This window comes from Oreochromis aureus, linkage group 5 (genome assembly GCF_013358895.1).
Source record: "Oreochromis aureus strain Israel breed Guangdong linkage group 5, ZZ_aureus, whole genome shotgun sequence".
NCBI lineage: Eukaryota > Metazoa > Chordata > Actinopteri > Cichliformes > Cichlidae > Oreochromis > Oreochromis aureus.
This window is the reverse complement of record NC_052946.1, coordinates 21,801,341-22,060,037: the sequence shown is the minus strand read 5'-3', so window position 1 is coordinate 22,060,037 and position 258,697 is coordinate 21,801,341. Positions and strand designations below refer to the sequence as shown.

Sequence of the window (258,697 nt, the reverse complement as noted above, 5' to 3'; positions counted from 1 at the left end):
GTCAGGGCTGTTCTGGGGTTTTTGTTATTATAGTTCTGTTTACTGTTGTCATGTGATGAGTGACGCGCTCTCTCGGCGACTGTTTTTCCGGTGAGAGAGCGCCTTTTTTGTTGTTTATGTTGTTGCCGCGCTGAGGAGGGAGGTAGCGGCAGTGTTCTGGGCCGGTTATAAAATAAACGGGTGCTCCCAAAGAAACCTTTGTCTCCTCCGTGACTGAGCTCGCCACATTGGTGTCAGAAGTGGGATTGCTCACCCTCGCCATAATGGAGAGAGACATTCGGAGGCTGGAGCAAGCTGTCGAGGAGAGCATCCGCTGCTTGGGAAGCTGGCGATCGAGGAGAGAGGAAGCGGCGGCCATGTAAGTCCCCGACGGGTCCTGACGGCGCGGCGCACCATGGCGGCGGCCCGTCGCGACAGACGCTAGGGCAATGCTTCATGGGCTGCCTCTGTCGACCGACACACCGAGCCCCCGACAGCGAGCAGTGACGCCTGCAACGCCAGCTAAGGTACCGAAATACAACGGGCTAACCCCGCTAGAGCCCTACCTCTCACAAGTACGGCTAGCTGCGAGGCATAATGGCTGGAGCCACGAAGAGGCTGCTACACACTTAGCGCTAGCATTGGAAGGAGATGCACTGCAGGTACTCCTTGACCTAGCCCCGTCAGAGCAGCATGAGCTCCAGACCCTCACCATAGCACTCGAGAGGCGATTCGGGCAGCGGCACTCCACTGATCAGAGCAGAGAGCAGCTGACCAACCGGAGCCGTCGGCTGGGGGAGAGCCTGGGCACCTTTGCAGCGGACGTGTTGCTGCATGCTCGTCGTGGCTATCCGGAGTTCCCAGCAGCAGCCCGTGAGGAGCTTAGCCTGCATGCTTTTCTGCGAGGACTTTTTCCACAGCGACTACGTCAACACGTCCGCCTGGCCATGCCTCAAAGTCTCCGTGAGACGCTCCTTGAGGCTGAGAGGGCCGAGCTGGTGTTCACCTCGCAACCTAACCAGCAGGTGCCCCCCCCAAATCAGAGTCGCAGACTGCGACGGGGAGGGGGAGGTCGCCGAGATATGCCAGCTGCAACCCTCGGTGCCCCGGAGGCGTCCCCGTCGACCGACCGACCACTGCTACCGGTGCGATGAGCCTGACCACGTGGCGCGTGACTGCCCAGCACCTGCCCCGAAGACCAGGACTACGCAGCCTCAGGGAAACGGGGTGGGAGCGGTGTAGTGAGGGGACCACCGCACCAGCTTCCTGCCCCCCTCCAAGGACGATGCACGGTGGTGGGCCGAGTTGGGCACCTCAAGGGACTCTACCTGAGCTGCTGTGTTGAGGACCTGCCATGCCAGGCCCTGGTGGACACAGGGTCCACCATTTCCCTGATACGACCTGGCGTGCTCCCTGGAACGTCCGGGCCATTGGTGAAGGGTTGGTCGCCCACCGACACCCAGCTGATGACGGTGACGGGTGAGAGGGCTGATATGCGGGGGAAGAAACCGTTGCGGGTCCGAGTGAAGGATCTGGAGCTGGTGCACGACTTCTGGCTTGCTGACATTCAAGACCAGTGCATCATCGGCCTTGATCTGCTGACCCGCTGGGGGGCCTGCGTCGACACCGCAAAGCGGGCTATCACTCTTGGCACAGAGACTCTTGCCCTCCAGTGCGGTCAAAAGCAGGGAGCGGAGGGAACCCGAGCCAGACGAGACAGGGGTCGGGCGGCTGCCGCTCAGCAGATTTCGGGTGCTGGTGGCTCCGGGTCATCTCTACTCACCTCAGCCCGACAAATCTCCCTCGACCGAGACAACCGAGGCTGTTGGTGACCTGTGGCAGCGCAGCAGCGTAGGTCTCAACGTTGACCAGCGCCAGCGGTTGAGGTGCCTCCTGGACGAGAATGTGGACATCTTTGCTGCCAGTGACGAAGACTGCAGGCAGACGGGGCTGGTCCAGCACACCATCGACACCGGCTCTGCTCAACCCATCCGTCTGCGCCCACACCGGCTGCCCCTCTCCAAACGGCAGGTGGCAGAGGAAAAGATCCGTGAGATGGCTGCGGCTGGGGTGATCGAGCCGTCCAACAGCCCATGGGCGGCACCCGTGGTCCTGGTGGGGAAGAAGGATGGCACCCCGAGGTTCTGCGTGGATTTTCGCCGTCTCAATGGAGTCAACAAGAAGGACTCATACCCGCTTCCACGGATCGACGAGGCCCTGGATTACGTTACCGGCTCCAGCTGGTTCAGCTCCCTCGACTTACGCAGCGGCTACTGGCAGGTGGAGCTAGCCCCCGAAGCAAGGCCTAAGACTGCATTCACCATTGGACAGGGGCTGTGGCAGTTCAGGGTCATGCCATTTGGGCTCTGCAATGGGCCAGCGACGTTTGAGAGGCTGATGGAGAGGGTGCTCGTGAACATCCCTCGTAGCCGCTGTGTTGTGTACCTGGATGACCTGTTGGTGCACGGTGGCGACTTCGACAGTGCACTGTCTCACCTGAGCGAGGTCTTCAGCGCCATCCGTCAAGCTGGGCTGCGGCTCAACCCTGCGAAGTGCCGGCTGTCGGCGAGAGAGACTACGTTCTTGGGCCATGTGATCAGCGCTAAAGGTATCGCCACCGATTCCGCAAAGGTGGCTGCGGTCCGGGACTGGCCGACTCCATCGAACGTCAAAGAACTGCGGAGCTTCCTGGGCCTAGCCTCCTACTACCGTCAGTTCATCAAGGGGTTCGCGACGATAGCCAGCCCCCTCCACCGCCTGACTGACAAGGGCAGGGGTGTCAAACTCAAATACACAGTGGGCCAAAATTCAAAACTGGAACAAAGTCGCGGGCTAACATTAATATTTATTAAAAAAAAAATCTTCCTCCAGATATAAGAATGAATCTTTTCTTATGGACTCAAACAAGTTTTGCTGAAAAACGGAATATGGAACAAGCAAAGCTTAATATTAAAATATATATATTAGCTGTATAATACCAGTAGGCCAGCTCTAATAGTAATTTGGTATGGCTTCGCGGGCCAAATGTAATTAGGCTGCGGGCCTAATTTGGCCCGCGGGCCAGAGTTTGACACCTATGGACAAGGGCCAGCCGTTTGGCTGGGGTGATGCCTGCGCTGTGGCTTTTGCACAGCTGAAGGAGGCCCTCACCAGAGCCCCAGTTCTGGCCTACCCCGATGCCCGCCAACCTTTCATTGTGGACACTGACGCTAGCAATGTAGGAGTCAGGGCGGTCCTTTCCCAGCAGGGCGAGGCCGGAGAACGAGTGGTGGCATACTTCAGCCGTGCTCTGGGGCGAGCCGAGAGCAACTACTGCGTGACCCGGCGGGAGCTGCTGGCCGTAGTGCTAGTGGTGCGGCACTTCCGGCCATACCTGCACGGTTGCCGGTTCCTCCTGCGCACTGACCATGCATCTCTGACCTGGCTCCTGAACTTCAAACACCCAGAAGGTCAGGTGGCCCGCTGGCTGGAGGTCCTTCAGGGCTACGACTTTGAGATCCAGCATCGGGCAGGTCGGCAGCATGGCAACGCTGATGCCCTCTCCAGACGGCCCTGCATGGCTGTCGAGTGCCGCTACTGTCTGCGACAGGAGGAGCGGGCTCAGGAGGCGCTGGGGGTGGCTACTGCTCAGGCCACAGCCAGCGGAGGGGTGTGGCTCCCACTGACAACGCAGCAGCTGAAGCGGGAGCAGGAGGCCGACGCAACGTTGGGTCAGGTGGGGGCCTGGCTGGAGGCGGCGCAATGCCCAGACTGGACGGGGGTGTCGGGTCAGGAGCCCGAGGTGAAGGCCTACTACTCCCAGCACAACAACCTGGAGACCCACGACGGCCTCCTGTACCGGAGATGGCGGGCCCCCGGTCAGGGCAGAGATCTCCTGCAGCTGTTGGTGCTTCGGTCGCTGCGATCGCAGGTGCTTGAGCTTGTCCACGGCTCGGTGGGGGCAGGCCACTATGGGACCGCCAAAACTCTCCGCCGCCTCAGGGGACGGTTCTACTGGCCTGGCTGTCGACGGGATGTGGAACTTCACGTGCACTGCTGTGACACCTGCACGGCGCAGAAGGGCCCCACTCAACGCTCCACTGCCCCTTCAGCAGCAGTACTTGGTGGGGGCCCCGATGGAGCGAGTGGGAGTGGACGTCCTAGGGCCTTTCCCCGTTACGGAGTCAGGGAACCGGTACGTGCTGGTGGCGATGGACTATTTCACAAAGTGGCCGGAGGCCTACGCGGTGCCGGACCAGAGTGCGACGACGACGGCAGAGAGGCTGGTGGAGGAGATGTTCGCCCGTTTTGGGGTCCCAGCTGAGCTCCACAGTGACCAGGGGCGCAACTTCGAATCGAAGGTCTTCGGGGAGATTTGCCAGTGGCTGGGGGTGGAGAAGACAAGAACCACACCGCTCCACCCGCAAAGCAACGGCTTGGTTGAGCGTTTTAACCGCACACTGGCTACTCAGCTCGCCATTCTCACCAGCCGCCACCAGCGGGATTGGGACCGACACTTTGATGTTTGGGCGGGAGCTCCGGATACCTGTGGATCTGGTGTTTGGGTCCCCCCCTCGAGCCGGAGATTGACGGTGGGCCAGAGATGGACTACTACAGGAGGCTGAGGGAGCGGCTGCAGGTGGTTCACGACTACACCCGCCAGGCCCAGGCCAGCGCCGGAGTACGACAGAAAAGAGCCTACGACACCAAGTGCCGGGGGGAGGCTTTTGTGCCTGGTGACAAGGTTTGGGTGTACTGCCCGGTTCGCAAGAGAGGAGTGTCCCCCAAACTGTGCAGTCACTGGTAAGGGCCGGCAGAGGTCGTGGAGCGGCTAACGGAAGTGGTGTACCGTATCCGCATGCCGGGCCCGGGGCGCATGGTGGTGTTGCACCGGGACAGGCTTTCACCGTATCGACCGCTCGCTCCGGCAGACGCCGGGGCAGGAGATGCTGGTGACACCCCAGGTTCTGATCCGAGTGACTTTTCCCCCGCCGGTCGAGACCGGCCGGTGCGCCAGAAGAAGGCACCCGGACACTTACAGGACTTTGTGTGGGGTAATGGGGCTGTCGGGGATGACTGACCCCTTAGGTGGGGGCTATGTAGCGGGTCAGGGCTGTTCTGGGGTTTTTGTTATTATAGTTCTGTTTACTGTTGTCATGTGATGAGTGACGCGCTCTCTCGGCGACTGTTTTTCCGGTGAGAGAGCGCCTTTTTTGTTGTTTATGTTGTTGCCGCGCTGAGGAGAGAGGTAGCGGCAGTGTTCTGGGCCGGTTATAAAATAAACGGGTGCTCCCAAAGAAACCTTTGTCTCCTCCGTGACTGAGCTCGCCACAATATGTATTACGTTTTGCCATCTACTATATTTGACGTTTAATACAGATAACAATGTCATTCAGAAATAGGTCACTTGTAGGTAATTATCCTCAGGACTTCATTCTGACATGCCTCCAAAAATGATGGAAAGAGCTTTCATGTGCTGAGACTGTAATAGATATTAGGTATTATGAGCATGAGAGGGTTCCTATGATAGCTTGGAAGGTATTCAATTCAGTTCAGTTATATAGTGCTAAATTACCACAACAGTTGCCTCAAGGCCTTTATATTAGAATGTATATAACACAGAGAAACCCCAACAATGAGACAATCCCCCTATGAGCAAGCACTTGGTGACAGTGGGAAGGAAAAACTCCCTTTTAACAGGAAGAAACGTCTGGAAGAACCAGGCTGAGGGAGGGGCAGTCAACAACTGTGACTGGTTGAGGGTGAGGGAAGACAGGACAAAAGACACACTGTTGAGAACCAGCGATTAATGGTAACTAATGATTCACTAGCTGGGCCCACGTCCTCATTTTAGGTTTGACAGCGTTTTAGTAGGTAAAGGTGAATGCTTTGACATGAATTGAGCTGCGGTTTGGGGAAGGCCTCGAAGGGGACTGGCGATGGCTCCCGGGCCTGGCAGATCCCCATGTACTAAATAAAAGTGAAGAAGTTGAGGAATGGAGAACAAGGAGGGAGGGAGGGTGGGGCACGTAAACGAGAATGATCAGCTTGCAGAACTGGGGGAACCTATATAGATGACAGCTGGAAGGAGCGTGTTTGGAGGCGTGGTCCCACTCCTGAAATTCCGATACATAATCTCCAATTAAATGCAGAGAGGTGTATAAACGCATAGAGAGTGAATAGGGTGAGTGAACAAAACACACTCTGTGCATCATGCGAAGCCCCCAGCAGCCTAGGCCTATTATAGTGTAACAATGTGAGGATTCAGGGTCACATGATCCAGCCCTAACTATAAGCTTTATAGTTAATAAAGGAAAACATTAAGCCTAATCTTAAAAGTAGAGAGGCTCTCTGTCTCCTGAATCCAGACTGGGAGCCTGTTTCACAGAAGAGGGGCCTGAAAGCTGAAGCTGAATTTTGGGCAGATATGTTTGTGCCTGGGACAACTAAAAGCACACAAACTCTGTTGTTTGTGCTCTGTTAAATTTCTGTTTGTGAAAGGTGAAAAGCCACATATGGAGACATGTAATCTTGTGTATGAATGCAACTTCACACTAGAACCAGACTGATAGGTGCTCCCGCTGTTGCTTTGCATGTCTCAAGGTTTACACAACAATAACCAAGGTGTTAGAAGGTTCAGAGTCATTCAAAAATAAGAGCACAGAGACAAAAGGTGCATCAATCTAACTTTTATTGACTTTAGGTTGTCACAGCACAGTCACTTTGCTTATGTGAACTGCTAACAAGACAATCATATTGTATGATTTCTTGTTAATTTACAACCTTGATTTCTTCATCACTCCTCTGCTTCCTTGGTCTGAAATGACAAAACAGTGGCACTTAAACATTTGGCTGGATAGTCTCGATTTTAACAGGATGAATATTTCTACAAATTTGACTCATGCTAGATCTTTTTTTTTTTTTTACCTTGACAATTTCACGACTCTTTACCCTGAGTTTGTTAACTTGAGACTCAGCAATGTCAGCACGCTCCTGAGCTTCCTCCATTTCATGCTGCACCTTCCTGTACCTGGACAGGTGAGTGTTGGCCTGCTCCTCCTGTAGAAGAAGCCACAGTGAAGTTAAACCCTGTGCACGGAGTGACACAAAGTGTGTTTCATGAGAATCAGGTCTACTTACAGCCTCCTCAGCCTGTCGCTTATAGGACTTCACTTTGAGCTGCAGCTTGTCCACCAGATCCTGAAGTCTGGCAATATTCTTCTTGTCCTCCTCCGTCTGTTGTAAAGCAATAATTAGTTATTCTGGTATAAATGTAATACTCATTTAAGCATGGTATTTTCATTACTGTGGTTTTGTAGTAGTAATCAGCTGACCTGATAGGTGAGCTCCTTTACTCTTCTCTCATATTTTCGCACTCCCTTGATAGCATCAGCGCTGCGCCTCTGTTCAGCATCAACTTCAGCCTCTAGTTCACGGACCTTGACAGAGGATGAATGCAGTGATTTTTAAAAGATAAAATGTTTCCCCAGCTTACAGCGAATCAGTCAGATGGCTCTCATGACACTCACCCTCGCCTCCAGTTTCTGGAGCTGCTTCTTGCCGCCTTTCATGGCCAGGTTCTCAGCTTCATCAAGGCGGTGCTGCAGGTCCTTCACTGTCACCTCCAGGTTCTTCTTCATCCTCTCCAAATGAGCACTGGTGTCCTGCTCCTTCTTCAGCTCTTCTGCCATCATGGCAGCCTGAAATTTCATGTCATTTGTATTGTTGTAACTGTTAGACTAATATAGTTGGTAGAGGAATACTACTACAGTATAGACATTCATCAGGGTGGCTCACATCAGTGATGGCCTTCTTGGCCTTTTCTTCAGCATTTCTGGCCTCCTGGACAGCATCTTCCACTTCACCTTGGATCTGAATGAAATCACCCTCCAGCTTCTTCTTGGTGTTGATAAGGCTGGTGTTCTAAAAGAAAATACAGGATAATGAATCACATACTCTGACTTTCATCTTTCAAACTGTAAACATATGAAGTTTTTGAATCGTAACTAACCTGAGAGTGCAGCAGTCCCACGCGCTCGCTGGCATCAATCAGCTCCTGTTCAGCAATCTTGCGGCCTCTCTCTGTTTGCTCCAGTGCAACTCTCAGCTCCTCGATCTCAGCCTGCATCAGGTTGTTTCTGCGCTCCACCATTGCAACCTGCTCCTTCATGTCTTCCTGGCTTCTAATGGCTTCATCAAGATGGAGCTGGGCATCCTGAAATGTGTAACGTTAAGAGGTATTAGTGCACACCTTTCAGATACTTTCAGAAACTTTGGACAAATCCTTCAGTCGACCCACCTTCAGCTGTCCCTGCACATTCCTCAGCTGTTTCTGGGCTTCAGCTGCCTGGCGGTTGGCATGACTCAGCTGAATCTCCATCTCATTCAGGTCTCCCTCCATCTTCTTCTTGATTCTCAGGGCGTCATTCCTGCTCCTGACCTCAGCATCCAGAGTAGTTTGCATGGACTCGATCACTCTCTGGCTGTTCCTCTTGATCTGTTCAATCTCCTCGTCCTTCTCTGCAATCTTCCTGTCAACTTCGCTCTTGACTTGGGTCAGCTCAAGCTGAATGCGGAGGATCTTGGATTCCTCGTGCTCCAGAGTAGCCTTTGAAAAATAAAATATTTACCGTGTAACTCTAGGATCATTAAAATTGAATTGTGCTTATTGGAGAGTAGTTTTTTTTTTATCAAACAGTACCTCTGCCTCTTCAAGTGAAGTCTGGAGTTCAGACTTCTCTGTTTCTACACTCTTTTTCGCTTTTTCCAGTTCATGAATGGTTTTTCCACCCTCACTGATTTGCTCAGTTAGATCAGAGATCTCCTCTGGAAGATAATAAAGAATAATCAGTTTAAAGTTTAAGCAGAATTCATTATTTTGTTTACTTTCGGTGGATCTTGATGTCTAATAAATGCAAACTTGCACTGATTGTAGCGTACAGTATAACATTTGTAAGACTTAGATCTCTGAGCAGTAGTGCGGGTCACACTATCGCTTCTTCTAACATAAAATACATGAAACAACATTAGGAATTGGGTAAAATTCCTTGGGTATAACAATTGAAATACGTTATAAAAACTTTAAAATTTTGCACAGTTAGCTCACTGTCTGGTATTTTTGTTAGTTGACTGAATATCTAAAGCTTTGCATACGTTGCAGGTTCTTGTTCTCCCTCTTCAGGGTCTCCAGCTGGTCCAGAGCTTCTTCATATGAATTCTTCATCTTAAACAGCTCAGTGCTGAGCGAACGAGCTTCTTTTTGAGCTCCCTCTAGTTCTGCTTGGGTTTCTTCATACTTCTGCTTCCACTCAGCAAGAATCTTTAATACAAGGCAGACCCATGTATTTGCATAATTCATGATTCATTAGCTTTCATTAAAATAAATAACTCAAAAATGAAAATGGTACCTTGTCAAAGTTTCTCTGCTTCTTGTCAAGGTTAGCAGCCAGAGCATTAGCTCTCTCCACGTCGATCATCAGGTCCTCCACTTCACCCTGCAGTCTCTGTTTGGTCTTTTCCAGAGAGGCACATTTTGCATTCACAGCTTCGATGGACTCCTCAGCATCCTGGAGACGCTGGGCGAGCTTTTTCCTGTTAACAATTAGTTTACAGACTTCATATTCTATTATAAACATAGTTGCAATAGGACAAAACTAAAACCGAAGACTTACTTTGCCTCCTCCAGCTCCTCAGTGCGCTGAATAGCATCAGTTTCATATTTGGTTCTCCACTGAGCCACCTCGCTGTTTGCTTTGGACAATGCACGCTGCAGCTCAGCTTTGGCCTCCTGCTCCTCCTCATACTGCTCTCTGAGGAGGTCGCAGTCATGACGAGCTGACTGGACAGCATGAGCCAGGGCGTTCTTGGCCTTACAGAAAATTGGAAAAATTATTATTATTAACTTAAATTGTGGTTTCATCAGCTCTGAGGTAGTGCAGGTGTTTTTAATGTGCACTTACTTTAACTTCCTCTTCAATGTGCCTCTTTAGCTCTTCAATCTGCTGAGTGTAAGCCTGCTTGCTCCTTGTCAGCTGAGAGATCAGGGCTTCCTTCTCTTCCAGTTGGCGAGCGATTTCACCTAAGGTGAGACAGAAAAAAAGAAAGAAACAATCCACATTTGAATATGATCATATATCGAATGAAAAAATAGCTAAAAATAGTTTTCCCACCATTTTCCGTTTGAAGCCTCGCCCTTTGCACCCCAATGTCATTCAGTTGCCGCACATGTTCATCATTTTTGGTCTTCAGCTCACTCAGCTGATCCTCCAGTGAACGACACATTTTCTCCAGATTTGCCTGAAATGAACAAAAGCTGCAATAATCTAAAGTAATGGACACAAGAGTCAAACGTACATGAACATAAGGTTAAATGTATGTTTTCTCTTGCTTGTCAAATGTTTTACTTTATCGTACCTTGGCTTTGGCGATGGCCTCCATGTTGCTTGTGAGGTCATCAATCTCCATCTTGTACTCGCTTTTCTCTTTCTCCAGCTTCTGTTTGATTCTCTGCAGGTTATCAATCTGCTCTCCTAGCTCGGCCACGCTGTCAGCCTGCTTCTTGCGGAGAGCTGCGGCGGTGGCTTCGTGCTGCAAGGTGGCCTCTTCGAGATCACGCCGCAGCTTCTGAAACTCGGCCTCGCGCTTCTTGTTCATCTCAATCTGAACAGCAGTGGCCCCGCCAGCTTCCTCAAGCCGCTCACTGATCTCCTCCAGCTCCCTGGAGAGATCAGACCTCTGCTTCTCCACCTTGGCACGAGCCGCGCGTTCAGCCTCAATCTCCTCCTCAAGCTCCTCAATACGAGCCTGCGATTTACAAGTTGAAAGAAACAGACATCTAATTGTAATAATAAAGCTGAATATACTTGTTACTTGTAATAGACTTGGCAGCTTGCTGTCAGATACACCAACCTGCAGCTCTTTGATCTTTTTCTGAAGCTGAGCAGAAAGAGACTGCTCATCCTCAATCTTGTTCAGAAGCTGGCTTATTTCAAAGTCCTTCCTGTGGGGAAAAGTTCAAACCAAATTTTACATCCATATTTTTTATTTATTTATTTTTATTCTTGAAATAGGTAGCCCTCATTCTGACTGCTGATTTTTACACTGAAAACAGAGAGTTTTTGTTTTTTCATTTTTGCAGAAGAGTGGGCGAACCATTCTGTTTTTATTATGATTTGTTTTTCATTAACGTATGCTGGTTGGTCGGAAAATGATCTTTAGCATTGCTGCTGTCTGCTAAGCACATAACAATAATAATAATAATGGATTGCATTTATATAGCGCTTTTCGGGACCCCTCAAAGCGCTTTACAATACCACTATTCATTCACTCTCACATTCATACAACCGGTGAAGGCAAGCTACAGTTGTAGCCACAGCTGCCCTGGGGCAGACTGACAGAGGCGAGGCTGCCATATCGCCATGCAGTTATATTAGATACTAAATTTGATTAACTGCATTTTGCTTACTTCTTTATTTTCTCATCAGATTGCTGCTTATCGTTCTCCAGATCCATGATGGTTTCTTGGGCCAGTTTAAGATCACCTTCAAGCTTTCTTTTAGCCCGCTCAAGGTCCATGCGAAGCTTCTTTTCTTGCTCCAGGGAACCTTCAAGCTGTGTAAAACAAGATGAGATTTTATTTTGGTTTTGAGATTTTTGGGATTTATAGTTTTTTTTCAAGGAAACTCAAATTCCTATACTCACATCGTCCACTTGCTGCTCCAGCTTGGTCTTGGCCTTCGTCAGAGTGTTAACTTTGTCTTCCTCTGCCTGCAGGTCATCGAGGGTCTGCTGATGGGCCTCTTGGAGGGCTTTCTTTTCTTTGGTCAACTTGGCAATTGTCTCATCTTGGGAAGCCATTTCCTCAACCAGGTTTTTAACCTATATTGACAGTATTTTTAAAAAACGTCTTTGCAGTTTGCAAACAATTTGACCTTTGGCCTTGAGACTGATGCACCAACCTTGTTCTCAGTGGCATGTTTCTCCTTTTCCACTTTGGCCAGGGTCAGCTCCAAGTCATCAATATCCTTCTTCAGCTCAGAGCACTCGTCCTCCAGCTTCCTCTTCTTTGCAGTCAGCTCAGCGTTCATTTCCTCCTCATCCTCCAGTCTCTCAGCTGTCTCTTTGAGTTTGGCCTCGAGCTGGATTTTTGCTTTAATGAGCCCCTCACACCTTTCCTCTGCATCAGCGAGGTTTTCACCTTCCTAAATTGATAGTAATATACAAATGGATTAAGATTTCCTTATTCATAAAGACATGGTTCAAATTCCTTTGTTCATTTTAACATACCGCTTGAATTTGGATCTGCAAGTCATTCTTCTCCTGTAGGAGAGTAACCATCTTCTCTTCCAGCTCTTTCTTCTTAGCCAGAGCCTTTGCCAGATCCTCTTTGGTCTTTTCAAAGTCCACTTTCATTGCGGCCATCTCTTTCTCCGTCTCTGCACTCTTCAGCAGAGGCTTAATCTTGAAGTACAGCTTCATCCACGGCCAGGTTTTGACATTCATGAATGCACGGATGTTGTACTGGATGGAGTAAATAGCCTCCCTGAGGATAAAAGATTGAGGAAAATAGGTATTTTTAGATTTGAAAAGCTGTAATAAAAACTATGGGCTGAACCAGAAAGAAAAAATTGGCGCAGAATTTACATTGAAGTTGTCATCTGCATTTGTAAAAATCCCCTTTGGTGTGTAAAGCTACTATGCCTACAGTACCTGCGTTCCATCATCTTGACAAACTCTCTCCTCATGAGGAAACCTCTGCAGAGAGCCTGCGTCATTGTGACAAGGATAGCGAGTTTTTCATCACGCATCTCCTCCAGGAGACCCAGGAGACCAGCTTTGAAGAACACCTGAAAAATAGTCATACAGAGCACATACAGCATTAGCATTGTCAAAAGCAAAATTATTATACCTGCTTAAAGTATCACGATTTAGCAGCAGTTTATTTAAAATACCCACAAAAGTTTGCATTTTTTGTTACTGTACCTTTGTGTGGCCAAACTTGTACTGGGTGTGGTCAACATCAATGGAGCCCAAGAGTTTCTCTGAGGCCTTTTTGTTGTCGATGAACTGTCCCTCAGGGATGACACTGGCATTCAACACTTTGTATCTGATTGGGGGTAAATGATGAATTAAGGAGAAGTTGATCTTTAGATTATGACAAATGTGTTTATTCTTAGTAATCACCTCTGCTTGAAGTCACCATAGAGGATTCTGCTGGGGAAACCTTTCCTGCAGATCCTGATCCCCTCCAGGACACCATTACACCTCAGCTGGTGGATGACCAGGAAGTTCTCCATGAGGCCTTAAACCCATATTAAATTCAGTCATGTGCATGGCATTACATTTACCTTAAAATGCATTAATTTATATTATTGTTACCAGTCTTTACCAGGAGTTTTTGATTCATTTGGAATGATACAGCGTACAAAATGAGGATGAGTGCTCCTTAAGTTCGTCATCAGCTTGCCCAGATTCTCCTGAAATATGAAAATATTCAAATTGTCACATGATGGGAAGTAAACCCTGGATGCTACCTGCACATCTGAGGAAAAAAAGAGATAATATTTTTATGCTTACCCTGAACAGAGCAGATACAGTCTGAAAAGACCCACCCTTTTTCTTGCCAGCTTTCTTTCCACCTCCCTCAGCTGTAACATTAAATGTCAGATATAAACTTAAATGACTTTAAATATAATTTTTTATTTTATAATTTATTTTTTATTCTGTTCTGTACTAAATCTGATCATTTTGAAATATAATGAAAACAATAGAAACTCTGAATTCTGTCCTAAAAATATGATCATCACCTTCTGTAGAGGCATGTGACGCATACAGGAAAGACAACAGTTTCGCTGATGACTTCTGGTAGAGCTGTACCACAGAGTCATTCAGAGGGTCTTTGTTCTTCTCCAGCCAGCCATTAACATTGTAGTCAACAGTACCAGCATAGTGCACCAGGGAGAAGTGGGCCTCAGCTTTGCCTTTGGCAGGCTTTGGTTTCTGGAAGGGGGCACTTTTGCCAATATGCTGGTCATAGAGTTTGTTCTTGAAGGTTATGTCTGTTGCCTTGGGGAACATGCACTCCTCTTCAAGGATGGAGAAGATGCCCATCGGCTGCCGTGATGAAAGAAGCATAAAATAAACAGTTACAAGTTGTTTTATATTGTTTTATGTGTGCAAACAGACAGCACACGGCTCACCTTCTCAATAAGCTCAATGCAGGCAGCCAAGTCCATACCAAAGTCAATGAACTCCCATTCAATGCCCTCTTTCTTGTACTCTTCTTGCTCCAGGACAAACATGTGATGGTTGAAAAACTGTTGCAGTTTTTCATTGGTGAAGTTGATGCACAGCTGTTCCAGGCTGTTGAACTGAAAAAATACAGATAAGGTCAGCAAGAGCACTGAAAACGAGACTGTGCTCTTATTCTTGACGTACCCTAAACCCTGAAATGTTTTGAAAATGTTTTGTATAATTAGCAACATAAACATAAGACTATGCAGTGTTAGTTCTGCATACTTACATCAAAAATTTCAAACCCAGCAATGTCCAGGACACCAATAAAATAGCTTCTTGACTGCTTTGTGTCCAACATCTCGTTGATTCTGACGACCATCCACAAGAACATTTTCTCATAGACGGACTTGGAGAGAGCATTGACGGAATTGTTGACCTGATTTTGAAGTGAAGGGATATTGATTTTATCATTAGTGGTTATAAATTTGAGAACCATAGTGCCATTGTAACCTATTGGTAAAAAAAGCCTTATCAATATGTATTAGTGTCTTGAAGTGTTTGGTTTAAAGACACTGTCTTACAGGAAATAATTTGTTATTTGTGTGTTTCCTTTAAAACATCTGTACCTGAGGAACAGTTTGACCTTTGGTCACATACTCGTTCCCAACCTTCACTCTCGGGTAGCACAGTGCTTTTAGCAAATCAGCTGAGTTCAGACCCATGAGGTAGGCGATTTTATCTGCAACTATAAGAACAGAAATTCATAAATATATAAACCTCTACCTCAAAGGTCCTCTTTCAAGTGACAAAATCAGCAGCGCTTAAAGTGCACAATGTTCTTCATACCCTCAGTGCCATCTGGCTCAGCCTGCTCTTCTCGCTGCTTCTGCTTGAACTTCATGTTTCCGTGATGCATCACAGCTCCGGTCAGTTTATACATGCTTGCCTTCTCTTCTGCGGTGAAGCCCAGGATGTCAATGGCAGTCTGTGAAATGATGAATAAGTTTTAATAAGCACAAACAGAACCCATTATATTTTTATGTAAAATAGAAAGCTGTTTTTGATTCAGCATTTATTACATTTTTAATTCAAACTCCCCAGCCGAACATTAATATGATAAGCTTCATAGAGTTCTGTTTATATAGTTATTAATATCAGTGAAAGGTCGTAAATGAAGTTCTTACATCAGTAGCAATGAATTCTTCAACGTCATTGATACTCTTGACAGTGATTTCACCCTGACTGATCATGGGATAGTCGTATGGGTTTGTGGTGATCAGGAGAGCCTCTGAATGAGAAAAACAAAATACATAAAACATAATGAACAAAATATATATAAACAGTATATTTTGTTTTTGGTGTAATTATGGTATAATTCTCTAACCAATGAGCTCAGGTCTGTGGCCCGTTGCGAGCTGATAGAAGATATGGTAGCTCCTCTCAGCAGAGAGCTGGAACGTCACTCGAGACTTCTCCAGCAGATCTGTACAGATTTAAGTTTCGTGGTTATGACAAATCTTCCTTGTAGCAGTCAAAGCAATTTCTGATAATTCCCTCAAAAATAAATACATAAGTAAAACCAAAACAAAAATCGTACATGTTTCAATATCAGCCGAAGCCAGTTTTCCAGTTGTCCCAAAGTGAATTCTGATAAATTTTCCCTAAGCGGGAGAATAATGTTTCAATTAGAACTGCAACAGTGAACATGAACTGTGAATTTTTACCACAGAATTTCTAAGAATTTCAACTAAAGTAAAATCACCAAAATAACTTACAAAACGTGAAGAATTGTCATTCCTCACAGTCTTGGCATTACCATAAGCTTCCAACAGTGGGTTTGCTGCAATGATTTGGTCTTCCAGTGACCCCTAAAGACACCGTTCATGAGCTGTGAGTACAAGAATTCCTTGATTGATTTTTAGATCTCATATTTTGCAACTTCATCTACCTGCATTTTGCCGGGAACTTGCTCGGTTTTCTTTCCTCCAGCCACTGCAATTGTCGCAAAGTACTGGATGACACGTTTCGTGTTGACAGTCTTTCCTGCACCAGATTCTCCACTGGGTGGAGTAAGGAGTTTTAGTGTTGTAATTTTGATATTGCGAATAATACTTTTGGAAATGCTCATCATATAAAAGCATGCTTTGTACTTACGTAATCAGGATGGACTGATTTTCTCTGTCTGTAAGACACCAAAATCATCAAGCTAAAATAATTAGGTGACTTTTGAATTGCAGCTGTTTTATTTCTGAACTGTAGCTTACAAAATGATCAGGATACATTGTAGCTTGAAAAGGTTTATTACCTTGGAGCATGAACTGATAGGCGTTATCAGAGATGGAGAAGATGTGGGGTGGAGCCTCAACTCTCTTCTTGCCCCTGTATCCTGCCACAACCATTGAATCATACACTGGGAGCCACTTGTAGGGGTTCACAGTGACGCAGAACAGCCCAGAGTAGGTCTGTGGAGTCAGAGAGGATCATTTATGATGCAGATCTTCCTTTTGTCATGAGCACGAGTATCAGCTATGGAGTTCTGATCAACTCACGTAGATCATCCATGCTGCATAGCGCTCTTTGAGGTTATACAGCACAGAAGGCTCACTGAGGTGGGTCATCATGGCCATGTCCTCAATCTTATCGAACTTTGGAGGGTTCATGGGGAAGACTTCATCTTCTTTCACAGTGATAGTCTGCCAAAGGGACCAAGAAGGCACAAACATAAATTCAGATGGAATTAAGCAGTTTTTCTAACTTGTGACATTTGTTTTCAATCTTGTTTGTTTTTAATTCTTATTTCAAATCATTCATTTGGCCTCTGATCAGTTTTAGACTGTGGGATAAATCCAAATGGGTCCAAAAAGCTACTTCTTGTTAGTCTACTTTGTATTTTGCATAAGGTTGTATTTCAGATTTAATATGTTTTGTTTGTTTGTTTGCTTTTCCACAAAAATGCCAATATCAGGATTTGAAATAAAATGTTAATCTCTGAATAATGGACATGAGTTGCAGGGTAGATAGTATTCCAGAATGAATCTGACAATGCTGTTCTTGCCACACTCATCCACCCATTAAGCCTGTGACAGTTAACAGTACTTAGCTTTTGTTACTCTTCAAGTAGTTCATGCAAAGCTTTTGCTGTCTGTTTGTTCACAGCGATGAAAACCAGAGGTTATACCATATCTCAGAAGAAAGGAGTGCTATTATTCCTTGGTGTATTTTTTAGTGATTCAAGTCTGGTGTCAAACAACTTTGAATGCTTTATCAACAGTGAAATTCTGGGTATGTCTTGTTCTTTCTCCTTCTGAGAAGTGTTTTGATTTAGCATTGTAGCTGCACTTGCTTCTTTTTTTTTTTAACAACACAGCTTGGTTCAACGCCAAAGGAAATTCACATAACTGGCTTGAATTGAACCAAGTGAAGCTTTCAGTCTAACCATCATGCTGAGAAAAGCCCCTTCTTTCTCAGCATAACAACTTGAGTTATGACATTTTTACTCAGTTGTGATGCCATGTTGTCTGCTATCATGTGGTGAAGAATGGGCAATCTCACAAGTTTAAATTTGATTGTTGAAAAGAGAATCTCAGATTCTGAAAATGTCAAATATATCTTACATGTCATGACTTCTTGTGTTACATGTAAATATACCCAAACCTCTCTGGTTTTAGATATTTGGACCATGCTACATATAGTTAACATATCCATATAGTTATTCATAACTTAAGCAGTCTGAATTCACACTTGAAACTGCACAAATTCCACTGTCACTGCTCTCACCTTCCCACACAGAGTCTCCACGGTGGCTTTGCCGCCCTCTTTCTTAATAAGTTTCCCCTTGAGGTACATTTCATTGGGCTCGGTCACAAAGTATGCTGTTTTAGCATCAAATGGAGTGTTCTGGGCTTCAATGCGCTCTCTTTCTGGCTTGCGGAGGAAAATGGCCGCCTTGCCAAAACATTCCATCTCTGCGTCCCCACTCATGATGACCCTTTACTGCAAGTGAGGAAACAAGAGAGGAGTCATTCATCTTATTTGTCAGCAATGTACATATTATATATATTCACACGCTTGCATCTATACTTCTCCCTAATGAATAGGACTACAGTGAAACATGCTATTCCTTTAAGAAGGGTGCAATACCGGTAGTTACTCTCAAGCCAGGGATTCAATAAGTACCAAAAAGTGATGCTCATAAAGGTCAGCTCTTGTGCCTATCACACTCATGCACTGGTACTGTTGATCAAGAAAATTGATCACATTTACCTTGGAGGACACCAGATGAGAAACGGGTTTTTCTGTCAGACTTCACTGCAGACTTCTGAAATAAGGAACAAAGATTCACAAATTTGACAGATAAGTCAGTGTTTCTTTGTTTTAAAATGATATTAAATAGAAATTAAGATTTTTTTTAAAGAAAAATCTGTTTGGAAACAAAAAAATGTAAATAACCAGCCTGTTTCCTATGATACGGAAAAGTACTGGAATAAATCAATCCCCCATGATACTTACCTTTGCTGGGTGCCTGTGCTTGGTGGTGGCTTGCTCTTCCTTTTATATCAAGTGATGGGAGCCTATCACACGTGGGTTTCTCTATTTGGTCATGCTGTGTGGTGTTATCCTTGTGCACCAGTTCTTTCCTCCGCCTCTGTCGTTGCACAGTTTATGTCTTCTGGACGTCTTCCATGCCAGAATTTCTGTACCTGTGATTACCAACACAAAGTCGGGTTGTGTTGCCTTCAGCAAAAATATGGAGATGAAGCAGCATTCCGAACTCCATACTCATGTATTGTTTTAAATTTTTATGTAATGTACAGATGTGCAGTTGGCTTTTGGTTGTTTATGTGTAGCACAGATAGGAAATTGGCTCATTTTTGGCTAAAGTCAAGTCAGCAGTTACAGACAGTCCAAAGGTGTGACTAATGGATCTTTTTATTGGTCTCTGGCACAACAGTAGTTCCTTGAAGTGCTTTGGAGAAGCTTTAAAAAGTCACTGAGGTACTGTTTCAGAGGCCTTACAAGTCAGAAATTATTATAAAATAAAATGAGTGCCAAAAAGCTTTAAAGAAAAGGAAGGATTGCCAAGGCATTACATTTTACAACAGTGCCAACAGCTGTTCTTAGTCTTGTTCTTAAGGGATACACAAGGGAGACTGAGACAATCCCTAAAAGTAGAGCAGCAGAGTACCAGTTCTTCTTCTTTTATGTTTAAAAAATGACCTCATCATGGATTTTTCCTGTGAATCTAAGGGCAACGAGTTATTCTAAACACTGTTTAGGGCATTCAACTCTATACCGTTTGTGTTTGTTAGATGTTGGTTGAGGCTTTTGTCAAGGATGCATGCAGACATTTTTGCCAAGACTATGGAACACAGCCGGCACAATTAAATGTGGGTAGAGAGCCATTGGGCACTGTTTCCCTGGAAAGAAGATCAACTTACAGCAGTGAATAAGAAGAAGACATTCTAAAGCACTTACCCACAAGATATAATGAGCCTCTGTCTTCAATAAACATGTGCTACACGATACCTGCTCTGAAATCTTCTGTCTTATTAGGGCAAAACTCAAATATAGCATCAGGCTTATGTTGATACTAATGTCAAATGCTACATACCTAGCAGGCTTATTGTATTTTAATGGACTTTGATCTACGCCTGACACCTTCTTCATTTGTCAAAGAGTATCAGCTGGGCTGCGGATAATAAACCAAGGTGAGTGCTGAGTAACATTCCAGTCTGGTGGCTGAACACAAAGAAGCATCCTTGTGCTTCTTTGTGTTCAAATGTACAACACTGTAAGTGTTTAATTTAATACTTTAAGCATTTTGGTTGCACTTTTATTTTCTTGTTAGTGTATAATAGTTTTAATGTAATAACCTGATGTGTAGAACAGTGTTTTACCTGTGTTTTGTCATTTGTATTTACATGTGAAAACCCAAGGTCAGTGGAGTGACTTGTTAACCCTGTGGTAGTTATATTTTGTATGTTGTGCTATGACAGCCATTCAGACTGTTGTGTGACATGTTTTGTGTATGTGTAAAGCATTTCAAAGCTTTCTATGACTCATGCTTTAGATTGCATAGTGAGGACGTGGGGTTTTTGACCTCATCAATTGCAAAGCCTGGAACTCAGTTACTAAAGAATGTTTTATTATTTCATTAAGAAAAGTATTTGTTTATTAAACTCTCTTGATAATGCTGTGTTGTTATGCAGCGTGTATATTTTTAACATTGTCTTTTAATCTTTCAGCGCATGCTGACAATAAGTGGTACTCAAATATAGCTCCAAGGAGCACTGACTGTGACCTTTTTGATGACAAAGAGTTTTGTTGTTGGCCTGGTTTTTCTTTGTTAAAATTAGGTCTGAGATTTTAACTTGGCAGTACCCGTCTTGCAGTAGGGCTCTGGTATTAGGGTGTGAGAAGGTGACAAGTGTGAGAGTGCCTGGGTGTGACTGTTAAGCTGTCTCCAACAGTTACACTTGTTACTCACACTTGATATTTTGGAAGCTAATGGCTTCATGCAGATTAAATTTTCCATAATCGTTATGCAAATGATTCAACTATTCCTGATCTTTTGAAAAAGAAACTGAATTACAAATTTGTATTGCTAACCTTTGGGCTGCACCTTTTTTTTTTTCTTTTTTTTTTTTTAAAAAAGAGCAAGTTCTGGTTATTAAAACAGTAGTAGTTTGGGATGCGCTCATTTCCTGGCAGTGTTAATGACTGCCACATGAGTGGTAGTCACTGGCATCTTATAAGCCTCGAGTTGCAAAGGTGCAAACATGTTGGTCATGTTACCGGCTTCTCTGTCATCATCACCATCATGATCATCTTCTGGTCTCTTAACATTACACTGCTTCACCAGCTTTCACTGAGAGCCTGAATTTACCTAAAAATAACTTATTCTTTTATTCTTTTATTTTATTCTTTTTTTTATTATTATTATACAAAAATGTTTTATTCAGGTCACAGGGTGATGCTTAAATCAGTACCTGCTTGCATTGGACAGAAGACGGGGAAAACCGGGGACAGTCCCTTGGAACTATCTTAAAATATGGTATGAGATGTTTTCTGATTTTTCTATATGCTATTCAGCTTTCATGCTGATTATTTATTGCATGCATTGTTCTGAGAAAGTCGAATTTCCAGTCTTGCTTTTTGCTGTGAACTCTAATTGTAATAGATTGTAAAGATATTTCACTGGTTTACTGTGATTTTTGAATGTAGGGAATTGCTCTAGATCACCTTGAACTGAACTTTAAGTTTCTTTAAATAAATACTGGGGAACATTTGGATTGAAATGAAACCAGTATGGCCATCAGACAAGTATAATTTAAGAGTTTTGAGACTGTGATTGTGTCACCTACAGTTTTGCCACTGATGTAATGCACCCAGTATAAACTCTATTATGTATCCCAAAAGCACCAGCTGCCTCTCCTGTCAAGCTTAAAACACCTACGGATGCTCTGTTTTCCATAACTCTCAGCAACTAACTAATGTTGTTTTGTTTAGATTATCGACACAGGAATGGGGCAGAAAGAGAAGAGAAAAAAAGGAAGACACAAGTGAGCTGGAACGCCGACTCATGAAGTGCTAACTGACAAAGCTGGAAGAGTAAGAGAGACCGCAAAAAACACAAAACACAAAAACACAAAAAAGGAAACAATCCACATGAATTTTATTTGCAGATTTTCCCATATTAGAAAAAATCTTGGCACAGTGGAACAGACTTACAGGAACGATGAAAACATGAAATTTTTGCAAAAAACTGAAAATGTATGTGTATGCAGAGATCCATCTACCTGTAGAAAAAAGAATTGATTAGAATTAAACATGTTTAGTGAAAAAAATCTTTATTTATTACATTTTATACAACATTTATACACCTGTATTACATATACAAGATATATCTACACTGGTGTATTACTGGTTAAGTAGTTCCTAAGTTGCTTTCAGCACTAAACATTTCTAGTTGGTTGCACATAGAATTTTATCTAAGCTGTCTTCCAGTATATAGCTCTCCAGATTGTGGGTTAAGTCTTGCATTTCAAGAACTGCTCATCTCTTTTGCAACTGTACTAAACGATTTCATTTACAAAGTAACAAATCATAATCAACAGCCACATGACTTAAATCCCCTCCATGCTTACTATCATTGCTCTCTGTGTTATAGTTGTGTGCGTTACTGCCAACTACTGGTGTGTTTGTTGTATAGTCAAATACACACAGCATAATTTACATTTGAAGTATCTATTTTAAGCCCTGTTTAATTTGTCTAAAGTCAGACCAATTATGCTTTTTCTTATTTTCTGTCAAATATCCAATGGTGGAACCTCAAATTAAACATGGCCACACTTTCAAATGATGAGGTCAGTGTATGCACAATAAATTCCTGTTAGCCAAAACCTTGAGCTTCAAATAGCTTAAAACATTCAGTTTCTTGGCTCTGTATGTATGTGAAGGGAGTGGAAGCTCATCCTACGAGCACAGAGGCCACAGTCACGTGGACTTTATCGCTGTGAACATCAATCAGAAGAAAGTTGGTTTAAAATAGGATGGCAGCCTTAAAGGGACAGGAGATAACATGTTTGTTTCAGAAGAACTAAGGAGAACTAGGGAGCTAAATATGCTAAATAAGAATGATTTCAAACTCTAAACCATCAAAAGCTACTCGAGCAGAGTGAAAATGAGTGTAATAGTCCTATAAAAGTCCTTTTAAATAAAACGTAGTTAGTCATGAAAAAATGTTATGCACTTTGTAATGAATGAGGATGTGGGAGCAGCTGCATTTATCCGTTACAGAATGAGAGAAAACAGGCAGATCTGTTGGCCTTAGAGCTTGATGAGAGTTCACACTGTGACATGTCTGCCACTTACAAAATACTTTTGCCCATCAAAAACAAATATGTAAATTTCTCCTATCCAAAAATAGACACCTCTCCCTCTCTCTTTGCGCTGCTCACTTCACATCACAGTGTAATCTGCAAACATGAACAAGCTTGGCTTTTTTGGAAGGGATGCGGGGAGAAAGCCTCACCTCTGTAAAAAGAGTTTGCAATGTTGTATCTGAACAAAGCAGAAAACTTTAGGAAAAATGTCTTTTCCAGAGAGGAGTCCATACTCCTGGTGTAAACCAGCCCAACACCTCATATGGTAGAAGTGTGATGATGTGGGCTTGTTTTGCAAAGTCCAGAAGCAATGTTCTGAAGATTGGACCAAATGTCCCCTACAGTGATGCAAAAGACGGATGAAGTCATAGAGAACATGATTACTAAACTTTAGCACTGCCAAAGGTGGCTGTACGAGTTACTGAATCATGGTTTTTCAGAGGTCTGAATAGAGTCCTGTGAAAAGTTTCTTTTTCACATGATTATATATTATTTTGATTTAGTAGTATAATTTGTAAAATATTGTTATAAAAAACATAAAAAAAAACTGAATCCCATGTAAGAAGAGACAGAAAGTCAGCCTTTGCCTGCTTGATGTGTGATACTGGCCTTTCAGCACTCCAGTCCAGTAATTCTGTAGTGTCTGCGTAAGGTGTTGTTGTAGAAGCACTGAGTTTTGAATAGCTCTTTACCATTGTTACATATTCAAAACCTTTTACTAACAATCCCAAGAGCACAAGAGGTGTGCCCCATCTATTATTTATAGGAGGCTGGTATATATTTCATGATTCTAAAAAGGAAATCATACACACTGCAGTCACACCCAAAACATCTTTGCATCATCCATCTATCTGCAATGTCAGTAACAAAAGGCATGTGATACACAAGGAAATGCAGAAGCTGGTAGTGCATTTAACAAAACCTGTGAAGCTCTATTTTTTTTTTAGGTATTTAACTTAACTGAACTTTCCAAAAGGCAACAAAAGGCAGTATCAATCCAAGTAAGCTATAAATCAGCCTTAATCTCTCCTTTCCTAAATCTTTGTCTGCTCTACTAATTTGATTTTTTTGTCGCTTAAGAATAAATGAACACACACAAGCAAAATTGTCAGTGTGCTGCCAGAAACCTGCACAGAGATGTCTCATCCATCACACACAGGGGAATATTTTTCTCCTTAGCAGTTCAAAAATAACTTGGCCTCCTTGAAGCCAAGATAGATTGTTTACCAAAGGCGAACAGGTGGTCTGCCATGTTGTTAATTTGTTTTCATTAAGACAAATATTCACTGTTGATTACTGTGTGCTTTTTCTTTCTATAAAGTAATGCTGCCCAAACTCGCTGCCCAAACTCGCTGCCCAAACTCGCTGCCCAGAACTGAAACGATGATTTGACAATTAGCTTGTGCTTAATGCTGGGGCCTTTGCTTAAGAGATGTTTGAAACTATTTCTCTGCCAAAAATGTGTTTTAATGGCGTGGCTGTTCCCTGTGCTGATAATGTAATCTGTCATATGTATACAAAGACTGTCATTAATCATTTCTGCATTTTTTATGAATTCATAAAAGCCTGTAGAAATGCAGCATACATGAATTCATCCTTCCTTTCAGGTTTAGGTATGATAATCCATAAACAACCCCTTCAGTTATTTACTGGCTGCTTTTTCATGACGAAATGTTGAGTTGTCTGTTTTTCTCTGTTAGAGGAAAGACTGACAACATAAGATTGGGAAACAATCTGCTATCATTCTTCTAAGAGAAGCTCAGTGTCCTAAGAAGGAGGGCCGGTGATACATGGTGGCCAGAGATTTCAGTATAAAAGAAGCAACCCCAACCTCCATGAAAGCTTTGGACTGATAGGCTACCAACAGAGGTGAGTCCTTGCTCACACAGTGGAGTGAACTGTGGTTTCAGTTAATTAGATGTGCTTTTTAGTTCTTCTGCTGGCTTTTCTCAGATGAAAAGAAATAGAATTTTTTGATATTGTTCTATTTTTATTTTAGATTTGCCCTTTGAGGTACCCACACACCAACTGCACCTGACAGCAAAGGTAAAGGGTATCCATGCAGCTACCAACAAATTAGGAATCTTTTAAATACACATGCATTTTTTTTTTATTACTGAGTCAGTTAAGTGCCCTTAAATATTAATTGAATTATACTTTTTTATCTTGACAGAGGTGCCATGAGTGTTCAAAAAGTTGACCCACAAATGGAGCATTTTGGCCCAGCAGCCATATACCTCTGGAAACCTGAAAAGCTCAAAACACTCCCTTTGATGCCAAAAGGGCTTATTTTGTCCCGAAGCCCACTGACATGTATTTAAAGGGGAAAATTGTGAAGAAGGACGGTGGCAAAGCCACAACTGAAATTCAGGGTTGGAAGGTATCCATCCATCCATCCATTCGCTTCCGCTTCTCCTTTTTCAGGGTCGCAGGGGGCGCTGGAGCCTATCCCAGCTGTCATGGGGCGAGAGGCGGGGTACACCCTGGACAGGTCGCCAGTCTGTCGCAGGGCCAACACACAAGGACAGACAACCATTCACACTCACATTCGCTCGCACATTCACACCTAGTGGCAATTTGGTTTTATCCAATTAACCTATCCCCACAAGTTGCATGTCTTTGGACGGTGGGAGGAAGCCGGAGTACCCGGAGAGAACCCACGCAAACACGGGGAGAACATGCAAACTCCACACAGAAAGACCCCGGCCTGATGTTGGAATTGAACTCAGGACCTTCTTGCTGTGCGGCAACAGTGCTAACCACCGTGCCACCGTGCTGGGTTGGAAGGTATTTTGATGCATATTCAATAATCCGGGTACAGAAATCCCAGAACATTGATTCTAAACTCCATGGGAATTGTATGTACTGTACACATTTAGCATGAAGTAAAATAGACATGTGAAACATCTGAATACATTTTGCTCAAATTCTTCACTGTTTTGTTGTGTGCAGACTCTCACTGAGAAAGAAGATGAAATCTTCCCAATGAACTCTCCAAAGTTCAATAAGATGTAGGACATGGCCATTATGACCCACCTCAGTGAGCCTGCTGTGCTATATAACTTTAAAGAGCGCTGTGGAGTACAAACTGTAGTTTGTGGAGAGACATGTATGTTTACTGAAGGCTGAGTAATTACGACCACCCCTGCCTTACATGCTGACAAGATTTCTGAAGGTGCCCAGAGATTTTCATCAGTGATATATCAGCAGCCACCTGGATTTAAAGGTCTGGATGTGGATACACCACAAATCAGACTTGTGGCACATACTATGTAACCCCTCACTCACTCACACCTGCTAACATGTTGGTTGCTTCAGAGATGCCAGAAATGCAAATCGTTATGGCCAGACCCATTTGTCCCTTCAAAGTCTTTATACCTGCTCATTTCTCCCACCACTTACAAGTGACAATGAGAACCGTCCAGTATATTCCACTTTGATGTGTACCATTGTTATGAGATCTGTTTTATGTATTTGACGTGTAGGTCATCATAATGTTCGGGCTTCTTTTATTTCTTGGCATTTATATGATCTTGTGCTTCTCAAACAGACTCTGGGCTGTTCTGCATCACTGTGAACCTCTGCCAGTGCCTCCTGGTGTGTGATGCAATGGTTGTTGCAGGATACAAGGGCATGAAGAGGATTGAGGCTCCACCCCACATCTTCTCCATCTCTGTTAGTGCCTATCAGTTCATGCTCAAGGTAATAAACCCTTTGATCAGCTACTCCATTAAAGTAATGACCCATAAAAATTCTAAACTTTACATTCTACATAATGTCTTGTGTACTTCCCCTTTATGGTGATGGTGCCGTATAAATACATATGAATTAATGGATTCAATAACACAATTTGTATTAAATTACATTTTTCCACAGATCGTGAGAATCAGTCAATCCTGATGATGTAAGTTTTAATGAAATACATCTGTTTTGGACTGAAACAACTCTGAGTAATCTAACTGTATCATGTCAGATTTACACCACTGCATGTGTGTTTCATTTTCCAGTGTAGAATCTGGTGCAGGAAAGACTGTCAACACTCAGCGTGTCAGCCAATACTGCGACAGTCGCAGTGTCTGGAGCTAAGCAGGCCGAGCCAGTTCCTGGAAAAATGCAGGTTGAGTGATGCACTGTACAAATGTGTGATGCACTTGCCAATTTAAAATGAAAAACACAAAAGTGTTAAAAGGTTAATAGCTAAACTGAGAGTGAAACCTGTTGACTTTGTATGTTTCTGTGTAAACTCAGGAAGTATGAGGTGCAGTATGTACCTACTTAATTACTTGTGTACTTCTGCAGGGTAAATTCATCAGAATCCACTTTGGATCAACAGGAAAGCTGGCTTCTGCTGATATTGAAACATGTAAGATTCTCATTTCTTACTGCTGAATAGCTTGAAGCAAACTGTAAAACAAGTTTTTTTCTTTGTGTTATAGAGCTCCTGGAAAAATCTCGAGTGACATTCCAGCTCTCTGCTGAGAGGAGCTACCATATCTTCTACCAGCTCACAATGGGTCAATAAATCTGATCGGTGAGTTGTGTAGCTGCAGACTACGCACTGATCAGCGATGAACATTCAAACCTCTGGCCGATGAAGTGAATAACACTGAATCTCTCATCTTAGAGGCATCTGTCAAGTGAAGGCAGCAATTTAACGGCCAATTCTAAAGTTTTGTTGTAATTTGAGTGATTTTGACGACGGGCTAAATGTTTTGGTTGTACAGCTGGGTCAGAGCAAAGTTCCAGGTGTTGTAGGTTTGACCAAAAGTTGTCTGATTAGGAAATTTGCGATGCATGCCCAATTCTTATTGATGCATTGTGTGCACAGTTAGAGAGTTTTTATCGAGTTTTATACTTACCAACATGACTCTTCTTATATATCTTGTGTTGTGTACACCTTTGATCCTGTTTCCATAGTGGAGAATTATTGCATTGGAATGTTTGGGGTGTCTGGATTGTTTTCAGCTGTCTTGGCTGACATGTAACACTAGTTAAAGCAGGGGTCCCCAATCCCAGTCCACGAGGGCCGGTGTCCCTGCAGGTTTTAGATGTGTCCTTGATCCATCACAGCTGATTTAAATGGATAAATTACCTTCTCAACATGTCTTGAAGTTCTCCAGAGGCCTGGTAATGAACTAATCATGTGATTCAGGTGTGTTGACCCAGGGTGAGATCTAAAACCTGCAGGGACACCAGCCCTCGCGGACTGGGATTGGGGACCCCTGAGTTAAAGGGTTCAGAAAACTATAAGGAGCTCAGAGTAGTGAAAGAAAATTTCCTGTGAACTGTACTGTATTTTGGGAATACGCAAATACAAGACAACCAGAGGCAGAGCCAGAACATGCAGGACCTTTTCTTGTCATTTTATTTCATTCATTTTAAACTTAGTAATTTTTAAACATCTTTCCTCATCTCTTTTTTTGTTTTTGTTTTTTGTTTTCATCAGAGGCTGATACCTACCTACCTCATGGGCCTTAACTCTGCCAATAGCTGAAGGCTTTCTGTTACCCAGGAGTAAAGGTTGGCAATGAAATGGTGGTCAAAGGTCAAACTGTGCCACAGGTAATTAAAAAGTAGTCTAAGAGCAAACAGTAAAAAAAATCCTCTTCTGTGGTATAATCAGAATCCAAACTCTTTTTCTTAGTTTAATAATGGAGTATTGGCTCTGTCCAAGGCTGTATATGAAAAAATGTTCTTGTGAATGGTTGTCAGACTCAATGACATCCTGGATGCAAAGCAGCCGAGAATTTTTTTCATAGATGTCCTGGACATCCTTGATGTACGTAAAGTACAAACGTCATTTCTTTTAAGTTCAACAGCCTGGAACAGCTGTGCATCAGCTTCACCAATGAAAAACTGCAACAGTGTTTCAGCCATCACATGTTTGTCCTGGAGCAAGAAGAGTACAAGAAAGAGGGCACTGAATGGGAGTTCATTGACTTTGTCATGGACTTGACTGCCTGCATTGAGCTTATTGAGAAGGTGAGCCGTGTGCTGTCTGTTTGCATAGAAAACAGTAGAAAACTGGATGGAGAAGATGCAGCCAATGGGCATCTTCTCCATCCTTGCATGTTCCCCAAGGTGACAGACATGACCTTCAAGAACAAACTCTATGACCAGCATGTTGGCAAAAGTGCCCCCTTCCAGAAACCAAAGCCTGCCAAAGGCAAAGCTGAGGCCCACTTCTCCCTGGTGCACTATGCTGGTACTGTTGACTACAATGTCATCGGCTGGCCGGAGAAGAACAAAGACCCTCTGAACGACTCTGTGGTACAGCAGAAGTCTTCCACAAAGCTGCTGGCCTTGCTGTTTGCACCTCATGTGTCTGCAGAAGGTAGCGCTTTTTTATATAAACTCCTGTATCTACAAAATTTAAGGTGAATACATACATAAAGTACATAAACTTAAATGAAGAACTTTATGTACACAGCACATTGGGAGATGTAACACATAGTGTCCATCTACTGAGACATCAAACTGAGATGCGAACATTTTTGCAGATTATCTGTAAAACGTATGAACAAAGAGACTGCTTATGCTTTTGCAGTATAAGCCCCGGGTGCTTTAGTTTGGGTTTATGTCTATATGTGCTGTAAAGTGAAGGGTCATGTAGGTGTTTCACTTTGGAGGGAAATAAAAAATAATCAGTGTTTTGTCCCTCAATAGGAAAACCTGAGCAAACTGATGACTAATTTAAGGAGCACGCACCCACATTTTGTGTGCTGCTTAATTCCCAATGAAACTAAAACACCAGGTAGGTCCCTGGTTTAATATCACTGCAGGTGGAGATTTTGATTAATGTTCAGAAAGTACTTCTGCTCTGAATAACTCAGGGATAATTTAATCTTTGATTAGTCTGTGAATGCTAAGTACTTTGGTGTGACTGCATTGAAGTCGCTATTACCTAGTTACATAGTTTAGTCCAGCAGGCTCTGAATGCTGGAACAATCACGTCTGACAGAATCCAAGAAGAGATCCAAGAAATTATGGGCTGCTCAACTTTTTGCTTTTCAAAGGATCTAAATTAATATAATAATGGCAAAATTTAAAGTAAGTTTTTGCTTAACCTTGATTGAACCTAAAAAAATCGAATGAAAAATATTGATGATGTCATGGGTAATGTACATTTGACTGTAACTCCTCCAGTTTTATGGTAGATAAAAGCATCTTGTTAGGCTACCACATGATAAATGCAGCCTCTGTCAGAGCTTCTGCATTATTCGGAATCATTCTTACTCTTAGTCACGTAGTTTAAGGTCTTTAATAGACAACAAAGCTGTGTGTCAGAGTGCAGGAGGCCTCTAGGGACATGTTATTGAACAGGTAGATACTGAACTTAAATTATCGCAAAATGTATGTTTTGAGTTAAGAAACTATTGCAGGGCGGTTTTCTTTTTTTAAATCTGGGAGACAGCAGTAACTCTTTCCTATTCAGTTTGAGCAATGAAAGAAAAATGTGCTGTACTCTGTCTCCACAGAGAATCCATTTACACCATCCAGTACAACATCCGTGCATTCATGAATGTCAAAGCCGTGGATGAAGATGTACTTCCAAAAAGCCATTTCTCAGGAGTGCAGAGGCAGAGAAAGAGATGGCACAAATAAAAGAGGACTTTGAAAAGACCAAGGAGGACCCGGCAAAGGCTCTGGCTAAGAAGAAAGAACTGAAGGAAAAGATGGTTACTCTCCTACAGGAGAAGAATGACTTGCGGTTCCAAATTCAGAGTGTATGTTAAAGAGAACTGGAGCCTCCATTTTTCTGTAACTTGATTTTTTACAGTTGACTGTATCATTTCCTTTTTGCATGTACAGAAGAGTGAAACCCTCGCTGATGCAGAGGAAAGGTGTGAGGGGCTCATTAAAGCAAAAATCCAGCTCGAGGCCAAACTTAAAGAGACAGCCGAGAGACTGGAGGATGAGGAGGAAATGAACGCTGACTGCAAAGAAGAGGAAGCTGGAGGACGAGTGCTCTGAGCTGAAGAAAGACATTGATGACTTGGAGCTGACCCTGGCCAAAGTGGAAAAAGAGAAACTAAAGGTTGGCTCTGTTTATTTCACTGAACTGTTTTGTGTAGGAAAAAAGTTAAATATAAAATTTGATAAAATATCACTTTTTTTACATTAAAAAACATCTGGGCTTGTGGCTGGAAAGTTTCGGGAGCTGGAGGCGGAGGTTTAGGCGGAGCAGAAACGTAGATCTTTGGCTGTGAACGGTGTCCGCAAGCATGAACATAAAGTGAAGGAGCTGACTTATCAGGTAGGATGCAACAAAACAGAAATGCTTTTTCTGGCATAAATTTCCAAAATTCCAAAATTTTAATTAAATAAGGAGGGGATGAGTGATCATCATGTATAATTTTATAATTTGTGCTGCCAAGGACAAGCTGGGTGTAGAATATGCGTTACACCCCTAGAGGGCAATAATCTCCATTATATGAAGAGTCTGTGGCTCCAACAGTAGTTGACGAACTGATGTGATAAAGAGTACACCACTGCTGAAACTAAACTCTCTGGTTGCAACTATAAATACACACAGTTATGTGTTTACATCTATGCTAATTGTGTGGAATTGCTAGAGCTGTTTAACAGATTTTCACTTTGAAAAACTGAAGAGATCAGGAACTCCTGCATGTGCACTTGCATATGCAGTTGGGTTGATAGAGACGTCGGTGTTTGCGCTGCACTGAATCATCCCCTTCACATAGTCTGCAGTGGGTTGTAAGTGAGTGTTTGTGGCATATTTTTTTGTTGTTGTCCCTCGTGTGTGTCTGAAGTGGCTTCACTGTGGAAGATGAGCGTGTTGTGTGCTCTGAAGTTGTTTTGAAGACGTTCATGAATCAGATAGAGAGGAAGTAGGTCTCTGTAGTGGTAGTTTCAGACAGACTCTGCTGTTTCTAGGCTGAGGAGGACAAGAAGAATATTACCCGACTTCAAGATCTTGTGGACAAGCTGCAGCTGAAAGTGAAATCCTACAAGAGGCCGTCTGAGGAAGCTGTGAGTGTGAAATATTCAACACATGCAAAGCAGATACTCATGACAAAGTAACACCTTTACTTTTGACCTTGTTGACAGCAGTGGACTTACAGCAGGAAGAAGAATTATTTTACGATGGTTCACAGAAAGTTGATTCTGTTCATCTGGAACTTTTCTCCCACTAAAAACTCCAGAAGCCTCCAGATAAACAGATTTAACTTCCTTACCTGGATTACTGAGCGTGCATCAAAAGATTTAATGAAAGTTATTTTTAATTGGTGAGTGACATCATTGCCTTAACTTCTACTTTTCAGGAGGAGCACTCACCTGGCCAGGTACAGGAAGGTTCAGCATGAGCTTGAGGAAGCTCAGGAGCGCGCTGACATTGCAGAGTTGCAGGTCAACAAGCTGAGAGCAAAGAGCCGTGAAATTGTCAGGGTAAAATAATTTTGTTAATTCTGTTTTATCGTCATGATGAAGGTACTGTGCAAAAGCAGCGCATCTCTTAACAGAACCACTTGACATTAATTTGTTGCTCTCTCTTTTGTGTTGAAGGTCAAGGAGACTCATGAATGAACCGCAGTCTGGATGGGACACGGTACAAAGAAATCACACAATATGAGCTTTTTTGTCTGATGTACCAACTGCGTGAGAAGAAATAAACACGCAAGCAGTTGAATGTCTTTTATGTAGTGTGCTTTAACTCAAAGAAGTAGACATCAAGCTAGTTATTCAGAGACATTACAGTCATCAAAGTTAAACAGATATTTTTTTTTTTTGTAATATTTGTAGAAGTGCTCGAGAGCTCCGGACGCATTTCTGAAAATGTGTCAGGATTTAAAGGTGTGCTTACACTTACTCTGCACAAGTTAAACAATACATATAGAACCTAATAACAGTGAACTCAAGTGCTCTTTTATGTGTGTGGTGGTCTAAATGTGGGCTGCACAGCTTCATCACTCACAATAACCTGGTTGTCAACTGTCACCTGTTATCACATAGAAGTTCTTTAGGTTATGATAACTGCAAATCTGTTCCCTGTGGTGATAATGTTACTGACAGTGTAGTGACCTTACAGTTTTTCTATGTGCTCCAGCACATATGTTGCACCATGTCACGGCGTCTTGTGATGAAAATAGACCCATTAGTGACCCACAACCCACAGCAACACTCCTCCTCATACACACCCGAGCAGTGTCTTGGCATTTATTATCAATGCATCTCAAACTATTGCCTTTTATTTTAATAGCAAGAAAATCGTGGAATACCTAATAGAAACCTGAAGTATTCTGGAAAGCTAGTAAAGTACAGGAAAGCTAAAGTAATATTGTAGTATTTTATTAAAGCACAGTGAAGAAAAACAAGATCAGTAACATATTTAATGTGGATGGTACGTACTGCAGGTGTCTGATTTTAAATATCCTTGTTTTGACGTGAATCTCAGACATCCTTTGGGAAAGGAGCCTTTTGGGAAGTGGTTTTATGAACAGTGAATAGTGGCCCCACTGGTAATGGGAAACGACCTGAGATTAATATTATGGCTGCAAAAGCTTCTAGATAGGCTTAGATAGAACTGAAATCAGCCTGGAGTCATAAAGCTGAATAAAACTAAATAAGATAATCAGACTAAAAGTAGTTGAGAAACTAGAAATGATAAGTTGAGCAAAACTAATTGATTATATTGTCTTTTTTTAATTAATAGTCCAATTAGTCTTTCTTTAAATGTGTTTATTTATCTGATATCACCTCATGTCTCTTAGCCTCTTCTGCTAGCAGCTAATAGATTTTCATTTCATATAAACACAACATGGACCCATAGATGCTGAAAACTTTTAAAAGCAACAATAAAAAAATTACTTTTCTTTGCGTTTTCCATTTAAATCTGGACTCACATTTTAATACCATTTCAGTGAGCGCTCTTGCGTCCTTCGGGAGGCTCAGACCACCAAGGAGGCGGTTGTTTCATAGCAAAGGTCGTTCCACAATAAGACTTGAGGCTGTAACAAATGGCTGAGCTCTGAGAGCATTGCTGAGGAGACAGCTATATTTGTGTTTCTTCCAAATAAGCACACCCAGGAGCACAAGAGATCGAGTATCACATTTCTATTGAATATATAGGCCTATTTTGTCGAGTGTCAAGTCCTCAATATTTGGCTCCTAATGCCCTCTTCCCTTCTTTGCTTCTTCAGTGTCATCTTTCAACAAGGAAAGAATGCAAACTACTACACGTCGTATAACACGATCCTCTCCTTGTCGCATATGGGGAACAAATACTGGACTTAAGAGAAGGTCAAGCTACAAGCCGCTCCTTGTCTTCAGTTCATCTGTCAGGGCACGCAGCACAACAAGACCATTTTAAGAAAGGGTTTAAAAATAAATCCTCGCCCTCGAGACAACGCAAGTGTTTGCCCTGAGAAACCAAGAGACACAAATCTAATCACCTGTTAGCCGGGGATCAGACGATGGAAAGTTTATTGTCCTGAAAACAAATGCACCGCGACACGTTAGGTAGTACAATGTCAAGGTCTTCAAAGGCTCGTAGCCGTGGCACGAGAGGAACTAGAATAGGTGATGTACTGCTGTCAAAGACGTTCCTTTGCTCAGACACAGACAGTTAACTTGTCAACAGCAGTGGCTCAGTCTTAAGACAAAGCTGTCTGCCTTTAGAAGTTTGACTTTGAGCTGCAGGATAAAGCGAGATGAGACGGTTGCATCTGAACGCCCTGTTGACTCATTAAGGTGCCAAAAGTCTAGCAATGCAATCTGATATGGAGAAAAACACAATCAGTGAAAGTGAAGATGTGACACAAAATGGTGTGTGTGTGTGCAGTGTCCTCAAACACACTGCAAGCAATCCCCTGTAAACCTGTACATATATACCAGTTCGTCCCCTTGGTAACTTCCATTCATGTCTGGTTCTAGTGTGTTTTTCCCTGTTTTTAAAATGAAACCATTAGAAAGAAGCAGTCAGGGCAGAGAAACAGAGTGTGGGGCTTTTTAGCATTTATTGATGAGGAAAATCTCAGCGCAGATTCAGTACCAGGCCACTGCATTAGCCTCATGGCCTGTGAGTTAACAAGCACCCCAACAGATTATGAATCACATACCTGTTGCACAGTGATATAATTCGTTGGTGTAGTCTGGTAGAAGGAAAATAGTTCCTTGATGCAACTGCTGACAACATGTTGAAAAGCGAGCAGCAGACATATCTTCTTTCTTTTTGATGCTGCTCCACTCATGACATGAGATTTCATGTCAGTCTCTAGAAAGCTCAAGCCCACTGACACGTCTCTCATCAGATTATCATACCTAGAGTAATCATAACTACACGAAATATTACATCTGAGCCTCTACAAAACAAAATATTGGGCACTGGGTAGCTTCATGAGTGTGCTGTGACCCTTAAGTATTGGTTAGAAATGTTGAAGCTAAGCCTCAGAGTGCGTTAAAGGTCTATCAGTAGGGAATTAGTAGAAACCTGACACTGTTTCCCCTCCTTAAAAGTCCCATCAAGTGACACAAAGCTTTCTGGTCTGATGTCCAGAGAGTATAAATGTCACAGCAACTGGTTTTGACCTTTAATTAAATATGATCAAATAAATGCTTGCTGTTCTAATTATTAATTACTGAATCTTACTCTTAAGTGTGGTGCCACACATTTACCCATTTGCTTAGCAAGCAAAAGGTTACTGGTTTAATTCCAGCTGGTGACACACGTCCTCTGGGATTGAGTCTACAAAGGACATTTGGTATAACAATCAAACACGTTACCTGTTGTGGTGACAAGGGAGCAGCTGAAAGTAGTGTTAATTTTGAATTGCACTGTTATTATTGTTTTTTATGTGAATGTGTTGAGACTTTCAGGCATTTAAATTTGACCCACAGATGACATTAATCCATCACTATGTGATACCTGTCTATGCTTTCATTTCCTCCTGCTTACATTATTGTAAAGCTGTTTTCTTGTCCAACTAAAGCGTTTATTAACCGCCTCCAATCAAACCAAAAGGCTGCTGTAAGGCTTCTAACTCACGCTTATACCTAAGTCTTCACATATCACCCCGTTTTTAAAGCTTTTCCATTGGCTTCCTTGGTTCCTTTTATGGCCTTACAGGGTAAGGCACCCCCAGCTACATTATTGAACCGCTCCGCCCCTATTCTCCAGGCCCTCTTGTGATTCTGTATGCTGAAAGCTAAGGGTGATTGCACTTTCAAACCTTAGCTGTACAATTATAGAACAGCTTAGCGATCTCTCTTCATACACTCTGTGGCATCCTTGTAACTGTGGCTTGAAACCTGTTTGTGTTTTTGTGTTGTTTTACTCAATTCATGTGTGACCACTATGTCTTTAACATGTGATGGGGTTTTTTTTAAAGCACTTTGTGGCTGTTCTAAGTCTTGAAAAGTGTTAGAAAATCAAACTTTACTCACTTACTACTTACAACAAATGACACAGGCTGCTGTCATTTTAGTGGTTTAGTCACATTTATTTCCAAAGAACAGTTTAATACACTCACACAAAAAAACACTCCTAGAAATGTAAAAAAGCCTTGAAATAGAAAGCAGGGAAAATAAATAAAAGTGAAGTGAAGTGAGCTATTTGTACAGAAATAGTGGGACACACACCCCCAATCACCTGTGACCTGTGCCTTGCTGCAGTATTGCCAACCCAGCAAATTTGGAGCGCCTAAAATAAATTTCAGTCCAAAGACATTGCTGAAATTCTTTGGGATCATGTGCCATTAGTCTCATTAATCTCATTAGTCTAAAAATACAGCTGTCATGTCTTTGTCTTCATTGAAATGATCAACAGTTGATAAAGTAAAATTTATAATCTTTTCCCAAATGAATGAAATTGTCCTCCGCTCTTTAAAATAAGAGAATATAACGAAAAACATGAAACGTGATAAAGCTTTCATAGCACACAATAATAAAGTTGTGAGCAGATATAATTACCTTTTTATTTGTCAGCATATCTAAATGTTCTTTTCTCATTTATTATCTGTCCACTAGCATGTGCCCACAGTAGCTGAATTTTTTAGTAAATGTATATATACTTAATTAAAATCATATATATATGTCTAAGTACACAATATCTGTCATAACCCATTTGTTCAATATTAAATACTGCTTATGAACATTATATGTGGGGCGTTAAAGTGTAATTTCATCACATTAACTGAGTTCCTTCGCCAAGATATTCACCCTTAGCTTGTTATAATGGGATAATGAGATACTCTGGCCAGCAGCATTATCATGCAGAGAGTATTAGTGAACTTTTCGAGGCATAAAACTGCTCGCAGAGGCTTGTTTTGAAGGTGAGTTCTGATTATAGCGCATGACATATTCCGTGATTGGCATTTGTATTGATCAAACTTCAAAGCAACATTTGTTCAACATGTGTTTACTGGATACATTCAGCATTTCTGGGACAGAAATTAAAGTGCTATAAATATGAATATTGTTCTGCTTTCTATTGTCCATTCTCGCTACCGAGCAAATCTAATTAAGTGTGGGATTTCATAAAACCCCAGACCCCAGTGCATGTTTCTGCTATAATCAGGTATCATCATTTTCACAAGTTCTTAGATTAGCAGCTGTTAGGCCCAATTGTGCTCCTTTGTCACAGGAAAGACTTGCAAGGCTTCTGCAACAGAATCCCAGGGACATATGAGAGCTTCTCCACGGCTAAACTGAGATCCTCTGCAGTGCCAAGGTGCATTAAAGAGATTATTGTAAAGACCAACACAATGTCTGAACTTCAGTAACCGATCACCAGAACAATATTTAGACAAAGTTAAAAAATGTTGCATTGCCAGTGTCTTCATCTATTTATACACTTTTTAAGGCTTCCTCCTGTTTGACAGCAGTGCTTTGTGTGGCATCTTTACTGCAGCAGTGAAATACTTTACGACAAATGTGTTCTGTGCTCTCTGTCACACACGTCAGTGCCTTAGGATCTATTGATTCCTATTTTAAATATATAAATTATACCGAGTATTATTTTAATTAATGACAAGAGAAAGCAAAGCCACACTTATACGATCTGCTAATGACACCAGTGAGGTTCATTTATTTACTTTTATTTAGACTTTTACTATATTTATAATTGCATAATTACAATTATATTTACATATATAAATACAATTATATTTACTATAATGTGTCATTCACTCTTGACATTATTTCCCGATTGAAATTGTTATCATTGCCTGAAACATGCCTCTGTAAACAAGTCATTCAGAATATGTGACAACTAAAAAGTAAAAGGCTAAATCTGTGAAAGAGCCTGTTGATCAGTGACGAAAGACAGCAGGGGACAGAGCGGAGGCAAAAATACTCGAGGAAATAGCACAAAACAACCTGACCAAATAAAGGAGGCCGTTTCTGCTGAGTGAACACTGATCTCCCTATATAAGAAGGAAGGCTGGACACCCACAAGGACTGCCAAGCCTCCAGTCAAGGTGAGTGAGTTACAGTCTTTTATTAGCAGGAGGAGAGCCAGCAGCTTAATGAACAATGCAGGGCATGATCATTTACTGCCAGAGACAGGATGGCTGTGCTAATGCCAGGACTTTACTGCAGACCAAGTGCCTTTTTATTTATTTTATTAGTTTAATTACACTTATTCATTTGAACAATTTATCTTTTCTTTTTCTTCATCAGAACCCTCACAGGACCATCAACAGCTGTTTTTTTTCTGAAGGGAGGGGAAAAGGTAATTGCTTTCCATGTTTATCAAAAGACACTTTTAATTAATAGCATTGCTTTTATGCTGTAAATGAGACTTTGATGCTTGAATATCCAGCTGTTCATTTAGCATTTTGTGGGATGGCTTACAAATCAATTAACAGAGTTTTTGTTGAGTCTTCTCACTTTATTAACATGTTTGAATCATTGAATAGAAATGAGAAATTGTTAGTTTTGTTTAACATCTAGTGCCTTTTACCTCTTAATATTTTAAGATTTTGGAGCAGATACAGGCAGTCGTAGGTTACACACAGATTGTTACAAAGTATTTTAAACACAGTCCAGCTGTCACTTCGTTTGACATCCACAACAGCTTCAGGATTCTTTTTCTTCGTGCAGTACTGTGTTGTCATCATGAGCGAGAAGAAATAATGACTGTTGTCTTGTTTTACTTAATTGCAGTAAAGAGTCATCATGAGTGGGGACGCAGAGATGGAGTGTTTTGGCAAGGCGGCCGTTTACCTCCGCAAGCCAGAAAGAGAGCGCATTGAAGCCCAGAACACTCCATTTGATGCTAAAACAGCATACTTTGTGACTGAGCCCCATGAAATGTACCTCAAGGGGAAACTTATTAAGAGAGAGGGCGGCAAAGCCACCGTGGAGACTCTGTGCGGGAAGGTGAGAGTGCCTTGACTCAGCAAAACCTTTTTTATTGTTATTGTAGTGTAAATGTTATAGAGCTGAGCTCCATGAGCCAGACTACTTGATTGAGTGGGTGAGTTCAAATATCTGAGTGCAACAGCTGCACTGATGCTGGTGTGGTCTCATTCGGCACTGAATGAAGGCCTCAGGATTGTATGCATATTACCAAAAATAAATAAGCAGCACAGCTTCATTTTCAGTTAAAATAAAACAGAATAACAGGAAATTAATTATGTGCACGTGTTGTTTTTCTAACCTCTAAGGGAATAGATAGACTGATTGTCTTTGCTTGTTTAATAAGTTTGGCCCACTTGCCCACTGATATCTGTGCCACTGATGGTTTTTTCTGTCTGTGCGTTAGACTATCACTGTGAAAGAAGATGAAGTCTTCCCCATGAACCCTCCAAAGTTCGATAAGATTGAGGACATGGCCATGATGACCCACCTCAGTGAGCCTACTGTGCTGTATAACCTCAAAGAGCGCTATGCAGCATGGATGATCTACGTGAGTTGATCAGAACTCCATAGCTGATACTCGTGCTCATGACAAAAGGAAGATCTGCATCATAAATGATCCTCTCTGACTCCACAGACCTACTCTGGGCTGTTCTGCGTCACTGTGAACCCCTACAAGTGGCTCCCAGTGTATGATTCAATAGTTGTGGCAGGATACAGGGGCAAGAAGAGAGTTGAGGCTCCACCCCACATCTTCTCCATCTCTGATAACGCCTATCAGTTCATGCTCCAAGGTATGAAGCATGTGTTGCAGCACTTTGCATGTGATACCAGACTCATATAACAAGAGAGGAACAATTTATAAGTTTTGAACTTACCTTGTGGAACAGTAGTAAAGATAAAATAATATACACATTAAGCTCTGATAGTGGGTCACAGCATTACTGTTAATATAAATGATGGCCAATATCTTTGTTACTTTTTCTCCACAGACCGTGAGAATCAGTCCATCCTTATCACGTAAGTTTCTTTTTTAAAAGAATTCAGCAAATGTTTGTGTGTATGTGTGCGCACGATTACCCAGTGCAAGGGGGTTTTCTTGCTAATGAGGTGTTTTTGTGACTACAGTGGAGAATCTGGTGCAGGAAAGACTGTCAACACTAAGCGTGTCATCCAGTACTTTGCGACAATCGCAGTGGCTGGAGGAAAGAAAACCGAGCCAGTCCCTGGAAAAATGCAGGTAAGTCATGCAATGTGTTTTAAATTATGTATATGAAAATAAAGAAATGCACAAAATACAAACATGTGTCATTTTAAACTTTCAGGGGTCCCTTGAGGATCAAATCATTGCAGCTAATCCACTGCTGGAGGCTTATGGTAATGCCAAAACAGTGAGGAATGACAACTCATCCCGTTTTGTAAGTGTCTATTAATTAAGCCTTTCTAAATAAATTTTTTGTTAAAAAATTCATCATACTAATCCAGTCTTTTCTTTTGAAAAGGGTAAATTCATCAGAATCCATTTTGGCACAACTGGGAAATTGGCCTCAGCAGACATTGAAACATGTGAGGCTACAAATGATCAAGCACATCCTTCTTCGTGTCTGTCCTGTTAGCCTGTGGACTTTCTTATCCTCATCCTGATTTTCCTTGTTTTACAGATCTGCTGGAGAAGTCTCGCGTGACGTTCCAGCTCTCTGCGGAGAGGAGCTACCATATCTTCTATCAGCTCACAACAGGCCACAAACCCGAGCTCATCGGTTAGAGAATAATAATGAAAATATCTCAGTTTTCCCATAGCTTGTAAACAACAATATTTAACATATATGTGTTGTTTCTCTGTATTGTATAGCGTATTATATTGACATGTATTTTTTTGTTTCCTTTAGAGGCTCTCCTGATCACCACAAACCCATACGACTATCCCATGATCAGTCAGGGTGAAATCACTGTCAAGAGTATCAATGACGTTGAAGAATTCATTGCTACTGATGTAAGAAAATGATTAAATATAGGTCACTATAAAAAAAACATTTAAGACTGTATTAAATGAAAGAGCTTTGTGTGAATGACTTATTTATTTTAATATACCTAGACTGCCATTGACATCCTGGGCTTCAGTGCAGAGGAGAAAATGAGCATGTATAAACTGACCGGAGCTGTGATGCAACACGGAAACATGAAGTTCAAGCAGAAGCAGCGAGAAGAGCAGGCTGAGCCAGATGGCACTGAGGGTATGTTGGACCTTAAAAAAAAAAAAAAAACTTTAAGTATGAAACGAACTAAAAACACTATTGCTAATAGTCTTACTGTCTTTCTCTGTACTCTCAGTCGCGGATAAAATCGCCTACCTTATGGGCCTGAACTCATCTGACTTGCTTAAGGCACTGTGCTACCCAAGAGTCAAAGTTGGAAACGAGTTTGTGACTAAGGGTCAGACTGTCCCGCAGGTGAAATATCCTAATCCATCCCGTTTTTACCACTGAAACGGTTTATTTGTGTGACATTCTCTCATCCTTTGTCTTTGTTGTCTATCTGTAAAATCAGGTCAACAACGCCGTCTCGGCGCTCTGCAAGTCCGTGTATGAGAAAATGTTCTTGTGGATGGTCGTCAGAATCAACGAGATGTTGGACACAAAGCAGTCGCGACAGTTCTTCATCGGTGTGCTCGACATCGCTGGATTCGAAATCTTTGATGTAAGTGAGCCGGAAATAGCACAGTTTTATACTTTTGTTATTGATACCTTTCTTGCAAGAAGTAATGCTTTGGACAGATTTTAATGATGAGTTATTGGGTTTGATATAATAAGGATTCTTTTCCTTTTCAGTTCAACAGCCTGGAACAGCTGTGCATCAACTTCACCAATGAAAAACTGCAACAGTTTTTCAACCATCACATGTTTGTCCTGGAGCAAGAAGAGTACAAGAAAGAGGGCATTGAATGGGAGTTCATTGACTTTGGCATGGACTTGGCTGCCTGCATTGAGCTTATTGAGAAGGTGAAGACACTTTGTTTTTTTACCACGTGAACTCTGTACTGTGTGTTGATAAAAACAGAAATCAGTCTGAAGCCTTGAAATAATTTGCTTTATGTTTCATCATGGCAGCCAATGGGCATCTTCTCCATCCTTGAAGAGGAGTGCATTGTCCCCAAGGCGACAGACATGACCTTCAAGAGCAAACTCTATGACCAGCATGTTGGCAAAAGTGCCCCCTTCCAGAAACCAAAGCCTGCCAAAGGCAAAGCTGAGGCCCACTTCTCCCTGGTGCACTATGCTGGTACTGTTGACTACAATGTTAATGGCTGGCTGGAGAAGAACAAAGACCCTCTGAATGACTCTGTGGTACAGCTCTACCAGAAGTCATCAACAAAGCTGTTGGCTTTCCTATATGCGTCTCATGCCGCTACAGAAGGTATCAATTGTAATCTCTCCACAGTTTATTAGATATTAAAAATGGATTGCCATTTCTTGCTTTAATCATTTCACTGTAACTGTCCCACTGACAGCTGAGGGCGGTGGTGGCAAGAAAGGTGGCAAAAAGAAGGGTGGCTCCTTCCAGACGGTGTCCGCATTGTTCAGGGTAAGATGTGAAAGAATCACTTACTACAGATACTTGTCATTTATTTTGTTAACTTAATGCTGTTTTAATGTTTCAGGAGAATCTGGGCAAGCTGATGACCAACCTGAGGAGCACTCATCCTCACTTTGTGCGCTGCTTGATTCCCAATGAGTCAAAGACGCCAGGTACACGACTGAAAGAAATCAAACCTGTGATGTGCTTTCGCTGTTTCATATTTTCATTCTGTCACTCTTGTCAAAATGTGTTTATTTAACGACATATTACAGGCCTCATGGAGAACTTCCTGGTCATCCACCAGCTGAGGTGTAACGGTGTGCTGGAGGGTATCAGGATCTGCAGGAAAGGTTTCCCCAGCAGAATCCTCTATGGTGACTTCAAGCAGAGGTAACACTGCTAGCATCTTCACTGACAATGAAACGTTTTTTTATTATTATTACTTTTATTATTATCTTAAAGCCACTGCGTCTGACTAGGTGATTGAACTCTTTACTTTAGATACAAGGTATTGAATGCTAGCGTCATCCCTGAGGGACAGTTCATTGACAACAAGAAGGCCTCAGAGAAACTTCTGGGATCCATCAATGTGGACCACTCTCAGTACAAGTTTGGTCACACCAAGGTAGAGAAAGAAACATTACCCTGGAAAATGCTGTTTATGCTGAAATTTAAAGAAATGTGGAGAATAGTTAACAAATTAAAAATAATTTGTATTACTAACTTTCAGGTGTTCTTCAAAGCCGGTCTGCTGGGAACTCTGGAGGAGATGAGAGACGAGAAGCTGGCTGAGCTGGTCACAATGACTCAGGCTCTCTGCAGAGGTTTCCTCATGAGGCGCGAGTTTGTCAAGATGATGGAGAGGAGGTAATCTGTCTGTTGCTGATGCTGTGACAGACGTTTGTGAAACCTGCAATTTAATTTGTAAAATAAACATTTTATAACTCATCCTTTCTTTCTTTTATCAGAGATGCTATCTTCTCCATCCAGTACAACATCCGTTCATTCATGAATGTCAAAACCTGGCCGTGGATGAAGCTGTACTTCAAGATTAAGCCTCTGCTGAAGAGTGCAGAGACAGAGAAAGAGATGGCCGCAATGAAAGAGACCTTTGAAAAGACCAAAGAGGATCTGGCAAAGGCTCTGGCTAAGAAGAAAGAACTGGAGGAAAAGATGGTTTCTCTGCTGCAGGAGAAGAATGACTTACTGTTACAAGTGCAGTCTGTGAGTTCAGTCGCTACCTTGCATGCACAGTGTCTACAGATTATCAAATAATTAATTTGATTAACAAACTTGTGTTGCCTTTTAGGAAGGTGAGAACCTTGCTGATGCAGAGGAAAGGTGTGAGGGGCTCATTAAAGCAAAAATCCAGCTCGAGGCCAAACTCAAAGAGACAGCTGAGAGACTGGAGGATGAGGAGGAAATGAACGCTGAGCTGACTGCAAAGAAGAGGAAGCTGGAGGACGAGTGCTCTGAGCTGAAGAAGGATATTGACGACTTGGAGCTGACCCTGGCCAAAGTGGAAAAGGAGAAACATGCCACTGAGAACAAGGTTATACTCCCTCTTTTAACAATGTATTGTTTTGCTTAAGTGTTGAGAAAATGTGTAAGTTTATATTCATGTCAACTTCTGTAGGTCAAGAACCTCACAGAGGAACTGGCTGCTCAAGATGAGTCCATTGCCAAGCTGACCAAAGAAAAGAAAGCCCTCCAAGAGGCCCATCAGCAGACCCTCGATGACCTGCAGGCAGAGGAAGACAAAGTTAACAGTCTGACGAAGGCCAAGACCAAGCTGGAACAGCAAGTGGACGATGTGAGTATTTTAAAAACTCATCTGAAAACCAACAGTCCACTAATACACTTTCTAAATCCATGAAATATCTGTCTTTCGTAGCTTGAAGGTTCCCTGGAGCAAGAAAAGAAGCTTCGCATGGACCTTGAGCGGGCTAAAAGAAAGCTTGAAGGTGATCTTAAACTGGCCCAAGAAACCATCATGGATCTGGAGAACGATAAGCAGCAATCTGATGAGAAAATAAAGAAGTAAGAAAAATAATTCATATATATTTATCTGCACTAAAATATTCTCTGATAAATACAACTGTAATATGCCATTATCATTTTTTCCCCTTTAGGAAAGACTTTGAGATTAGCCAGCTCCTGAGTAAGATCGAGGATGAGCAATCTCTGGGACTGCAGCTACAGAAGAAGATAAAGGAACTTCAGGTATAATTAGAAGTATTTACTATAGCAAAAAATCTTCGAATATGTTCAACTTAACTTAAATCTTTTTTGTGTTTTAGGCTCGTATTGAGGAGCTTGAGGAGGAGATTGAGGCTGAACGCGCTGCTCGTGCCAAGGTGGAGAAGCAGAGGTCTGATCTCTCCAGGGAGCTGGAGGAGATCAGTGAGAGACTCGAGGAAGCTGGCGGAGCCACTGCAGCTCAGATTGAGATGAACAAGAAGCGCGAGGCCGAGTTTCAGAAGCTGCGGCGTGATCTCGAAGAGGCCACCCTGCAGCACGAAGCCACCGCCGCAGCTCTCCGCAAGAAGCAGGCTGACAGCGTGGCCGAGCTAGGAGAGCAGATTGATAATCTGCAGAGAGTCAAACAGAAGCTGGAGAAAGAGAAAAGCGAGTACAAGATGGAGATTGATGACCTTGCAAGCAACATGGAGGGTATTGCCAAAGCCAAGGTAATCAGAGCGCTAAACTTGCAAAAGTGGAAAATAAACTGTAATTTTATTATTTATGTATGTATTTATTTCTTTTACTAATACATGTTTTATTTCATCAGGCAAACCTTGAGAAGATGTGCAGGACATTGGAAGATCAGCTAAATGAGCTCAAGTCAAAGAACGATGAAAATGTTCGTCAGCTGAATGATATCGGTGCACAAAAAGCACGACTTCAGACTGAAAATGGTACGAAACTCACTTCATATGAAAATCATGTTTTGTATTACCTTAAAAAAATGAAATGACTGACAAAGGAGCCGAGATTCATGATGTAACCACTTCACCTGCTGGGTTGTGATAGTGGTACTGAGGCAAAATGCAAACAGCAGCGAGATCTGTAACAATGGAAATTCACATACATTTTTACAAGTTAAAAATGTAGTGATGTGGATATTTCTAACCTCATTAGGGATGCTATTCATAAGTTTAGGGTTCATTAAGGTTTTTAATGTTGTTGTTCTTCTTCAGTTGCAACAGTGGAAAATCTATGGTGCATCAATTTATGCTTATTTCCTGCTCTTGTTGTTGTTGAGTATGCTAATAACTAAAAAATCTTTGCTTAGGTGAATATTCACGCCAGATCGAGGAGAAAGAAGCTCTTGTGTCTCAGCTGACCAGAGGCAAACTGGCCTACACTCAGCAAATTGAGGAGCTTAAGAGGCACATAGAGGAGGAAGTCAAGGTAACAGAATTTGGAAACTGTGGGATAGTGGAGAAGAAAAGGCGAAAAAATGTTTTCTGTCAAATAATTATCTGGTTTTTGTTTGGATTATAGGCCAAGAACGCCCTGGCTCATGCTGTCCAGTCAGCTCGTCATGACTGCGACCTCCTCAGAGAACAGTATGAGGAGGAGCAGGAGGCCAAAGCTGAGCTGCAGCGTGCAATGTCCAAGGCAAACAGCGAGGTGGCTCAGTGGAGGACCAAATATGAAACTGATGCTATTCAGCGCACTGAGGAGCTGGAGGAGGCAAAGTAAGTCTCCAGCCTTATATTTGTCCTTGAGTTGTGATTAATATACAGCAAGTCTGAAAATTCAATGTTCTTAACAGGAAAAAGCTCGCCCAGCGTCTCCAGGATGCTGAGGAGTCCATCGAAGCTGTGAATGCAAAATGTGCCTCTCTGGAAAAGACCAAACAGAGACTGCAGGGTGAAGTGGAGGACTTGATGATCGACGTGGAGAGAGCTAATGCTCTGGCTGCTAACCTTGACAAGAAGCAGAGAAACTTTGACAAGGTACGGTATTTTTGTTTGTATATGAATATGATGGGAGGTTAAAAGAAAGAGAAACTAAATAGTTTGCTGTATCTTCAGGTTCTTGCAGAGTGGAAACAGAAGTATGAGGAAAGCCAGGCAGAGCTGGAGGGAGCTCAGAAGGAGGCTCGCTCTCTCAGCACTGAGCTGTTCAAGATGAAAAACTCCTACGAGGAAGCTCTAGATCACCTGGAGACCCTGAAGAGGGAGAACAAGAACCTGCAACGTAAGACCATTAATCCAGTTTTGACCAAGCACTCTGTCAATAAAATACACTTGAGAAGAATTTTGAATGTTTAAATCGACCAGTATGCTCATGTAATGAAAATCTGCTTGAACAGAGGAGATATCGGACCTGAGTGAACAACTTGGCGAGACCGGTAAAACCATCCATGAGCTTGAGAAGGGAAAGAAGACAGTGGAAAGTGAGAAGTCAGAAATCCAGACAGCTTTGGAAGAGGCTGAGGTAAAACTGAATCTACGATTCCTGAGCTAAGTTTGACTTCTGTGCAAAAGAAGTGGATGCTCTGCTTAAACAATTTGAAGCATATCTGTGTGAGATTTATGCTTGAAAAGTATTCGATGCGCTATGTCTGAGCTATTTTTTCTTCTTCATTCACCAGTTTGTACACTCAGTACAAACTGTACAAACACTCAGTTTGTATATTTATACTAAAGAAAAGGTTGTGTGCTGTAGTTAATATGGTTCACACTTTTTCAAAGGCTACTCTGGAGCACGAGGAATCCAAGATTCTCCGTGTTCAGCTTGAGCTGACCCAAGTCAAGAGCGAAGTTGACAGGAAGATTGCAGAGAAGGACGAGGAGATTGAACAGATCAAGAGGAACAGCCAGAGAGTGATCGAGTCCATGCAAAGCACTCTGGATGCTGAGGTCAGGAGCAGGAATGATGCCCTGAGAATCAAGAAGAAGATGGAGGGAGACCTGAATGAGATGGAGATTCAGCTGAGTCATGCCAACCGCCAGGCAGCTGAAGCCCAGAAACAGCTGAGGAATGTGCAGGGACAGCTGAAGGTGCGTCCACTGGAGGATTTGTCCAAAGTTTCTGAAAGTATCTGAAAGGTGTGCACTAATACCTCTTAATGTTACACATTTCAGGATGCCCAGCTCCATCTTGATGAAGCCATTAGAAGCCAGGAAGACATGAAGGAGCAGGTTGCAATGGTGGAGCGCAGAAACAACCTGATGCAGGCTGAGATCGAGGAGCTGAGAGCTGCACTGGAGCAAACAGAGAGAGGCCGCAAGATTGCTGAACAGGAGCTGGTTGATGCCAGCGAGCGCGTGGGACTGCTGCACTCTCAGGTTAGTTACGATTCAAAAACTTCATATGTTTACAGTTTGAAAGATGAAAGTCAGAGTATGTGATTCATTATCCTGTATTTTCTTTTAGAACACCAGCCTTATCAACACCAAGAAGAAGCTGGAGGGTGATTTCATTCAGATCCAAGGTGAAGTGGAAGATGCTGTCCAGGAGGCCAGAAATGCTGAAGAAAAGGCCAAGAAGGCCATCACTGATGTGAGCCACCCTGATGAATGTCTATACTGTAGTAGTATTCCTCTACCAACTATATTAGTCTAACAGTTACAACAATACAAATGACATGAAATTTCAGGCTGCCATGATGGCAGAAGAGCTGAAGAAGGAGCAGGACACCAGTGCTCATTTGGAGAGGATGAAGAAGAACCTGGAGGTGACAGTGAAGGACCTGCAGCACCGCCTTGATGAAGCTGAGAACCTGGCCATGAAAGGCGGCAAGAAGCAGCTCCAGAAACTGGAGGCTAGGGTAAAGACAATTTTTCACCAGCATGATCTCAACCTTTTTTTTCACAGTATTTATTTTTGAACTCCCATCATTGTCATACATTGTTCATATTTTAGGTGCGTGAGCTTGAATCTGAAGTTGAATCTGAGCAAAGACGAGGAGCTGAAGCTGTCAAAGGTGTTCGCAAGTATGAGAGAAGAGTGAAAGAGCTTACCTATCAGGTAGGAAGGTGTTTTTCTTTTTTTTTGTTGATGCTGGTATCCCGGGAAAGTCCATATGATTACATTTGCTGTGGCTTTATGTAAACTGCAGACGGAGGAGGACAAGAAGAATATTGCCAGACTTCAAGATCTGGTGGATAAGCTGCAGCTGAAAGTGAAGGCCTACAAGAGACAGGCTGAGGAGGCCGTAAGTTAAAATGTTTCACAGTATTAAATACTTTGCTGTTTATGAGTCAGTCATTTATTCTCTGTATCTTCAGTCTTTATGACAGTTAACTCCATTGTTTTATCTCATTATAGGAGGAGCAAGCCAATACTCACATTTCAAGGCTGAGGAAGGTTCAGCACGAGCTGGAGGAAGCTCAGGAGCGCGCTGACATCGCTGAGTCCCAGGTCAACAAGCTGAGGGCTAAGAGTCGTGAAATTGGAAAAGTAAGTAATGCATAAAAATCATGCATTCATAATTGATTTTGTCCATCATTATGCGATTTCAAACGGCTCAAGTTAAATTATTAGTCAAGTTATTTTGCTTAATTTCTGACACACACAGACAAGTATGTATATAAACAAACACACATACTTACACTCTCTAAACGCTCAGTTTGACAGATTGTGTTTTGCTTTTAAATCTTCATGCTGTCACCTCACCCATCAAATCTTCTATTTGTGAGGGGCAGCCAATCAGAAGAAAGCCAGCTTAAAGGCAGGGGGAAAGGAGCTAAAAGGGTTATGTTTCAGACAAAGAATAAACTGTGTATACGATAAATGGGTATTATCTTAAATAATGAACAACTAAAACACAGCACTGGAAATTATCAAAAAGGTCTCTTTAAAGACAGAATATTTTCTCCGTCTTCACAGGGACAAGTTTTCCTCCCACAGTTTGAGTGTACTTACCAGGTGTGTTTTTTTTTCTGTTTGTTTCAGGGAAAGGAAGCTGAAGAATAAGCTGCAACTTCTATGAGAGACTCAAATGAGAATCATAAAATATGATTTTTCGTTGAAATGCTCTCATTAAATGTTGTTGACTTGGCCAGTCTGCTGTCTTTAAACGTTCCAAAATAAAAACAAAATCCTTCAAATCTGAGTGTCTTCATAGTTTTTATTATATTGGATATATTATATTATATTTCGTGTCTTGTTTTTAAAACTGGAGTCTAGACAGTAAAAGTAAGACAAAAATGCATAAAATGCCTGGGGTCAGGCATCGCACAAGAGAGGCCAAGAAGAGAGTCCAGGCAGGGTGGAGTGGGTGGAGATGAGTGTGACGGGTGATTTGTGACAAAAGGGTAACAAGTGGTTTAGAGACAAAGTTAGAGAGGTAAGGCTGAGATGGTTTGGGTTTGCAGAGGAGCAATAGTGGATATATTAGATGGGGGATGTTGAATATAGGAGAAGAGGAAAACAACAGAGGAGATTCATGGATGTAGTGAAGGACACCATGGTTGGTGTGACAGAGGAGGATGCTAGGGATAGAGTGAGATGGAGATGATCTGCTCTGGTTATCTCTGTACACATATTTACTTTTTTTTTTATCCAAAAGTGTAAACCCACAAGTTGTGGGTTTACACAGCTAGCTTTTTAACTTTGTATATCATGTCATGTCTAAACTTCTTCAGACATTTTATGGACAGTTTATGTGAAAAGTAACGAAACACATCACCACTGTCTGCATCGTACCTGCACAGCCTTCCGGTCATTGAGCATGCTGCTAATGCTGACGTATTTGTCCTGCACAGCAGTGAAAAACATTATTCTAAAATGTCTGCAGACACATGCTGTACAGTGTCTTTAGATATATGAAACTTTTAAGATGGGGTGTGGTGCGCTGCTGCTTTTTGTAACAGCAAAGAATGAAAGTTATTTAGCCAAGTCCTCTGGGGCAAGGCAGCAATCCAACATGTTTCCTCTTCAGGGACCATTGTCATTAATATATCCTGACAGCTGCCTCCTCCCCTCCTCTCAGTGCACCTGTTTGTTCCTGAATATATGGCACCATGTGAGATTCTTTACATGCCTACGTTATTGTTAGAGCTCTTATTTAACTACGTACAGGGGACAGTCTGGTATTGTATGAGTCTTAGTTCCCTACACTTTGTTTTTTATGTCTCTTTTTCATTCTTATTGCTTAAATATCAACTGACACAGCCAAGCATGGTCTTACAGTAACATTTTTCTCCAAATAACTTTAAAATCTTTCAAATCAAGCTTGAACTCTGCTCCAAAATCCATTCCAAGTTCACTCCATCAATATTAGTATTAGTATTGAACTCACCAAGGAATCGCCACACCAACCACTGAACAGCTCTCTGTCAGTGTGCCACACAAATTTCAGTCATTATCCCATCAAAATCACAGTATTTCTGACCACAAATAAAACCCTTTAAAAACAACCATCATTATTTCATTGAGAGGATACATGCCTTCAACACCTAAAAACCTAAAAAACAAACAAACAAAAAAAACCAACGTACACATTCATCTGGTACTAAAACAGTTTCCAGTTCCCATCTTTCGTTAACTGTAATTAGAATTGGTTTTACCCGGATTAGGTCCACTTCTGCAGCAAACCTACATCAGTCCTCGTCTCCCACGAACGCCTCGTCTGTTCTGTGTCTCCTAAGTTCAACTTATGTCCAACAAGCTCATGAGCTCTGCTGGATAAATCCAACATGATGTTTTAAATTGACAATAATTCAAACTCCTTTGCCAAACACTGGTCCACTGACATCATATCTAATTCGGATGGTGTATTTCTCCTTAAGCCAAATAACAAGGCACAATGCCAGGTGGATGGAAGGTATCACTTTTCCAAACACGACTAGTAAGAGTTGCTGGGTAGGACGGCTGATTTACTGAATCGCCGAAGCATCTGGTTTTAGTGTCAGTGACAGATGACGTTTTTACTGATGATCTCAGCCTACTGTTTGTTATCCTCTCTAAATGAAGTTAGAAAAAAATCACCATGATTAGTTTCCAAGCAGCTTAACTCTTGGATTACTTTTCTGGTTCTCATTGGTGTGATCCTAAACAGCTGACAGAACTTTTTCTGCATCAGATAACAGAGGAACTGCTCAGTGGCTCAACTGAAGTTATTATACAGCAGCATCACCGCGGTCTAAAAAAAAGTACACAGTGCCTGAATCCACAGAAGACTGTGAAAAAAGTAGAAAATCAGTACACCAATTTCAATTCAAGTTTTTTGTTGTTGTTGCTGTTGCTTTTTGGATGTCATAAAAAATCATCTGTTGCTTACTAGAGTCTAAAATGATTTAAATACAACCTCAGATGAATAACACATGACATATTACACTGTGTGAATATTAACAAATCTAAGCCAAAATACAAATGTAAAGTCTTGCTGCTTCTAAGAATCAAGAGGGTAAGCAGCAGCAATTGTAATAAAAAGAAAATAACCATCTAGACCAGCTGTTGTGTTAACACAATGCCAAGGAGAAAAGCAGTGATCTTAAAGGAGCAGCTGTTGCTGTCCATCAGTCCAGAAAGGGTTATAAGCCCAAGTCCATCACTCTACAGTGAGCTGTGCAGAAATGAACCTCAGTGTACTTAAACACTTGGTGTTGTTAAAGTGGAAAGAGGAGTGGGGCAAAATTCCTTCACAATGATGAGAGACCGATTAAAAAGTCATAAAGAAAATCATGACTGAAGTTTCTGCTACTGAACTGGGTTCAACTTTGATTTTTACACACTGCTTAAACATTTTTGATTAGTTTTGTCATATGTAATACATCTCTATTAGGTAGTGCAGGTATTATAAAATGAAATGTATGAGATGGGAGGTATCTTACTGTTTCTGCATCAAGCACAAATGTGAATATATTTTATCTTTAAAACTACAACAATCAGCAGCATCAGTTCACAGGAATGCTTTTAAAACAAGATATTATAGATCACAGTGGTTAAGACTTCCCTGTCCCAGCTTGCCAATATCAGCTGTTAATATGTTGTTTTTGCATCAAGATTTAAATAAGTTGCAAATCACTGTGTTCATTATTTTAGTAACATTTTGTAACTTTTTGCAAATGTCCTTGATAAGGGATTATAAAGAGCTGAAGTGTGAAAATCTTTGCGTTATAATAGTGTGCTGAACGTCACGCAACGAAAATAACACATGAGCGAAGAAAAAGTAACCATTCAGAGCTGAAGTGAAAAATATCAATAGCATTTAATCACCAAAGATATAAACATTTAAATATCCATTTTGTAATGTGACTGACAAAATCTTTACAAAGTTAAGCCTTCGTCTTCTGCTGACTGCTTCACGTTGTCTGTACAAAAATGAGGTGGCGCAGGAGACTGGCACAAAGAGAGAAAACTGTCCCAAGTAAACAACAACGTCGGCAAAATGAAAAGCAAAGTTACAGCAAAAAACATGGACATTCGTCTTGTTTGACAAATTAAAGGACACAGACGTACGGGATATAACGATAACTTTGTTCTATTTCGCTCTTCGTCTTGTAAACTGCACCTTGTGCCTGCGCAACCTCCAAACACATTCACTTCCTTTCTGATCAACACAAATATCATTCACGATGCTCAAATAAACAAACGAATGAACAAATAAATTTACATTGAAATAAACAAATAAGAAACACTTTAACATATTTCATAAACAAAGCCTAGTAATAAAGGGGCGTCCCCACACATGCCACAGCCTTATTTGTTATGCAGCCATTAAATGCACGAGTCACTTCCAGTGTTTTTACATCAGTTTTTGCTGAATAAACGAATAAAGTTCAACCAGGCAGTATGCTGCTCATAAATCTTAACTGCTCTGTGCTTTAACTTACTGCAAAAGGCTTAAACTACAAACGCTAAGTCACTGTAGGCTTCACTGAAGTCAAACTTTCAGCTTCGTTCCTTTACAGGCAGCAAAGAGCTCAGCGACCTCCACTTTACCCAAAATATCCACGGTGGGGCACAATCGCGCCACCCTCCCCGACAGAGCTGAAGATCCAGATGCAGACAGGAATGTGAAATATCCATCAGACTATGTACACAAATCTGTTCAAAATATCATGCAAATAAATACCAGTAAATTTAAAACGAAACTACAACACTGACCTCAACAGCAGGAATATATTGTACTGTAGGGTACAAACAGTTCCACAAAAGTTCTTTCCTCAAAGTACAACAGTGTTGTTTGAATGACGCAAAATGACCTAAAGGAAATACTGCAGGTCTCAGAGGAACAGCTGTTTCCTGTTTTGGGTCGTCTCTTGAAAGCAGCATTTTTTATTTTTTATTTTTTTTGTTGAGGTTTTCAATCAATGTTGAGCTTGAATCTGCTTCTCCAGGTCCCCACCATGCTTGGGTACAGCAGAGATGCACAACAGTATACTGTACATTAACATTCACTCATTTCAGTCAGTCGTAACTGAAAAGTACGTTTCCAACAGGCATCAAATATAGAATATAGTGTGGTGCAGATGGGACAAAGTAGAAATCCCCGTAAATGGACAGTGTCTGTGCCCGGCTGGACCACAGTGTGGCGATCAGACGACACACGCCAGAAGGGCGGCCCGGTTTGTTGGTGTAGATTTGACAAACGTGTCCATGAGAAGGCAGGAAAGGAGGCCGACTCTTCTGTTGTGAACTTTCACGACTGCGCTCCTTTAAAAATATTTTCCTTTAAAAGTTCTATTTTCATATTTTTTGTTTCTTTTCCACATTCCCTGACTGGAAAGTCCTCTCAAAGCTGAACCACAGCAACCCTTGAAATTCAAGTGCGTCTTTCAAATGGCCTGCACGATGAATTTCCACATCTAAGATGCGAATGTTCCTGACATCTAAAATGACGAGTGCAACAAGGCACTGCGGGGTGGAACACCAGGCAGACGAAGAGAGAAAATGCATTTTTACAAATATTATGTAAAAAAAAAAGAAAACACATTTAAAAAAAAAAAAAAAAATACCCCCGTTAACTCTGCAACCAGATCAAATGATTACAGAAAAAGACGTACAAGAATGAATCACTGCGGAAAAACTGATTTCTTCATTTAATCATGCATGCAGCGAGCGCTCATGAATCACACGTAACACCAGTTTTGGGCTCCTGTCTTTCACTTTCTTCAAAAGAAATCAAAATATGTTCTTTCTACTGGTGCTACCCGGGGGATGTTAGCGCTTCACTAAGCAGAGTGTGACTGTGCAGTGTTTGACAGCTGAAAGTTGCTTCCACATTCATCTGCTGAAGGGAAGGGGGGGGGCTTTTCTATGAGGTTACCTTTGATCTGAGTGTAACAACAGTACAGATTTTGACATCAAAACTAATTTGAAAGCCAACTATGCAGCAATACACACTTGAAATCTCCTGTGCGCACACACTGAGAGTCGACTTGAGAACAACAAATATGTTGATAGATTTTAGATTTAATCTGAAGTAGGAAATTTCTCTTTCTTTTATCTAATCAAATGCAAGAAATGATTCCAAACACAGCATTTTGTACATGTTAAGTGTTGGAAGGGGGATCTTTAGTGTAATAAACACAGAAAACTCTGCTTACCTGTCAAAATTACAAAACAGAGCTACATTTCTTGCTACCGTTGTCAAAAATCTGACTCTTGAATCAAATCTTAGTGCATGATAACACCGAAATGTTCTGCCGCAGTAAGTCATTCAGTGATCAGCGACACGTCAGGGGAATCTCGACAGAAGGTCAGAAAGCGCAGAAGAACATATTCGTAACACTGAAAGCTTTTTAGAAGCTACATTCCCCATACAGAAGCATACATAAGTGCATAAATTCAGACTTGACAAACATTGGCAATACAAGAAAAAGGACAAAGAACTTCCCATCAATCAAATAATTGATGTATATGTTTAAAAACATGTTGGCAATATGCTGACTGCGAGGCTTGTGCTAATAGACTACGCTGTTAACACTGCACGTTACACTGCAAGTATCCGATGATCACAGCGCTTCAATATTGTAGTCCACAAAGGATGCACTAATAGCTCACAAAGTCAGTTACTGTTTGACAATTTAGTTTGTGTTGTTTAATTTCACATCATCTGACGATATCTTACTTGACTGGAAGCACTTCAAGATCATACCGAGCATCTGTGGAGGCGTTCGGAGAAAAAAGCAAACCTCAGCTTTAACGATTCTGTCAAACAAGCAAACCACACAGATGCTTCTTTGTTGATGTGTCACGCTGGCTTTTCACATCTCTGTTCTCATTTAGTTTTGGAAAAAAATATCTTATGGGGAAAAAAAAGATATTTTTATCTAAATCCTGTCAGACGTGTGCCTAAATTTAATGACATTAGAGGGCAAGGATACTTGATAGAGAAGTCTTTCAGGATCCTGTCATGCATGACCCAATTTTTAGTACTAAAACTGGCTCGGCAAAGATCAGAACTGGATCAAAAGACACTGAAGTGAATGTGGGTTCAAGGCCCGGATCTACCGTCGTGTAAAAAACAGTTGTAAGAGCAGCGCCTCCTGATCTGTGTGTGCAAAGACATCTGCTGGGACCGAATGAGCAAATACAAACAGGTGCAAGGGATTCATTTCAAGCCAACAACAGCATGGGTGCCACAAATAACATCTGAGCAGTCTACAGGTGGGAGTCTCCAAATCACCCAGCAGCAGATTCAGCTTTTTCATTAAAATTTTCAAGGCAGTGATTGATCTCCGTCTATCTGCCATTTAAATATCTTAGTTTGCCCTTTATCCGAACCGTTAACAACACTGTGACACTGTATGGTTGAAAAGTCATATAAATTTCAATATATTCAGCTGATCAGTAACGTTAAAGTACTGAAAGCTCTAAAAACTCTTGGTAATGTCCATATTTAACTGTTACTCGTCTGTTAAGCCAATCAGAGCTCCTCAGAATAGAAGGTGATGGTGCGTACGGCCTCGTACGTTCAGTGGTAGAAAGTAATAATTACGTATTTTACACTACCTGTAAATACAGTGTTAGGTTTCTTGTACTTTACTAGAATTCAAAATATACCATGCATCTCAAAGGTATCCCATGGGTTTTATATACAAATATATATATACACAGCTCTACACTTGCAAAGGCCGGGAGGACGAAGGCTACGAGCTAGCACAAACAGTACAGTGCTGTGAAAAGGTATTTTCCTCCTTTCCTGAGTCCTTTCTCAAAGACAACCCAAGTAAATATAGATGCACTTTATAAATTATAATTTCATTTATTAAGGGAAAAAAGCTATCGGAACCAACGTGGCCCTATGTGAAAAAGCTAAATCATGAAATAACTGTGTTTAACCACATCTAGGAAGTTCAGGAAGTAATGTAATAATATGACTCACTATTCTGCTGCCACATTAGATTCTAGACAGTGAAACACAGTCAAACAAACGCGATCAACAATCTTCTACTGCTGGGTGGCTTTGGTCGTCTCCCTGACTTTTTGCTGTGGCTAAGCCTTTATGCAATAAATAAATAAATAAATAAAAATGTAAAGACGCAGTCTCAGTTTAAATAGCATGCACACGCAACACATTATAATCATATGTTTTGCACTCAAGCCCCGAAACACCAAGAAATGCATTAGCAATAAGGCAAAAGACACTATGAGCTGATCCAGGGGTTTCTTTCCAAGCACTGTGCTCTGTGAGCTGTTTGTAGTTCAAAAAAGAAGAATTTTACAGTTGCTGTTTGATCTGCTCTTCAGTAGATCCGAGCCTTAACCTACAGAGATCAAAAATGTCAGAGCGTTTGCATGTGTGAGAGATGAAAGAGAGGCAGAGTGAGCTGAATGAAGAGGAGGACTCCTATGGAGGACTGCAGGGAATGACCTTGTCCACACTCTGACGTGTTTTCCTGCAAAGAGAGTAAAAAGTGAATCCTTTTGTTCTCCACAACTAATGACCCTGGAGTCTTACATAAAGAAAACGTGTCTTAATCCTGACCATTTTTCAGGGGTGTCAAACCCTAATTTTTAGAGAAATTAATTGAAGTAATTCAGTTTTACAAAAATAATTTATTTTAGCCTTAGCCAACGGTTGTGGGGGCATTAGGACTTTAGTTTAGGACATTAGGATTAGGACATTAGGATAGGATATTAGGAAAGGATATTAGGACATTAGTTCACTTACTATACAAAAGCAACTGAATGGAAGAGCCACACATTGTTTTGCTTACTGCTGAATTTTCAACTTTAATCACTATCTAATATACCTCCTTAGTAGCAGGTCTCTGTATTTTTTCAAATAGTTGTCACTGGACAGCAGTTTAAATGGCTTTTCTTGATAATTATTGATCGTGTGACGTCACAAATATTTTTTTTTCCTCAGAATTTCCTATCACATGCTCAGGACTAAGACACAAAGTGATTCCTTTGAATAACAGCACAGGCACTTACTAAGGCACTGTAGTCAAAGCAGGAAGTCGGGCCTTTACGATATCGTGTATTGTTCAATACTTCACACGGATTTTCCTCCTGAACTGTTGGTTGTTGGTTAGGGCGGTAACGGCAAACATAAAAAGATATCTTCTACTTCTACAAAAATGAAAGTGTCAGGAGTGTTTGACAGCAGAAAGGATACACTCTGTTCTGACCTGGGTCAGCGTCTCAATCTCACACGACTGGCAGAGCAGTTTCTCAGCGACCACAAAAAGCAGGTTTGTGTTTTCGATCCTCTTTGCATGGAACAGTCTGTAGGAGACAGTGACAGGTATTTAGCCGGCTCCATATGGACAGCACAGGGCTGGGAGCTCATAATCACTGCAAACTGATTTTGCTGATTCTGTAGAAAACTCACCTGGAGCAGTTTCCACAGTCCTGCAGCATATTGTAGGAGTTTGTGGTGTTTGTGAAGTAGAACTGGCTTTGGATGGTCACACAGCTGCTTTCTTTAGTCTCAAAGCCTTCGATGAGGACATCAGCTAAAGACACAAACGCATGTTCAAAATCAGCTCATAACATAATGACACTATTTAAAATAAATTAAACACACGTAAGCAAACTTGATTTTTTGTGTAAACTGATCCAAAGCATGCTTATTGGCAGTTGAACACTTACTTGATGATGAGGGAAAAATAACAAAGTAAGAATACAGTAAAATTCCTGAAAGTTTACTATTCATCCAATGTGTGTTTCCTTTCTTACTGTGTACCACATAAAACAATAAGGAATACATCAGTTCCCATGCATGTCACCTTGATAGAGCCAGCTGTTATAGGCCAGTCCATAAAGAAGCTGCTGAAACACAGACCTGAAAAAGACGTAGGTTAAAGAAAGAAAACATCATTCAATAACAGTAAACTCAGAGCTATATTAAAACAGCTCAAAATAACCATGCAGGAGCTATCGAACACAAAAAATATAAAATCACTTTCATGTACACTGCAAAGACTGTTTCAAAAAGACACATAAAATGAAGTAGATTTCATCAGAATTGCTGCAAATAAAGTCTCACCATGCCATTGTTGACGTCCACCACGCCAAGCTCAAGACATCAGCAATGGACGGCTGGAGAGACGGAGAAAATTAAGAAATGAAGGCAAACGTCTCAGACTGTCTAATCATTCAGAGTTTGACGGCCTGATGTTGTCTCTTACCACAAAAACACCTCTCGGTGCTGCGCCAGTGTGGCTGCTGCTGACCGGCTCACATGCAGACTGGTACTGGAAAGACTGCCGTCGAGTGAAGATCGAATTGTTGTAGAGGGCATACATCAGGGGAGCGTCCACATCGCCAAAGAAAAGACCAATCTACGATTTAAAAAGAAAAAAGAAGGACAATAAGACAGTTACAGGGAGCAATAAAAACATGAGAATAATGGCTCAACACTGAGCTCAAAACTATAGAAGCTTTGCATGATTCACAGATTTAAAAAATCCCAAATCATTTTATATTTCATAGTGCCAAAGTTGAGCTGCTGCCTATCAGCTCCTCTTTTTTTTTTGATTGATGAACCCCTCAAATTCATCCATATATGTCTGAGTCTGAGACCGCTACAGGATAAAATATCCAGAGCAACAAAGACTACAGCTAGGCCTCTGCGTACATGATATTAAACTATATACGATGATTACTTTATTTGGTGATACAAGGCATAAAAAGATCCAATGAGTAGGTGTAGGGAAAGAGATAAACTGGTGATGCAAGTAGAAAACGTCTGCTCTAAGAAATACCAAAGGTGATTTAAAATATAAATTGTTATTTTTCTGCGACCATACTATAGGTTTCTTTTGTATACTGAAATAAATATATGATTATTGCACAAATCAAGCAGAGACTTTTTAAATCACATCTATAGAGCAAGAAGACAATGACTGGCAATGATTGGTTTGTTACAGAAAAGGTTCCGGTAGCTCATTGCCCAGACTTTTTATCCATCACTTGCAGTATGAGGTCTTTAAAACTTACTCTAAAACTTACGAAAATCCCAAATTTACATTTTCTACCTAAATCCTCATTTTCCACTGGGCTGCATCGGAGTTTTATGTCTTATGTTTGATACTCCCTGCTATGGATGACATGCATCATAAAGAGTAGACACATTACAGCTCACAGACATACCTTTTGGAAGTGATCTGCCTGATTGGACATAACCAGGAACCCACCATCATCAATCAGATAGCAGCCGAGTTCCTGCAGAGGACACAGTGTGGGTGCAGCAGAACACAGGAAGAAAGACAAAGTTTGGTCTTACTAGAGAGAAAACAGACAGTTAAAAATCAATAAAAGATGTAATATGTGTTATTGTATTCTGGAAAATATTGAAATGTATTAAATAATATGGTAGAAGCATTTGTCATTGCAGTAATTTGCATTTTAAATCATGTGTGACGGTCTTCTAAAGGCTTAGGGGCTGTGACATGAACTGTCAAGCATTCAGCTGACAGCCATTGAAGTTACAGGCTGATTCCCAACAGTTTATAGAGAAAAAAGAGAAGAAAAAAAACATTGTAGCCTTAAAAAAAAAGATATTAAATTTATGGCAACATCTCATGAGTGAGCGCAGAGCTTTAATCACCCTCATAAATGTTAATCACGCTGGACACATTTATAAGAATTCCTTTTTTCTGTGAGTTGACTGAAAGAGAAACAAACAGCAACAACAGTTTTCTTCTGGGTTACAAACTGTGAATGACGTGAAATAAAAGGCCAGTCTATTAATCACAGTTTCATCAAGTTAATCACCACTGAAGGACCTTAGATTGGTCATTAAACTGATGGCACTGTCCTGCTGCACTTTGGCTACGGCGCAGTCAGAGAGTGAAATAAAGAAAAGTGCTTACATTTGTGTCCATCTCGCAATCCATCTCGCAACTTCTCAGAGGTCCACACTGCTTAACAAAATGAGACCGTGTGAGATTTTTGTTTAGGTGAATTCGGTTTTAACAGGTGATATAGACTCAGAATCTGTACCTTGTGTGACCCCTGCCGGCTGTCTGACATGTTGCTGGCCAGGATTTTGAACTTATCCACCCAAGCTTCCAAGTCCAGCTTCCCACCAACCACTGCACGACGACATCCACGGGATCAGAGTAAAAAGGAGAACAGGACGAGAACAGGAATCACAACAAACCAAAAATCCCAATTTCACATGTATAACAGACCAGATAAAAATCTTACCTGCAGGTCTGAGCAGTTTTCCTGCTATATTAACCTCCACAGCTGAACTAACCACAATTTCACTGGTCCCATTTTCTGCTCCAATGGGGTCATCCAAAGCTGGTGGAAATACACAGATATGAAAATAAGAAAATTGGCTGAAATGAGCCAAGATCTTGGGATTAAGATGTTGCATAAACATTCTATGAAACACGATCAAAGTATAGGTAAAGGAATCAGGTAATGACACCTGAGAGTTTCCATTTGAGTGATTTCCTTAAAAATGTTTTTTAATGTGTCTCACAGATTCGAGAATGCATCTCTAGACTTACATATTTTACTTAATATCTACCAGTGTATGATAAAGTTTGTCATTTTAACTTTCTTATAAAAAGGTAACTTAAAAGACGCTCTCATATAACAAGCAGGTCGTCTTGATCATGTCTACATGCCAAAATGCACTGAACTGCTGATTAAATTGCCTTAAATAAAGCAGTTGATCACCTACTAAACTAAGTCAGTGGCAGGCGACTCGAAATAAACATCAAAATTGAAGCAGAGAAGCAACTTATATTAGCTTTGCACAAAGTTAGGGAACAGAGGGAGCCTGTCTCTGCTCAAATGTAACAAAATGTGCTTACCAGCATGTGTAATGCTCACTATTTTAATTATTTAAAATAATATGAAACATAAAAAAATATAAGCTTGAAATATCAGCTGATGCCAAGCTCATGATTACCCCGACTCACCAGACAAACTATTGTTTTATTAATGTTTACATCAGCGTCTCCTTTGAGTCAGTGAAGTCTGGTTGCTGCTTAGTTACTCACAGGATCTGAGTGTAGATCTGAACATGTAGCCTTTGTTGTCGAGGCTCCGTCTGTAGAAATTTGAATTGAAGGGTTCAGGGTCCTCATCCCACAACTCAGCAGCTCTACACAAACACGTGAACACAAGTCATCGAAAGTTTCCAAGTGGAAAGCGACTTTATTTGTCTGCTTGCATAAGAAATTACTTTTATCACTCACATGTTGGGAAAAACTCGTGTTATTCCTCCGTCTGTGGATGCAAATACAGCTAGGAAGCCATACCTGTAACATTTGTTACTTCTTCAGCACTAGTTTTGCACTATAGCAGTTTACACACAAAAAAAACAACAACAATAAAACCAAAGTAAACTTACGAATTGAGATCCTTGTTCTTCCATACACGAGAAGCAAGCTGCCCAATGATCCTAGAATCAAAAATCAGGTTGTGGATCAGGCCATGGTCACCTGCAAAATATTTTTAAAAAATGTGGTGAATATCTTATCGGTGTGTCTACAGCAGTGAGATATTTTCATTCTGTTAACGCACTCACACTCATCAGATTCAGGGGACAGGTCAAGCATGAGAGACAGAAAGTTCTGCAAGAACTGGGTGTTGTTGTCAGAAAGCTGCAGACGCTTGCAGTATTCCCTGCGGACATAACAGCATAAATAAGCACCTTCCTTTTACTGAAGAATGAAATCATAACAGATGAAGATAGTCACCTTGGAGCTAGAAACACGTGCCCTGATGATTCAAAGGAGCTGGGCAGCAAAGACTGCATATCTGTAATAAGAAAGAAGAGAGAGTGTGAAATGCTTCTGGTTTCCTTGGATGTAAACCCGAACACCCTGCCTCCATGTACTCACACTGGAGCTGCAACATCACATCGCTCAGATCTGCCTTGATGTAGTACTCATTGTAAGGTGGTAATACCAGACCGAGACTGCAGGTGGCAGCATCCCGACAGGATTCCAGTATGAATGGGAGATACAAAAAGATGGTGGGTCTTGAGTGAATCAGTCTGTGCCTGCAGGCCTCACTGGGCCACAGCTGGTTGGTTTTTATTCATGATTCATAACTCTGTATCCGCTCACCTGTAGTCTGTTCCATTGATAGGAGTCCAGGTGTAACCCCTGTAGACCTCATCGATGTAGCGCTGCAGAGGTAAAGAATTTCAATAAACATAAGAGGCAAAGCTAATAAAGTACAGTGATCAAAGTTTAAGCATTTTTACCTTGCGAAAACTGTGTTTGTTATTCGTCAGACTACTGCAGCTCGGCCTGGGTTGTACGTTGTAAAATTAATGTTCACGTTTATGTTTCTGCAACAGTGTGCATACACACAGTCTACAGAACAAGCTCCTTTAAGAATTTGATTAACTTAGATCACCAGACTGTCAGCAGTTTCTGCAGATAGAGTATGAAATTTGCTCAAATATACCTAATTTTTTATTAAATAACATTTGGACCTTATATAACCTAAAACTATTTTATTATTTTAAAAAAACTGTGAATTAAATATCAATACCTGCAAGACTTCAACCGCTTAGTTCAGCATGCAGGAATGGTAATATGATGTGATCATATAGGCTAAGTGGCTTATCTTTAACATACAGTGTTTACATAAAGAACAAAAAGACAAAAAAAGAGAGAAAAAATCCCCATGCCCTATACAACACAGAAATATACCCATATGTCAGATAGAGCCCCAATAACTAATAAAAAAAATAAACCAAATGCACATACAGAGAAACATAAAGGAAACAGCACTGAGACATCAGCAGGCATTTAAGAGAAGCAAGAGCCCAGGTTGGTACAAAAACCTCCTACTGGATAATCAGGCGTAAATAATCAACATCATAATAGCAGCTTAAAGACCAAAAACAGTTTTGGTTGCTTGCAGGGATAAAAAAGAGTCGGACACATTTAAGCTGGATTTTTGCTCTGAATAAAAACACTGTTGTTGGTTACAGTTCTAGGTCTAATTTTTCAAATAAGGTGATTTAAATAACCGTGTAAGCAGTTTGTTCATGGACCCACCACACAGCACCGTAAATTTATGAGTATGAGTCATCATGACATACTGGAGATGACAGCTGACCACATGTGTTATTAAACTCCACATGACTGCTGCAGCCCAAACTAAAGAGGAAATGCGTGCAGACATTCCGAAAGAGACTTGCCTCGTCAATCGACAGTACCAGAGTTTTGATCTGCATTTCGCCTGGTCTTCCATCAATCATCTGTCGACGGATCTACACGATGGAAACACAAAGTTTTTCTTTAAATCGGCACAGATATGTTCTCATCGACTTTCAATGACCTACACAGACAATTTATCCTGCTGGGCAGATTCTCCTCAGGAGGAAACATGTTGTTCACTGGCCAATTACTAACGCTACATCCAGATGAACAGAATTACCTTTTGGGGATTTACTTACCTGGATGACTGAGCATGCATCAACAAAACAGCTCTACTTGTTCCTCACCTCTTCTTTATTGCTGTCCTCCAACTCTGCATCCAGGAAGTCCAGCGTCACAGGTTCTGGCAGATTCACAAGCTGAGAGGAGTTGAGGGAGAACGCGATATTAACACATAGCCTTATGTTATTAATTATTCATCATTATCACTGATGCTTAAAATCCAAACCTAACCCCCCCCCCCCCCTTTCTTCTTCTTAAAGCAGCTCCCCACAGAATATATAAAGCATTTTACCAAATTAAATAGATTTGAATCACCTTTGGCTGGAGATTAGGATGAAGGAGCAGGTATCCGTTTGGATCGATGGCAAATATGTATCCGTTGGCCCCGAGCTGTGTCAACCAGAGAAAAAGAAGGAATATCAGTGAAGAGCTGGTCTTCTTCGTCCATCTCAGCTTACAAATAAGAAAAAATGTGTATCATGCACGTACATTGTACTGCGGTGTGAGTCGCTTTATCTCATCAAGATGCACGTCGACTCCCATGACACCTAAAATCAGCTGATTCTTGTGAAAAAAACAAAACAGCAGCCGTAGATTTATTCATTTAAATACATTGTTTATATATTGTTTCTATTCAAACTAGTTGTCACACTTTGAATAATGTGCTTATTTGCTTTTCCTGATGAAGCTGGAAGCAGCAGCCAATTAGAAAACTTTAGCAGCAGAAAGTCACCTTACCCGGCCATGAAATGGTCGAGCACATGTAAACGTGTCCTTTTTATACAGACTGCTTCAATCACATGTAATATATCAGTGAGTTTTAGAGGCATCCAGACCACACTAATATTTGTTTTTGCCATACAAACATTAGTGAGTGTAAATAATAAGTGATATTACACACTAGAGTCTGCATTTGTTCACTAAGACAAAAGGAGAAAATAAGTAACTCGCAAAACCATCTGATCCACCTAAGCTCAAATATAATTATCCTTTTTTGTTACCTGTGAGTTTCCGTCCATGGTGAGATTAAAAACAGGCAAAGTCCCAGTTACTACCATGCCAAGACCCTGCAGAGTGCAAAGATAAAGTCCCAAAACATTTATTAGAAATTATATGAGCTTACTGTGTATTTAATGGATTAGGTATATTTGATGAGCTCACACCATCTCACCAGAGCATCCTGATACACATTGGTCCACTGAACCTGCTTGGCTTCGCTGCCTGCCAGAACCATGGGGCGTCCCAGCACGTCAAGGTACTCCTGACAAAACACAGAGATACGTGACAGGCCGCAGCTTGAAAACAACCGACAACATCAGGCCTCTGGGAGAAGGCTGAGCAAACAAATGAGCATAGATGTTTCTATAGGACGAGCGAGTGCCACAAAGAGAATGAGCAAACAGGGATCATCTGTATTAGAGGCACTAGACAAACCCACCTGGGTGTTAATCCTTATAGCGCAGATGGAACGGATCTCGAAATAGTAACCTGGCAAGCGACGAAGAAAAAAAGACAACCAATGAGAGAAAGAGAGAGAGAGAGAGAGAGAGATAGGGGATGTGTGAGCGGTTCTTTCAAAAAAAAAAAACAACAACACTGGAGTGGTGCTCATAAATATTCTAGATTTGACTAGATGTTACTAGACCAGTGACTCAGCCTTTAAAACCCCACAGATAGGAAGCTTAAAGAAGAAAACTACTGCGCTTTAACACAGAGGTATCTATATTCATGAAATTCAGGCAAGACCATTCAATCAGCTGGAAGTCTCAAATCTCCAATGACTGATCTGTTATCCTAAAAACAGTCTCAGTCATCATCCCTTACCATTCATTGTTTCAAATTATCCCACATCCATATGTTTATGTCTTTTTCATAATTCCAAACACATAAAAAAATGTATCGTGCATTTTTAAATATTCTGGTTGTCTTCCTGAAAACACAGCCTGACATACTTATTGTCTTTGCAAACTTTGCAAAACGGGATTTCCTAGATTTTTAAAGAATTTGTAATGAAGGTTTGAAGGTCAGAGCAGTGAGAGGCTGAGAGTTTAGGTCACAACGTTTAACGGTTAACAAAATATAACACGTGTTGCTCCACTGATCTATTTTATAAAACCATCAATTATTCAGTCAAAACTAGCAAACCAGTGGACACTGACAATGCCTTTTCTCTTGGGTCAAACTATCACTCGGCGGGCATGAATTTTTCAAGGAGCTGGCAGATGCACGACATCCCCCCACGTTCTCGCCAAAGAGGTTTTCGGTGTCAGTGAGTAACTGTTGGGCCTTAAAATATCTACACAAACAAAACTGTGGCAGCGACCTCTCTGTGAGTACCAGCACCTCCTTAAAGTCAAGTCCTCTAACAGGATCAGTGTGTTTTACATTATGCTCGGTTATTTATTGGTTCTACTCTTATTTATTCCCATTCTTACAGATATTGATGTTTAGGATTTCTTATCCAACACATAACAATGACTAAAACCTTCTTCATGCAGCTGTTCCCTTTAAGGATGACCACTGCCTCCATCTCACCCTATCACTAGCACTCTCTTCTGTCACACCAACCCTCTGCATGTCCTTCATCACTTCATCCATGAACCGTCATCAGTCGTCCACTTTTCCACCTGCCTGGCAGATCCATATTTAACTTTGTCCAGCATAGCCACTATCCCTCCTCTGCACATGTCCAAACCATCACAGCCTTGTCTCTCTAACTTCATCTCCAAATTGTTCACCCCGAGTTGTCCCTCTGATGTCATCATTTCTAATTCTGTCCCACCCAGGCAATTACAATGACAATCTCAGCATCTTCAAGTCTGACACCTCTAGCTTGGCCTCCTGTATTTCTGTTTGTGCCACAGCAGGCCTCACTACCATCTTATAAAGCTTCCCTTTCACTCTTGCTGTTGTCAGTCACAAATGACCCCTGATTTTATTCTCCACCGACTCTAACCTACCTGCATGTCAGCTGCTTTGAATGCTTGACCCATGGTTGACCCAGGGTGTCATCAGACCCCTCTTTTGATGCCCTATCATATGCTTTTTGCTAGATCCACAAAGACAGAGTGCAACTTCATCTAGCCAAACATTGCACACATTTCAGTGCTCTTTCTCGGCATGAAGCCACAAAAAACAAAAAAGTAGCAACGCTACAAATATTTTTATTTATCATTACTTTTTTTATCAAGTGATCCACAGAATACATCATCTCATTATCTCATCTTATCATCTCAAAACAGTTTTTAATTTTTAATTTTTTAATACCATGGACTGAATCCTTTTGTAGTCTAAAGTATATGAAGCTGAACTCACCTTTATTGGTGCACGCAATCCATTGTAAGGGAGTGACATCATAGTTATGCTGGCCCACGGAAAAGGTGAATACTCGAACCTGACATGGGTGAATAGAGAAAATGCCAAATTAATTGTCATAGGGTGGTTAGACACTACAGAAACATCCTGCTCAAATGCAGGAGGTAATGGAGAGGTGACTGATTTGCATGAGAAACTGACCGTTTTGTTGGGCCAGTTGTATTGCATGAAAACATCCTGAGCTCGGTCCTCTCCTCCGTCAGTAAACAGCATGATTATTTTATTGCAGTTAGCCCGGGGGACATTTGTTTTCTGAAAATTAGGAAAAAACAAAATGCACATGTCAGTCAATGCAGTAAAACTGCATGCAGAACCTTTATTTTATCACATAATGCCCAGTCAAACGAAATCCGTATAGATGACTTGCATTTAATAGCTGATTGAAGGCAAAGTGAAATCCAGACTTGTAGTCGGTGGTGCCTTTAGCCTGCATCTGCTGCACTGCATCCTTGAAAATCTTTTTGTTGCGCACATTAGCCTGGACTAGATGGCTAAAGCAAGGGACCACAGCCACAGCCTTCTCATTAAACTGAAACACAGGAGCAGACGCAGTTTGAAAACGACAGGGGAAATGATGGAAAACCAATGTTCAGATTCAGTAAGTGTAGCATATGCTAACCCTGGCCACATTGACGTAGTCATCATCGGATAAAGTGTCCAGCATTTCCATCACTGACGCTTTGATCAGTTTCAGGGTGAGTCCGCTGACACTGCCACTCCTGAGGAAACATCAGAATAAACATGCTTAAATAAATACTTATTTATTTAAGCAAGAAGTATTTAGAGACAAACAAAAAGCAAGAAGATAATTTTGTATGAGGGAATGCAAAATTACGCATTTATGTGTCAAGAGTATTAACTAACCCAAAAGGTTTTGGCTCAGATGTAGTTAAAACTCGCAAAATGGTGCTAAAGACGATCTAATTTTATCCATTTTTATGCCAGTCGACAGTTGTGGAAAGCATAGTCTGGATCAGGGGTGTCAAACTTCAGGCTCAGGGACCAAAATTGGGTCAGCAAACACTCTAATTTAGCCCATTGAATGACTTTGGAAAATGTGAAGGAGGGCATAGATTTTGGAATTTCAGGGGTATTTTCATACGTTTTACAACCAAAGCCTTCATACTATACCAAAGTAATTACAGTAAGTGATACATAAACAATTAAATGACAAAAAAATCAATTTTTTTCACTGCCTACTATAAAAAAAATGTTTCTACCACAAGTCAACAAAGACTGAAAACCTGAGACTTGCTGCTGAAATTGGACCTTTTCTTATACTGAGGTATCTCAGGGATTAAACTCCTTCACACTCACAGGAAGGGGACTTTCACTGGTTCGGCCCACAGGATGCAATGCACTGCTGTGCCTGATACAACTATGTCTGTCAATATTCAATTCAATTGTATTTATATAGCACCAAATCACAACAACAGTTGCCCAAAGGAGCTCGAAATAAAAACTCAGAGAAAAGTTCTGTACTGTAACTGTAAAAGTCTCCCTCAAAGTGAAATTTTTTTTTCTTGAAAACTTTCAAACTCTTTTCGTGAGCTTTTTATTCAACCAGGTTTAAAATAATTCAAGAGGCCAGTTTAAAAAGAACAGAATAATTCATAATGCCTCCACTAAAGTCTTCAGTAGTGCTGCAAAATCTCTCCTGCTGCAGTGATTGATCGGCACTGATAAATATATTCAGTGGTTATATAATGGTACTTTTCACTCCTTTACTTTCCACTTCTGATTTAATTTTGTACAGTTTGCATTCAACAAAACACAAATTTCTGCAGTACTAGTGGAAATGTGATCTCAAAAACTACAGTAAAAATATGGCTAAAAAATAAAGCTCATGAATACTGCATGGAAGAATAGATCTGAAATTTTTTTGCATTTTTTGCCATCCTAATGTACACGTGATGAGCAACCAGGTTTCAAACTTATGAAAGGTCTGCTGATTTCCCACATCGAGCTTAACAATGGGATTAACCTTGCAGTAAGTCCCAATGAAGTATGTTCTTTTACCACAATAGCAACCAAGGGGACAGCACAGCAACAAAAGACTGCTGTACTTGAACACGAGTTTGAATTCACTCAGCCAAAAAAAGCAAAACATTAGTGTCTGCTCTGCCATAGAAATACAAATGATTAAAGCAATACTTGAAAAACATTTATGAAATATACAAATTTGCAGATGACAAAATGATGCTACAGCCAACAGCTCGTTGTTATACAAAATACCGAAAACAAACAGAGAACAAAATAATCAAGTTTTGCCCTAAGGCAGAAGGAATATACAATTAAAGCAGTATTTCACACTTTATCCTCTCCCTAATCCGCAAAATAGTGCAAATCATGCTGATGAAAATGTTCCAACAGAAAGGCTCACACAGTGAAAAACAACCAGACTGGATGTGCGGGAAGTTAAAACAGGCACTTTAAATTGCCAGGGGTGAGGGGAAAAAATCTATATAGCCTAATGTCAGAATATTTTGCGTATTTTACAATACATTATATCCATACAGGGACACCAAATATTGATATTTTGTTGCATAAATTAAAATACTCTGGGACTACGAACTAGAGGGCTCATCACGCCTGTAGGAGGTAATCGTTCTGGAAACTGTTGCAGTCTGACTTGGACTGACCGCCATCCCTTTTTCAAAGGTTTGCAAATAACTGCTGTCTACTCAGAGTGCCAACATGTTGCCATCAGTATGAATGAGTCTTTATCAATAAGCATAACTCAAGGGGACTCGGCTCAGCTAGCTGCTGGCTGGTTGTATTCTAGTTACATTCCTATAAAACAGGAAGATTCTTGAGTGCAAATCTAATAATTTTCAGTCTCTGTAGACTTTAACAGATATGTGATTTTCTATGATTTATCACAGTTGCTGTATTATCAGAAACAGATTGCAAGTATTTGCCAACTTGACCGCATTCAATCACGACTGATATCAGACTGACTGTCAACATTTAGCAGGTTTTAGTGACAGCTTGAACGTCTCATTTTGCAGCAAAAAAATAAATAAAAATTGGATTGAACAGATAATGACAAAGTTTAACTTTGAGGACATAACATGTGTTTGAAAACAGGTGATAAATCACATGAATATCACAAAATGTTAAAAATTGCAATAATATTGCATCATCAGAAAGTGAAAACGTGGTTAATAAAACAACAACCAAAGGGGATCATAAAGCTCTAACCTTCAAAATAAAACAGGGAGCAAAATGAAAGAAGGGCAGAGGTGAAATTTGCCTGGTTAACAGTGAGAGGCATGCCGAGAAAAACTCAGGAGGGGCATAAGAAAAGCAAGCAAAAGTAAAAAAGTAAGTAAAAGAAATTCTGTAAAACGACTGGATGTTACAAGAAAAATCAGAGAATCAAGATTTACAAAAACCACATGGGCAGAAAAAAGCGATTTCCTGGACTCTCTGTACATTTCCAGCCAGTCTAGCCTTTGCTTGTGTCCAGCTGTGATGCTAAACTAAGATAACCATAAGAAAAATGAATGTTTATTCTCTGAATGGGTCAAAAGGAGTTTAGCAGAATTACTCACACGTCAACAAGGATGACCATGTCTTTGGGGGATGAGGCACCCTGGATGTACCTGTGGGGAAAAAAGACGAGTACATAAAACTTGATCTGCTTCAATCTATTGCATGCAGCCCACATGTAAACATGTTTAAAGTTGGAACGCATACCAGGGCCTCCTCCTGACATCATACAGGTCAATTTTATCAGGAGCTTTCCAGGGTGTTGCTGCAAACAAAAACCAGAAGAAAATATTCACGTCATAGTATTTACTTTGACTTTGGCTTATTCACCTCCTACCTGACAGCTGGAACCTAAAAACTAAAACCTACCTGGATAATAGCGAGTGACTCCTGTCGCGCTCCCAAATGCTTGCCACAGCAGTGACGGATCCTCTCGACTATTCTCCATGAAGACTTTCTCCAACGCTTGCGTCCAGTTCAGTTCGTTTAGAATGACGGGAGCTAATCAACAAACAGTGAAATATTTTAAATACACACCTTAACCTTAAGCTAATTGCAAACATGTCTTTACAGACTGGGGACTCTACTTACCTCCTTTATAAATATCTGTGGGAATCTGAACAGCTGTGTAGGAATAGTTGACATTATTCTTGAAGTTTGGGTCATACACAAACTCCAGCTTGATGTGAGAGGGATTTTCCACCTCTCCTTCTCCATCCATGGAATACTACATGAACAGGAGGACAAGCACATGAAGCACAAACACATTTCTCTCTCGTAATATTAATACTGTAGTTGAGTCAATTCAGGCTACATGAAGTAAGTATAAGCCGAATACAGTGGAACCTCGGATTGCGAGTAACTTGACCTACGAGTAATGAGCAAAAAAACTCATAGTCATTTGTTTCAGATACATGCATCAGTGTCAGTGACTTATACAGAAAATACCTTTAAAAATGAGTTTTATATGAATATTTTGGGAGCTCGTAGTGGTCCATCAATCATTTCTCATGGGGAAAATTCTCTTTGACATACGAGGGTTTTGGTTTGTGAGCAGCAACGAATCATACTCATAAACCAAGGTACTACTGTACTTAGGTTTTTTTGTTCTTTAATAAAATTTCAGTTTATTTGTCCCTTACTCACATAATCCAGCTCTGCCTTGGAATCATAATAAGCCATGTCCAGCTCCTAGTAGAGAACAGATGGAGATACGAAGAGGCTGCAACTGTGAAACAGTTTGAGGACAAGTAATCATATGCATGCATGTGTCAAGTCTGTCTCTGCACACTGAGTTCTGCATAAGTGTAGCCACTACTTAGAATGTATGTTCATTTAAATTATGACCATCGAAAGTCCAAAACTGCATTTTTTTAATACTACAACCCTGTTTCGAAACAAAAAACAAACAAAAAAACCCAAATCAATGTCTTTTTAATAATTTAAGTAAGATTTTTGAAAATTATATACAGCTTAGAATTAAATGTGGTCCGATGCTGCTGAAATAAACAAGGCCACTCACTGATGAGTACACTTGTGAATATTCACTCTGAGATGAATTTCTTTCAGCTATCAGTAAGAGTGACCTTCTCTGTTCTTTATATTTCATAAAGAGCGGAGAAGCTACCTATACACGTTCATGATTTAGAGTTGAGCATACTCCTACTAAATCTGTATTTATCGTTCACGTTCTCAGACATGCAAGTCACTCATGCCTGCATACAACCCCTGTACGAGCATGGATGCCGTACGTGTGCTGATAACTAGCTGGATGGTCAGAAATGTTTTCTATATTGTCTGAAGTTTCAGGAACTTGCTGAAATGCATTTTTTTATTCATCGTAGGATTTCAGCTTGCTTTTGTGGATAAACCATCAAAAAATTCCAAGGCAGTTTCATTTCAAATACCATAAAATGCCTTTATTCTTGTAGGATGGTCAGGTTTAACTCTAAAAAAACAAGCAAAAAAACCCAATGCATTTCAGCAGGCAAGCCTTGTTATAGTCGTTGCTCTTAGTTAAATGTAGATGCAGAGACAATGTTAGCAGACACGTTGAATCACTGAATCACATGACTATAGACCATGACGAGGGTCTAGCAGCACTTGAAGTACTCAGAATCTGAAATGTCACCTAATGATTTTCTATTGTCGTCGACTGAATGGAGGTTAACTAACAACATTACACAGTATTTAAACAGACCAAAGGATGTGCTACGGAGGCTTTATATAGTCCTCCTTAAGCAGGTGTATAACTGGGTCAAAGGGAAGAAAACTCTGTTAAATTATGAAAGAAATATTTGTTTTTTTCAAACACATTATTCAGAAAAAAATTGTTTGTCTTAATCTGGATCATGTTTTTTAAAATAAAATCAATCCCAATATTAAATTATTTTAGTGTACAGCAGGGAGAAAATAAAATTCTTATGTCTTATAACCTTTAAAGAGAATAAAGGAACTTTGCATACATCTGTATTTAGAAAATTAACAGACAGAAACATTATGGTACACGCCAGCAGCTTTCACCCAAAGTGGCTTAAAGAAAATGTCCCTTTTGGTCAAATCTAATGATTGAGGACAGTCTGTAACCAGGAAAAGGATTTTGAGGCAAAATCTAATGAAATAGCATTTTCAGGAACATAGATATAGAAAGACTATTCAACACCTGGACAGACAAACCTTATTTAAAAGAAATGTTCCAAAACTAATAAAACATGAATTAGTCTTGGCCAAAAGGAATTGGGGTATTATTGGGAGCGATGATGTAATGACCCAGATCTCCTCTGAACCACCATTAATCAGTTTTAGGAGGACTCTCACCCTACACAACAAACTGGTACACACCAATCAACAACCAGACTCCCAGGAACATGGCTGTGCCCAAAACCTAGAGAATCCTGTTTGATAAATCAGAAAGTTCTTTCATGACTTAGCCCATGTGTATCTTTTCCAATGAGCACCTCAAATAGAATCAGTTTGAATCCAGGGATTTGAGACTTTGTTGTTCTCTTTCTCTCTCGGTCAGGCCCGTCTCCAGGGTGTACCCCACCTCTTGCCCAGTCACAGCTGGGGGGGGGGACAGGCACCAGCTGTTCCGAGACCCCAAGCTGGATGCACGGATCCAAAACATTTTTTCCCAGAAAGGAGTTACAGCCCAAAAAAATTATTCCTCCATCCATAAAATGTTAACAAAAAGCACAAAAATGTCAGAGCTTTCCAAAGTGATATTTTAAAAGTAACACTTTCATCTAAACAGCAGCCAAAAAAAGTACAGAAGTCTTTAGTTTAAAACTACACTTAAAAAAGGAAAAGCTGCATTTGTGATGTTGTAACCACCAAATGTTTCCTATTGTTCGGTACTGTTTTCTGTTCAGCACGCTCACATTATGAATCAGTAGACAGGCTGTAAGGCTTGTGTGGAGCATCGCCATCTGTTACTGTCTTTACTTCAGAGTACGGGTGACATCTACACTGAGGTGGATGTGTTCCTATTTTTGGCCTGTTCTGATTACCAGATTTGATCTCCAAAGAGCGCCTTAGCCTAAATCGAACTTAACATGACAACTCCATCAGTCTGCCGTTAGTCATCTTGTTGTTAGTAATATAAAGTTTTAGCACCTCTGAAAACACCGAGCTATCAGTCAGTGTTCTTTTTCAGTCAGTCCAAAGAAATGATGCTGCTCATCCACCATGTTAACTTCTCCTATGAGCTTCTTCTCCTAATATTAATCTGTCAGCAGCGATAAAGGATAGTTTCATTCATATATGATAAAAAAGGAGACATTTAGGGTTTACTCAGATCGTCTCTTCAATCTGTCTCTTTCTCATCATGCCCTCACCTTTATGTATAACAATATGCTTGTTCCTATCTTTGCTAAGAGACAGATGAGAAGATGGATATCACTCTTATATCCCTCTGCTAAATATAGAGCTCCACGCTAAGCAGGCTGGAGTGCTCAGCTTAGCATACATACTGGTTACAAGTGGAAACAACACCATCTCTATACAAATATTTATTTTTAAAAAAAACCCAAAGAGTAAAATTGGTAATCTTTGCTGATCAGGCCTTTTTACTTTCAGACTTTATATAGCACCAAATCACAAGAACAGTCCCATCAAGGTGCTTTTTACACTAAGGTAAAGCTCCCACAATTATGGAGATAAAACCCAATGATCAAACGACTCCCTTTAAGCAAGCACTTGGCAACAGTGGGAAGGAAAAACTCGCTTTTAACAAGAACAAATCTGTGATAGAACTACTCATTTAAGAGCAGCCATCTGCCACAACCGGACTCTGCTTACAGAGATGGAAAGAGCATCTTTGAATGCACAGCATATCCAGGCTAATGGTGATGGTGTAATGGTGTGGGGGCTATTTACTTGGCACACTTTCGGCCTCTTAGTATTGATCATCATTTAAAAACTCCAGCCTACGTGGCCATGTCCTTCCCTTTATGATAACAGTGTACCATCTTCTGATGATCAAATCTAGTTACTTTCCTAAATCACTTTGCCTACATTCAAAAGAGAAGAGAAGAAACGAAAACAACAGCCAGTTAAGATGGGGAAATCTAACTGGGAGCCTATGGCAAACTTCACAAAGTGGTCAAGAGTGTCTACTCAGATTGCAGCGGATGAGCAAAAACATGTAGTCCTTTGAAATCACAGGGGAATTCAGTGCCTCTGAGAAGGATGTGAGAACCCATGTGAGAGGATGAGGTTAATCCCGTCTCATTTTGTCGGGGAAATGAAGCAGACCGAGTGGAAAAGTGGAATGCCAATGTGTGTAGGCCTCAAAAGAAGCACACGGCTGAGTGCGCTCAGTCATCTGTTTCAGCCAGACGAGCGCAGCGCAGAGGGATCCACTCAGCTGCCTGGTGTAAATGTTTCTTTCTCAGGTCATCCCGTTTAGAGACACAGCGCTGAGAAACAAACCCCTGAATTATTTTATTCAGTGAATTCAAGGTAAAATGGTAGAGATTTTAATATGTGAGGAAATGTGTTGAAAAGTCTTCTTGATAAATGAATATATTCATTTATCAAGAAGACTTTTCAACACATTTTTGAAGTTTTTAGGGAAACAATACAGTGTATTACAATAATATAGATTATTGTAATACACTGTATTGTTTCCCCAAATTTTTAATCGACACATTTTCAAGTATTTCAAAGATAATATGTTTAAATAAAAAAAATTTTCCCCTTGAAATTACTATAGATTAACTCAAGTTCAAATCCACTATGGACACAAAAGCCCTTATGAAGAAAAGAAAAGCCGAATATGTTGAAAACAAAAACCCACCAAGGCCTTACAAGTAATAAAAAAAAACACATTTGGAAATGGAAAGTAAAAGAAATGGAGCTCAATTTGATACATGCATGACTATCAAAGCTATAAACTGAGTAACATTATAAACATTATATTTTTAATTTGAACTGAGAATATAATGTTATTGAGACTTACCTTGATTTCATCCTGCCACAGATGCTCCCGCTGGAGCCGCTCTGCTTCACTGGCTAACCTCTACAGAGACAAAGCCACATTAGACAAGCAAGTATGATGGGGGGGGGGGGGTCACTATTAGACAGACTTAATCAGACTTGTGTTAACTGGTGTTTGTAAATGATACTGTGGTCTTGCATTTTGCACAACATGGAATGGGTTCTCAATCAAACTTTTCTGTCTTTGCTTGCATCTGTGCTATAAGCAAGTAGCGTTTGTATCTGTAGGTCATATCTTTACAAAACTTTTAGGTTTTGCACAAACACCATTGTACAAAAGGACAGAAATGGATTGCATGTAGCCATGTGAAAATAAACTTCACCCTCTATCATTTCTAAGGTTTTAGGTATAAAGACATAATTTAAAAAATCATCTGGTCTTTAAAAGGCTATAAAATTAAGTAAATATAATCTGCTGATATTCTGTATTCTGTTTTTGCTAAGCATGGTGCTCTGACTTATGTGCAAACATCTCCACTTTATTCTGGTCTATACAAATGATGTTGCAAAGATCTTGTGGTTTGTTTAGATGCAGCTTTCCAACCCTAAGCCATGCTGTTCATTTTAGAGAGAGGAGGCTTTCTCCTGGCAGCCCTTCCAAACAACATGTACTTGTTCGGTCTTCTTCTAATGCTAACTCTAGTGCTAACTTTAGCAGTTTCTCTAAGCTTTGCTCAGGCTGATCTTCAGGTGAATTTGCTGTGATATCCACTCCAGCGAAGATTGGCAGCTGTTTTGAGGCTTTTACCCTCGTGAATAACATTTCTCGCTATATTGGAAATGGTTTTATAATCCTTCCCAAATTGACAGCAGCAGCAATAATTGTTTCTCTGAGATCATTGCTGAAATTTTTTCCTCCATGGCACTGTGCTAACACACAACTGAATGCTCCAGACCAACAAACTGATAAATCTTTTTCTTTCAGAGAGGTGCACATACTTGATGATGATTGGTTAACTGGGTATATCTGATTATCAACACCTCCTAACTCCCTTAGATTTAGTAAATGTTTAGTTAGATTTTCACACACTAATTCTGCAGTTTGATTTTTGGTTATTAAATAAGGACACAGTGTAATATGTCACAAGTTACTGCGCATCTGAGATTGTATTTATCTAATATTAGAAAAATGAGAAGGATCAGATTATTTTATGTTGTGATAAGTAGGGCGTTTCTTTTACATGTGTTTTTTAAAGCAACATTGTGTGATTATGGCAGGAGATGTAAATTATATTCAAACCTTACATATGAAATTACCAGGAAGTTAGAACCTTCTAAAACAGAGAGATCACTTTGCTTCAATAAGAAATTAATATTTAAAAATCACAAGACAAAAATACAAAACTTGAGGAAACATATACTTACATCAAGTGCTTTGCGCTTTTTAGCCAGAAGTTTCTCAATATCCGAGGCCACTTTTTCAACAATCTTCCGAGGCTGATTCTTCACCAGACTAAACCGACGCCTTTCTTCATTGTATATCTGTAAAGTTTGAATGGACAGCTGTTAAAAACATGAGAGATCAAGAGCTCAACACTATATGGACTGCAAACCCCACTCCTGCTGACTTTTCCGGATAAGTTATCTGTGAATAAATCGTTTTTTTTCATGAACCTCCAGAACAAAAAAGGACACTGACAGAGTGTCTGAGACCGAGCTGTAAGATTCAAAGCTCATCTGTTCATTGAAGGCGCACTTGCTGTGTCTGCGTGTACAGTCCAATTCTAAGATGTCTCCTTTCATGCATAAGCATTTATGAACACTGTTTTCACACTGAAGCACCCAAAGTAATTTTATGTGCAATGATCACCATGTCATAAAAAAACATACAGAAAGTAATTTACATTAGAGTTCATTTATGCTTAAGTTAAAAAGGCATATTTGTATCACACAGCTGACTTTCTTCAAATTAGATGCGTGTTATACACATGGGGGTCTTAAGCTTGATACACCCAAATGACGCTCTTAATGCTTTTCTCTGCAGGGTCTGAATTTGAATTAGACCGCACAGAGAAAGCAAAATTCAGAGCACCTGCTGTACAGCTTTGGTACAGGGGGACATCTGGGAATCACACTGGACTGATAGTGGGTGGAGCTGTACTGAGTAATGATTTTATTTAAGAGCAATACCTTCCACAATATTTAGAATAATTTCTGCTTTGAAATTCTTAGAGCTTAAATCGTGGCCACGCTGCTAGTGCTGGTTTAGGCTCTTTTGCCTTCTGCCTTAATTTTTAATGGCGCTGATTCATCAAGGTGCTGAAAACATTCTGGTTCATATTGACATGACAGCATCAAAGAGTTGCTGTAGATCTGTCAGGTACACATCCACCACATCTCTAAGGTGCTCTATTGGATTGTGTAAAGTAGTCAGACTCGAACGCCAAGGAAGGTGGTAGGGAAGCAGACTTAGCATTTTGGGTTTCCAGAGGTGAGCAATTTATTTACAGTGAACCCCATCCTACATGAAACTTAACAAAACTTCCCCCCAAAGTAACTTAATTAACAAAACTCAAAATACATAGATTTGGTAACACAGCTCACCTCTCCCCTCTCCTCAGAGCCTGGCAGAGACTGACTATATATAGGGCCATCAATCTCCCTTCAGTTAGCCCAGCCAGTACCACTCACTAGAGCTGAGTGATCTAAAACTCTACATAGTTGATTGAAAAGGACAAAAACCTCCTCACACTTCTGATTAGCACATTTACACACTAAATGGCTGTATTAACGAAAAAAAAAAAAGATTCAAATCCCTTTAGACCTGGTAACAAACAAAAGGAAGCATTTCTATGATAAAAGAAACCCCTCCTCTTGGTTCAGCCTGCCGATGTCATGTGTGACATCATCAGCACTTTAAAATGCACTTAATTTGGAAATGCTAGGCAGGCCTTTCCCCACACCTGACCTACATGAAGACTGAAAAGAAAGAACAAAGAAAATATGAACAAATGACTTAATCTGTAACATAATAAAATATAAAGAAACATGTAACTGAGTATTTGCCTTAATTTGGAAAATGTTTGATTTGCCGGCAACAGAATGCTTACACAAACAAACCCGGGATAGTGAGTGCAGCAATGTTACTTTGACTCATAGCAAATAAATACAGAAACAGAATAATGTGCACAAAAAAGGTCAACACACCTGGGACAAATGGAGAGCATTACAACTGCAGTGAAGTTTAGATGGTGTGGTCGTCTGCTGCTGTAGACCATCTGCTTCAACATTTGTTTGTTTTTTTTAGTTATTTTTGACTCTTCTTCTTAACACAGAGTGTTTAACCTCTGACTTCTGATCAATAAGACATTTCTCAACCAGAGAACTACTACTCAGTGGATATTTTCTCTCTTGTGTTCTCTGTAAACATAAGAGATGGTTGTGCGGGGAATTCCCAGCAGATCACCATTTTCTGAAATAATCAAGCTAGCCTGTCTGGCATCCACAACCATGCCATGATCAAATTCACTCAAATCACCTTCCTTTCCCAATCTGATGATCAGTCTAACTTTAACAGGTCACCTTTAGTCTACATGAACCAAATGCATCGGGTTGCTGCCATGTTATTGGCTGGTACTGGCTAGATATTTGCATTAACAGGCAGTTGAACAGGTGTACCTAACAAAGCGGGCAGTGAGTGTACATTTGTTGCTTAGTTATCAGGTTTTCAGTTTTCAGATTCAGATATTAGTTTTGTAGTAAAAAAAAAAAAAGGTGCCTGGCATTTTTTATTATTTATAAATTTCATATCTCTCTATGGCAAAACGTTTCAATTATGTATTATTACACACAGAGTAGGATCTCCTTGTTGTCATCCAATACGCAAAGAGTATATTATTTTACAGCATCTTATTGTATGCTTACTGTATTTTAGGTGTATCTATCCCACATGCAAAGATGTTGGAGAAAGAATTAAGATAAGCCAAAAAGAAAGGCAGTGATCTGGATGAATCTGTTTGGCAGGCATACATACAGACTGCAAGAGGGCTTTTCCCCTAAAATTAGCTTTCTTCCCTAACTTTAAAATGTCCCAAATGTTGAATACTGACCAGATGCTTTACTGGCCCATGCTGCACAGATGGGAACATGCAGCGATGAACAGGGTGTTTCTGTGAACTGTGCTGTCTGTGAAGAACTAGGTCTTGTGTAGAATCAATCAAGGAGCACCACTGAGGACACGCATTATGTGGGTAAAACATAGATAACAACCACGTAGGAACATAAGTATTGAACCTGGTAGCATTTTCCTCATTAAATATATTTCTAATAGAGCTATTGAGATGAAATGCAAGTCAGGTGATTGATCGGGTCGATCTATCAGCTTCATGAGGACACACATGATTTTTCTCTTAGTATTTAGGTATGAACACAAAGCCAACAGCACAAAGAGACTTTAAAGTGATCGCCACAGTGATTCTACTTTAGAAACAGGAACAGAAACTGAACTACTATAAGAAATGGTTCTTATTTCCAGCCTTAGTGCTCACTGGAACATTCATACCCAACGCTATCAGTACGTTTTGCAACAACAAGGTCGCTACAGTCTTGACGGAGCTTTTTGCTTTTATTCATAACGAGATGCTTCTTGTGTGACACCGTGCCAATGAAAAACCTTTTCATAGGCCATCAAATAGGACTGAACCAGCTGATATTAATTTGGGGTACGGCTGCTTTTAAAATGCAGAGAGATTTCAAAACAATTTATACCTGTGTCATTATGTGTGCCTATGCCAAGAGGCACACATATTACTATTCGTCGGATTTATTATTCTTATTATTATTGTGTGGATGCTTTATGCATCCACACTATTGAGTTCCTGTTTCTCTTTATTCTTTATTATTCCAGTTGCCACTTTTTTTATGCGTTTTTGGCATAACTACTTTCACAATTTTCAGCCGATTTTCACCGTTCAAATTTTAAACTATTCTGCTATTTCTGCTAATGTGTGCTATGACTTTTGGTATTTTTTGCTGTTATACTTTTTAAAATATTAAGCTTTTTTCCTTTAATTTGTCCCATTGAAATGAATGGGAAATTTCTGCAATTCTGCTAAAACTTGCTCATTTTTGAAACTTAACTACTTTCTCATACTTTCGCCTAGAACAACCATTCAAACTTTAAAATGTTCACAAATTATTGGGCTATTCATGAATGATTCAGCTTTTTCATATCTGTTACCGTTTTCATCTTATCCCTCTTTAAGTTTTGAGTTTCATCTTTGTGATTTTTCACAAAATACATGCGTTGTTATGGTTGCTATGCAGTTGGTTCTAAGTGAGCCACTGTACCTTTGGCAATTTTCTCTTCATGTCCGAACAACTTCTTGCTACTTGATTAATTTTCACTCAACTCCCACAAATTATACATCAAAACGTAGGTATTTTTGCTGGCTTTCAGAAAATGTCACTATCATTTTGTGGGATTTATAGAATTTTGGCAAATCTCCTCAGACCAACACAAAGTCGAAAAACTCTCCATAGAAAGTCAATGGAGAGTTTGATCAAAATCACCGCTTAATTTCTGTAATGAGAGGCATTTTGAATCGTCATATCTCCTTAACGAAGCGAAGTTAAGACATGAGGCTTGCCCCGTATATCTTCAGACACTCATGACGCTCACAATTCAAGAATTATTTTCTCACCTATTACTGTTCTGAGATGAGTTAGACTTGTTTGAGGGTAGGAAATTCGTCCTTCGCTCAGATTTCTTCAGATTTCAAACTCTGGAAATGAGGCACTTTTTTCTCTCGTCATATCTTTTTGATGGATTTCCACACAGACCTGAAAATTTCCATGACTGTTCACCAAAGCCTGCTGTCTCTTACGGTGAAAGAATGATATCGATACTCCAAATAGATTTAGAGTTAGAAAGCGTTGTTTGAGGGCAGGTCAAGGCAGTTTTGCTTCGCCTCTACTCAGTTATGGTGCATTACAAGTCAAATATCTTTAATAATTCATATTTTAATGATAAATTGTCAACACTTTAAGATTCCTCCATCTCTTCTGAACAAAACGGTGTAAGAATGACCGTTCTAGCCCCTACGGTTAGGAAATTATGGTCATTTGTTTGAGGGGAGTCCTCACTATGAGAAATAGACTGCAAAAATCCTGTGTCTCTCTGTGCTGCGTGCACCTGTTTTGGCGGGAAAAGCACACAGCCTCTCTGATTGGTGGATTCAAATTCAGCAGCTCCCAGGCTGCTTGACTGACCTAGAAACTTGCTTCTCTCTCCTGTGTGTGTGTGTGTGTGTGTGTGTGTGTGTGTGTGTGTGTGTGTGTGTGTGTGTGTGTGTGTGTGTGTGAGAGAGAGAGAAGAGAGAGGAGGCGAGAGAGTTTTATGGGAGCATCTTATTGTATGATTTAGATTCAATATATTTAGACTGGTTGACTGAATTTGATCCTGTGTGTGTCTCTCTGTGCATGTGTGTTTCCATATGTGTCCATATTTGTGATTGTGTGACTGTTATACTTTTTTTTGCTGATTTGTTTTTTTTTTTCATTTCACAATTACATTTGAGGGACCCTTAGCATGTTCAGGATTTTTTCAGCTGTCCATTTTGCTTTTCCAAATTTTCCATTTAAGTTATTACTGTTGTGCTAAGTCATAGCTTTTCTGCTGCTTTTCAGAATTTCTGCTAAATACAGCATTTCTGCTAAATCATACTATTTCTGCCATTTCATGAGATTTGAGCTAAATACAGCTTTTCTGCTAAATCATACTCTTTCTGCTATTTCATAAGATTTGTGCTAAATATAGTGTTTCTGCTATTTCTGCCAAATTTAGTATTTTTGATTATTTAGGGTTTTTCTACCAAATCATAGTACAGTTTTACTGCTTTTTATAGGATTTTTAGAGGATATTTATATTGCTTAATATATTATTTCTGCTTTTTATAGGATTTGTCCTTAATATAGTTTTTCTAAAAAATGTAGTATTTATGCTTAATCATACTGTTTCTATATATTTCTGCCAGGTCCCCAGGCAGCTAATCCTCTGTGAGGACTGATACATACAAATACATATCAGGGCCTGCACGGCTTCCCAGCCAGCCAATCATATCTGAGGTCTGCCCTTTCTTCCCTTGTCATATCTCAGCGACGGATGTACAAAGAGCAATGAAAATCACAGTCAAAGTACACCAAAGTCCGCTGATTCACCCAGTACAAGAATTATGCTTCTAGTCCACCTAGTTTTTGAGTTACATGACATTTTGTAACTCCAAAAATCGGCGTTTTATGCCTCTCACCGCGATCTAAATCTGACAGTTCATCACCCTGTTTTCCAGGCGCTCGTTCTCTTTCCCAGTGGCACAGTTTGTAATGACACACGTCTGCAACCCAAAGGTCGTGGTTTCAATTCCACCTTGGGCAACATGTTTTTTTCCCTACAAATTAATACACTATCACAGACCACTAATTCATATTCATCATTTATTACCATTCTGCAAACTTTTATGATTTTAGCAGCTTTTCTAATATGGACCTCAGATTCTTGTTACTCCATGACACAAATACTGTTCCCTTTAGGCTCTGTGTGTGTGTGTGTGTGTGTGTGTGTGTGTGTGTGTGTGTGTGTGTGTGTGTGAGAGAGAGAGAGAGAGAGAGAGCCTTTTTATGGGAGCATCTTATTGTATGATTTAAATTCAATATATTTAGACTGGTTGACTGAATTTGATCCTGTGTGTGTCTCTCTGTGCATATGTGTTTCCATATGTGTCTATATTTGTGATTGTGTGACTGTTATACTTTTTTTTGGCGATTTTTTTCATTTAACAAGTACATTTGAAGGATCCTTAGCATGTTCAGCATTTTTTCAGCTGTCCATTTTGCTTTTCCAATTTTTCTGTTTAAGTTATTACTATTGTGCTAAATCATACTATTTCTGCTATTTTATAAGATTTGTGCTAAATATAGTATTTCTGCCAAATGTAGTATTTCTGGGTCGGGTGCATTGTGTGTCGGGCGGCGGCCAGGAGCGGAGGCCCTGGCGGACTGATCCCCGGCTGCCAAGACTGGCAATAGGGACATGGAATGTCACCTCTCTGGTGGGGAAGGAGCCTGAGTTAGTGCGCGAGGTTGAGAAGTACCGGCTAGATATAGTCGGGCTCACCTCTACGCATGGCTTGGGCTCTGGAACTAGTCTCCTGGAGAGGGGCTGGACTCTGTCTCAGTCTGGAGTTGCCCCTGGTGAGAGGCGGCGGGCTGGGGTGGGTATTCTAATATCCCCCCGGCTTGCTGCCGGTACGTTGGGGTTTTTCCCGGTGGATGAGAGGGTTTGTTCCCTGCGCCTCAGGGTCGGGGAACGGGTCCTGACTGTCATCTGCGCTTATGCGCCGAGTGGCAGTTCAGAGTACCCAGCCTTCTTAGAGTCCCTGGGGGGTGCTGGAAGGTGCCCCACTGGGAGACTTCAATGCTCACGTGGGTAACGACAGCGATACCTGGAGGGGCGTGATTGGGAGGAACGGCCTCCCTGATCTGAACCCGAGTGGTCTTCTGTTATTGGACTTCTGTGCAAATCACAGTTTGGCCATAACGAACACCTTGTTCGAACATAAGAGTGTCCATAAGTGCACGTGGCACCAGGATGCTCTAGGCTGCAGGTCGATGATCGATTTTGTAATCGTATCACCAGACCTGCGACCATATGTTCTGGACACTCGGGTAAAGAGAGGGGCTGAGCTGTCAACTGATCACCACCTGGTGGTGAGTTGGATCAGGTGGCGGGGAGGACGCTGGACAGACCCGGTGCACCTAAACGCGTGAGTGAGGGTGTGCTGGGAACGTCTAGCAGAGGCCCCAGTCCGCGAGATCTTCAACGCACACCTCCGGCAGAGCTTCAACAACATTCCGAGGGAGACTGGGGACATTGAGTCCGAATGGACCATGTTCAGCGTCTCCATTGCCGAAGCTGCTGCATTGAGCTGCGGCCACAAGGTGGTTGGTGCCTGCCGTGGTGGTAATCCCCGAACCAAATGGTGGACACCAGAGGTGAAGGGAGCCACCAGGCTGAAGAAGGAGTCCCATCGGGCTTGGTTAGCCTGTGGGACTCCAGAGGCAGCTGACAGGTATCGACAGGCCAAGCGGAATGCGGCTCGGGCAGTGGCTGAAGCAAAAACTTGGGTGTGGGAGGAGTTCGGAGAGGCCATGGAAAAAGACTTTCGGACTGCCTCGAAGAGATTCTGGCAAACCGTCAGGCGTTTCAGGAGGGGAAAGCGGTGCTCTACCTGCACTGTGTATAGTGCTGGCGGTGCGCTGCTGACGCCGACTGAGAAAATTGTCAGACGGTGGAAGGAATACTGAGGACCTCCTTAATCCCACTGACACGTCTTCCGAGGAGGAAGCAGAGTCTGGGGATGAGGGAATGACCCGCCAATTTCTGGGGTCGAGGTCACTGAGGCAGTTAAACAACTCCTCGGTGGCAGAGCCCCTGGTGTTGATGAGGTCCGCCCGAGTTCCTGAAGGCTCTGGACGTTGTAGGGCTGTCCTGGTTGACACGCCTCTACAATGTTGCGTGGAGATCAGGGGCAGTACCCTGGACTGGCAGACCGGGTGGTGGTCCCCATCTTTAAGAAGGGGGACCGGAGGGTGTGTTCCAACTACAGGGGATCACACTCCTCAGCCTCCCTGGGAAAGTCTATGCCAGGGTGCTGGAAAGGAGAGTTCGTCCGTTAGTCGAACCTCGGATACAGGAGGAACAATGCGGTTTTCGTCCTGGTCGCGGGAACACTGGACCAGCTCTTTATCCTCTCAAGGATACTTGAGGGTGCATGGGAGTTTGCCCAACCAGTCTACATGTGTTTTGTGGACTTGGAGAAGGCATTCGACCGTGTCCCTCGGGGTGTCCTGTGGGAGGTGTTGCGGGAGTATGGGGTGTCTGGCCCATTGCAACGGGCCATTCGATCCCTATACAACCGTTGTAAGAGTTTGGTTCGCATTGCCGGCAATAAGTCGGACTCGTTTCCGGTGGGTGATGGGCTCCGCCAGGGCTGCCCTTATCACCGATTCTGTTCATAATTTTATGGACAGGATTTCTAGGCGCAGCCAAGTGGCGGAGGGCTTTCACTTGGTGGCCTCAGAATCTCATCTCTGCTTTTTATGGATGATGTGGTTCTGATGGCTTCATCGGTGGGGGCCTCCAGCTCGCACTGGAACGGTTCGCAGCCGAGTGTGAAGCAGCGGGAATGAGGATCAGCACCTCCAAATCTGAGGCCATGGTTCTCAGCCGGAAAAGGGTGGAGTGCCCACTCTGGGTCGGGATGAGTTCCTGCCCCAAGTGGAGAGTTTAAGTATCTCGGGGTCTTGTTCGCGAGTGATGGGAGAAGGGAGCCGGAGATCGACAGACGGATTGGTACTGCGGCTGCAGTGATGCGGACGCTGCACCGGTCCGTCGTGGTGAAGAGGGAGCTGAGTGTAAAAGCGAAGCTCTCAATTTACCGGTCGATATACGTCCCGACCCTCACCTATAGCCACGAGCTGTGGGTAGTGACCGAAAAGAACGAGATCGCGGATACAAGCGGCAGAAATGAGCTTCCTCCGAAGGGTGGCTGGCCTCTCCCTTAGAGATAGGGTGAGAAGTTCGGCCATCCGGGAGGGGCTCAGAGTAGAGCCGCTGCTCCTCCACATCAAAAGGAGCCAGTTGAGGTGGTTCGGGCATCTGACAAGGATGCCCCTGGGAGCCTCCTGGGTGAGGTGTTCGGGCATGTCCCACCGGAGGAGGCCCAGGGCAGACCCAGGACGCGCTGGAGAGATTATATCTCTCGGCTGGCCTGGGAACGCCTTGGTGTTCCCCGGATGAGCTGGAGGAGGTGGCTGGGGAGAGGGAGGTCTGGGCTTCTCTGCTTAGGCTGCTGCCCCCGCGACCCGACCTCGGATAAAGCGGATGAGGATGGATGGATGGATGGATGTAGTATTTCTGTCAAATTACAGCATTTTTGCTATGTTGTACTGTTTCTCTAAATCATAGTATTTCTGTAATGTTTAAGAATGTTTGGCTAAATATATTCTTTCTCTTATCTTATACTATTTCTCCTAAATTCTTGTATTTTTGAGAAGTTATCGTGTTTCTGGTAAGTTACAATATTTCTGCTAAGTTCTGCTAGGCTATTGTATTTCTGCCAAGTATTATGTTTCCTCTAAGATATTGCTAAGTTACTACATTTTAGCAAAGTTCCTTTGCTTCATTTTACAATTTCTGCAACTTTTCAGCTTTTTCAGCTACTTTTAGCAGAAAGCTTCAGCTTTAAAGCATCCACACTGCATTTTCGCAGGAAATGCAAATGTTTCTAGTTATTATTATTCTCCATCTTCCGCCTAAATTTCGGCACGTATCACGCCCGCAGTTTTGAGACAAGCTTCATATATGTTACCTCATTTTGTGCGGCGGATCTGGAATGGTGTGCTATGACTTTTGGTGTTTATGAATTTTATAGTTTTAAAATATTAATATTTTAGTGAAAATTTTCCCGCGCTCCTCTGCCAAACAGTTTTGACATTAGGATTACATATGTTAGATCATTTTGTGCGGCTGGAGCTGGACTATTATGTTGTGACTTTTGGTGTTTATGACTTTTATAGTTTTTAAATATTAATATTTTAGTACAAATTTAGGCCAATTCATCTTTTGGCGCCAAATAAACAGACTTCATTTGTGGTGTCTTGGCTCTCTCTAGTGGTATACCGGGAGTAGTACAGCCGAAAAGATTTATCCTTGTGTTGAAAACTCCATATCCCACAATTCATAGCACGCCTCTACAGAGTGAACAATGGCGGCCACCACTTCGCTTTTTATATGTCTTTTATTCGTGTTTCTAGGTCACAAAATAAACTTTTAAGATATTTTCAGGCGAGAATGTAGGTGTGTAAACTTCAAATATCTGCTTGTTTTATCAAGACATCCCATATTTAGCGACAGTGCTCTGACGACGTTGGTCCTGCCTGACAGCTAGCCGGCTACCTAGCTAGCTGCCGCACTTGGCTGCAAATGGATAGCGAGGGACTCTCTCTGTCGTTTCACCTCCCGGTCTCTCGCAAATGCTCGCACAGAATCGGAGTTACAGCTGGATGTGGAAAAAATAACTGAGTTGTTTGGTGGTGCTATAACGCCGAGCTACAACAGTGGGCAGCTATCCACCGGTGTATGACAGAAAGGACATGCCGCGACCGCCCGATCGACCGGTGTTTGCTAACGCGAGGTCAATCGTGGATCAGGGAAAGCGAAGGCAGGAGCGTGAGGTGAACTGAATTTCAGGTAAGAAGTTATGACCTGCACTCTATTTGGGTCAGATATAAACCGAGTTTAGGTGTAGTTTATTTAGCAGCAGTTCTCTTATGTGTTGCTGATAGCCGGCTAGCTAGCTAGTGCCGCTAGCATAGTTAGCTAGCACCGCTAGCGACCCTTCGTGAAAAAGCACCCAGGCTTGGCTTATATTGAGGCGGGTGAAACTCGTGTCAGCACCCGTCGCCGCTGACAGTATGTGTTTTAGCTGGACTTATTTTTCGTTTATATGGACCGATGATTTATTTATTTATTCATTTTAGTAACGGTATAAACAGTGAAAGGTGGTGGATTGGCCAGATGTAAACTTCAAATATCTGCTCGTGTTACCAAGACATCCCATATTAGCTCTGATGTTTTCGGTGCCTGCAAAGAGCTAGACAGGTAGCTAGCTAACCCGAGCTGGCTGTCTTTTGACTCAGGGTCATAGCTGGACTTATTTTTCGTTTTATGAGCCGATGAGGGGTTTTTTTTAGTAACGGTACAAACAGTGAAAGGCGGTGGATTGTCCAGATGCTGGTCGATGTGGAAAAATAACTGAGTTGTTTGGTGATCGCTGACGCCGAGCTACAACCGAGGGCAGCTATCCACCGGTGTGTGTCAGAAAGAACATGCGGGAACGAGGCGGCGAGGCGACCGCCGATCGACCGGTGGTAGATCGTGGATCAGGGAAACCGAAGGCAGGAGAAGCAGGCGGCTGGCGGTCGGAGCGTGAGGTGAACTGAATTTCAGGTAAGAAGTTATGACCTGCACTCTATTTGGGTCAGATATAAACCGAGTTTAGGTGTAGTTTATTTTCGTTGTGCTGACTTTTTACAATCAGTTATAATAACTCGTACTGCGTGGTAGCTAGCACGATGGAGTTTCTATACAGCTGTGTGCGCGCTAAGTTACTGATGTTGAACTTTATGACAGCCTCCCTGTCATTCTCTCGCCTGTTCAAACTTCAGTCATGAAACTGATCAATGATCGGCTTTTCTCTCTTGTTTGTTTATCGCGCTAAACAACAGCAGCACGTTTAAGCTTGATCAGCTGTTGTTAGAATTCATTTGATTTTAATTTCTAGTATCAGCTGATGTTTGCTGGAGCCACAGCTGTAGAAGCGGCTGGTCGAAACCAGGAGATGACCTTACTGAATCATCAGAGCTGAACTGGTGATGGAGAAACAGGTTTACCTTTTTTTTAGGTGACATGAATGAGTTGAAGGAAGTTATGAACTGTTTCTGAGAGAAATAAACACCAAGCTCCTTTTTTATTTAGCTGACAGCTGGTAACTGTGCAGGGGCGGATCTAGCAAAGCTTTTGCCAGGGGCCAGGTAGGGCATTAACAGAGAAAGGTGGACACAAAGATATACTTTTCTTTCTTACTCTCATACAGGGAGTGCAGAATTATTAGGCAAGTTGTATTTTTGAGGAATAATTTTATTATTGAACAACAACCATGTTCTCAATGAACCCAAAAACACATTAATATCAAAGCTGAATGTTTTCGGAAGTAGTTTTTAGTTTGTGTTTAGTTTTAGCTATTTTAGGGGATATCTGTGTGTGCAGGTGACTATTACTGTGCAGAATTATTAGGCAACTTAACAAAAACAAATATATACCCATTTCAATTATTTATTTTACCAGTGAAACCAATATAACATCTCCACATTCACAAATATACATTTCTGACATTCAAAAACAAAACCAAAACAAATCAGCGACCAATATAGCCACCTTTCTTTGCAAGGACACTCAAAAGCCTGCCATCCATGGATTCTGTCAGTGTTTTGATCTGTTCACCATCAACATTATGTGCAGCAGCAACCACAGCCTCCCAGACACTGTTCAGAGAGGTGTACTGTTTTCCCTCCTTGTAAATCTCACATTTGATGATGGACCACAGGTTCTCAATGGGGTTCAGATCAGGTGAACAAGGAGGCCATGTCATTAGTTTTTCTTCTTTAAACCCTTTCTTGCCAGCCACGCTGTGGAGTACTTGGACGCGTGTGATGGAGCATTGTCCTGCATGAAAATCATGTTTTTCTTGAAGGATGCAGACTTCTTCCTGTACCACTGCTTGAAGAAGGTGTCTTCCAGAAACTTGCAGTAGGACTGGGAGTTGAGCTTGACGCCATCCTCAACCCGAAAAAGGCCCCACAAGCTCACCTTTGATGATACCAGCCCAAACCAGTACTCCACCTCCACCTTGCTGGCGTCTGAGTGGGACTGGAGCTCTCTGCCCTTTACCAATCCAGCCACGGGCCCATCCATCTGGCCCATCAAGACTCACTCTCATTTCATCAGTCCATAAAACCTTAGAAAAATCAGTCTTGAGATATTTCTTGGCCCAGTCTTGACGTTTCAGCTTGTGTGTCTTGTTCAGTGGTGGTCGCCTCTTTCAGCCTTTCTTACCTTGGCCATGTCTCTGAGTATTGCACACCTTGTGCTTTTGGGCACTCCAGTGATGTTGCAGCTCTGAAATATGGCCAAACTGGTGGCAAGTGGCATCTTGGCAGCTGCACGCTTGACTTTTCTCAGTTCATGGGCAGTTATTTTGCGCCTTGGTTTTTCCACACACTTCTTGCGACCCTGTTGACTATTTTGAATGAAACGCTTGATTGTTCGATGATCACGCTTCAGAAGCTTTGCAATTTTAAGACTGCTGCATGCCTCTGCAAGATATCTCACTATTTTTGACTTTTCTGAGCCTGTCAAGTCCTTCTTTTGACCCATTTTGCCAAAGGAAAGGAAGTTGCCTAATAATTATGCACACCTGATATAGGGTGTTGATGTCATTAGACCATACCCTTCTCATTACAGAGATGCACATCACCTAATATGCTTAATTGGTAGTAGGCTTTCGAGCCTATACAGCTTGGAGTAAGACAACATGCATGAAGGGGATGATGTGGACAAAATACTCATTTGCCTAATAATTCTGCACTCCTGTATAAAATATTTAGCTTTTATTAAATAGTTATCTGAATCTTACAACCAAAGTTTGTATAATAATACACAAGATTGGCTGTAGACCATTGTTCATCATTCAGAACACTGTGTAAAAATAACAAAACACAAAAAGTGAATGCAAAAGTGCATAAATATTTATTTTACGTGTTTGATATGTGTGGCGGGCGTGGTCTGCAGTGCCGCTGCAGGGAGGTGAGGGGCATCTGCAATCACACCTCTCGGGCGTAGTCTGTGCTCTCTCGGCTGTTTTTGGGTGTGTCGGGCTGTGAGTTGAAAAGCTACAGCTGGCTGGGAGGGTACACCAACCATGTGTGAAAAGTGGTCCATAACGTACTGGTTCAAAGTGTGTTCGTGCAAACATTGTCGGGGTCTGCCGTGGTACAGAGGGACTTCTGCTTATGAACCTGTGTGCACAGCGTCTGCAAATCGGGGCTGTACAAAGTGACCTCATCTTTACCCAAAACTGTAAGCTGTCATCTGTGAGGCGCGAGGTGTTTGTTTTACCATAATTCATGGTGGAGAATGGCTGCTCTTCTGAGTTTTGCTGTCTGTAGCCGTATGAATGGAAAACTACACAGATTAGCAGCGGCATAGGCACACATAAAATTTCTTCTGAAATTTTCGCTTTCTAGTTTCACTTTATTACACATAAGTTCCTTTTTGGACTTATTTGTTTTAATTTCTTTCTATGTCTAGATTACATCAGAAAATTTCACATCTATAGCCCCATTAAAAATATGTTTAGTGTGAAAATGTTGGCACGTTCAATGCTTATTTTTTTGCTGTAACAAAACAAATTTCCCACCTGTGGGACTAATAAAGGTCATCTTATCTTATCTTATCTTATCTTATCTTATTTCCCCTCTGTATATAAGCTGTTGGTTCTGACATCTATGGTTATAAGACAATGAATTTAGTAATTTACCATGAGAAAGAAAAGGTTCTGTTTTCCTCTTATTCTTTGTGGTGAGACTGTTTAACCCATACTGTGATTTGCTTTGTGCCCAATTGCATATAAAACTCATAACATTCCCATTATCATCTGTTGTGCATGCTACATAGCCAGTGCTATTGTGCTAACGTACTAATACTTCTTGTCGGTACAGAGTCACATCGTCCTTCGTTCTTTTTTGCCATTCTGACTGGTTTAAGAACCAAATACTCTTACATAGCAGATGTTGATGCGACCTGTTTCATAGAAGCACCTTTTTTTCAGTGAAATGTATGGAACATATGAAAATGTCACTTCAGAAAGGTGCAAGAGCTGAACTGGACAGTCAGGATGTCAGCCCTGACTGACCACAGCAACGTTAACATTGCCATTGTTAACACGTTAGCATTTAGCTCAAAACTGCCCAACAAAATTTCTAGGAGAGCTGCAGACTTTAGCCTTATTACTTTTGATGGCTTGTACAAGGTGTCCTAATTTGACCTGTACAGATGTGTCGGCTTTCTTTAACACTAAAAGATGCTGATTTGTTTGACTTATTGATTCTGCCAGCAGAAAGAACTAGAAACCTAAAGTCAAGTGAGAATTCATCCCAGAGGCCAATGTTGTAATGTTCTTTGGGAATTTGGGAGTTTTGTTGTTTTTCCTGTTCTTCAATCCTAGGTTTCTAAATGAGGCTAAGTTATGTTTGCTGTTCTCAAATTTATTTTAGGATGTTATATTCAAGTTCTAGTTAGCCTTGAGGTGACTATTGTTGACGCTAGAAGAACTGAACTGAATTCAGTATTCACAGAGTTTATTATTAGAGTTTGGGTACTTGAGTTTTCTTGTATATTGGTTTATTGTTCTAGCCTCATCAGTGTTTCATGTTCTGTGACTTTCCTTATCTCAGTCTTTAGTTTAGTTGGTGTTTCACTTTGTTAGTTATTGTCTCTCATGTCTTGTTTTGAGTTTTACGTCCTGTCCTAAATTGTTTCAGCTCTGCCCTACTTCCCACCTGTTTTTATATTCTCCTCTGTGTACTTATGGTCATTTCATTATTAAATATTTTTTATAATTACCATATCATTCACAGGATGATTCCTGAGCTTATATTCCCAAAGTGTCATAGTAACCAGTGTTTCTGGAATTTTACTGATACTTTCATGCCTCTCAAATTCAGTCTTCTGGGTCCTCAAATTGCTACTCTACACCCAGCTAGCTGCGACAGCTGTAGTTATCTATAAATGTGAACCCCTGGTTTAGGAATTAAAATGATGCCTGACGTGAATTAGTTTCCTCTTCAAGAGAAAACTGCACAGAACTTTCTAAGCGAAGGACAACAATCTTGAACAGATCTGCAGTGTTTTAAAAACATGGCGGGATTAATGAGGATTGAATGAACAAGTGAGTTTCACATCAAGGCATTACTGCAGGCTGACCATCTGCTATGGTGTGACACAAACAGAGGACACGTGCCACTGCTCTCTGCTGAGGGAACGCCCCCACACACCTCCTCAGAGCAGGGATCGCTTGCCCCCTACAGATGATCTTTGGTCCTGGTCTCTGGCACTTGCCTTCAGAGGGACAACCCCTCCCAGCCACCTGTTACACTAAATAATGTTGAAAACATGCTGGAAATGAAAAGTAAAAGAAAACTGAATGCACTCCTAATGACGGTCTACCAGATCACTGTGAACAATTAGACAAAAATAAAAACAATTACAATCTGGACTTACCTGCAGTCAGTGAATGTAACAAATCAAAATCCCATTTTAGAAAACCTTCAGTGGAAATGTTTTTTTTTTTTTATTTCAGCCTTTTGCTTACACTATCTTAGGGTGCAACTGAGCTACATTTCCACAGTAAAAGTTCTTTTATTTCAGTAAACAAACAACTTTTATTTTGAGTTGATCCTAAGTATAAAATATTTATCAGGAATTCATTATTTACTTCTGCATGAGCAATGCTCAGTAAAAACTTTGATGTCCAACCTTCAGCTGGAAGAAGCAGAGTTGGAATCTGAGATCCAAGTTGACTGGATATTGTTTAGAAACAGAACTAGAACCATTTAATATGGACTTTCATACACACAATCAAAATCCAGGGATAAGATTACTCTAATGTACCTGTAATGTAAAAATCAATCATTGATGACTTCCGACTCAGCTTAATGGAAAATACCTGTTATGTGTGCAAAAATGAACAGTTTCAATATTAACAGTCATTATATGATCAGCTCATGAAAGGCCTAAATTAGTATTCATGAATGTAGGTGTTATTAAAGCTCTTGATTTCATGAAGCTCAATTCAGATATTCTAAATCTAACCACTGTAGGTGTGTGTTGAGGTATCTCTTTCACTTTCAGGGGTATAATCCAGTGCACGCAAAACTGATAATTATTGCAAACACAACTCAATACAAAATTATGTATCTAAAACGTCTAAAAGCAGAGTATACGTACTAAAAATAACAGCTAAAGAGAAAAAATGTAAGAGAAAGATTTATGGCTGCTCTGAGAAAACATTTTTTTTTTATTATTGGCTCTGCAGGGATCCCAGAAAACCACCAAACAAGGAAACAAAGTGGTTTAAGTGAGACAGACTGTGACTGTTTTCTTGGTTTTTGCACCTATTTAGCTGCGGATCTTCAACTTAATGGAGTTACAGTCAATTTGCGCGCTGACCTCTCTGCTCGGTGCACTTCTTATTGAGTTTATCCAACACTGTGATGAATGAGAGAAGCAGACACTCACCCCTTTCAACTGCTGAGCTCCAGTGATGTGCTGAAAGACTCTGTCAATCTCCTGCTCGATACGCCTGGCCCAGTGCATCATCCTGTGGATAAACACCGGAGGCTGACTGTCACACAATGCAAAACAAACGAAACAGATAGGTGTATCTGTTTCACAGAAACAATCAGTGATGTAACAAAAATAGCAGTAAACTGCACACGGATTACCACATGTTTTATGCAAAGATGCTTCATTTTTCTTGCAACAACAGAGCGAGAGAGCAGCTTTTTTGGTCAGTGTGGATGCTTTTAATGTCGCTCTTGCAACGATCTGTAATTGCATATGATTTGCAAGCTTGTCTGTACTTAATATAAGCATTTATTTCTTTAATTGTTATATAGTTTGGATATATATTTTAAAAAAAATATATGCATCCACACTGCAATTATAATGACTTCCAATGCAGCAGAGTGAGCAGAAAAACATTATCACTGGTAATTGTTTTTGAACTTATCTGCACAAATCTGTCTTTTCTTGTTTTTGCATTTTGAAAAACTCAATGTGTGTTTGAATATCTTCAAAGAGCCAACATTATAGCCACAAACTATCAATGAAATTGGGTTTTTGCAAAGTGCTCTTCAAACAGAGCGACTGAGAAAACTGTTTTTAAACAAATACAGTGAGTCATGGGATTTGTAACAACAACAGGGAAAAGTATGGAGCAGGTCTACAGCTGAGTAATTCAATGTCTGGACATCTGAACAACTGAAATCTTACTGATTGCTGAAAGTGCTTTATACTACAAGCTACACTCACATACTCAGTGTCTTCCCTAGTCACCTTTCAAGATGCGGACTGGTTAATCCAAGAAATCCCAATAAACTAAAACTTCATTCATTGTTTTCTATTCGATCAAAAAACAGAAAACTATTCTCGTATCAATACAGCAGAGAGACTATTTGTCAGATTTAAACAGACACTGTTGGGAGGACTATTCTCGGGCTCGCTTTCACACAGTATTCCCTGTATGTCCATGATCCAATCTGTTAAGTATCCAGTGTAATCCTCACATGAGACCGGACGATATTTAATTAAAGGTGAAACACAAAACAAGCAGTCACAACTGAAAACCTGGGACACTGTGGAATAAAAGCCAGTGATGATCAAGTTTGACCTTAAATTTGACCTTGATGGTGTAACATAGTGTTTGGAGGGGAAAACATTTAAATACACTATATGTAAAACACAGAAATGGCACCAAACCTTCTCTACTTTTCATCCTACTGATCTTGTTGATTTTGATTTTCTGCATATGCATTCAGCATTCACAAATCTCTAGCTGTTTTCACACATCTACTGCGGCCCTGAATTTTTCAGACATCAGACATTTAAAGGTGTCCAAAATGCCTGCTCCCTAGCACAAAGACCATATGACTCATGTGGGGAAACGTCTGACACACAGGCGGGTAAATGGTCATCATGCAGGCTCCCTCCCTTAAACCAAATGAAGCTCGAATGTGTGTGAAGTGGGCTGCTCCGTTTTGAGTGTTTTGTTATGTGAGAAAGGGCAACATCAGACAAACCTCAATTCAAGACCTCCTCCGCATCTCCATGTGGAGTTTGCCCAGTTGACAAGTACTGCCCATAAAAGAAAAGTAAACATTGATGCTCTGACATTGGGGACAGCTATTTTGAAAACATTAAAAATGTTCTTTAGGGGAAAACGCACTTGTTTGGAGATGATATATCACTAATTACTTCTATAATGTCAGTCAACCTACCACACAAAGGGTAATTCATGACTAAAATAATTAGGTTGGAGTCAAATAGTCTTTTTATGCCTGGAAAGGTTCCTAACTGAGTGAAGCGGCATGGAAATATCTAAGTGGCACTCTTTTCTCTAAATACTAAGGAAAGGGGCTTCATTTCTTTTCTTATCTCCTTGAGCATTTAGGATACACTGAACTATACAATAGGAAATGAAAAGGAATAATACCGCTCCACAGTTCCTTGCAGCATTAACATTCAAAGCCTAACACACTAAATAATTTATCAGTTGTTTTCATACAATCCTACTAAATGGAATTCACGTAGATAAATATGAGCAGACCGAGGGAGAGCTTAAGGAAACCTTCTGCATGAGACATTAGTATAGTTTTATACTAAATGGTCACTTTATTATCACTTTATTTACTGACCTGTCATGTTTGCCATCAAGGTAATAAAGCAGCTAAAATGTAGCACTTCTACAGTTTGAATGGATATAAAACTCACAGTTCATTGGCTGATGTCTGATTAAGAGTTGGAGGTACAAAAAAAACCTTGCAGGTGGATTAATTACTACACCCATGGTGCTAAATTAAAAGCTAACTTTTGTATTTGTGGTAAATTGTGGACTTTGGCACAGTGTTATCAAGGACAGCAACAAATTAGTTTGAATTTGCTACTACTCTGATAGGATCACACCTCTGATTTCACACCTCTGATTGGATTCTCAAGTTTCAAAGTACATAATATTATTTTTATTATTATTGTTGGACTTTTCTGTACTTATTACACTGAAGATTTTTTTTTTTTTACAAATGAAAAATGCGAATACAGAATAAGAGGGGGAAACGCTTGAAGGACCAGATTTATGAAATTCCAGATATTCCATTACTACGTGTGCTGAATTGTTTTAGGGTAACTAAATGTGTTATCCTATTCCATGAATGTATTTTAACTAAATGCACGGCCTTCCTTCAACTACTCATTTAAATAAGAATTTTGCACTTAAATCAATACCATAAATATAGCACAGCATGTGCTCTTCCATTTTAAATAATAAATGCTGTGGCATAATCACATCGCAAGCTGCGATTTCAAAGCAGCACCCAATCCTACACAACCTACCAGAACAAAAGAAGGATCCTGCAGTATAAAAATCAGTTTCCTTCAAAATTTTGCAGTCAATCATTACTACACAAATGTAAAAATGTGCTTTAAAAGACTATACACTAAACTATATCATATTCAACACACAATTTGTGTTATGCTCTGACTATCTTACTGTCTATTCCCCTGCAATCCTGTAGTTCACTTCAGCCAGATTTAAGAAAAGTTTCTGGAGATGAAATATTCATTTGAGTTTCTACCTAAATAAGTCAAACCAGGAAATCAATTAATCAGACCTGTAAGTGCCCAGAGAGTCGATTCATTATCAGTCAGACAGCTCCCAGCAGAGTTACAAGACAACAGCACTGATTAAAGTCTTGTTGGGCTTGTTCCTGCTGTCAGACAAGCCACAAATCTTCACTCAACTGCCCGAATCCACAGGAAGACAGCTTTTTGGATGCTGCAAAGAATTCTTTTTCTTTCTTTTTTCTAGCCCAGCTGAAATCGAGGACGCGCAGACCTGATGAAGATCAGACAGCTCTTAATACGGTGCGAGACACTTTCACATTCTTCTATTTGAAGTGATAATTTACTTCTGGGTTTCTGGGAAGTGCCCAGCTACAGGAACCGTGTATAGAAACTAAGATATAACCTTTTTTTTTTTTTCAAATCCAGCAACATCAAGAGTATCACTTTAAAGGCCCATTTAAGATTATTATAAGACTGAATGCCTGACATGTCTTCACACAGATCTATTTGAAAGTGAATTTCTTTTTCACCTTGAGGCGTTCGAGGCAGTGGTAGAAATAAGCGAGGAGTGCTGTGGAAAAGAGAAACCGCATGCACACTTTCCTTTTCCCTCTGTATAGAGGGATGCAATCGGAAAAATATCTAACGCTTTAAATAAAGCCTTTAAAATGCACTCTGTTCCAAAGTGTTCTCAGGTTGCTGGTGCTATTAAATCTGGATTACATTAATTTGATTAACTAAAAATATTTAGAATATTATTAAAATATTGTTTGTTTGTTTTTAAAGACTGATTTTTTGCATTTAGCTACTTTGTCATCAGTCTGGAAAACAGTCAATTTGTCTGCTGACTCAGCCTTTGGAGGCAGTGGTCCATTTTTCGGGGCTTCCGGTGTAACCAGCAGATATCCAAGCCATGCCAAGACTTGCTGTTGCATGCACCAGTCATTATTACTGATTGCTTCCAAATGCAGATGCATTTTAGAGGAGAGCCACTAAAAGCTAAATTGCTTCGTTCGCATGTGATTGGTCAGTGAAACCCAGACTACAAATAGATACTCTGTATGCATAACCTGTTGCAATGATTACTTTCTCATTCATTTAAAACTGCAAAAGGAGCAAATCCAAAGGCAGGAGGAGCAAAGTAGATACAAACAAAAAGACTTTGTCGCAGATGCTAGGATTTCTTTAGAAGGCACCTATAAATTGGGCAATCAGTTACATTAATCCCAGCAATCCTACAGGTTGCTTAAATGTCACATGGTGCAAAACAATATCATGTTTACAATCCTGAACACACTGAGCAATCCCAAAGCCGAAGCACGTCAGATGCCATCACTGCTTCATTAACACACATCCTCCATCTGCATCCCATATGTTTTGACATTTGCTAAAAAAAATGTGTGGGGTTAATCTTCAAAGATTAAAAAAAAAAGAAAAGAATCAGCATTATGAATATGTGGCCTTTCTGCAACACTCAAACCTGGATAAAAACACTTTTTTTTTTATCACACTTTTTACTGAAAATGCTACAAAGCATTTTATTTATTTACTTTACACAAAAAACAGTGCACACTTTGTTGTGCCGGCTACTCTGTTGTGTGTTATTATAAAATCTTTGCAGATCTGGTTTACTGCAGTGGTGAGAATACTATCCTGAGTTTCTGGCACGTCCGAATTTTGACAACAGCTGCTGCTGGCTCCAAAAATTGAGCTTTTCTCATGCTACCATTTTGGACTGACAACTGTGCATTTCTCCACATTTTCCTCACAAATAGCTGAAGACAGCACAGTAATCAATCATATAGGGGACTAGTGTCCTGTTGTACCCACAAACCGACTAAAAGTTAACTTTTTTTCCACATACAGGAAAGATTTGTTCGTAAAATGTAACTTTAATGTCTTTCTGAAATAAGGCATATAGCTTACTGAAGACACCAAGCTTCCTTCTTCACAGTTTCAGTTAAAATGCCCTCAAAAAGTTGTGTCTAAATTAGGTTTGTTACATGACTGCAGAGCAGCTTCGACCCCGTGAGTCAGTGCCGCTGAAGCACAATCTAAAGTTTTTGACTGTGTGCTCCATTTCCTCTTAAGCCCTGTGGGACATCAGAAAACCAAGTACAGGGGCCACACAGCAAAGCACTCTTGTGCCTCTACTCTGTTACCGGCTATAGTCACACAGCGCTGTGAAGACAGATAGAGAAGCACTACATGATGTGACCCATATTCACTTACAGCAGAGAGAGCAAAGGTTGAGAGGAACAGCTGAGCCATAGGTGGGGTATAAGGAGCAGACGGAAAAGCCATAAAGCATCTTTCTATCTATCTTTCTATCTATGGTTATCTATGGTTTGGGTTACTGGAAATCAGTAATTAGATCAGACAGAGACAAGCTGACTGCCACTTTGCAACCCGCCTCTTTTTATGCTGCTCATAAACTGTCTTATCCGCCATTACTGATGCTTGCTCAGTTCTATCCATATCTTGCTGCTCCTCAAATTCCATCCCGCAAACAAAAATCTTCTTTTGACAACAGTACCTGGCTTTGTTAACACATGACCTGCTTCCTTTAATGTCTGTTCATGTGCTGTGCAAAAACACAAAGCTACTCGAGACACTGAGTTCTACTGCAACACCAGCAGTGGCCTTGAGAGAAAGATCAGCATTGTGGATTTAACTAAAAGAAGATTTCTTCTCTGCCCTGTTACAACTCCACGTGTTGCATTTTACACATGATTTTGCAGTGATAGGCGAAGTACATAAAAAGTGCATCAAGGCAGCAAAACAAAAGTACTCGCTGTCAAAAACAGCCCCATTCAAGGTGTCATATGTGCCACATTAGTGATGACATAATATCAGATTTTCATTAAATTCATCGCTGCATCCAAAATAAGTTAAAATAACGATATCACTGTGATACCTCCAGGAGGTTTTATTCATGTTATTCATGCAAACATACATACACTATGATTATTATAGTATAGTTCTCTGATTCATTGTATTGTGACACACCACTCTAACCTGACATTCAATTCTGTATTATGAATGTGTTAAATGTAAAAATAAATGTGATTGTGGGATTTGTATAAAATATTTTTGTACGCTGTATAAACGTTGGGACCCACTGTGCCATAGGCAAGGTTTATGCAAAGTTTCATCCACTAAGCAAAATACTTTTAGCATGACTTTATTATGGTCAAGCTTCAAATAGCAGTAGTAAATAACAGAAGCTGAAATCTGATGCAGAATAAAAAAGGTTGTACTCGAGTAAAGTGAAAGTACCTCCGATTTGAATTTGAGTACTTTAACAAAAGTATTTTGATCAATGTTCTCAAAACACATATTTCTAATGTAAACTTTTACAGGTCATGAGCTCATTTGCAGTCTGAGAATAACTGCAATAAAATAACATATAAAAATATTAGATTTTCCCCCAATGCTAAATATGGTGTTTGGATTGATGTTCTAGATGTCAGAACATGAGGAAGGCAGATTGCAATGCCTGCAGCATGGCAGGTTATTACTACAAAAACACATATTTTTTGTAGTATCTATCTATCTATCTATCTATCTATCTATCTATCTATCTATCTATCTATCTATCTATCTATCTATCTATCTATCTATCTATCTATCTATCTATCTATCTATCTATCTATCTATCAGCAGGGAGAGGCAGTGTCAAGACAGAAAGGGTGGGAGGAGAAAGAGCAAAGCGAGAGAGGGAGAAGTGGTATAAATCCACGCTGCTGCAGTATTAATTCTTAATTGGAATGAGAAGCTGTTCTACAGCGTTGCAATACCGCTTCATTTAGCTTAGCCGAAGCGACCCAGGGCACAAGACTATGGAGCTGTTTCAGAGCACTCAGCAGAAAAAAGCAGCAGAAAGGAGGAGGAGGAGGAGAAAGCAGCAGCTTGAAATAACCCAATTCATCATAAAACACACACATATGCACACGCCCACACTTGACTGGTTTATAGAATAGACCCCTCTTTTCTAATTGGTAAATAAACCTCATATCTCCAGTTGTGATTGGCCAGAAATTCTTCAGCATGTGCCCTGGAGATGAGTGGACCATCTGGCCTGTTCCTCCCTCCTGAGCAGCCTGATTGCTGAGCCTGGAGTTGGGCCCAGATAGTCTCAAGTTAAGTGCCAGCTGTACTTAACTGTAACGGGTTAAAGGTTAGGATTGAAGAACTGGGCAGGAGACTGATTGAAAAACAAGGGGAAATGGTATTTCGAATGCAGCCTTCAGCAAGAAGCCACAGTAAAACCACACCTTTCTTCTGCTGTGCTAAATAGTAGGCACCGTACTAGTAGGCTACTCCGAAGCTTTGAGTACTTGTGTTGTACAGTGCACAGTGCGGTTTCATCAAGAGGTTGTAGGAAATGATAGGACTGTTTGATGATTTTTTTTTCAAGCCATCATGGAAAGATCTAGCACTGAGTGGAGCACAAGAACAGCAGGGGAAACAAGGAAAAGAGACTTACCAGTTTTATGACTGCACAGACTTAATGTTGCATGTCAAATAGAAATGCTCCAAATAGCTCAACTAATTAAAGCCACAGTCTAGCTCACCTTAAACTTCCCTGTATGTCCTCGCAGTTTTAATTTTTTGTTTGTTTTCTGTTTTTAAACAGGTTTTTGAGAAAGTCAAAGTTAATATTCACAGTCGTCCATTGGGTAAAACCCTCAGATCTTCTGTGTGCAGAACATCAGATGAAGGCTCTAACTCATCACATGGTAATAGGAAGGATTAATCATTTGCCAGATGCTCCTAATTTTGCCTAACTTGATGTACAAACACTTACAGTATGGGGTCTTCTGCTTGGGAGGAACACTGAAATATGATTGCTCATTTAACCCTGCAAATATACCTATATACCCCTATATATCATAGCGTGGACTACACCTTCCAGCTCTTTAAATAACCTGCCTTTACATTGATGTAATCGCCAACCCTGTCAAATTACATAACAGCAGAAGATAAAGCATGCAGGGTGACTGGAGTATCTCCTGGTGGCAAAGCGAAGTGGTCAAGCCCAAAGTTGTCTCCCATCGGAGCCCGGCTGCGTTTTCACTGAGGGTTACTTACGTGTATTGCTGGGGGAAGAGACCCTGCGCTCCAGGCCACGATGCGCTGAAAATGAAGATAATCTGGATAGATAGCAAGCAGACGATGCTGCAAGACCTTTCGCCTATCGCCATTTTCCATTAAAAATTCTCGTCACGGGCTCTCGGTGCGTGAATGAAGCGCTCCGGACTGTCTCCGGGGCATACAGTGAGCAATGTGTGAACGTCCGGCTCAGTTTCCCGACGACTTCATCTCGGTTTCTCTCGTCAAGTGGACGCGGAGGAGGCAGGCATTGGCCGTGAAGGCATCGCGGACGGTGGGAGATGCACTAATGCAGCTGCCAAGACACTGCAGAGTCTCCCCTCCTGCTCCCACACACATACACACCACCAGCAGCACTAACACCACAATCACACACAGGCCGGCGCGTCCACGCCCGCTCTCTTTCTCTCTCTCTCTCATCAGCAGCCCGTGGATCCGTGCGCGCTCACGCTCACCAGGCAACAGAGAAGCAGGAGAAGAATCTAGTTTGGCTTTATTTATCTCTGAGGAGCCACGTGGGATTTGTCATCGCCATAAATTTAGTTTTTCTATTTAGAGGGAGACGCAACACTTCAGGTACTGAAGGGTCCCTGGATGTAATAAAATCAAGACGCTTCTAACTCCCGTTTCACTCCCCCGGGGTCCAGTTTACCAACTGGACCCCGGGAGACCCAGTCATGGTCACGCATGAGTAGATACAAAAAACGGGGTTATGTTTGATCATTCATTTAATTTAGCTGCTGTTTACTTTTTAATTTAACCATTAAAATAGTGAGAAAATTCAACCACTCTTTTTAAATATCACACTATAAAACCATCTGTGATCATTTTATAGTGTGACCATGTCCCACAAAATTGAAATAAAACACAAAGAGTATATGTGGGTTGTTGCAAAGTGGGACATGTTAATGCTGAAGGTGTGAGAAGTTAAAAGTGGGGATTTTCTCTTCCAATTAATCATTTAGTTTTAAATATCTGCCAATCAGATCTCATCTAATATTTGCCTTTGTGTTAATTTTCCTTCATATATCAACTGTACAGAATCCTGAAACATTGTACTTCTGCAAGGTGAGTTTAAATGCCATCCAGAGCAGCAGACAGTGCACAACTGAGGTGAAGAATAAAGTAGAGCCAGGGTACAATGAAGGGAGTGTCAGGGGTAATTTGTGACAGAAGAATAGCAACAAGATGGAAAAGAAAGGTTTACAAGATGGTAGTGAGACCTGCATGTATGGTTTGGAGACAGTGGCGCTGACAAAAATACAGGAAGTCGAGCTGGAAGTAAGAGAGTTGAAGATGCTCCAGTTTCATAGGGAGTTACCAGGATGGACAGAAGTAAAATGAGTACATCAGAGGATGTTAGAAAAGTTAGAGAGGCGAGTTTGAGATAGTTTGGACATGTGTCCACAGAGAAGATTCATGGGTGTAGTGAAGGAGGCTGGCGTGACAGAGGAGGATGACATCGAGGCAGATGACCTGCTGTGGCACCCCATAAATGGAGCAGCCGAAAGAAGAAGGAATTTACCCATGTGAGAGTAAAAACTTAGGTTTTAAAGAAGATAATCTCAATACTTCCTTGTTGGTTTTTATTTTTTGTACAGCATGTTTTGGAGAGGAGAGTATCTGTGGATGTTCTGTTGCTACAAGCTTTTGTACATGAGCCAATCTTTATCTAGTAAGAACTACTGAAGTGTTATACACTGGAAGAGATGCAAAAAACAGTGGCACTATAGGGGGAATTAAGGATGCTTGGGACTGTTTTGTGAATTTCCAGGAACGTTTTAGAATAAACTCATTAAAGTATTGTTTAGAATACAGTCTCATTCGAACTTATGTCCTATCATTTTTAAATTTTGTATGACGGTAGATACTAATAACAGTTGGAGCGGATTTAATTTAGGTGAAAACTGCGTCAAGGTCAAGGTCACACCAAATACAAAGATCAGTAAAAACATAATATTTAAACTTTACATCTTTAAAACTTTACAACAATACACTAAGCCTTGGGGGACATGAGTACCTAGGCTGGCATTGGCTAAGACCTTGACGTTCATTATCATCAGCCATGGTCAAAGCTGACTTGTAAAAAACTTTCATGAAATCATATGAAGTAATATATCATATGAAAAAGCATGTAGAGAGCTGTACAACACACTTTCAATACAACATCACAACGACGCCATAACAGGCCGACACCATCACAGTGTAATAAAAACAGGATGATGTCAGCATGTTGTAATAAAGACATGATAAAGCATGCAAGCAAGTTTTAGTGTAGCCATTGAGTTGGGTGTGGTTGTGCTCTCTGAGAGCTCTGGTTACTTCTTTGAATGCAATTACAAAAATTCGTCTCACTGAAACATCCCCACTGAACAAATAGCTTGTTCATGAAAGCCTTTAAACATAAAGGGCAGAGCTTTGCTGTGTTCTTGATGTCTGTATGCTGTGCATCCTGTCCATAGATAGTGGATAGACCCACATTGTACTTCTTGTTTTTGTTGGTACTTGACCTTCAACAGAATTTTAATCAAGGAACAGCTCAGGGTGATTTTCTGGGATGAAAAGTTCAAAATCAGATTGGATGCCTGGACATGAGTAACCCTCATTTGTGTTGGCTCTGGTGGCAGCCACGCAGGGCGGCTCATTAGATGAGCAAGACAATTCAGTCATTTTTTGGGGGGGATTTTTAAATCAATCTATGCACAACAATTATTATGTAAAAAATACTTAACAGACGACCATTTGATTTGATTTTTTTTTTGATAGCCATATTAAAAAGAAAAAACCTCCCATCATTTTTCTTTTAGTAAACACTGAGTACCACCCCCCCCCTTTCTTTTTCATACTTTTGATTTGGTGTGTGTGTGGGTTTGTGTGTGAAACAAACCACACCCATATGAGACGTGGGAGTGGAGATAATTCCATTTTGGAGGAATTACATCATGAAGTGGAAGAGTCACATCAACGAGGAGCTCTGTCACTGGGGGAGCTGGTCTGGAATATCCTAACTGCTTAACTGTAAGGGTTAAGCACTGATGTGTCTTTTATGTAATATGAAATTTAACAGGAGATTTTTTTTAACGAGAAACTTGATGAGAAAGATGGAATTTGTGAGTAATTTGTAAAGAAATGGACTATGACAAGAGTCATAATTGCCTCTGAGAAAAGCCATCGTGCAGAAATAGAAACACACTCCTTCCACTGAGGATTTGGACATTTTGTTGAAAGCAGCTAGCAGCTGGAAATGCAAGGACCAGTACTGGACTTTCTTATTACCCAAGGATAGGTGGGTATAGTTCTATATTTTATTTATTTTTTACATGAAACATGATTGGATAAAGACATATATTTGATCTATTCTTCCAATTAATCCACTTCTATGTATTTACAGTCCTTGGACCTTATAATACACCATGCTGTGGTAATTAGTGTGTAACCAATAATATTACCGATGCCTCCTCTCCACTCACACATTGCAATAAAAAAGAGCCAGAATGGAACTGACTCATAAAATTTAATAAAATCACTATTTATGTTATTAATTACACCTCTGATTTTCTGCTATGACAGTTTGAAACATGTACTGTGACAAATTAATGTTAAAGCTGACACTGATGTAAACACTGTGCTAAATGGGAACTTAAAGGCATCAGGCATTAGGCACACATAACGCAGCAGAGGCATGAACAGTGGCCTGCAAGCCAGTTTTTGTGACAAGCTCTACACATTACGCATGCAGTGAACACATATGGTGCTAAATTGAGAACTCTCTCTAAGAAGGTGACAACAGGTACACTGGGAAAGTCAACAATAAGACAACTCCCAAAAAGGAATAGTTTTCACAGACCACCTCTGCTCTCTCTGTATCCCACCTGAATGATTTTTCTATAGTGTCCTTCTCACTGCTGGATGCATGAGACAGTACCTGCAGCACACTCATGATGGACACATAGTCCAGCTCCTCCAGGATGGCACATCCACACTTGCCATCACATGAAGATTTGCTCTCTCCCCCAGCACAGTCTTAAGAGTGTGGAGGTGTTACCAGAAGATGGGCCACTGCACAAGGAGAACTGGACAAGGCTGTAGAAGGGCATCAATACAGCAGGAGGACTAGTATCTACTTCTTTGTGTGAGGAGGATCAGGAGGGGGACTGCAAGAACCCAACATAATGACCTCCTGCAGGGTAATATGTGTATATTTCTGACCAAACTGTCAGAACCAAACTGCATGAGGGTCCTTTAGTGAGACCTGTTTTCACATCCCTTTCCCCAGAGAACACCAAAATTAGTATCTGCCACTGGTGCCTGTTCCTTTTCACATATGATGTTGCAGGTAGCGAAAACATTTGCCACGGTGTCTCCGTGTTCTTTCATGCCCGTCACGTGTGCTCAAACCAAGAGCTCACTTCCTTATGATTTATGTGATAAGTTACAGTCAAAGTCAGAGTCAGTACTTAAGCTCATCCCATTTTCATGTGATCTGTCAGATGCACAGGAACACAGCCCAGAAATAAGTCTGGCAATGGTAGACTACAAAATGATGTAACATACACTGTATCAGCCAGGCATTTGGACATGCTCTATATAAGAAAAGGAGATTTTAAAATGCAGGGAAATGAATTAAACATCAAAATGTACGGTGAGACAGAGAATGTGTAGAAACTAAGAAGTTAAAAAGCAGATGTGCGGACATGGGTTTCAAATATATTATATCAAATAACTGTTTTTCTTTTATGGCCTATTTAAGTATAGAAATCTCTCTTTTTTTAAAAGTAGTTTAAATATGGAGCTTCTTTCTTCAGCCAAAGCCTGTACAAGAAAAATGTTTTTTGGAAAACTACTAAATTAACTACTTTCAAAACACAGATTTGGATCTTTGTAGATAGATTTCCTTATCTGAGTAAAAACAATTAAAAAAAAACAGATGATCACAGTGGCTGTTGAACTACAAGCTCTGAGAGACAGTTAGCTCCCCTTCGATTACAAAAGGGCTTGGATGTATTTACCACCAAAGGACAGCTGTAGTTGCACTGCAGTGGAGCAGCAGAGCCATTCAGCTGTGTGATTTACACTGTGCATATAGTCCTTCATACACTGCAGCATCTGCAAGTATTAACAGCTCTCCCCAGAAGCAAGAAAACCATGGAAGTGAAACTCATTACAGCCTTGCTATATGTACACCAAAGCTGCTTTACGGATACTGACAGAGAAAATGTTTTTCTGACTGGCTCTCAGTTCTTGTTTACGATTTTATTTCTAGAAATCTTTAGGCTTTACTTGGTCCATTAATTGTAAAAGGTCTTTGAGAGCTGTTCATGAATTATGATCGTAATCCTGGAAATGCCACAGTATGGTGTGTGCACAGACCTTGTGAATCAGGTTAAATCTCCCCATGTGGGCAGGCACCCTGCTCAGAGACCACGATTAAGTGGGGATCAGCTGTCGAGCAATTTTTGTTTCCAAGGAAAAACCATGTATACAAATTACTGACTCTGGCCCCAAAAGAGAATGCCCTATAGCTGCAGTCCAACAGGGTTAGACATTTGTTCTGCACCACATATAATAAAGGCTTTCCTGAAGTACTGAAACAGCGAAGTTGTCATTGACAAACTGTTTAACAGCACCTATGTTTCCCCACAGCCCGGCATTCAAAAGCTCGGCAGCTAACCCAACAGGATGGCTGCACCTTTTTCCCCCCCTCTGGGAGGAAGGATCTGGGTTCAGCTTTTATTCGGCTCCCTGATGGCCCCATGTGCTAATACTGCTGTCACGTCCTGGGGAGAGAGAGAAGACTAATTACTGACTGCACTCGCTTCCTGCCAGTCCCCCTCTGAGAGCCATACACTGTTAATTAGACGACAATGCCAACGAGAGCTGCACTGTGGATGAGGCCGACCTTTACCTCATGTAAATAGCATTAAAAATCAAAATAAATGTTTAATTCCTCGTTTCCATTATTCCATCTGTATTTCATAACATCCTTCTTTACAGAGTTTTTCCATTTTTAACCATCCAAGTGAAGTGAATAAAACAAATAACTTTCTATTTAAGGGACATGCTAAATAAAAACAGTTTTAATCCAGCTGGCTGAGCAGAGACTTTAACTGTAGGCCAGTTTTACACTTTTCTGTCTTACAGATTTTAAAATTATGCATTCTGATTTAGTGATTCCCTCTGGCCAACATATCTTTTATCATTCTAATCGATATTAGATATCTGTCCGATATTTTAAATATGATTTTTAGCCTGGGACTCTGCAGCCACGGTAGACTCTCTGTGAAACTGCACTCAGGCTCTGGAATAAAAGCTAATTGCAGCATACTGACATGCTCACAATGAGATCACCGTAAGCACAAACACAGTAATGCCACCATTTTACTTTAGGTTGTTAGAACGCTAATGTTTGTTAGTAAGCACTACACCTAAAGTATAAATGATGCTGATGGAATATTTTGGGTGGGTGAGGATAATATTGGGTGAATAAATATCTGGACCAAAGAAAAATCAAAGCACCATCAAATTTCCTGTAGCCATTTATATTTTACCTTTATCACAACTGCCACCTATCTGTGGTCCACTATCACCAAATTTAGGAGGATGAATCCAGTGAGACATTTTGGTATTTTATAGTGTTGTGCTCCTTTAGGAGGCAAACCCATGTTGTGCATTTTGTGAAATACGAGCTCCAACTCCATCTCACTGTTAACGGGTGATTTTAAAAAAAGCAGCCTTTAGGAACATAATGGTGAAATTAAGTGGGGTGAAAAGCTGGAGTCTTTTGTTTGGGGTCCACTTTGTGATTATCTTGAGGCTACAAATGGATTCAGTGTTTTATTGATGTGATTATTTTAAGTGTTATTGCTGGACCTTTAACCAGATGTTTGGAGGTTAAATACCTCCCCCAAAGGCAATCAGAAGTGTTCTTTCATAAAACAACAGCAATTCTGCCTCTAATTAATAGGTCTAATTAAACAGAGTGCTAACGTGGCATCAGGCACGTCTCTCCTGTTTGTGTAGCAGAAAACAGGACAGTGACAGTAGTGAAGAAATACATTTATTCAGTTTGACTTTTGGTTAATTAAAATTCTCTGTCATCTAAAATTTTAGATTTGGTTTAATTAGAAACTGGCAATCAAAAGCCTCTTCAGCTTTCACTTGAGTTCTTTAAATGAACTGATTTACACAACAGGCATTAATCCTTCAAAAAACCTGCGCACACCCAGGTACACTCAATCACAATGCTAACATAAAAGATGCTAAGACTTGCTGCTGTGCTGAGTAAAGGAAAGCTTAATGTGACTTCATCCTGAGAATCAAAAAAATAAACAGTACCAAAGGCTCAGTGCTCCGTTTAATGATATACTCTTTGGTAATCTCTGATAATTCCTCAAGTTAAATAGTCAGATCATCTGGTAAATATGTTTTAGAAAGGATTAAATGATGTCTAAGCCTCATCGGGAAGGGCAGCAACGCTGGCAAGAGCCGGGATGATCCTCTCGTACACGCTGATGCCTTTCAGGAAGACTTGCTCGTTCAGATACTCGTTGTGATCATGCAGCAGGATCGGCGTCCGGTTCATTGGAGAAAAGCCAATAGCAGGGATGCCCACCTAGATCATTAAACAAACATTATTTAAAACACAAGAACTGATTTCTCAGAGTAACGTCAATGAAAAAAACCCTCAAATGACTCTCAGAAGAAAATTTCCTCCATTTACAAACTTAAGTCAGTTCTTAAACTCACCGCACGGATAAAACGGCTATCTGTGGCAGCAGGAAAGATCTCCTTCTTCAAAGTCATATTCCTAGAGTGGAGATGATCATATGAGACTTGGCTGTTGATTACACAGTATGCTCATGTTTTTAGCTGAAACTATATGGATAAGATGTTTTTAAACGTGTGCAAAAAGCAGTACTGCCTATATTGGAAATGCTTGCAAATCATAAGTAAAAACTCATATATATGTAAATCTCCCTGAATAACATATTGAATGAAAAAGAAAATTCTAGTGTCTCACAGCTCCACAAGTGTCTGTGACAAACCTTTCCAAGCACAAGAAGCAAATTGTGAGAGTTGTGTGAACATTTGCAGCTAATGTGTGAAGACTCATAGAGCGGATATTTAAAAAAAAGAAAAAGGAAAAAGAAGGTTATGTAAGCAGATTACAAGGATATAAAATTCAGTTTTGCCATGAACTAATACAACAGACCATTTTTATTTTAAATCTTAAATTATTAATTGTTCAACAGTGAGATGAACAAGTAAGTAAAGTAAAAAACACTGATCATGTGGTTACAATGAAGATTCAAGAGTCAAGACTCTTTATTGTCATTATGCAAGCATAACAAAATTAAAGCAATACTCCCTCACATGGAGAAAATAAGACTTAACATAAATATACTGAGACAATAAAAATACAAAATGCAATACTTTAACAGCCCACAATAAATGTTGGACCCCTGTGGAGATAAAAATCACTCAAACACTACTGCAGCCCTTAGCCCACCATAGTATAAGCACTGCATGTCAGCAGCCGTCGCTTTTTTGTACTGGTTTTCATCTTTGCTTTGTGCAGTCAGCTTTGTATTCTACTAAGAGAAAGATCTTACAGATGTGTGCCGTCATTTGTGTTGGTGTTGTAGCCTCAAGTTTATATTGTTAAATAGTGATTATGATAGGTGTGTTCCAGCTACTGTACAGGGTCCCATAACAGTAATGTCAAGAGAAGTATACAGAATTAAGTAACGTGCTGCATTACATTTAAGAAAAGTGTTCTATGTAATATGTGTAACAATGACTTTTTTGAGTAACGACTCCGACACTGATCACAACAAAGAGGGAAATACCTCAACAAACATGCACAAGCATTTAACCCACAGCATGCAATTAATTTGCATGAATTCTTTATTGCTGCTTAGCAATGGTGGTGACTCTCAAAACGGAGCCAATGAGAACTCAATGACAACTGATAAGGAATCGAATCATTAAGTGATATCGACAATGGAATTGGAATCTACACAGGATTGTCCATGCGTGAGAGTCTAGTGGTATTTTGGACCTTATTTCAATTGTGTAGTAGATGTTTTAACAGGAAATAATAAACAGCATATGACATTCCTTTTACGTTATGTAATCTCTTGTAGTAATTTGATGGCATCTTAATGTATCAGATGCAAATCAGAGTAAAATTGTGGCTAAATGACAGACTGTCGTCACTTTCACAGACTAGTGAAGACAGCAGCGTTATGTATTCCAGGACTGAAAAAGGATTTAGTCCACTCACATTTCTTTGCAGGAAGCACTGAAGGCATTCCACCATGGATCGCTCTCATCTGTGGATGTGATATTCTGGTTCATGTGTTTCTACAACAGATACCAGCTGATTTAGACCATTTGACCAACAGAACAACCAACAGCAGTCTTAGAGTTGAGCGCAAGCACACTGACCTGAGCAAAATCATAGGTGACATCTTCTCCTGCTTCCTTACACCACTGCTTGATCTGTCTCTCGAACTCCTGGTACAGTGGTAATTTAAAGGTCAGTGTGGAGTTACTATGACACTTGCAGCCATGTGCATAACTGTATGAAGGAGTTACACAAACACATAAACCACTTACGCACCTGTAGATTTACTGTAGGTGGTATTCTTAGGTCAAAGCTGACGTCCATTTCAGCCGGGATGACATTGTAGGCCACGCCCCCTTTGACCATAGTCATATTTACTGTGGTGACGTCACCGAGTGTAAAACACTCACTGGTATTTAGCCTGAGGAGAGAGAAGGTAATAATGAAAAAGAGACCAAAATGCAACTTTGAATCAAACACAGCTGCATTTTATAATAGTCATAATTTTTTAGGCATCACTAAGTGTAAATATTTATCTAACGTCCTGAATACTGTGTGGAAAAAAAAACCAGAAAAACGTTTTTAAATAAATAAATATAGGCTACTCACATTTATGACATGTAAACATAAGTTAGAAATTTTTAATGTCTACACAGTTCATTAAAGCATCCTGCTATGGGACAAATTAGCTGCAAATAGACCTACAAGCAAATTAAACCATCGTCTGCACAATTGAAATTGATTTACACACTTTTGTGAGCAGGTTTTGGGATAACCTATCACCTCAAACTAACTCCAAAGAGATCTATTATAGAGGAAATCTAGGACCTGCTTACACTACCAAAGTGTAAAGTTTCCCACCTGTGTTTTTCCTTCTCTCTGAAGTCCAGGAAGGAGTTCATGACATGGCGCTATAAGAAAGTGAAAAGATAAGTGTTGTTACTGACACTTTCCTTTAGTCCTTGTAACAAAAGGTTTTCTGTTTTGGACAGCTTTATTAACCAGTAACATTGCACAGGTAAGTACCAGCTTCTCAGCTGCTGTATTCTCCACAAACCGAGAGCCATGACCTGGACTGCCTGGGCAATGGACAGTAATCCCTGAAAGCAGAGGTAATCCTGCTTGATTCAAGACACGTTTTATCATCTAACCAGTAATTCAAAACTAATTTAAGTTGAAATTTCAATTTCTGTGTATTTTGTACTTACACCAGGGGTTCCTTTCCCCATAAAACACAGTGAACGCATCAGTGGGATTGGCCAAACCTGCAGAACATGCAGAAAAGACTCAAATACACTTCGATCCATCCATTTTCCTCCACTCATCCAATTCAGGAACATGGATGGGAACTGAAGCCCATCCCAGCTTTCATAGCGCAAGAGGCAGGGTACACCTCCAGAGACAGACAATCATGCACTCTCATATTGACACTTGCAAGTCACTAGTCAACTTAGTATCACAATGAATCTAACGCCATGCACAAGAACATGGAAACTTCAGTTCAAGATGTACTGACTCCCATTTCTGAGCAGACATAACCAAACACTGGAATTCCTTGATGTACAATGATTTGAAAAATGTTTTTTGCTGTTTGGATGTCAAACTTAAACCCAGTGAAGACATTTATGAAGGCATATGAGGCAAAAGTCTAACATTTTCACTAATTTTAGTCGAAAAATATTTCAGTAAGTATTCTTATCTTTCCTGAAACTTAAAACCTTCTAGATTAACATGAAAAAAAAAAGATTCAAAACTATTACAAATTTTTTACTTGAAGATATCAAACTGTTTCTATGTTTTGGAATTACTGTGGTTTTCTAACAAAGGGAATTGACAATCATTTGAAGCACATTTGTGAGCCAGCATCACTGGCTCGCCACTTTTCTATCTTGCAAGTCAAGATAGCCAGAAGCATGTATGGCCACACAGAGTGGGGGATTTTTCTTCATAGTCAAGAGGTTTGCTGTAAAATAGCAAGTTGTTTATTTACAGTTCATGCATCAGAAACTTTTCAATACCCTGCATTTTCAGACATAGCTTTGAGAGCTACCAGCAGACAGTGAAGGTAAAATAGCAGTCGCTGTTAATCAGCTTGCTGTTGCATTCTCTCTTACTGTGTTTACGTCTGATCAAACCAAACACTGGCTCTGTTATAAACTCAGCCATGCAGGCAGGTTTGTTTTTATCTTTGGCATGAATAATGTAAAAAAAAAAGCAATTTACATATATAACCTGAAATTTTCAGACCTGCATTTACTCTTTTTTTTAAAGGTCTTAGTGAAAAAGTCAAGAAGTTCAGAACTTTTTGAACTGGTGTTACTGACACCAATTAAAAAGTAAAATCACACAACAACACAATGACGTTACAATGCCAACTTAATGGTCTCACCCATCCTAAGAGAGAGAAAAACAGGAAGCCCAGTTAGTGCTGATCACATATAAACACTTCCAAACCTCCCAGAGTAACACTTCTCCTTTCTCCAGAAAGTGTTTAAGGTTGAGGCTGAATCAGTTCAGGAACATAAGGGAAGGTCTGAACACAGAGTATAACATAAAAGAATATGAACAGAAAATTACTAATATATGTGAAAAAAAAAAAGTAAATAACAAATTTGACTTATAATTTATACATTTGAATTATAATCTTCCCCATTAAAAAAACTTAATAAAAATACTGTAGTGGGTTTCAGGATTAAACCACTCTTCTACATGACATCAAAGATAAAATAAAATGTTTGAAAAAGAAAGAAAACAAGAGAAAGGCTAGTAAAGACTGCCAACAACATAATACATACATACAACAATAATACAAATGCTGCTTTATCTTTAACTGTATCTCTTTATTTTTTTACCTTCATCAAGGGCAAAGCCGATGTTTAACTTGTGAAACTCTGGCTGCTTCACAAATGTCTCCATCCCCTTGTAGCCTCCAACTTCCTCATCTAAAAAAATAAGTAAATAAATAAGTGACTACAACCTAACAAGACTCAGAGAACAAACTTCATCCTTATTACTTGGATTCAATGATTATGGCTGATTAGACATCTGCTCGGAACGAAGCTGGGAGGAGCAATGCTGGCAACAATGTAAACTCACTAACTCCCAGGAGCCAGTGCCTCCGCTCCACGCTGGCACAGTGCAGAAATGTTGCTGAAAGGGGTGCTGTTTCAGTTTAATTTATTCAGACTTGAATCAAAGCCTTTGTGTGGAAAGCAGACAATAAATACTGTACAAACAGATTCAGCAAACAAAGCATACTTTGACGTACATATTTAACATGTCTACACTGGATAAATGTGAATAGACAAAGTCCTGCTGTCAAGGTTTACATCTCCACAACCTAGGAGATAACGTTTAACACACTTTGTGTTTTCCTACCCATCTACATTGGTAACAGACCCCCTAATAAGAGTCTACTTAGTATGCATTTCCTGTTTTTATGATATCTTGAGGTGTCTCTGGCAGAGTGACAGGTCAGAGTTAATCTTAGATGTGTTTGGCTGACCAAAGGTAAAGCTCATCTCCTTTGTGTTTAATGAGTACAAGACTACAGTTTGTGATCAGTCTTTATCACTGTTAAAGAATTACTGAAGCTGCATCATAAGCAGTTAACAACAACAGGAGAATGAGGATGGTATCAGTCACACACTGTATGTGTTTTTACTGTCCTAGCATGACTAATTAAGGACTAATCAGTCACAGTAAGTAAAAATACCCATGAGCCTGTATTAACAATATGTAAAGACATTACAAACAATTTAAAAACAGAATGGAGAGGCATATTAAAATCTTACCAGGAACAAACATTAGATGGAGAGTGCGTGTCGGTTTCCATCCCCTCGCCTTCAGCCTCCTGACTGCCTGGATGTACCTACACAGAACAAAAGTGAACGCAGCAGATATATGACAGGAACAAGGACGAGAGTGTGAACTGACAGTATGCAGGCTGAGTGAGCGGGTGTTAAATCGGGTGTTTCTCATAGAAACATAAATACAAGAGAGCATCACAACAACACTAGAGCACAAATCCTGTTTAATAAAGCAAGTTATCAAGGCAGGTTATACCCACTGTATAGTTACACATTTCATGTCCTGTGATCCACGGGCATAAATGTTGCCCTCTGCATCTTTGAAAGCACTGAAAGCATCGTACTTCCAATGTTCCTGGAGAAAAGATTGATATCAAATCTGTTTTTTTCAGGTCTGTTACAGGTGATAACAGGATTGTAACGCCATACAGTGAGACCGATGTCATACCTGATAAACAGGTACAACATCTGTGTGGGAATTCAGCAAGATGGACTTCAAGGTGGGATTCGTTCCCTCCCATGTCATGATGGATATGACTCTACCTGGAAAAACCTAAAAGGAGAAGGGACAGGAAAAGGATCTTTTTATTATTAATGTTATGTCCACTGTATCATGCAAACAACTGCTCTCTGAACGTAGCCATCAGTGTCACACACCTCGATCTTCTTCAAGGGTAGCTCAAGCTCCTCCGCTATTCTGTCAAGGAACCTAAGAGCAGCATCTATGAAAGAATAAACACACAGCAAGACATCACACTGAAGCATTAATAATTGAGTGAAAATTCTCAGTCACAGCTCCTGCTGCTGGACTTTGACAAGCCTTCTCCTGTCATCATTGCATTTTCAGCCACTTTTAGATGTGCATGTGAAAAGCAGTCTAGCTAGCCACTCACGCTCTCACTTTTTCTATGCTTATTAACTCTGTCAGAGCAACTGGAACACAAACCCTGTTTAACATGGTTGCTGTCGTCTACAAACACATGAACTATATTTCCAACAAGGATCTAACTGCCTGGGACGCATTTCACAACCGTAAACAGGGTCATAGTGTCTCCAAATAGTTGTTTGTAAAATGATCCATCCCCAGGGTCACATGTTTTTGCCCCATGGTTGTTGTTTTTATTTTTTCTACTCCTGAGACTCAGCACAAGGTGGAACCACTGAACTGAAAACTTTACATAACAGCCCAGCGTCCTTTTTAAGAACATCTGTTACATGCATAACTGTGAGCATTTAATGTTTAACTGACAAAGATAAGAAGTGAACTTTGATTATTTTTTCTCTTTGAAGAAAGACAATGATGCCACTGATACAAGAAAATCCATGTTACCGTTTCTCAAAGCACAAATACTGTTTACAATACATTTATTATTATACTATATAAAGATACAGCATTTCTCGATCATAATCTTAAAGGAAAACCACAGAGAAACAACACATGAAAAAGATAAGCAGCGGTTTGGGGTCTCTTATAGACAAATGCATCCCAAAATTCAATTGCGCCATATCGCTAAAGGTCGCGAACTGAGCTCAGTGTGTTGTAATAAAAGTCTCTCACCATAGTCGGGCTCTGGGTGCACAGTTCTGAGCCGGAGGTAATCTCTAAACAGAGACACGGAGGGGTCTTCACCCTCAGGAGAGCTCTGTCCACCTCCAACACCTGGACCGTCTTTGTCAGGCAGCATGGTTCGATTTATCCTCTGCCTGAGGACATAAGAGGCAACACACGGCATGTCACAGTGATAACACGCCAGATTCACATGGCAAATATCCCAGTGCTGTCCTTTATCTGGCATAGACATGACGCTAAATCCGTTTATCACTGTCTCCCTTTTACCGCTGCCATGACCTTACCTGCTTAAAACACCTCTGCTCGGGTCCTGATAAAAGCTAGCTAGCCTCAAGCGAGTTAACTTATTCCCCTGTCTTTTGGCACAGGCTCCAGCAGCGGAGATTACAGGACGGCGAATAGCGCAGTTTTATTTACTTCACCTTATTTTAATACTTATTATTACTTGTTATTACTCACCCTGTCCAGCCACGCAAGCTCCTACGACCCAGGTAACCAGGTGTGTGACTGTGTGCGGCGTGTGTTGTGTGTCAGCTGACATGCTGCTGGCTTCCTGCTCTTCAAAATAAAAGTCTAAAAGCTGTGGTAACAACAATGAATTTGCATTTTCTGTCTTTCTGTTTCACACATTAAACAAACTACAAACTAGCAAATTCGAAAGAGACGACTCTCGTCCAGAACTCGTTGTATTTTTTTAATACTATCGCGCCGTACTGACACATTTTCATCTTTTTCTCTTCTTTTCCCTTTAGGGGTCGCTACAGCCGATCATATTCCTCCATCCCGCCCAAGTTCGAGCATCCTCCTCTGTCACATCAGCCCTCTGCATGTCCTCCTTCACTGCATGCATGGATCATCTCCATGGTCTTCCCTTTTTTCTCCCGCCTGGCAGCTCCATCTTCATCATCCTTTGTCCAGTTTACCCACTATCCCTCCTCTGCACATGTCCAAACCATCTCAACGATTTAAGTAAATTAATTTATTTTACTTATTTACTTATTGAGAGGTCTCTTCCCATGTTATTTCATTGCATTGTTTTTATATCTCGTATGCTTTGAATGTATGTATTACATTTTTAAAATTAGAATACAAATTTAATACCAGACACTTCAGTTGGCATATACATATGTGAGTTTATGTGCACATGTGGTTTGTGCATGTGAAACATGAAGAATTTTACCTTTGTTCCTTAAATAAATGGCATTGTTTCAGTGCTGACTGATATGCTGCTCAGTGTCTTTTGCTCCCTGCTTTTAAATCAGATGTCACTCTCAACATGCCCCCCCTTGCTCCCCTGTAGATCCGCCCCTGACTTTGTTTAGCTGTTTCCATTGCCAGAAGAGACAACAGAGATGTGCAAATAGTTTATCGGCAGATTGACCAAACATTAATGTGTATGTTCTGTGCCAGGGTAATTTGAGATTGCAGGTTTATTCAGAATTATTCCCTAGAGTGTGGACTTAAGAAAACAGTGAAAAAAACCCCAAACACACACAAAAAAAATGCATTCAAAGCAGCGGAGGCATACAGTAACTTAAAATGTGGCATACTGTGAGCAATTGTGTCTGACAATTGTGATGTAAACATTAACAGCCCAGCACAAACTATTTTACTTGCACACCGACAATGAGATTATTTTATCCTGCTTTTATCCCGTCTGTTTCCTTCATGTCATGGTTTGGCTATTTATCTGCAAAGACCAGAAACTCAAGCTGAAACTAGAACTTAAATTGTGAAAGCAGGCTGATCATTTAATCGTCTCCATCCTGGTCTGCCACCCCCAGCTCGACCTCCTGTCTTTTTGTCAGTATCACAGTCTCCAAATCATACATCATAGCAGGTCTCACTACCATCTTGTAAATCTTCTCTTGCGTCTATTTTTTTGTTGCTCATCTCCTCCCACTCCACCCTCCCTGCACTCTCTTTTTCACTGTCCACTTTTAATGACCGACTAACCAAAGGTATTTCTTTGCAGCTTATTCATCTACACTACCTGCGAGATCTATGCGACTTCACCATTCCACCTGCCTCCCTCTCGTTCATGAATTTTATTTTAATTTGGGGCCTGAATAAAAAAAGTACACAAAAATATATACAAGTCAAAAATTATATACATAAATTTTTTTACAAAGAAAGTCATATAAATACATCAAGGTTAAGCTTAAGGTTTGTTCCTTTTTAACATGGCAGTATGTTGAATGAAATACACAAAGCACAGATTTTTTTGCCTTTATTTTAAGCAGTGCACGTATTTTTCCTTTTTCCATGATTGTCCAAACTCATTGAAAATATATTACATACAACTTCAATATTATATAATACAAGAGTTGCTTTTTAAATTATTTTTACATTGTTAACACTTTCTTTTACTGTTTTTTAAACTCCATTACTTTGAGCATCAAGTGTTTTTGCTTTTGTTTAGCACAGCTTGTGTTTAATGGGAGCCAGAATGGTTACCAGATATTTATAGAAATGCTGTTTGTTAAATGTGAAACTAACAGAAGCTTTCAAATACAGGTGGAAGCAACATTTGCTTATTTACAGTAACCTACATGTCACCCACAAAAATGGTAACAGTCACTCAAACCACATTAAATATTTTTTACATGCAACAGGTGATGAGAAAAACAAGAATCAAAACTCACCACTATACAAGTCTCTGTTTTTTTTTTTTTTTTAAACAAGATAAGCTGAACTAGTCTTCTATTTTTAGGCGGCAATGGAACTGAAAAATAATGCATTCGTGACATCTGAAATACTACATCGTTAAATGTAAAATTTTAAACACTATTTTCCAAACCACAGAGTGTTGACCTGTCCAGGGCGGACACCCCACCTCATCCCCTATAACAGCTATTCCCTTGTCAAAGTTTTCTCTACAAGAAATAAGAATTCTGCTGATTTAAGTCACTACAGTCAACCACTGATTGGCAGAAAAAAAACAACTTCCTGTCTTTTCCTAATCACTATTTCTTGACTTCAGTGGAAAAAGCCATGAAGTAAAAGAAAGATGTGGAGGGCTCGACTGCGTTTACGTTAGACTAATCAATAATGTTACAGCAGATGCTGCTGATGTGCACCTGCTGTGAAACTTTAATGTTTCATGTAGGCTTCCTGTGCCTACACTAAAATTGGATAATGATAATCCTAAAGGCTAAACCTTAGATTTACTTTGATCATCATTTTTAATATAGTTCATGTCTTTATTCATATATATTTTTTAAATAAATCTAAATTCTTTACAGAGAGAAACAACATCATAAAAGCGAATTTTGTTACAGCAGCCTAGTGTTCATACTTCGCCTGTAGGTTTATCATAGCCTGTCACTGATGGTTTAAAACATAGCAGGTTACGGCATAACATGGAAACTACTGGAGCTGGACTGAAATGGAACCATTTACATAGCCTGCATGATTTTTCAGTTATGTTTTCATGAAAAATTGGATGGTGTGTCGCTTTGAACTGTGGGTTGGCTTTACCGACTGCCCTTTCACAAAGCAAGGTCCAGTGTATCCTATGCTAAAGGAGGGAAAAAAGGAAGCACTGAAGCACTTTCCTTAGTATGCAACGATTTCAATCAGCTCCTATTATACTTCCAGGTCACTACATTCAAAGAAAAAAATGACTATTCCATCCCAACCCAGGTATTCTGCCACTCATTTCAGTTTGCTGAGGAATTCAATCAATCCTTGGTGAAATTCTCTGGGTTTGTCAATATAGCAGGCATGACGTGCTCCTTCCAGCTTCAGCACAAAGTGATTTGGGAGTTGTATGAGGTTCTTGTGGGACTGGGCACCCAGATTTGTGTCCAGGGCTCCATACACAATCAGAGTGGGAGTCTGAAAAGGACACAGGACTAAAAAGTCAAAAAGGAAGACACCCATCCTACAACATAAAAAAATACTCACAGGAGTCTCAACAAAGAGCAAGTTTTCTGCCACAATTGTGGGGTAAATATGCTGAAACAGGCTGAGTTATGAGAGAATCTTATGAGATAATGTTTTGACCTGTGAGGCTTACATCATAACATCTATTATGTATATGTATATTTTTCAACTTACCTAAAGTAACTTACCTACAGTAAGTATTTATAGTTATTGTATTCAGAGATCGCATCATTATTCATGCCTCTCTCACCTGAATATTTTGGTACTGCTGTGCAGAGTAACTCCGGGTGCCAACTGGTGCTATGGGGATAAAACCATGTAGCTGAGCACTGTTCTTCATGAGAAAGGGGAGGGAGTAATGTCCACTCATCGATGGGCTCAAAAGCACAGCTGCCCTCACCCCCAAAGACTCCATGAACCTTGAAACTAGGTCCACTCGACTTTGGTCAGTCTTCAGAGACTCAGAGTCTGGTGATTTTCCATATCCTTAAAAGATATATGAAAGAAGAGGGAAATTATTTTAAATAAACTTAAATAGACAACACTACAACACTGCGCTACATATGTTAAAGCTCATTTACACCTAGTGCAAGAAATTCTCACAGGTTTAAGCTGAATTTTAAAAAAAAAAGTGTTTAAAGTTACAATTCTTAGAGCATGCGTAATGCCATCTTTTCAGAGTACAGAATGTGACATCACCGGGTTGGTTATTGCTAATCGACTTACATTAGTTTGTGTCCGCTAACTAGTGAGAGAACTGATAACTAGGTGGAAAACAAGGAAACAAAAACTAAACCATAGTCTAAAGGAATCCCTTTTGTGCTGCCCCTGACTGATAAATGAGTTTTATGTTAATAACAAAATACAAAAAATGTTAAAAAAATCAAAGATATACTGTTGTCATTCACTCTCTGTCTCTTAAGCAGTAACTGGTTATTCATTGCTGGCTAGCTGGAGTGAAATAGGAAAACTGAGATGTTAACCATAATGTTCGGTATTGTAAAGTAGTTTATTATTGAGGACTGTGTGCAGGAGAGCCTGTTGGTTCACCAAACCAACAAGCTAGAGTTTTTCTTTACTTTCCCTCATGGCGTCAGGTATACATGTATATATTAAAGTCTGATTTGTATCAGGGGTTAGGTCTTTTCTTTTTCAAACCACATCTAAAACACTTTACAAGATAACTGGCTACAAAAATAAATGAACCTTCAGGTTAGCCTCCTTCATTTACATTTGGGCCGTGCTCTTCCTCACTTCTAGTATGAAATAACTCACTCAGTGAGATAATGTTTTCAAACTAAAGAGTTTCCACAGCAGTTTTCCGAGAGAATTTTTAAACACAAAAATGTGAATCAGCTTTAATACATGTACTGTTTCATGTCCAATGTAAACAAAGCAATCATTCAGGAATTTGTGCAGAGTGGGATTTTAAAGTGTTTTCCAGCATTCCCTTTTGTCGTTTTAGGTGTTTCTAGTTAATCTGGTTGCTCAGAGCGCTTCTCAGTTCATCCTGATTTGGAGCAGAGTTGGAAACTACATGCAAACATCAAACTTCAAGCAAGGCTTGTCCTGCTTACATCAACCCAGATTTAAGCCCTTTTCCCAAAGCATGATGTACTTAATCACAAAGTGAGTACCAACAATCCATATAACATACGTAATAATACATCTGTGCTCATATATCGGCTAGCATGAGTATGATGAACTAGACTGAAGTGAGCTTCAAGGTCTGCATTCATACAATGCAGGTAAAAATATTTTTAACCACAAGAGTGCGCTATTAACTCATGAAACCGGAGCTTGCTAAACCAACTGCACTATTGAATAACTACAAAAATGTGCATGAGAAAACTGCTGTAGCCTACTTTTTACTTTAAATGTATGCTGTCAGTCGACTCATCTCATAAACTCAATTAATAAAACTTACTGACTGAATTCTCATTGTGATATAATTTTAACTCAGGAATGGCCAACAGTGTGCAAACTTTGGTTTTTGGTTTTTTTTTTACTGTATAATTAAACTTAAGTAATTATTTTGTAACCAATATACTGTTTCTGATAGTAAATACTTGTAATAAGCAAGATGATCATCACTAGTGACACTAATCTTAGTGCTTGTGACATGTGATTCAACTTAAGTTCTACCTGGTAGGTCCATCGCCAAGGCCTGATATCCATTAGTTGCCAGCAGGGCCATGGTACCAAGTTCTTCCCAGGTTTTGGATGTGAAGGCCTGACCATGCAATAAGACAATTTGCAGCCTGCACAAACACATAACTGTGTTAACCGGGATTTTAGAGCAGACACAAACCAATCCTGTGATAATCACCATCGCCATCTGGTTTATTAACTAATTTTGTAAATTGGTTTGCTATTAATTAAAACCGAAATGCATGCTATGTCCTCAGATAAGCTCACCTTGGCAGTATCTGCCGTCCAGCTCCATCCACTGGTAAAGCTTCTCGGAAGAACAGCGGGGGGTCTCCGGGCAGCTGTCCGGTGCGAATAGACACATTGATGGTTGGAAGTGGAGGAGGAGGGGTGGCCATTAGCCCCATTTTTTGAGCTTCCAGGGATGGCTCCATGCTGCCCTGGCGAATGGATGGCAGCAGAAGGTAGAGCAGTAATGTGGCCAACAACACCAGGCCCAGAACAACGAGACGATTACGCAAGAAATTCATTTCCACAAGATGGAAGATCTAGAGAAAGTGGCAAACAGTAAATTGTTTGAAAGCCCTTCATATTGTTCCGGTTCACACAATAGTGCTATTTGTCTGGCACTGTATAAATGGATGAAAGGACTAGTACTCAAACCTGTGGTTTTACTTGCACAATATGTGGTTACAAAATGCAAACAAATGCAAACACCTGTATTGTTAAAGTATTTACTGTCACATTGCTGATAAATACAACTGATTTTCATCTTCACATATAATAAATTGAGCTGACTGGTAAAATTTTAAATGTAAAGCTACCAAAAAAGTGTTTGTTGCTTGGCAGTTCTGCACTTAATTAGGTGGACATTAACATTTAGAAGTGAATTGGTTTTTTCTTAAAAGATTGAAGGTGAGATCCTTTGGAAACAATCATCTAAATGCAAGCTGAGACAGACTGCAAATGAATAATCCCTGCACACCCCGCATAAGACACTGCTCACTCTAAAGGTGCTTAATAAATGTCAATTGGGTAAAAATGTTTGGGGACGGGCGGATTTGCAAGTCAACAGAATGAACAAATGAACAAAGAAACCTAGATACAGCCAGGATTAGTGACTTCAATTGTTTGGTGCTGCAGTGCAAAACAGTAAGACGACCAATATAATCGAGTCAAATAAAAATGACAGCTAGCAGCAGCTAATTGTATTGCTCCGGTACTAGCTAAACCCGCACATTGGGACGCAGCGGGAGGCGACCTGCATTATGCAGCAACATACCGACACAGAGGAGGTAATTAAACACGTTCAGTGACGGAGGGGCGAGGCTTTCTTCTCTATCGTCATTGTCCTCGGCGTTGCTGGTTGCCAGTGATGGGAAATGTTGCTGAAAGGCTTCGGTTCGCTGCTCGTTTGGATGGCTAATTTAGCTTTTCAAAGTGAGAGGAGAAATTGTACTTAAAGACAGCTGCACGTCTTTATTCTTCTAACAAAGTAAAACCAATTACCCGGACAATGAACGAGTGGTTGCCGACAAACTCAAAGTAGACTAGATATTAACCGACAGACGAGAAAGACAGTAGACGCAAACGCATTATAGAGAATTTTTGTCCGATATAAATTAAATCTACCACGATTTTAAACCGACTTTTTCTCGTCGGAACACTTTAAGAGCTGCACATAACACTAATCTCAACGGCACTTCCTGTTGGAAGTTACTTTCCCGAAAGCGAAGAAGTGAATTATTTTTGTTTTTTAAAGGTTTTGGATACTTGGTTTACTTTTAGAAAATGAACATAACAAAGCTTGCAGCTCCGCCAGAAATAAAAATAAAACAAAACAAAATAATAATAAATGTAAAGTGTAACTGAGTGCTCAAAAGGATGTTAAGCTTTAAAGTAAAATGCACGTCATTTATCCCAGACGCTGTAAAAAACAACCTATAACAAGATTTCCAAATAAAATAAAATACAATATGACAAAACAAATATCTCAAGTAAAATTTTTACAATAATAATTTTCAATATTAAATAAGTAAAAAAATAAAATAAATACTGACTATAATATATTAAGACGATGTTATAAGGTAAAACATCTGAAGTTAAATAAAGTAAAAATAAAACAGGATAAAAACAGAACAGTATCATGACATTAAAAAAAGAAGAAGATGAAACCATAAACCAAAGTCATATCTCTGAAATGTAATTCAAATGTCTACCTGGATACCCCCAAACTCAAGACCATACTTTTAGTACTATTTCACATCAAACTTAACTCTTTAAATCTTTATGACATTTTTTAAAAAATGTAAAAAAAAAAAAAATGTAAAAAGCTCTTTTTTCATATGACTTTGCGCTAAGAATCTCCCTGACAAAGCAGGACATCCTTTCTGGTAAGAGTAAGGAAATAACAGACAAAAAAATCATATATAAAGAAATTTTAATAATGTAATTCTCTAATGCAAAAGATGAATATGAAATGTTTTAAACACAGAACACTTTGATTTTGTTAATTTGCTTTGAAACAATAACCAATACATTTCAGTTACATTATTTATATCTTAATATTGAACATAATTACTGATCACAGAATCACAAAATCTGTGTTAAATAGTTGAAACTGTTCTTTTCGTTCTAGACGAGCTAATCAAGTGTTACTGTGCAAGATCTTTATTGTTGCGCTTTTTGCATACTATCTGAAATAATATGTTAAGAAACATTTGCTGTAAAAGAATATCATGTTTATTTATTTTTTTTAAAAAGTCTTTAAAAATTTTGGATACTTCTTAAAAAAATAAGATGAAAGCTGATGGAGAGAGATATAACAACCATCGAGGCAACCCTTTGATTTTCAGCAAGATTCACAGTGAAACAGAGTATTTCTAATGTGACACATTACACGCAGAAAGCCACTATAACACTGCCATGCACCGACAGTATTCACTCAGTTTCGTCCCTCACGACATGTAATGACACCCAGTCCACCTCTGCATGAAAGTAAAGTGCAGAACTTTAAGACCTATGCAATATAAGTACATATAACATCACAATTCAACACTCGCTGTGCAATTCTGAGACTACCGTGTTTGTGAAAAACCACCTGCTGGCTTCTTTCATAACTCATTTTAGCTACTGAAACTAGTACCTACTGTATAAAACGTGCAACACAGTATCACCGGCAGGATCCTTGACACAATATTTTTTTCAGCTAATATTCAGTTAGGCAGTTGCAAACAATTTCAAAACAATCCTGTACATTTAGCTATGAATGAAGCGAACATATAGCCTATTCCAGTACATCAGAGACAAGCTGAAATCAGCTATAATCAGTTATACTGAACTTTCAGCTGCTCCCTGCTTTCAGGGGTCGCCACAGCCGTTAGCTCCACATGTTTGACTTGGTAGATTTTTTTTTACTGGATGCCCTTCCTGATGAAACCGTAAAGGGATCTGTTTTGTCTTCCCAGGATCAAACTGGGGGGCTATTTGGCTTGTTGGGCAAATGTGTAAACCACAGTCAGTTATAGTGTAAAGTTGTGTTTAAATTGCCAGTGTGATATATTTCCTAATGTTTTATGACCTGTTTTCACAGTTGATGGATACCTTGTAGCATGTATGTATTTGGTCTGCACTGTTCGGTTATAATAAAATTGTTAGCCATGATGGAGTTTATATCAATATAAAGCAAGGACATAAAGACTTTTGTAAACAAAGGCAACTGCAAAAGCGAGCCGGTTGTAGCCCTTTTAAGGCACAATATTGAACTGAAAACGAGCAGGTCCAGCCTTGATGTTTCTATAAGCAAAAAATTACAAAAGAAATTTAAGACTGGCTTGTATTTCATTTATAAGACACTTAAGAGCTCGATATTCATACTATATAATACTATTATAATATAGTGTCTGTTTTGCCGTGAGGCACCAATAACCTGTAAATATATGTGCGTCTGTTCCCTTTTATCCACTTTTTCTACTTTAAGCCATGTGTTGTTGTTCTGATGTTACACCAATCATAAAAAAAAGCTTTCAAAAATAGATATCTTTGGCATCTCTTCACTATGGAGATGGTGAAACATTTACATTAAGGTCCTGTAAAGCTATTCAACATCCATTTATCTGGTGATTACCTTGAGAAAAGACTGATTTTAGATATGATTTTCTACAAGGTAATCTTGGTGGTAGGACAATTTCAGCCCATTGTTTGAAAATTAGAGATCTCATGCTGCAACTTGCTACCCACAGATATTTATGTTCCATTGGTCTGCATGCCAGGAAAAAAACCTGCAGCTTTGGGAGGTCTCAGATTACTTGGTACTGTCAATGCATCAATATAATTTCCATATTTATCCATAAAAGTCTAAACTGTCCACTTCTAGGCTCGCTGAAACAGTAAATAGTTAGTCTTCGTTTCCTCAATGCAGAAGAGTAAGGAGTCCGAGCGGAAGTAAAAGGCAAAGAGGCCAAGTCCCTAATACAGAGGAGGCTCTATTGGGCTCTTTTTCTTTCAAAGTACAGTTATCACCCCTGTACCCACTGTAGCACTGGCACTGGAAGTGCTTGCGGAAAAAAGTCTTCTCAGTTTGGCTGAGCGTTCCTGTAACCTTGAGCTGGCCACTCTGACTAGTTATCTTGTGTATTGAAGGGCTGAGATGCAGATATATATCACTGTCTGCTATTCTGCGAAGACAGCGACCGCTGAAATTACATAGCACACGACTGCAGTGCTCTGCTGCTGTGGACACATTGAGCAGGTACCGGCCCAGCGGTCCCTTAAGATAATCATTTAGGGTTGAGCAGTTGGCCTGGAAGACAAAAAAGAAACGTTAACTTGACTTACCACTAATCACCAAGCAGTTCAGCATCAAAGAAGCATAGAAAATACTGTTCTTACACTGCTGCTTGCATGAGAGGTGTCGCCCCAGAAGATTACACCTGCAGCTCCAAGTGCAACACTCTCACCGATTGTGGAGACCAAATCTGTCTAAAAAAAGAAAAAAAAAGTTGACAGAAACAGTTCAGGACTGGTCAGTGAAATCATACAGTAACCTTTGTTTTAATAGGACAGTCAAATATACACACATTTTATATCCAGTACTAATGTCTAGTTGCCAGTTGAATGAGATTTCCTAACAGCTGTATATGGAAGGTGTAAGTGACTATAAATACTGATTTAATTTTAGAGTAAAACAGTCAAATAAGTTAGATGTAGGAGTCAGTTTCCTACTCTGGCAGAATAAAATGCTTACAATAGTCTACATTTAATACTCTATATCTCTGCACACCTGACCCGTCTTAAAGAATCAAATAGAATCAAATAATGAAACCTGGCTGTTTGTTAGGAAATAACTGTAAGATCTCTCTTTAGGTGTTGTTTGTTTATGGCACAAAATTAAATGGTCTTCCCATCTGAATTTTTCAAGTTACAGGATACAGTAATATGTCCACATATTACTGTAGTTGTACATAGTTGTACATATTACATATTAGTTGCTTTTTCTACAACTGTAGTTAAAAAAGTGATATTTAAAACCTGGAAATCCACTCACCCTCCTGGACTGCTATACATGATTAAAAAAGAATTGGGTAGTGATTTGAACATCACTGAAAAAAACAAATGAATGCTATAGAAAAAAAAAAAAAACCTATGCTTTTATAATTAGGTATTTGGAATTTTTGTCTAGTTTTTCTGTTCTTATTTCTCAGAATGCAGGACATTTGGATAATAACTCCACCAAAACATTAAAATTGAGAACCTGAAGATGTTTGTGCTGAAGGACAAAAACAGTTTTTACCACCAAGCCATATGACACCTCAACCACAACACTTAAACACACACAACACAGTCCACAGGACGCACTCAGAAGCTACCTTGCAGCTTCACAAGTACTCTGTTTAATCTGCACTGGTCACTCCACTTTATTGTTATTGATATTTATATTTAAAAAGTGCAATACTGTAATTTTCTGCTGCTCATTCCTGTGCAATATCCCATCTGCCCCCGTCATATTTCTTTTCAAGATTTTCTTATTTAATCACTAGTGTACATATATTTAGTCATCTTTTCTCTTTTACCACGTCTCTCTAATATTTTGCTCTTTACTATTTTTCTATTTTTTGTTTAATTATTTTATTTTATTATATTTTCTTCTACTGTACCATGCTGCTGAGTGACTGCTGCTCGTCAAACACATTTCATTGCAATGTTGACCCTGTGCTAACTTGCATATGGCAAATAAAACTGAAACTGAAACTGACAACAAATTGGTGTGTCTTCGGCAGAAACTGATGGTATAGTTTTATTTTTTAAAAATATACTTATGTTCATCAGATTGAGGCTAAGGTTGGCTTTGTTTGCTTGTGTGTTGTTGCATAATGTAAATAATAATAATAATAATCTAAATTAAATCACACTTGTATTGATCAAAGTGTAATTGTCTTGGATAAAATGCTGTTCTAGCCAACTAACCTCAGTTAGGAGAGTTGTTTGACTGATATAGGTGGGTCGGGTGTAAACATAAACAGGACGTGCTAATCCATCCCCAACAGATGCCAGGCGCATTGCCTCCTTCACCCTGTTCCGGACAAAAAGGCGTCCTTGGCTTGTTGAGCGCAGCACAGGTTCCATGTATACTGACGGGAAAAGTGCTGTACATTCCATCCACAACCAGCTGAGATTGTTATTGCGGTCCACCTCCACAGGAGGACAGTGGCCTGTGTAGTTTTGCAGACCATTCTTGTAGTCATGGTTGTAACAATCTGGAAACAGGTAGAAGCCCCACAGCTGATTGGGCCTCATATTCTTGGCCAGTTTCAAAGTCTCCTGCATGAATCTTTGAGCCGATAGCTCAAATTCTTGTTCTGCAACTTTCTCCACTTGTTTTGAGGTCCATGTAGGGTTCTTTTTGGCTATCATTGCACAGGATTTATTTCGATAGATAAGTTTAGCATCCCAATTTCTGACCCATATAGGACGCCACTCCTCCCAGTCAATAACAGCCAAACCTTTTGCCCCTGGCACTTTTATGTATTTTTTAAGGCCTTCAGGCATCTTTTTTGAGTGCTCAGTGAGGCTGACAAGTTGTGGAAGGCCTCCATTCACCGCACTGCCATCATGCTTATAGTAGGGATACAACCCAAGACGTTCCTTATAGAAGATTGTAAGGTTTTGCCCCACAAAGCCCTCATTGGGTGTCGCTACAATGTCAAACTGGCTCAAAGATAAGGTTACTCTATGTCGTGGTTCACACTCCTGTGTTGGGGCATTCCAGGCAAGAAGAACTGGCTTCTGGGTATATAATGGCCTTCTTGTCTGCTTTATATCTGCAGAACAAAAGGCTGTCCACGATGTAAACACAGTCAGAAGCAACCAGGGCAGCTGGCCAGTTGTGGTGAAGAAAGGGTGAAATGCAGCCTCCATGGTTACAGCTCACCCTTCACCCCTCTTTGTCTGTGAAAGACAAAGCAGTTTTGTTAAATTCAGCCAAAACCTAAACGAAAAAGTTCAAATCTTAGATAGATAGATATGGAAATCGCTTGCAAGCAAAGCAAGCGATCTCAAGGGCAGATCACGTTTCTGTGAGCTATTAGTACATTATTACCGCTAGTGCTCATTTGTATTTCCTAGTAATACCAAATAAAGTAATACAAAAAAACTTCCTCTATTCCTCAGGAAGTAAATTAAAACTACTTTTACTTACTTTGAAAATAGTTGTGGGAGGATAGCTAAATAGGCTACTGGTAAAAGAAAATGTAATGCTAAAATGTTAAAACATATATATACTAAAAAAAATAAAAAAAAATACATTAACGAACGTTACCTCGCCGCTAGCTCAAAGTTTCATTGAAACGGACTACTGTGCTAAGTTAGCTAACGGGTTTCTTCTTCGTGTCCATTCTAACCTGTTCCGCTGAAGCCGAGGACTTAAGTTTATTCCATTCATGTAATCGTCGGGTAAGTTATTTTCCACTGCCCTGCCATGTGAGGAATAACCTCACTTTTTTCTGGGCATATCGATGACTACTAATTAATCAATTCTCTCAGACCATGGCAGGAGTGGTGAGTTGAGCAACAACAGTTCGCTCCATTTACTTCCTGAGTAGGGGGGGTGTTCAGTTATTGAAAGACGTATTTTATCCACGTTTTCCCGTTTATCTTCCCAACAGTGTTTCTATCATTTTACATTACTTTACAGCATAAAAAATGTCACCATGATCACAGTCTCATGTGGCTTTAATTCGAGGGTAAATGTACATAGCAGTAAAACCTATCCCCCCTCCTCGTGAATTAATATCAAGCCACCCTGTTCTTCGAGTTCTGCCCCGAAGGAAGCTTGGAAGCGAATCTTAGACTAAAATCTAGTGTTTTGCTCCTGATTTAGATCTGATTATCGCCCTAACCTGAATGGATGAACTGCAGCACTTGGCAATGGCATGAAAACGTTATTTTATTTCCTTTTGTTCAAACAAAAGCTAAATAAATGCAAACTAAAACAGATTAACTATACAACTTAACTATACAACTATATCTTCTTTAAAAAAAAAGTCCAGTATCCATGATATAGTGTATTTAAATCGATATGCACTACAGATGATTGATGCATTTTCATCAACTACCTTAAATGAATTGCAGATCACACTAAATTTTGGAAATGGTGACCTCTCGAGTTTATAGGCTTAGTTTGTCACTTTTACAATGAGGTTGATTTGAATTGTTAGGCAGTTTAGAGAGAGCAAAACTCTCATTTGCAGTGGTCCCCTGCATTAAAATATAATTCATAGCATCAGTTATACGTCTCAAGATGTTTTTAACAAGTCTAAAGAGTGCTATGCCACTGCTGTGAATACCTTCAATTTCTTTTTAAAACTGTAATTTTTAAAAGATTAGTAATTATTTGTCTTACCAGCAGTCTTTTCTTTTACTTTATAATCTCCAAATGAAAGTAGATCAATCAAGCTGTCCACTTGTTAAAAATAAATACAGCTCAGTCCTTGTGCTCTGTGCCAAGAGTCTAGAAAGTTCTGCTAAGAGATCTGTCTAACAGAGGATACAAAAACACTTGTTCATTGCTATTTAAATGTCCATGAAACCCCACCTCTTAACCACTAAGTTGCACACGCAAGTGCAAATCCCTCACTTTATATTCTTACCTGGTCCTAATATTAAAGCGTGGTAGTTAATATAGGAAGCTACTTTCATCACTAAAGCACAGTGGTGTGATTTTACTTCTCAAACAGGATTTCTGCCAGAAATACATGAATCAAGTGTAAATTTTACATGGTTAGGCCACATCCACACAAACACATTGGGTTTTACGAAACAATACATAATCCAGTGCGAGGATCCTGATATATGTTGTTAGGATCATGGTAAGTAATATCACAGTAATTTAATACTTACTGTGACACTTGGAGACACACAAACTGCTCGCTTTCAGCTAATTAAATCAGATTACTGTAAGTGGTGGGTTCCTGCTAGGCTGCATCTGACCATAGTTTTCAGTCTCCTCTGTGAGAAACAGGAGTCTGAGACCTCTTTCTCAATCAAAATGTATGCAATCTATATGAGTCCTCCTGAGCTGTCAAGAGGACAGCCTGAGCTTTTTGTTTGCGGTGATTTGACCAACATACAACACTGACTTTCTTCAAAGTGACCGGCATTGCAGCTTACACTTTTTATAGCAACAAGGGAGCTTAACTGATGTCTTTGCAGATATTATCTTTGTGTTGCTAAAAATGTTCTTCTATCTTAAATATGAGATTATTAACATCAACTTAGTACTGAAATAAATCTTTCACTTGGTGTTCTTTGTAGCGGACAGCAGGAGTCCCGTTTTCAACCTACACCCATACTTCAGGAAGCAGAATGCTGAGTGAGACAGAAAGGATTGTACTCAAAATTGTAGAAGGGGAGTCAGATGTATAGGTGTCTGTCAGGAGAGGAGGTGGAGAAGGGCCAGACACTAGAGCAGGAAGGTGAGAGCTCAGAGAAAGACAGCAGCTTTCGAGGAGCCTGAGCAGGAACAAAGTGACAGCACCCACATGCATCCATTATCCATTATGAATACAAATAAACATGTAGTCTAGAGCTCTAAGATTTTTTTAGCATTGCAATATGTAGAAGTGGAAATTAGAGCCTTTTTATTTGAACACACACACACAGAGACACATATGCATAAATTCAGAGTTTAAAATCAGCTAAAACTTTAATTTCTTAAACTATTTATTCTGTTGATTTGTTTAATTAATATTAGCTATGTGTCCAGTAAACTCTACCTCTCCTTTCTTTATCAGTCAGAAGACTAAAGATAAAACTGTAATTTTTGAAATAATATGTTTGTTTATGTATTTGTTAGGAAACACATTAGCACCGTTCTAAAGCACAGCTAGTCTTAAATACATTTAATGGTCAGTAGGATTTTTGCTGTATTTAAAGTTGATGTATTTAGAAGTATAAAATAATGTAAAAGTTTGTTTTTTTGTTAAAGCTTTTGAGTTTTACTTTACACTTTACAGAGTTTCTGGTCCCTGTTTTGTTCTTATTATTTTGCTGGTATTGTTTCTCCTTCTCATCACTGGGCTTGTTCCTTCTGTCTTCCACTCTGTCTGTGTCATGTTTAAGTCTTCTTGTCTCGTAGCATTTATTACTTTCACTTGTCTTTTTTTTTTTGCCTCTTTTGTGATATGTCACTCATCAGTCCGCAGCATATAAAAATAGCCCTGTCCTCCTTTTTTGCCCTTGTCAGACTGTTTCCCGTTGCATTCGGGGCCTCTTGAAAAGAGGGCCTCTTCCCATCTTGAAAAGAACATTGTTGAATAACTGTTTTTCTTTTTCTTCCTTTAAACACAAAATGTATTATTCCAAAAGAGCATTTTTTAACGTGTCCACCATAAAACTTTATAAGTCCAAGTAAGATGCAACACTTTGCCGCTTGTGACCTCTGATTATTTTGTGTGAGGTTTTCAGCAATAACAAATGAAATGTAAACTAGACTGAGGTGCACGTTTTCCACTTAATCAGAATCCACCCAGTTATTTTCCACAATATGAGTTATTGACTCTTTCCTTTGAAAAGAGTTTCTATAGAAAAACTCATCAACATGCTTATAACAACAATGCACATATTTCCATTCTTGACCTTTATGACCAAATTGTGCTATTACTTTGTGACTAACTGCTATTACTTACACCTTAAGAAAAGGCTGTCGGATATATCTGTTAGAAGGTGGAATAATTTAAATACTCCTTTAAAAGGATAAAAGAATATATTGACATTACTGCATGGCTTAAAATGTCATGCGACCTGTCAGCAAAACCAGAGGATAGGTGGTTTGCTGAGTCAGTTTCATTAATCCTGAGACTGCAATTCACCTCGTGGCCTTTTATATTTGTTCAGCTGTGAAAACGAACAACAAAAAAGTAATAACATGGCATGTCTCCCCCAGACTGAAAACAGTACTTACCCACAGAAGGGGCAGGGGGAAAGCCCAAAGACTGCTGTAGAGACAAATTACTTCATAAAAGCAATAAAGTGTAGTGGATTTTGGCACTTAACTCTTTATCCTCTAAGAAGAGTAATATTAGACAGCTTTGTCGAAAAACCCTTTCCCATGGTGACTGCATTGATAGCCTTTACTTCTGTCTTAACTTCATCCATAACTCATTAGCAGATGCTCTTATACACACTTTACTCCCAAGTGATGGTCTGCGATTGCAATTTCCTCTACAAGTGGCTAATTTTGTTGCAGGTGGAGGTCAAGAGCGACATTTCAAATACACATCCACCTTCAGCTCATTCCAGTGTTTAAAAACTGTAAAAAGACTCAACTGCCTGTTATACGAAGGATTATTTGGCAAATAGTTTCTATGAGCTTTGTTATATAAAAGTTCATCTTTCTTTAAATAATTGAGTCTTTACTGAAGCCAAATTCAAACAGGATAGCAAAGTCTTGGCAAGTCAAACTATTGAAAACTTAAAAGTACTCCAATCCAATCCTCGAAACTTGAAATATTTTAAAACCTTTAATAACATAATTTAATGTGATTACTTGTATTAAAACTCATGAAAAATGCAGTGTCCATCAGGGCCAGACTGATGGCTTTATAGTCATGACTCCACATTCCCAGAAGGCACCTGAATAGTTTCCAAGATCAGTTGATGCCATTCCCATGCAGGTCTAAATTCCAAGAGCTAACCACATTAGAAATGTCAGGTGTGGTTACCATATATGGCAGGGACCTCCTCCCCTTGCTAGAAGATCTTCATTTCACACCATGACCTCTGTGTAATTAAACTGTAGTTATCTATCCATCACCATTAATATAGAAACCCTGACAACTGTCTAGGGCCAAAAAAAGCACAAAAAAAAAAAAAAGATTAACACGGGTGTCCATGTTAATCCTCGTTTGTCTTCACTGCTCTTACTGATTTTTACTGGAACATTTCATAATGAACTACGATTATGTGAAGTTACGGTACATTGAAATGTTCATCTGTAAAGTGTGGATACAGAAAAGGAATGTGATTTAATTCAGCATTTTATTTTGTAATTAAAAAACAGTTATAATAAATTAAAAGTTAAACATTGTATGTCAAACCAGCAAAGAAAACAACAGGATCTGTCATTAGACTCACTGCCGCAGTGCACATCTTGTGGCTCTGAGGTCACTGAAGCCAGTCCTTCCAACATTAAACTGTGACATTAAGGGTTTGTGAGCCACTGATTGTCAACTAATTGGGCTGTCCCATAAGCAGATCCTGTTCCATGCATAATGAAGCGAGTCATAATGTCAAAAAACTTAAATGTGCACTGGCAACTTTTCATCTCTTGCTCAGACCCCTTTGGAAGGAAGAACATTAAATTCTCCTTCAACTCTTTGAGTTTTATGAATCACACCAGAAGACAATCTACTGCAAAATATTCAGGCCTCAGTCATGTGTCATCGAAAATCTGCACACAGTCACACTTACATGCACACAAACCAAGATCTGTAAACTGATTTTCCCCAGCTTGGCACCATTCTAGATCCCCACTGGTGACCTATTCTGTGTCTTAACTGGACACAAACCAAAAACAGATCACATGCAGAGGCTCAGCACACAATGCATCAGCCTGTCCACATAAGGGCATCAAATATATCAAGAGATCATGTTATTTTGAAAGGTGGTTTGGGCTTCCATCTGCAGTGGAAACCGAAGGACGGAGTTGACACAGTGGCTAGTCCGAGACGCTCCTCAGACATTGTCAGGCTTCACAGATGACAACTGGGAAATCTACATGGATGCACGGATGGTCCAGCTTTATAATTCCCTGTGAGGACACAAGAAAATAAGATGATATGAATGCTACAGAGATCTGGTGTTAGTGTGTAAAGTCTGGCTTTAAAATTTTAATTTCCTCACCTGAGGTGTGAGGTTTTTCTGAATCTTCTTCAGCTTCGCTTTTTTACGGCCGTTTCTTGTCACAATCGTCTCTTCGTAGAACTCATGGGCCAAGTCACCGTCTTCATCAAAGAACAATGAGCTGGAGCAAAGACACAAAATTACTTGCACACAGTAATTATTTTTAATACATGCAGCTAGCTTGCTTCTTGCGCACGTATTGTGAAAATATTTCTGGTGGACATACTCTATTTTGTGTATCACAAAGAACACTACATTCACACAAGTGTGGTTTTAAGATGTAAAACCACACCTGTGGTAGTTAAAGCCACTACAGGTCTGTTACAGTCTGCTTGTGTCCAGTCTAAATACAGTGTGGAGAATAAAAATAGTGGTCACATTAGCAGGGAGAACAACGTCAGCTGATCTGGTGTGATTCGCTGGGTAAACACCATAAATCTTAGGACTTTATCTTTTTCCCTCTCAATAATGTTGGCCAAACGTGAATGTGTAACTCTGTTTTCACCGAAAACATTTTTACAAAGAACATTTTCAACCATTCTTTACATTTTTCCCCCTCCGAAAGAGCACATTGTATCACGTTGCTGTTAAACATTTTCAAAATCTTTGCAAAAACATCACACACATACATGGCCCAGTTTAAATAAGGCTGGGACAACATGCATGAAACAGTCATTTTAGAGCACTGCTTTTGAGTTGGAATCTGTCTACTCAAAACCCCACAGACTGCTAATTAAAAACGACACAAGTCAACAATAATGTCATAAATGTCTTGGTGTATGACGAGACTACGTTTACCTTCTTCTTGTAAAGACAAAAGGAGTGGCACCCGGGAAACTTCGGACTCTCGCCAGTGACTGCTCATTTCCATCTTTGGTTGGATCGTCTGAACTACCTGAGCCAGAAAAAGGCCAAAATCCTTTGGATTTGGAGCCGCTACCTCCCATCTTCAGCTGCAGCACATTATTTTCTCGGGTCCCGAGGCTGCCAGTGGTGCTACAGTGTTACTGTACAAGATGAAATGTGCCTTCAGGGTGTGACACCTGTGAAAGTGGCAAATAAAGGGTAGCTTTAGCTGCTTTCAGGGAAAACATAATGGCACTTATTTATGTAGTTAGTTTTTTTTTTTTTTTTTTTTTTTTTTTTTACAAAAGGCTGCTTTAAGAAAGGCCGAGACCCGACTTTTCTTTAAACCAGACAAGCCCGGACTGAGTTCAGGTGTGATCATTTTCAGCTGTAGGCCAGCAGCATGACAGTGCTAGAATAATACAGCAGCCAAAAATCACGCACGCAGTCACGCTTCGGTGTCACGAATTACAAGTGGTTAGATATGGAATTTAAATCAAACACAACAACATGAAAATCTGCTTCTAGCTGTCTAGTAGAAGACTCGGTAACATTTTGAAGCCATAGCAGTTAGCTAGCAAGCCTTTCCCGACACCAAGATCAGTTTGTCACCACAGTGCTGAGAAACTGATCCCGGCTGCACTAATTGTAGCTGCTTTTATGCCACTTTATGTACCGTCTGCTAACATCACCATTAGCTTTATTACTAGCATTAGCCAGGTCAACATGTTCCTAAACAAAATAACGTTTACTGACGTCGCCAGGGACTAGCATGAACTGATTTAACAGTTCATGCTGTTCCTCGTCGCTTTAGCTTAGCGGAACACATACCTAAATTGCGCAGCAGTATGCTCGTAGGTAAGAAATTCTCTTTGATGAATTTATGTTACTGGCTCGCTAATTCTGTACAAGCACAGACCTCATAACACACAAAGCTACGCTAGTTGTTTATGCTATCTGACGGCCCACGTTCTTCTTCTGTCTTTTCCCTCTGAAGGTTGGTGCAGAGACGCTGTGGTGAGCTATCGCCATCACGTGGACAGGAATATGAAACCGAAAAGAAAACGTGGTCTCTACATTTTCTTCTCTTTTCTGTACTAGTGACTTGTACATTTTGATCTCATGCGGGCCATGTTGATAACACCACACAGTTGCTCCTGGTTTGTCAGCTGCTCATCCATGATTTCAATATCCAGTTTCACCACATGCCAAAGGTCCAGTGTTGTAATGTTCAAGAAAGCAGTTTCAGATGTTTCGAGCTTTGTGATATGGTGTGTTATGGATGTGACTGAGAGGGAGGCAGGTGTAACAATGAAGATGCAAGAAGTAGAGGCAGCAATGGTGACCCACAGTGAACAGCTCACTGTGAGAAGTGGGGCATATCTGAACACCAGTGGGTTGCAGATATCCAAAGCTGCTAAGGGATGCCAACAGAAACCTTCACATGGACAAAACTGCTATGGGCCCCACATGGGCAGGTCTACATGAGCCCATATGGGTTTTCTGTAGGCAAGCACATTGTGGGCTATCCACAGAAAACCTATTTAGGGGGCTCCAAAGGATAAAACTGCTGCGATCCCTGTGTGGACACACCCAATTGGGCCCACATGCAATGAGGAGTGGGTTTGCCCTGTCCACACAGCCCCAAGCCTACCCACTGTGGGCCCACATGGGTGTGTTTGTTGTGTAGAAGACTGATCTCAGCCACATTCAAAAGACTTTGTCAAAAGCCCTCCTAGAAGAATCAAGGCTGATATATCAGCATATTAATACCTATATTTGAATGAGATGTTCTACAATCACGTGTACATGTGTACACTACTTTGGTCCCCCATGACTCCACATTCTAGTCAGGCACGCTGGGCACTAGTCGGGCACGCTGTTAGAAATAATCAAAAGTTTCATATTAAACAGCCATTTTTCACACTTTATTAGATCATCTGAATATCCACACATTTCAGCTTACCCAACTCATTTTCACAGGTTGATTAAAGTGCCACAATTTTAAAAACCATCATAGCAACATGAGGAAAACTGAGTATAAGATGATAAACCAGATAAACTAAGAAAAATTTAACATGTCACTTTAAATAATCTAATCAAGCAGCATGATGTTTAAAGACAGAAGTGTGATCAGTTAGTCCAAAACAACTTCATATGTTTTGAGTCAGTCCAGTTCATAGCTGTACTAGATCAAAATCACCCTGAACTGAACCTTTAAGTAATTCACATTAAATATTACAGCAAACTCCCTGCTTTATTACCAATCTCTAATCCATACAACATCATCACCTGAGCTATTTCATTCCCCTTTACCATGACATAAAATTTCTTATTGACACTTTTCATGGAAGAATGTCTTCTAATTATTCCAGTGTGAAGCTGAGTGTCTCGGTGTCAACCCGGTGTAGTCATCCGGGCCATGGCTTGATTCATCATGTCTCTAGCAAGAGCATAGCGCTTCACGATCTCTCTTACGTGTGCTTCTTCCTCCCGCTGGAGGATTCGCAGGAAGTTGCACAACTCAGGAAAGCTAAATGCATGCCACTGTGAAAGAGAGCAATTCACCGTATAAGCACCATATATTGACAAGTTTATCTTTCTCAGAACAGAATGGAAACTTACATTTACATCCCCTGTCTCGTTCTCTTTCAGAACCAGGCTTAAGACTGTTTCACTGGGGCCAGCGCATAAGCGCAGGTACAGAGGACGCTCATCATCAGACAGTTTACGCATGTACACTAGAGGAAAGAGAAGCAGAATTTCAGAATTCAACAACCGGTTCTGTTTTAGTTTGTAAAAACAACGCAATATTAGGGATCCTACCTTGACCTTGTCTCTCTGTGCGTTCAAACAAGGCAAACTTTGCCGGGTTGTCCACAACGGTGAACTTATTGAGCAGTGCTTCGATGACTTCTCGTACCCGTGTTTCAGAGCTTATATGTAGGTGCTTTGCAGCATCTTTGGGGAGGTAGAATGATGTCCGCCGTTTCATCCGTCTTCCCTGATAATCATCTTCCTGCATCAAGCTCAAACTCTGACGAGGAGGAGGGAGGGAAATGGGACGAACTAACTGAAAGTGGACCTTGATGAAACCAGTGTAGGACCCATCTTTATTCTGAAGGGTGGACAGATTTATAGCATATAAATGGGAATTAAAATGTTTAATACATTATCAACAAATGTTATGAACAGAAATATGTATGTATTCACACATCTATATAACTATGCTGAGATGTAGTTGTAGTCAGACATTTATGACTAACAAAAAAAACAAGTATTGTGTGCGCAGGTTTAAATTTAATTTGGTTTTTCTCTAATCCACACATGGTTACATATATACATACACCCCACAAATAATATTTGGTTAAACATCCTTTTGCAAGTTGCACCTCGACCTGTTGCTTTTGGTAGCCATCAACAAGCTTCTGACATAATTCTAGCTGGGTATTCAACTACTCTTCTTGGCAGAACTGGTAGAGTTCATTTAAATTGATTAGTTTCCTGGCATGGCACTTTTAATGGTAGATCACACATTTTTAGCATGGTTGAGGTTGGGGCTTTGGGAAGGCCATTCCAGAAGCTTAACGTTAGCCTGCTTTTTCTTTGCTCCATTTCAAAACTAGGTTTGATGTTTGTTTGGGATCATTTTCCTGTTGGACGATCCGATTGTATCCTAGTTTAAATTGTCTAGCTGTTGATTTGAGGCGAAGTTGAGGAATTTGGCGATAGTGCTGCTTATTCATCATTCCATCCACTTTGTGCAATGTACCAGTACCACTGGCAGCAAAACAGCCCAAGAGCACGATGCTACCACGACCATGCTTGACAGCTGGTATGGTGTTCTTAGGTTTGAAAGGCTCAGCTTTACTCCTCCAAGCACACGTCTTGTCATTGTGGCTGAATAGCTCAGTCTTTTCTTGGCTGACAATGAAACTGGTGCACATGGGCAGCTGCAAATTTCAGTTGAGCTAGAAGGTGTCGATTTTGGAGCAGGGGCCTCTTTCTTGGTTAGAACCCCTTCAGTCCATGGGAGTGTCAAACTGTCTTCATTGCGGACAGTGATGCTGAGCCTTGTTGGTAGTTCCTAGGTTCTTCATGAACATTCATACCAATTTTCTCTTATCAAGACCTTGGAAAAGTGGTGACACATCTGAACAACTTGTACATTTGTACAACTTGAACCTATGATCTTGGAATCTGTTTCGAAATGGCTCCAATGACACTAACTTGTGTAACTCTAGGATTGTCTTTCTTGGATCTTCACTGATTTCCTTGGTCTTTTCCATTGTTCTGACTATTGGTCAATCCAATGAGTGCTTATAAAACAAATTCTTTTTATGCTTTCTGTTTTTTATACCCATTGTAGTCAATCGTGATTACTAATGAGAAGTTTTTAATCGTAGGTGTTTCTATATATTACAGTTTGTATGTATACTTTTAACCTTGTGTGGATCAGAGAAAATCTAAGGAGCTTGGAAAGAAAGAGACCGGCAACAAAGCAAGTCCAGACACTTTTCTTTCCAAGCTCCTTAGACTAGGATGACCTGGATGACTGAGAACCTTCACAGACATATGGCAACAAAGAGGTTTCTTCAGTTCTGAAGAATCCTTCAGAACTGATGATTGTTTACATACAATCATAATGATTGTATGCAAACTTCTGACCACAACTCTATGTATTTATATCAAAATGCACATTTTTTGCTTAAGTGAATCTCAATGAAAATGTTTTTTCAGTTCCTCACATCCACCATGTAGAGATTGTTGCTGATCTGAGCATTGTATTCCTTCACCTTCTGTTGAATCTCACTAACACTTAACTCCTGTTTACCCAACTCGATCTGTTCATCCTGAAAAGAAAATGGAAAGAACAACAATTAAGCCCCATTACAGTGAGCAGAAAGCTTGCCTTCACAACTAGGCTTTAAAAAGGGAAGGTGACATAAAACAAATGTATGGAAATAAAAGTCAGCTCAATACAAGCTCTTTTTATGTAGCCAGAAAAACAATAAAGAAATATTTACTTAACACAGTTGACCAAAAAAAATTAGCCTGATAACCTATGCCACAGCCTCACCAGTACATTACTGTGAAAGAAAGATGAACACACAGTGAAATGCAGGTTCATCTCCCAGCTGCAGGTGTCCTGAGTGAAGGATGAGTCACTTGCTGCATTTCCCCAACTCATTTCAAAGGCTCAGAGTGATTTCTGATTACTGTTATAATTATTTTTGGAGGTGCCCGTCACTCAGTGCTATTCTAGCATCACCATTACCATTTGCTCCTCTCTGACAGTAAAAACACCAAAATGACATCTGGAGGGGGAAACCTATTCCCAGTGGGATCTGTTTACATTATTTTAAGTGACAATTTCCCCCTCATGTCATTGTTCATCTATACTTCAGAGGATTTTAGTGGAGAAAACAGTGTCAAGTAGAGCATGAAAATCTAAACCCCGGCATTATTTTATTGTTTTCTATGTTTATGTTTCAATATTTGTAAATGCACTTATAACAACCACACCAATGGCTTTATTTTTGTTGAATTCAATACTTTGCTGCAACTTTCCCGGGAGCCTAACACATCCAAACATGCAGGCATTTAGAACTTCAAAAGCCTTGTAAATGCACTTTCATCCTTCTACAACAGGGCCCCTAAATTGTTCTGATTGTTTTCCCAGTAAAAGGTGTACTGAAAAAAGGATATTATTATTAGTTATAAAGTTACTATTTACAAAATATAATAAAGGATCTGACTGTGTCTGGTTGGTGCACAATCATAAATGAGAGCAGGCAGCCAAAAGAAGTGAACTGAGAAGAAAAATTCCAAAATAATCTCAAATCTATACTCCCCAGTATTTCTGTGGGGAACCAGAGACGAGAGTAGTGGGCAGCGTCCTTCCATTTGACCTACCCACCTACTCCATATAAATGTAGGAAGAGTTAAGTGCACTTTATTTTTGTGCAAAAAAAAAAAAAAAAAAATCCTAGTTGTACAAATAAATAACAAGCTACTGAAATTTTTCTGTAGCTATGAAAATAGAAAAATACAGATGAAAACTGCTGTCTACACAAATACACTGCTATTATGGTGTTCTTGTTTTTCTTACCACATTTGTGTCTGTCTCGATGCAGTCATCAGATAAAGCTGCATGCTCTGCTAACAAACTTCCATGTGTCATGCAGTCTAGCTGGATGGACGGTCGGCACCGGTAGTGACAAGTGTAGCTGCAGTCTATGAGAGTGAGACGAAAAGAGAGAGATAAATCACTGAAGGGTGATATATGTCAAGACTTGCAGTGTAGCTTCTTCTCATGTTGTTTCTAGTCCTTATTGTTTTCCCTTCCTAAAAACCTGGCTGTGTCGAATCGCTTTATAGCGCACTCCTGCATGCAGCAGGGAGGCAAAAGGAAAAGACGCTCCCCGGCTCTACATGTAGCACACAGGGAGTCAAAATGTGATGCTTTCCAGAGCTTCCTTCAGATAAGGAAAAAATGTGTGATAAAATTCCTCATGAATGGAAAAACTAACATATGAATCCTACATACTATAAATCGTGTGATGCAGAAAGTGAAGAATACATCACGTCCTCAGTTTGAACCTCATGAATGGCTGGAGGCTTCCTGTGTAGCCATTTTCTCCCTGTGCCTGCATGAGTTTCCTCCTTGTGCTTTGGCTTCCTCCCACAGTCCAAAAACATGGATGATAAGGCCACTGATGATTCTAAATTGGCCATATGTGTGGATATGGGTTGTCTGTTTCTTGTGTTTGCCCTCTGATGTGCTCGCTTTAATTTCACAATATTTTTAGTTATTTATTTAAAATTTGCTTTATCTCAATTTCAGCGCCTTCTTAAAAGCATAATGATTAAATCTTTCCACTAGTTAATGTAATAAACCTAAACTACTGACTATATACTACATAATTAATCAAAGAATAATGCTGTTCAAATACTTCCACAAAAAGAACAAAATTAATTTGTGATTCTGTCGTTCGACTCTCTACTTCTCATCTCCCCGGCAGATGGGGCGATGGGAAGTTTACTTGTTCATTAGGAAGATTTGAATCTTTAAAAACAAATATCTAATATATAACTTTTATATACACTGACTTATTATATAAAATTATCAACCACTTGTTCACAAAAATATCTAATCAGCCAATCGAGATGACCTGTTAAAGTTCACAAAAGAACAGCAGAATGAAAGCAGAAGAAAGGTGATTTAAGTGACCTTGAATGTGGTGTGGTTGTTGGTGCCAGATGGGCTGGTTTGAATCTTTCAGGCATCTTTCAGTGGAGGACAGGAGGTCACTGAACAAGCTGCTCTCCATCATAGACAGAACATCTCACCTGCTCCACTCCACACCTCAGAGGCAGCAGAGCTCCTTCCACCTCAGACTGAATCAACTCTGCTGCCATAAAGAAGGCTTCAGGAGACCATTCCCAATGTTCTCTATAAAATATCTATCTAGCTATCTATCTATCTATCTATCTATCTATCTATCTATCTATCTATCTATCTATCTATCTATCTATCTATCTATCTATCTATCTATCTATCTATCTATCTATGTTTTTTTGAACATGACAGTGAGTTCACTGCACTTTGAAGGCCTCCACAGTCACCAGATCTCAACCTAGGCTGTCAGCTAGAGCTTTGTTTAGGGGATGATGGAGGCCTGTGATGTGAAAGAATAAGATCTGCATTATCAGGATTTACTTGTTTGTTTTGTTTGTTTCATGGGAACTGTTGACAGTGAGAGAAATAGAGATTATAACCAGGATTATCCTGTAAACAAATCTTTTGTGGAAGTACTTACTGGTGCAGCGTAAACTCTGCTTATAAAGCCCCCAGATGAATTCACCACACAGGTCACACCAGGTGAGATGTGCATGACTGTAGGGCTGGAAATCATGACCCACACCAGTCTCTCCTGTGTGATGACCAGGGGCCTCAATGCTGACGTTGTCTCCAACCAGACGGACGACACAGTAGTGGCTGGGATGACCCAGGTTTCCAGTCGACGGGGCTACGTGGATAGCTGGAGCGGCCAGCTCGATGGGATCATTTACACTGAGATCCTGCAGCTCTATCAGCTCACATTTAGACATCCTGACCTCGATGCAGAGACGCAGACGCCAATATGTCAGCCAAGCACTTGCTGTCCATGAGCTATTGTGGGTGCACGTTGCCTTTCAAGATGAAAATATATGCAACTTTGCATGCTTTGCAAATTTATAGCGTGTGAGGCAAAAAAAAAAAAAAAAAAAAAAAAAAAAGCACTGGAACAAGATTTGATTGAATCCACTGTGATAACAGCCCCTAAGTCCCCAGGAGCTGCAAGACAGGTAAAACAAAAATGTTAATGGGTATGTTTAACATAAACATGCGTTCAGCATTTGCACTGTATGGGTTTTACAAATAAAAAAAATAAACCAAAAGATTAGTCTTTGTTATCTGATGCCAGGATACGATTATATTAAAATGTGGGACAAGACGACAAGTATAATCCTGTACAATCCTGGGACAACTCGTGTTGTTTTTCTGTAGGACTGTGAGGCCAAACTGCATATTTGAGACAAAACATTGACACTAAAAGTGGGAAAATAGCAATCGTTGCATGCAGAGCTATGTCAGAAACAACTCGCAGCTTCAGTAACAACCACATGGCTCATACTTTTTGTTGATAATTGTCACTTTACTTTGAAGAACTTGAATCCATCATTCAGCTGAGGCAGACAGCATGTGCACACTGCTTGCCAGTGTTGATCTCTGAGCTGCAGAAACTGATAATCCACGTTCCTCTGTTATAAAGTCAAATGCCACTAGGAAGAATAAGTATACATGTTCACAGGTTCATTTGGATCTCCTTAAATTAGTGTCCTTGTGGAGCTGCTTTGTGCCGTGAATATGAATACCCGGGAGTCTGTCTGCCAAGTGGGTCACCACACGGTGCAATTATTCACACAGGGCAACAAGAGCCCATTGTAACCATCCATAAGCATCCATGCAATTTATTTATTTTTGGGGGGTCTTATCGGTTTGTTTACCAGTCGAAGTCATGTATGCTTTAGTCTTCACGACATCTTATTGTTTCACTGGTCATCTGTTTTGCTTAATGCAGCTCTGCGTGTAACGGAGTTAATCCCGCAGTCTGAACGGGACAACAAACTCAAGTTGACAGTCACACCCGAGCAAAAATTCGTATTTTCTGACAGACAAAGTGTTGAAGATGACCTTACCTCGCTTACTTTATCACCCACACTCATTCTACAGGGAATCTGAAGAGCGTTCGCAGCTTCTCGTTGAATTAACAGCGACCCGTCCCTCGTCCGACGCACGCACTTCTGTTTGCGCATGCACATTGTGGGTGTGGGATTACCGTCTAATCCCATATGAGTATTAAGCTACACTGAGAGGAATCCCCTCTGTTCTCATCAGACACTCGACTGTTAGATGGAAGTGTAAATAAGTGTAAGTGGGAGCTGTTCTTGATGATATTGATGATAGCTTTTGTAGGATGTTAAAATAAATAAAAGATCGTAAATTAAATATAAACGGCTACTAAATAAGTTTATTATTATTTTTCATCTCTGCGTTGTTGCTGAATGACGCATTTCACTGGGGAAATTCCTTTGACAACAAAGCCCAGTATTTAATAAATGTTGCTGTATCAGAAAGAGTGGCGATCATTAAAAAAATAATAATTTAACTGTTTAATTCTGAATGACAAAATTAATTCTTAATGATAATGTTTTAGTTCATAATAAAACAGTAAATATGCTCAAACGGTAGATATACTTGTTTGAACAGAATGATTCATGTTTGATTTGGGGACACTTGAATAGGCAAATCAGTCAGAGAGAAAAAACCTTCCAGGCTCCAATATGGCAGATTCTCCCAGGCCAGACACGCATGTTAGAATACCATAACATGATTTATTCATGTCCCACACGCTTACTCTCTGCTTATCACAAGGGGGAGTAAGGCACATCTGAAGCTACAACAGGGCGTGAGATAATTTCTCTACAGTCAGTAACGACTAAAAACCAGCCAAACAGAAAACAGCGTTTTCACAGTTAAAGGTCCTCAGCTCTGGAACATCAGAACAGATGAAAAAAGGAAGGGAATTTATGGGTTAATGAAGAAATAGAATAGAAGAATAGAATAGCCCTTTATTGTATAAAGTTTATAATCTAAACTTCCTGTTCCTGAGTGTAACCATTGGTTTTGGTGTAAGCCTTGTGTATTTCCATTCATGAAAGTGTGTCTTGATTATAGACTTTGACAATGACATGCCTATAGTTTTCTTGACTTGATTTGATGTTGTGAATTGTCTTTCTTAACCATGGAAATAATTCTGTCATCATACCCTTTAAATTCCTGCCAGGTCTACTTGCTCCTTTAAAGAACCAACAATGTGAGTATCTAAAAGCAAAAGCAACTTTACTGCTTATGCTTACCTTTTAAGAAGCTTCATTTTAAAGCCTGCAACAGTGAAGACATGCAGCACCCTGTTTGGTGTGCATTGTATAGGATGGAGAGAGGAGAGGGATACTCTGACTGACATTGTTGTTGTTTTCTGTGCTCTTTGTGACTCTGCAAGTGTGGAAGCCATGCAGAGTCACAAGGTTATTAGAGCGTAATTGGAGCACAACAACTAATAGGCAGCTGACCAGTGAGTGCTAGATGTGGAACTGGTGCTATTAGTCTGACATATAACATAAACTGAGGAAATGCTTTAGGTACTTTAGATGACACTTCTTATCCACTGTGCAATAAATAGCACAAGGGATGCATCTAATGGCACCTAAATTTATTGTACAGAATTTTCTCAATAACCGACAGCTACAAAACCACTTTGTTAGAGATAAATACACCTTTTGAAGGACCTTGCCCACGTGTTAAAGGGCCTGGCAGCAATCGCGTGCAAGTATTCAAGCACTCTGGAGGAGCGGTTGTACTACAATGCTCTGTCCACGTCAGCCAGCAGCTGAAGCCAGTGGTTAAGGTGGTTAGAATAAACAGAAAAGAATTGTGGGAATTCCGGTTTCAGAATAAAAGCTTTACCATGTAACAAGATTGCCGTTTTATTTGGATTTGAGTTATTTCTGAGTCTTTGCACGGACTACTACAGGTTAATCAGACAAAGCTCAGATCTTGGACTAAAATATTATGTCTGTATTTTTCAGATCAGACAGGCCAAGGAAATGATTGTTATGAAAACTCTTGTGGAGATGCTCCTATATCAATAGATCATTTGCAGCATCCAAGGTTAATGCTCCATCTGGTATGGTATAACCTTATTTACTTACATGATTTAATTCAAGATAAGGATAAATGTGTGTATGTGCAGGACTGTGTAGCATACATGTTTGAGAGGCTACTTCAGTCAATATTTAGGGGGGATGCGCTGCGTGTGAAGTTTGAGACAGAATGCATGTGTGTGACAGAGAGGGAAGCAGGTGTAACAGCTGCAAGGAGCAGAGGCAGTGAAAGTGGATGAGTGTGAATACCTGGGGTCAACCCTCTAAAACAATAATGTATAAGAGAGGTAATGAAATTGAGTATCAGGGATGATCTGTGACAGATGGACAGGCAGCAAGAATGAAAGGGGACCCTTACAAGATGGTAGTGAGACCAGCTCAGGTTGAGTTAGTGAAGCAAGGCTGAGCTGGTTTGGGCATGTGCTTGATATGAAGGAAAAGTCAACGACAGTGGATCATCATCATGTGGAAACACTATAAATGCATCCTCAGGCGCACGACCAGAATGCAAAAGAGCTATTTTCCAACTGCTGTCAGGTTGCTGAATAAATTACGACCTATTAATTTACTTTTATTTTTATTGCTACTTTGATGTCCGACATATGCTCTTTTACTTGTGCATTTGAGCATATATAAAATGTGGTGTCTCCCTGTGTTTCTGCTGATCTGTTCCGGAACAAAAAGTTTTCCACCCACTTATTACTTTTGTTAATCTCTGATGTAACAATAAATCTGACTCTGACCCATAAAGGGAGCAGCTAAGATAAAAGAAAAAGAAGAAGCAGAAGAAGAAATAATAATAGTAGAAGAACCGTGTCAAATTTGACACAGTCGGACCAGATGTTAATAATGAAAATTTTTCTTGTATTATTTGATAATGTGGGGCTATCAAATTCAGGTAAATCATCTGACATATTACAGAGCCTCCGTATGAACGTTTCTGTGGATGTGCTTCAACGTAATTTATTTTGAAAAACCTAACCGGAAGTCTTATCCTCGCCGGCGGAAAACACCAAAGCTTGGCGTGTGTTGACGTAACGACAAGGGACATGTTAATGAATTACTAATGTAGGCTTTTGTTTGTTCCGGGTTGTTAAATAAAACAGTGGAGCAGCAAAAGAAGATAACGCAAGGACTTTTGGCCCATCGTCACTTCCGCTTCTCATTGATTCAACCAACGGCGAGTTCACTTCGGTCACATTGTGGCGATTGAGTGAATTTTAAAGACATGGTTCACAAGAAAGAGCCTGAATCAGAGCCTCGGCTTTATGGCTTTTGCAGAACAGCGTCTGTTGTGTTGACCCACCTCATCTGCTTCGGCTTCACTGTCTTCATCTCAGTTCTCTCTCGACCCGGTACAAGTGAGTGCCTTAAGTAATCACACATTTCTACAGCAGTGCCCGTCATTGCATCGCATTTAATATGATTTCCTGTTTTGTTTTAGGTTGGTTTTCTTGGCATCCTTTCTTGATGACACTAGCTGTAAGTTTAAACAGTTAAATTGTTCTTAGATTCTTTAATTCTCACAATGTGATCAAATTTGCCAACAACTCAGTTAATGTCCTTTCCCTCCAGTTCTCCTTCTTCATGACAGAAGCCATACTCCTCTTCTCACCTGAGGGCTCTCCTATCAAAAGTTTTTCACACAAAACCAAAGGTGGTGTTCACCGGCTCCTGCAGGGCCTCTGTGCTTCTTGTGCAGTCCTGGGCTTTGCTGCCATCTTTTATAACAAACACCTGAATGGTAAACCCCACTTCACCTCGTGGCACGGTCTGCTGGGCCTGCTGACAGTGTGTGTGGTCATTGCGCAGTCCTTGGCAGCAATGCCTCTCAGTTATCCTTCTCTAGCCAAAGGCTGGTCCCTCGCCAAACTAAAGCGCTACCACGCAGCGTCTGGACTCATCACCTACCTGCTTGGCAGTGCCAGCATGCTCCTGGGCCTCTGCTCTGTGTGGTTCGCTGGAGCTGTCAGAGAATACGCCTGGTACCTGTCAGCACTCTGCCTGGTGCTCAGTGCCTTTGTCATAATGAACCAAGTCTCCAGATCTTACATGGCTAAAAAACGGTTCCAGTCCTGATGTAAAAGAACTTAAGATGAGCTAGCCTCACAGATTAAATTTATTTGAGTTGGATGATATTTTTTTTTTTAATTGATTTACGTGGAGGGCAAAAGGTGCTGGTTTTTGCCGCTGTGTGCCTCCCTGATGTTTTTTTGTTTGTTTGTTTTTGAAGAAGAAAAGGCACTATGTGTGATTAACGAAATCCTTTTTCAATACGCATGGAACCAGAGCTGCAATTATAGACACTGAGGTCATGTCTTATGTAGTCTTTCTGGGATTTTGGGTTATCAACAAATATCAGCTATTTGCTGATCTTAATACTATCAACATTCATAATAGCCAGTAAATCAGAATTAAAGATGAGACAGAAGAAGCAGCCTTTATATTTTGAGTGTCGAGAAGAGTGTAAGCGAGTAAATAAATAACTACACATCAACATTAGAGTAAATGTTGAAAGAAAATAAAATATTGGCAGATTTATTGGATATTAGATTTTTATATCAACTATCAGCATTGGTATTGTTCTTAAAAAAAATGACACCAGTTGGCCTCTAATTTTGGGGTAGACGATACCAAAGCTGCTGTCTGGCTTGTTTGTTTAGTTTCTGTTAATTCATGTTAGCTTTAACTTAATGATCAAAGTTTTTGTGTTAAGTAAAAAATGTTGCCGTTTTAAACAAACAAACATAGATCTCATGCTTGCAAAGGGTGGAATGTTGGCACTAGTACTTATTCAATAAGGGATTTTAAAGAATGATATAATGTGTGTGTATATATATACAGTTAAGCCCATAATTATTCATACCCCTGGCAAATTTTGACTTAAAGTTACTTTTATTCAACTAGCAAGTTATTTTTTGACTGGAAATGACACAGGCGTCTCACAAAAGATAATAAGATGATGTACAAGACGCATCATTGTGGAAAAAAATATTTCTCAGCTTTTATTTACATTTGAGCAAAAAGTATCATGTCCAGAATTATTCATACCCTTTACAAACTGTCACAGTCTCTGGGAAAATCCAAAGTTCCATACCATTCCAAATAGTCAAAGCTGTTCTAAAGCATCCTAATTACCCTGATTAATTGGAAATAGCTGTTTTAATCAACTCAACAGGTGAAAAACAGCAGCTCTCTGCAGGTGGTCTGTGGACAGTCATGGCTAAGACAAAGGAACTCAGTGAGGACCTGCAGCTGTGCATTGTGGCTGCTCACAAGTGAGGAATGGGCTACAAGGCCATATCCAAATGTTTTCAAGTTCCAGTGGCTACAGTGCAAAGTATTATTAAAAAATACAAGATATTCCGCGTTGTGGAAAATCTCAGAGGACGTTGTCGGAAGCCAAAAGTGAAACCTGTGCTGGCCAGGAGAATAGTGAGAGAGGTGAAAAAGAATCCAAGGATCACCACCAAGGCCATTCTGGTGAATCTGGGCTCTGCTGGTGGCAATGTCTCAAGGCAGACAGTCCAACGGACACTGTTGGGTTCCACGGATGCAGACCAAGGAAAACGCCACTTCTCCAGGCACTTTTAAGGCATGCAAAAGCTCATTTGGCCTTTGCAAATGCTCATCTGGACAAAGAAGAAGGTTTCTGGTCTTCAGTGTTATGGTCAGATGAAACAAAATTGAATTATTTGGTCACAATGATGTTGCCTTCATTTGGCATAAAATGGAGAAGCCTTCAACCCAAAGAACACCATCCCCACTGTCAAACATGGTGGTGGGAACCTAATGCTTTGGGGGTGTTTTTAGCCAATGGACCATGGAACCTAATCACAGTAAACAGCACCATGAAAAAAAGAGCAATACATGGAGATTCTCAACAACAACATCAGGCAGTCTGCAGAAAAACTTGGCCTTGGGAACCAGTGGACATTTTAGCACGACAATGACCCAAAACATACAGCAAACGTGGTGAAGAAATGGTTAGCAGACAACAACATTAACGTTTTGCAGTGGCCTAGCCAGAGTCCTGACTTGAATCCAATTGAGAATCTGTGGAGGGAGCTAAAGATCAGGGTGATGGCAAGAAGACCCTCCAACCTGAAAGATTTGGAGCTCGTTGCTAAAGATGAATGGGCAAAATGCCTCTGGAGACATGCAAAAGCTGGTCTGCAATTATAGGAAGCGTTTGATTGCTGTAATAGCCAATAAAGGCTTTTTTCTATTGATTATTGAGAAGGGTATGAATAATTCTGGACATGATACTTTTTGCTAAAATATAAATAAAACCTGAGAAATATTTTTTTCCACAATGATGCCTCTTGTACATCGTCTTATTATCTTTGGGGAGACACCTGTGTCATTTCCAGTCAAAAAATAACTTGCTTGTTGAACAAAAGTAACTTTAAGTCAAAATTTGCCAGGGGTATGAATAATTATGGGCTTAACTGTATGTGTGGTTGTGTGTGTGTACATGTATGAATATATATACACACCATTTATTTACTTGTTTATGCTCTCCTCGGATCAACTGGTGTTTGTAGTGTTGCAAACATGGAAGGTGCAGGGTGCCCTCTGCAAAATCAGCACTCTCAATATAGTTGAAGGGTGTTTCTCCATCTTTTAAAATGTTAAAGTTTTCATTCATTTATAGATTAGCAAATACCTAATATTGGACAATAATACTGGTTAGCCGATAAATCAGTCAGGCTGTAATTAGAGCCGCTAACTGCTGCTTTAGTCTCTTGCTTGACATGTTACTTGAGCTCCATCTGATTTAAATATACCCAAGAGAGCATTTCCTCTGCCCAGGCCAATGTCCTGTCTTACAATTTTAAAGAAAATAAACCATCAGGATTTCCACAAAAATGTAATAGGATCTTCTTTTATCCATGCTCCACCTCTCCTCCGAGGCTAACAGAATTCAGTTTCGCTCAGTCTTGCTGATGACTGAACAAACAGCATTAAAAAAAGGACTTAAATCTAATGGGTTAGGATTATTTTTTGGGGGGTGGGGGGTTAAAAGCCCATAATATAGTGTATATTGACCTAACATTGAAATAATGTTGACCTCTTCTCAGGTTACTGGTGATCCTGTCATTTCTGATTATTTGTACAGTCACGTTTGGATACATCATGGCATTTAAAATAAATGTATTTGTGTACGATTGACACTGCAATAGAAGAGTGTTTTATTGTTAAAATAACATTGATAACACAGTCATATTTTGCTTCGGTTTAGGCTGCATGTATGAAACTCTTACTAGATCAGCCATTAATGGGACAAATCGAAAAAAAAAAGTTAAAAAATGTAATTACAAAAACAACATTTTCCATCATAAATAAATACATTTCAGATATTTAGACTGTAATGAGGGACACGACTGCCAGGTGAACACCAAAGATTTTTTTTTTTGTAAATGAATGAAATATTCCAAAGAACAAAAGATGTAAAGCGTTTCCAACTGATCGAGAAGACGTAACAAAGACACGGGGTCGTTATTTTGTACCTTGTACAGCTCACCAGCAGATATGGTCCTTTTACAAAGTGCTAGCTTTACCTTCAAATTGGAAACAAACCAAATCACAAGTTCCCAAGATGTGTTCAAGAAAAACTGGAGGGGGAGAGAAAAAAGAAGTATCCAAGCTGACAGAGGAAACCTGCAGCAAATAAAAAAGAACAGTACTCAACAGGGGAGAGAGAAGGTCCCCAGAATAAAACGCATACGAGTAACGTAACTCAACAGGGAATGATCTGTTGTCTCAGGTTATCCAGTGTCTCTAAAGGCTAATAAGCATCTAGCCTAGTTTACCAACAGAGGAAAGCGACTTTCCTAAAACTAATTAGCTCAAGGTGACATGATAACACAGAAACACAAGGCTACAGAGAACAGTGAAGACCCAAACTCCCTAAAGCACCGCATATCTACACTGACACTACTGACAGAAGCTACTTACACTGCACTGCACTGAGGTGAAAAGCTACCACATTATGGCACTGTCAGTTTTGTAAGGCCACCATATCACCTGACCCGGTTCTGCCACAGTCACAGGCGGTTGTACCGAAAGGGTAGTTACATCTAATTTGATGGTTGGTGGCTACATTAGCGACATTTTGATGCTCTCAGGCTGCATGAATGCAATGGTTTCTATAGCTCAGGTAACATTTGTTCTCAGAAAGAAAAACCCTAGTACAGTTACTGCAGCTGAGATTACATGTTGAGTGTAAGGTCACGGAGTAGTCATGAACAAAATGGTGGGGACACTTCAGTAAGAACTGTAATGGAGGAGAAATGACAGGCTTCTGCAAATAAGCTAGCAACATTAAACCTTGGTTTGAGCTCCTTTTGGCTTTGAGTCAAAATCTACCTTAAATTTGTGTTTTCAGTTTGCCGCCGAGGGTCTAAATGTCAGTAGGACAGATTTGTAAAAAATAAGATAAATGCTAAGACTGAAGACCCCTTTGTGTTTATTTAAGGCTAAAAATGAAAGAACACAGTCCAAATCCATGTCCCTGCCCCTGTGTTATCAAAGGCTAGCATGATAGTACATTCATTTCAATTTTAAGGGAAAAAAAAATACAAAGTTAAACAGAAATTTGCTTCCCCAGCATCCTCAGGGTGGGTTTATCATGATGACTGTCACCGTATTAATAAACCATTTCCTTACAACCAAAATCTACACACTGCACAGTATTGACTTGCAATATAAACAATGATAATGACTGTTTATTTACAAAGTATCAACATGTTCAATTATAGTATCACACATATCCTTTAACAGGGGAGCTACAATGTCTATCAAACTGCTAAAGACTAAAATATGCTTGAAAGCCTAAAATTCCTGTTGTTAAAGGTGAGCCTTGAAGGATCATCTCTCAATATATTGGGGATTTTCACAATCCCCCCACCCATTAGCTACTGTGAGTTATTCATTATTGTGGCATGTAGCGTTCCAGTTGTGTTACACTTTTTAATAAGAAACTGGCCATGAAAAAAAAAAAGAAGTTTCAAATCACTTTCATTTAAAGTCAGAGGAAAGAAAACTGTACGCGTAGCCTCGCTTTAAAACGTAGCACAAAGAGGCTGTTTTGCCTCCCTGAAAGATTCGGCTGGTCCCCATATGACAAAGGTCTGTTCCCACTGCTCTGCTGCTCCAGCTCAACAACCTGGGACAGTCAGCATGAGGATTTTGTAACTCTTGACTCTGCAAAGTCAATAAGGTATGAGCTGTTTGTGAACGTCCTGATGTGTGACGTTTAATGACATCATTAGAAATGGGAATTCAGATGTGTTTCAAGTGAAACACTGCCAAATAAAGTCAAAGCAGGTAACTTCATTCTATTTAAGAGGTTCAGGATTAACATAAATGCTTCCTGAGAAGTTTTATTATTTATGCATTTCAATCTAATCAAGTTGCACTTTTTTCTCTTTAATTCATTTGCATTCTGAGAGCAAATTCAAATTCAGAAAATAGCACGCAACTTTGAGGGGTACAACAGAATTTAGTTGATTTAGTTGCATAAAAGATTTAAATATTCCCATTCCTAATGCACTTTAGGTTAAACAGGTGTGTATGCGTGTAACTGCCTTGCCAGTACTTTCTGAGACTCCTGACTTACTGTCCTGTCACCTCAATAACATCATCATCTGAACTGTCACCGCCATTCTCTGTACTTTGATGTCTGTCTGGTTGGGTCAGAGCTGCCCCCAACAGGCTGGAAGTGGGATTGTTGAAGTGGGACAGGAAGCTGGATGTAGCCGAGCTGGAGTTGGGTGCAGAAAACCCCCCTGACCCTGAGAGAAGAGGCGTGGAGAACAGCCTCGGCTCAGAGAGCAATGGCTGACCGAAGCTGAGGGGGAACCTTGGTGAAAGCAGGCCAGCCATGTTGGGGTTCATCAAGTACCGAGGCAGAGAACCAGATGGTAGGGAGGAAGAAGTTGTTGCTGAGGATGTAGATGACATAGGAATGGTGGTAGAGGCAGAGGAGAAAATAGGGGACAGAGAGGAAGAGGAAGGGGTGGGAAGGTGCCCGTTCCCTGTGGCAGGTTGTCTCAGTAGGTCTGTGCCTGCAGAGGGAAATATGGTCTGTAGGTCAGCCAGTGTTTGTCCTGGTGTTTGTAGGAATGATGATCCACCACTACCAGCCATTAGAAGTGGGTGACTAATGTGACCAAGGTTCCCAAGTAGGGATGAAGAGTTCAGACCCACTGGAGGAAAACTGAGCCCACCTGAAAGCGCAGGGAAATGAGCTGCAGCAGAAGTACATTTGTCTCCCATTTGTGCGTTTCCCTGACTTTCAGTACTCTTGCGTTTGGTGCCTCGCATCTCTAAAGATGAACTCAGGAGGTCGTCACCGAGCCTACTGAGATCGCGGGCCTGATAGTTTTGTGAAGCGTTTCCATCTCCCGACGGCACAGATGACATGTCTGACGGCGACGCCAAATCGTTCCCTGCTCCAGCAGCAGCAGCAGCAGCGTCGCCTGTGGATGAGGTGTAATGGCTGAGCTCTCTGAGAATCTCAGTGCCTAAGGGAGAAGAGGGTCGCTGCTCGCCGTTGGGGGAACGTTGGTTTTGATCCACAGGGGAAGAACAGCCATTACTGACTGGTCGGATCCCTGAACCCTGGGTGTCTGTGGAGAAGACTGAAATGCAGACATGAAATGTCAGGAAACTTATACAGAGTTCCCGTCTTTGGGGAATTTAATTTGGAAGGTCATTCCTGAAAAGAAAATGACAAAGTTATAAGCTGAAAATGTTGTTAAAAAACTTGATGTAGCACATTGCACAAATGTGATCACTGATTAAAGGGACAGTTCACCTATTTTTCTACAGTTCCCCAGTTTGTCCAACTTCTCTTAAATATAATGGAACAAGATGAAATGTTGTGGTCCTCAAAGAATCAAAGACATACATCTGAAAAAGAAAATAGGTCCTACATACTCTCCCTGTCTCACCTAAATGACTTGGATCAGGGATGTCAAACTTGTTTTACATCGAGGGCCACATACAACCCACTTTGATATTAAGTGGGTCAGACCAAAGAAACTCCCCTTTCCATCAGACTAAGGAAGTTTAACTGCACATTAACTACACTTTGTAAAAAAAACAAACAAAAACAAAGCAAAACAAAACAAAATTTTCTATTGTAGATAGAGAAGTTCCAGTTTTTCACTATCATCTAATTAATTATTTATTACTCAATTACTTTGGTGTACTATTCTCCTGAGAACCAGCCTATTTATTTATGTCCTCTTTAATGGACATTTCTTTTTGGTCTCCATCTTTTGACTTATTTGAGCTACCTTAATAAGTCCTATTGTGCTCAAAAGAGGACATCCTGGTCACTCATGTGTTTTTAGGTTGCCTCTTTTAGCTCCAAATAGCAGGACATCATAAAAAAAAAAAAAAGTCCAACTGAAAGACACTTGTTTCCTCGATTCTCAGGAGGCCATGAATAGCCATGGGGGAGGTCTTTATCAGTAGGAAATGCTATATAACAATACTGTTAAAAGTCCAATATTTATGGCCTCCTTTAGATGCTCCAATGACATCAGGTGGGCCAGACTGGAGTCCCTGCCAGGTCAATTCTGGCACCTGGGCCTTGTGTCTGACGTCCCCAACTTGGATGAATAAACAGCATTACAGACCAGAAGAGAAATATCTAAATTTGATTGAGTGTAAGACTGCAGCATATATATATTCAAAAGAGGAAAACCCCTACCTCTTGAAGCAGCAGAACCCCCGGCTACAGGTCGACTGATCTTTCCAGATCGAATGGCAAATATTCGTCCATCGTTTGTTCTGATGTAGGTACCTGCTTTGCAGAAAAGAGTAAGTGAAGAGAGACGTTTAAATGAGTGTTTGTATGCACAGAGTTCTTAACACAGCACTGAACCAACCTTTAGATCCTCTGATAACATGGATGCTCTCTCCTGCGCTGATTCGAGCTTGAACATCTGTTGAGCTGTTGGCTCCTGGGATTACTATATCTGTGAATCCAGACAAATGGCGGATGTAATATCTGATTATTTATTTATTTATTGTGATTTAAACATTTAAAAACATCATGATTACCTGTTGTGGTGACAATCCTCTGCACGTAAACACCAGCTTTCTGGAGAAAGTTGACAGGGAGACTGCCGGGAGAGCCGGAGCCAACCATGCCCATGCCAACCTGGCGAGGCATCATGGGTATTGGTGTTGACTGAATTGGCCTGACACTTGCCACGGGCTTGTCATCTGGCCGTGTCATGGGACGCCTGCAAATATGAAGGCTGAACTTACTAGATGAACACACACACGTACACACACACTTACTTCAGACTTTGCCAAACCTGGAGTGATTTTTTTTATTATATTATACCAGATACTTAGTGTAGTAATGACTTTAATGACTCATTACTTAATAACTTCAACAGAAAATCAGAAACAAACATTCAATGAATGCAAAACAAAACACTGTAGGCTTGCACTCACCATCCACGCTGGCTAAATGCTGGCATGTTTGTGAGCGGATAATCACTGGTTGGGTAATAGGGGGCATATGATGGACGGGAATAAGGTACAGAGGCTCGTTTCTCATCCTCGTAGCTCTTCTTAGCAGCTCTCTTCTCTGCTTTGGTCAGTTTCGACTCTTTCCGGTCCACCAGCAGAGACTCGTGGTGGAAAGGTAGCTGTTGAAATTCATTGAAACTGAATCAAATATCAGCAATGCCGCATTTCATGCAAGAGGCAGCTCTCTCGCATGCCACATTCGCTCGACAGTCAAAAAGGACTCCGAGTACCACGTTTTTTTTAAATGGCCTCCTTCCACAGTACCAGGAGTTATTAATACAATACAAATTTTATTTGTCACATACACAGTACAACATATAGTGAACATGCAGTGAAATGCTTGTGTCCTGAACTGTGGACAGGCTGCAGACGTAGCCGCGCCACTCCAGGGCTGGTTTTTAGCATGGGGGATCTAGCCAGGATACTGGTTACTGGATACCTGGTGGGAAACGAACTTGTGATCCCCACTCCAGAGGTGTGTAGTCTTACCACTACACTATCCAGCTACTTAGGTTAGGTTAACTGGTGATCTAAATTGGCTATAAGTGTGAATGTGATCATGAATGGTTGTCTATTTCAACTTGTGTTTGCCCTGCGATAAACTGTGTGTACCTTGTCTCCCGTCCTATGATAGCTGGGACAGGGTTTCAGACCCCGTATGACACTGAACTGGTAAAGCAGTTAAGAAAATGAATGGATGGAAGGATTTTTCTCCTGCTTACTTATTCACCACACAGTTAAGACTTTGGTCTTCTGTGGTTCAGCTGTAACTCAGCAGGAGAGCTGGCTGGCAACTAATTCTTGTTGGGAAGCTTTTATTGCACTTACAGTCAGCTTATAAGAAAAAGAACCACTGCTTTTTAAAAATATTCTTACTTAAGCAATAGCAAATTCTGAAAATTTGACGGTTATCTTTTAATATATCACAGCACAACATTCCACTAACTAAACCTCCTACCGTACTTTGAAATAGGATGTGCTTGAGTCTGTGGATTACATGTAACAACTTTATTGCAAGAGTACCTTTGTGATGAGATGTGGATAAAGCTGACAAGCTTGAGATATCACTGGCTCATATATTGCCAGGGATTCTAGAAGGATCTTCTCAGCTTCAGGCTCCTCCTCAACAAAGTGCAGCAGCGACTCCACCTCCTTACGAGTAAAGTTAAGCACTGGGTTCAGGTCATCAACCACGCGGTCTTTCAAGACACAGAAACAAAGTTTCAGCATTTGAGAAATTCCATTCGATGTTAGTAACAAAGCAACAAAGCAAAGCAATGGCAAGAAGATATTTGGTGCAGCACCATATACCTTGTTGCAACCAGTGCCATGGTAGTAACTGCCAGTAACCCGTTGCTATCACTATATCACTGGTCAGTCTCTAGGCCTGTGTAACTCCGGCTTTGGGAATCAATTTCACACCAAGTATCAACAAGCACACTCCAACCAGTCAGGGAACACATTTTGGTATATGGTTGCTACTTGGTCTCTAGGTCTGTTTAACTGGGGCAAGACCAGAGCTTTTATAAGGGCTCAAGTGAAGTACCTGTCCACTGTAACGATTAACAGCTCTTGTTCAGATTAAGAAATCCCTTACCCGACATGCCCTGTTTGGAGACTTGTCTGTCGTAGATCTTTTTCTCCAAGGTAAAGTCACAGACGAGGCGGTAAATGTGGCAGGGCTTTCTCTGACCATATCGGTAAACCCTACACACAGCCTGGGCATCATGACAGGGGTTCCATGATGCATCAAACACGACGACGCGATTTGCTCCAATCAAATTTACCCCCAAACAGCCCGCTCTGAAATACACAAAAATAACAAATAAATATTAAATAAATAATTAATGAGAAAAGGTGAGAAAAAGAATAAGAAGGAAGAGAATGCAGAGATTTATACCTGGTAGAAAGCAGGAAGACCCATGTTGAGCGGTTTTCTGTGTCATTAAACTGATTAATAAGCCGCTCCCTTTCTGAGGCAGATGTACTCCCATCCAGTCCTGCAGACAGACAAAGCAGGGGTATAGCATCTCTTTACAGTGAAACACCTGAACACACTTTAACTTGTGAAGTGAAGAAGAGATACTCAGTTTAGGAACATTTTCATCAAATTCCTATAGAATACATTGTCTTCTCCACAAAAGAATATAATGAGTGGAGGAATCCAATACTATAGAAACTGCAGCCAGGGACACCAAATCAATAAAGGCAATCACAACTTTGAGGTTTCGGTGTTGAAGACCGCATTTTCTGCAGAGGGCGCAGATTGGATGACTCACTGTAGTAATTGAGGTTGCGAACCCAGTTTTGGCTCTGGCCATCAGTGGAGGCAATGCCCTGCGGCATGGGTCTCTTTGATAAGAAGTCCTCAATGACCGTCAAGGTGGACAAGCTTTGGCTAATAGAAATACAGCAAAAAACAGATTGTAAGGGCTAAGAAAAGTAAGTGTGCTTACTTTTATGGCTATGACCAGTAATTGGTTTTGCTTTCAAGAAAGTTCAGAATGTGAGATGCAGAAAACCTAGAAAAATTAGGTTGATTAGGCAAACTGCAGTCAGTGTCTTCTATAAGCTTCTTATTGGTGGATTTATCTTTAATGCGCTGTGCATGGGGCAGAGGACTTACCTAAAGACCAAAATCTTGTCTCTTCTCCTCACACTCTCATCAATCAAGTGGAAGAGCAGAACCATCTTGGCAGAGTTCTCCAGAACTCCTCTCTGATAGTTGGACATTATGTCCTTTGCCTAAAGTATAGAACAAACATTTAGGCATGTTGCTGATATATTTTAAACTGTGTGTTTGTTAAAGAGTGACATTAAAAATGTCAAGCCAAGCTCTATGTTCATGACATACCCATTCATACGTGATGACTTGATTGGCTCTGTCCTGAGAGGAATTGAGTGGTGGCAGGGTGCTGTTGACTTTACTGTTGCTTGAGTCTGCTACTTTGGATTTGAGGCCAGCACCGGGTGCAGGGCAGCGAGGGTTACTAGCTGAAGTGATGTCATCGAGGTCTAGGTCCTGCTCGTTGGCCTGATTCTCTTTCTGCAGGGCTTCATAGAGGACGTCTGGGTGATTCCAGATCTAGATGGAGAAGATGATGATGACACAGCACTTAGCAACTCAGATAAGATGAAGAAGAAAGGAAAAAAAAAAAAAGCTCCCCAATGTAAACAGGGGTTTTAGGAAAAAAAAGATCCATAGACTTACCTTGCAGCAAACACAGAAAGCTTTGAGTGGATTGAGGCCGAGCCAGCCCGTGTTCCCTGCTTCTCGAAAGCGTTTCATAAACTCGGTATAGAGTGCCCTCTGAATGGGGGAGAGCCGTACCAGGATCACATGCTCCTCCTTGGTAGGAAGCTGGTCTCGCAACACATCATGACCTCGTCTGCAAACAAAAAAAGCACTACCGTGAACGTGGTGAGGTAAGCAACTTCCACATTAGTGTGCTTCGTTTTCACAATGTTCAATTTCTGAGCCAGACTGAAAGCTTACCGCTGGACGAAGCCCTCCAACAGGCTATGCAACACGTGACTGCGGTAGCGCATCAAGCGAACATCTTGAGGAGTGCTGTCCACACACTGACCGTTTAGGATTGGACGCTCAAACATGTTGCTGAATTCCTGGCGTGTGCCTAAAAAGTCAGGCCTGACAAAGTCCACCATGCACCAGTATTCGATAAGGTTGTTCTGCAGGGGGTAACCTGTCAGAACTACCCTGCGTCTGGACCGGATGTTCTTTAGGGCCTGGGATGTGCTGGCGTGGTAGTTCTTAATGCGATGGCCCTCATCACAGATCACTACGTCTGGGCCGGGCCTTGCTATGGCCTTCTCAATACCTGAAGAAAAAGGATGAAAATTAAACAGACGAAAGTGTAAACTGCATACAAAAGATGGACGCATGTCACTGGCTCGTTTAGAAGTCTCGGCTTTAGCTTTATCGCCGCCATTAAGCTTTTTCTGAGCTTTAAGTGACTTATTTAGATAAGATGAGAGAGTGCTAAGTTATCAGCTAATGTTAACAAGCATGGGTAGAAAGGCATGTTCACTCACTGTATGGCTGCTGTGCACAGTCACAGATACCTGAGAACTTGTGCTAAGTAACATAAAATAGTACAATATGACTCTTTGTATAGCCTGCGGGTACAATTAACAGATCACGGTCATAAGGTCCAATTCAGTGACTCAAACAGTGTTAGAGTGACAAGGAACATCTACATAGATGTTTGTATAGTTTCAAAAGGCTCCTTATACTTGTACTTACTTTTCATGAGCTCTTGCTGTCTGTCTTCTTCATCCAGGTCAATGATGATTGGTCCGGCAGGCTTCTTTGATTTCCTCTTCTTGCCCATCACAAAGCTCTTCTTCATGGACAGCAGCCGGTACATTTCATAACCCATGAGCAACACACCTCCATCTCTAGACCACTCCTCCACAACCTTGGCCCTGGCCAGCGTTGTTCTGCAGGTCACATAGTCAACATGATTAAACCGCTCAAATATTTCACAGTGCACACAAATCACCAAGTTACATACTTGTGCTCATCATTGAGAATGTGAACTTTGAATGTGCGGCCAGTGACGAATGTGGGGTCGGTGTCAGGGGGGAGGGCTTCTTGAGGTGGGAGCCAGAGATTAAACTCTGTTAGCCAGTTCTGAAGTGTGTTCACCTTGTATGAAGGAAACAAAAAATGTGGAATGTTACTTTAATCCTAAAATAACTGTAATTTCAGGAAACATTAATGTGCAATTTACATAACTACTCTTTTTTTAAAAAAAACAAAAAAACACTGTATACACGATTACTCACAGGGACAATAGCAAGCACAGTGTGGGCCTCAGTGTTCCTCAGCAGGATGTCAATAAAGGAAATGACTTGCAATGTTTTGCCCAGCCCCATGCTGTGAGCAAGGATGCAGCCAAAGCCACTGCTGGTATTATAGCGCTCCAGAGACTCAATGAGGTTATCATAGAGAAACCGGATTCCCCCGATCTTAGAGATGAAGAAAAGAAAAGGTTTAGCAATAAAACAAGCTGGACTATGATTTTTTTTTTTTTTTTTATGTTACCAAAGGTTTATGTTCTGCAAGCATATGAGCTGTATGAGATGGCAGCTATACCTGATGAGGTTTGACAGCCCTGGCCAGCTGTGGGGCGAGGAAAATGTCTTTCTCCTCTGCAGGGTGATTGATATTAACCAGCACTCGACCTTGAACATCAGGCAGGTTCAGATCATCGTTGATGTGTGCTCCACTACTCTCCTCTGTCCCATGGGCACCATCAGGATCCTCATCAGCCGACTCACTGCTTATCTGCAGGGCGTCTTCATCCCCAGAACTGAGCTCAATTACATCTGTGCAGTCATTGGTGAAGTAAACACTGGGTTAGTATAATCTAAATTAACTTGGAAATAAGAAATTACAACTGCACAGAACTATCATCAATCTCACCATCTCTAATGGGAAGTCCGGGCAACGTAGGCTCCGCTTTTTCATCTTCTTCACCACTGCTGTCCAGACAGATCACATCCTGCTTGCCCAGGAGACCAGGGACTAAGTGAGACACTTCTCCTAAAATTGAAGCAGTCTCCACTGCTGGAAAGATGGAAAGGGAATGGGAAACTTAGAAACTGAGTATTATAAAAGCTGCCAAATTGAAATACTGTTTACAATTCAGTCTTAGAAAGTCACCTAGTTGAGAGTCTGGGACAGCTGGAGCTGGTGTAGGAAAGTCCTTCCTCTGCTGCTCCAGACGTTTCCGCCTCTCCATCTCTTCCTGCTGAGCAGCCTTGGTTCCAGCCTCTAGCTGATCCTCTTTCAGCAGCTTTCTATAAGCACAGAGAAAACTTTCTGGTTACACACAAGCAAAAATTTATTAGGAAATATACCTGGAAATCATAGAAAACATAATTGTACCTGATATTCTTCCTCATGTGTGCAGGCTTAGATGGCTTTGAAGGTTTGGAGCCTTTCAGAGACTTTGAGGATTTGTTCAGTTTACAGGCTTTCTGTTTCTTTGTTTTGCTAGAAGGTGGCCCACTCTTGCTCAAGTTCTCTGGGCTTGTTGGAGAACGAGAGGCAGGTCTGGAAGGGGCCCTAGAGGATGGGCGGGATGCAGGCTGAGATGGAGGCTCGGAGGAAGGCTCTCCAGAGGTAGCTGAGGTGGAGTCCCTGTCATCCTGACCCGTTTCTGTCCGGCTCTGGGCACTCGCAGGTCGATCTAACAAGGGAGCAGACAGTAATGAAGTTGAATACTAGTTAATATGTGCTACAGATCTTTGGCTTAAGAAAACAAAACTGCTGAATTTGATGCCTGAAATGAATCTGAATATTAAGAGATAAAAGCACAAAGTTAATTTGTCACACACCAACACTGTCGTCTTCATCATCTCCATCATTTTCATCCTCATCTTCCTCCATGTCTTCATTGTCTTCCTCTTCCTCATTTTCTAAATACTCCTCTTCACTGTTAAGGCTGGCCTCCAGGTCACTTTCTGAAATTGCCTCTTCAGACATGGCGTCTTACGGGGCTCTCAAAGTATTACCTGCACACCTTCATCAGGAGCCCTGCAATAATGAGGCACATCCAATCTTTACATTACAACAAAGGTGATAAGTTAGCAAAAAAAAAGAAAAAAAAATCCCCTCCATTGTTGGAACCAGAACATGTGGAATGTACAGTGACATGAAAAAGTATTTATCCCCTTCCTGATTTTTGCATACCTGGCCCTGTGTGAAAAATTATTTTAAAGAAGATCGATATGCTTTGGGATCACCTTAAACAGGCTGTTCATGATCAAAAACCCTCCACTGTCACTGAATTAAAACAATTCTGCAAAGAAGAATGGGGCAAAAAAAAAAAAAAAAAAATCAGAAAGATGGAAAGTACTTTTTCACAGTGCAATTTGAGACAGATTTACAAACCAAGAGCAGCTATGTATTTTAAAGAGACCTTTACATGTTTTTACAGTAAATATTGTTAAAACAGTGTAAAAAAAAATTAATTTGCCATTGAGTTGTGGTTCCTCTTTACTTAACCTGGATTTGTTCCTCTCTCCATCTCATAACCTTGCAATGATAGAGCAATAAACACTATCCAAAGGAGAAATAGGCCATAAAAAGGACACATTCAACTGTTTCAAAATCTAAGACAGAAATCTGAATTCTTTTAAATAATCCTGCAATAGGTTTGTCTCACTACAAAACTTGTGTCCTTTCATTATTGCTCCATAAAGAGCATTTCAGTATACTGTGTCTGTGTGTGGTTAGCTGCACAGCGGCAGAGAGGAAAGCACTCCAAAGGGTCATCTCCCCTCTCTAAAAGAGGTTTATAATTAACACCAACTCGAAAAAACAAACTAAAACAAAAACAAAACCCAGAGCATCACAAAAGAGCCATCCCGTTGTTGAAACATTCAGTTTGAACTGCAGCCCAGACGTTTCAGGACAATAAAAACAAAGATTTGATTTTGTTTTGTGCGTCTTTTATCCAAAAGCCATAACTACATTAAACGTTTTTAAAAGACTCAATCGTACAATGAACGTCAACAATTAGAGGACAGCGCTGCACATGTTCAATGATAATGAAGCTGTTACTGTTAAGTTCTGCAAACCCCCCCCCCCCCCCAAAAAAAACGTGTTCACTAGGTGAAGTCAAGGCTGCTGACCTGATGTCGGATAGCGGAGAACTTCACAAGTTTAGTGTTTACAGTCTGTCTGGAGGACAGAAATTAGGTTCAGTTCTCATATACTTCGTTTTCAGCTTTCGTATTTCTTGCTTATTACCTTCCGGGTCCATAGATGAAATTAATACAAGTATTCATTCACACGGGAGAAAACCCCCGAACCCCCTCCCCCTCTTTCTAAAAGGCTTCTAAGCCCGGGATGGCGACAGCTTGAAGCCACCTCTGCAAGATGTTATGCATTTTTTTGAAGAGATGAACATCAAGCACCTGTCGTCAGGTGGCTTATTGTTGGGCTACATTACTGCATCCACAGAAAATGTTACTGTTTGTCGGCTATGTCAGCAGACCAATGTGCTAGCTAATTACACAACAACAAACGCATTTTCAGCCCCCGAGGGTCAGCGGTAACCTCCACGGCCCATGAGCCGCAGCTGGGGGGACGGGCTGAGACCCGTCTGTGACTTGTGCTGGAAGAGCAGCGGCTTTTATTTGCAGAACCGACTGCTCTGTTGGGGCGAGATAGCGATCTAATACTGTGTAGGTGTAACGTCCCAGCAGCTAATGCTAACCCAAATTAGAGCAAAGCTAACACACTCGGCTAACTAAGACGCGTAATTAAAACGTAAACTTGAGCTTACCTTATATAAGCGGACACTGTGCTGTTTAAGAAGCCAGTATGTTAGTGCATATAATTATTACTCAATCAAATAAGCACGGTAATTGTGTAAATGCACTGATAAAACGTTGCTAATTTCCAATTTTTTCCAGTGTGACCATCAATACTGTCCCCGTAGAGAGTACTCTAACTTGTGTTCCGACTAACTAGCCGGATTTCCCAGGGGTCATGGTATCCGTTCTTACTAGCAGTTTTGGGTTAGGATATTACGCATTACAGTAAACTTATTAATGTTACCATAGTTCTGTTTATTTGACTTACATTAAAGGTGCCCCCAAATTTTGGGTCCTCTGCTGCTGCTTTTGGACAAACGTCGCGGTTTTATAGTCGCTATTATTATAATCAGTGACCTGGTTGTTTCCCGAAGGTTTAATGGTTTAAATCATGGCATCAAACTCGCTGTTATTTATACAATTCTGTGTGTAGTTTTTATGGGTACTGTTAGACGTTATCGCCATGCCTGGTTGACCGCTCGTCGTTGCTCTCTCAGGAAGTTGCCAGCCGGACTGTTTTTCGCGACGAACCGTCGTTTCTTGTTCGCGTATTATGTAGGAGGCTTCTTTCTATTGTGTTTATTTGGGACTCTACACAGCGTATTTGTTAATGGATACGGCTAAGATTTCCAGCCTACATTCTGACATGGACTGGAGAACCTCTTAGATATTAGTCTGCTGCGCACAGATGCAAATATGAATAAAGGGTGGCTAGAGCTCGAGAGCGATCCTGGTGAGCAATTTCGACGGACCGCGTAGCTAACTAACGTTAGCTCCCACATGAAGCCAGAGGCACAATTTAGCTTTTCAGTGAACTAATACGAGTTTAAAACATTTGCAAGTAGGATGTTAATAGGCTTTGTGGTGTGCAAGATGGCCATGTCAGTAAAGATGGGCGAAACATTGAATATAGAGAGGGAGGATAGCAGTGAAAGTAGCATGTGTTGTCTGTTTTTATTTTTATTTTTACTGTTTTTATTTATTGAACCTTAAATGCTTTATATTTGCAGGACTGTTCACTCTGCTGGTGGAAGATTTCGGTGAGTAGCTGTGCTGGTTTGCAGTGAATACCAGTAGATCTGTGGAGTCCTGCTAAAACAAATCATGGTCTTTCCTTGTGTTTCTATGTCGTAGGTGTCAAGGGGGTACAGGTGGAGGAAATCTATGATCTCCAAAGCAAGTGTCAGAGGTCTGTGATTTGGGGGTATCATTCGGGGCAAATCTGGGTTGAGTACTCAAACTAATGTCTAAATAGATTCATGTATTTTATATTTATATTTTTCAGCCCAGTCTATGGCTTCATCTTCCTCTTTAAGTGGATTGAGGAGCGTAGATCCAGGAGGAAAGTTAATACACTGGTGGATGAAACGTCAGTCATTGATGAGGAAATTGTAAATGATATGTTTTTTGCTCATCAGGTGAGTGCTTTCTTGTAGTAGTATTATTACAGCGTTTAAAGCTGTAAGGCTTGTTTTAAATTCCGTATGAGGTGTCAAGCTATAAAGTTTGCCCAATCTCTAACTAGACTGGTTCTTTCTCACAGGTGAGCAAAATTAATGTATATTATGTGTGTGTGTGTGTGTGTGTGTGTGTAACTAAAAATTATTTAATTTTTGTCATTTAATTTTTATTCATTTAAGTTACAAAAACCAGGACAAATAGCATACACTTTTTATAAACTGGTAAAAATGAACTTTTTTTGTGCAGTTGACTAAAATAATTATTTTTGTTAATGCTAATTAAAGCTGAATATAACTTAGTAAGCTCGAACAAAGTTTTGATCATAAATTGCATTGTTTATATAATAGATAATATGTAGAGGTACACCAATCAGGCATAACATTATGACCACTGACAGATCACGCGAACAATGATTATATTTTCATTATGACACCTGTTAGTTTGTGGGATTTATTATGGAGCAGGTGAACATTTTGTCCCCATTGTTGATGTGTTAGAAGCAGGAAAATAGACAAGCATAAGGATTTGAGTGAGTTTTACAGGATCCAAATTGTGATCGCTAGATGACTGGGTCAGGGCATCTCCAAAACAAAGCCTGCATAGCCGCAGAATAGTCAGGGTAGCCATGCTTACTCTTTCCCATCACTGAAGGCGCCAACAATGGACATAAGAGTATGAGAACTAGACCACAGAGCAATGGAGGAAGGGGGCTTGGTCTGATCAACCATGTTTTCTTTTACATCACATGGATGTCTGGATAGGGAGAAGGCAAGCCAGCAGACGCAGTGTGATGTCTTAAGCAATGTTCTGCTGGGAAACCTTGGGTCCTGCCATTCATGTGGATGTTACATTGACATGTACCACTTACCTTGGTGTGAGGCCATCTCTGTGCCAGATACCACAGCACACTTTCAGGGGGTCAGGGGGCCAACGCTAACTAAAATATTTTCTGTATGTTTTATATCTTTGTTCTTTTGATCAAATGCTGTTAATCAACTAGAGATTTTATCATTTGTTAAAAAAATGTAATTTTGTTAAGAGAGTACCCTGTAAATAACATACACACAAAACCACAGAACAGAAAAACTGAACTTCAGAACTGGATTCAATCACAAGTGACCCAAAGCAAAAGAAGCTCTTTAACACATTTTGATCTCAGCCCTTTAAAATCCACATCTACGCGTTCATATGTTACTATAAAGTAAAAAAAGCAATAAGGTGGTCTAATTTTACATGTGTGCTTGTTGTCACTTTTATATCTAGCTGATACCGAACTCATGCGCCACCCATGCTTTGCTGAGTGTTCTTCTGAACTGCAGTGGAGTTGAGCTTGGCACCACCCTTAGTCGCATGAAAGCTTTTACGAAAGGCTTTAGTCCAGAAGTAAGTTGTCCCTCTCACTCATTGGCCCTTTCTATTCATTCATTCAAAAAATTCATATAAGTATCTTACTGTGGTTACTGTAGGGGATGTATTAATTAAGGTAACCCAAACATGATTTTTACATTTCTGTCAACAGTGAGCTTCATCTTCCGTATCATCATGTGTAACTCTCAATTATGTATATTTCAGAGCAAAGGTTATGCAATAGGAAATGCCCCAGAGCTTGCCAGAGCACATAACAGCCATGCCAGGTTGGTTTCAGCCAGTGATTCCTTTTCAAATCTTCTGTGATTGGTCTGCCACACTGTGGGAGATGTCAAGCTTTGTGCATTCGTCAGTTTCTCAAGCTCTCTTTCCGTGTTTCTATGGAGACCGGAGCCTAGGCACTTGCCAGAAAAACAGAACGGGATCAGTGCAGTGCGGACCATGGAAGCCTTCCACTTTGTTAGCTATGTACCCATCAAAGACCGCCTCTTTGAGCTTGATGGGCTCAAGGCTTATCCCATTGACCATGGTGAGACTCGGGAGACTTTTTTTCTTTCATTATTCTATTTTTTTAAAATCAATTATAGAGCCTGAATTCAGGGATAACCTCATTGGTTGTTTGAGAGTCTATGCTAAATACAAACACTGACCGAGAATTCTTGGCGTCTTAAATAAAGCAGTGCCTTTTCTGAAGTAAAATTTCTCCGTATGGAATTTTTTTTTAAAAACTGAAATGAACTATGCTGTTGTTGAGCACTCATCTTATGGAAATTACTGTTTAAGTGAACTATAACCCACCACAATATTTCAGGACCCTGGGGTGAGGAGGAGGAATGGACTGATAAGGCACGGCGTGTTATTATGGAGAGGATTGGACTGGCCACTGCTGGGTGAGTCCTAAATCAGTTAGCTTCAAGTAGCAGTTCTTTAGCTTTACAGTCACCCTTAAGGCTTCATTCTCATGCTGCTGCTCTGCTCTTTTTCAGCGAACCATACCATGATATCCGCTTTAACCTGATGGCAGTGGTGCCTGACCGCAGAATGAAGTACGAGTCCAAGCTGGAAATATTAAAACGAAATCGACAGACTGTGCTGGAGGGTCTACAGAAGGTCAGGAATTGAGTTTGATTGCAGGCAATTACAATCCCCAAAGTCCAATTAACTGAGAGCATATTAGCCTTCAAGTTTTATTTATTGTCCAAGTGGAAAATTTTAAAAGAAATGCATGGGGCTAAAATGTTTAAGTGTAATTTTACAGCATCGGTGCACAGTAAACTATAGCTGCCTTATATCATAAGGTACTGTGTAATACTACAGATCGAGCCCCAAAAATATGGTTACCCCCCGCCTCCTGTTGTAATGGGAGGAAGATCTCCAAAAGAAGAGCCCGCATAGAATAAATGTATGGACTTTTTTTTTTTTTCTTTCGAGAAGGCAATTAAAATATGTTGTCACACCAATCAGATGATCCGGCTCACCCAGCCCGAGCTTGTCCATGACAAGAAGCAGCAAGGCTCTTCCTCTCCAGATGAAAGCAGCGTCACAGTCAAGAAAGAAGCAGATGCAGACCCAGTTACATCCCAAGGTGGTGAACACGCATCTTCAGGTAAAGTGGTTGGCTCTCTTTCTGCTATTTCATTCTAATTTATTCCTTTAAAATTTGTAGTCGGCTCAAACTTTAAACCGAAGCATAAATATACAACAGGCGACTCAGGGGTTCAGTCCAAGGACACCACTAGCTCGTCAGGAAACACTAAGGTCATGGGCAAACCACCAGTCCCCACCGGAGGAGGATCCCAGCAAGTAACTAGTTCCAATCCCATTGTTCAACGTTTGCCCGCCTTTCTGGACAACCACAACTATGCCAAGTCTCCAATGCAGGTAAGAAGACCACAGAGAAGGTTCACGTAGAGACAGAGGACATGTAGAGGGTTGGTGTGACAGAGGAGGATGCTTTGGATAGGGTGAGATGGAGGCAGATGATCTGCTGGTGGGAAATCTAAAGGGAGCAACTGAAAGGAGAAGAAGAAGGAATGAACAGCAATCATCTATGTGGCCATTTAGATGTTTTGATCATAATGTATGTATGTAGTGCATCCTGCACTCTCTAAAGTGTTGTGCGTCCGGCACACTGGAGACACTGGCCCTTATTTAAAAAGCTGCTGCTATTTAAAAAATTCTAACTCTGCCCTGAGAAACTGAACCAACATGGATTAAACTTTTAACTTAGTTTTTACAGATTTTATTTTAGGCCCTTTACATTTGTCTTAGATTTCCTTTAAAAACATTCTTGTGGCTTTAGAAAAAGGAAAAAAAAGGGGTGGGGGGTTGGCTAATATTGTGGCGCTTTATTAAACACTCTGGTTGACAGGAGGAGGAAGATCTTGCGGCTGGTGTCGGACGCTCTCGGATGCCAGGCCATCCTCAACCCCCTTACTCGGATGATGAAGATGACTACGATGACGAGGAGGAAGAGATGACTGGCTCTGCAGGAACATCCAGCAGGCAAGTATTGGAGATTTGTTTCTGGCGGATGATTTTGTTTAATTTTTCCTGTTGTGATCCAACCTGAAGCTAAAGCTCTTTTAATCGGTGTTTGTAAATGTTGCTCTTCCTTTTTAGGTTTAGGCGGAAGGCAAGCCTACGCTCGAGGACGGGACGGGTTGCGACTGGAATGGAGAGCCAGATCGCCCTCAGTGTTTTGGCTGAGAAACTAAAAAAGGAGGCTCAAAGAAAAGATGCCCTGAATACACCTCTGTCTGTCCGCACTGAGGGTCGCACCGGGGGCATTTGCATCACATCTGCTTCACAACCTTCCCCCACACCCAGCAATGAGAGCACTGATACAGCCTCTGAGATTGGCAGCGCCTTTAACTCCCCCTTGCGCTCTCCGGCTCGCTCCCAGGCTGCCACTCGCCCATCCAGTCCGGTCGCTTCCCATCTGTCTCGCGTGCTGTTTGGAGAAGATGAGATGCTGAGGCTCGACTCCAGACATAACCGTGCCGTACGGGAGCTCGGCCCCTCTGTCAGTGTAGCCCTGCTACATCTACAGGAGGATGGAACCATCTATGCTCTCCCTCCATCTGGTGAGTAGACAGGGTCATTACTGACTTCACATTAGGTAGTTTAAAAGCCTCTGTTCAAGTAATCCTTTCAGTTTGAGTATGTAAATAATTTTAGACATGAAGTAAACAGATGTGTCACCTGTACAGCAGATTTGGCTGCTGATGGCACAAAGCGGCCCAGCACTCCTGAGAAGTTGAAAGACAAAGAGCAGGCAGACGGAAAGGAAGGCGTGAAAGGAGGAGATGAGGGACCGTCTGCAGAGGTGAAGAAGGAAGAGGGGAGCACAGATGGAGCTGAGCTGAAACCAGGCAAGGAAAAGCTCAACACCGTGGAAACTCCTGCAGACAGCAAACCTCCTGGGGATAAGTATTCACCCAAAGTAAGTCCATAAAATCACCAGGATTTATTCCACTGTATACACTGTTACTCATGTTTACCCACCCCCGCAACTTATTTTTATGTCACTTTTCTTTTTGCTTGTTCTGACAATTAATGAGCCGTTGCCAGTCACGTATGTTAGAACGCACAAAGTGTCTTATTTTTCTGTCTTTTGCAGGAGCTGCTTGCACTGCTCAAGTGTGTAGAGGCTGACATTGCCAATTATGAGGTGCATCTAAAGGAAGAGGTGGAAAAGAGGAAGAAATACAAAGTAGGTTTTTGTTTACAGTTCAGTGACAAGTCTCAAGCTGCCCTTTGTTTATATGTTGCTTCAAATAAGCCAAAAAAAGCTTGTGCTTTTCTTTTCTTTTCTTTTTTTTAAGTGGTGGCTTTCTGAAGGCTTTCAGTCCATTTTTTTTACCAGACCATTGTCAGAGTTTGTTTTTGTTGTTACTTTTTGCTTTTCATTTTTAAGCCACTTAACACTGACCTACGAATCATTAAAGCATAAAAAGGCATCTAACTCAAAGGATGATCCTGTGTTGTGTGTAAACATAGCAAACGACTTTTCTTTACTAGCAGCCTGTCACAAAAACACATCATTAATTCCAATTTCTTTAGGTGAATCTATTAAAAATGCTAAAGAGGGAGGTTTAACAGTTAGTGTCTACAGTCATCTGTAGCTAAAAGTACCTTTTATCTTTTCATCCACCATGTATTACCATCTGGAAAGCTTCTAATTGACAAGAGCTTCAGTGGTTGTTTTTTTTAACATGACATTACAAGAAAACTGCCTAAGAGTTCAGACTGTGTTGAGAAATTAAAGTGGTCATAGCAAATATTGACTTTGGACAGACAGTTTTTACCTTATATACCGTATTTCCATGCATTCTGCACATGCTTCAATAAATCACTGCACTGCTTTACCATTTTCCTAGCAAAATCTAATAAAAATCAGGGGTGGTTGAAGACTTTTACACAGAAATTTCATATAGTTTATGGGACTCATTTTTAAAAACAAATTCAATTATAATCAAAATATCTCTCTCTCTTTTTTCCTCCATGTGTTCAGATCGATGATCAAAGGAGAACCCACAATTATGATGAGTTTATCTGCACCTTTATATCAATGCTGGCCCAAGAAGGTAAAGCTGATCGCCATATTTCATCACAGTTTATCTTGCATTCCTTTTCCCTTCCTGTCTAAACCAGCCTTTAGGAACTCTTGAGATTTCATTTATATTCCATAAATTCTTAGTGGTCACTACTGCTGTGTACAAGTTAAATCCTACCACATTTATGATTATCTTTATATAAAGTGTCAGTCATTTGTCTGTATTTACTGCGAATAAGAATCTTAGGAATGAGAGAACAAAATGAGAAGCACTCTATTGTGTGTCCATTCAATCAGAAGTACACATTTTTCTACACAAACAAACAAAACACAAGCCCCTTGTTGGTATTTTTGTAACTTTTGCTGGTATTCTTGTGCAGGCATGTTGGCTAGCCTTGTGGAGCAGAACATATCTGTGCGTCGTCGGCAGGGAGTGAGCATTGGCCGCTTGCACAAACAGAGGAAGCCCGATAGAAGGAAACGTTCCCGACCTTATAAAGCCAAACGCCAGTAAACACGAACAATCATAACTTCTGAGAGCAACAAGCAATCACCATGGGATTGGGGGCGGGGCTTCACTCCTGAAACATTCTCCTGAAGGCAGGTTATTGCTGCGTTGCATTCATTTCTTTTATCATATTTGTATATGCTATTTTAGACTTAATGTAACATTTTGCACCTGTGCCATTGCTATATGCAGCCTCTGGAAAAAAGGGCATGTCCCAAGTGAAGCTGGATGCTTTTTTTTATTCTCTACAGTTTTGTGTGGTCAGTACAATAAATGTTTTTTTTTTTTTTCTGTATTTCTATAAAATTCTATATATCACTAAACTTTTGTAACAACAAGTCAGCATTTCCTCAGTTGTATCCCTCTTTGACGTTTTCACAGTGCCAATGAAGTATTTAAAGTATTGAATGTTTGTTTTAGTCATTCTCAGCACTTCAGCATATCCAGTGTAGCAACTTCACTATATAACATAAAAAATAGACTTGTAATCAATGTAATATATATGGACAGTTAAGACCCCAGCGACACAGTCACTCACAGACTGATTCATCACGTTTTTCTCTTCACTGGAATGTCTTTTTCAATCAAAGGTCTCTGGATATATATGTACAGTTTGTCTCCTGAGGTCCTGCAAATAATAAAAATGAATAAATCAAAAAAAGGAAACAAAGTTGTCATTTTTGTAGCTGAAATTGATCTCAAGGTTAGCAAAGATTAAGGTGTCTCTTTGGAGGCGTATCTGTTTATTGGCTTGCCTGTATATTGAGGTCAGTTCTTTGTGCTCACCAATTCATACTACAATAAAGAAAGAGGTGTTAAAGTGGTAGTAATTATCAGACAAAGGTAAATGTACTGTAGTGGCAGCCGATGCACACTAGGGAGAGCAATCATTCAGGGATGAGCGGGACCTTGCAGATCTGTCTCTGGACCAGTGGTTCTCAAACCTTTTGTGGTGTGACCCACTTCAAAATCTGACAAATGGCTCAGGTCCCACACATTTTTTTCAAACATAAAAAAAAAAAGAATGAAAATAATCCAGGTTGAATGGCAGTGAAATAAAGGTCGGCACAATGGCATCATTTTTCATGTGGTCACCCACACCCCACCTGCAGTAGTTATATCCCCACCGTTATTCTACACTGTGCTTTAAATACAGCTATTCAGAATAGAACTTTGGATTTACTGCAGTCAGACTATGTTGTGGCACAGTGTCTGTGATGTAAATTTCTATTCATATAAATATTTAATGTCAGCCTTGTTGCATCAGTATTTTGTCTTTGCTCGAACAAGCTCAGTTCTTCCACAGTTTTTTGTTGCACTTCAAAATACCAAGCATCTACATTTTCTATTTTACCCCATATGAAATGAAGTACATTCGTCTTTACATGATCGCAGCCAGTGAGCAGTCTTTGATCTATAAAACATGAACTACACCCATAAGTAAAACTGTCAGTCTTAACATGACAGGTATTTTATGTTAGTTTGTGTTTCATTTTGTTTTTCAGCTGCTGTCTGGCTTTACCTCGGGACATGTTTGAGCCTCTTTGTAATAAACACTGGCTTCATGGCAGAGCAGCGAAGCAAACACACACAGTAACCTATGTGGGAGTGGGTTTTAAAGAAAAAAAACACCCCTCGGCCACACATTTTGAGTGCAGCAGATGTTTGAGTTAAGTAAATCCATGCTGCGGTGTGTTATGTCACTGATGATTTGCTACAGAGACATAGAACTGCAACCAGCTTCTTCACAGTAAACACAAAACATGATAGACATTATATCAATAGATGTCCTTCTGTTGTTGTAGTCATATTTACCGTTAACAGAAAATTATAATTAACTGAAAACACTGGCTTCTAACAGACGATTTGTATGGAAGTATGCTTTTTTGGGGTTGGTTTTTATAAAACTACACTCACTTCTACTGGATCTGTAGTAAAACTCTCATTTCAAGTGTTATTCATGCATTTTTATATCTTAGATGAAGCACAGTTTTACATTTACTCAAATAAATGTAGGAAACTTATATTTATTCATGTCACTGGGGACTCCAAAAAGTCCTCAGTGACAACAAACAGAACGCAGCAAGACAGCAGAAGAGACTCTGCTATTAAGCTGAAATAAAAAGCATATAAATACATAAGAGTTGTTTGACTGGGCTACACTCTGCAATCTGCCTCTTCCTTCTATGCTCCCTCTTGTCTCTTTTTAAATGCAAGGAGGGCCAGTGGATGGAGATGCACTAACATGCAGGAGTGACTGCACCACTACCATAGTGCAGAACAGGAAAGCTATGATTGCAGTACACTGTGTGACATCATTCTTTGCTGATGGTGCTATTACCCTATTATCTCTTAACAAAGAGATGGAGGTGCACTCTGGCCCTGGTTTTTACTCCTTTGGGTGCAACAAGGAGTTATTTTAATGATCTTTTCATTTTCAACTTCCTTTTTGTGTCCAACAAACCACAATCCCAAACATCACAAAAGACCAAGATAACAAACAAGTTCACATGTTATAAGCTCCAGGGAACAGTTGGCCTTTTTGCTTAAATGACTTGAAAGATTAGCCCGAAATGCTTGGTGATTAATTGTCTGCTGGATGACAATAATTGCTTTAGCTCTAGAGAAATGTAATTAAATTGCAAGTATAACCAAATCACTTGTGGCCCACTATGGACTTCCTGAAGAGCTGTGCAACTATTTTTAGAGGTTTAACTGTGTTTCATTTGATTTCAGGTACAAGTGCTTGATTCCATATCATTTTATTCTTTTTGCTGAATAAAAAAGATGGATTACGTTAACAGGATTTATTACTTTATGTCTTGCAAGAAAGCTAATTCAATTGAATTTTATTTATATAGTGCCAAATCGCAACAACAGTTGCCTCAAGGTGCTTAATTTTGTAAAGTAAAGACAGTAATGCAGAGAAACCCCAACTATCAGACCTAACTATAAGCAAGCACCTTGTCAATAGTGGGAAAGAAAAATTCACTTTTAACCGGAAGAAACCTGACAGAACCAGGCTCAGGGAGGGGCAGCCCACTACCATGATGTGTTGGGGGTGAGGAGAGGAAGACAGAACAAAAGACAGGCTGTGGAAGACATAGATTAATCATGATTAAATGCAGAGTGGTCTATAAACACACAGTGAGTGAAAAAAGATAAGTGAAGAAGAAACGCTCAGTGCATCATGGGAAGCCCCCAGTAGTCTAGACCTATTGCAGCATAATTAAGGTAGTACTGAAAGTTTTAAAGCTAATATTAAAAGACAGGTTGTCTGTCTTACAAATCTCCTGTTAACATTGCAAATATAATATTATTGGATTATTTCTAGCCACAGCATTGGCTGGAAACTGCTTTGACACAATGTTTTGAAGTCTTTCAGTATTATTTTATTTTCTCTGACTGTCAGCAGGCTCACAAAAGCGAAACTGCAAAAAGTAGTCAGGCATCTCAAGCACACACTTCGCTTTGTTTGGTGTCTCCATCATTTAGGTTACTAAACAAACGGTCCATAAAGGAAACGACGTGCTCTGAATCAGGGATGCCTCACTGCTCTCCAGTCATGCGCCCTGGAGGTCTCGGGCCAGGGGAATTTGCGCCGTGGTGACTCGAGGCTCGCTTGAGATAAGTGACCACCGTGCACGCGCACGTACGAGCCACACAAGTCACCACCCATTGCGTCAGCGCGCTCCCTCACCCTCTCCGTCAGCGCGCGTGCTCCGTGCGGGATGCTGAATTGTAGGTGATGATGGCGGAAGGGGAGCACCGCTGAGTTTCATCTGAGTTTTCACCACAGCTGTAGAACCATCTACAACATCGTTTCTGTCCATCGAGACCTATCCCGAGGCGATGGGGAACGAGGCCAGCATGGAAGGGGAGGGACAGGCGGGACAGCCCGGCCCCGCCGTCCCTGCAGCAGGGGCTCCGGCTTCCATTTCAGCACCACCGGACTCTGGACAGCTCATCAAGCCCAGCAATGGAGCGCCAGCCGGAGGAAGTGGGGCTGGACCCGGGCCGGGGATTAACAGGTAGCAGCAATAGCTAGGACGCTTCTCCGCCAAAGTGTGGAGAGGAATCAGGGAGGCTACACGGCAACGTGGTGTGTAGCGTACATTAGTAGCCTAACGATGTGCAGCGTAGATATAGGATCAACCGACTGCGTGTAGATAGACTTGAATGGGTGCTAAATTATTTATTTCAATATCACTGTCAACACAATTTACCACCCCCCCTTTTCAGACCAATTTATGCTTTTTATTTGTATTTCTTTTTGGCAGCACCGCCCTGTTAATAAAAAAATTAATATGCAACGGTCTCGATGTGCAGTCAATAAAACGTAAATATGCTCTCAGACGTCTGAAGTAGGAATTTACGCCCGTTTTCACGGTGTCTGTCCTGAGGCATCAGCAAGTATCATGAATGAAAGAGCGACATAGTGAGGCAGTGCCAAGTAAATATCTATATCTATCTATCTATATATACATATATATATATAGATATACATATATATATGTATACCCATGTAGCTTAAGGTGATAAAAAAATAATAATTGTAAATGATTCAAAGTGCACTGGATCTCACGTTGAAAGGCTCGATCGCTTCCATTACATGTTGATTTCCACCGAGCATGCCTCGACATCAGTGCTAGTAAATAGAGAGTCATGACAAATCACCTTCCACCTTGCAAGGAGACGTCTGTAGGATGACAAAGCTACCCTTAGATATCGCCAGCGTCAGTGGAAGAGCAGTGCCAGAGAGCATAACCCACAGCTGTCCCAGTTAACAGATCTCAGTCTCAGTCTCAAATCAATATGCATCCAGTGAAAATTGTTTTTTCCACTTTCCTGTGTACTGCACAGAAGAGAAAAAAAAAAGAGAGTGATTTCCTCTCCTCAAGAGTGGTGCTTGCATCTCACCACAAGAAACCCAGACACTCAGCTCAGCTCAGATGCGTTATGGCGTTGTGGCAGCTTCTCATGTGACAGCATCACCTTCAGATTAACAGGAACATACACTACATGAACCCCTACTCCCCCTAACACCCTCCCACCACCCCTTGCTGGCTTATACTGACAGCAATGTCGGCTAATAAAATATTAGCCTTTCCCAAAAGCCAGCACAAATCATTAGTGTGATCACATGTAGCAGCCTGCAGGTCTGTGTTTTCTGTGTGGGTGTGTGGGAGGGATTGCCCTTCCAACAAGATCTGATGTTGCCTTAATTATACAGTTCAGCAGTTGTAGACCTGAATACGCACATGCACAGTCACAGTCACAGCTGCGTCTTACATTCGCCACACCTGCTTACAGTCTCTTTCCTAGATTTTAGCCTGATATTCAAAGCTACGTGCTGATTTCTTCGTGCAACAGACGTCTGGTTTTTGATGCCTTTTTTTTTTTTTGCATTGCGCTGCTGCTTAACTTCTTTTTATTCCACAGTGAGTTTTAGTGGGCTTCATATGTGTGGTCTGCAAAAGGACACCGTACGCTTTTAATAATGTCCAGTCTTCTTCGTGTTTCTGTTCGTCCAAGCATTTACCGTTCATCCCGTCTATTCACTTTGGAACAGGTTTAAATCCTCATAGCTCCCTTGTAACCTCATGATTCTTTTATATCTTGATTTCTCTCTGGTATCCACCCTAAGGTATCTCATAAAGTGATGTCTACCGCTGAGAGACTGAGTGTGCTAAAAGACCGAGGGAGGCATTATAAGAAATCGTCAGGGAGAGAGACAGAGAGTATATCATATGGCTAATTTAAACAGTCTTTTTAAGATTGTGGCTGCACATTCAGTCTGAATCTTGCCTTAACATATTCCTTTACAAAGACCTTGTGAGCGTTTAAGAAATAATGAGACAACGCCTGGGTTGAGACTGTAGATAGGAGACTTTCATCTGAATGAAAATGAGGTGCACCATTTTATGAGTTTGCCTATTAATATGAGTAAGGGTATAATATGCTTTATATAGCTTTATTCAAAAGCAAGTTCCATGTAGGACTTTTTTGGGACTAATTCTGGCCGTTTTACATTTTATTTATTGCAGTTAGACAACTCTATCTGAGCCCCTGAGTCTGTGAAGCTAGGGAAGCCACTCTTTTGCTTCACAAAGCACCACAATAGTTTTCTTCTCTTATCATAACAGCTTTGACTAAGTGCATAGTCATCCTGACTTATTGACCATAACTGCAGTCTGACACAAGCTCCAAATATTTCCTGTTTACAGCGATGAGCTCAGTGTCCTGCTGCTTTTGCATCTCCTCATTTTCAGTCTAACAACTCAACTGGTGGAGAACTGATATTGATATTAAATGCGGGTTTGAGTATTGATACTGGTACTTTACGAACCCAGACACAAGCAGAGTGCATGAAACCAATCACAAGTAGTGGATACACTCAAATTCAAAGACTTTGAGACTTTGAGCACACTCCAAATGCAAAGCAGTTCATATTGTTTATCACCAGGGAGGGGCATTTATAGAATATCATTGCTACCAATACTGTTATTGATTCTGCTTATAGGTTAGAGCCTTCACCTTTTCTCTTATTGATTCCTGATTTGTTTCTTTGTGGAAAATAAGAAGTCCTACACAGTTTTTCAGCATCAACACAATTGTTCTATTGTCTCTGTGGCTGAACACATTATAGTAACCAAGTAAAAACAAAAAAGACTCAGTATGAGTTTGACATCATTGTTAGTCAATGCACAGCTGTCAGAAAAACAAGCCAGCATTGTTAAACGAATTGATAAGCTGGGAGGCAAAAGATTTAATTATTTCTCAACTGGAACCAGTTCTTCATTCCCACCCTTACTAATGACACTGTTATAAACAGAAAATGGATGTCTACCAGCGCTGCTCCTTTATGGCGAAAAATCACAGAGTTATTTTTGTCTATAATGAGATCGCGATTATTTAACACAATTACTCACAGATGGAAAAAAATAGCGGCATTAGCAAACTTTCAAAAAAGAAGAAACTTATTTTATTAATTAAACTGATTTTTTTTATACGTTTTACTCGTGAAGCTGGCTAAAACCACATATCCAAGTCAAGTACCATCTTCTTTGTGCTTTCAGGCTGTTCTGTGGATGAAACTGAACTTGGACGCCACTTTGAATATTTTGGCAGCGCAGACACTGTGTCCAGTCTAGTCACAACTACACACACTGGATGCTTTTTGCCATCAGAGTAACAATCACCACAAAACAAAATGCAGCTGTAGCTCACAGCTTGTCTTTGAGGTTGCTTTTTGAAGGAACCTCTGCGTGATTTTTTGGGAAAGACTAATGTACTGAACCATGTTTCACATTTATGATGTGAGGCATTGCAGGATAAACTTAAAAGTTTCATCACTGCAACTACTACTTTTACATTTGTCCAGCAAGATTGGGAATATGTTGGCTCTAGAGTAAGCTTTCCCCTCATCTATGACTTGGCTGCTCATCATTTTTTTAGGGGCAGCCAAGCTTGTCTGATGTTAAAGTATGAAAAGTGGTGTAAATAATGGAAACAAGAAGTGCTGTGCCCTCTAACAAAGCTATGCAACGTTGTCATAGATGCTGTAATACACGCTTTATAACATTGACTTAGATCTTGTTGTCACAGCTTTTTTTTGCAGGTTTGACTAATTGAAAAAAACTAATTGAAAATCATTCATTCTGTGTCTGGCATCTTTTCTGGTTGTTAGTGGCAACAACTAATAATCACTTTTTCTTATTTTTATATAATTTTTTACAGAAATTGCTTAAATGTGTGCCAACCCCCGCTTTGTTCCTCTTTAACCCCGATGATTCACTTAAACGCAGAAACACTCTTGTCTAATGTCCAGCAGCCACTGCATGGCAGAATTAAATCTGCCCTGCTGGATAATTATGAAGCTGTAAGTGTTTCCTTCTGGGAAATAAACATAACCTTGTTACATTTTCCTTCTTTCTTTTTTCTTTTTGATGTGACGTACCCGGTGCTGATTGAAAAACAAGTGCGATAGTTGTTGATGCTTTTCGACAAACAGATACTTAATGGTGGATTTACATTTTACTGATACACTGAACATGCAATTGGACATTAGCATCAAATAATGCCATTAATCATGTGCACATCTCATTGATCACCCTAACCCTTTCTACTCTGACCTTTAAATACTGCTAAATGGGAGGCACAAGATAGTTTTTTCATTCAGAAGCCTCAGCTACAGTTTCATTTCCAACAGAGAGAAAGCCTAAACCAGATACAAACATAAACTACATCACCAGTATTTAAACTATCATGCTGTAAAAATAGCCCTGATTTGCCGTGGACATGGGCTCTCTGGGGAATCTTGTTGGGTGCGGTTAGTTGCCAGTTGAGGCCTCTGTGGATCAGACTGTTCACATTTGGGACCTGGGAGTTATGAGAACAGTGTAGTGTGACTAGATGGTCAATATTCGTCTTTGAGTGGTTTTAATGTTGTGGCTGTTGTAGCATCTCCACTGTATAGACTCTGAAACTTTATCCAGCTAAAATTAAGCACACATCAGTCTGATGACTACCCCTCTACCAACGGACCTAATTGGCACACCAGATGTCAGTGTGAGGACAATTTTTAATCCAAATGATAGAAGTAATTATGAATGAAGGCCTGCTGTTTATTGTATAGCTGCAGTGGTTTTTATTGTTCAGTAAACCCTTTCAAGGCTATGTAATGGGTTAGTATATTGTATAGGCCAGTAATTAGATTTTTAGAAGGACAATGAGTACTGTTAGTTAAAACATGGGCTGCATGAAACTTTGCTGGAAGAAAAGATGGAAATGCACAAAACACCAAGGCTTGGCTACTAAATTATTTTGGAAAAAAAACTTTGATTTGATGTTAAAGGGAGCTGATGTTATTCTGTATTTAAACTGAAAACCGACTTGAACATTAGATGCTGATCAAAAAGCTCTCAGCCGTGACTCTTATGCTGGATATTTAATAGTGGATTAAGTTGAATTATTATGTCTATGGCCATCACTGTGCAAACAGCACTTTCAGTCTTTGTGGATACACTCCTGTGCTAAAGTATTGACAGGATTATCATAACTAGTTTTGTCTCACCTGTCTTGCATTACATCGCCGGTCTGTCAGTGCCCACTGCATGTGTTCTAGCAAGCACCTAAAGGATGTACTACAGATAAGAAATCACACTCATATCTGTTTAGTCAGTATTAGGGACCTAAAAGTAACTAGTTAGATTAGCTTAGCCTGGAGCTTGGGAAAATATCAAAAACAGCTGGCCTGGCTCTGTCTGAGGGTAATGAAAAAAGCATTAATTTTTTTCAGTACAAACTGAGGTTTCTCATGTGACATCATGCACACATTGCTTAATTTGTCAGACATATTGGATGTGATACAACCACCGGTTGCTAGGGCTAAATGTGTGTGCCCCAACTGGTTGGCAGGTGTTTCCTGGAGGTTTCTGGCTGTTGCTGGATGAAATTGTTTGCTTTGGGTGCTAGCACTGCAACAGACTGGCATGGTGGTTTACCCCGGCTCTTACCCTATGGCAGCTGGGATAGGCTCAAGCCCTCCCATGACCCTGAATTGGATAAACAAAAGAGGATGGATGCATGGACTGTCACAGTTGCGTGTAGTTTTTCATGTTTGTCTAAAAAATACTCACTAACTACTAGCCCAATGGTGTTATAACTTCAAAAAGTGAGAGGCAAACCTGAGATGGATTTCAGAAGGCGCAACTTTTACTTTGAAGGCAAAGCTTCTCCAGTTCTGGTTTGTGTTGTACTTTTTAAAGTTTTACTACAACTTGAAGAGCTTGTCAGCATTTGCAGATGAGTGCATCACTCCTATGACAATCAGAAGGAGGTTTTCAGCAACTAGTTGGGGAACACACATTTGCCCCTAGAAACAGGTGTTTGCTACGGAGTGGACTGTAGACTTGTGTGACTGAGGCTTTAACAATCACTTTCACAGTGATTGCAGTCAACCTCCAGCAAAAAACCTAAAAACTAATTTTTGCCTCATGACCAGTGGTGGACAGATGGCCTGTGTAACCAAGGGCTTATTCACTTTATTCTACATTGTCAGCGTGATTGTCATGTGTCCAAAAGTTGTCAGCACCTGCATGTTTTTTGCTGTTGTCCGTTGCTGGGAAACGTTCAGCTACATTAGACAGGGATAAGATTTTTCACAGTAAAACAGAGGTATGCTAAATGTTTCTCTCTGCAGTTAACTTACATTACTCTTCTCATATGAAAGTGGTATATAGTTTCCCATCTAATTCTTGGCAATTCAGGGAATAGTGTTTCCTGTAATACTAAAAAATTCCTCTGAGATTTTCATTGTCTTGCATTTCAATTTTTAATTAATGTGACATTGGGATATTGTCACATGCATGATTAAGGCTGAGTAGACAATCTAATCATCTTTCTGCTTATTTGCGATCTAAAGTTTCACATGGGGCTCCCCAGCACGAAAGACTGGCAACACACAAATGTTTTACTATCCACTTTGTGAAGCAATCTCTAGTGCTTTCGCCACAAAGCCACAAGTTGTTCTCAGTGGATTACCACTTACTGATGGATGAGAACATCTGAAGAAATCTTTTGAAAAAGTGTCCTCAAGTTTAAACTATGTTTTTGACTCTCATTAAGCCATGGTGCCTGAGGCTTTTCATAAACCACAAGAGACTCCACTTAGTGCCTCGGTGTTTTAAATTGCAATTATTTTGTGAAAATTACCTTGACATAGACTTAAATGTAGACTGCACAGTGGATCAACGGTAAGATGCATTAACCACTAAAAAAATGTTCATTCATCTGAGGGTTTCATGTCTGAATGCTCACCTTTGTAAAATCAGCAGCACTGGCGGCAATCACGCTGACTCACACCTGATAACATTAAGTATCCTTTTCAACATAGCGCGTCTGAATACATGGAGTCAAATCCATTATTGGATTGGTGCACACAACACTGTAACTGTGTTTATTCAGAGTGAGAGAGTTGCATGCATTTGTGCACACAGCACAACAGCAGTACTTCATTAATTAGTTATGTGAGATTATCCCTGACATTGAGGCAGGATCGATCAGGATCTCACTGCAAATTACATTATGTGCTTCACTTCAGGCAGGTGAACTGTAGTTTATAAGCTACATTTGTGTATGTACAAGTTTGTATGGATCTATTCCCATAACCACATACATACCACATACATCTTGCTCATACTACATAATATCGTGTAAAACTGGTAACGGCTCCCTGAGGATTATTAACATAAAACTGACCCATATGAATGACCGAATGCCTACATTTTAAAATATTAATGAAGCCAGCAATGTTACATATCCCATGTCTGAGAAGGAATGAGTTTAGCCTCAGAAGGACTGAAAGTGATGGTCTGCCATAGACTGTCAGCAACTGTGTGAATTTCAAGTTCACAGTCGATAGATGAAAAGTAAAGATTTTCCCGATGGGCTCACTGCAGTAAACACAGAGCTCCTGTAGAGAGTTGAACAAGGTTAGAGTTTTGTAGCAGCTCAAGTGTTTGCCAATGAGTCACAATTGCTAACATGCTCTATTTTAATTCCTTTATTCTCCCCATTATCGCCACACTTCCCTCACTGTGGATCCAGGGCTGCTGCTTCGACTGTCTTTGAAGATGACGGCCATGACAAAACAAGGTCTAAGTTGTTATGACAGTGGAAATCCTCCGCTCCTATTTAACTGTTGGCACCAGTGCCTGAAGGCCAGAGTGTGCAAGAAAACCCAAAGTTTACAGTCCTGATATGCCACCTTTGTTCCACCCCAAACAGAATGCTGAGGCGAGAACAGACCAGCTTTAAAGACCAGCACTTTACAGAAAGAGGCACTATAAAATAGGCAGCATTTGATTTACTCCTGGCCACTGTTTTGAGTGGTCTGTTATTACATCATTGCCACAATACAATCTTTTAATGATATGTGCACCTAATGCATCTCAGAGCTGAAGGACTCCAAAATTCACCCCTTATGAAGAAGCACTGCTGCTTATTTATATTCAGTAGCTGTTACAGCTATAAAAGCCCACTTAAGAAAAAGTCAAATGCAATGCATTTAAAATATATACTAATTTATTATAAAGGAAAAGGTCAGAAAAACAAAGTTAGGTTCCTTTGTTTTCCTAAGCCTATACCCAGAAACACCACATTTCTCTTAATGATGTTCGCCATTCTTCTTTCAGTGCTTCAATCACTCCAAAAGGCTGCTGTGGTTATTTTCTTAAAGTTTCTGCATGTTAACAAAAGAAAAAACCATAAAGCTTGTAACCCCGTGTAGTTACTTCCAGCAGAGAGTGTAGTGAGTTTTCATTTCAGTGTTCTCGTTTATGCAATAGATGGCCTTGCATTCATGAGTAGAAAATAGCATGGACTGGGTGTTTGCAAATGTGTGCTTATAAGAATAAGCGCGTTAACTGGACTCAAGGATTTTATTTGTCACAGACACAGTGGATATGTGTGCTTCAGTGCAGTGTGATATAGTGATCATAAAGCCGTTTCCAGCAAGCGAACCTGAAAAAGATTTTTAAAATGTATGACTTTAAAAGTGTAAAATGTGCATAAAGTGTGTAAAACTTAGTCTTGACCTTGCAAAGGGTAATTGAGAGAATAGCTGAGAAGCTTCTTGAGTTGTTTCAGAGCTAAAGCCTTTCCTATCCCTAGACGAATAGAAACAGAAATGTTTCCATGCCCAGTTGGCTCTCAGTTTAAACAATAGTCTCTTTGTTAAATTGGTTATTCTCCTAACTTAGGACACAGATCTAATGTACACCTTGTTTTGTGTTCTCTTTACCTCTCTGTCAGGCCACCTCCATCAGACTCAGGACCTAAAGCAGGCGGCCAGATTGGTCATGGGACAGGTGACAGGTTGGCTTCCCATGACACCCCACAGCATGCTGCGCCTCATGGAGAGCAGGGCCAGGGCCATGTGGCCAGGAAGAGTCTGCAGGTGGACGTCGGTAGTAGCAGAACTGGGAGGTCCCCTTCTGCATCCCCAGACCGAGGCAGTGTCCCCACCTCCCCCTACTCTGTGCCTCAAATAGCACCCATGCCCAGCAGCAAACTGTGCCCCGTCTGCAAAACCACCGACTTGATGGGCACTGGGGATGACAAGCCGAACATCAACACCTGCACGCAGTGCCGCTCCATGGTGTGCAACCAGTGTGGCTTCAACCCAAACCCTCACCTAACAGAGGTAGGTGGATCTGCTTCACCAAGACGTTTTTATTTTCAAGGATTGTTCTCAGAAAGCATGCCACATAGTAAAGGTGAATTCATCTGATTCCTGGTTACTGTCAGTGAGGGAGTTACAAACGTAGTGAGCATCTGTCATGGTGCATTCGCACGGAAACAAATACATCTCAAATACTGCTAAAAAGGTTAAAAAAAATGCAACCGTGTAATCGACTGCACAAACATATTTGGGATGAATTCAGGCATACAGCATTGCAGACTGCCTCAGAGCTAAAGAGAATAAAAGGAAGAGGGTGACTCTCTAATGTTGACAAACTGAGCACAAGATTTTCCTTGTAATTTTGATCTGCTTTAAAACAGAACCAGGTCTTAATACCATCAGGTTTTGTTTGTTGTAGCACGATTGTATTATTTTCATCATCAGTCAAATATGTGTACTGCACGTCTAAAGTCCTGTCAGTATAAACTTATCCGGGACGTTAGGAGGTACACCTTGCTAGTACCACGTTGGATCCTCTTTTGCCTTCAGACCTGTCTTAACACTTTATAGCATAGATTCAACAAGATGATGGAAACATCCCTCAGAGAGTTTGGTCCACATGATAGCATCACACAGGTGCTGCAGATTTGAGTACAGTGAAATCATTTTCATGTTCATGAAAGCAGTTTGAGATGAGTTGAGCTTTGTGGCATGAGGTGTTCTCTTCCTGGAAGCAGCCACTGGGACAGAAATAGGGTTTCAACAATCATTAGCTGGGACTAAACTCATCATAGTAGACTTATCAGACCAGGCAATGTTTTGTCAGTCATCTGTTTTCCAATTTTGGTTGGAGTCTGTGAATCTGCTTCAAGGTTCAACATGTTGTGGGTTCAGAGATGATCTACTGCACTTGGTTGTAATGAGTTGTTGTTTGAGTTAGTGCTTCTTTCCTTCCATCCTCCTCTGACCTATGGCATCAACCAGCCACCTTTGCCGATATTTTCTCTTTTTTGGACCATTTTCTGTAAACCCTAGAGATGGTTGTTTGACAGGAGATCACCAGTTTCCAAAACATTTACATACCACACCAGCCCATCCATCAGACATCAACAGTTTCAACTTCAGCAACTTCGTCTTGACTACATGCCTAAACATGATTGGTTGCTGCCATGTGACTGACTCTTTATGATGAACAGGTGTACCTAACAAAGTGGCTAGTGAGTGTACAAACTGACTCACTCGTTGCTGTAGTGGAGGTCAGGCAGTGGTGTCCTTTGCTCCTACAGGTTATCAGTAATTTAACTCAGTACCTGCCCACTTTCCAACAGCTATTTCACCAGCTGTCTCTATGGTCTCTGCCTGCTGCACTGCCAGTCTTTTCCTGTACATCCTTTGTAACGTCATAGTGGTGTATGCATTTTTTTTTTGAAGTGGGTGATTCAGGTGCTACAATTTGGTTTAATTTGTCTTTTGAATGTTATTTCTCATTGACATTTATGAGTAATGCTGTTGATGACTATTGTTATCAAGCTGGCTCTGACTGACTCGTGGGTTGAATTGCACCAAATGAATGGGAGTCAAGATGTGAATTAGATGCATGCTGTTTGAGAGCTGTGAACTTCTGCTCCAGCCATGATTTTTCTTGATAGGTGAAGTATTTAATAGTTTGGTGGGCTCATAATCTTTCATCTGCAAAGACCTGGTTGTATGCGCTTTTCTAAGGTGCATAGTAATATATTACTCACCCCCTACGAGCCATAATAAATCAGAGGCTCTTACCTCTAGAGCAAACTCTGTTGTTTATTCAGCTAATCTATCTTTACATAACACTTATGTGAAGTATATTGTGCCTGTATATCACACATCCATCCTTTCTGACAAGCACATCCTAATCATGCCCAGAGCCTCTTCCGAAAAATCTAAACAGATTCTTATATCATCCCCCAAAAAAGGAGCACAACACTTTATCCCATCATTCGCAATCATTCATATGCGTCTAAACACTCATCACTGTTAACAGGTAGCTAAGAAAGCCTATTGCCTTCATCTGAAAATAAATCACTTGCCTAATTTGAATTAGGCCATGCTTCACTGTAACTGTGAGTCAAGTGTAGCTGTGTCATCTGTCACAAAGTTTCAAATCAACTTCACTGAGTCATGTTGCAAATTGAAGCCAAGATGCAATGTCAGTTACGCTGGCCTACAGGCTATCAGAGCGACCGTAGGCTGAGTAAATATTAGGATGCAGAATATAATGTTTAGGTTTTTCAAACGATAAATGTGTGCATGTTAATGTACTGCCCAACGGGTGTGTGTAAGCTTGATGACATGTATGCATCGGGTGCATAAGAGAGGAGACTGCAAAAGTTGGAAGAAGAAAGCAGTGGGAAATGGAAAGATGAGAAAGAAAAAAGCGTGGACCAAAGTGGAAACAGACAGTAAAGAATAGATCATGGCAGGGAGTGAAGGAGAGCATGGCAGTAAAGAGAACAGCGGAGGTGGGTGCTTTTCAGCTCAGGCTTGGTGTGCTTGTCAGATCCTGACAGAGAGAGAGAGAGAAACAGGGAGGGAAAATGTCCAGCCTCTGGAGACCTGAAGATTTACCCCCTTAACCTATTTAGGATGGATTTGGCTTCAGCCTCACTGCAGCATATCTAAAACAGCCTTATCACTCATCAGGGAAACTGATGACAACCAAGGTGATGATAATGCAGAAGATGACGATGACAGGAATTACGATTACAGTGATGGGAACTGGCCCAGAGAAAGGATAGCCATGGCAAGGCTGTGTCAAAATCCACACAGGGATTCTCTTGATTCTTAATAGTTAAATATTTGTATATAAACTTACATCCTAGGAATAGTCTGTCCTGTATAATAACAAGGTTTTGGGATTTTCTAAGATTATAATCTTGTTTTCATTTGAACATTTGGTGTTTTGTGTGAAAAATTATCTGAAGAATTTTCTCATTCGTTGTAGTTTCAGGATTAGTCCTGTGATGACAACACACTATTAGTCATGGATCACTTCTTGTACAAGAGATGTGTGTTTGCAAATAGTTTACAGACACCCATTGAAGTCCCCCAGATTATCAGGATAATATGAGCAAAAATCTGTCATTGAAGAGGATTTCCCATTGAATCACAGAAAGATGGCAGTGCCGATTAAAGTCTTGATAGCTGAGGATGATTTCATGTTTGGATTTTTGAGCACAGACTCAAATAGCGGGGCTAGCCTGGATTTTCTTTTAAGAAGCCACATTATCTTGTAAAGAGAATCTCTCTTCACTCTTTGAGGGGTGAAGATAATTGTTGCAATGCACGTCAGAGCTGTGTTAAACTACCTCTAGATGGTAATGCAATTTGGATGTAAACAGCGAGCGACAAATGGATGTCACAGACCGCATCTGTTACGTGGCTGTCAGTCAAGCTGAGAAGACAAGTTTTATTTAGATGTGCTAGCTACGAATTCAGACATGCCAGCTATCGTGCACGTGAACTAAGACTTACATGTGATGTGACGTAGATAGCACCGAAATGAGAAAACGAGAAAGCCAGAAAGGCAAGAAATGAGACAGTCTAAAGGCAGGCTTAGAACAACAAAGAACAAGAGCAGTGAGAGAGATACTGAGAATACCACAGACATTCTCCCCTGACAGTGTTCTCCCACCACCATACAGGGGAACATCTGCTTCATAATTGGTCCAATTTCTATTTATAGACCCTACCCTCCTTCTGTCTGCAACGGTGGCCTGGTCCCAAGAAGCCACAGCTGAAAGAAGGAGGGAGAGGGAGAGAGAGACAGAGCTGGTTGAAAAAGCTGTGCTGTAGCAGGAGGAGACAGAACGGGAGGGGGAAAAAAAAGCATAATCATAAATTAACCATAATAGCCAGAGTGTTCGTACTGACACTATCTATCTCTGCATAAATTCAGCGTAGGGAGAAAAAATACCCCAACAACAACAAAATGGAGAAACAAATCAGAAAACAATGCTAAGATGCTTTTGAAAACTACATTTTTTCTTCATACAGTTTGGTGCGCTTCTTCATGATGAAGACACACCCCTGAGATGGAGCTGAAACGTTCTTCAAACAAGTCATGAAACAATGACTCTTTAAAGTCTTTGTTTCAGAAATGCCTTGGAGGTTCTTCTCTTTCTTTTTTTATCAACAATCCCACAAGCTGAAAGAGCAGTTTTAACAAATGCTCCCACACAGAAGCACTCTATCTCCTCATTCGAGTTTAAAATATAGCAGGTAGGTGGCCACAGTTTACAGTTGCAGTAGATAGATTTAGCAACCAAACCAAAAGCAGTAATATCGATTTGGACTCTACAATAAAATGTTTCCAATCAAGATCAGACAAAAAGCTTCAGTAATCAGATGAAACAGGCAGACGTTTTCAGTATAAAAAAAAAAAGAGAAGCCCACTGTACTACACCTGTTAGGCACCAAACAGCAGACAATGTTAAAAACTGGCCTCGTAGACACTGTGTACTGAAAACCACAGACTAGATATAAAAGCTTACTGCGGTAATGTCATTGTTAGTTAGTGAAGGCCCACTTTCAAGCTTCAAACTGAGGATTTTTGCCATCTTGGTTCTGAAACTGGACACAATGAGTGAGGGACAAGCCTGACTGAAAAACTGAGGCTCACTACATACTCTTTGGCTAGTCATAAGTCTGACAAAAGAAAAAAAACAAACATCCCTCTAAAAGGCATGCTAAATTCAATTACCCTTGAAACTAGAAACTGAGACCACAAACTGATCAGGAAAGCATATACTGGGTGCACAGCTGGACGTCTTTTGTACACAAGCTTACAGTTAAACATTACATTTCTCAGTCAGACATGGGACTGTTTAAATCGACTTTAATGCTCTAAAGTTCTAATCCCAAGGCTGAAAATCAATTTTCTAAAGCGACACCAACCGGGGAGAGCAAGCTGTCCATAGTGTCATAAGTAAACATGCTGTAATTTTCAAGTGTGCTCCAAGGCAGCTTTGTGGGTTGTGAGTGTTTCAGGTATGGTATTGATCCCAGTTTGACCTTAAACTTGTGATTACTTCTAAACTTTCAGAAAGTGCACTGTGTTCCTCAAACTGAGGGCTACTTGATTTTTTAGCTGAGCTAAAAGGAATAAAAGAAGGAGTCTACCTGTATGTGTGACTGTTTATATTTCTTAAATAGAGTTCAACCAGTCTGCTTCCTGTTTGGAAGGTGAATTTGTCATATGGTGTAGAGCGGCTTGAATGCAGACTTCTGAACAAACTGATGATGAATCCAGAAACAGGCAAATATGGTCCAAAATCCAAAAGAATAACACAGGTGCCACAGACACCCACACACACATAACAAAAACAAGAGGATTATATATTTAGTCGCAGTAACACAAACACACGGGCGTACTGTCTCTCTCGCACTCACGGCAGGTACACAGTATGATGCTACAAAGAACTGAGGCCAGGTAATCGAGGAAAGTGGACACAGGAGGGTGACGAGACACAGCTGAAACTAATTAAAACAACACAAGGAAGTAAATAAAAGGTACAAGAGACAAATGACTACCAAAGTAAAACAGGAAGTGAGTAACAGAAACACAGAATATAAAGCACTTCACAAAAGAGGACTAATAAGATCTCATAGAAAACAAACTGTAACAAAGTATCGAAACCGAACGAGGACTGAGAGCGCAGAATACAAGAAAACAACCGGGAACAAAGAAAGTAAGAAATATAAAGGAAATCAAACCAACTACAACTGAAACTAAGCACAGGAGCTAAATGTTAACCAAAAAATAAATTATAAACAAGCATGCAAGGAATCAAACTGAAAGAACTGCTGGAGAAGAAAGGATGTGTGAAATTGTGGCGATGCAGAGTAAAATTCTTAATTTTACCCATAGCTGAGGCCAACGCTTGCACTATTTGGACAAAAATATTGTGCCACACCCCTTAATCTTTGCCATGGGTGTGTAAAAGCAAACAACTGGCCATGAAGTCTTTCTTTACAAACATTTGGGAAACAATGGGTCAGTCTAGAGGGCTCGCTGTATTCGAGCATGATACTGTAATATGATGCCACCATTGAAACAAATCACTTCATGATGATTTTTTTACCTCCTAGATATTTCATAACCAACTGTGAGTGGTGTTATTGCACAGTGGAAGCGTTCAGGAACCACAGCAACTCAGCCCAAGTGTTTACAGAACGGGGTTGCTGAGTGTTGAGGCTCATAGTGCGTAAAAGTCACCAACACTCTGCTGACTCAATAACTGCAGAGCTCCAAACCTCCTCTGGCATTAACATCAGCACAAAAACTGCGCCGGCAGCTTCTGGGCATGGGTGTGAGGCGTGGTACTTCAGTCGATATAGTGCATGTTTGTTTTTGGAATGACTTTTGTTGTTATTTATTCCCACCCATTTGTGCCAAGGAAACAAATAAGTCTTTATTATAAAACACAAGCGATCTGTTTTAAAGTTTTAAGGTCTTTCAGATTTTCATCACATTAGCACTTAGTGTTTAGTGAGATGACATTTGCCATTAGCAGATGCTATTCTATTTGCCCAATAAACACTCAGTAAGGCTGACACAGGCATTTGGATTGGCTGATATGTTGGTGCATTGCAGAAAAAATAGTTTTCTCTGTATGTTGCTGTATGTTTTCAGGGACATTATTGGTGGGCATTCATGGTTCTCAAAGTATATTTTTAGCTGATTATTCTGCAGCGCCTGCCTAATTTGGCAGTTCTGCTTCACAAGCTCACTTGGGGTGTTTTTTGTTTAATACCATACTTATTTGTGTCCTTTTGATAAAACAGTAATGTTATATGTGTGTCTGTGTTAACTCTGTTCCACTGGCTTATTTAGGGCCTTTGTTTATAATCACAGTACACATACACACACATTTACATGCAAATATAGAGAAAACTGCAAAGCAAAGTTAGCTTACACATTAAATACAATCTAGATTTTGTCAAATATCGATATAAATAATTTGACGCTACCTGAATCAGCAGTGTGTTTGCTGACACGCCTCATTCCTCGGTCAACAAAGGAATTCATCACTCACTCAAGCTGCAAGCTGCAGTTGGCCTTTCGAAACGGCCACGTTTTGAGTGGGTACTGTATTAGTTATATAAATGTAAATACAGTGATATGGTCATATCAGTGAAGGATAAGTCCATTATACCCCAGAGGAGGCAGAGGACGGTTCCTAATCCCCTCAAATTAATTCAGATATTTAGCGTTAGACTTTTCTAATCCCCCTCTAACTCTGGATGATGTGGCACAAGAGATTCAGTGACATTCAGATCTGGCAAAGTGGAACACAATGAGAATGTTTCATGAATCTCTATTAAAGTTTCATTTTAGTGAAAGACAGCATTGCTTCTGTCTGACATGGGTGAGCTGTGAAGAATTTAATGTAGGAAATCAAGATGTAATTTGGTTAGATTTAGAGTATGAGATAAATCATGTATGAAAATACCATTTAGGGGAATCTCTTCAAGATTTGCTTTATTTTTTCCAGTTTCTTTGAAACAATTAAGTAAATGTGATCTTTTTTTCTCTCGATCCTTCTAAATTATTCTTTCCATGAAGCTGTTGATCTTTGTGTGTGTCTCGCTCTCTTTTGATGAGAGATTAATTTCTTTCAGTTTGAAGATGCTAAATAACATCAGAGCAAAAAAAAAAAAAAAAACATGTTCTGAAATGAATTTATTTCTGAGTCTACCTACTAGTCAACAAATGTTTTTCCAGGTTTTTCAAGAAAAACATTGAGTGCATGTCTTTTGGTGACATCCTAACGTACATGATACAATACATACACTTATGCAATATTCAAATAACCATTTAGCCAGTATGATATGCACAGTCAGCTATTTAGGTTTTTGGACAATGACACAAATTTTGTAGTTTTTCCTCCGCACACAACCACAGTGTTTCTTAAATCAAATATTCAATATTTGAATATAATTCTATAGCCTTAATTCTAGGTTTTTAACAAAAGTGTTGTATTGACTGTTCGATGTGTGGTTGTTTTCAAGTGTTGAACTTGCACTTTTTAGATGTTCACTGGAGCTCTCTAAACAGAGATGTTAATGCAAGTGAAGGAGGCTGACAATCTGAAATAAACCTGTCAGGGAGATTTGGTAGTTTGGGAGTGTCCATCTACTTATCCATTCTGGGGTCGTCGGTGGGAGCTGGAGCCTATCCTACCTACCATAGGCTAACATAGGATACACCCTGGACACGTTACCAGGTGTGTCACAGGGCTAACACACTGAGACAGACGACCGTTCACACTCACATTTGGACCTATAGGCTATTTTCAATTCAATAAAATTTTAGTTATATAACGCCAAATCACAACAACAATTGCTTCAAGACACTCAATCTTGTAAAATAAAGGCACCCTTTGAGCAAGCACTTTGGCGACACTGGAAAGGAAAAACTCCATTTTACCAGGAAGCAGCCTCCGGCAGGACTAGGCTCAGGGAGGGGCGGCCATCTCCTCAACTGTTTGAGGTGAGGAGATGAAGATGAGATGAAGACACACTGTGGAAGAGAGCCCGAGATTAATAATAACTAATGATTAAATGCAGAGTGATGTATAAAGACATAGTGAGTGAAAAACATGGGTGAAACAGAAACCCTCAGTGCATCATGGGAAGTATGTGGCGAGAACCCACACAAACACGATGGGGAGAACATGCAGACACACAGAGAATCCCCTGCCAGATAGTGGATTCAAACCCAGGACCTTCTTGGAGTGTACAATACATTCTTAGAAAGACTGAATGCACTGGGCACTTTGGCAACACCAAAACACCTGAAAGGCCACTCTATATATTGACAGCCACTAAACTAAAGTGGATGATTGCAGAATTCTGCCTCTGGTTAAGAAAAACAACTTCACAGCATCTAACCAAGTCAAGAACACTCTTGAAGAAGTTGGGGTATTATTGCCAAAGTTTACAGTCAAGAGGCACCCTCATGAGTGCAAATACAGAGGGTTTTACAACAAAGGGCCGAATCAGTGGTTACAACCAGCTATTTGATAACAAGAAGGCCAAATTAGTCTTTAAACATATAAAAGAGCCTGCTTTGTTTAGGGAAAAAATTATTTGCACAGGTTAACTTGTACCAGAATGATGGGAAGAGAAAATGATGCAATGTTATGGTGTGGGGATGGCTGCCAGTGGAACCAGGGCACTAGTATTTATTGATGATATAACTGCTGATAGAAGCAGCGGGGTGAACTCTGAAGTGTACAGTGCTATACTCGCTGCTCAGATTAAACCAAATGCTGCAAAACTGATTGGGCGGCGCTTTACAGTGCAAATGGATAGTGACCCTAAGCATACCGCAAAAGAAACCCAAGCGTTTCTTAAGAAAAAGAAATGGGATATTCTTCGATGGCCAAGTCAGTCACCTGATCTCAACCCAATTAAGGCCTAGCAGAGTGTCTCAAGGGACGAAACAGCATTTGGTTGCTATGTTTGTTTGTCTAGTTACTTTTGAGCCTCTGAAAATGTTAAACCCCTTGAATTAAAACTTAAAGTCTGAACTTCAGTCACATTTTTATTGTCTGATTTAAAATCCACTGTGGCAGTGTGCACAGGCTAAATTGCAAAACAATGTGTCATTGTCCAAAAACGTGTGGTCCTAACTGCACATACATGACACCATTATATGGAGAACACGGATTAGAAGGTGTGATAATGTAAGTCTTTCCCAACAGTTATATTTGGACATCTCGATGTTACCCTGATAATTTTAAATAGATAATTTTAACAAAAATAAACATTTTAACATACAGTGTTTCAAGTAATTGTCCTTCCTTTGCAAACCTCTTATCCTATTTACTGCAAATCATTACATAATAAAGGGAGACAAAAAGCTCCTTAGTGAACACGTATGTTCAAATAACTAAATAATTATTCTGTGAAACTTATGTCAGGGTTTGGGTAGGTGTTTTTCCACACTGTGCTTTTGGATGTAATCATAGACTGGTTTTAAGTGGACAAACAGTGGGAACTAGGTCAGGAATCCAGCTGAGACACTTCATGCTGAATTTTGCATATACCAAAATATTTTGCAACGAGAACTGCCAGACACTAAATCTGGGACACTGTTTTAATTATTACACCATAACTTACTGCAGTTAAAGTGCATCTTACAGTAGTCTTTTCTGTATGGAAGAATCGCACAGGAATCTTTAGTCAGTTTTCCTGATAGCGTCCTTGTTAGAACTGGACACACAGAAAGATCACTTTCAGCAACTTGGTATAATTCTTTCACTCTGTGTTGCAAACAATGACTCCTTTTAGACCTTCTACTGATTATTTAATCTGCCATCAAACAGGATTGTACTTTGCACTGTTATTGCACATTTTTTTGTATAGCCTATCGGACCACAGAAACTTTTCCCTCGCAGCAAATCTTGCTAATTTTCTGGCTGCGTGTGAAACATCCAGACAGAAACAATTGAAATTGAAATGCTCTTGGCTTTTCAGTAATACTCTCAAGTAACAATAATGACACATGATGTACTGTAGACTCAAACGGTACTGCAGAGTGGAGTCTAGATCTCTCTGTGGCAAAATCTCAAAGGAACTGACTATTAAAAGTTTCATAAAGGTAGCAACAAATCTTATGCAAGGGAACAGTATTGCATTGCAGTGCACAAGCGTTCATCATATCATGCCGATTTCCTCTACTGTAGATCACGATTTAATGTTATGCACTCTGCGCTACTTTCCCACATACTTATTAATACCATGACTCCCTGCCGTGCCTAACACTGCACCAGTATACCTGGTGAGAGAAGGTGAATAGTATGCATGAAAAGAAATTTAACAGCGATTCCCCAATAATGACTCAGGATTTTCATTAGCTTTGTTTCCCTGCTTGGTAACATTCAGGAGTAAAACAGATGTGTTTTATTGAGACTGTTCTCGTGTAGTTGTTTGTAGAGCTGCTTGTGTTTGAGTTTAACAGAGGCTGGGAGACAAATTGACAGAGAGAAAGAGAGAAAGGGGGAGCGAGGCATAGGGAGGAATTTCAATGTCTTTGGCCCAATTTGCAAGGAATTGATAAACCACTGCATTCCAAGTGTCCCGATCCCCAAACTGCAGTGCTCAGCTGCTGTACATACTGCATGGTGATACCGCATTGTGATCTCTGAGACAAAGCTGCTTTCCCATCTGCATCTTTGTCAGCTGAAGTTTGGATGTGTCTCAGCGCGTTCGTTATCCAGCTTTCCTGGGGAATGATGGACGGCATGATGTCTCACACCTGTCAACAAACGCACGAAGAAGAAAAACAGGGAAACTTTGTGCACCTGTGTGATGTATGCAGTGTTACATCTTCTAACGTCTGTATATGTGTCAGACTCTAACACAGCAGAAGACAGAAGCACGCACTCGTAAATGAGAGGTAGACACTCTCAGCATAGTTCTTTGTTACGCGACTATTTTGGTACAAACATTTACCTGGCAGTGTGGCAGTTAGCTTTCTGAAATTTACCCTCATTTGAAACTAGCTGGGTATGAATTTCTGGCCCTGAAGAGAGTCGTCATAAACACACAGATGTTGACGGAGCTGGAAGAAGAAAATTAGATGGAGTGATGGGATGTGAGAGATGCAGATAACAAGGAGAAATGAAGATAAGTGCAGGAGAAAAAGATGGAGGACTGCAAAAGAGAACTGATAGAGAGGCAGGGCAGGAGACGGAGTGTGCAGTGTGCTTGTGCTTGTGTGTGTTCTTTTTTTTTTTTGCTGATACAGATCAGATTTCATAAAGATCCACATGATTGCCTCATAACAAGGGGGACGCAGAAAGGAATGAGATGGAGAGATGAGGCGGAGGCAAGCAGAGACATGAAGAAATTGATAAATAGCTGCTTGCCCTTCGCACAGCTGCTTTCTTTGTTTTTTCCGGAGTGTTTTTTTTCCCCTTGGTGAGCTTTATATGATTATCCTAACTGTGTCTCAGAAAAAAAAATATCAAGGACAATAATTGTCATAGAAATAAGAGTTTCTACACGAGTCTCTGATTAGATAAAGTGTCCAGTGTTAGATGGCGCTGTGTTGGCTTTTTTCACTGTCCCCAGGATTCACCTCTGCACCCAGCGTCTCAGTTTCCCTGATTGACAGTGAAAACCGTGGCCTGATCGCGCCTTATACCAGGAACTGGCAGTGAGCCAGGCAGTAGGCTAAGGTGCTGCTGAGCCTGTGACTTACTCTGTCTACACGGACTTACTGAATGACTGACTGATCGAATGACTGACTTAACAGATAAAGAAATACTGTAAAGCAGGTGAAGCGGTTGCTAAACATTTAAAAGCAGTCAACAGTCAAATTTTGAGCTGTTGCGATAGATTCATTGAAGATTTTGTTGCAATAAGAATAAGAAAATATATAATTAAAAACTGCATTACCTTGTTATTAAGAAATGACTATTAAGCAGAGTGAAATGTAGTCTATTACTGCCCCATCTGGTTGAAAATTTCAAGCCCATGCCTCTGACAATGACCAGAACAGATAGGTGTGGTCAGAAAGCAGCAGCAGGGATTCAAAGAAGAGCTAAAGTTCTTCCCGATGACTAAAGCAGTGCTGTAAAATCATGTTAACAATCTCACAGTCGTGCTTGTCATAATATGTGTGGTAGTTTTCTGATGAGTGTTTCATCTGTGAACTGATGAATAGATTTTTAATTTCCTTCACTTTTAACGCAGCCTGAAAGCTTCTCTTTGCATAATCAGAATTTGATCCAGAAAGGCAGATAAAAAACTAGACTGTGTAGAAGAGTTGGATCAGAATAGGATTTTATGGCATTTATGTGCACATAGGGCCTGCAGGAAACCAGCCAGCTCAGCCGGAGGAAGTGTCTAACACACATGATCTCCCCGATTGGTTGTTTTTTTTCTCCACCCAGAGGAAGCAGCTGCCTGTTAGCAAGTGCTACAGCTACAGAAAATGCTGTCTAGCTCAGCACTACTGTACTTCTGCCTAGATCAGGATAGTTACTGTAGGTGCTGTATTGCACCTGTAATCATACCTAATGATGAGTTCAATTTGTGTTGAATATGACAAACTCAATTCTACATCATTTAAACTAGAATTCTGACCACTGGAGGCAGGAAAAAATTGCCTGCGTTGAGACATGTGAGTCATATCACTACCCATATCTCATTTTTTGCAGCAGTTCAAATAGTGAATAATTATAACTGAATAATGAAGTGCAGAGAAATGAATTCAGTCCGATCAGGCTTCAGCAATACTGGATGTTATGAGTGGGTTTAAGTTAGAGAGCTTCTTCTTCAACCAGAAATCCCAGCATAATAGTGAGTCACTGCTTTACAATATGTGGGGCAATACTACAGTTGAGGTCCAGTGACTCATAGCTAAATTGTGAAGTGACTAAATTATGTCTTTCTTCCTCCTGTTTATCTAGTAGTATGATACAATTTTGCTTAATCTTGATGTAATACATGCAGGCAGATATCAGACGGCTTTAGAAATGCATTAATAAATACAAGACCTGCATAAAATAGTATGAAATCTTTGCATTTACTGCATTTATCATATGCTGATATCAGCTTATGTACAGAGTTTTATTAAAAAGGAAACTTGTAGTCATTGTTGATAAATATTTTATCAGAATGCTTCACAAACTAGTTAGTGAGTTAAACCCCTGTCTAGTGTATGATATTTGATACATAAGTTTTTGAGACTTCATCATCATCATCATCATCATCATCAGTGGGATTTTTTTTCACCTGAAAAACATAAATAAATTGCACAGCATGTTTAAGCAATAATTTGGAAAAAAATGCCATTAAATGAAAACTCATGTGTGCAAATGGATATTTATTTATTTTCTTGTCAGAAGGTTCAATAAACACTCCATTCTCAAAAAAATATGTTTTCTGGAAATTATTTCATGTTTCAGGCTTTAGAGGGTTAATGTGACAACTCCTCTTGAATCCACACTGAAGTCTGCTCAGCAGTGATGTGTACTCTGCCACATGTAGTGCTGAGTGTATTGTAAATTATGGAATAATGGAGCAGGAACATCTCTGCTGACAAACTGTTAGTTAAAAGCATTTTCAGACTGCCCTAAGCAGGCTTTTTTTAGCATTACACTTTTTTAGAAATTCTTAGAGTGCAAATAATTCTTGGGTGAAGTTGAACTAAAATCTTTATGAAATCCAGATTCACAGTCTGAAAGGCAATTTTTGACCCTAAGCTCTAAGGAAGAAAACCCCCAGTCCAGCCCTCCCAGCTTGTTCTTTGAGGCCCAGACCTCCAAGCGATCCCCAACCCTTAGACAACCTTTCGCTGCCTTCATTTATAATTCATTAAGGTATTATGCAATGACCACGAATCCAAGACAGTTACAATAGTGTGGCAGCTGTCAGAGCACCAGGATGCCAATTACAGTCTATGGCCATGTGCCATCACTAGCGCCTCTTTCTGGCTTTCACCTTTTTGTGTGTGTGTATGAAGCAGTAAGTGAACAAGAAATGAAAACAAGAGGCAAAGAGATCAGCAGGAGAAACACGAGGAGATTGGAGGAATGATTTTAATGAGGAGCTCTCCACGTTATGTAATGCAAATATGAAATCATGAGAAAGCAAAAAAGGAAAGAGACTCCCAGAAAAGACAAGGGAAGGGCAGATTATAAAATCAGGAGGCAGCTGTGATTTACTGAGGATTTCCAGAGTTCATCTCATTTGTCAGATTTATTTCACACACATTTTGTTTATGGGTAAGTGATGGGTAGCAATAAATGCCTATGCGGAGGCATGGGGATACTCAAATCCTTCCTCAATGAGATATTTTACACCATTCACAATTATTCTGTGGTTGAATCATTTTCCACACACAATATTTCCCATTCAGAGCAGGCTGGAGGCTACCCCAGCACGCACTGGATAAAGGACTGCGCCCAGTCTGTCACATAAACAGATCAACACACTCATTCATATTCACACCCATACAAGCATTCTTCAGTTTTTAGTTCATTTTACTTGGATATCTTTAGAGAGTGAAGAGAAATTGGACTAGTGGAGTTTATGGTTCACTAAATCACTGTGGATGACATGAAAACACAGTTACTCACACCCAGTCCTTGCTTTTATAGTTTCTGGTGGTCACTTTATAACAAAGCTAATGGTAATGTTCGCCACACTGCTAGTGATTTATACTTCAGTGGGAAATCTAGAATGTAACCTACTGCCTCTGTGTAAACTCCTCTGAACCATGAACTTAACGTAGGCTGTAACTTGACGTGCGCCTCCCTAAAAGTGTAAATACACGTCAGGTTGGCACACCGTGGACTCATCCTGTTCACTTCCGACTAATTTTTCACAGCAGTTTTTAAATATATCAGTGAGAGAATAACAACCATCATCTCAGTATAAGGAATAACATCAATATAAGGACACACATAAGTTGGCAAATTCCTGGAGAGAGTGCTGAAACTATCGGAATGGATGCGAGGGACTTTACAAAGTAGTGGAAAAACTTGAATCAACCATTATAAAGAGTGGGGACACAGGAGGGAAAAAGTCCCAGCATTTTATTGGTTTCTATTGGCCAGCATTATGTATGAAACACCGATGCATCACACAAACAAAAATCATACCAACGACATCGGCCACTTCTACAGGATATATCGTAGGCACTAGAAAGATTCCCTAAAGCCTAAATCAGACCTTAGCTGCACAAGATGCTACCAGTGATGCTGTTTCTATTGTTGTCTTGACATTACGGTCATAAATGAATGCAGTGGATTTTCAGCTTTTCACTTGCTTACATGAAGACTTAGTTGTGTCTGCTTTTGCAGTCAACAACAGCACGTTCATGTGTTTGCCTTTGTGGGTGAAACGGAGTTAAGAAGCTTCCACGCTGAAAGCGAGTGGCAGAGCACCGATTGTTGCAGCAACAGGCAAAATAAAATGGCTGGTTCCAGTTTTAACTTTTCATAACTTTGGGGTGAGAAATTAAAGTGACTACCAATAGGAGCGAATGATACTGCTGATTGACACATGAGGGGGTGGTAAGTAGATTAGAGAATTACCAACACAACTGAAAGCCAGAATGCCCACTAGCAGCAACCTGTCAGCCACGGAGTGATGTGTGATGAGTGAATCACTTTTTATGTAGCTTTAAAGTTCACGGAAGAGAATCTAGTGAGTAATTGGTAATGGTGGTCTGTGAGGCAGCTGCTTATTCTTTCATTCTTTTTCCAGGGGTTTTAGACTTGCTACTAGGAGAGCATGTTGACATAGTGAAGTAGAGGAGGAATGGAGAAAGAGGCTTGATTGTCAGCAGGACTTTTCTGGCTGCCTGCAAGACTTTTCCTTCTATCAGTTTGTGGCACCATGGTAAAATCACTCAGTAGCCAGCAAGATAAAAATGCAACCTTCTTTCAGCAGTTGGAGGAAACTGATTATTCAAGAATTTCTATTTTTGTATCTAGTGTACCCCATTGTGAAAACAAGATACTGCAGCTCATTGCTATTGCCTTGTTTTTCTGTCTTTTTCAGGTCCAAGAGTGGTTATGTCTAAACTGTCAAATGCAGAGAGCACTGGGGATGGATATGACCACACCACGTTCCAAGAGTCAGCAACAGATTCACTCTCCTTCTCATGCAACCAATCCAGACCCTAAACCTAACGCTTCAGCTCAGCCCGCACCTCAGACACATACACCTCCTCAGACGCAGCCTCCATTGCAGGCCCATCCAGTGCCTGGCCCTACCAAACAGACTGGTCCAGCTGGCGCAGGTCAGCAGCAAGCAAGGCTCCCTCCAGGGGCAGTCCCTCTCCCTGGGATGGCCAAGGCCCCATCCCAGCCTGATTTATCCCGTAGCTCACCCGCCCACCAACCCCAGCACCCCCGCCAGGACCAGACACGCAGTGCAGGAAGCTCCCCTTCACGACAGCCCCCACCTCCAGAGCAAACCTTCGGGAAGTTGTTTGGCTTTGGTGCGTCTCTTCTCAATCAAGCAAGCACTCTGATATCAGAGACTACTCAACCCCAACAGCAGCCCCCTAAACCAGCCCCCAAACCAGGAGGACCTCCTGGTCCAGGACCTGGGGCAGGTAAACCCTCAGGACCTCAGTCTGCGCAACAAGGGCCTCGACCCCCTTCTCAGCAGCAGCAGCAGCATGCTCCCCCGGACTCCTCTAAGGCCAAAGCCTCTTGTCCCCTCTGTAAAACAAATCTCAATATAGGCAACACAGCAGAACAACCCAACTACAACACCTGCACACAATGCCGCTCCCAAGTGTGCAACATGTGTGGATTCAATCCCACTCCACACATAGTCGAGGTAAGATTCTGATTTCCAACACAAAATGGCATGTTTTTGTGAAAAACGCTGAATTGTTGCACATTCGCTACAATGGTTGTTATCAGCTTGATGTTGCCAGGTCATCGTGGTGTGTTCTTGGTGTGAACAACTTTATTTCACTGAGGATGACTGTTTGTACGAATCCAGCATGTGGCTCCAGGGATTGTCAAATAGACAGCAATTGCTGCATTTATTCTATCCTTGAGAATCACCGTGACTCTGATTCTCTTGTTCCTTGGTATTTTTTTTTTAAGAATGACCCACTTTTTCTCACTATCATTCTTTAACACAGAGCTATGAAGGCATTATTACAAATGATAAATAGCTAACTTGATAAAATTTCTTCATTGATATTTGGAGCTTTCACAGCTTGCACAAACAATATTTTACATAAGCCTGTGAGCTTCTCCTTTTTCTCCTGCCTGTCTCTATTTCACAGTCGGGACCTGCTTCGTTCGGCTCCGTCAGGGCCTTTCATGTGGTTAGCAGAGTGAAGTCCAGGCTGTGACTCACCTCATCAGTGACTACCCTGGAGAAACGCAGAAATAAATGACCAATCTACAGGAAACAGAGGCTTATTAAATTCAATTTAATGGATAATCTTAGTATTGATTCGTCATATCTCAGGGTCATCTGAGGGTATATTTCTTCTTTAAGTGCCCCCTAGTCCTGTGTCATGCTGGGAGTCTGGTTGGTAAGAACAGGACCTGACAATAGCATTCAGAGCCAGGCAATAACAGAGTTTAATTATGCAAATCAAGTCCAATTGAATGATAGCAGTAATAACAGGCTTGCTGCAGAGCGCTAGCGTTTTATGGGCGAGTCTTGTCTTCACAGGCATCGGGTTGTCACAGGCAGTAGCACAGGCCATTCATAGATTGCTATGGAAACAGAGAGATAATTTGTTTGTCAGCCATCCCTTTCATGCTTGGATGCTGAGATGCTCAGAGTCTGCAAAAACTTTCAGACTGCCGTTGCTCTGCTTTTAGGGGGAACTCAGTTAATAGGTGTGTTGTGTTTCTGCTCTGCAGGCTTAAGCCTGCATCTCAATCCAGCATTCTTTCCAAATCTGTGAACAGGTTTTGTTGTCATTCCTTGTGAGCTGGCAGGTGGGTCGCTCCAGAGTGGGTGAGAACCATTTGGACATGGTGTGAGGCTTTGTACTTTGAATCTTGGTTCCTCAGCTTGATTTCCACAGCTTGTTTGGCACAGATATCCTCCTTCTCATCCTCTCTTAATCTCTCCAAACTTTACTGTTTCTTTGCGCCGACAATGTTGTAACCATTCTTTCTTCTTTTCAAGGATGTGGTAACAAAGCTGTTGGGGTTAAGGATGCTGAAGTGTTGTAATTGTAAAACTTTCAATACGATGCATCAAATACCACTTTTGCACAACATGAAGTTTGAGCCATGTTGATATAGAAGGTAGGCCATGGAGGAGAATTGTCAGCATTATGGAGATGTTTAAACTAAGCAGTGGTAACAAAACTAAAGAAGGTTGCCTTCCCTATGTGCATGAGTCCAACAGACTCCCAGCCTTTACCACACTGAAGAAACTGTCATATGCTAGATTTATTGTCTGTTTGACATGCTGGTGGTTGGATAGATCTGGATATCCTCTTCCCACACAGTTTTTCAATGTCATGACAGTGTTGCTCATTAGCTATAATAATTTTGAGCAAGTTAGTCATTGATGTGATGCACTTTTTATGCATACAGCGACACTATGATTTTATCCATGTGCTGATTTGTGTTTCTGTTTAAAGAAATCAGCTTTATCAGGTTTTAGCTAAACAGGAAATACTCAATTATGAATAGTTTATTGTGTATAGTGTTTGCTGTTTTTTTTATGTTATACTAGTTTTTCATTAGGCACATGTTTTTGTGCTTAAGACTGCTTGTTATTGCAAATATCTAATCAGCTAATCACATGGCAGCATCTCAATATACTTAGGCTTGTAGATATTATCAAGATGACCTTTAAAAAAGTTTAAAAAAGCATTAAAATGGGGAAGCAAGCTGATTTAAGTGACTTTTAAGGTGGCATTGTGGTTGTTGCCTGACAGGCTGGTCTGAATGTTTCAGAAACTGCTGAACTGCTGGAATTTTCCTAAACAACAAACTCAAGGGTTTACAGAGATTGACCTGAAACCGGTAACTCAAATAATCTCTTGTTACAATAAAGGTACGCAGAAGAGCACACAACACAAACTTTGAAGCAGCAGAAGAAGACCTCACTGGCTGTCACTCCTCTGAGCTAAGAACAGGAAATTGTAGTTACAGTTCACACAGCCTCACCAACACTGGACAATAGAAGATTGGAAAAAGGTTGTCTGGTCTTATGTGCCTCGACTTCTGCTTTAACATTTGGCTAGTAGCGTGAGAAATTTGCATAAACCAGCGGTCCCCAACCCCTGGGCCACGGACCGGTACCGGTCTGTGAGCCGTTTGGTACCAGGCCGCGAGAGTTGAGGCTCAGGTGTGAAATTTATGGTTTTCAGGGTTTTCATCAGTTTTTGGTGTTTATCGTTTTTATCGTTAACTTGCTTTCCCTGGGTCTTTTCCATTGGTTATGAATAAATCTTCTTTTTTTTGGTACCGGTAATGGTTTTATTTTGTTGTTTTTATCCTTAAAGGCCGGTCCATGAAAATATTGTTGGAAATTAACTGGTCCGTGGCGCAAAAAAGGTTGTAGACCGCTGGCATAAACAACATGAAAGCATGGCTCCATCTTGCTTTGTACTGTATCAGTGACTCAGGATGAATTTGCAGCAACTGTGATGGCTGAAGTCAACATGGACCAAAGTCTCTAAGCAATTGTTGAATCCACGCCACACAGAATTTAGGCAAGTCTGATTGTAAAACATTGTTCAGCCTGGTATTAGCATGTTAAAAAACATAATTACCAGAATTATATTTCCGTGCTTTTGTTTTTTTTATTGTTATTTAATTGCATCATATTTGTTAGAGGAGCAGTTTGGTGTTTACTGACACAGTTATCTGAAGATGTCTGTTTTTCCTGCTACAGTTGTACAGAGAACTTAGAATAAACAGTCCCTACCGTGTTGACAGCTCAGAAGATAATTACATTAACTGAAAGCGGGACACATGTAGAGAAAACACAAATAAAGTACAGTGTCTAGAAATTGGCAAACAGAGGAAACGCAGAGAGAAAATTTACCTAAATTCATTGGAACTATAAAACTCTTGAATTATTTGTTTCAGCCGCTTGCCTACGTCATGCCAAACCATCTCCGGTAACAGATTGTCACATCTATCAAAGGCATATTATCTCGCAAGGAGAAAAAAAAAAATCTAGCCTGTGGAAATCAGAAAACGCTGGAAGCATTCAGGAAGAAAAAAATATTTTCCGTCACATTATTAGTGACACAATGCATAATTCATCCAGAGCGAATTAGGCTGAGCTGCATTATATAAAAAAATAGCGAGCCCCTTTTTAATCTGCGATGAGACGATGATTGCCAGTGTCTATGCGAGAACGTGTGGAAGAATGGAGGAGGAGGAGGAGGAGAGGAAGGAAAGAGGTGAAAGATTGAGGAGGAGGAGGAATGTGAGAATCAGTGATAATTAGTGAGAGGAAGCCAACTGTTTGTTACATTGCGGAATATTTCACATCAATTAGTGTTGAAAGTCATGTGTGGCTCTGAGTAAATAAGATGTCCTTGTTTTGGGACGTTTTCTCCCCCTTTATTGCTTCTGAAGGAGATTAAAACAAACCCCCGTGTCATTGTCATCTCCCCAGAGTTTGGCTGTAAATAGAACATAGAATATTTTCACTGGAGTGTCTGCTGCTCAATCTGTTTCACAGTACACTGGATTTCAGTCCTTACTCCTGAATAACTCTGTGCTTCTGTCTCTCCTCCTGCTATCACAGTCTACTAGTGAGGCAGACACGGCAGAGTGGATGCCATGCTTTAGATCTTTCATGACTCGAAATACAGGTAGAGGCGTGACTGACATAAGAAATTACCTCTGACTTCCCAGCATTCTCGCTTCAACATTACTTTTTAAAAAAAAAAAAACATGATTTCATAGTGTTTTTACCCCATATGCCTATTTTTTCCCCCCGTCCCCACGGTTGGTTAGGTGTTCTCATTCGACCCTGTTTGCTTAAAATTGTTCCCATTGTTTATAATGTGAAAGAGGCCCAGAGTGGATATTTAGTCAAAAAGAAGCAAATTTCTCACAGAACTGTAGAAAAGTGTAGAGAAACAGAAAACATAGCTCATCAATAATTCAGTGAAGGAGAACATTATAAATAGTTCATGCAGTGTGCAGCAGTGAGAGAGCTGTGTTTGATTCCACATGTCACATAAGGTCAGTGTGTGTTGATGCATGTGTGCATGTCTGCGTATTTGTGTCTGAGAGACAAGAATGCATAAATGCGGGTGTCCTGAAACTAGTTATTGTTTCTGGACACGTATTTGGACATTTAGACACAAATATTCACTCCTCTATGAAAGAGTCGTTCCTTCTTTTATACGAACGTGGCTTTTCGGCTGCTGGTTAATACTCTAATTTTCTAGAGTATCGAGGTAGATCAGACAGACTTGTGTTCAATGTAAGCACATCCTGGTGATGTGTCACCAAAGTAAAGTTCAGCTGTGGTTTATTTTGGATCTGGTTTCAGTTCACAGTGGTTAGTGTTGTCAAAATTAATAAAAAGCTGAAATAAAGTCAGAATTTAATAATCAACTTGTTGACATCAACATATGATATTTACTAGTCCTTTTCCCCCCCAACTGCTTCCCTTAGGGGGTACCACAGTGGATATTGCTTCCATCTCACCCTATCCCTACTATGCTCCTTTGTCAGACCTTCTTGTCATCTATGAATCGTCTCTTTGGTCTTCGTTGTTTCCTCTTCCCTGGCAGGTTCATGTACAACATCCTTTCCCCAGTATATATCAACTAAAATAACATAATACGTATCATAATAATCACTATGACTATATCATACCTGGTATACAGTGTTGGGATCTCAATAAGTAGCACAACTTCCCATCCTCTCCTGTGTCACTGCTGATACCTCAGACAGGCTGGTAACCAGAGAGAGAGACAAGAGGGAGAAAGGAGAAGGTGGCTGGTTCTGCTTTTTCTGCTGGTTTGTTTTCGAAAAGGCTCAAAACCAAATAATAAATAATCAATAATGAAGTGCTAACTCATGTTTGCGTTATCACCAGTAATGCTATAACCTATTTGCTATTAACTTGTACTATTGACCACCTTTTGAAAGCACAAAAATTTATACAGTTTTGGTCCAGCAAAGTTCATCTTTTATGCTAAAGATTTGATTTTTTTGTGACTGTGACTGCCATTACCAATGTTTGTATATTCACCTTTAACAAAGTCAGTCTTTGAGGGGCTTGACTTGGTATGTAGATGATTCCTGGAGCACATTTCAAAACACACATATGTGTGATATGTTTTGAGTGTGCACAAAGTTTTGAATACAAGAAGAATTTTTCCTGAGACACATGACCTGTTACCATTGTCGTACCCAATTTTAGGACTTTTCAGGTCAGAAGAGTAAAGCTTGTCTAAAGCTTAAGTGAATTACATCACCTTATATTGTGAACTGGTAGAAGCTGCCTAAATTCAGTTTTTTTCTTACATGAGCATTTCCAATATAAATTAAAGTAGAAAGGACACCCCAGATGGCCAGCACTGGTCCTAGAGTATTTACTCCTATAGTATACACTGTTACAGTCTCATTCTTTAATATGCACAGCTGTAGCAAGGCAGTAAAGAGGAAAAGGCAGTCTGTTAACTGCAATACCTGTATGGTAAATTGGTGCCTTTTATGCGCCTTCCACAGAGGATACAATAAACTATGCTGCTCACACATGAAGTGAACTTGCAGAAACAGTTTTAGCTGTTAAAACAGGGCTGTCAGACATGTGACCTGTGGGCCAGATCCAGTCCACCAGAGGAGTGGATCTGGCCTACCAGCAGCCCAAGCAGCATAAATTGTAATCATTAGAAATGGTTTTAATGCACATTTAATGACAGTAGATCGATGTCTCAAGAATGTAGTTTGGAAGTTTTTTTTTTTTTTATTTGTGCACTGTTGTGGTTCACTAAAGATCCAGTTAGGCTGTACATGACCCATGAGCTGAAATTGGTGAGACACCTGCATTCTACATATGTTTAATAAAAAAGACTTGATTCGACTTGTGTTGCGAGCTTTGCATTAATGAAATTCATATGAGTTACACAAATCATTGGTCTTGTATTCTGGCTTTTCACCACAGGAGCCCAGTGTCCTTGAGTACACATCCTGCATACAGTGAACATATGTAGAACATGTAGTATTTGCGAATGTGTCACCGGACTGCAGGAACACAGTTGCTGCTTTCACACAGAGCGGCAGTGTAGCCGAACACACCATTCTTATTCTCAAACATGTTGGAAGTGTTTTCTGAAGGTTGGCACCAGCCTGTGTCTCCCTTAGGAGTCTCATCCAAAGCCAGATGGCTGGTGGCATCAGGCATCCAAGCCTGCCATGCTGAGCCTGGCTGCTTCCAAAGTGATGATGGTACGCCATCACAGATTCAGACACCCACCCAGCCTCGATCAGCTGCTCGCTGCCTTTTAATATTCTCATATTCCTTTATACTGCAAGTGCTGCGTGCCTAGAATAACCCAGTGCAGATAGGTTCTGGAGGAAGAATTACAATTTTCAGGTCCACATGAATCTTGCACATGTCGTTCACGCCTGCACGTTTCCAGTAGGAGTGAATATGACTTAATTGCAGCCACTGAAACACGATAATGGGGATTACAGCTACATGCAGCGAGGTCTGAATTTACAGTTTTAATTTCTCAATTTGTGAGCTGGCTGTTGAAAATTACAACAGAAAAATATTTGTTTTATGTTTTATGTGGAGTTAGTAAGGACAACCAACAACAGCATTATTATTTTGTAGTTACTGTACACACAAAGGCTAATTTTTTACATTTCATATACTAAACTATGTTACTTAACTCCTTTAAAATACTAGCAGAATCTGGTACTTTCTAGCTCCACAAAGACAGACATGTGTGCTTTTATGGATGCTTACACACGGAGCAAACAGAAATTGCACCTTATTCGTCTGTTCTCCTCAGCTTAAAATGGCCCTTATGCTAAAAGCACATATATATTATGAAATACCTCAATGCTTGCTTGTACCTTATGATACCTTATGATATTTCATTCCTTTCTCATATGTGACTATATGCAGATTAGGGTAGATTTGCCATATACATACAGTAAAATTGTCCTGCTGACACGTCATTCTTCATTGTGATGCTCTGATTGTTTTGTTCTCTTGTCTTATTTTCCACTTCGTGATGGATCTTTGCACGCACCCTCCTACTCTTTGCGTTTCAATGATCTCCTCGTTCCTTTTGCATTCCTCTCCCTCGTGTCTACACGAAGGAGTTGGGAACTGCTTGCTGTTGACACATTGATTGAACTGGCAATTGCTTCTGGTTGAATAGCTCGCAGTTGACATTGCAACATGGGTACTCGGCGCTCTTGATTTAGTCTGTGTTGTATTTATTTAGCCACAACAGAAGGACGGGCATTTTTAAACCTCCGCACATAATAAGAGAGTACTTAAAGGAGCTGATACGGAGGAAAAAAAAGAAACACAGAGATGAATGTGTTCCTGTGTGCATGTTAAGGGGTTGAGTGGGGATTTGGGGTTGGGGTAGGTCGTAGCTAGTTGGGAATACTACTAATCCATGTTGAGGGAGTTTGGTGGCCCCTTTGAGTAAAGAGCTTAACCCCAACACACCATTGTAAGGATCCACCCACACAAATAAGTGCCATCTGAGAATTGTAAGCCTTGTTGGGTGATTAAACTGAGACAATGCCATTTTTTACTTTGTTTGATAACCATGTTCGTATTGAAGAGGCTGTAAGAGGGAAATACCCTGTTCTTAATCACATAAACCCTGCATTTCTAATAAATGGGTACACTCTTAGCTTGAATTATGATCAGTACAGTATACACAGTGATAAAATTCAGTGTGTATGACTGTGCTGTGGATGACTTGAAGATGATGTGGTGTACAGCCATGACTGTTTCCTGTTGAGATTATGTGGCACCCAGCACAGATGGCTCGCTGGTTTGAAGGCTTAAATGCCACTCACTCTCATCCCTGGGAACTATGTGTTTGGAACCAGGCTCTGTGCTCAGAGTTGCGTACTCTTTCCCTGAACTTCTGTATGCAGCAGATCTATGGAGACAACCAGAGGCAAAGCTCCCAGAGCAGCTTTTAGAATTCAAGTCTTTTTGAGATTTTTGACATTTTATGGCAACATTGTTTTGCCCGATTGTAAAGAAAAGAGCAACAAAAAAGTAGAAAAAGATAAGAGGAAAATGTCTAGCATGAAGCCAACACTGGGACTGCTTTGGTTTCCGTATTATTCTGCTGCATTTCTGCGCATTGCAAACGTAAATTTGTCTCCAGATGTCTTTGAGATCAGCTTCAACCTGTAACTTGCTCTGCCTGCACCGGCTGTGGTATCAGTGCTTTTCATGAATAACTACATAAGGAGCACATGGACCATACTGAACTTGAATTACCCCTTCAGACCTTCTGGTTCTATCTTCAAATGCCCTTTCTCTCCTATCTTGTAAGCAAATGTGCTTTGAAGCCTACAAGGGGCCTCGGCACTGGCTTAATCACCTCTTCAAAACTCATCATCTTCAAGGCCTGATGGCTATGCTAACTAGCTTTAGCTATGCTCCAGGGATGTCTGGCAGTGTTGGGTCTATCCTCGCTGTCAGAGCCACAGAGGTGGGCCAGTGCAGTCCTCCCATCTCTGCTACTGGGCCCTCCCGTCTCAACACATCACTTCACACGCCTCATTGGTGCTCCTGCTCTCTCTTCCCCACAGCACCTCAGTCATGCGACTGCTCCCTAATGCTAGCATTAGGAAAGAAGGAGGGGTTAGCTGAATGCGCTCTATGCTTAGAGGCTGCAAATACTAAAAGCCTGGCAACACAAATGTGAGATTATAGGACAGGAATGTGTGGTTGTATGTCAGGGGAACACAAAAACCGAGCCAGGAAGAGGGAGAGCTATAATGAAAGGGAGCGGGAGATTGAGAGACAAAATGAAAGAGATAAAGCTCACTGATCGCTCAGATATTACATTTAACCCCTTGCTAATCTTCTCAGTGCTGCAGCTGTCGGGCAGCTCTGGAAATGACCAGATCAGTTAGTGAGGGTCTGGGCTGCTGCCCTGAACAGCATCCCAACAACAACAAGTATAGCAAAAGCAGCCTGAGGACCTTTAGGCTCTTCTAAACAAATGGTGTTCTTACTGTCTCCATTAATGAAGACATCGGGACTCTGCTCCCGAGGGAGATGGAAGCTGTGTTTTTTTCGATACATTTTTTTTTGATATTGTATTTTCTGTTTTGATCGTTGGAGAGTTGATCCCTGTTGAGAGGATGCCACAGAAATGTGCAAAAGACTTGAGCCACCACTCGTGCCTCTATATTTTACCAGGGGGTATGGGAAATAGATGCAGAGAAATGTGCAAACATACATGTAAATGCAGTATAAAAAGGGAAAAACAGAGGGCAATGTCGGCAAACTTTCTTGTCATTTCTTTAAGTAGTCATCTGGAACAGTTTTTCAGGTCTCCTGAAGTACATTCAAAGCAAGTTGGATGTTGGCTACCAATCCCACACTCTTTCAATAACAATGAGGTTTGTGCTCTAGGGAGGCTAATTCATGACTGATAGTGTTCCACTGTGTGTTTCTAACCGCGTATGCTTTTATTGCATTGGCAGCGTGTTTTGGCTCATCCTCATGCTGAAAAGTGAAGCCACTGCCAATCAGATGCATTCGAGATTGTATTTCATGGTGGATCAAAGTTTGACAGATCCCCAAAACCACTGGCTGAAATGCAGACCCAAACCATGACAGAGCCTCCACCGTGTTTTACAGATGGCTGTAGACACTCACTGTTGTACCTCTCTCTTGAGCTCCTCTGTGCATATTGATGATGATTTAAACCAAAAATTCGAAATTTGGATTCATCACAGCATCAGATCTGTTGCTGCTGATTTTCAGTCCAGTTGTTTTCTAAGTTGGCACACCTCAGCCTTTTCTCTGTTTCCCTCCATTAACCCTATAAAATCAAGTATATTATACTTGACGCAAGTTTTTGCGAGCTTTTGAGACTCCTACATCATTAATGTGATTTTTCTTTTTCCCTCTGAAAAAAACAAAATGAATTGCACTGTACATTTTTACAGAATACATTTTTTAAAATGTCTGATGTAGCAAATATGATACAAATGTAAACTCATATGCAAATTTATATATCTTTCTATCACCAGAAGGTTCAATAAACACTCCATTTTCATGGTTTGGACTTTAAAGCGTTATGAATGGCTTCTTGACAGCCACCCTTCCACTGGTAACTGGTGAGGCTTCAGGGAAAGCAATGAATTTAATATACTGTGTTTCATATGGACACATCAGCCTCTTGAATTACTTAAATGTATAATCATGAGAAAGAAGTTTGCAACTTTTTGTTACATAAACTTTCTCCCCAGGACATTTTGTCACGTGTGAAGTTTAGTATTTTCTTATCTAATCCAACTTATCTTGTTTGAGCCCAGGCTATCTACAGCTAAGGTAAAGCACACATTGTGTCTCATTGTGGACCTTTTCATTAATTGAAATTGTTCATTAAGACTCGTCTATCCTATCTAAATTGTGCCAGATCATATCTATATAGTATGTAGATACACTTCTAATAGCCACATTTCATACTGCCTTGCAGACTCAGTCATTAAACGGATGCATATGAGATGGCTCATCAACCTGCACGTGAGCCTACTGTAGAATTAGCAGACATATTTCTGCTGGACGTGTTCCATTAAAGTTGTCATCTTACTATGTTCCGGTGATAGATTACAGCTTGAGTGACTTGTTTTGAAGTCTTATGTGAGGTACATAAATTTTATTTGCTTGACTGCTAGCTGTGGCTTTCTCTGGCAGGAGTAACAGAAACTCATCTAAAATAAAACAGGACTTAGCAGACAGCCTGATTAACTTGTCCTGGGGACAGACATATGTGACAAGATGAGACGCATGACTAGCGTCGGCTGCCAACCACAGTGTAAAATAGGTTTGCTTGACAGCAGCTTGATTAACATTTTTGGAAAACAGAAATACTGTTAGAGGTGTGACTTTTGTTTTTGTTACCACCTTTATTCTTTATTTGCCTTCGAGGTCTTTTGCTAAATGCGCATCTGACTCTTTAATCTTCATGGCATAACCCATCTTCTGTATGATGCTACCGCAGATAGACTATACGCTTATCAACTAGTACATGCATCTCACTTAATCTCATTTGGCCACACTGCAATTCTGTGTCTTTATTATCTTGCTGACATTAAGTCTGTTTGCTGATTAAATCCTGCAAAGGTTCAGAGCAGTGAGTAAGTCAAGAAATATAGCTGCGCAATCACAGAAGAGGGTAGTGAAGGAAGGTGAAAATAAGACACATCAAAGACTTTATTGTACTGACTGCGTTAGACAGTTTGGCCACAGAGAGTAGTGCATTCACTAAACTAAGCTGAGCTGTATGGCATCGCTGTGGGTGCTTTTAAAGCAAGATTGCAGAGGGATAAACACTGCAATTCATCTTGAATATTCTCAGGGCAAATTAACAGAGCTGGGCTAAAAGGCTTAACTGTGAAAGGAAAGAAAAAAAGAAAAAAATGAAACAGTCAGATGCCTTTTTTGCCTTCAGAACAGCCTCAGTCATCCTTTGAATGCTGTCTTACAATTCCTCAAGTGTAAGAAGGAGGATATTAGATTGTTCTTGTCCTCTAGGGATGAAAGAGGTGGACTGAAAGAATCTGTCACGATGATTGAGTTATATTTAGCAGGGGTGGAGGCGACAGATTAGCATTATTACTGTACTGGCTTTTTATAGAAATATGTCCTTCCCCCTACCTTATATTACAATGCGTTCAGTTCACACTGTAAGCATGTGGGCATTTTGTTCTTCGGGGTCTGTGCTACAGGAGATTAAATTGAAAACGAAATAATGGGTACTACATTAGAGTTCCACGTTGGGCTTTAATTTGAGAATCCTGCACAGCGGCAAGAGTGTGACAGTTAAAAAATTTATTAAACACTTGGCTGTTAAATAAAAAAAAGAATGATCAGAAACAAGAGCTGGATATGTTTCTTTTCTAAAGATGGATAAGTGGAATAAGACAGGAAGAGCTACCACTTTGTGATTGGAGGCAAGTAGGAGATGTACATGTACATGTCACTTGGTCAGGAACTAAAATAAGACTTTGTAATTATAAGCTTGGAGGATTCACCAGGAAATGCACCAGAAAATGTCTGGCAAAAACAACAAAAACAACAAAAGGCCAAGCTGCAGTTCACAAAAAATACCAAACTGTGAAAGGAAGTGCTACAGACTAAAAGAAAAACAATAAAATAAAGAACAAATCAAACCTCTGTGTTATGGTGGAAAATGAGAGTGGGGAGGAAAAAGAACAACTCGTGAACCAGTGAATCCTTCAGTGAGCTGCAGACTAAGTGAGGAGTGAAGAAGGCACAAAACATCTGTTAATGTCTTTGTGTCAGTCAGTAGGGCCAGTTATTACTGCAAAGGACTTTCCATGAAGCATTAAATATGAATAAAAACACTAAAAACAGTACCATGTCTGTACACGTTTATATCAACCTGAAGATGAATCCGTCCAATAGCATTCTGTACGAGTTTTAAGTGGTGCAGGCTATTTTGGCTGAGCCAGCTGAGTATGAGAGTTTGCAGTGATTCAGGAGAGACACGAGGGAATTTACTCCTTTTTGTAGGTCACCTTATGAAATGAACGCTCCTATTTATTAAACAAGCCAAAGGAAGCAAGACCTGACAATTACTTTGTCCACTAAAAGTTAAAAATGAGGCACATAAGTTCTCAGCAGAAGGCTCAACACAAAGTGGACAACTGACTTATCTTAAAAAGGACCAAATAAAAAAGTGTTGTCCTCATGAAGATATAACAAATATTGACCAATCTCAGACAAGCTGGTAAGAAACTAAATGAGAGTATGAGGAGTGTTACTGTTGCAGAATTTTTTGTGTGGAGAGCTCTGTAACTGTGCGCATAAAAGAATTTGCAGATGTCTTTAGAATACCAAATATAAATTGAGATGATTGAATTGTATATTTGTATGATAATCTGTAAATAATTGATGCATAAATGTGTACATACAGTCAAGTCCGTAATTGGTTGGACAAACACACCACCACCACAAAGACACCCCTTTAATTCGAGGGGTTTTATAGAAGTGTTGAATTAACTATTTAGGAATCACAGCCGTTTTTGTATGCAGTCCCCTATTGTCTGAGGCTCAAAATTAATTGGACAGACTAACATAATTTGAAATTATAATTATTTGTTTTAATACTTGGTGAAAATCATTTGCATTGAATGAAGGCCTGTGTACAAATGCCATGTTTCTTCCCTTCTAATAAAAGTAGTTAAAAAGTTTTTGTTTAACCATGTTTTTGTTTGTTGTTGATACTTTCGTCAATTAAATTTATTCTGTATCTTAACTTATTTTTATTTTTTATGGCACTTATTTATGTTTCTTATTTACATTAAGAACAGGTCATGTTCTTAAGCACTTTGTGACCACTTTAATACACATTAATAAACATAAACATACTAAATATTACTTACTTACTTGAGATGTTGAGAGACCTTTACTTCAGGTGCCATCACTTGTTACTACTTGTTACTAGTAACTGAAACATATGCCGATCTCAGTGGGTTGAGGTTAGCTGACTTGTTTTTGACACTGAAGAATATCTCACTGAGGAACTCTTGGGCTGCTTTTGCAGTGTGCTTTGGGTCATTTTCTGTTTGCACTGTTTAGTCCCGTCTGATCAGTTTGCTGAGTCTGAGCAGAGAGCAGAATTCATCCTGATACTTCTACCAGCAGTCACATCTTCAAGCCAGCCATACATGCTATAACATTGCCTCTGAAACTGAAACTGAACTGAAACTGAAACCATGCCATAACATTGCCTCCACCATATTTAACAAACTATGCGATATATCATACTTTTTTCTCCCCATCATCCTGGTTCAAATTATTCTTGATTGCTTCTGTCCAAAGAACTGTTTTCAGAATCACTGTAACCGGCGGGTTGCACCTTGTTATAAATCCTCTGTATTTCCATTCATGAAGTAGTATCATGATTATAGACTTTGACAATAACACGCCCAGAGTATTCTTGACTTCATTAGATCTAGTGAAGTTATTTTTCTTAACCATGAAAATAATTCTGCCATCATACTCTTCAGTTGTCTTCTGTCATCTTTCAGGCCTTTTGGTGTTTTTTAACTGGTCAGTACATTCCTGATAGGTTTATTTTGTTTGTTCAGCCTAATGATGATCTCCTCCTATTTACACTTCACAGTGTAAAGCTATAACAGAATCAACTATTAACAAGGCTCGGCTGGCTGTGAAACTCAGTTAAATTAATTCTGAGCCTCTGATAAGAGGAGACATAATGAAAAAAAAAGGCTAGAATTGTTGAACAGTGCAAACAAACAATGCTAAAATTTTTAAACTCCTTGAATTAAAGCTGTACTTTAATTAAATGCAAATTTTTAAATATAAAATCCACTGTTGTGGCATATGGAAGCAAAACTATACAAATGACATCTTTGTCTGACACGTTATGTACGTTATGTATTACCACCACTTTGCTGGGTTGAGCTACTACTTAACCCAGCAGTGTCTCGCTTAAAATCACTGGGTGGGATCCCTATTGAGTGTTGGTCGTTGGTGGGGGAAGTATTCACTTAACAGTTAAATGTATGATTTATCCCAGTGCAAAAGCCCTGTGAATATTTTTACAATTATTAGATCGATTATATTGGAATTGTGCTCTAGCTGCGTTGGAAGATTGCTCTAAATCGTTATCAAAATAACTGACAGCTATCTGTCAATAGACTAAACAATAAATCTGATTTATGTTGATTGTTTTTGTATGAATTGTATTAATCTGTACATATTTTATAAGGGGTTTATATGTTTTATATGAAAAAAGTGTAAAGAACCTAGTCACTAGTGCCATTAGATAAACGTAGTGTAGAAGTAAAAAATGTCTTGGAGAAGTGTAATGCCTAAGTACATTCCACTACTGGTGGTACTATGCAGGCTATAGCTAATGAGACAGGCAGGCAGGCAGAGCAGCACAGAGCTTGACAGCATGAGTCTGAGCTTAGGGCAACCGAAATCCTGTATTCGCAGAAAACTGTCTCCACAAGCACTTACAGATTTGCCACAACAAAAGACGATATAAGATCACATTTAAAAGGACGGCCAATTGAGAGGAGCAAAATCCTTGGACTTTTCAAGCCTTTTTTTCTGAATGCTTAAAGTGATGCTTGAAGAAGTATCTCTTAAACTATAAACACGTACACCTAATATGTTTGCTAACTGTTGTAATTTGGATGCAAATTCTCTGCTTGGCACTCAACTTGTAATTTTATACCGCAGTTTAACAGGAGTGCTGTACATTCAAACACAGCACTCCACAGGACAAGCAGGTGAGCTCAGGACAATATTCCATGTGATGTGCCTGCAGTTATGGCCTGACCCACAATGCCTAGGTGGGTACAAAAGAAAATGCACTTTTAAAAAAAAAACTACACATCAATACTTTATTTTTCACAAAATTTCATTGCCCTGAAACACAGAACGAGCCAAAGCCTCACAGTGTCTTTCACTGATATTCTTGTTAGTGCTCAATCAGTTACTAGTTTGTGGATATTAAATTGACACAAAACATTTTTTAAGAGCAAAAGTTCAAAGAGTCTAACAATAATTGATTTCTTTTGCATGAGATGCATAGTTCACTTTAATTCAGTTCAATTCAATTTATATAGAACCCGTTCACAAAAGCAGTCGTGTCATTATAAGGTAGAGACCCTATAATAATATAATGCAATTATAATACTTTTCACATTTGAAGTTAGGATTTGTGGTTATTATGTAGGGTTTTGCAGAAATAGCCTCAGTAGTTTTAAAAGTAGTGTCAAAGCAGTTATGTTTACGAACACGTTGATTGAGATAAAGTTACTGAGTCACAAGTTTTCATATAATTCACTCTCAATGACTAAGACTGAGTACACTAAGGTTTTGAGTAAGAGGCAGATCTGTCTGTCATCAGCAGTGGAATGAAACAAGACTTTATGCAGCAGAATAATGTGGCCCATAAGGAGCACATAGATCCCCTGTTAAAATGACAGCTGCAAAGCAGACATCACCTAACACAACAAACGCACATGTAATACTAAAGAAAAGCTTATTCACACTCACAAAACCCTGGCAAAAGGGTTGTGGTAACATCCCCCTGCTCACATTTGTGTCTGAAAACATACATTTTGGACACTTTTGTATTTCGAGCTCCCTGCTGAGGCAAAATTGCCTCACCAATCAAATAAGTCCGCATGTGTGCTGGGTAAAAAAAAGCACCTGTTGTTCCTGCTGACATGAATAGAAACAGACAGAATATGTAAATAAAAAGCAGGAAACATGACCTGACCTAGTGCTGCGCAGCTCCTGGAGGGACAGCAGAGACACACATTATTGATTGCAGATGACGCACTATTGTCCTGCAGCAACACACTCTGCTGGAGAGGCCATGAGTCCCCCTCTCATAGAAAGTTATTTCCCATATAGAGTGCCAGTGTTTTGGAAAACATTTATCCTGCACTCTTAGCACCTTGGTAATGTGCTTGTTTGTACACTGGTCATGTTATTGTCTAGCTAGTGGTGAAGTTATTAAGCCATTATGGTCTGCTTAAATGCACAATCTATGCAAAAAATAGATATATTGGCTGTATTTACTTTAATTACATTAAGCATGACTCTGCCAGACTAGCCATTTTATGAGTGCTAATTTTTAGTCAGTTATTCTACCAGTGTCCACATTAAAACATTTACTGACAGTAATGGTTGTTGCATGACACTAACGTGAAATCTTGCACATTCACGGTTCACAGGGGACAAATTAGTCGTTTTGACTCATCTGTTTATCCAGTGCTTTTGTGGATAAAAGCATGCCTGCAACTCAAATCATATTCCAATCAGTCTGCTGGGGATGACATGCAGGAAATTGTCTGGAGCAGACTCAAGCCCAGGCCCCTGCAGTAGCCTGTTTTCATATGGGCCCTGCTCTACCAGGTGAACTGTGCATCATCTTAGCTGGTTTTAATGTCAAAGCGAGGTTTCTGGGTAGTGAATTTAATCTTTCTGGGATTTGTTTAGCTGAGTGGGACATTGCAATAACAGTGGATCTGACAGTCATTTTATAAAAAAGCTTATAAAGTGTATAAAATAAATAAAGTATAACTATCTATTTGTGAGTGTAAATTACATTTCATGTCTACAAATAGAAAACTGCTGGCAAGGCTCTTGCAGTACTTCAAGTATGGACAGTCCTGCTACATCATCTGTCTTACATTGAATATAAGTCTCTTCTTGTATTTTTCTAACTTGAACAGCGTTCAGCATTCACACTTTCAGTATAACCTTTGCCTTTATTCTCAATCTAAAATCAGCTCAGTGACTACTTAGACACCAGGAGTTTGGCCTTGTAATACTGAAACAACAGCATTCATTCATAATGTGAAGACCTGCAAAACTCCTTGCCATTACTATTTAACCATTCCTCTGTGTTGGATGGTATATGACTGACGGCGACTGTACTTGAGTCCTGCTTGCTCAGTAGATGATCCTTCATTTCCTCTCTAATCCACAAGCTTCACCACGTGTCCCCATTGAAGGAGTCCCAGGGGATTGACCTATATACCTGCTGACTCTTACTGACATGTCACAGTCGTGGCACTGCCTGGCACACTGCTGGGACATGTGCTCAGTCACGCTTTCCATTGCACACTTAGTATCTTGACCTGCTGCACATTAGAAATATAATCTAATAGTGCTTTTATAGAAATATAGATAATAAATTATATATAAAGCACAAACTTTTTCAATATAAGTCTCTGTTATTTGAGTGCATATGTAGCGTGTCTCAGGGTTTATTACACCTTTGCTGGTACTGATCATATGTGTGTCGACATGTCTGGGCACCAAACTGTGTGTAATGTATTTCCCCAGTCAACGTAGGCTCACCCTGTTCACACCTGCTTGGCAGCTCGCCCCTGTGCACGTGTTAGTTAATAATTCACACTGACCCTCTGCTCCCATGACCTTCACTTGTTACGAATTAATTATGACCTCCTCCGTCGTATGCCTCATTAATCTCTGCGAGACACAGAACGCGAAGGATTATTATGATGGTTGCTGCCTTTGTTGCTACATAGCGACGCTTTGAATTTCAGTACTCTGTAGTTTCTTTCATGGTTGACGTGGCCACTGCTTTTGTTCTGCTTTGTCACAAATAATTGATATTCAGCCAGTGACCAAGGCAGTTTTGTTGGGGAAAGATGTCAAAGCTGTTGTTGAATTACTTGGAAATAACTAATATGTAACAGACAATAGGCAAAGTTTGACATTTTTAAATAAAACTTTGGTGAGGAGGATTACACACGATGCGTGACTGTGTTTCTGAGAATATTTAATACTAGCTGTCATGCTTCCACTTCCTCACTTCCCTTGCACAACTTAGTATTTTTCTTTTACCATTGCCTCCCCCTTTGCGGTTTTTGTTTTGGCTTGGAAACAGCCACTATAATTCACATCTGCTAAACAATAACAAATGTCAGGCTTTATCCTCTGCTTGTTTAATAGCCACGGCGTGCTGTTTAAATATTCAAAAACCAGGAGTTGTGTCAAGGAATGGCCACCTGAAATGGGATAGTTTAGGGATATGTCCGGGATAGAGCCTTTCCTTTCATTCTCGTAATGAGCACCTAAAATATGTGTGAGTGCATCTAATGACAGTTGACATTTCTTGCTCACAGCTTGTGTTCTAGTTCCTGGCAGAGAGACCATGTGGGGGACAGACTCCCGCTGGGAACTGGCTGACAGTAAGAGGTGTATACAGAAGTTGTGTAAATTGAACACAGTGCTGCCTGCGCATGTGTTTCTCTTCTTTTTGTCCAGCATATTAAAGTAGATTGATGTGCATGTATAAGTGTGTCAGAAGTAAAGTGGGAAAGGGGCGTGCAGATGTCAGCACCAGTTGTGCAGGGAATCAGAGCCAGGATAAAATTAAAAACCCTGGTGTTAAACACGCAGCCTACTCTAAGTGCAATATTTAGCAGGATGCTCGAATGCGAGTTTGTGAGTGTACTGTTCGTTTTTCAGCTCTGCACGTTCATGTTGTTGTGTGGGTGTGTACGCTCCCACAGGGGCTCCATTTCTCTCCTTGAAATTGTGCACACTCTGGCTCCCTCCATGGGTAGGGATGGTTAAATCTCTCCACACATATCTCACCTCACCAGCAGCTTGGTCTGTAGGTTTGACGTTATTTACATGCACACACATAGCTATTTCAGTACAGTTAAACAAAAAGAAATATGAACGGCTGCTTTTGAAGCAGTCTTAAATTCATGGACCCCCCCCCCCCCTGTTTTTTAACTGTCCTCACATCTTTCTGAAGGCTGGCATGGTCAAAAAAGCTTAGAAAGCTAGAGATTGCACTCATTAGTTCATTTGCAGATTAAATAAAATATGCAAAATGAAACTAATTGTCAACTTGGTTTTGTAAAAGAGGGTAAAAACAGGAAAAAAGGATGAAATATTAACGATCTGCTGCCGTTATGAAAAGAAAACAGACCCTTTTCAAAATTCTAAGGTTTTACGAGCGCCAGTTTAAAGCCACATTAGGCAGCAATTTTAAAAGTAATTTTTCAAAATTAGGGAAACAACAACAAGTGCCACATTACACTCATTGTTTATTTAAGATAAAGCTAAGTCCTCCCTTAGTGTTTCCATAGGGTTAAGAGTGTAAGTATCAGCTGCTAATCAAATGCACTTGATAACTGATCATCAGCAAGTGTGTTCACCTCTATAAAATCAGAAGTTTTGGCAGTTTGCTAGTTTGGATCATTCAGGTGTGTTAATACATTGGCAAGGTCAAAAGACATCAGCAGTGATCTTAGAGAAGCAATTGTTTCTGTCCATCAATCTGAGATAGGTTTTAAGGAAATTTCTAAACAATTTGAAGTCCATCATTCTGCAGTATGAAAGATTATTCAGAAAGTGGAAAACATTCAAGACAGCTGCCAATCTTCCCAGGAGTGGATGTCCCAGCAAATTCGCTCCCAAGGTTAAACTGTGTAATGCTCAGAGAAACTACAAAAAACCAAAAACAAAACGGGCCTCAGTTAGCTGGCTAAAATGTGAATGCTAACGACAGTGCCGTTAGAAAAACACAAAGTATGGCTTTTTGGGAAGACTTTGCTCTTTTGGCAGCACAGCTTAGGTTTGGAAAACAAACAAATCACAAGACTTCTGGAACTATATGCTTTGGACAGATGGTACCAAAGTGGAGATGCTTAGCCATAATGCACAGCATCATGTTTGACAAAGCCAAAAACAGCATATCAGCACAAGCACCTCATATGAACTGTTGAGCACAGTGGTGGAGGGGTGATGATTGGGGTTGATTCTGCAGAGACAGACCTGGGCGCCTCATTGAATAGACCGTGAACTCCTCTGTATACCAAAGTATTCTAAAGTGAAATGTGAGGCCATCTGTCAGACCACTAGAGCTTGTCTGGTTTATGTAGCAAACCAATGGTTCCAAGCACAGCAGCAAATTTACAAAAGAATAGCTGAAAAAGAAATAAGTCAAGGTGTTGCAATGGCCCAGTAAAAGTTCAGACCTCAACCTGATTGCGATGCTGTGGTGGGAACTTATCAGAGCTGTGCATGAACAAATACCTGCAAACCTCAGTGAACTAAAGCCCCACTAATCTGAACTGTATTCACCGGTACCTAATATTAAGATCTGGTAAGGACTAGAACATTTTTACTTGGGTCTTAGAATAGCTTTTTTCCATGACTCTACGGTGTGCTGTTTCATATAATCCAGCATTGTTTTGCACATTTGGTGTCCTAGTTAAGTGCTCATACAATTTTATGAGCTGTTGTTACAGAGAAAGACAAAACTTAAATCCTTCTAAATTCATATTTTTGTGTCAACAGTGCATCAGGTGAAAACTTGAATAACAATGGTAAAGCTTTTTCACTCCAGAGTGATTTATCACTCCCAAACTTTTGGTGTGGCTTTACCTGTCATCATTGTTTTGTGCCCCCCGAGCTTTGTTGTTCTGTTCAGAAAAGGCATTGAGGAGTTGGTGGAGACCAAAACAAGACTAAAAGGACAGCAAATGTTTCTGTTCGATTCACCAGGTGAACAGAAACATTTGTTGCCAATGATCTGGATAATGTTGAGTGTTGTTTGCTGCTCAGCTGGTTGCTAACCAGTTTCACCAGTTCTGCATTATAGTATTAGTGTTGTGTTTCTGCTGCCCCCAAGTGGTCTTCAGTGTATCCACATCCGTATAATTGTATTCATTTCAGACTACCACAATCAATTGTGGTAGACTTTCTGCAAAGATGCCTTTTTGCCCTTGTTTTGTGTAAGTCTGTCTCAAAATAAGACAAATTTTTGTGCTTCATAATTGGTTTTTATTACTTCAAGAATCCTTCTATTGCCTGGAGTTGCTGTTTTTGAGTTTTACCGGATCTTTGCAATTGTAAGTAATTGTATGTAATTCAGAAAGCCAATCCCTTAAGTAAATGAGCCGCCAATAAAAAAAGCACTATTAAAGTACTTTTAGTTGTCATTTACAGGCACTGTGTAAGTCTTGGTCTATATTACTGGTTTGCTGTCAGGGTAATATAAGCTAAAATATGAGTGTAATATCAATAGAAGTTGTTTTTTTTCATGATTTTTTTTATTTTATTTTGTAACTTTATGCTCCAAAATGTCAGTACAGACTTGTGCATCTGCAGCCATAGATGCACAAAAATGCTGTACACACATTGTGTGAGTGATCAAGGCTTTAATGTCTCAGCAACCTCCAGTGAGAGTGGGATCAACCTAAGAGAATGGGATCAATCTGTCTGACCTTTTCCTTGTGGTAACCTACACTGTTCAATCGCTCATTATTTTGACAGTGAAAGGGCAGCTTTTCCGACTGCGAGCTGTCTGGATGGATGAAACATTACTACAGCGCCCATGTTCACACTATGCACCTTTGTCTCATGACGGAGTCCGATTCACACAGTTGCTACTCACCTACCTACACCTCGATTTTCTAGATATATTAAGTAGTATACGCTAAAGAGACCTGCAACTGTGGAGTAAGACAGGAACAACACAGTTATTGTTTTTTCAGGAATGATTAAGTGGCCACGAGAGCATTTAGCACACAGTGCTAACAGAAAACTATGGACTTAATATTAAAAGATTGATGTATCCACTGTGACATCACCCATCATTTTTGAAAGTAAATTTTAGCTTTTTGTGCTTTTCTATTTTATTTATGTATTTATTGGATTTCTTGTCATTTGCAATCATGTAAATTATTTTTGGTTTCATTTGTTGAAAACTGTTTAAAAGTTTAACATGGCCCTCTTGTTCTTGAGAGGAACAAATTGCTGTAAACACTCTGTTTAAACAAACAAAAAAAATTGTCTCTTGATTGCAGACTTCTGAAAAAATAAATTGGAAATTGTGCCAAACGTGGCCAGATTTGGAAACTGTTGTGGAGGCCCACACCAATAAGCTGAACTCAGTTCTGTTCTATATGACTTTTATCTCGACTGGTAAGAGTAGATGTTACAAATAGGCAATAGAAACGTGAAATTGGAATAGTAAAAACAATATTTTGCACTTTTTAATCAACATTCCTATTTTCTTCCATTTCATCCCCAACATGATTGAGCATGAACTCCATGAATTCCCTGTTGCAGTCCCTGTCGTTGAGTGCATTACTGCCAGCTCCTCCATAATCTAACTCTTTTGTTATTCCATGTACAAAGATGAGTACGTTGGCTGTGTTGCAGACATTACAGCATGTGTCCAGAGCTAAGGAGAAAAAGCCCAAATTGTCCGCTTTGCTTTTAAACTGAAGCTCCAGAAGCTCCAGCAGTATTTTCCATTCATCTTGTTTCACACGATATCATGGAAAAATGTGTAATTGACACGCTTGTCCACAGTGCTCATTTCACGCTTTGCCTCTCCAAAACGTGAAAAGGACACGCACGCAGAAGTTGCAGTAACAGCAGAAGGAGATATTTTATTTCAAGACAATATGAAAATGATAATGGGAAAGTGTAGCTTTATAATTTCTGGCGATTAAGGATCCTAGAATGCACTTCATACAATTTTTGCTCATTAGTGACATTGTGGCTTAAATTAAACATACTATCTCCCCCTGCTGCTAATGCAACTTCTGCATGGACCGGTGGACTGGTGTGTCTATTACACATTTTGCCGTACTACTGGGTTGCCTTGTCATAGGTCTCCTGGAGAGGGGAACATTCTCAAATGCTTCTTTATTCTTGGGGTGTATTTTCAGTGAAATCACAAAGCTTTGCTGAATGTGCCAAGCTTGTTAAAAAGTCATTGTTGCTTTTGATCCTTTGCAAGCAAAGGTTCATATATCCCTTCCCGCTTTGCATCAGTCAAATTTTTGTATTTCTCTGCATATTCAGTCTTGTAATGGTAATTCAAATTGAAATCCTCAAATATAGCAGTCAAATGGAACAATACAAATGGTCTTAAAGCCAGAATGAAATCGCACTTACCTGTTAGAACTGTTTAGCAATCTGTGCCATTTAACTTGTATATTGAATATGAAATGATTTTAAAATTAAATAGCACAAATTTAAAGAAAGAATTAATAGATATTCTACTACAATTGATTCCTACATATTAAACTAAGACAACAGTCTACATTGATAGGTTTTTATTTACTTTCCTGCCGTGAATCATCTGTAACGTGTTGTCGTCTTTTACCAAGATCTGTAAATCTCTGTTCAGGTAACAAAGTGACCCTGTTCTACAGCAGCATTTCTGAGTTTGAGAGTTAATAAAAATTTGAAATTTACTTGGTCCCGTAACGTGTTCTAAAGGATTTTGGATCACGGGTTCTAACAGATTAGGGCTGATCTTTCCATACAGGAATGTGGAGGCTTAAACTTTGTCAAATGCAAATTTTAGAGTTAATAAAATTTAAATGGGTATGTTTTTTAAAAATCAAGTCAGACACAATGGTACAGAACATATTTATATATTTATTTTGTGAACCAGGCTGCTATATATGTTTATTTATTCTGTAAATATGGGTATTTTGACCTATCTGTGGGATATAGGGTATTGGGTTAGGGCAGGGGTGTCGAACTCCAGGCCTCGAGGGCCGGTGTCCTGCAGGTTTTAGATATCACCCTGTTTCAACACACCTGAATGAAATGATTAGTTCATTACCAGGCTTCTGGAGAACTGCAAGACATGTTGAGGAGGTAATTTAGCCATTTAAATCAGCTGTGTTGGATCAAGGACACATCTAAAACCTGCAGGACACCGGCCCTCGAGGCCTGGAGTTCGACACCTGTGGGTTAGGGTCTTTGGTGCTGTCCTCAAGTGGCCATTCCAGGAAGTGCAGTTTTTGCGAGTTTGACTTTGACTTTATTGATTTTTCAGTCCCAGAATTTGCAATTTTTGGAAAAGATATACAAACAGACAAACTTCAATCAAAGAAAATATTCTTTCAAGTTATTTAGAAATACATGATCTATAAAGCAGAATCTCAAACTGTGTGCACATACTAGTATTGGTAGAAGTGAGAGCAGTCTTAAAAAATGTGTCTAAATTTAAATCATACTTTCACCCGTCCAATCTAATAACTGTTGTGTTCATTACATACTTACAGTATTTGTAATTATACAAATCTCTTTCAGTGCACATCCCTTCTGTCGTATAACCACCAGGGTTTTTCAGTGACTTTTATTGGTTTACAGAGAAAAATCAAATAAGAATATTTTACACATCTAGATTTTGTCAAGAAATACATTAAATTAAATGGTGCTGACAGCTGCTATGTATAGTGTAGAGAGTAATAGAAAGACACACGTTCAATCCCAAAATGTATTCAAAACATGTTCTATCGATAACACATTGCTAAAAATCACTTGTTGGCACATGTAAGCTGTAGCAGATACAAACAAACATTAAATGTTTTTATATGCATGTAATTACAAATTTATAATCAGTGTGTAGTCCTGTTGGCTAAATCTGAATCACCGATCAGAGTGAATGTTAAGTACACTGTCCACTGATCAGATAACTTAATCTTAACCTGCCATTTAACGAGGTTATCAACTCACTAACAGGATAATCCTACTAACAAACTGAGCCTGCTGTCCTTAGACAAAACCCCCACACACTTAATCCCCTAAAAAAAATGAGAGTTCCAGCAAATGAAAAACACAAACAACAGAACAGCACAGAGGTATGTCAGTTTCTTTGCAGTTAAAAGTAACAAAAAGCTGTTTTCAGAATTAATTATTTCCAGCTTAAAGAGGACATTTCATTACTTGTGTCTTTTGTAGTTTTTGGCTACAGTTTAATTTATATTTATCGAGCTGCTGGAGACTACCACAGTGAATTGGCTGTTTTGTTTTCAAGACGCATTAAAAGGCTGTCTCTGAAGCACAGAGGCTCGGTCTTTTATACGGACCTGATTTTCTCCACACAGTGTGGGTAGAGGTGGGAAGCACAGCCCACAACGCTCGCTGCTGTACAAGCTAAAGCACTCTACATGAATAATTTGCTACTCCCTGCTCCGGTTTGGCCTTGCTCCTCTTTCCCTTTCACCCACGCAGTGATGTTATGCTGATTCAGGAGCAAAGAGGAGAGTTTGGCACTTCCAACATGGCAGGAAGAGAAAACGTCTCCATAGAAAAGAAATATTATTCAGCATCTCATTTAAGTGATATGGTTAAAAAGGATGATTAGATGGGGTTTCGAGAAAGTTAGAGACGAGAGTCAAGAGTTCAGAAGCTGGAATTTTTATTAGCTGGGTTAATTGTGTGATCATATAAGTGTATATGCAGGTACACTCATATAGCATGTCTTCACTGTAGCTGTTGTTGCATAGCTTCAGTAGTTGTCTCTTGGTCCCAGCGTGTACTAGCTGTCCACAAACACACAGTCGCTTGTTGTGAAAGAACCAGCACAGATGGCTAGTTCTGAGAGCACTGCACCTGTTTATATATAGCTTCTCAGTAGAGCACTTGAGAGATAGGAAAACAAAGCAAGTCCGTCTGTTTGGCATGCCAGTAGCTCCATCCACGCTTTGTGGTCTCAGTTGAGACAGCAGATTCCTTTAGGATTTGGGCATATTAACAAAGGTTTTATCTTGTACGGAGGAATAGCACCAGCAAAAATAGTGCGTTATAGATAGATTTTAAATGTAACCGTCACGTCTATTTTTGCTGCGTTATATTTGGTTGAGGCACTTTGTTGGGTTTCGGACTTTATCAAACTGAGTAGGTGAAGTTAAATAATGTAGTACCTTACAGTCATACACTGTGGTTTTTGCTTTCTCTGTGTACCTGAGTGTTTTCCAGGCTCTTACTTTATCCTGCTTAATGTTGAAAAATGATGTCGCTGCCCACACTATTGTTGCTGCTGCATTAACCAAGATGCACTGCATATTTTCACACTATTCACGATTCAAATGGCATCATTTCTGAGGGAAGGAGTTGCATAATTTGTCACTCATGTTTCATAATTGAGTTATTATTGAGGTTCCATGTTTGCTGGGTCATTGCCACTTATTACAGCTCTTTTCCCCCTGACTGATTAGGCGTCATCTTTGAAACGTGGCTGTTTTTGCAAAAATCTGCAAATTAATTGTGAAACCAACAAAACATCATACAAGTTTAGCAAAAGATGACAATGAAAAAACAAAAAAGATTGCAAAACTCCTTTAAGTTAATTACATTTAAAGAATCGCCAACTTTCTGACTTAATAGATTAAATAAGACTTGGGGGTTTTCATTTTTCTGTGTGCAGGCCACAGCAGCTACTACAGCTAATTTTATACATTTTATAAACATAGATACACAGATATCCAAATGTGTATTCTTAAGAGAACACACCACAAATACAAAAACGAAAGAGATTTTTAAGGAAGCAAATATAGTGATGGTGCTTCTTCTTCATGCACATCTTTCCCCTCTGTGTGTTTGTCCACCACTTTGCATTTAATCATTAGTTATTATTAATCTCTGGCTCTTTTCCACAGTGTGTCTTTTATCCTGCCTCCCTCCCCTCACCCCCAACCAGTCGCGGCAGATGGCTGCCCCTCCATGAGCATGTTTCTGCTTGAGGTTTCTTCCTTTTAAAGGGGAGTTTTTCCTTCCTGCTGTCACCAAGTGCTTGCTCATCGTCGTCTGATTGTTTGAGTTTTCTCTGTATTATTATTGTAGGGTCTATACCTTACAATATAAAGCACCTTGAGGCAACTGTTGTTGTAATTTGGTGCAATGCAAATAAATAAAATCAAACTGAATTGAAGAACAGTAAAATCGAAAGGGGACCCGTGTGTATAAAGCCATGAAACTTCATTCACACTGCATGCAGTGTTGTTTTAAGGTAGGCAGTGTGGAAAGAATCTGCTGGAAGGCTCTATCTGAGTGTAAAGCAGCGTGTGTTTTAAAAATATTAGCTGAGTGTAAAGCAGACAATGTGGTTTCTGACACTTGGTAAATATATTGGCTGCAGGTGTTTTGGTTTCAGTAATTATGCTTTGAAAAATCACACGCATTCTTTAAGCATGCAGAAAGGGAAAAAGGTAAACCCTGCTAGAATTTGATATATCTGTTATTGCATTTACAAATGTACATGTACAGTGACGTTGCTGTCTCACCACCTTTATACTGTTGCTCTGGGATGTGCATGTAGGTATACTGAAGAGATTTCAGTATGTTAGCTTTAGTGGCCTCCCATAAATAATAATTCAGCTTAGATAAATAATAATTATATATTATTATAAACAGCATATAGTAACAGCATTAAATATAGCAAATATTATATACCTATATCCTGTATAGACATTGTCTTCACTAACACCATCATTATTCTTATAGCACCACCTTCTCCTTCCTCTTTTCCCATCCTCCTCCTCCTCCTTTTCATCCTGTTGTGTTAAATGTGAGCTGTAGCTTTGTCTACTAACACCTACGCCAACATGTCACTAACCATTATTTGTACATCATTTTGTGTTCACAAGTCAGTTACACTGAGCAGATAGTAAAAGTGTCCACATGGAAAAACTGGATTTAAAAAACTACCACATTGCCTCCAGTCAACATGTATAAGACATATATGTCTTTATTTATCTATCATACATACATGAGAAATGTATTATATTAGGAATTTATTATATTAGATCATGATTAAGAATCAGACTGATACTCTTAGTGCAACTTCATTAGGGACACATTGCTAGTACTGGATTGGACCTGCTTTTGCTTTTAAGAACTGCTTTAATTCTTCACTGCTCAAATTCAATAAGGTGCTGGAAACATTTCTCTGAGATTTTGGTCCATATTGACATGATAGCATCCATGATGTGAATCCCCGGCTCCACCACATCCCAAAGGTGCTTTGCTGAATTGAGATTTAGGGGCAGTGGAGGCCATTGGAGTACAGTGAAGTCATTGCCGTGTTTAAAAACCCACTTTTGACTAGATGGTTTGAGCTTTGTGACATGACACGTTGATGGAAACAGTCATCAGAAGATGGGTACATCTTAAAGGGATGGACACGGACAGCAACACAATACTTAGGTAGGATGTGGTGTTTAAATGATGATAAGTTAGTAGGGGCCCAAGGTGTGCCTGGAAAATCTCGCCCACACAATTACACCACCGCTAGCTTGAATCGTTGATTCAAGCTAAATAAAGGCTCCATCGAGACTCAGTATTTTATCAATCTTCTATTTTCCAATGTTGGCGAGCCTGTGCGAACTGTAGCTTCAGTTTCCTGTTCTTAGCTGACAGAAGTGACATGCAGTGAGGTCTTCTGGTTATGTAGCCCCTCTGCTTCAAAGTTCGATGTTTTGTGTATGTTCATATCTTGATTATAATTAGTGGTTATTTGACTTACTCTTGCCTCTCATTAGATATGTTTGCCTTTCATTCTGTGTAAAGATGGTTGTGAGAGAAAATCACAGTAGTTGTACATTCAAAGTAACTGAAGTCACCTTTCTTCTATATTCTGATGTTGCTGCCCCGCGATTGGCTGAATTAATCTTTACATTAATGAGCAGTTGAACTGGTATACCTACATTTTCTATAGTTTGTTTTTAATCCTACTTTTCAATTAGGGTGTCCATGACCATGCGGCCACCATTCATTGTGGCCACTGAATCTAATAGAGGACAGACAAGGACCACTAAGAAGAACAATCAGTCTCTCCCTTACACAGGGCCGGGTCAATGTCTCTAAACAGGTTTAGTATAAAATGATAAAGAAGACAGACTGTTGTACTCACAGACCTTATCGCTAGAGACATGTCTATCAAATGCTGGCCTCTGGGGTCTCTAGATTAAGATCCCTATTGTGCTGATAGGACGTTTCTTGCTGACTAAATGCTTGTCAGTCTCTGTCAGTCTCTCTTTGCCTTACGTGGAACGTGGGCTTTTCTCATTTATTTGTATAACTCAGGAGGATCTCTTCTTAATGTTACCTTCCTTAATTGAATTTGACTGGAAAGACAGCATCCCGGTGACTTCAATGACTCCCTTTTCCATTTGATCATTGCAGTGTGATGAAAACGTAAGGGTGCGTTAAAAATAAATGTTTTATTTGCAACCTTGTCTGCCATCTTGACTGTTTGCACCGCGGTAAAGATGTCCTCTGATACAGTCACTGCACACCTACCACCATTGTTTTATTTATTAGCTGTTACCGGGCATGTTGTTAAATTCCATCTTCTGTATTTATGCTTTTGAAGTATTACACCAATAAAAGAAATGATTTATTTGGGCAGATGGTAATCAGCAATGGAGGTGTTTATGAGGTTATTTGTTTTGTTGTACAAGTCGGTGACACAAGAATGCTCATTCTTCAGGCCCGAGGCACAGATGATTGTCATTAACAGGAGGCTGTGTTACAAACATAGTTCCTTCCCCTCTATTTTCAGCTTTCATTACCTGTAATCGAACCATTTCTTTCCATTGAGCAGTTTGATCGATGTGTTGTGTTGACCTGAAACTGAATCTGTTTATGTTAATATCCTGTCTGTGATGGCTTTTGTACTAGATTTTTAACAGTGTCACACTCCTCTTTCCAAACATAGGGCTTAGTGAGGATGACTGTGAAGGGTGAATGCTGCTCTTGCAGATGCTGTGGGCTCCATAAAAGATCTGATGATTGTTGCACCCGTCCAATCTAATAACAGTTGTGTTCATTTGTATTCGTGCTGCACTCTTTCTCTGTGTTCTCTGTTTGAGAGTGCTTAATGCTGTCAAATGATTAACTCTTCTTGAGGAGATGAAAGGCCTTGTTTGGACAGGCTTTCAAATATTCAGTTGTTCATACTTGCTATAGCATGTCCTTAGCACACCGTGTACATTTATGAAGAGACATGACTTGGATTTAATTTATCTAACTAACAGACAGATCTTTATGCTTGTACCCATCAATCACCGGGAATAAGAATCCAGTAATGTGTTTTGGAAAATATTACTATGAGCACCTAATCATGCCTGAGGTTTATTGGTGGCAGAAAATGCAAATTGTCATTTTTGCTAGCATTAGTGTATAATTTGTTTTGCTGATGTACATACTACAAAATCATGTTCTCCTATCTGATTTCTTTACTTCATGGCTAAATCCTGCTTTCTTGTTTTTGTTTTTCAGAAGAAAGAATGGTTATGCTTGAACTGCCAGACACAGCGGGCCCTGTCAGGAAGCTTGGGAGATATTCCGGCTCCTGTTCCACAGCCCATGGCATCCCCCCGGTCACCTGTTCCAGCCAATCAACAACCACCTCAACAGAAAGGGCCCAATCAACTATCAGGGCCCAGGGCCACAGGTCCTCAACAACAACAGAAACCAGCGGGTCCCCAAGTAAGTGGCCCTCTCTCTAATGTGAAACAGGCTGGGCCTACCTCTGAAACCAAAGGTTCTGCCCAACTTAAGAGTTCAACCCAGCCACCTTCCCAAGCTAAGGGTCCAACACAACCCACGGCTCAGAGTAAGGGACCTGGTCAGGTTAAAGGTCCTACTCAGTCACACGCTCAAAGTAAGGTCCCTGCTCAGCCAGCTAACCAGACGAAGGGCCCGAGCCAGGCCAAAGGGCTGACTCAGACAAAGGTATCTGCTCAGCCCTCTGCTCAGACTAAGGGCCCTTCTGGTGCCAAGACTTCATCTACCCCTGGTAAAGCTGCACCCAGCAATGCCAAGGCTTCTTCCACCCCTTCAAAAACCATACCTACTCAGTCTAAACCCACAGGTAACAACCAGGCCCGCAAACAGCCGCAAAGCCAGGAGAAGACTAAAGTTGCATCTAAATCTCTAAAAGAAGACGTCAAAGCCTCAACAAAGAAGGCATTGTCAGAGACTGTCACTTCTCCAAAAGACACGAAGATAGCTGAAGATGTGCAGAAGTCAAGACACCATGAAGTGAGCTACCTGCAACTTCTTCGCCTTCACCTGTTCCACTTGATTCACCATTTTTTATTTATTTTGCTCCATTAAAAGTTGTTCTTTTTTTACATTTTTTAAATTATTGTGCTTATCAAGCTCTTTATGATTTTATGTTCATATTATAATTTTCATAACTTCATCTGTTCCACCACTCCGCCACCATTATCTTAACCATATTATCTCTTTAATCCTGAGCAAAGTTTAAGTTGTAAATATTTACATCTTTACCTAAAGGAGCTATATCATAACATAGAGTAGTGCTGTCACGAAAAGGTAGTTGTCAGCATCAGTGTTTTATTTAGGAATTATTATGATATCAAGACCAGTGACATCATTAAGAAGGCACGGAGGAGGGTGACATCAACTTTAAGGTCACCTCGTGTGGAGAAAATAAATGTGAGAAGAACAGATAGAGATACAGAAATTCCTTCACTTAGTAGTGAGATGATTTCTTTTTAATGGACTTCTTTTCATTATCATGATGTCCTTAACATCACCATCTATGTCATTTTCATCCTCATCCTTATCATCACCACCAATTATCATCATCATTGGTCTCAGGAGCCATTTCTTACATTCAGATCATGCCTTCGTTCTGCAGCCATGTTTTGTCCGCTTTTATTTTATTTGCAGGTTTTCTTGAACTTTTTTTGTGTTCGTTCAATGTGACACGTGATGATATTTTAAGCATTCTAAGCATGTTCGTTATTCTTCAGCGGTTGGAAGAATGCAATGGAGAATGCGTCAAAGATGGCAATGAAGCATGTAATCAAATGACATTTGTCCGTAAATGTTTGTATGTTCAACTGTCTGTTATAGTCACGCTGTGTCAGTGTATTTATCCATCTGTGTGTACATAATGCTGAAAGGCAAACTCAACCCAAATCAAGACGATACAGTCAACAGCCATAATAAACTATTAAATAATTCATTACTAATGACACTAACTATTTTGTTTTCTGTTTTCTTTTCTATAAGACAGAAACATTTTGCAATTAAGTTGGTCTTTTTTTCCCCGCAAGTACAAATGCATAAATATTTCTAAATTGCAACTTTTACAAATTTGCCTGATTTCTAAAACCAAAAAGAAATAAAGTGTAAATATTTGGGTTGATTTTAACCTAAAATGTTAATATATATGGTTGTTTGATTGAAGGAACAGTTCACACATAAAAAAAGACAAATTTATGTTTCCTCTGGCCTATAGTGCTGACTAAACTGTTTTAGTACAAGCTGCCCACTTTTTTTCACCATGTAGTTTGGTGAATATCAAGGAGCTAACTGCCACTTACCAAGTGGTGCTCAAAACTCAACACTAATAAAGTCTGTTTCTCGATATCATGACCTGGTTACTCTAAATAAATAGTGAATCCAGCACTAATCACTTTCACAAAGAAGTTTTTTTCTTTCTACCCCACTGCATCCACCACCTGCATCACATCTACCTGTGCTGTGAGGCTTGTGGTTGTGACAGTGTGACAGCATGTATAGTTTCTTTTTATTTGCATCTGTAGTTCAATAAAAAGAATATAGTTCCTAGAATGAACTACTCCCACCAAGGTTGGTGGTCTTTTTTTTAGTTGTGCAGTCATACATTCTAGAAAGAGACATAGCTCCTTAATTTTCAAATTAACCTTTTTTGCCCGCCACCCAAAAAAACCCATGTATCAAGACAACTTTTTTTTGGTGCTTCGTGCGCCACGAAGCGAGCGTATTTAGTGCCATTATATTTAAGATAAGGCAGACATTATACAGCTGATATCTCCAAAACAATAAGTATGAATAAATAGCACTACAGGGCTAAGGAACAAAACAAAAAAATATATATATATATATTTTTATTTTGGGGTGAACTGTCTCTTTACAGGTATGTTATTTCCAAGTTAATTATTCTCTAATATATTACTATTAGAGACTATTTCATCTGTATTAGGTGTAGTAAATTAATTTTACTCCTAAGCATTTCAAAAATGCTCATAAAAATGTCACTGATGAGCTGGATGAAATAGTTGGATACAAGATGTGCACTGAAGCTTGTAATATACTTTTTCATTAAGTAATTACAGGAAAAAAAGTATGTCTTTTTTGCTTCTGACCTCTTCTCTTCTTCTTCCTCTCTTTTCTTAGGATTCCAACAAATCAAGTTCTCAGAGTTTAAGTGACACTGGATACTCTTCAGATGGCATCTCCAGTTCTCATGGGGAAATTACTGGTCAGATTCGGGAAGAAGGAATCAAGCTCAGTGAAAGAGGTGCTTCCATCCCCTCAGAAATCACTAAGCTGGAGAGCTCCATGAAACCTCTGTTGGAGTCAAAGAGTGCTTCAGATCAGAAGCACAGGCCACATTCACTGTCTGTAGGACAGGACATCAGTCCCGATGATGATGCAGCAAGAGATGAATCAGAAGATGACCTCAGTTGTAAGCTTCGACATGATTACGTGGAGGACAGCAGTGAAAGTGGTCTCTCACCATTGCCAGTAAGACAGAAGAAGTCACATAAAGATTTAACAGATGAAGAATACATGAGGAGGCAAATTATGGAGATGAGTGCTGATGAAGAAGATTTAGAAGATTATGGAAATCAGAAAGTAAAAAAGTCACATAAAACAAGTGGAGACTTAAACAAAGAGAGGCGACGACTCTCTCATCATTCTAATAGTTTTGAGGATGACGCCAAGGTTTCAGAAGGGGCTTATAAAGCAAATGAAGAAGAAGACGTTGTAATCGCTGGAGGCCTTCGCCGCTTTAAAACCATTGAGCTAAATAACACCAACAGCTACAATCGAGACATGGAGCTCAGTACTGAGCATGACCTACGAGAACCAGAGCTAGAGATGGAAAGTCTGACTGGGTCTCCAGAGGAGCGGTCTAAGGGAGAGTATTCATCAACTCTGCCTGCCACCACCCCCAGCTACACCTCTGGAACATCCCCCACATCTGTGTCATCCATGGAGGATGACAGTGACAGCAGCCCTAGCCGTAGGGCGCGACTAGAGGAGGCCAAGCAGCAGAGAAAGGCTCGCCATCGTTCCCATGGGCCCCTGCTGCCAACCATTGAGGACTCATCTGAGGAGGATGAGCTTAGAGAGGAGGAAGAACTACTTAGAGAACAGGAGCAAATGAGAGATTTAGAGCAACAGAGGATCAGAAGTACTGCCCGAAAAACAAAAAGGGATAAAGAAGAGCTACGAGCCCAAAGACGCAGAGAAAGGTCCAAAACTCCTCCAAGTAATCTCTCTCCTATCGAGGATGCATCACCAACAGAGGAGCTGAGGCAGGCTGCTGAGATGGAGGAACTTCACAGATCATCGTGTTCAGAGTACTCACCTTCTATGGACTCTGAGGCAGAAGGCTTTGAGATAATTGGTGGAAAGCTTTACAAATCAGGAAATGAATATAACCTTCCAACCTTTACTTCTCTCTACTCTCCAACAGAAAAGACAGCAGTTTTACCGTCTGATAAAACACTGAAAAGTGCAGAGGAAGTGTACGAGGAGATGATGAAGAAAGCACAGCTCATGCAGAGGCAGGGACAAGCTGTTAATCAGCAGAAAAGTACCTCTCAGTCTGATGATAAGCATCATCTTGAAGCTGGAACTGCACTCACCCCTGGCTCAAGCCCAACACAGGTTACTGCACCTATGTCCTTCTCTACAACAGGCAGTGATCCAAGAATTCCAGGTATTCATGCAGCACAGCATCTATCAAAAGAAACACAAAACAGGATGATGACACAGAGTGCCAAAATTGAAGGTGTTGTTGGAGTTGCCACAACAAAAGCTGCGAGTCATACTGTCACAAATCGCCAGACAGGTGGCCCGGTACCTGCTGGCACCAAGGTAGGCTCCCAGAGGCCAACACAGGCACCATCTGACCCTGGAACAACCTCCCTGACCTCCAGAGTCTTTTCCCTTTTCAAAGGGCCTAGCCCCCCAGTCTCTCCCACTGCTTCTCCAGTACAAAGTCCAACTCATGCCCCATCTGTGCGATCCACTAGTAGTGGTGGCAGGCAACTGCCATCTCTGCCTGGTGGTCCTACATCAGCTGCAGCATCCCATGGGGCTCAGGCACCTCAAAGAGCAGTTTCGCCACGTCTCATACGACAGCAGTCCTCCCAAGATTCACCGGTGATGGTGATAACTCTCGGTTCTGAAACAACTAGTCCTGCCAAGCCACTTACTGTAAATTCTTCCACTTCGCCTTTGTCATCTCCAACACAAGCAAGTTGTAAAACACTGTACAGCTCGCATCCCTCTTCAACAAGTTCGCCAACATCACCTCAAAAACACCCATCACAACAGTCCCTGAAACATTCTTCTCAGATGGCTCAGAATGTTGAAAAAGTTAATGTTGGTATAAGTGCTGGATCTGTGGAGATATCTCTAGGTAAAATTTCAAATATTCAAGGCACTTCAAAGGTTGTAGGTCAGGGTGAAACACTTCCTGGCACTAATGTTGTGGATTTGAGGGCCCCAATGAGGCCAGCTCCAATTATAATGACAGACCAGGGAATGGACCTAACATCCCTTGCCTCTGACACAAGACGATACTCTTTAGGAGCAGAGCAGCCAGCTGGTAGACACACAGCAGTGCAACCTCTTATCATGAACCTGAATGCACAAGAGCAACCACACGTATCTGTATCAACACCAACCACAGTGAGTGTCACAGTCGCAGGTTCAACATTCATATCCCAACCAAAGCAGCCTGTCGTGTATGGAGATCCCTTACAAAACCGTGTGGATCTTGGGCAAGGTGTCGGATCAGCTGTCTGTTTAACCCAGAGTAAGCCACCAATCACAGACCCATCTATTCCCAAAATCGATGCCTGTCTGGAGAATCTGGGTATACAGCAGCAACAACTGCAGTTACAGCAGCAGAAGCTGCTTCAGCAGCAACAGCTTCTGGAACAACAGCTCCAGCAGCACCAGCAGCAATCCTCTTTTGCTCGCTATAATTTGGCTAATCAAGTCCAGCCACTGCTGATAAAAAAAGACCTTGTAGTGAACCAGACAAGCAGTGCCCAGCCTGGAGTGACTGCTAGTGCCATACCTAGAGTCTCCCCACTGGCTCCACCATCAGCTTCTGGGGCTCCTGCTTCTAATGTTCCCCACGAATTGTACGGTGGAGTTGCCTTAGAACTAAAAAATAAGCCAACAGTAATGAACCTATCCACAGGTAAGCCCCATGTGATGATGGTGCACCTTGATGAGAGTAATCCATCACAAAGTGGCACAGTGACTCAACTGATAAAGCGAGAGGAACCTCCTCCCCCTCCTCAGGTCTTGGATCTTACTGGACAGATCAAACCAGAAAACCAGGTGGCTTGCTGTGATGTTGTTTACAAATTGCCCTTTGGTGGTTCCTGTTCAGGGTCACTCACTCAGAAGTCTACCACAGTATCCTCAGATAAAAACACAACCACTGAAAGCTCTCAAGCAGCCCATCCTCCCCATTCACCTCACTACAGCATTAGCCAACAACAACAACAACAACAACAACAACAACAACAACAACAACAACAACAACAACAACAACAACACCAGCCTCAAGTTACACAAGGAATGACAGACGAGCATAAAGCATACCAAACACCCATAGTTCCCTCAGGAAGAATACAGCCATCCATGTCGGATACTAATCTGCCTTCCATGACCGATGCTAGCCACTACCAGAGTAATCTCCAGGGTGGTATGGCAGTAGATCTTAGCAGTATAAATCAGGTTTATGAAGGTGGATACCTTGGCATGGGAGCACAGTATGGTTCCTACACAGACTTGCGTCACCAAGGAGATCTTGGAGGCCCTTCGTTACCCCTTCGCCGATACGGTTCCATGTCAAATATCAGTTCAGACTATGCCTACAGTTCACGTGACCTAACAGTATCACAGGACTCCAATTTGGCTCAGTATAGTGCGACCACTGCCAGGGAGATCAGTCGCATGTGTGCAGCTCTTAACACAGTGGATCAGTATGGGAACCGGTATGGAACTAACGCAGAATTACCATATGGGGCAGGAAGGGGTGGACCTTTAGCAAGGTTAAATCTCCAGCAAAGCTTAGCATCAATAAGGGCAAATTTACTCTATGGACCAGATGGAAGACCAACAGCAAATGGCCAAACCCTAACAAATCTAATAAATGCTAGACAAGCTAGTATACGCGCCTTGTACCCTGCTGCTTTGAGGGGAGGTGATGGCATGATATATTCTACCATAAATACTCCCATTGCCTCTACCTTGCCAATTACTACACAGCCTGCCTCTGTCCTGCGCCCCATGCCGAGAGGAATTTACAGACCGTACCCTACAGGTGTGACTGCTGTGCCATTGGCTAGTCTTACAAGGTTGCCTCAGTTGACTCCCAGGATGCCTTTGTCCACGCAGGGAGCATATTCATACCCTCCTCCAAACCAATATCAAACTTCTGCCACACCATCAGGAAGCATGCCCATGGTAAGCAGCTCCCACCAAGAAACTCCAATGTACCTCGGAAAGCCTTTAACAACAGTTGCTCCACAAACAGTTACAACAATTGCACCATCACAAACTGCAGTACAAAGTGTTGTTGCCACTGGGATGTACACAACAGCTGATCATCAAATAGACCACGCTAAGCTCTCATCACAGAGTATTACAGCTCTCTCTCAAGCTCAAAGCCAGCCTCCAACTGTCCAGCCAGTGCAGGCACAGCAGTTACCTGCTCAAACTGAGCCTTTATCCCTCACTCAAACCCAAACTCAAGCACAACCTGTCAGTCAGCCTCAACAGTTAGTTTTGCCGCAAAGTCAGTCGCAAGCACCACCACATGGTTCTGCACAAGCACCAAGCTCCAAACTTTCTCCACCCACAGATGCTCAGAAAGGTAAGGAAGATGAGAGACTGAGTCAGCAACAAGAGCACATGCTGCAGTTAGAACGAGAACGGGTTGAACTAGAAAAATTACGACAGTTACGTCTGCAAGAGGAGCTCGAAAGAGATCGTATGGAGCTTCAGCGTCACAGAGAAAAAGAACAGCTCCTGGTTCAGCGTGAGATCCAAGAGTTGCAGACGATCAAACAGCAAGTCCTACAGCAGCAGCAAGCTGAGCGCGAAACGCAGCTCATTATGCAAAGGGAACAACTAGCTCAACAGAGAATGCAGCTTGAGCAAATCCAGTCATTGCAGCAGCAGCTCCAGCAGCAGTTGGAGGAGCAGAAAAGGCAAAAGACGGCAGCAGTGGAGGCAGCAGCGGCAGCTGCGGCGGCTGAAGCTGCCGCTGCATCTGCTGCAGCCGCAGCAGCAGCAACATCTGCCCAAGGTGCTATGCAAGGGGTTGTTGTTGGAGGAGGTCCCCCTCAAGGGTTTATTATTTGTGACCAAAGTGGTAGAGTTATTCAGCAAGATGGACAGAGTGTTCAGTTTTGGCAAGATGGACAGCTGGTCCAAGCCGTGGTGGCAGCTCGACCTATTCATAGTTCAGCCTCTGAAATGTCTTTAAAAAGCAGTGACAAACAGGTTGATTCTAAGATTATGAAAAAGCAGAATTCCATGCCTCGGCTGAGGGATGGCTCAGAGGAGGACTCTGTGAAAAGGATTACAGACAGCTGTGTGCAAACAGATGATGAAGATGGAGAGGAAAGATTCATGAACAGGCGCAGGAGAACTCGACGAATTGCAGACTGCAGTGTACAGACTGATGAGGAGGACCAGGCAGAATGGGACCAGCAGCCCGTAAGGCGCAGGCGATCACGTGCATCCAAGCACTCTGAATCTAGTGGTGAGGCTAAATCTGAAGGATCATCTAAAGTGGTTTCTGCAAGCATAGCTATTCAGACCACAAATGATTCATCATGCCAAACAGAACCTGACCAACTAGGCAGGGTTTCACCTGCAATCCACATTACAGTGGCAGAAACCTCAAAGGTTGACCTATTACATTACATTGCGGCTCCTGAAAGAACGCACAAAGGAGAGAGTCTGGCCTGCCAGACAGAACCAGAGTCTCATTCCCAGGGAGTGGTCGTCCCTCAGCTAAGTGTGCCCACAACTATCAGCCCCTACTCAACAAGTCTGCATATAGTAGGTGCAAACACATCTGACCCAATCTCCCCTAGACTCCAAGGAGTTGTTAAGTTTGAGAGAAGGAAACCAGACCCCCTGGAAATTGGCTATCAGCAGCAACAGAATGAGTCTCATTCTCGCCAGCCCCCCAAATCTCCCCAAGTGCTATACTCCCCTGTATCTCCACTGTCTCCTCATCGCATGCTAGAGACAACATTTGCCTCACAGGAGAAGCTTAACAAGGCCCACGTAACGCCCCAGCAAAAGGCCTTCACCGCCGAGTCACCCCAACGCCACCAGACCCTGCCAAGACCCATAAAAAGTGTGCAGCGTTCGATGTCGGATCCAAAGCCTCTCAGTCCTACATCAGAGGACCCTGTCAAGACCAGGTTCTCCCCATATCACCAACAAGCTGTGTCCAACAGTCAGGTACAAATCATAACCTTTTGTTTAAACAGAGTTTATCATGCATGTAACATATCAGTGTTTATACACAACAAAGAACTAGTAGAATTCTAAAAATTTAAATGCCTGTTTGAAGAGTATAATCACAAGACAAATCTGACTTTAGAAACTAGTTAAACTAATGTGTGGTTATTAGTGTTACGCATTAAAACCAATTTATTCTACAATTACTAGAGCCTATTAGCACAGATACAATCAAATAAAAAGAGCACCTTTTGGGGGCTGTTTAAAGACACATAGTGCTTTTCAACACTATAAAACTAAAACTTCATTACGTGAGTTAAAAAATACACACTCTAACACACACGCACACATAGTTTACGCCAACATATGCTGTCAAAGCAGCTTTAGTGCACCTTGGGGTTCATTTTCAAGGTTGAGATTTTATGGGAAGGATGAACACAATTCTTCCAGAATATTTTCCCTTCATTTGGTATTTTGATAAGGGAGGTGGAGAGCGATGTACAACAAACTGGTCGAAAATCAACTCAATTTAGGTTTGAAGACTTTTAAAGCCATAGAATATCATCTACATCATTTTTATACTGGTCAAACCTCTCCCATCAGGACAGAAATGCTCCATCAAAGGATAAAAGTGATTATAACAGTTCTTATATTAATTTGCATAACAGAGCCAGTATATCCCCTGACTGCAAGGTCAAAGGTTCAGGCTTTTCCTTTAATATGTATCCAGGATGTCGCAGGATGCTTTGTGTGGACATGGACATGGATAATCACACAGGATCTGGCATTGACAAAGTACCAGAATGATCTCATAAGAGCAGATGGCAATATCAGAAAAGCTTTTCTGCTACGTCTCCTCCCCTATCTTCTCCCTTTATACATTTTTAGTCCGTTTGTCTCTTTCTCTCTCTCTATTTGCCACGTTTTCTATTTTTGGTAAACCCTGAAGTTTTGCCACAGGGACACACAATGTGAAGTAATCCCACCGCTGCCTTGCTCGCTCCCTAATTGTTAGCAGCTGGTCAAAGTAAATTAACATCGCTCTGCACTTAGACCAAGTCTTTTTCATATTCATACCTCTAATCTTTAGTGTTAACGTTTAATACTCGATTCTCTTGTGGATACTAAAAAAAAAGCCCTCCATCATGGATCAACGAAGCACAAATGTTTTGTAAGTAAAAGACTAGCATAGATATCTTTTTAAACTGTGTTTTATTTGTTATGCTTGACTGTTCTTACTTGCATGCTGCACATAAATATTTATGTCTTGTAAAAGAAGTCCAGCCACAGCAACTATCAAAGCAGTAAAGGGAAAATTAGCATTTTTCTGAAAATACATTTGGAGTGAAATCAGAAGACATTTGCTTCATTTTATTCTTCATTTTATTCTCCTGTCAGCTTGAAAAGTATGTCTAACCATCATCTGCTTATTTTATATACTAAACTGCTAAAACACAGAATTTATTCAACGTTATATTTCATCAAAAATTTTGTCATTGACTTTTATCGGCCCTAAATTTAGAAAAATAGCTGTTATTTTAAGATAATAGCTTTGTAGACTAATGCTTAGTTCATTACAGTAACAGCGGTTTTAATATTACTGTTTTATAAACAACATGGTTACATTTGAACATTTTTATGTAGTGTGACATAGCGTGGTGCTCTGTGTTGACTTCCAAATCTAAACATTTTATTTAAAATCGTTAACCTGGCATAACATGAAAAATTTCACTTACATTTTCTGGCTTCAGTGGAACATTTTAATAAATATAATGAAATTAAACCATATTAATTAAAATACTGATGAAGTTCAGGCTCTCATAGTACATAGCTCAATTAACGTCAGGGAGTCTGACAAAACACAGGGCTTAATAGTTCTTCGCTTCGGTGTAGAGATGAAGATGTGTGCAGCTTCTGTATGAGTACTAAGTGTTCAGTAATGAGTTTAATTTACATAAACACATTCTGTTTATAGCTCCGTGTTTGCTGATGTGTATCTGCCCCTCCTAGCAGATGGCCTCCCTGCAGCAGCAGCAGAACTCTCTGATGAGGAAAGTAAAGAGGACTCTCCCCAGCCCCCCTCCAGAGGAGACTCCACTTCCCATTGTTACTCCAGCACAAATGTACAGCTCTCCTGGCATGCACCAGAGGGTCCTTCCAAGACCCGCCCAGGGTGTCACCAAGGCTGGCCTTCTGAGCGAACTAAAAGCTGTGGAACAAGAGTCATCGAAGCTTCGTAAGCAGCAGGCTGAACTGGAGGAAGAAGAAAAAGAGATTGACGCCAAGCTACGCTATTTGGAGCTAGGCATTACGCAACGAAAGGAGACTATGGTGAAGGAGAGAGAGAGGAGAGAATTGGCCTACCTGCGATGTATGGGTGATGCCCGAGACTACATGTCAGACAGCGAGCTCAATAACCTTAGGATGGCAGCTGCAACTGGAACCTTTGATGCTAATGGTTTGTTGACAAGGCCCAGCACCGCCCCACTGAGTCAGTTTACGAATGATCTCACTGCAACTTCCCAGTATCCCTCAACTTCATCTTATATGTCTTATCCATACCCTCAAACATCTACACAGCAACCAGGCTCCACTTACCAACAGATAGGTTTCCAGCCTCCTCAGTACCCTTCATCCTCTGCACCCCAGCCTGGAACATTCCAGCCACATCCCCCACCAGGCCCTGGATATCAGAACCAGGGAACTTATTCCTCACGCATGTATGGCCAGTCCTCTTATCAGACAGACATGGGCATGCAACAGCATGGTCACCAGGGCTTCCATTCACCTGCTCAACCTATGCCAGGACAGAGCCTTCCTTATCCCACTCACAGTTCCTACCAGCCTGGCCTCTCCTATCAGCCCCAGGCTGAGATCCTCACCGTCCATCAAAGACCAAGGCAAACATCTTTGGCTGACCTTGAACAAAAGCTTCCCACCAATTATGAGGTCATCAGCAACCCTGCAGTATCAGTGGCTACATCAGCTCCAGATAGCAACTATGGTTCAGCTTATGGCAACGCATATGGACAATACCGCCCACCTGAGCCAGGCTTGACTCATCCTGTGGAGAGCCCCACATCTGCTTATGCTACAGATGGTCTCTACACTTCTAACCTAGAGCAGAGTATTCCTAGGAACTATGTCATGATCGATGACATCAGCGAGCTGACAAAAGACAGTGGGCAACCCACAGATGCTCTGGGTCATCCAGTCGGAGGGCGGTATCGCAGTGAGAATGGCCCCGCTCGAGGAAGTGCATATAGCAGGCCAGATGATGAGCCCGTGGACGCTTATGGCAAACCTATAAGTTCCACAGGTTACCAGACCACAGTGGACAGTCGCACTGGCACCACAGTGAGTGGAGGCTCTTCCTATTACTATGATGATTATAAACACTCATCACGCAGCAGCTCTAACAGCCACAAATTAACTTCCAAGAATCTTGCCCCTGCCGTAGTCTCCTCTAAACGTAGTAAACACAGGAAGCAGGGAATGGAGCAGAAAATTTCTAAATTCTCCCCTATTGAAGAAGCACGGGATGTGGAGTCTGACCTTGCCTCTTACACAATGACAACATCAACAGGGGGTTCCTGTACAGTGGTGTCCAGATCCAAGAAACTTCAGGATGATGCCACCTACGGGATGAAGAAAAGTGCATACGACCAGCAGAAATATTATGGCACCAGTCGTGAAGGTCTTGAGGAAGAGGACCGCATGTATAGCTCTGGTAGGTCCAGGTCTACAGGATATGGTATGGACAAGATTTCTTCCAGAGATGCCACAGGGCACCGGAGTAAATCGTATGAAAGAGATGCTATGGAGCGATCTCAGAGAAGCAGCCGCAGTGGAAGGCCTCCTATGCGCCAGAATTCAGAAGAGGAGAGCCCGCTCAGTCCGGTTGGAAAGCCTGTCGGCATGGGAAGAAGCTCTGGCATATCAGAAGCCCATGATGTGAGAAACCAGTACGGCTCCAGCCATTCACTTCCAGATGTACAGGACCATCATAAGAAGGACCTGCCCAGGAGTCATGTCTATAAACCAGATGACCCTTATCTTGTAGATGACATGCATTGTGCTGTTTCTGACAGTGAAGGTAACTGGTGCTGAATTATTTGTGCTGTAGTTTGTTCCTCTACCGTGTGCTGAAAAGACTGCATGCCAAGTTTGGAGAACGTCACCATTTTTATTTTTATTTATTTATTTTTAATTTTTTTCCTTTGACAAACAATGCCAAAAATGTTTTATATTCATGTTTTGCATGCATAGTTTTTATGTATGAGGTGGGCCGTGAATGCTGCTTTTTTTTCTTTCATTTTTTTAAACATCTGCATGGCTCTGGAATATGGAGCATGGCTTTCCAGATATTTTGCATGTCATCAGTCTGCATGCTACTCCACCCGCCAATGTATACCACTGAAATTGACTGATCATGTCTGTATTGATTTTTGAAAAGCCTATCATTTGGGTCAAGAGGAGACTGACTGGTTTGAGAAACCACGGGAGGCCCGTTCTGATCGCTCAAGACATCATGGAAGTGGGAGTCACTCGTCCACAGGCAGACGTAGTAAACATACTTACCATGATTACGACGAGCCTCCAGAGGAATACGGTCCACAGGATGAGTACAACCAACGCCACTCATCCTCCACACCACGGGACCACCGTCACCACAGCAGCACCCCTGGCAGACACAGCTCTTCCCGCCACACCACAGAAGACTCCAGGTCCTCTCGGTCTTCCAGGACACACCCCAAAGACCCATCTGGCCGTTCTGATGGCCGGAGCTCTTCATCTTTACAAAGAAGGACCGGTGCAGACTCCCGTTCTGCCCAGGGAAGCCCTCGGAACTCAGGAGACTTCTCTCGTGACTCCGGTCATCACCATGGCACTGCAGGAAGGAGTCAGAGGGGACAAGGAGATCGCTCAACATCCCGGAGACAGGATCCCACTGCAACAGGGCCTAAACCACAGCAACAGCAGCCCTCTCAGGGCCATTCTGGACAGCAGCGGTCAGGTGGGCAGGAACAGTCGGGGAGACATCCAGGCTCTGAGCCACTTGATGGTACCCAACATGCTCAGCAGCAGCACCATCAGCAGAATGCACAGCAGCAGCAGCAACAACAGCAACAACAGCAACAACAGCAGCAGCAGCAGCAGCAGCAACCGCTACAGCAAGGCCAAATACAAAGCAGCCAGCCTATACCAACAAGTGCAGGGGCTGGACCAGCACAGCAGCAGCCAAAAGCTGGCCAAGCTCCAGCACAGGGACGACAGCCTGGAGTAGGGTCGGCAGCAGGGCAACCTCCTGCAGCGGTAAGTAGAGCTACACCTGGCCTTGCTTTCCCCACATACAACAACAGACATGTTTTTATGGCTACATATTTTAAGTAGTTGTGTTTTCTAAATAATCCACAGAAGCCTTTTATGATGATATAATAATTATAAGCAATGAATTGCACTGGTGTGTCCCATTCAGCTTTCAAAAACTATTTCAAATGCCACTATGGATAAAGCTGTTGTTTGATGCTGTTGCTGAAATGCAAGTGTGAGAACAACGTGACTCACTCAGAAATCCACTCAGCAGTTCCAGTTTCCCCGTACTCAGTATTTGTCTTGATTTTTGTTCAGGCAAAAATGGAAGCCACACCTGCAGCAGCTGCCACAGGAATGAAACCTACAACAGGAATCCCAATAGCACCTCAGCCTACCAAAATAGCCACGCCACCTCTAACAGGCATTGGTATGTCATAGTATCACTGTCAAGATGTCATAGCCAGCGCCACAGGCAAAAATATGGCACACGGTACATGATGATTTTGATTTGGTGTTGTTGTTGTTTGCAGGCTCCAAGGCTGCTCCTGTTGGGATCGGTAGCAAACCGGGAGGTATAGGCAGCGCTGCAGCAGGCCAGGCACCTGCTGAAGGGGAAAATGTTCTCACCAAAATCCTGCAAGGAGGAGCTGCAGAGCAAGCAGGAAAACTGGGAGATGGTACTCTCATTAATACTTTAATTTATTGAAATAGAGTTTTCCTATAGGTTTAGTTTTGGTATGATACAGTATGTTAAAACAGAGAAATTTATTACAGCTAAAACTAAGCTCCTGGATTTTCTTGTTTTTTCATATTTGCCTTCTTCTGTTTTGTCATTCTTGCAGCTTTGTCCGGCCTTGGGAAGAAGTTCACTTCATTCTGGTGAACTGAAGAGAGGAGGGTAATGAAACTGTAGTTCTTAATAAGAGACATGTTGAAATGATAAAAAATATGTACATTTTTGTTGTTTTTCGAGCTGTTATGTTAGAAGCACGGATTGCTTTAGAGAAATGATGACGGGCTGACATCTGTCAACAGAAATGATGGAACATTTCCGAATTTTGAATATTTACTGCTTAGAAAAGGGAAATGTGTGTGGTTATTATTTAACATGTTCATTTTGTTTCTACTGTGCTGCTTTTTTCCAGGGTTTGCAGAGTGGAAATAAGTTGGATTGGTAGCTTTGTACTGGAAAAACCTATGAAACTGCTTTAATACATTTCACTTTTTCGAGGACAGGGAGGAATGCTGAATGCATCAGTGAGTATCTCTACTTTTAGGACAAGTTTGAAAGGGATTTAAAGGGTTTAACGCTCCATCTATGTATTTATTGAATGTCTGCTTGAAAAAAGCTGAATTAGAAATTGCTTACACATACACTGGCCTCATTGTCTGAATTTTGTTATGTTTAATGTGAGCATCAACATTTTAACAGTGTATATTTGAAAGGGAAGTGTAACAAGTCGACTTTGACTTTTTAAAAAACAATTTTTATTTTGGTCAAAGCACCACTAAGCAGTCGAAAACCATGTCATAATAGTAACTTATTTAAAGATTTGATAATTTTGTATGTAGTAAATGCAGCAGATGTTATGCGATTGATCGTTGGTGGTATTTTTTATGCATTTAGGTTTGTTTTCTGGGGGTTTTTGGGTACACCAACACTCCAAGCTGTGAAAACATAAAATGCTGTTGCACTTTGATTAATGGATTAAGTGTTCTATCAGGGTATATTTACATAGATTAGCATAGTCCATGTCTGCATAATGAGAAGACTCAAGTGAAGTGATGACTCATTAAATGTCTTGATTGTATATTTGAACTGATTCGCGGTACCTCTCCTTTACCCCGAATTGCTAAACAGAGGTGGAATCAAAGGATGCCTTGTCAGCACTCAATTCCCCAGACATGAGCGCACGACTGAAGTGGATTAAATAAGGGCGATCCCTTCGTCAGCACGGTGTTACGAGACCTGAGCAGAGGGCTGAAAGTAAGTGGAGGCTTATACAGAACTACGGTCCCAGAATGATGATTGCGAAGACATCTGAGGCCTCATTAGACCAACGGCAAGTCACTTTCACATGCTGTGCATGTGTGTTCTTGTGTGTGAATGCATGCATGTGTTGCTGGTTTAATTAACTTTTCTTTGCATGTGCATTTTTTTTTTTACAGTTTTGTTACTGTCCACTTGAAGTTTGTGCAGCAGAGATGAGAGGCAGAAACCAAGAACATGTGAGGTCTGCACTAGAATAGTTTACCTCCTAACTAAACACACCTCCAATAATCTGGGCCAAGCACACTGGGCTATAATTAGCCAGCGAAAGCTAACTGTGGCGTGGCTTTAGTGGCACACACGCAAGACACAGAGACAAGAGCACATGTAGGGACACAGATTCATGACTCATTGTAATTCATTACATGGTAGAATGAACAAATTCTGCTCAATGGAGCAGAATTGCAAAAGTGCAAATAAAGCAGATTTCAAAGCTCGCTTTTTTTCTCTTTTGCCTGTGTTAAAACTCACGCAGGGACAAAGTTGAAGCTTATTTGAGTGAAGATCTATCATTTAGCTTTTATTCTGTCTGCGGTCGAGTTTGGATTGATGTCAGCAACCGTGTCGGTCATCTCTGTTGGTTGCCACTCTGAGGACTCAGAGGGGAAATGTAGAGATAAACCAGACCCAGTGGCTCAGTGAATTACTGCCAGGACCAGCAGGGCTGTGATAGGCTGGAGTGTCATGTGAAGGAGGATGTGGTGGGCAGGCTGCGTCGTGACATGAACAGAAGAACGAAAGCTTTAATCTCTGTGACTATGTGATTGCTTTTTTACAAAAATGTTCTTTTTTTAATGTAATTTTTGGTATTTTCTTTTAACTGTATTGTTTTAAATTAACTTGCATCTGTTGTGCATTAAGGTTTCATTTATTTCTGCCAACATTAACATTTCCATTGTCTCTATTTCAGGTGGATAATGGTCAATAATAATGAGGATGAGGCGAACTGGAAAGAGCAAGTCATATCTCCCATCCTTTTTCAAAAAAAAGAAAACAAAGTCCTCCTGGGATCTGTGTGACAGTAAAAGCCCCACGAACTGAAGCAGGTGGATATCATAGGGGAAAGTCAGCATGCTCATCCTTGCGTGTCCCTCCTTTGAAGCAGCTCAATAAAGAAAGCCTCACAGCGCCCTCTACAGGGATTTTAATGTGACACCACTCATGTCTTTCAAGGATACTTGATTCTACTTTGATGCCTTCAGAGTATTTTCATGCAAAACACAGTGGAAAATCAAGAAAAAGAAGTCAGATTTCATAGGTTTTACCTTGTACCAAAGAGACCAATCTCAGCCCTAAAAGGCACCACATACCTGGAGCAGAACTGGCATATCACGACAATGACGACCAACCTGATGACGCCGCTAAAACTCTTCAAGGCTTGGTTTCTCTGATCTCTACAGTACATTCCAGTATAGGGAAAATGACCCTGTCTTTGAATGTGTTTTTATTTGTCTTTTATTTTGTTGTTGTTTCAGTGTCTACAGAATGCATTGTGTAAATGTGGACATGAGAATGCACGCACAAATGAAAAACTGCAAAAAAAAAAAAAAAAAAAAAAAGCCCATATCAATACTTTTTCACCACCTCGAAGATGCCGCTAGTCATTAGCTGTAGGTTTTTAGGGAAGGGAAATTACTACCGGTGTGCCCACATGTGTGAGATTCACACGGATGAGAGGACCAAATGAAAGAATGGCCACGGCTCTTTATTAGCCATCACAAAGCCATCGTTATAGTCAGCCCCAGAGCATTCTGGGACTTTATCCTTTTCATTGATTTGGCTCATCTTTTAGTTTCTTTTCACTTTTTTTTGCCTGATATATTCACTGAATGGAAGAGCCTTATTCGGTACGTTTTTACTTGTATACCTCATATGTTTGAAAACGTTCATATTGTCATGCATTTGTTTTTACACTGTATACTACTGTATGTACATAAGACAAAACAAGAGATATAATTATGTAAATTTGTCGTTTTGTGTATTTAATGAATCACTTTTCTGTGACTTTTTTTGTTATGTGGTTTACTTTGGTAAAACTTTTTATTTATATTATCTATTTTTCACTTTGTATTTATTTGAATCTCTGTTTTCTTGCATCAAACTAATTTGCTTATTAATTTTTAAAAGCAATAGCATGCAGAAAATGCTATATAGCACATAAATGTAGTTTATAGTAGTGAAGGGTATTATCAAACACTTCTGTCAATAACTAGCCGTAATACAATTTGTCAGAGGGTTTACAATCACAGTACCGTGTACAAAGATGCATGGTATATGCAGACGCATAAGAGCATGCAGACAGGTACGAACACACTCTCACTTTCTCTTTCTGTCTTTCTCTCGCGCTCTCTTTCTCTCTCTACCAATTTCCTGCAAACACACGCATACACACATACTGCACATGTTACACACTTTGCATCCCTGTTACACTTCAGAGCCAAGGCTAATTGAGTTCTCTCCAAATAGACCTGTTAACCTCCTGCTGATTGATGAGGTTACCAATTCACCAACGAGATGATCTCACTAACAAGCTGGGGCCACTGCCTCTATTTGTGCAAAGACACACACGTGCACACATGCGGACACACACACACCTATACACACAGACAGATACAGGAGAGGACGAAAGCAATTATCAATTCAAATGTTCTATGCAATGACTCATTTTGAACCTGGAAGTGATTCAGCCTAAAACAGTTTATTATCATCACTGTACTCACAAGAAAACAAGAGAATTATGAACTATGACAGCAGAAAAAAAAGTACTGAAAACGTTTTTACTTAGCAACTTGTCTGTATGAATTTGAATATTGAATATTGAACTAGAGTTCTTCTTGTTTGTTTTTTTGTTTTTGTTTTTGTTTTTTGTGGCATGTTTTGACCCCTCACTCCCCGCATGGGAGACTTGTTGCCAAAGGGTAAACTGTGTTAGACTGTCGGTTTTATGAATGTCCACCATCATGTTGCTTTGAAGCATGGGTTTGCTTGGCTTTGTCTGGCTGTTCGTAAGCCCTCATTCAGTTTTTGTGCGTTTTGGCTGACCTGGGCTCCTCAGTGTTTGGCTTGCAGTGACTGTCTGTGCTGCTATAAAACCTGTGATACAGATGGTCAGCACTCCTCATTAATATGTGTCAATGTACATATTGGGTGTCAGTATAACCTGTAAGGATGAATGGAATGCTTCTATCAGATATTTCATTGTTGATTAATCCACTCAGCAGCCAAGCC

At 40.6% G+C, this 258,697-nt stretch overlaps 12 protein-coding genes and 1 pseudogene across 21 annotated transcripts; 5 read left to right on the top strand and 8 right to left on the bottom strand.

Moving 5' to 3' along the window:
- Positions 1-6,631: 6,631 nt before the first annotated feature.
- Positions 6,632-18,722, bottom strand: LOC116313666 (myosin heavy chain, fast skeletal muscle-like). The gene is made up of 41 exons (XM_031731433.2): positions 18,703-18,722; positions 18,457-18,511; positions 17,971-18,186; positions 16,743-16,886; positions 16,499-16,655; positions 16,348-16,375; positions 16,142-16,253; positions 15,969-16,061; positions 15,791-15,854; positions 15,578-15,676; positions 15,378-15,481; positions 15,040-15,178; positions 14,820-14,938; positions 14,480-14,629; positions 14,157-14,327; positions 13,764-14,070; positions 13,534-13,604; positions 13,346-13,433; positions 13,141-13,258; positions 12,940-13,063; positions 12,667-12,803; positions 12,244-12,499; positions 11,916-12,158; positions 11,659-11,835; positions 11,423-11,568; positions 10,867-10,957; positions 10,372-10,761; positions 10,128-10,254; positions 9,918-10,036; positions 9,630-9,826; positions 9,366-9,549; positions 9,112-9,277; positions 8,660-8,784; positions 8,258-8,566; positions 7,970-8,173; positions 7,756-7,881; positions 7,488-7,658; positions 7,293-7,397; positions 7,099-7,194; positions 6,886-7,017; positions 6,632-6,775 (listed from the first exon to the last, which is right to left on the bottom strand). Exons 3-41 carry the CDS (start codon positions 18,172-18,174, stop codon positions 6,755-6,757), a joined length of 5,814 nt encoding a protein of 1,937 aa, XP_031587293.2. The 5' UTR covers positions 18,175-18,186; positions 18,457-18,511; positions 18,703-18,722; the 3' UTR covers positions 6,632-6,754.
- A 6,536-nt stretch (positions 18,723-25,258) lies between these two features.
- LOC116313685 lies at positions 25,259-32,661 on the top strand (annotated as a pseudogene).
- Positions 32,662-38,717: 6,056 nt separating this feature from the next.
- LOC116313667 (myosin heavy chain, fast skeletal muscle-like) lies at positions 38,718-50,034 on the top strand. The gene is made up of 40 exons (XM_031731434.2): positions 38,718-38,769; positions 39,204-39,419; positions 39,805-39,948; positions 40,036-40,192; positions 40,391-40,418; positions 40,527-40,638; positions 40,724-40,816; positions 40,901-40,964; positions 41,060-41,158; positions 41,288-41,391; positions 41,494-41,632; positions 41,730-41,848; positions 41,946-42,095; positions 42,227-42,397; positions 42,506-42,812; positions 42,907-42,980; positions 43,057-43,144; positions 43,247-43,364; positions 43,476-43,599; positions 43,705-43,841; positions 43,943-44,198; positions 44,284-44,526; positions 44,611-44,787; positions 44,869-45,014; positions 45,107-45,197; positions 45,275-45,664; positions 45,766-45,892; positions 46,270-46,388; positions 46,482-46,678; positions 46,756-46,939; positions 47,018-47,183; positions 47,299-47,423; positions 47,681-47,989; positions 48,074-48,277; positions 48,366-48,491; positions 48,589-48,759; positions 48,855-48,959; positions 49,051-49,146; positions 49,260-49,391; positions 49,887-50,034. Exons 2-40 carry the CDS (start codon positions 39,216-39,218, stop codon positions 49,905-49,907), a joined length of 5,817 nt encoding a protein of 1,938 aa, XP_031587294.2. The 5' UTR covers positions 38,718-38,769; positions 39,204-39,215; the 3' UTR covers positions 49,908-50,034.
- A 4,760-nt stretch (positions 50,035-54,794) lies between these two features.
- Positions 54,795-104,573, bottom strand: LOC116313694 (voltage-dependent calcium channel subunit alpha-2/delta-2-like). Its single transcript, XM_039612172.1, has 38 exons — positions 104,235-104,573; positions 96,039-96,120; positions 78,491-78,607; positions 77,088-77,147; positions 72,773-72,817; positions 72,218-72,353; positions 71,996-72,127; positions 71,834-71,891; positions 71,689-71,739; positions 68,751-68,850; positions 68,499-68,660; positions 68,273-68,383; positions 68,072-68,150; positions 66,195-66,244; positions 65,928-66,017; positions 65,758-65,823; positions 65,246-65,320; positions 65,072-65,146; positions 64,822-64,893; positions 64,516-64,587; positions 63,428-63,489; positions 63,200-63,276; positions 63,056-63,116; positions 62,884-62,981; positions 62,707-62,797; positions 62,552-62,614; positions 62,354-62,457; positions 61,545-61,643; positions 61,338-61,429; positions 61,208-61,255; positions 60,486-60,557; positions 59,522-59,674; positions 59,380-59,432; positions 59,120-59,175; positions 58,723-58,846; positions 58,507-58,616; positions 58,323-58,405; positions 54,795-57,781 (listed from the first exon to the last, which is right to left on the bottom strand). Exons 1-38 carry the CDS (start codon positions 104,345-104,347, stop codon positions 57,668-57,670), a joined length of 3,306 nt encoding a protein of 1,101 aa, XP_039468106.1. The 5' UTR covers positions 104,348-104,573; the 3' UTR covers positions 54,795-57,667.
- A 6,723-nt stretch (positions 104,574-111,296) lies between these two features.
- LOC116313668 (aminoacylase-1A) lies at positions 111,297-119,597 on the bottom strand. The gene is made up of 15 exons (XM_031731435.2): positions 119,443-119,597; positions 118,972-119,117; positions 118,071-118,135; positions 117,862-117,966; positions 117,674-117,768; positions 117,399-117,475; positions 116,457-116,546; positions 114,813-114,869; positions 114,631-114,704; positions 114,466-114,515; positions 113,881-114,025; positions 113,706-113,774; positions 113,542-113,621; positions 112,002-112,062; positions 111,297-111,867 (listed from the first exon to the last, which is right to left on the bottom strand). The coding sequence occupies exons 2-15, from the start codon at positions 119,096-119,098 to the stop codon at positions 111,703-111,705; spliced, it is 1,260 nt and encodes a 419-aa protein (XP_031587295.1). The 5' UTR covers positions 119,099-119,117; positions 119,443-119,597; the 3' UTR covers positions 111,297-111,702.
- Positions 119,598-121,198: 1,601 nt separating this feature from the next.
- On the bottom strand, positions 121,199-126,723 carry abhd14a (abhydrolase domain containing 14A). Of its 2 annotated transcripts, none has more exons than XM_039611802.1 (5): positions 126,305-126,723; positions 125,290-125,462; positions 125,017-125,132; positions 123,122-123,357; positions 121,199-122,823 (listed from the first exon to the last, which is right to left on the bottom strand). In XM_039611802.1, exons 2-5 carry the CDS (start codon positions 125,454-125,456, stop codon positions 122,641-122,643), a joined length of 702 nt encoding a protein of 233 aa, XP_039467736.1. In that variant the 5' UTR covers positions 125,457-125,462; positions 126,305-126,723; the 3' UTR covers positions 121,199-122,640. The 2 variants fall into 2 exon arrangements, with proteins under 2 accessions (XP_039467736.1, XP_031587296.1); XM_031731436.2 differs by having other exon boundaries at positions 125,290-125,570; positions 126,305-126,719.
- A 722-nt stretch (positions 126,724-127,445) lies between these two features.
- Positions 127,446-133,106, bottom strand: hyal2b (hyaluronidase 2b). 3 transcript variants are annotated; one of them, XM_039612767.1, is made up of 4 exons: positions 132,719-133,106; positions 131,488-132,468; positions 129,913-130,002; positions 127,446-129,823 (listed from the first exon to the last, which is right to left on the bottom strand). In XM_039612767.1, the coding sequence occupies exons 2-4, from the start codon at positions 132,436-132,438 to the stop codon at positions 129,434-129,436; spliced, it is 1,431 nt and encodes a 476-aa protein (XP_039468701.1). In that variant the 5' UTR covers positions 132,439-132,468; positions 132,719-133,106; the 3' UTR covers positions 127,446-129,433. The 3 variants fall into 3 exon arrangements, with proteins under 3 accessions (XP_039468701.1, XP_031587297.1, XP_031587298.1); XM_031731437.2 differs by having other exon boundaries at positions 132,839-133,106; XM_031731438.2 differs by having other exon boundaries at positions 132,921-133,106.
- Positions 133,107-137,537: 4,431 nt separating this feature from the next.
- Positions 137,538-140,278, bottom strand: tusc2b (tumor suppressor 2, mitochondrial calcium regulator b). The gene is made up of 4 exons (XM_031731439.2): positions 140,098-140,278; positions 139,219-139,463; positions 138,421-138,541; positions 137,538-138,328 (listed from the first exon to the last, which is right to left on the bottom strand). Exons 2-4 carry the CDS (start codon positions 139,365-139,367, stop codon positions 138,263-138,265), a joined length of 336 nt encoding a protein of 111 aa, XP_031587299.1. The 5' UTR covers positions 139,368-139,463; positions 140,098-140,278; the 3' UTR covers positions 137,538-138,262.
- A 905-nt stretch (positions 140,279-141,183) lies between these two features.
- On the bottom strand, positions 141,184-147,504 carry rassf1 (Ras association domain family member 1). Of its 2 annotated transcripts, none has more exons than XM_031731383.2 (6): positions 147,090-147,504; positions 145,379-145,503; positions 144,015-144,119; positions 142,093-142,384; positions 141,892-142,007; positions 141,184-141,813 (listed from the first exon to the last, which is right to left on the bottom strand). In XM_031731383.2, exons 1-6 carry the CDS (start codon positions 147,379-147,381, stop codon positions 141,664-141,666), a joined length of 1,080 nt encoding a protein of 359 aa, XP_031587243.1. In that variant the 5' UTR covers positions 147,382-147,504; the 3' UTR covers positions 141,184-141,663. The 2 variants fall into 2 exon arrangements, with proteins under 2 accessions (XP_031587243.1, XP_039467914.1); XM_039611980.1 differs by lacking the exon at positions 147,090-147,504 and adding an exon at positions 145,817-145,932.
- Positions 147,505-151,548: 4,044 nt separating this feature from the next.
- On the top strand, positions 151,549-152,852 carry LOC116313695 (cytochrome b561 domain-containing protein 2). Its single transcript, XM_031731466.2, has 3 exons — positions 151,549-151,898; positions 151,982-152,019; positions 152,113-152,852. Exons 1-3 carry the CDS (start codon positions 151,766-151,768, stop codon positions 152,614-152,616), a joined length of 675 nt encoding a protein of 224 aa, XP_031587326.1. The 5' UTR covers positions 151,549-151,765; the 3' UTR covers positions 152,617-152,852.
- A 2,856-nt stretch (positions 152,853-155,708) lies between these two features.
- On the bottom strand, positions 155,709-169,903 carry rad54l2 (RAD54 like 2). 5 transcript variants are annotated; one of them, XM_039611797.1, is made up of 22 exons: positions 169,718-169,903; positions 167,464-167,662; positions 167,012-167,315; positions 166,787-166,923; positions 166,547-166,690; positions 166,217-166,449; positions 165,907-166,089; positions 165,633-165,766; positions 165,362-165,558; positions 164,594-164,936; positions 164,309-164,486; positions 163,952-164,182; positions 163,724-163,842; positions 163,377-163,495; positions 162,998-163,097; positions 162,695-162,900; positions 162,121-162,296; positions 161,020-161,216; positions 160,618-160,802; positions 160,443-160,532; positions 160,265-160,360; positions 155,709-159,185 (listed from the first exon to the last, which is right to left on the bottom strand). In XM_039611797.1, exons 2-22 carry the CDS (start codon positions 167,609-167,611, stop codon positions 158,158-158,160), a joined length of 4,548 nt encoding a protein of 1,515 aa, XP_039467731.1. In that variant the 5' UTR covers positions 167,612-167,662; positions 169,718-169,903; the 3' UTR covers positions 155,709-158,157. The 5 variants fall into 5 exon arrangements, with proteins under 5 accessions (XP_039467731.1, XP_031587300.1, XP_039467733.1 ...); XM_031731440.2 differs by lacking the exon at positions 169,718-169,903 and adding an exon at positions 169,419-169,562; XM_039611799.1 differs by lacking the exon at positions 169,718-169,903 and adding an exon at positions 169,419-169,562 and having other exon boundaries at positions 155,709-159,173.
- Positions 169,904-169,996: 93 nt separating this feature from the next.
- On the top strand, positions 169,997-178,014 carry bap1 (BRCA1 associated protein-1 (ubiquitin carboxy-terminal hydrolase)). Of its 2 annotated transcripts, none has more exons than XM_031731443.2 (17): positions 169,997-170,182; positions 170,460-170,489; positions 170,584-170,638; positions 170,735-170,867; positions 172,174-172,293; positions 172,483-172,544; positions 172,665-172,807; positions 173,090-173,168; positions 173,265-173,388; positions 173,743-173,884; positions 173,984-174,159; positions 174,650-174,783; positions 174,901-175,364; positions 175,494-175,723; positions 175,901-175,993; positions 176,795-176,867; positions 177,217-178,014. In XM_031731443.2, exons 1-17 carry the CDS (start codon positions 170,146-170,148, stop codon positions 177,348-177,350), a joined length of 2,229 nt encoding a protein of 742 aa, XP_031587303.1. In that variant the 5' UTR covers positions 169,997-170,145; the 3' UTR covers positions 177,351-178,014. The 2 variants fall into 2 exon arrangements, with proteins under 2 accessions (XP_031587303.1, XP_031587302.1); XM_031731442.2 differs by having other exon boundaries at positions 175,491-175,723.
- A 3,085-nt stretch (positions 178,015-181,099) lies between these two features.
- bsnb (bassoon (presynaptic cytomatrix protein) b) lies at positions 181,100-255,470 on the top strand. The gene is given in 16 exon segments (XM_039612244.1): positions 181,100-181,375; positions 190,161-190,551; positions 207,094-207,882; positions 238,843-239,607; positions 241,759-244,415; positions 244,417-244,462; positions 244,564-245,031; positions 245,254-246,985; positions 247,073-248,103; positions 250,117-252,199; positions 252,560-253,419; positions 253,735-253,846; positions 253,950-254,096; positions 254,262-254,317; positions 254,565-254,676; positions 255,281-255,470. Coding segments are annotated over 14 exon segments (11,301 nt in total). The 5' UTR covers positions 181,100-181,196; the 3' UTR covers positions 254,303-254,317; positions 254,565-254,676; positions 255,281-255,470.
- Positions 255,471-258,697: the final 3,227 nt, after the last annotated feature.

Coding starts and splice junctions, on each gene's coding strand:
- LOC116313666 (XM_031731433.2), bottom strand. CDS start 18,174: ATGAGTGGGGACGCAGAGATGGAATGTTTTGGCAAGGCGGCCATTTTC. Junction 16,656..16,742: donor ATGCAGCATGGATGATCTAC/GTGAGTTGATCA, acceptor CTGACTCCACAG/ACCTACTCTGGGCTGTTCTG. Junction 10,255..10,371: donor AGGCCATCGCCAAAGCCAAG/GTACGATAAAGT, acceptor TGTTCATTTCAG/GCAAATCTGGAGAAAATGTG.
- LOC116313667 (XM_031731434.2), top strand. CDS start 39,216: ATGAGTGGGGACGCAGAGATGGAGTGTTTTGGCAAGGCGGCCGTTTAC. Junction 46,389..46,481: donor ACATAGAGGAGGAAGTCAAG/GTAACAGAATTT, acceptor TTTGGATTATAG/GCCAAGAACGCCCTGGCTCA. Junction 48,960..49,050: donor TGAAAGAGCTTACCTATCAG/GTAGGAAGGTGT, acceptor TGTAAACTGCAG/ACGGAGGAGGACAAGAAGAA.
- LOC116313694 (XM_039612172.1), bottom strand. CDS start 104,347: ATGGCGATAGGCGAAAGGTCTTGCAGCATCGTCTGCTTGCTATCTATC. Junction 72,128..72,217: donor CACAGATATTTATAAAGGAG/GTAAGTAGAGTC, acceptor TTTGTTGATTAG/CTCCCGTCATTCTAAACGAA. Junction 57,782..58,322: donor GCTTTGACTACAGTGCCTTA/GTAAGTGCCTGT, acceptor CTCTCTTTGCAG/GAAAACACGTCAGAGTGTGG.
- LOC116313668 (XM_031731435.2), bottom strand. CDS start 119,098: ATGCTGCCTGACAAAGACGGTCCAGGTGTTGGAGGTGGACAGAGCTCT. Junction 114,870..116,456: donor CGGCTTTGCCCTTGATGAAG/GTAAAAAAATAA, acceptor CATGTTCTGCAG/GTTTGGCCAATCCCACTGAT. Junction 113,775..113,880: donor CACCTACAGTAAATCTACAG/GTGCGTAAGTGG, acceptor CCACTGTACCAG/GAGTTCGAGAGACAGATCAA.
- abhd14a (XM_031731436.2), bottom strand. CDS start 125,552: ATGAATTTCTTGCGTAATCGTCTCGTTGTTCTGGGCCTGGTGTTGTTG. Junction 125,133..125,289: donor GGACGGCAGATACTGCCAAG/GTGAGCTTATCT, acceptor GTGTTTGTGCAG/GCTGCAAATTGTCTTATTGC. Junction 122,824..123,121: donor AGCAGTACCAAAATATTCAG/GTGAGAGAGGCA, acceptor TGTCCTTTTCAG/ACTCCCACTCTGATTGTGTA.
- hyal2b (XM_039612767.1), bottom strand. CDS start 132,438: ATGGAGGCTGCATTTCACCCTTTCTTCACCACAACTGGCCAGCTGCCC. Junction 130,003..131,487: donor AAACAACTCTCCTAACTGAG/GTTAGTTGGCTA, acceptor TTCTTTTTTTAG/ACAGATTTGGTCTCCACAAT. Junction 129,824..129,912: donor CCTCTCATGCAAGCAGCAGT/GTAAGAACAGTA, acceptor TTTGTCTTCCAG/GCCAACTGCTCAACCCTAAA.
- tusc2b (XM_031731439.2), bottom strand. CDS start 139,367: ATGGGAGGTAGCGGCTCCAAATCCAAAGGATTTTGGCCTTTTTCTGGC. Junction 138,542..139,218: donor TTTGTCTTTACAAGAAGAAG/GTAAACGTAGTC, acceptor TCTTTGCTCCAG/CTCATTGTTCTTTGATGAAG. Junction 138,329..138,420: donor AGAAAAACCTCACACCTCAG/GTGAGGAAATTA, acceptor GTGTCCTCACAG/GGAATTATAAAGCTGGACCA.
- rassf1 (XM_031731383.2), bottom strand. CDS start 147,381: ATGTCTAAATGTGAGCTGATAGAGCTGCAGGATCTCAGTGTAAATGAT. Junction 145,504..147,089: donor GCAGAGTTTACGCTGCACCA/GTAAGTACTTCC, acceptor TCACTCTCATAG/ACTGCAGCTACACTTGTCAC. Junction 144,120..145,378: donor TCGAGACAGACACAAATGTG/GTAAGAAAAACA, acceptor TTTTCTTTTCAG/GATGAACAGATCGAGTTGGG.
- LOC116313695 (XM_031731466.2), top strand. CDS start 151,766: ATGGTTCACAAGAAAGAGCCTGAATCAGAGCCTCGGCTTTATGGCTTT. Junction 151,899..151,981: donor TCTCTCTCGACCCGGTACAA/GTGAGTGCCTTA, acceptor GTTTTGTTTTAG/GTTGGTTTTCTTGGCATCCT. Junction 152,020..152,112: donor CTTTCTTGATGACACTAGCT/GTAAGTTTAAAC, acceptor CTTTCCCTCCAG/TTCTCCTTCTTCATGACAGA.
- rad54l2 (XM_039611797.1), bottom strand. CDS start 167,611: ATGTCTGAAGAGGCAATTTCAGAAAGTGACCTGGAGGCCAGCCTTAAC. Junction 164,937..165,361: donor ACAGCAAGAGCTCATGAAAA/GTAAGTACAAGT, acceptor CTTTTTCTTCAG/GTATTGAGAAGGCCATAGCA. Junction 163,496..163,723: donor GACAAGATTTTGGTCTTTAG/GTAAGTCCTCTG, acceptor TATTTCTATTAG/CCAAAGCTTGTCCACCTTGA.
- bap1 (XM_031731442.2), top strand. CDS start 170,146: ATGAATAAAGGGTGGCTAGAGCTCGAGAGCGATCCTG. Junction 173,885..173,983: donor TGGTGAACACGCATCTTCAG/GTAAAGTGGTTG, acceptor AATATACAACAG/GCGACTCAGGGGTTCAGTCC. Junction 174,784..174,900: donor TCTGCAGGAACATCCAGCAG/GCAAGTATTGGA, acceptor CTTCCTTTTTAG/GTTTAGGCGGAAGGCAAGCC.